A 288,358-nucleotide genomic window follows, 5' to 3' on the forward strand; every position below is an offset into this window, starting at 1 on the left:
GGGAAATTTACAAATGCTTAAAATAAACTGTAGTCTGTAGTTGTACATTATACATTTATATATAAAGACGTATGTAGTTAGTTTTTATTACCTATATTATAAATATATACCTACTTTAAAAATTTCGGGGGGGTTTGAACCCCTAACCCCCCCCCCCTGTATACGGGCCTGGTTGACACGTATAATAAATAAATTCGGTGGTGCGCGGTGACACAATCCGTCAAACTTAGACTGTCTCCAAGTTTACGACGGTATAGACGTGCACAGGGACGGATTGGGCCATAGGGAAATCGGGAAATTCCCGATGGGCCGCAACTACTAAATAGTAAATAGTAGGTAGACGTAAATATAATAAAATAATTAATAAATATTAGTTATTAGTTATTACCATTGATTATAGATTATTTATTCAATGATATTACGTAAAAACAGTCTATAATATAATAACGTAAAACATTGTAAATTGTAATAATACAAGCATACAACGTCTACAACAGTAACCGAATAATAATATCAATAAGTAAGATAATATTAATTATCAATAAGTAATACCAATAACAGCTGTAATCAAAAAATCAACTTCCGTGGACAATAAAATCTATAAATAATTGGTTATTCTGGTTGTCGTCGATCAGATGGGCCGGTGGGCTGCGGGTAATGACGACGAATATTGACGATACGAGTCGATGCGGGTCGTTAATATGAATATCTAATAAGAATATTATTTTTATTTGAAATTTATACTATTTATATTTAAATATCAATCGTCATTAAAAACCTCGATATCAGCACTCGGCAGTGAGCACAATTATTTAGTTAATTTTACAATTCAATATTAATAGTACACTATAATTATTATTATAATATACATTATATACATTTTATTATAAAATAAAATGGAAATGGAAATGGATGAAACAGACGGTTGTAAAAAACGAAAAGGAGGAGCAGAAAAAATTCGAGACAAAAAGAAAAAAATACTACTTTTAGAAGCAAAGGATTCTAAAAGCATTAAATCATTTTTCAAGTCTCAGAATAGCGAAGTGAGTTTTAGCTGAACTTTGTCATTATAATAATAATATATTAATAATTAAAAATATTAAACTGTTACTGTACAAAGTACAATAATCTACAATTTATTTTATTGATAGAGAATGAGAGAAACAACATATTTTGCCAAATACTTAATGCAATAGGGTACCTATTTTATTTTTTTAATATAAAAATTTACATTAAATTATTTTAGTTGTGATATTCAACTGATACTTTTAAAAATTATAGATAATATTTATCTATAAGTATAAATTATGATTTATCAATTTATAATAACAAGGCTGGGCAAATTAATGTTTTTTTTTTTAAACTCAGTTTTTAACTTAACTTAAACTTTTTAACTCATTAATACCCATCCTAGTATAGTAATTATGGATTTATTTTTAGTGTATTATTAATGAGGATGAAACTACTACAGATGTTGAAGTTGGAACATCTACTTTAGATGAAGTAAGTCTTGTAATTTATTGTTGTTCTTATAAAGGTACTATCAAATTATTATATTTAACTAAAAGTAAATAATATTATTATAACTTATAAGCATAGTCACATAATTGATATGTCTTATACTATTACAAATACTAAAACTGAATGTATAATATTTCTTAAAATTGTAATTAAATAGGTGTCTGATAGTTGTATTAATAATGTTAGTTTGGAGAATGAAACTTTTAGTATTGGAAATAAAGATAATGCAAATATTGGCTTGAATGTAATTAAATCTATTGATCATCAAAAAAGTGTTAACAATGAAGTTATACTTAGTAAGTTTTTTTTAATTTTGGAAAAAATTTTAGTTAGCATACAAAGGCACATAGACAAAAATAATATTAATTAAAATTCTGTGGCTCGGGTCTAAAACGGTTAATTTCACTTTTTGCAATTTTCGACAATAAAGAAATTTATAATATTTTTAGTTAAAAATATTTGTAGAAATATTATATTACATATTACAATTTACTAATTTGAGCATTTGGCTCATTATAAGATACCTATAACCTATGTGTCTTTGTGTCTATTGTAGTTTGTAAATTATCAAACTGATCAATGTGTAATTTTTCTAATTTTGGCCCTCTAGATATATTCAAGAAACCTGAAATTACACAGCTTAATCAATTTTTTAAATATCATCCTCAAAAACCAAAATTAAATGAAGAAACTCCATTTAATTTTCAAAAAGCTTTCTTTAGAAGTAATGGCTCTGAACGAAAATGGTTAACCTACAATAAAAATCCAAAACAATTATTCTGCTATTTGTGTCTTGCATTTTCTTCAGAAAGTAATAATTTTACTAAAGGCTTGGATGTATGGAGTCATACTTATATTCGAATTGATGAACATGATAAAAGCACAGTACATAAAAATTGTGTATCAGCTTTTTTTCTCCATTCAAATGAACATGATATTGGTTCACTACTTTTCTGTGAAACTAAAAAAGAAATTAAAAAAAACCGCGAAATTGTTACAAGAGTGATTTAAGCTGTTAAACTTATAGGAAAACGTGGATTGAGTTATAAGGGGAAATCAATTTGAAGCAGCATACACATTAGATAATCCATTTGTTGACCACGGAAATTTTTTAGAAATCATATTGTTTTTAGCAAAATATGATTTTCAAATGAAAGATCACTTGGAAACCGTAATAAAAAAGAGCCGTAAAGCCCACGAAAGTGGTAGTAAAGGAAGAGGAGGACTGGTTACATTTATTTCTAAAACCACAGTTGATTATGTTATTACTGCAATAAGTTGTTTGATAAAAAAATCAATTTGTGATGAAGTTAAAAATGCTAAAATGTATGCAGTTATGCTGGATACTACTCAAGATATTACATCATCGGATCAATGTGCAGTAGTCTTAAGATATGTCGATGACAATGGTATTCACGAAAGCCTAATTGCAGTTGTTAACTGTTCAGATTCAACAGGTAAAGGCATGCATGATTTATTACAAAATGTTTTACTTTTAAATGATTTGAATGTAAAAAACTGTATTGCCAATACTACCGACGGTGCGGCTAATATGCAAGGGGAGTACAATGGATTCTCAGCATGGCTTAATGAATCATCCCCAAATCAAGTTCATGTTTGGTGTTATAGCCATGTATTAAATCTAGTTTTGTCTGATGCTTCCAAATCACCATTGGCTGCTGCATCTCTTTTTAATTTGTGTAATAATTTAGCGGTGTTTTTCAAAGATTCACATAAGCGTATGAGAGTTTGGACAGAACGATGCCATAGTCTACATCAACGCTTACAAAGTATTGGTGAAACAAGGTGGTGGAGTAAAGAAGTCGCACTTGTTAAAATATTTGGATCAACTGAAGGTCCATGTAAGAGCAATGCACTGTATGTTGATGTTTTAATGGCTTTATATGATATTCTAAACGATGAAAAATCTACACCAGATATAAGGGTCAAAGCTGAAACTATGAAAAATACATTATTGAATTTTTCTACTATTTTGAATGCATATATATATATTAGAATTTTTAGTATTACAGGTCCTTTATCGAGATACCTGCAATCAAAATCAATGGATTTAATTACAGCTCAGAACCTAGTTGATGGAGCACTTGAACATTTAAAAAAAGTTCAAAGAAATATGGAATGGATAAAATTATCTGCAGATTCATTTGTTATTTGGGCTAATACTGAGTTAGATTTACAATTTGATGGTGATAGTCCTATAACTGTAAATGAAATATTACCTAATATAAGAACCAGAAAGAAAAAAATGTTACCAGGTGAGATTAGTAATGATATGGTACATGAGGATCCTTTAAAGAAGTTTGAAATAGAAGTTCATAACAGAATATTAGATACAGTTGTTGAGAGTATTAACAAAAGATTTATAAAACACAGAAAATTGTATAATGATTTATCATGTTTGTCACCAAGTTATTTTTCGTATATAATTCAAAATGGTTTGCCTGATCAAGCATTGACTACTTTGTGTGATAAGTTAAAGAGTTTGAATTCAAATATAACTTACAATGATCTAAAGGATGAGTTAATACATTTCGCAAAAAATTGGGACAAGTTAAAGAAAAGTCTTGCTGAATCATTTGCTAGTTCATACTCTTTGGAGCTAACACAAAATGAAGAAGATGACATTGAACCTAAAATGAATCCTGAATCACAAAATATGACTTGCAAGAGTTGCAAAAACTGTGTTGTTTGTTGCTATAACATTTTACAAAAATATAATTTATATTGTGATGCATATGCTAATTTATTTTTGGCATACAAATATGTACTTACTCTACCATCAACCCAAGTATCATGTGAAAGATCTTTTTCTTTCTTAAAAAATATTAAATCAAGACTTCGTAGTCAGCTTTCGGATCCAAAACTAGAAGCATTCATGTTAATGGCTATCGAAAAACAGAAATTAACACTATTGGATTCAGATCAAATAATAGAAGAATTACAAAAAGAGAGTTCTCTTTTAAAAAAAAATCTATCATTGTAAATTAAACCTTTTTATTTATTCAAATAAAAAATAATTACTAACATTTTATTATGTAACATTTATATGTAGGTAATACTATTGTTATTCCATTATTATTATTTTTATTATTACATTTTATTGTTAAAGGTTGATTTTATAATAACACTGATTACAGTAGACTACCCTTTAAAATACTAAAAAAAATTACTATCTTCATTATGGTACACTTCCCATTTCCCAATTGCCCTAATCTCCCAACAAATAGTGGGCGGGCCGGTAAAAAAGTATTTTCCCGGGCTGGTCCGAAATTCCAATCCGTCCCTGGACGTGCACCAATTATAATCGTAAATAATAAATAATTAATAATAATGATCACGAGGTCTAAACACAGCCACACGAAGCAACGCGAACCGGCGGTGCGTGATCCGCAAAGTTCGAGCGTAGGTAAAAGACAACAAAAAACCGTCCTCGGCACGGGAGCCGTGGAAGCCGGCCGGCGGGCGGACACCGTGGAGGGGGAACGACTCGTCGCGAACATTCCGCGCCGATCACGTGACTTGTTAAGCCTTTGGAGTTTGGACTTTGGTAGATTCGGCGGGAAGTTCAGCCGTGTTCGAACAATATTTTAATACAGGCTTCGGCAGTTCTTATTTGTACACATGGAAAATATTAACTTCATAGCGTATATACGATTGTTGTAATATTCAATGTGTATAATATTATATTAAACATTTACTAAAATAATAATAAAACCTTTTAAACAAAATTGTACTGCGAACTTCAGCACTAACTCTTATGGTGGCTTATAAAAATAACCAGTATCAAAATATATGCAGATATTATTATGTAAACACACTAGGTATACAAAAATAAATTAACATGATAATATGGAGTTATGACTTTTTCTAGTTTGTTAAAATCATTACATCGGAGATACAATTTCTAATTATCGATTTCATGGAAGATAAAATGTTACAATTTCAGTTACAACTTTATCATACGATGCAGTTTTTTTTTCTGAATTTTAATCACAAATAATCCCAAAATTGCATTTTTAGAGTTAAGATAATTTCGAATTAGACTGATGATATTAAAAAATTGTTATTTTTATTACCTACCAAAATATGCCATAATGGAATTTAATCAGGGATTGCATTTGAAACCAAAATATTTGTCATGTGTTATTTTGTATCAAAACACTACACAATCTTTGTGTTTATCGTTTTTTACAACTAAATAGTGTAGGATTTTTTGTTCAAGGTCACTTTGTACTTTGTAGATCAAGCATTAAAAGTGCGAAAAACGGACATTTTGTACGGTCAGGTAAAAAGGTACATTGCAGAACGCGGATAAATTTTACGATCGAGTGAAAATGTTCATTTTAATTTTTAGAACGCAGACACTTTGTACTATTATATACATTAAGTATATATTATAAATATAAGTTATATACCTAATATAAGTAGTATAATATATAATATACATTTTTAAAATTTAAAAATAATAACTAAATCCGTCCCAAGCACACGTGTGTTCCATATTTCTTAGCTCCCGATAGCAATAACAGTACATACATACACACAACAATCAGCAGCGAAATAGGTATGTAATCTTATCTTATTCGTAATTACAACGCATAATTACACCGGTCACCGGTACATTGTGGCCAATTAAGTCGATAAAATGTCTACGGATATTTTATCCAACATGAATAAGCAAAAATTATCTCAACTGTCATTACCACCAAAAACAAACAACGCAAAAACCTTTGCCGAAACAACAGCTAACACAACGTTTCCTAAAAAACATTAAGACACTATCTCCAATAACCTTTCTTAAAGCCCGTTTTCAAGATAAGCTCGCTCACATCAGTAGTTTTAGGAGACAGGTATATTCACCCTGACGACACAGCAAATGTACCCGGATCGCTAATAATCAAATATGATAACACAGACTTCAGAATTTTTTTAACAGACGATACATTGACATGCTACGTATGCCACCAATCTGGTCATACTTCTTCTTTCTGTAAAAAAAAATAAAAACAATAATCACGACATCACTAGTAATATCCAAATCCCCACTAGCGACGAGGACAGGGTATTATCCAATTCCTTAAGATCTACTCAAACGATATCTACATCCAACGAGAATAAAAACGTCACCCAGGAAAAAATCCTCATCTCCAACAACACTCAAAAGTTAACCTGTAACGGAGCCACCGGTGGTGAAACTCCGTCACGCTAAAGAAATTATACACTCGGTTGATTTCGAGTAATCAGTGTCTTTATTATTTTACATATATAAATAATGTTATATAAGGTTTGGAGATGATGGTTCACGTCCGCGTGGCCGCATGGAATGGTTCACGGGGTTGTGACCACCTTGACAATAAGGGAATGAGTCGGATACAATCAGGGAAGATCCGGGTAGATACGTCCGGCCCGCTCAAATAAGTGGCGTTGGCTCGTATACCCGGACGGGCAGCGTGGCCTATGCAGGCGCGCTCGGGGGGATTTATCCGTGAGTTCTACGAGTGTTGAACACGGGTCCGGGTTTATGGAATCCCGCGACTCGGATCACTTGGCGTGGCTGAATCCTCCGTGTGTCCGGCGAATCTTCGTAGTCCTCGGTCTCCGTACGGAATGTGAGCGGCAGCGTGGGTCGATTATGCGCGTTCGTATTATTCGTTTCGGTCGTTGTATCTAGTCCTCGGTCCTCGTACAGAATGTGAGCGGCACCGTGGATCGATTATGCGCGTCCGTATTATCCGTATCTAGTCCTCGGTTGGTCGGGTGGCTTCTTGGATCTCGCTGGTCTCGTCGTCGTCTCCTTCCTCAGGTTAGTCGCTCCGGCGTGGCAGTGGGTGTCCTCCGTTTTTCCAGTGACAGCAGCTATGAATGTCTGGAAGATTGGAGAATTACTAGTGCCGATCATTGCTATTGCTATTATTGCTATTGCTATGGGTGACGGCCTGTGGCCTAATGGGAAGTACCAGACTTATGTCTTTGTCTTCCTGTATGATGTAATTCTCGGAGTTTTGGCTTGTTTATTTAGGTGTTATTTTTTGAAGTAGAAAGGTCTTGATTTACATATAGGGTCTTCTGGGTCTGGTACTCCTAATTTTTGAATGTGTGGGTAGAGGGATCTTGTGTTTTTATTAAACATTATCGTAGTGGCTTTCCTGGCATCTTCCTCTATTGACGGGATTTTAGTTATTGCGAGTAAGGATTTGTTTGACTGGTATGGTGGAATGGCTGTTATTGATCTTAGTCCTACGTTTTGCACGGCTTCGATCTTCTTCCAGTTTGACCTACTAATTTTAGGCCCCCATGCAGGTGCGGCGTAGAGGAGGATGGGCCTTATATATATTTTAAATAGAGATAGTCTTGCATTAATTGGGATATGGCTTTTGCTATTTAGCAGCGGATAGAGTGCCGCTCTTGATCGTTTGGCCTTGTTAATTATGTCCTCAACATGATTGTGGAGACTTAGGGACTTGTTTAATGTTACTCCTAAATATTTTGCATCTCTTGACCAGTTGATTTCCGTGTTGTGGATCGTAATTTTCTTTAATTTAGTTGTTGCTTTCGTTCCAAAGAGAATTGCAACTGTTTTGGAAACATTTAGTCGTAATCTCCACTGAGTGAGCCATCTCGTTGTTATGTTTATTTGCCGTTGTAGTCTTAGTATAGCGTAGGTAGCGTTTTTGTTGCTAGTGTGAAACATAGTGTCATCCGCAAACAGAGATGTTGATACCTGTGGTTCGGAAGGTAGGTCGTTGATGAACACGGTATACAATAGTGGGGATAAGCATGAACCCTGCGGAACGCCTGCTTCGATTTGCCTTGTTGTTGACTGGTGGTGGGATATCTTGATAAAGAATTGTCTATTGGTCAGGAATGATTTGATGAGTTTTACCAAGTTAATGGGTGTTCTCGTACCGAGGAGTTTGTGTATAAGACCGTTGTGCCATACCCTGTCGAATGCTTTTTCCATATCTAAGAATAGTGCTGCAGTACGCTGTTTTCGGCCTTGGCTGACAGATAGGTCGTCAATTAGTTTTGTTAGTTGTAGTGTGGTGGAGTGTCCTGTTCTGAAGGCATGTTGTTCTGGACGAGGTTCAATATATTTTTTCAGTCGGAACAAGATTAATTTTTCGAGAATTTTTGACATTGTATTGAGTAACGATATTGGACGATAGTTTTCTGGAGCCGAGTGGAGTTTTCCTGGTTTAGGAATCATAATTACAGCTGCGGTTTTCCAGTATTTCGGAAAGTATGAGTATCTTAGACATGCAGTGTATATTCTGGCAAGAGTTATAATTGATGAGCTGGGCAAGTTTTTAAGGGTGGTATTGGTTATTTGATCCATGCCTGGAGCTTTGGCTTTTGGTAATTTCTTGATGATATCTAGGACTTCATTTGGAGTGATATAGTCGTTGTTTGGTGTTTGGTCGTCGTTGATTATTTGGATGGAGTGTTCCACTTCTTTGTTTGGAGGACCTGGATTATTTGAAAATTGAGTACTCATCGTGTCCGCAAAAAGTTCAGCTTTCAGTTTTTCGTCAAAGATACGTATTCCACTTGTTGTTTTCAGTGGAGCGCATGCCGGTTTTTTCCGTAGTAACCTGCGGTTTAGCTTATAAATTGATTTGTCTTCGAAATTTAAAGTCTGAGTAAAGGTATCCCATTCTTCTTGCCTGTGGGTCTGTAATAGTTTTTTAACATAGTTGATTTGTGCGTTGTACATTTTCTTGTATGTTGGGTCATGGGTTTGTTGCCACCGTTTCCTTAGGATGCGTTTAGTTTCTATTTCTAATAATATTTCCGGTGAGATGGGTGTCCTGTTTGGTTGATTTAATAAGGAGGAATTGTTTGAAAGAGCTTTTTGTATGGATTTTGTTAGTTTCTCGATATTGTCTTCAATCTCCTTTGGATTAGTGATGGCTTGGTGTTTGAGTGGGTGCATTGTCATTTCAGCCTTAAACTTCTTCCAGTTTATTCTACGATTTGCTAGAGGAGGTGTGTTTGTTTTAGGTGATTTGTTGATAGTAATTAGGATTGGGTTGTGATCTGAAGAGAGATCGTTGAAATTTGATATTGTCATATCTTGTTGCAGGTTTGTTAGTGTAATATCCAGTACATCAGGGTTGTGGTGTGGTATAAATGGAAAATGGGTTGGTGAATCTGGAGCGCAAATGGTGTATTGACCGTTCCTTTCCATATGGTCCAGTAGAATTTTCCCCGTCTGGTTTGTTCGTCTGCTGTGCCATGATGGGTGTTTTGCGTTTAAGTCGCCTGCTATAATAAAGGATTCGGTACCATTGGTTAGGGCATCGATGTCTTTGATTTCAATCTTATCTCCTGGACTTTTATATACTGCCGATACACGTACGGTTTTTGCGCCTATTGCCATGGCGATAGTGGTGGAGTCTAGTTTTGTTTTAATGATGATTTCTTCATGAATTATGTTATTTTTTACTAGTATTGCTGTGCCACCAGATGAGGGGCACTCAGGTTTGGGTGGACGGTCTGTTCGATATGTGTAGTAGTTTGGTAATTTGAGAGGGGCTGTTTTGTTTAGGCGGGTTTCCCCGAGTAGTATGATGTCAATTTTGTTTTTCCGAGTGAATTCTGCAAGTTCGTAAGTTTTGTTTGTTATACCATTGCAGTTCCATTGTAGTATTCTCAGTTCATCCATCTTGGTTTAGGGAAACTGAGTCTATTATTGACATTATTGTAGATAGGATGGTTTCCTTGGCAAAGTTGTCTACACAGTCTTGGATGGTAGAAAGGAGTTGTTTAATGATCTTTAGTATTTGGGTAGCGGATATCGTAGGTTCTTTTGCTGTAGTTGGGTTTAGTGTGTTTCTAATGTTATCTGGATTGTGACTTCCTGTTGTATTTTTGGTGACAGCTGAGTATGTTTTGTGAGACGCAGGTTGTTGGCTGGTGTTCAGGTCGTAGGTTTTTGATAGGATTTCAGTGGGTTTATTCTTCTTAAACGAGTTTTGTATTTGAGTGGATTTTTGTTTGACGATCTCTGTATATGAAGGACAGCCTCGGTAGTTGGCCGTGTGGTCTCCATTGCAGTTGCAGCAGGTGGCTTTTGTATCTTTATCTTTAGTGCATGCGCTACTAGCGTGATTGTTGCCACATTTAACACAGCGAGGTGTGTGGCCGCATTGTAGAGAAGAGTGTCCGAATCGCTGGCACGAAAAGCACTGTGCTGGGCCGGATGATCTGTACGGTTCTACTATGACTTTAACGTAAAATAGGTTGCTAATAGTGAAAATGTCTTTAACATTTGGTGAGCGTTTTAAGGATACCATATGTATTGGGATTCTTTTGTCGCCTTTTTGGAAAGCACGTATAAAATTAGGTTCAAATCCGATATCAAAAAGTTCTTTAGAGAGCTCGTCTTCGGTTACGTCGATAGGGATGCCTTTAATTGCTATTTTAAGAGACTTTTCTTGGGGAAGAGCGAAGGTGTGGTAGTCAATCTTGTTTTCGGTCAGGAATTTTTGAACTAGGCGGAATGAGGTTTCTTCGGGACAGTTTAGTTGGATTTGCCAAGGAATTGATGTGGTTTTTGCAGATACTTTGTCAAGGCCTTGTATTGAATACAAGTTTTTCGCAATTTTCCGCCATGGGTTTTCCTCGCATGTTTGAATAAGGATCGGTGGTATGCGGAGAGTTTTAATATCATTAGCAGAGTTGTTCGTAGGTTTGTTTTCACAAAGTTCGGGCGTTGGAGAGCGTGTAGTTGATGATTCGCTTGAGCTACTATGCCAGCTATCCACGGAGTTTACTGATTCAGATGAAGGTGTTGGCGATTTAGGTTGCGTTCGTTGAGGACCTCTTTTCGTCGATGGTGGGTTTGACGATCTCTTTTTCCTCTTGGTCATTGCGCGAGGGGGACCGATTTCGTGTTAGAATGATGTTTTGGGTTTGCCTTCGCTCCGGGGCGAGACCCGGCCACGTGACCTCTCAGGTACACTTGCCTCGTGGTCAGAGGGGGGGGACTAGTAAAAGTAGTACTTACGTAATATAGTGTCTGGGTTTGAAGTTGGTACAGCCGAAGCAGTGCCGTGTTCAACGCTGAGCGTCACTTGAGTTGGTGACTTGAGTGTTATCGATGATGTGATGATATTGATGATGTTGATGTTGATAGTGCCGATCGGTCGAATGCACCCGTATATATACGCATCGACCGACCCTAGCGTTGTTGTGATTGGTGGGCGTATCAGTGTTTGGCAAGTAAAACGACATCGACCTATAGATCGCCAGGTATCCTAGATGTCGTTTACACTCGGCAATGTTATGTATAGTACTCGTATAAGATCTGATTGTTTGTGTGAACTATGTGCAAGACATAAGTTGTCTTGGCTTGTCATACGAGTACTATCTGGTGGCCGTGAGAACGGCCTTTTTAATCGTTGTGTGTATTTTTTACCGTATCAAACTCTTGTCCATGAAAAACCAAATGCTATCCAGACCACCAGTACTTACTCAACGGAACCACTCTAGCCTATTAGTACAACTTGTATCCCTAATGAACCAATCAAAAGACCGCCTCCATCACCAACCAGCTCTTCATCACTATCAGTTTCACCTCACCATATTGATCAACAGAGTAATGAAAACCCCAAACAACACAAAAACATAAGAGAAAAACTATTAGAATCAAACAAAACTAAAAGTAAAACTCTTGACTTATCCAAAAAACTCAAAAAAAGCAACTCTCTCGAAAATATACACACAAAACTCATCGAAGGACTCAAACCCGCCAAATCCCTTTTTTCCAATAATATTGAAACACCTATATCTTACGCTCAATACACATACATAATGGAGAACTTCAGTAATAAATCCATCAATATCAACCCTCTGTGCGAGGAAACCAATGTCGACATCCTCACACTTTTAAAAATTACGGAACAAGTTAGAACAATGATAAATGATAAAGCTAAAAAAACCAAGCTCACCAGACTACAAAACCTTTTATTCCAATCTCTCCCAATACATTAGCTATGACAAACCTCCTATTCCAGGCTCACCAGTAAGGATACCTAAAAAAAAAAACTATCAACCATGACCTGTATTATACAATGGAATGTAAACAGATTCTATAAAAGATCTGTTGATATAAACCGAGTTCTTCACGAACTTAACCCTAACATAATCTGTCTTCAAGAAACCAATTTTAAAAATTATCATCACCGGAACCTTAAAAACTTCACAGAATACATTAAAAACCGTACAACAGCTAATAGAGCAAGTGGAAGAGTGGTCACATTTGTAAAAAATAACATCGAAAGTAAAGAAATTAGCATACGAACCCACCTAGAAGCAATAGTCACATTAGTGGAACTTGATAAACGAATTCACATTTGCAATATTTACATCCCAGACAGTACTCCGTTCACGATATCGGATATTGAAAATATAATACACCAACTCCCAAAATCTTACATATTTTAGGGGACTTTAATAGTCGAAATACATCCCGGGGATGCAATCGCACCGACCCTCGTGGTAAGACAATAGAACAAGTAATTGAGAACGACCAATCCCTAATTTTATTGAATAACGGAGACTCTACCAGACATAATAGTTCTAATGGATCACTTTCTGCTATTGATCTAACTTTATCCTCCTCTTCTTTGGCTCCTTCAATGGAATGGCACGTTCTTAATACATACTCTGGAAGTGATCACTGGCCCTTAGAAATTCGGATCCAAAGTAAAAACGATGAAATCTTACAAAACCAAACTGGGAACTTTTTGCGGAACTAATTGAAGAAGAACTGACATTTAACCCGATAGACTTAAGTCCTCCTATCACTCAAGATCAAATTGACTCTAAGGTTAACGATTTATCCAACATAATAACCAGAGCTGCGAACATAGCTATTGGACAAAAACAATTTAACAACAAAAACAAAGCAGCTCCCTGGTGGAATGAGGATTGCAGAAATGCAATCAATAAATACAAAAAAAGCTCTCAATCGTTTCAAAAAATCAAGAAAACCCTAATGACCACATACTTCTAAAAAAAGCAAGAGCGTAAGCCAGATACATAACCAAAAGAAATAAAACTCTCTCATGGAAAGACTTCACCTCCTCTATCAATCACGACATTGACCACTATGGAAAAATATTCGGTCCTTAAACGCTATTTACTGACAAAAAAATTCACCAAAAATTTTTTTAATATTTTTAGTTTCATCTTAAACCTAGATTTAACTATAGGAATTCTCAATTTTACGATTTAAACAAAAAAAAAATTTGGGATATTCCCCCTTAATGTATATTTTAGGTTTTATAGGTTGACGAATTGATTACAATATGTAAGGCTCTAAAGCTTAAATATTGTATACATAATAAACAAAGTATATATCACAATATTATGATATGGACAAAGGATATGATATGAATGGTATAATAATGTTGTGATCAGTGGCGTCTTTTCAGTTTTCAATAGAGGGGGGTAAAGGTTTTGACCGGCCCAAATGAGTAAAAAAAAAACCGCAAAAATATTAGTAGGTTATTAGGATATCTTCTTTTTTTATTTTTGAAAATATATCAACTGCATTATCTATAAATCAATTTTACCTGATTCATTACTCTTATAGGTATATGATATATTTACAAATTAATATTATCTTAAATTATAATATATTTTTTTTTTATTGCTTGCTTACCGGCTCAAGTTTTGTCTGCTTATTAAATATACTAGAAATTATTTTCGATACTTTTCGAGCAGTTTGCGGTAATTTTATATTTTTAGCCTCATCAACCATTTATTTTTCTTAGATCATATTTTGCCCAAATGAAAAGATTAATGTAAACATGCGTCACGAAAAAAATTAATTTTAATTTAGGTAGAATAAGGTACTCAACTAAATTAACACAATACGCAGAATAGTTGAATCATACACGACTGTCGCAAGTTAACTGAAGTCCGTGATCAATGATAAATAATAAGAGTGCCAATCGGTTGTTGTTTTTAGAATTTGTATTAATTTTAGATTTTAGAAATTAAACTATTAGACTAAAAAAGTTTTTTTTCAAGACCAACAAACAAAAACGATTAGGTAAAACAAAACAGATTGACAGATAAAAACCACACCTGGTAAAGGGAAATAGCAAAACAACGGTGTGATGTTCATCTGTAAAAATGAATCACGCGGACCAATCAGCAACGGACTAGATTGTCGAAAAGGGTATAAATACCGGACACTTTCGACGATCTAGTCCGACTAACTAGGATTCACAGCAACTAATGTTAGAATATTTGGAAAAAACTACCAAAAACTACCAATTCACATGGTAGTGTTAAAAAACTCACCAGAAAACAAAGGTATTTTCAACTTGCGTTCAATGTTTTACATGGCGGTAAAAATAGAACGCTACAAGTAAAATACTCCAGCAAAGTGTTATAACTGTCAAAAATTTGGCCACTCTAGTGCTCACTGCGAAACTGCGCCCAGATGCGTTAAATGCGCTGGGAACCACCAAACTCAAGACTGCATTAAACCTAATGATGAAAAGCCAAAATGCACAAATTGTGAAGGAGAGCACACTGCAAACTACAGGAAATGCCCAGCCTTCACAAGAGACAGAAAAAAGGCGTCCAATCAATCGTAATATAATAGGTCAATACACACATCCAAAACACCCATCATCAGTTCAAACGACATCGTTAGATGTAAACACACCCAACCTCATTCAATCAAACATGACCTATGCTGATCGTACAAAATCAAAAGACGACACAATCATTAAGCCTATTTCCGACCAACTAAAAAACCTAGTTGCAGTCTTCTCCTCAGGCAACACCGATGTTCAAACGATCATATCCACTATAGTAGCACTACTTCAACTATTATTAAATCTCCTCAACCAATTATGAATTACACCAGAATCATGTTTTGGAACTGTCAAGGTGTAATTCGGAAACGCCTTGAACTCCTCAATTTAGTCCAGGAAAAGAAAATTGACATAATCCTACTAAATGAAACCCATCTGTCAACAAACAAATAATTCAAACTCCCAAATTTCATCACATACACAACCAACAAAACCTTGGTCAGTGGGCGTCCACCAGCTGGTGGTACTGCTATTTTGGTAAACCGAAAATTCAGCCACATACAAGTAAAAATAGATACAAATTCGATTACCAACACAACCATACAAATGAGACATCTGATATTCGTATATCAGTCTATAAAAGCCCTTCCACTCCACTCCAAACAAAAGACATTGAAAACCTCCTTGACTGACATCGGAATGTAATAATAGCAGGGAACCTTAACGCAAAGCATAGATCGTGGAACAGCCTGAAAAACAACCTGGCAGGAAAAACATTAAGTAAATATATCAGTACCAGAACCGACACAACAGTAGCCGCCCCAACCTCGCCAACAAGATATCCAACAGACGCCAGACATAGCACAGATGTACTGGATATTACTTTTATGAAAACGGGAAGTATTGGTTTCATACTGGAAAACCTCACGCATTAACTATCATCCGATCATTCCCCAATATTTCTGGACATACCACTTAACTCATCTCACACTTATCCACCCAAACCGCTGATCGTTACAAACTGGGAAACATTTGAGGAAGAAATGAAAAATTTATCCCAAAAATCAGGTCAAAACTCCGGAATGATAACGTGATAGACCAGCTGACTTCCACCATCTCCCAAAAACTTAAAACAAGCTCATCCATATTCACAGCACAGGACAGAAAAAATGATTTACCTACCTTCATCCAAAAACAAATCAAGAAAAAACGAACATTAAGAATGGTGTGGCAAAGGACCAGGGATCCAATTATAACAAGAGCCCTCAACAATCAAACGTCGTTAGTTAGAGATCTGCTACAAGCACACAAAGACAATGAATGGACAACGTTTCTGGGTTCCATAGACAGTGATGCACAAGGATGGTCAAAGCTTCACAAGCTTAACAGAAGACTCCTTCGAAAACCACCTCCAATTCATCCACTAGAAGACGAAGAAGGTTATCTTCAATTTGACACTGAAACCAAGGCCAACCTATTTGCTCAATCAATGGAAAATCAGTTCACATCTCCCGATACCCATTGCTGGGTCGACGATGTAGTCCATGAATCCATAATCCAGCAAGACGATTCTATCTACAAAAGTACTTGAAGCAATCCGCAGACTTCCAAATAAAAGTTATCCGGGTCTCGATAACATATCAAACCGTACACTAAGACATGGTGGTAAAAAACTAGCCTTCTATCTTTGTCAAATATACAACGCCTGCGCCAGACTTGAATACTTTCCAAAGTCATGGAAAAAACCGGCAATTATAATGTTGCCAAAACCAGGCAAAGACTCCAAAATTCCTACTAACCACAGACCGATTTCCCTACTAAAAACAATGGGCAAAACACTAGAAAAACTGCTTCTATCAAGACTAAAAATATTCATAATGCCGAAGATCCGTCCAGAACAATTCGGGTTCAGATCGGAACACAGTGCATTCGTTCAACTAATCAATCTTATTGATACAGTTACCACCAACCTTAATATAAGACACAAAACAGCAGCAACCTTTCTGGACATCCAAAAAGCCTTCGATAAAGTCTGGCACGGAGGACTTATTTACAAGCTACTAGCAATGAATGTGCCCCGTCAATTAGTCAACATCCTCAGATCGTTCCTCCACGACGACGCCGACCCGTGGATACAGCAACAGTTCAATCATCAATCGCTGCCTATCAACCAATTCTGCGGTATCGTCGAATATTCAGCGGTTTCCGGCGTTACTTCAATAAAACGGCCCTTTTTAGGGCCAACACATTATCAACCCAGGCGCTTAATTAAGCTGTCCGACCCGAGCCAGGTTCATCGTCGGGGTGCCGCTTATTTAAGTCTGTACCGACGACGGCCGGCTCCCATGCCCGATATTTGTCTTACATAATATACATAAAATCATATCTCACTGTATGGATAGAGTAACAAATATTAAATTAAGGTCATATAACATTATGCCTACCTATCTAATCTACTAAAATATATCTAATTACAAAATAATTTTATCAAGAAAAGTAACAAAAATGTTTGAATTACTATTGTATTCGAATATATTTATTTTTATTTTTATTAATATTTAGGTACGTATAAAACTAAAAACGAAAAAATTCTAAAATTTTACAACTTAATGGATTAATTGAAATCAACCGAAATAAGCCAAGTTAATTCAAGTGTCTATTTTATTAAACTAGTTAAATTAATAAATTGATTTGAAAATTAACTTAACTTAATTTTATTTAACAAGTAAATGCCCATCTTCGATTATTTTTACAAAGCTAAAAATGTCTTAAATAGTTGGTAATACAATTAAAAAATAAAACGCTACATGTCTAAAAATTATTATTAGATATTTTGGTTTTATCACTTAGGTCTAAAGTTTTACAGTTCAAGTATTAATAAAATATATTCCGATATTCCGAAGAGACTCGCTCCAATCTCACGATGTTAGGTTCCTAATTTTTAAATTTGGACCCGCAGAATTTTAGTTCCATTGAAGTAGATGTTAACAATTTTAATAATATACGGTATTACGCATGGTTAAATCATACATTTATTGTTAGGTGAAATAATCTTATCTAAATAAATAAATATATTTGTAACTGAATACCGATATGTAAATATAATTACTTTCCGTCTTTAGCGTAGGTATAATGTATTAAAATGTACCTATTACTAATTTAACTTTTACACTCATTTAATTTGATACCTGCAGTATAATATCAACATTAAATACACAATATATTTATAGTACCTATACCAGTTGATAGTTTTAAAAATATTATAAATACTCATTGTTATTTGAAACATCGTATCATTACAGTGGAACTCAAGAACATTGGTTTAACGTACTTTGATGTAGAAGGAGGAGAGAATTTAATTTATATCTTTGAAAATAAAACTATTTATTTAATTAGTATAACATCTTCTTGGTTCATATCCACATGAACTATTTAAATTTTTGTTTTTTTTACGTAAAGTTTTGATTAAAAAAAAATCAAATATCAATTGTTAACGCAAAACAAATTTGTGAATTATTAAATGTGCTAATCATTAAAAATAAAACATTAGAAAAAAAAATAATACAGTTTCAAGTGGAAAATTGTTTAAAATAGCTCTCCTGAACATTTTTATATTTTGAGATATCCTCTTTTGTTCCTATTTCGGTTTCAACTTAGCAATACCAGTATTAAGAAATTTCGGTTTCGGTTTCGTTTTTGTATATCGGTTTCCAATTTTCTTTTGTAAATAATGAAATGGTTATCAACATTATAATCATGATCTCAATTTTGTTATGAGTATTAATTATGCGTATTAATGGAATTTACGTATTTAAAAACACGTCAATTAAAAAAAAAAAATAACAATTTCCAATTTTTTCAGATTTCGGTTTTGAATTTAAAACCGGTTTCCAATTTTTTACGATTTCGTTTTTGAATTTAATACCAGTATCCAATTTTTTTCGGTTTCGGTTTTAAATTATAATACCGGTTGGTATAATTAATCGCTGTGGTATTGACGGCACGGACTAATAATGGACTCGAAACGAGCAGCTTATCAGAGGTCTCGAAAGTATGTACAAGAGGCAAATTCGAGGGGGTCGCAATCATAATTGAGAGTTTACAGCGCCATCTGTATAAAACACGGACTGAGATACAATATGTGACGCTACATACAACTACTGGTAGCGCTGAAAACATTAAATTATGAGTGTTGATGATAACGGAGGAACCATTTGCGGTCCGTCTTCCCGCCCACCTTTTCGTTTACAGTCCATTATATCTTAGTCCGTGCGTAACAGTAACACGAGTTTTAGGTTAGTTTAGGCCGATCTGGTAAAATTAAAAATAAACAAAGCTCAATAGATAGCATTGTACGATGTATGCCACCGCCGCGGCAGACTGTAATAGACCGTCCGTCTATAATATATTACTATTTACTAAGTATATTTAACAAGCCAGTGCGGAAACGAGTTAAAAAGCTAAAGTTAAGTTCAAAGTTAAGTTAAAAGTTAGGTTAATTTTAACTTAACTTTTTACAATTTAATATTCATAAACTTACTTTATCACTAACCTAACCGATTTTTATTGGTATAAACATTATAAAATATAACGAGTTGTTTTTAATCAAATCCAAGTTAAGTTAATTTATAAAAAATTGAATAATTAATATAACAAAATTATTATTGATGATACATATTGCATAAACATTTACTTTTTATTATTTTATTATTATATTATTTAAACCATATTACTGGATATTTATTTATTAAAAAAAAAAATCATAAATAATGGAGCCACTTTCCTCAAATAAATCAAGAAACCTCAAGCCTGGGACCAAAAAATGTGACTTCCACCATAATCTAAAAAGAGACAAAGTCATTAAAACCCGGGCAAGAATAGGTCACACACACCACACCCACTCCTTCCTCATCACCAAAGGACCTACTCAAGTATGCAAAAATGCAAGGAGAACCTCTCCAATCGATCAATCGACTACATTGTCACTAGGCACCCAAAATATGCCAAATCACGGACAATTTTCTAAAACCCAAGATCCCTCCAACTTCCTCTCAGTGAAGAAAACATAAAAGCAATTTACAAATTTTACATTACATACATTTAAACCTTAAATTGTAAATATCTGTAAATACTTTATGTCTGTTCACATTGTTACAATTGTAGAATAATAACCTCAAGATGTTGAAGTCTTTATCTTAAAAAAATAAAAAAATTAATATTATTTTAATTATTCGTTTAATTGATAATGTGATTTTGCCATAGTATCGCCAAGCTCGTATGAGTACACAATTATATTATAAAAATATAAAATGTGCATGTGTTAAAGATAATATTACAATGATATATAAATGAATGTCAATTTAACAAAAAAAGTGGGTAAGTGTCACTCTGCTGTACAGTGGTTACAAGTAAGTAATTGTAATGGATGGTGTTAAATTTGAATTCAATGATATAATATCCATCATTGTATATGAAAAAAGATTATAATCGAAGACAGCCTATATGATATTAGGTTCCAAGTATATTTTATGATATTATTGTAAATAATGTAATTTATTTACTTATTTACATGAAGCCAATAATTTCGAATCTAAATCATCCAGGGAACCACTCAGACATACACAAGAAATTTCATCGAAATCGGTCCAGCCTTTTAAGAAGGTAAAAAGGGCATACAAAAAAAAAAGGTGTGTGTTACCAGTACGCGCGCGGGAAGTTAAACTTCTTTAGAACGGTACACGTGAGTGAGTGAAAAAGAAAGAAAGGCATGGATAGAATTGGGTAATGAGGATAATAAAGAAAGAAAAAAAACAGTGTAAATTATATTTTATATATTTTTTTTATTCTAATGATTGATTATCATTTTGCTCAATCGGTATAGTAGTTATGATTGGCATATGATAACTAAAATAGGAAACGTACATTTGCGACTGAACATAATCGATACATCGCGTAAAAATTGCATCGATTGTTGTACCTGATTTGGGGATATTGTAGGATCATTATTGAATTGCAAACTGAATTTGTCTCGCAATAAAGTTACGAGAGGTGCTGAATCAGAAGATGCAAAATTAACATTGAAATCCCCACTCATGACCATTGCACATGTATCTTCGTTACCACCATAAAGAGCTGCACCTTCATGGCTATACACTAAAAATGCTTTATGAATAAATTTGATGATATCAGCCATTTTCTGATTTGGGGAGATGTAGATTACAACCATTATTATAATATTTTTATTTGATAACAAGCATTCAACTTTCGGCAGAACTTTTTGACATTGGAGCTCTTAAAAGATACCAGGTAGCTTCTTGACTTGGCATTTCAACACTATTAAGCATTTTTATACCAAGGTTTTGTGTAATTTCGACAATGTCAAATTCTGGATGTTCTTCTATTGTTTTTATAATTTCTCTTTGGAGGTTACTGATACCTCGGTTGCTTTTATTGACATATTCAGTTACATAATTAGCGCAAGAGTATATGTCCGTAATAAATTGTATATCCATGTTTGATTTCATAATATTTAAAATAAACGGATTAAATGGGTTATGCCAGATGGTTGGCGCCTCAAAAAAACTCTAGGCCTTTTACAAAATACAGCTACGACAATCCGCGGCTGCGCACAACGAATGTCCGTGTTCGCGTTCAAACAGCCGCCCGTTCGCTTTTTTTTTCCTCACTACCCTGCGTAAAGAAGTTTAACTTCAAAACATTATTTTTTATATATTATTTAAATATTATTGTTATTATTTTTGACCAGAAAATTAATTTTTCCAAAACAAATTATACATTAAAACCTTCTCCGTGACTCAATCGATACATTAGTGAAAACCATAAGGGTTACATTATTGAAGTTTTAGTAGGGATCTCTGATTTTTTCTAGTTATAAATATAATTTATGTTACTCAGGGATAATGAAGCATTCTAATAGTGAAATAATTTATGAAATAAGTCAAGAAGTTTTTGAGTTTATTCGTTGCAAACAAATATACAAATTGTTTCTCTTTTATAATGTGTATTACTGTATTAGTATAGATAGGTAAACTGCATGGATAAACAGTTTTTTATAAAGGGGCAAATGGGTATAATAATTCATAACGTACCTTGACGTATTTTTACGTACCTATCATTTATATTTATATTTATGTTGAGTGGGTTCTATTAAAAACTGAGTGAGGGCTATCGATTCACTGAATATTTTTGTAGGTAGTTCCATTGGATGGAAAATTGACAACAATGTGTAAGGCTTTAATTACTGTACACCTAACAAAATAATGTATCATATTTTAATATAGGCTTCGGCCGTTCTTATTCGTACACATGGAAAATATTAACTTCATAGCGTATAAGATTGTTGTAATATTCAATGTGTATAATATAATAAACATTTACTAAAATAATATAATATAATTTGACCTTTTATAACAAAATTGTACTGGGAAATTCAGCAACAACTCTTATGGTGGTTTTTATCAATAACCGCAATCGAATTATATGCAGATTTTACTATGTAAACACAATAGGTAAACAAAAATAATTTAACATGTGGTCCAAACTACATAAGAAAAATATAACCAGCACTTACGGCTAAGTTGCAATGAAAAATGTGTTAAATGTTCGGAGAGTGAATCACATTGCGGTGCCCTAATAATGTTATGGTTAACAATATCATGTCAAAAGAAGTTTATGAATTCCCCGTCACCATAATATACATTAAAAATTGTTATTTTTATAACCAAAATAATATGCTATGATGGATTTTAATCAGGGATTGCATTTGAAACCAAAAAATGTGTTATGTGTTATTTTGAATCAAAACGCTACACAACCTTTGTGTTCATCGTTTTTTATAATTAAATAGTTTTGGATTTTTACATGTATGAACCTTGGTGTAGGTAGTATTTGTCGTCACCGTCTACTAAGGCAGAACATGTAAAATGTTACACGCTGCAGAACCCGTAGTACTTTGTTATTTTAGATTCTGAGTGGAACGATGAATGTATTAATTTTACAATGATGTGTTTTTTTTTTATTTTTGTGTCTGTCATCACCTTTTAGGACAGTAAAAATGCTTAGATTTTCTTCAACAGTATCTTTTTTGATAGGAAAATTAATCTTGTTGGTACTTTGTACAAAAGTAGTTTTCAAAAGCGCCGTGAAAGACAAAAGAAAAATTAAGGAAAAACGGGAATTTTACGCAAAATCCATCTTTTACTAAATCGATTTTTGTTTTTGGTGTAACTTTAAAACAATTGAACGTACATGAAATTTTTACTGAATATTTATATTAGCATTTTCTATACACGATAAAATTTTGAAAATAATTTGACTCTTTTTGAGCTGTTTACGGATATTGTCAGTTTTCAATTTGTATAGTTTTTTTTTCTATGAATATCAATAAAATATTATTTGTTGGGTAAAAAAAACGTGAAAATTTAATGCAAAGCTCCTGATATATTTTTACAAAAGCAGTTGAAAATATTAAAAATTCATTGGCACAATTTTTTTTATAAGCATTTAAAGTTCAAATTTTGACAAAAATATAAAATTTAATAATTATTTTGTAGATAAAAATTTATAAAATATTCAACTTTTATAGCTAAGAGTTGAAAATTTAAAACAAGGTTCCACGTAAATAGGTAAATATATAAATTACCTTATTCACAATTATATCATCAAATATACTTGGTAATATCATAGGCTGACTAACCGTTTTCGCTCAGAATCGTTTTTCTTTTACAATGATATTATATCATTGAATTCAAATTTAACACCATCTATTACAGTAACCCACTTGTAACCTACTGTACAGCAAAGTGACATCCACTTGCCTATCTTTTTTTTATTATTAATACGTGCACATGTGATAAACATATTCATAAACATATTTAAGGGCAAGGCTCTTTTTGACATAATTTATATTAAAATTTAAAAGTAAATTATAAACGTAAATGAGTACATGCATAATCAAATATATACAACAATTAAATAAAGAAAAAAATTTTAAAAGCTTTAAAAAATGTTTAAAATATTAAAAAAATTAGGCATTCGCAATCAACCTTCTCATTGGTTCGTTAGCTAAATAATTTGTGGTGGCATGATGGACTTAAAAAGGAATGATAGATCTAGTGAAACGCTAGGGTACTTAAAGCATATTAGCGAAACAAGATCAGTGGATTCAACTTTGCCATTTAACAGTCGTTCAATAAATCTAATACCAGCAGTTCGTGGCCTTTGCTCAGTCTACTAGGAAAGGCCAAGTAGATTAGTTTTTTATTTTATTTGTATCTACGACATGACAAAGAAAAATGCATAAATGTTGGTAAATATTAATGATAACAATTATATAAGTAACAATGTAATTATGAACAATAGTGCCTATGCAATTAAAATAGCGAAAGGCAAGCAAATTAAAACATATGTATATGTGTACTATTATCAAATTAAAAACTAAACATTGTGTGACCCGAGATTAAGTTTAGGATCGCTCCGCTCAGAATCTAAAATTTAGTTTTATTATATTATACAATTGTCTTCTTTTGATTCGATTTCATATACTTAATATGACAATATAACACTGCTTAACTGTAATTTTTAAATAATTTATCGAATTTTTTTTTCTAATATAATGCATTTACATATATTATTGTGTATATTATAATTCATAATAGACAAACGTACAAGAATCATTCGATGAAATAAATATACCTAAATATAAATGTGTATAAAACAAAAAGTACATTAGAGAAACATCTGGGCCATAAGCTAATATGCAGTTACAATTATTATAGCTTACTATGACTATATTTTGAATTATTTTATAAAACAATATATTATTATTAACACAAAAAGAACGGTTTTTTTAACGTCCACTGGCTTGTGTGTTACAATTTAATGCAAGTTATATAATATAACCGTGGTTACTATGACAATAATATTATACCGTGTACCTACCATTTAATGTTTACCTAGTACGTTTGCGCGAAAATTAAGATATACTCGCTGTTACCTATATTATATAATATTACGATAAGCGACAACGAGGAAGCAGGACGTCCGGTCAAATGCGCTTAGGTGCTGCGAATATTATATTGTTTGATACGATTTTAGCGATAGCACTTCTACTCGGCAGCGATAAAGTATAGCAGCTTGTTATAATATTTGGTTTTCTGCTCCACGTGATATTATTATAATTTTGTTTGTTATAAAATACGATTTGAGCTCGAAAACAATAAGCTAAACAAACGAAAGAATTCGTATTCAGTTCGTATAAAACTACCGCTTGCTTATATTATTATATAATATCATAATATACCTATTACCTATAATAGTACCTATGTCGTATCCGGTCTTTCGTATACGGTCTAAACGCAATAAACACCCATAAAGTTCGGGTGGCCCGTTTGCACAAGTTCGTATATTTTAATTTATGCTGCAGCAATCGAAATATACGAATAATATTGTGACGCATTAATCTACCGTAGGTTTATATAATATGACGGTTTAGAGTTTTAGACAGTCGTTACCGTTTTGCCGTTTTGGATTCCCGCGAGGCTACGGGCAGTGTATACGAAACAACATGATAACAATATAATATAACGATACCCATTGAATATAATCTAAAATAACAATAATAATAATAATGGTATTCCAAATTAGTATCTTAGATATTATTTCGTGGCATAGTACACGTGTACATATTATATTATATAAAATAGGTACCTATATATTAACAACATAGTATAATATAATATTATATTATACGTAAGTATACAACACGTTAAATTCAACATTTAACACACACACACACATATACACGCATGCACACACACTCACATGCGTGTTAAATAATAATAATAATAATAATAATTATAATAATGACAGTAATAATCGTAACGTTTATGACGTAATGATGTATTATAATATTATATTGTAATAAATTAGTGTTTATGAAGTCTTATAGTCCCGCGTGTGCGCCGTTTCCGGTTTCTGTCGCCAGCTTCCGTCGCCGTGGTTGACGGCCACCTGCTGGACGAGCTGCTCGGATGGCGTCTTGAGATCGTACGCCCAACCAATGGCGGCGAACAGGTCCAGCCACAGCGTGGTCGTGTTCAACAGGTATCCGCCGAGCTCGGCTGCCCTGTAGTCACACGGGAACACGTGATGATAGTTGTGCCAGCCCTCGCCCATAGCCACGATTGACACCACCACGTTCTGTGCCGGTTGAATGCGACTGTGAAACGGATACAAACGGAGTTGGTAAGAGGTTTCGAGTGGGCGTGTATTTTAATAATATTCAATCGCTTGTCATCTTTTTATTTTTGTATATGGGTTGATGATTTTTAGCGTAGGGGTGTAGGGACTTGAGGTAAGTGAGCCGCGATCACTGTAAGTACCTATTTAAATTTGTATAATATACGTCAGATGGTCGTCAAAAAATCGGAATCGTAAAAACGACAATATTAGAAACGAGACGATTTATTTTAAACGTAATCCGATTGTATTGTAAATTGTTGATTTTTGAAATTTAAATAAATACGTTTTCGTATATAATTTGAAGTAACGTTTTAGTAAACGGAAAAGTCAACTGAGAAAATATGTTTTTAAACATTTCCACAAGAAGGTCTAGACACCAGATTTAATTTAGCTCTCGTCTACCCATCCGCTCCACCTAAATACACCTCCAAGAAGCAGACCCATATTGTACAGGTATCAATGTCGGAAGCACGACGGTTAATAATGGTTTCGTTTTAATTACTTGTCATACGGCTTGCTTCCCCAGATGTGAGCCACGCTGTTGACGGACCACGTGAAGTTCAAGTTCAACACGTACCGGACAACAGCCAGTGAGCTGATGGCTTCCACCCAGTTTTCATTCAACGCGTACACCGATATCAAAACGGGTATGATGAAACAGAACAACATCTTGAACAGTAAAAAGTGCCTGAAACGATAAAAATATGTATAAATTATTGTGACCTCGTGTTGCTGTGATTGTAATTGTAACACTGTTTAAGTGTCGTGGCTGAAATATCTCCAAAAGTCAAAACTATCGGTAGCAAAATACATATTATATTATATTATTACACTATCGCCTCACGAAAATAATCGTCTTTTTTAAAAAATTAGCTAAACGTAATTTAATGTGTGAACCACTGATCGGCAATAAAATGTAATAATTGAATATAAATGATATTACATCACATACCGTGTGGGGAATCACGGGTTGCACATACAATGATCGTTCCTGTACTAACGATGTAAAGTACTTATATTTTCTAAAACCGGTGGCACATATTACCGAAATAATCAGAGTTCGGACTTATCTAGATGAATATCTAGATAATTATTTGTTCATCTTTTATCTTATCTAGATGAATAGTTACAAGATATCTAAACGTTCATCTTAGATCATTTTTTTACTAATCTAAATAAATTCATCTAGATACATTTTGTATTGATAAAAATCGCGAAATTGTACAAACACGTTTTAAATATTTATACAGATTCTCAAACCAAGTTTATGGTTTATAAATAATGTAATTATTTTTATTTATATCATTATTATTATTATGTTCCTAGTGTCCAACTAAAATATACCTAAATTTAAAACCTATTTAAAAAAAATTGTATCTTTTTTTTATCTAGATGACTTTTATCTAAGTATTCATCTTTATCTTTATCTAGATAAATATGAGTTAAGTTATCTTTTATATCTATCTAGATACATTTGAGTTGCATTATCTTCATATTTATCTAGATAAAAAAATACTTATCTAATCCGAACACTGGAAATAATGACGTGGATAACCCACACAAAACCAAAAAATTATTATTTTATATATTTTACCGTGTTTGTTTTTACACAAAAGTATCAAAATTAAACTTGTATAATATTTTTACTGGAAGACAAGACCTCTAATATTGGGCTTTCTAAACTCAGTAAACTCAAGCAATATTTGGGTCGGTTCCAGAACAACCAGAACTCTGATGACCCAGTCCTCCTAAAGGCTCTTATAGACGTATACGACATAAAAATTCGATTAAATTATAGGTATAGGTATTTTAGATAATATAATAAATGCGAGTTTTACGACTCATAAAAAAGATAACAAGACTAAGTAAATAAATAGCAAGAGAAATAGTTAGAAAACAATTTATCTGGAAACCTGAGTCCTAAACGACGAATAAAAAATATCATTCAGACTTCGATAACGAGAATTGTTTAGAAACACCATTATTAATTTAATATGATACAGTATTAATTGATAAGACTTTTTTAAAAAAAAAAAGGTTAGATAATTTTGGGCATTTAGGTAAGTATATTGAAGACAATATTATACAGTTTTATCCAGAGACATAATAAATTACAATTAATTTACGCGGATATTTTTACGCAGAACCGTAAGCAACGTGGTCTACAAACATTTGGGATAAACTTTGTGCATTTTTTCTGTGGGCTGTGGACTAATGTCGCACGTATATAATATTATTATAATTGACATACGCACTTGGAAAACCAATGAAATTGTTAAAATTATTGTGTGTGTCTTGTATGACAACTGTCAGATGAAGACAGTCCTAAAGGGGTATCCACGACTATTGATTTTATAATAATAGGTAAGTATACTATAATATTATAAATATTATACTAATAGTATGTTATATAAAATCAATTTAACGAATAATACCCCGCAGGACGTAGCTAAAAATTTCATCTGCGGCAGAGGGGGAAGTGTATTTTTAAATCTTTACTCCCAATTTAAAATTTTGTTAAACATAAATATTATATTTGTTAGCTATAGATGGGGGTAATTTCCCCCCCCCTTAACCATGATTTCGGGTGTGTACCCGTCGTATCTGCTGTATGCGTAAAACGTTTCGGGAAACCACTGTTTCAGCTTTATAGTCTCTTGAATGTATATTATCATTTATCGTGTACTCACTTTGTGTGAAACTGCACCAGTGGATCGTTGTGGATGTCGGACATGTCAATGGTCTTGCCTTTTCTGTAGACCTCGGGGTGTTTACGTTGCATCAGCCAACCGACGTGCGAGAAAAAGAAGCCCCTGTTTGCGTTGTGTGGGTCGGCGTCCGTCTCGCTGAACTTGTGATGCACTCGGTGGTCGCGAACCCAATCCGGTATGTCGTTCTATACGGACGAACGAAATTGTATACAATTTAAGAATGTTTATAGGTAACCATATATGTACCTATTACAGTTAATAATACATTTTGATTGTAATATAAAATTATAATTAGGGTTCTAAATTTAAAATATTTCACTTGAAATATTTCAAAATTGAAAATTTCACTGTTCTTGAAATATTTCAATGAAATTATTAAAAATATTTTTTCTTCTTTTAAACGTGTTCGGTTATAGATGATTAAAAAACAATAAATTGATTACACACTTAGAATTAAAAAAAACCATATTATTTTTGTTGGTTTATTATTTCATATTTGTATATTCTATATTATATAGTGCTAAAAAATATTCCTGGCATTATATTGAGAATAAAAACATTTTTTACATGAGTTTTAAAATATTGTTGTATATTAGCGATCCAAAAGATAATGGTTTGTTATAAAGTTGAAGTCAATTCCAACAATGAATGAAATAATAGTGTATTCTCAGTAATTATTAAGTGTACAAAAGTCGTATAATATATGCATTTATGTGGCTGAGTGATGTGAAGGTGCTCTGGGCTCATTATTTAATACTCAGATCATATAGTTTGTAATGACTATTATAGATTTGTTAAACAACTTATAAATTATATATAAATATGTTACATATTTTTTTTGTTTCATACAATAAACCAACTTTTAAAAATATTCACTTAAAAGTGGACGACTATAAACTTTTAGGTATAATAAACATTTTATTTTTATTTTTCACCAAAATGAAATATTTCAAAATAAATTTCATGAAATTTTAAAACCCTAATTATAATGAGTAAATTGACACGTAATTTTCCACCGATGGGATCGTGTTAGCTAGATATAATCGGTAGTTATATTATTTATGACCTACAAAATATTACAAGAATTCCCATCATCTAGACTCAAATCAAAAAAACCCTCATGCTTCACTTCTGAAAATTTAACAAGTTCAAACTTCCGTGCCTTCGTGATATGGAAAAAGAAATGGGCAGAGTCTGAAATCAGGAGCTAGTAGTTAACCCTTGTAAGACGTTAGAGGGAGTGCATCTACCAAGACGTACGTTGCTAACAGGGAATCGTATCAGAAAATGACAAGGTAGATGTGGAGGACACCTTCTACATAAATGGAAGAATAGAAATGATCCTTCATGCGATTGTGGGGAGTCCGAACCAACAATAGTCACATAGTGACGGAGTGTCCGAAAAGACTTTTTTTATCAAGGGTTACTGGTATTCATAATATGTTACTCCGGAAGCTATAGAATGGATCAAATTACTAGACATAGACTAATATGATCTATAAGTTATAACATTTAATGTAAAACATTTTTAATTTTTATTTTGATTGTGTCACTTATTGTGATTATTGTTATTTTTATTGTGATATTATTTAATAATAATTATTATGTATATGATATGTATATTATCGTATTATGATATATGTTTAATTAGTTTGCCATACGAAATAAATAATTATTAATCCTAAAGTATGATTGACAACACACCATACTATGAAATGAATAATAATCGCTATACGTAGGAACATCAAACATAAAGTAGGTAAATAAGAAATTATTGACGTTGGAGAAAACCATAGTAATTATTATAAAGCGGAAATCAGAAAAATATATTATCATATTTTTGATTTTAATTTAATCCATTCGGTATTGAAAAACTTAATTCTGTGAGTAGATTTAGATTGAATATATTATTTAATAACCCTACTCGAATATTGGAATTGATTCCCATTTGCTAAATACACATTTCAATGTTCAATAAAACATTTGATGATTGATTATAGTATTATAAAAACCATAGCAGGGAAACAAATGTGTTAAGACGCAAAAACGATCATTAAACATTTGGAAATTCCAACGTTAACTAATGTATAACATTAATGTTAGTATAACATTAATGTTAGTATAACATACCTGTCCCGATACTGTGTAACACAATATGAGTATTAGTTGTAATGGTAATTTCGCTTTGAACGATCTATGTGTGAAATATCGATGTGCGCCGCCGGTAACTCCAAATCCACCAATACCGCCGACTATAAAAGCTGTGCCATAAACAAGAATTAATCAATGGAAGTTGAAAAATATCATCACTTAGAAAAATCAATTTGCCGCTGGTTTGGAGTAAACCAAACTTTAATATTGTGTAAATATCATAGGAATACCTATTTACTAAATAACTAACGTAGAGCCAACCAATAATTGTCTGTCGAAACCCCGAAGCAAGAAACACTTGGGACAAATCTAGTTGGGAAACCAAATTTCCACCATACCTTACGTATATTTTGACTGTACTTCTAATATTGTACTTTGTATTTTATTTTGATAAAATTATTATTGAATACAAAAAATTTTTAAATATTTTTTTTTAAGTTTATTTAAACCAGTACTTATTATTTAAATATTTTTAAGTTTTTATTTTTCTTCAAATTGCATAAAAATTGCCTATATCAAACCCCTTAAAAAAAAGATTAGTTAAATAAATTGTACTTGATATAGAAAAAAATTCTTTCTTTTTAATTGAAATTGAAATAAAACTTTATAAGGCCGTACATTTACATTCACACCAATTCGATTTTAATATCATTAATATTATTTTCCTAAAATGTATTTTATAGTTCTATCCCATCTATGGCAACGGTCAGATTAGGTAGGCCTCGCTCTCTGCAGTCACGAGTGCAATACGAAAACAAACAAAACATCTCAGTTATTGTCACGAATAAAAACTTTCTATTGTACCTACTCACATTATAAAAACCAAGTACCTATACTCGTATCTCGCATACTATATTGACAGTCATGTTCATAAAAAAAATAAACCTGAATGCATACGCCAGTTAGCTAAGTTATTAAATGTAACGTGTTAAACGTAGATATAAACGTGATCGTCAGATAAAAACAAGCAATTCAGCGAGAATTAAAGTACCATGAAAACATTTATATTTTTTAATTACTTTAAATCTTAGTTGTTTTTCAATATTTCAAATTAAAATTGTTTTATGATTAATACGACATTTTAAAATGTGTGCATCATAATATCTCATTCAAGTGTTATAGTTATTGGTATAAATAGGTATATAATTTACGATTTAAAACTTAAAGATTTCATTATAAAGGTATTGTACTGATAAAATATCTTTAACTTTTAGTTTATCTATCAAAGCTTAACACTTCAAAATGTATTATAACAATAGCATAGAATATATTATATTATATCAATACTTCATTCTAGCTATAGACAGTTGTTCAATTACGTTAATGCGATTGAGCAAATATTTTACAAAACCACTATTTAACATGAAATTACCCTCTGTGAGATGTCTTATTTATAATGTCTAAAATATAACGAATTGCATACGCACAATTAATCATTCTGTTTTCTCACAGGAATTCGAACGATTAAATTATTTTAGATGTAGTTCTGACAATAGTTGAAACAATCGACCTAAACGAAACGAATGGAAACAAAATAATAATAATAACCTATAGCACATAATATAAGTAGATACCTACCTACCTATATTACAATACACTATGGGTAAAGTTACGTTTAAAACTATTTATTTGCTAAATGTGGTTCGACTTGTTCCTTGTTAGCATAATTGCATCGTTAGATTAGATTGGGTTAAGTTGCATCGCTAATGCACGAACATTATCATTTTATTATTTCTATTTTAACATGTCCTTAAAATACTATATACGTTTTTGCGGCTCACGTGACGTGATAATTACTATTCTGCGAACGGTATGCCCGAAACATTATTGAGCGTTAAGCAGTATCTAGATAAGTTATCTGGATAAAACTAAATATGTTCAGTGGCGTATATATTATACATTTTGTATTAGGGGAGGAGGGGGGGATTGAGAACGTTACACATTTTTGACAACACTTAAAATTAAAAAAGACCTTACCACTGACTCAAAAAAACCCCAGGAAAGAATACGATTGAGAACGAATTTACGTGCAACGTTGCCATATAATTTATTTGGCTATTGAAAGATTCACTAGATTCAGTAATAGGTATACCTAAAATAAATATTCTTCAAAAAAAGTCATAAATTAATAATTATAATCTTATACAGATATATGGGCACATAATAATATTATGTAATATTTAATATGAATAAAACAAGTAAAATAAAATGTAGAACTTATAAAAAATATGTAATATACGGAATAATTTTTTAAACATGCTCACATCCATTTATTCTGATTTTTAGGATTTTTGAGTATACCTGAACGTCCTGAAGACAATATTTATTACAAATTCCTGATAATTCTATACTACTCGAGGACTGCCCTGTGGCGATACAAACTTCAATTTTTCAAACAAAAACCCCCCTTATTTAGTGGGTGATTCTCATTAAAATGTTGATGTATCTAAATCAAAATTCTAATAAGTAGTTTCTGAGTTATTAAAATGTTCATACTAAGGATAATAATCCTTAAATATGGTTTTACAAAAATTTAAACTATATTTAATATTAGATGTAGTATTCTGAATATTCATTATACTTAAATCATTTTTACAAATTATTTATATTGATAGATCAATAGTAATTAGAAATGACAAACATTTTCAAATCATCTAATCCCCCAAATCTACTTAACCTATTATATTTTAAATATTGTTTCTTCTTGAGTTTCAATTAGAGTTTGAATAACAACAGATTATCGTGCTCAAATTATCATTCGATTAAATTTGGCAACGTTGGAAAAAAAATTAAATAACGATCGTTTTCAATCGTGTTACCAAAAATAACGTTCTCAATACCGGAAAAAAAATTAAACCTAGTTATACCTGCACATTAAAAGAATAAATACAAAATATAGGTAATATATAATTATGTACAATAGCGTGTCTATAAATATTTAAATTTGAGTTTAAATAAGCTAAGTACGAAATTAGTGTTATATAACATTAGGATATAATTTTAGGTATACTATATTCATAATATATTAGGTTATTAGATGGAAAATATAAAGATCCTATTTTTGTAATAATTATTATATTACAATATATTATATTGATCTGCTTAACTTTTTTTTGGCCTATCTACCTATAGTTGTTATCATACCCTTCAAAAAGTTTGAATGACACCCCTGAGTTAATCAATTTTAGTACACAATTTATCTAATTTTTTTTTTCGATGTCTCCTTGTAATGCGCTAACACTAAGAACACTATTTTATAAAATTAAAAAAAAAAGCCTATTAGGGGATCTGACCCCCACTTCCTCCTTGTAAACGCTCCCAAATATGTTGGTACCTTTAACTCGACTTCTAGATTAATAAATTGATTTTCCAAAACTCTCGTTTTGATTAATTTATTATTCTTGGCGCATCATCAAATAAAAATATATTATACTGTTCTTGAAAATAAATGCGAGTGGGAATTTGTGTGCAAATAATAAAATTATACTGATATGAAATATTAACCCATTGATCATGATTATTCATTGATAATACGAATAATTGGTATTGGTTTGCTTGTGATTATAAAGGAATGGCCTGAAGGAAACACACACACACATACACAACCGCACGTGCGCATGCGCAATCACATTATTCGTTTTTCACTTTTTAGTTTTTTCAAACGCGTCTAACGTACCAATATTACAGTACCTACCTAGAAAACTATAGCACTATAATAGTATAAGCATCAAAAAACCCGTAAGTATTTATTTCTTTTTTTTCTTTTTGCAGTGTCAATATTTCCAACAGAACCATTAGAGCCTAGAAAAAAGCTCGTTTTTATCAAAACGTTAATCCTGATTATGCAGTTCCGGAAAGCACATCGACAAAAGCATTTTTAAATGGTTTATTTAAATATATAATAGTAATAAAATAAAATGTAATAAAATGTATTGATTTCTCTATGCATTTAAAATAAAAAACACAAATTTGAGAATATCTAAATAAAAACGTATTTATTTTGTTCTGGATAAAATTCGAATGATCTTTTTCTATTTCTAAATAATTTTTTAAAAACTATTATTAAATTAAAATGCATTTTTTTCTAGGGTCAACTCAAATGGTCTGACATTTGTGCATTGTTCTTTTAAACCTACACTGCCTATTGATTTGCAATGCAAATACACGATTGTTGTGACGAATCGTGATCTAATGGGTCATTCATAATAAATAATTTAAATTTATTTCATTAACCTCATGGAAAATTCCTCTTTAAATTAAGTATCGTTAGATCAATTGAAACCGCATATACTTCTATATTATTTATGATAGTATATGACGTACTTATAATATGTATAAAAATGTATACACCTAATTATTATTGCTAATACTATAATATTTTTTATATACCTAGGTAGTTTTTAAATAAACAAATGTTTATGATTTTGACATAGAATGAATGCAACTGTAAGCAAAATATTTCCATCAGTAAACCGAACAATGCCTCAGGAATTTATAATACTATATAACACAGGTACAAACATTAAGACTGGGTCTTTATTATTATATTGCATAACAAAATTATTACTTTGAACACTAGACTTCCTACATTCATATATTATTATTTTAGACATAACTGCACGGCGTAAACCAAAAATATGATGTATCCGTTTCATAATAATAATAATACTTTTTCTATGAACGTTTTTTTCTTTGCTCCAACAGTTTAGATTAGCCCCATCTATTAATATTGAAATTCAAGTCTAGTTGGTATACTGTGATTAATATAAAGGTCGTTTCCCTACCAGGAGTAATCCTACTCAATAAGCTTGAAGAAAAACCACACAGCTAGAAGTGTATATTATGTAGAAGAAATCAAAAACTCCCCGGGAAAATACAGTGGTTTTAACCGGACTCTGGTCGAAATTGGCTTTCGAAGGCATTTTTCGCTGTCAAATTCAATAACACAACCCGCCACTTCATAATGTGCGATTATACCTTAAAGGTGCAGTGCGAAGCGAAACGACTATACTGCTGACATTATCCCCCCCCCCCCTCGTTGTCTCTGTCACCCGTCCTACATTTTTCAAGTGAAACTTCTTCACAGAGGGTACGAAAAATAAAGAAAAGATTTTCGGCCGTCACGACACTATGATGGTTTCTATAGTAATAAATAATAATACATTATACATTATTATTAGTGTTAATTGAAAATTGTATTTTAAATTTTTAACATAAATAATTATACTAGTATTTATAATTAATGATAATAATATGTTTTGGGACTAGATATTATTTTTATTTTCAATTCGATTTTGCGTCTGTGTATAACCATAGAAACGAATAAAATTAAAAAAATTACCTAATTCCCACTAGGTATAAATGCCTATTATCTTGTTATTGCCTATATTATTTTACGTCTTATCAATACAACGTATTTTGTCATATTTATGATTCTTAAATTTTCTTTGACGTGGAAAGTACTCATACGATGGACGAATTTTTTATATTTTATTCTAATACTAATTCGATGCTGACCGTGACGGGCGATAATCTTTCTTTTTTTTCGTAGGTACCTCTGTAAAGAAGTTTTACATCATCCGCACGACATGCACATTTTTATTCAATCGTATTAATTCGTACTCACACCATACGTAAGTCTGCCATTTCGTGGAGAAGAAGTAGTTGCAAAAACAATATACGGATAAGACGTGCAACAAAGTGATGAACACGACGTTCGTCCATATGATTTCCTGCTTGCTAACTGGGAATGTCGACTCTTCTCCGTCGTAGTTGGTCGTCTCCTGTTCCTTTTGGTCGTCTTTCAACAGGTACGTTTCCTGTTGTAACATGTCGGACTCCGTTATGGTCGTCGTCTTCGCGCCCATCTGGACCATGGTGTAGGAGGGGTGCCCTGCAACGCAAAATCGAAACAATAAATAATATTTAATTCGACCGTTGTCGGTATTATTATACATAATAATGAGTATAATAATATTAATAATATAATATTATATATGTTGGTGCGTGGTACACCGTACATGTTTTTTTTACTCGTTTTTAGCTGTTTCGTCGCGCTGCGCGCGCATGTCTCTATACATAATAGAGAAATTACGCTAAAAAAAAAGTGCCGCCACTACAAAAGAGAAATACAAAATGGACACATAGTACGCAATAAATAATAATATAACAATATTCGTTCATTATGAAACACTATTCTATTCGCGCGCCGTCATAGACTGCGATATAATTATAATATTATAACGGTCGTTCGACAATACGATGCAGTACAACAATAATAACTTACATAATAAAATAATATATATACATATTATAATGGAACGTATAATATATTATTATTATTATTATATTGACGTAACCGTATAATATGCTATACACGACAAAATTCGAGCAATATTTTTTTATTTCGATTTTTTTTTTTTTATGATCGTTTAGTTTGTTCGGCGAAACGACGGCGGCGGTGGAAATCGAATTCTTAACGCTTGTGAAACGGATTCGTCTGAACGGACCGACACGAGACGCGAAAGCGTCGGCGGCGGTGGTTTCGCGAAAAACTGAATGAAAAAGGGAACGTTGAGCGTAACGCTCGCGTCTATATAATATAATAATACAAATTCGAATGAAACGCTCGCGCCAAACGGTACGCTCGTTAATGTTATAATAGTACGCATAACAATAATAATAATAATAATAATATAATGCACGCGATATCCAAGCGATCGTTGTGCAAATTTCATTGACTTTTTTCGTTTTCGGAGTTTTTGTTTGTAAACACACCCGACGACCGATCTGTCGCCGACCGCGGTGATTTCTCGGGACTATAGAACGAGTGTGGATGTAATGGTTTCGAAAAAAAAAATTTAATCGTCGCCAACAGTATATAATATATAAGTAATATAATAATGTGTGCGTGTATCATATGGAATTTTGACTTTTTCGTACGTCACGATAATAATAATATTATAATCGCTTTGTCGCAGCGTTTGTTTAAAGTTTTTTTTGTTTTAAATAATAACAATAATACCTATATACATTGTGAGTACCGCGATTGGAGGAACTCGGCGAACGCGTCTTGTCCAACGCTGGCGAAGACTTCTGACGTTTCAATACATTTGAATATTACGTTTATTTCACAACGATTGTGCGATATAGCCGAACAAATAAATTATGATAATAGTGCAATTTTTTTTTAATTTTAATTTTCACCGCCTCAGCAAAATAGTTGCCAATAAGATCCTATTTGAACGGGCTCGACAATGAAAACGGTAAAGAACTAATGAATAAATGATTCAATAATTAGATCGGTGTCGACTATATTATTATCGACTGAATATCACACTGCAGCGTGACACAAATATTGCACTGAATTATTAAACAATTTTTAATTGTTTATCTCGTGGAGATATTAACACTGCTGCAGTTCTATATTATATTCAGAAATCTAAAATTCCTTTTTAATCTAAAATATTCGTTATCATTTAAAAAATATTAATTATAAAGTCATGATTTTTTTTTTTTATGAGTACGCCTGTTGCAATATTAAAACACGAATTAGATCACTGAAGACAATTAAAAAGAATTACAAGAAATTATGAGCATTTAATAAACCATTTACCAATAATTGTGTCTGTCATAATATGATTAATTCATTAAGCAGAGCAAACGCGTACTAAATTACAATAATATTACAAGTTACTCGTCCGTGCTAAGGTATTTTAACATACGAGACAATTCCTATTTTTATTAATCAGTTTAAGTGGACGAGATATTTTTAAACGGTTTTTAAATCAATATTTAATATTCAAATGGTGAAATAGAAATATATAACATCATACAGTATACACACTGATAACTAATAATTCACAGTTTATTATATAATAGGTAATAAATATCACATGTAAAAAGTTGAGTTTACAACAATTAGTAACCAGTGGCCCCATTCAGCTCTGTGGAAAACTGGAGGAGTGTGACAAATATATTTTATTTTATTTGTAGAAAATTCACCATATACCAAATAAGGGGGGACGTTGGTGATGAAATATAATCGTTCTACAACAGAAAAATATCAAACTCGATAGGTATTAATTTTTTTATATGTACAAAAGCAAGGTACGCTCATCACTTAAATCTGAATTAGGGCTAGGACTTATTATGTAATATATAATGCTCAATTTTCATTTCATTTTGAGAAAATAAGTTAAAATGTGTAATGAAAATATCATATAAAATTAAATCACAGATAATTTCCAAAACTGTATCCATTAAGTCAAAATAAAGCATCTTTAAATTTTAATACAGATTGAGCGAATGAACCTTAGTATTTACTTTTTATGTAGGTGAGCTGTTAAATCATTTTTGTTCGTATTACACTCAAATAAATCTATTGCATTTTAAATAGATTTAAATGGTTTTCGTCAAAGACAAAACCACTGAAGTATGAAATTGAAATAATCAGCGTAGTATGATGTCAGATATTCACATTACTTTCGTTTAAATTATATCTTCAAGAAAAAATGCACTTTTAGATTTCATGTATAGTTAAGGCATGCAATAATATGCAATAGGTATACTTTAAGTATGCAAAATAAATTGATAATTTGTATGAATATTGCCAACTCGTGAACATGACTAACCAAATTTGTAAAAGAAAAGGCAAAAAATCAAACCACATATTAGTATTTGTATTAGCCCTAGATCTATCCTCATACTTTTTAAAAACATTTTCACGACCATCTTAGTAGTTATAACTAAAAATTTAAAATAATTTTAAAAAAAGTGATATACCAAAAGATTTTATATAACACCTAATAGTACCTGTAGAATTATGCATGCTATACAATCAGACAAAATATGTTTAATATTCTGTAAATTGTAACGTATAAATATAGATGAAAATTTCCAATGTCAGAAAAAATGTATATTAAATCGATAATAGATGCAGGGAAAATAAATGCCAATAACATTTCATTGATGCATGAGGCTTTACGTTGTGTATGAATAAAATTGTTTTTTAGAATACAACAAATGGACTAATTTACGAGCGAAAACTTGAAAATCTTCTCCGATAGGATATAACGTCTAATAAGTCATAAGAGACATCGTCACAAAATTCAATGTCGCTGAAACACTTTCAAAATGTGTCTACGACCCAGGTCTCGGTTGTTAGTTGAATTTGACAAAAATTTTAAGTAGATGTAATAGTAAAATATAAATTATTGTAATAATATTATATGTTAATATTTTGAATCGTTTATATTATAATAGGTATAATAAGTATGCCATCCAATGGTATATTTACTCACCCAAAATCAATAAGAAAAAAAATGCTGAATCGATGATGATATCAAATATAATATTTTGACGAGTGAAGACTGCCACCAGTCTCTTCGTTGGTGACTCCTGCAGCAACTACGCGATTTTTCATTCCATTTTCGGCGAGTTAGCTATAGTGTCGGTTAACGCGGCCCCACTACAATGCGTCATGTTCGATGAAGAAGAAATGGTATTTAACAAGCAAACACCTAGGACCTAATTCCAAATGTAAACAGACAATTCAAAACACTTATATATAGTCGTACGAATGTGTATTATGTGCATGTATTACTACTACATATATATATATTATTATTATTTCGAAAGTTAAATAATATGTGTATAGGCGCAGTATATATATATATATAGGCGCAATTCGTGTATATGGCTTTTGATGTTTGTAATCGACGATTGGAGTAAGATTAGTCGAACCACAAATAAATAATAATATTTTATGAGCCATTGATTGATAATAATATAAATTTAATATTATATTATTATTATATGTATACCTGGCTCGTGCCTATACCTAGTCACAAAACGCAACAAAAACGAGTATAACATAATTATTATTATTAAACAATCTAGATTTATGACAATGGTGTTTATTACAGTTGTAACTAATATGGAATATAATATTATAATGTTACATTTTGACCATTAACGTATTTTTATCAATACAAATTACATTTAAATTGATAATAATTACTCGAGTAACGAACACGTTATGAACGACCATATTATGTTAAACGACATATTATACTAATTCACGATAATTTATTCGTATCACCCAAATATTGTATTGTTACGATTTGTTTTGTCAACACATCACGCTATCACATTATACTTTTAACGGTTATACGTAATATAAAAACTACCTATATACATAAGAAAATTATAACTGTCAACTGTCTAGGCTAGCTTATAATTAAACATTTCAAATGGCAGTGACTGAATAAATCCAAGGAGGAAAAAAATTGTAAATTTTCTTATACATAATATTACCATACAGTATATAGTGTATACCTAGTTAAAAAAATTATAACAGATATTTGGTTTTCCAGTGTAATGCAGAAGTGTATCCAGTTACTTTTAAAAAGTCACAAGTTTTCATAACTTTTCCCGTCACCACAGCCACTGGAAAACGTTAAGTTTCCACGTTACGACGTTTTAACGGTGTATGAATGTTAAATATTTATATGGACTTAACAATAACTTCAGATTAAATTGTCGATAAGATGAGAAAAACAACGATAAAGAGATTGGCTTTACATTTTTTACTTTACCAATATAAACTGTTTAATTTTTGAGATGTAAACTTTTCTTGTTTAAAAATTATATTTATTATTTCTATCAATAGGTAATAAAGATTTTAAATGCTTATAATAATTTATGTACCAGTTAACACAGGTAACCAGGTAACAGTTTTAAATATATTTAAAAAAAATTCCTCTTGCGCGCATTGGCCATACTTATACTAGTAATGTCACAATACACAAAACTACTAAAGGATGCGATGGTTCACATTCTCGATAAAGCTTATAGGATCCAAACCGAATTAAGTTATTCACATAGCAACTTACAGTAGTTCAACTAAACGAGTTATGATTCAACAACTCAACTATAGACGACGCTGACGTAGGCCTGAAATGCAGTAAATAATGACAATTTAACGATTTATGGGTTTACCTGTATTTGACGTTAATAGTTTCTTACGTGCTAAAATTATAGTAAAAAAGAAAACAATATGAATAAAGTAAGGTAAGAAAAATTTAACTAGAACCCTTCGAATAAAATTACAAAAACATAATTAATGCACCAAGAAACGATTTAATTAAATTAGAAAAACAAAAAAAATCACCAATACAAAATTTCACGAGAATAAAATATGCAAAAATTGAATACGAATCACATTAAACCCGCGAGGCCCAATTGGGTATTATAAGCACCAAAGCAGTACAATTTTGTATTATTAATTATCATACATTAGCATAATACAATAAATCACTGCATAAAAACTTAGATTCATAGTGAAGCAATAGTAGTTCATAGGTACTATGAAAAGATTTATATAACTATCTAGAACGTTTAAATTACTCGTCGTAGTAAAAATTAATTAATGATTACGGACTTTGAACTATTTTTAAAGAACCTATTAAAGTTGATTATTATTATCGTATGGTCTGTGTTATGAGTAACAACAATGAATTACAATTAAAAATAACCGATTTCGTAAAAAAAAATTGTAAATCCGTAGATATAGTAAATGTAACAATTTTTTCGCAAACCTACCCGTAAGATAAAGTGGAGGGGATGGTTCTTGGGGGAGGAGGCTTATCCTCCCAAAAAACTAAAATAATTATATATTTTTTTCTATTTTATTACTAATAGGCTCGTTTTGTGTAGAAATATTTTAACTCGCTAAAATTCAATCAAATTTCCTACTATGATTGGCAGTGTATCCCTACTATTATAATATTTAATCATAATTTATTATTGTTATTAATTTATAATATATAAGTCATCACCACTAACTTCTCAGTCCGACCTAGTAATGTAGAATTGTGTGGTAGGCATATATAATAACTTAAACAGTTTTTAAATGTAAGTGTGTAGGGAGATTCTTCCAACAGTAAATACTCTTTATCTCAAAAAGTATAAAAGTGTTTAAAAGTATACTTTAAATTGTAGTGACCACAGATATATAAAACAAAACTAGAAAGCCGACTCGTGTGTCGTGATACAGTCTCATAAGACCTATGAAGTCTGGGAGCCATATGTCAAAAGGGCAAAATTCAATTGATAAATCCATGCCATGAATTATATAACACCCAAATAATGATTAATGATAGTTAAAAATCACAAAATAATCTTAATATAATAGGTCAATGGTGGTAACCATAAAACACTATTATATTCCATGACATGGTTATAAATGTCATGGATTAATCAATCGTATTTTGCCCTCTTGACATATAGCTGCCCGATTTCAATATACTCATCAAGTCGGCTATCTAGTTGTCTTATATATATATATTTGGCAGTGACAACCTATTTGAAAAAAAGAAATTATATTTTTTATTATCATCTATATATTTTAAGATAATATTACTTGACAACAAATTATATTATTCATCTGATACTCAGAAGTCAGAAGCAAAATATTTTTCTAAGAATTCTTATTTAGGTATTTGAATTGAATTTAAGAAGAGTAGGTACCTATAGTTAATTGCCTGATTCTAAGTATTCAAAATGTCGATGAGTGATGTATAAAGTAGCACAGGGGTACCGCGAAAAATGTTGGTCCACTACTCCGCTCACCAAAACTCATAACTAATCATAACTACTCGTTCGTGTATGAGTGTTTACTTTTTTAAAAAAAATCACCCAGTAGATAGTAATAATATAATATACGTAACGGCAACAATTTTCAAGTCTCTATATTGTTTTTAATTTCAATAAAAAGTAAAATGCACGTTGTATCTTTAAAAATGAAACTTCAGTGTGTACTATTATTATTAAAATGTTAATCAAGTACTCAATAAGACAAATAAATCGTTAATGCAGGTACTCATACAACAATACTTCAGACATTTTAATGGCACACTGATATTTTATTGAGTACTTACTAACACGAAGTGCGGACGTGCAGTTGTAGCCTATTGTTAACGGTATTCGTCAAACTGGTTTTTCGTATGCTTTTGAATCGACAATAATATTATATTATATTAATATAATAATTATATCGTGAATTATATTATTGTTGCAGTGGGTTGGTCTGAATTATATTCCCCTCCATCGGAGAGCTTAACTTCAAACAGTACAACGAGAAACGACCTTGTCGTTTTCTAGAGCGATTGCCCACGTACTCACAATATCATATTATTAAATATAGGTAACAAAACCTCTAGGTTTTTTTCTAATTTTTATAAATATTGCATTACGAATCTGAGACAATATTATTTTAGCGAGAGTATTTCGAGTAGAGTTAAAAATATGTTCGCACTTAAAGTATTATAATATGCTTATCTATGTGAGGTTTTCTTTTGGATTCGTTCTGACCCGTCACCACATATGGAACCGTTGACCTATGGGATTGGTGTTGCCTGGCCGACTGCACTGCTTGTAAATCGATGTAAAAGTCACAACTTCGCAATAACTAAACTTCGACAGCAAAAAAGCTCTCATCCATCTGCCTCCAACCAATCACAACCGTCCCGAGACTTACGGGAAGTCATAAATTAATTTTGAATAGCACCCCAATTATAGTACCATTATCATCATCAATACCTTATGGTCAGATGGTCTTACATTTTTCTCTGCATTTTTTAAATCATTTGCATACTTAATTTATTTTTTTTTCATTCATGTGTTTTATATGTTATCATTTTAAAGGTAATGAGTTTATTTATTTTTAGATTCTGAGTGAAACGATGAATGTATTGATTTTACAATGATGTGTGTTTTTTTTTTTATTTTTTTTTATTTTTTTTTTTATTTTTTTTTTTATTTTTGTGTCTGTGTACACGATAAGTAGTCGAAATAATGCTTCGATTTTCGACTTCAGTATCTTGTTCGATGGGAAAGTGAATATCGTTGGTGCATTGGGGAGGTCAAAATTTTAATTTCCCAGTAGTTTTCAAAAGCGATGTGAAAAACAAAAGAAAAATTAAGGAAAAACGGGAATTTTTACGCAAAATCGATTTTGGTTATTGGTGTAACTCTAAAACAAATGACCGTAGATGCATGAAATTTTCACTGGTTGTTTATATTTGCATTTTCTATACACAATACAATTTTGAAAATAATTTGACTTTTTTTGAACTGTTTACGGACATTGTCAGTTTTCAGTTTTTTTAAATTTTTTTTCTATAAATATCAATAAAATTTTATTTGTTGGGTAAAAAAGCTTGAAAATTTAATAGAAGGCTCCTAGGTTATTGTTTCAAAGGCAGATGAAAAAAATTAAAAATCCTTAGTCACAGTTTTTTTTTATACACGTTTAAAGTTCAAATCTTGAAAAAATACGGAAAAATCACGAAAATTTGCAAATTATTTTGAATTAGAAATTCATAAAAAATTTTCTTTTTAAATCTAAGATTTTAAAATCTAATACAAGATTCCTCATAAGTTTGTCTAACTTTATCAAAAAAAAAAATTTCTACAAGAAAGTCAAATTAAATTTTTATGAGCGTTTTAAATTCATATTTTTACAACATTAGATATTCACTCGATTTCTCATGTACCGATTTCCTTATTTTCTTGTAATTCAAAAACGAATAACTGTAGATACATGAAAATTTCACTGAATGTTTATATTAGCATTTCCTATACACCATACAATTTTGAAAATATTTTGACACTTTTTGAGCTGTTTACGGGCATTTTCAGTTTTCAATTTTTTTAGTTTTTTTTTCTATAAATATCAATAAAGTTTTATCTGTTGGGCCAAAAAGTGTAAAAATTTAATACAAGACTCCTGATATATTTTTACAATAGCAGTTGAAAAATATTGAAAATACATAGGCACAGTTTTTTTTTATAAGCATTTAAAGATCAAATTTGGACAGAATTTATCAAATTTATAATTTAATAATTATTTTGTAGTTAAAAATTTATAAAATGTTCAACTTTTATAGCTAAGGATTGAAAATTGAAAACAAGGCTCCACGTAAATAGGTTATTTATAAATTACTTTATTCACAATAATATCATCAAATATACTTGGTAATATCATAGGCTGACTGACCGTTTTCGCTCAGAATCGTTTTTCTTATACAATGATATTATATCATTGAATTCAAATTTAACACCATCCATTACAGTGACCCACTTGTAACCTACTGTACAGCAGAGCGACATCCACTTATCCACCTTTTTTAATCATGCTTATCCCAATTCGTTGCTTAAATTACTTATATATAATGCATATATACAAATTCTGATTATTGCAATTTTAAGTACCTTTTAGATTTGTACGATATTTAAAAAATGTCTGTGACAATACGAACTTATTTTCAAACTGGTACAACCTCCTTGTTTTCTGAAAATGGTCAGTCATTTGATTATTTTGAAAATATTAGTGCAATGAAATCGGAATTTGAACTATTCGATTCTGATTGATTATGGGTTTTTACTTTTTTGTTAGAATAATCGATATTAGCCCTTTGCCCTTTTGAATATTTTAATATGATATTATAAATATGTAGAAGCTTATAGAACATTTTTATGTTTACTAATATTATAGGGTTGTGGATATCTGAGTTAAGTTAAGTTTTTTTTCTATCTAAACTTTAAACTTATCTAGTTAATTTTTTTTGTTTGTTAACTTTTAACCTAGCTAAAGGCAATTTAATTGAATTAACTTAATTTGCCACAGTTAATTATTTTCATTAACTTGCCCACTTTTGTGTCTTACATCTAGATATGTATAATGTATATACTCTGTATAGGGTGATTTTATTTTAAATGTACATGTTGCAGTATGAACTACATATATTAAGTATGACCTACCATTAATTTGGTTTCCCTTTGCCTTTTTCCCTTTCCCATTTTATGACCAAATTAAAAATAATAATTTAATACTTTAATTTTTTTTATGTAGTTATTAATTAATTTTTATTTGCATTTTTTTCTCTGGCTTATTTTTCCCGTGGAATTTTTTCCTATATTCCAGATGTACCATAGCCATTGAAACCAGAGTAACTTCACGCCACACTTAGCCACATACTCTAGACGACTATTGTACAAATTATATTGTTATTATAAAACACTATTTCAATTTACTATTCAAATTGACTACGACTTAATTCAAATCATCATCTTTTGGATCCCTGACGGATGTAACAATAGGTTTTACATAAAACATAATTGACAAAAATTATTTTTTGTCTAACACCAGTACACTAAATATAACTGAATTTTATTGTGTTTTATGGATAGCTATAAGTAAATATGTTTTGATTTCAATAAAATCCTAATTATTTAAGAGTGAAAATGGGGCAAGCATGATTAAAAAATCGTTTTGTACCTATATAGTTCTTAGTGACTGTTAAATCTAACTTGTATAAGACAATTTTTCAAGACGAAAATTTTTTTTAAAAACTTTAATATTGCATTAAATTATATCAGATCTAATTTTTATAAGTGTATAATATAATACTATAATAATTAATAGTTGTTATACATAACAATATATTGTAACAATTACACCTGGTTATAAATTTAATTCAATTTATTTATTAAATAATATTATTGAAGGATGTGTTTAATAATTTAATTAATTATAATTTGTAATTGCTATTTGCTATAATAATGAGGTGAACGAATTGTGTAAGTGTACCTATATTTCTTTTTTTGTTTGCTTTCGTCGATGATTGTGCACTCGAGAAAAAATTCTGAATATTACTACCTGTGACGAATAAACACAGCCTTGTATTAAGACATCAAGTCCTAAACAAATAAAATAGCTGGCAATTCTTGAAAATAATCGATTTCGCCATAGTGTGAATTTCTAAATGTTTATTAACAAAAATTAAATTTACGAGCAACAATTTAGAAGACTTCAACTAGGTATATTACTTGTATAATTAGAAGCTGAGAATAATAATACATTACCGCAAAACTTCAATTAAATACTTAGGTCGTACGGACATACAAATTATACAAGCTTAAAACACTTAGAAGAAAAAAAGACCAACAACGATTTTACAAAATGAATATGTATCAATTATAATACAAAATTTCAAAATCATTTCTCATTTAAAATATTCTTTATGTATTATGTTTAGCAAAAATATGTGTTATTAAAATCGATTTTGTTAGAAACACCATATGTTTACTATTTGTCAATACTTTTTCTTAGCGCATAAGAATTTGTACTTTATCATGTTATCGAGGTCCCTTAATATTATATCAACATATTAATTATCTTTATAACCACTATAATTTTATAATATATAAACTCAATTATATAGTCATAAAATTATAGTATCAGTTATAATATCAGATATTAAATATTATTATCAGTGGGATAAATTGCATTTATTATTTTTAGTTATATGATACGTTTTTATGATACTATTTCCTAGTTATGATAAAAATATGTGACATATGTAATAACAAAGTAATATTGTGTAGAAAAAAAATCAAAATATATGTGTAATAACCGTGTTAATAGTTCCATAAAACTACCTAAGTCGAGTCCCAAAAATAATTAGAAAATATATTACTGTAGAGTGTAAGAACTGTTAAGTTTTAAAATCATAAAAATATCATATATTTTAGCCTAGAGAACATTATATTGTCAAAGTACTCACAAATGAACAATATACTATAAGCACCTATAGTTGGAGATAAGTTGATTTGTAGGTCATCGGCCATCAACGTGCACATGGAAAATACTATTTTCAGTATACAATTTTAAATTGTAAAAGGTACCTGTGAAGATATAGTGCGAGGTCATCTGCAACTTACAATACATATCCTATTTGATTATCTATTTCCTTTCTCTCTATAAAAATGTCTAACTAATCCGCTTATGCTCTCCGAGTCAATTAAGGGACCCGGTGCCGATTTCCAAATATTCCGCAATTCAATAAAATTTGAAAATTATATTTTATATTTTAGTTGCCACCTTTATTAGGTATAATACTTTTCAACTGATATACTACTAGATACCTGTAGGGAGGTTGGTTTATGTATTATATTAACGAAAATGACTTCACAGGAAAAACTATCAGGCCTCGTAGAATTATCGGATGTTGATAAGTGTTTTTTTTATCCGAAAGAAGAAGACTTTCTAAGGTCCACCATTGTACTCCAATTTTCATTTAATTTAAAATAATGATATAAAAGTATTTGTAAAAAAGGTTAAAGTCGTCTATTTTTATATAGACTTTCTATAAATTAAAATATTGAAAACGGAGTTCATACGAGCTGTAGAATATTTCACTCTATTAATTAAATAAAAAACAAATAGAATTTGGTTGATTCTACAGAGCAATATCAATATTCCCGTAGAGTGTAGGTATTTGTGAGGACCAAATTACATTATCAACGGGTGCCTTAATATTCCCGTATCATAGGTCTCACTAAAAAATTATATTATAAAAATTCACATTGTTTAATGTACCTATACATTTTTTTTTCAGATAATTAAAACAATAACCTCTTGATACTTTTTTGTTATAATTGTATATTGTGGTATCATATTATGATATCTCCATGGCATAACTCCTATGTTTTCCATAGTGCTACGGTTGCGGCAGCAATTTTAAATAATTATAATTTGCCATGATCCAGCAGCCTGCTGACAATCGTATTTAAAATTTAAATTATAAGATTTAGAATTTTTAGTCCTTGCCATTCCCCCCTCCCCCCTCATAATCATTACAAAATCAATTGACCACCGCTCGTCTTCCTGTGACCGCTTTAAGTCAGCTCCATTTACCATCAAATCTGAAAAATTAAATTTTCGTTTAAATGTAAATTAAATTATTTACCCGATATTTTAAACATAAATATGAATATTTTAAGAAAATTATTTAATATCAGAATTTTTAAACAAAAATAAAGTTAAACAAAAAACGAAAAACAAAATTTAAGCAACGTAAAAAAAGAGCTAGATAAAATATTAAAAAAAAAATTATAGGACTTCTCATGTTTTACCAGCTTCGGTATTCAAGGAAGTAATATTAAGGAAACGTAGCGCTTTAACACTCAATAGCTAGAAATTAACACTCGTACATTGTACACACTTATTAATTCAAACACTGTTTTATTCTCCTGTTGCGTTTTGTCAGATCGATTAACGTGTCTATATAATATATATATATTGTGTGGGTGTTATTCATCATGATTACTTATTGTTAACAAAATTACTGTGAACATAATGTTAAAGATTACAATTCAACCTTAGGTGTGAAAAATAAACAAATATTAATGTACAGTGTGTAGCCAATTTTTTATGGGCTGGGTTTTTAAATTATAGTGGAAGTAAAGTTTAAATAGAATGAAAAACGCACGACTCGTTAATTCAGATGACCAATTATTTTCTTCAAATTTTTATTATACACTTCAATAAAATTAGTAACGACGAATGACGATGCACGGAATATGCTATGTTTTTTGTTCAATATATTATATCTATTTTTCTCTTTTCATCGGATAATCGTATTGGTAGAAAATAACAGGGAAATAATAAATGGAACTTAAAATTAAATGAAAAAGTAACGAAGACGCTTGTCCGTGCCTGTGGACAATAGTAAATTATTATATGTAAGTACCTAGGTAATAAAAATAACCTTGCAAAAACGAATTTGAAAAATAGTTGCCAATTGTCAATTTGACGATTATATTTTTTCATCACGTAGTTAATCGTCTAAGTTGTGAATGTCAGGCATTAATAAAAAAAAATTAATAATAGGTATAATGGCCAGAAGTCAATCTTGATAGTTTTGCACATTTCGTTAAATTATTGCTTACTGTAATTGGCTGATTTTCAAAATTATTATAGAATATCATACGTAAAATAGGTATATTATAATAGGTGTATTGCCTATAGTGCCCTAATGAATATGACGTGACTATGAGTAATGCGAATTATCATTGACGGTATAATCTGTATTTGTTTGTGAATTATCCACGTTAAAGTAATACATTAATTTTATTTTAACAATATAAATGGACATGATGGACCTTTGAAAAAAAAATGTATAATGCATATTTTTTCATATTAACAATTCAGAACATAATGGTAACATAACAATGGTATAATATGTGTAATAATTACTAAGTTTCGGATTTAAATGCCCTAAAAATATCGAAAATGCCCTTTCAAAAAATACGTGCATCAATGTTATCGTACAATAAGAAAACATTTAGATAGTTGATTGCCTATCTATATGACTATATATAACTGGTAATCGGCTAACAAATTGGCATGTGTGACTTTAAGATAAATTTGTGAATCGTTTTATTTAAAAACTATATTATTACCTATTGTAATGTTGTTTTAGAACAATATGTGTACTTATATATCGAATTTTTATTAGTTTTGTTCGGAATACTACTAGAAATAGGTTAAAAATACTCTTAATGTCAAAAACCTCGAAAAATGCAAGTAAACCCCAAAAAATTTCGTCGTTAGCATAGTATTATAAGTACTTGAAACACATTTGTATCTTAGAAACCATCGGGTCAAAAATTCCAGAAAAAAAATGAAAATTAATCGAAATCCGAGCCGCAAAATAATTACCATAAATTAAATAGTTTAACAGAAAAGGAGTAGTCTATATACTAATAATAGGTAATCCTAACACGTCTATCTAGCTCTTTTATATTCTGAGTGGAGAGATGAATTTATTGATTTTACAGTGATGTGTGGTTTTATTTTATATATTTTTTGTGTGTCTCTGGTCACCTTTTACATAAGTTGTAGAAATGTTTAGATTTTCAATCTCAATATCTTTTTTGCATTCAGCCAATTATCAATCATAAGCCTCTGTGTGCGACAAGACCATTATCATGGAGTGAATCAGGAATATTTAGTATGATTCCATAAAATATACGTTTGACACAACGTATAGTCTCCCCGCTGTGTAAGGAATAATAGGATACCATACTGCAGAGGCATATTCAAGAATAGGACGCACTCGTGAACGATTTAGCTTCCTGTGAGAGTAGTTTCTTGCTTGAAATGCTTTTCCAAACTCGTAACGAATCCACAATAATTATAAATAACATACAATATTTATATTATATTAAATATTTATCGCCAGTTAACTCGTAGTATTTACACCACTTGTGTGTTGTAACCGACAAGGTGACAAGTATCCTGTCCGGGTTTCCGCAAGGCGCAAACATTGAACATTGTGGTCGGATTGGTGCGAACAAATAATTAATTGAGGTTACTGTAATATAATATAGTACACAATAGTTCTCATGCCGTTTTGACTAAATTATTTATTGTTAAATTGCATAACAATATGGTCATGAATTATTCTACTCATTTTGGGCGAACGAAAAAAAAGTGTTAACCCCGAATTAGTAGGCGCATAATATTATTATTATAATCCATGGTAAACTTGACAATGAAATTCGTGAACTCTTTAATAAAAAAATGTCTTAAGTATTCATAATGGCGTGTACAAGCACCTACCTAATGATAGGACAGTTGATCGTGTGTAATAGGACGTTTGTTGTTGAGCATTAAATTATTACTAACTTCCGAAGGAAGATTATAACTTTCAGTGACGGTTTGATGAATCGGGGACTCGAATTGTGTGTAGTACGACACACTTTGTGTTGTACGAGAAATGCTAAATGTGGAATACGAAATTAAAAAAATATGTAATGGCCTGTAATAACTAGTAACTTTTTTTAAAGTTCTTTCTTCGTTAATTGAAAAATTATTTGATGTTAGATTGGAAAAAATCTGATGGATACGAATTTTAAATATTAATTATTATTATTACGAGTCGTTTTTGCTTATAGATACAATATTTAAAATATTATAAAATAAAAAATAAAAATATTTCCAACGATCGATATGTTAAATAATACAAATAGTTATCAAACAATAGTTAATGAATGTACCTATTATTTTAAAATAACCATTAACAATAGTTATGTCATTTAAAATCATGATATAAAACAAAATAATATTATTGTTAATGTTTGAAAATTATTTATTATACATTAGTTTTTTTAATGATAAGTATTCCTAAACCTAGTGTATATTTGTAATTAAATATTAACTATGCATTAGCTTTTAAAAACCATTTGATCAATACATTTCATGTGATTGTGAGTAATATTATAGTCTGGGGATCATTTTTCCAAGGTCGGAGATTTTTATTTCGCAATTCACTATCTGTATATTATAGTTCAGCGCATTTACTGTACAATTATGTATAATAATTATTAATAATCGTACCTGCAATATACTGACATAAATCGTTTTATTGTGATGTAGTCTGTACTATGGTACTCTGTAGATAAAGAAAAATAGATATTGACTACTCTATGTTTATGTGTCTGAATTAAATACACTTGGGGGGGGGGGGCAAAGCCCCCCACAATTCCTCCAAGTTTAATATAAAGTGTATAGTACAAAAAAATTATATTTTAACCTCTGGTTTGAATCCTTCTGCAGTATAGATCTTGTGGTACCGATAATGGAACTGATGACTGAGCTTGGTAACACTTGAATACCGTTCAGCTAATGTGTTATACCTAATAAGTGCTGTAATATTAAATTTGTTAAACAGACATCGTTTGTTAGCGGCCGTGTATGTGCAATAAATTTGTTTTATCTGTTGTTTCCTTCTTATTTTTACGACGGTTCAATATCAAGCAGGTACTATGTAGTCTGGTGCAGTTTAACGACGATACTAGTTTTGATGGAAATTAGATTCTGATTCGCGTCCGTCACTGCAGAATCCTTTTTACCTCGATCATTGACTTTGTGCGCGAAGATGATAAAAAAAAATTGATGAACACTATAATAGAGCGTGTTGACGTGCCGGAGAGCACGCGTCCATGTTTCATGTGAATTTTATTATTCTGCCCACTGTTCTACGTGAGAGAAACCGGTTACAAAAACGGCAAATACAGCCGACGGATAAAATTGCGATGTATCAAACGTCACCGATTATCAATAAAAAAAAAAAAAAAAAAAAAACGATAAATCAATAATTAATAATAATAAATTATGTTATACGTACCTACATAATATTATATATTATAGCCTATAGGCCTAATGTCACCGCGTAAAAGTTCGAGTAGTCCGACCCAGTCCAGTTTAAACTATAAAATGTTTATTAATAAAATATTATAAGAAATTATCATATTAAATATGTATAGATTAATATACATTTTCAATTAAAAATCGACATGGAATACCTAAAACAATTGTTCCTATCTCCAATAAACTAATATCGTCGTATTTGGATCAATTTTAATTACCACATTATACAATATATACCTATATAATTTTTTTTAAAAATATGTTAATACGTGCATTTTATAATACAGTTATTGGACTTACGAACAGAAGTGCGCGTATGTACAAATTTTTCATATGTATATAAGCTATTACTGAAGTCTGAAAGTCGAAAGACGAGCTTTTGCTTTATATATGTCAACGAGATTATAGTATAGATACCATTACGTTCAATAAATATTTTAAAAATATTAGCTTTATTTTATTAAAATATTTTATATTATCTGGGTGTATTCCACGATAAATATCGACTATAATATTATAATCTTAGGCCACTTGAAAATTGCTTGGTTTTTCGATCCTCTCCCTATGGACATAGAGTTTTCCACCAAGCACCACCAGGCTCACCCTCATTTTTTCTTTCAATAATGCAATTTGCAAATTTGACTTTTGGCATTTTTAAGTATACTTAAGCTCCTTAAGGACCACACATAGTTCCAAACACTTAGATTTGTTATAGCATTTAAGTGGTCTCGTGTGGCAATAACAAACTTAATATTTTTATTAACATAGTCACGATGTCGCGATCATGAATGGCATTGCTCATTCATCATAATAGACGATGTTACATGGTGATGAGTAAAGACCGGATTTATATGTTTTTACATATCGTTACTGGATCTATGCAGTCTTATGAGAATAAAAAATGTGGATGATTTGTTTAATTCTGAATGCGTAGAAAAAAGTTTTTTTTGCATATTTGAGAATATTTTATGGGTTAGAGAATATTTAACTCATTTAGCATATTTTGGAATATTTCGTAAATTGTGAGAAAAAATTTGTATTTATTTTTAATTTTAATATTACGGTACCCAGACAAATTTTTGAACATTTACAATTTTTTATTTTATCATTTCCAACTCTTACTAAAGTGCATTAGAATACGCAACTTTAAATACCTAATAATTAACTCACTATTAATATAAAATTGAAAAAAAAAAACTTTTAATATATTAAAGTAAATATAATGAATGATGTTTATTGATTATTTTTGCATATTTTTGCTTTTTTTGTATATTTTGCATATTTTAGCATATTTTTTAAATTTTTAAGAGAATATAATGAGAATATTTTAAGGTTTTTTCGAGAATATTAGCATCATATTTAAGGTATTTTAAGAGAATATAAATCCGGTCTTTAGTGATGAGTAATAATGGAATGCAGTAGATAATGACAATACCGCGTAATACAATTTAACTTAATTCACAGCTGTCAAATTGGGTTCAATATTAGTTTTGTCAATTATATAATATATTTTCTATTTTATTTTACTTGGTATGCTTTTTTTTTAAATAAAACTACTACTTTTTGAAACAAAATGTTTAATATTTAAATTTTAAATATACGATATTGTAATAGTACGCTATAGTGTTTATAGTATATATTTTGTAAAGTATTATACATAGTACCACTTAATGCTGAATGCACCCATACTATAGCTGGCTTACTGGTATAATATTAGACTGGAAAGGATATTATGTGCAACACGTGGGCTCTATACATAGGCAGGTACACCAAACGTGTAATAGGTACCTACGTGTTGCGACACAGGTATATTATATGTCAGTACGTCATATCAATTATATAATATTAATATAAGTTGAAGTGTTTAATTATTTAAGAACCTGTTTACTAGGTGAGCACGTGCAAAATGTCCGGGGTTCAATGTATTTTTAAAGCGATTTTTGTAACCGCCATCCGGTGATATAACTATTTCTCATTGGAGGGGTTTGAAGGTGAAAAAGCTCCATCAACTAAGAACTTAAAAACTTGGGTACAAGAAATACATATTAAAAAAAAAACCTTCAGAAAATCGCGAAAATAGTGTCTATAACCATTTAAATAGATACTCAGATGTAGACCATGTCTATTCGGTGACCGGTGAGAACTGATACGTTAGCTGATAAAAACGAAACACATCATTACGAATATTATACAGGTGGTTATCACACTGGCCGGTGCGCTACGTTCCGTCGTCCGTCAATCGGATTCCAACTCCAACGTGCTGCGTTAAGAACGGTTACCGAATATACCCCCGAATGCTTCATTGAAACATATGGTTTTAAATGACGGTGGGCATACATTATCCACTTTTCTCGCACTGGTATCCAGACATAGATGATATAAAGATGAAAAAAAAATTAAATGAAAATCGTCGATGATCTGGCTGGAAAACCACAATATCCGGTAAGACGCATTTCAACGCTCCGTTCCAAACGCATTTCAAACGAATATTGTGGGCCTGCAACTCGGCCATTGGATCCTATTCGAGCCAGATACGTTTTTGTTGGGCCTTGCTTCATTGTGTGATTTTATGAACCTGCAGCTGCAGTAAAAACACAACTGCATTCACGACCCGCATCAATACTGCGCCGGTGGGTTTTGAAAAAAAATTTATCCGTAGGAATTCGAAATATAGCCATGTATAATAAGCGCTGCTTATGAATTGCGTCCCGTATAAAAAGGTATAAAAAAGTATAATACTAATTGCGTCCTGGCTTTTTCTTGAGCATGTCTGAATTGTGTTCCCATTACCTGTGATATCTTAAAAAGCGAAATTATTGGTTATTATAGATTATAGATTTAATAAAATCGATTAGGTTAGAATTTTGATAAATTTCTAGTGCGTTACGTTCTGTAGACAAACACAATTATTGTCGCAGTGCAGTGAAAACGGTTAATTTATTCACACGTGTTTATTTTTACTAAAAACCAAGTTTTTAACTTTGAATAACTATGGCGAGAAATATTAAAATTCCTTCCAAATTGCGTCCCGGAGTTTTTGGGGGTCATACTAATTGCGTCCCGATTTTCAAAATCACATTAAAAAAAATGTAGGTACACGTCATGTTAGCTCTTTTGGTAAAACCCCGTCGTGGGTTAAAGAGAAGATGCGGTGTCGTGACTCCTTTTACTTTTGTACATGTAATTATGCTAATTTTGCAAATTACTAATAGGTGTGCAAATTACGCCTTGTTAGAATCAAATGACAGACTAATTATTATAATTATTGTGCAATGTGCATTGTATGTAAATATGGTTTATGATTAATTTAAAATAGCAATTTTATAAATAAATTTCCATGTATGAACGACTAGGTATATTTTATGGATGCTAAATACAAAGTGTTTTCTATAAGAGCTGCTCTAAATAATATATCAACTAGTGATTCGCGTACTGCAATTTTAAACATTGATGATTCCAATAATTGTGTATAAGTTGGTATCACGTATCTATACTAGTAGCGGATCCAGAGGGGGCAAAGGGGGCATTTGATTGGGAGAATCACCGTATTTTCCCTTTGTTTTACACTGTATTTAGCCAATTTTTGTACTTCCCCCCCCCCCCCCCAATAAAAAATATTAAGCCCTGGATCCACCACTGATCTATACACTGTACTACATTGGTATACTCATAAATATACGCTAAATTATTAACTGTATATTATGTGATATGGGGGCTCTGTCCCTCATTCCTCAGTCCCCACCACCTTCTATAATAATAATATGTAGCTACAACCAGCGGTAGCTTGGACTTTTTTAATTTTACACCTCCCACCCTAAGCATATTTTCACTACTCTTCAAATAGTGAATTCATGGGTTGTTATAGTATGGTTAGATAATAATGGTTAAATAACCTCTACAATTCTATTCAAACTACCTTTTCTAATTTACAACCACAGGACACTCACCCGGCCACCCATTAATATTATTTTGAATCACGTGATTCAAATTCAAATATATGTACCTCCTTTGAGCCTCTCACTATGATTTGACTATAACTGGCGTTGACCGCCAAATGTTCGAAATCTTACACACTATAATTAAATATAATATAATATCAAATAATAACACATTATAATTTAGAGAGGCTTATGGAGTGCCAGGCTAATATCGTTTTTGTATTTTTAGATTTTTTAAATGCGATTTTAAAAATACTATATTATGACTTTGGTGGTTTTCCGAAAGTTCTAAGTACCTGCCTGCTATAGTAATAATCACCAAATGCGGTGAAACACGCGCGGAAAATCGCGTTTTTCGTTTTCAATTAATGGATTTGAACGGTTTGAAAATTAATGGTCTTCATTGGCGCATAATAATGTATTATGAATCAAACAATAACAGTTTGACTATAATCTTTGCATTTTTTGAGAATAATTTATGGGGACTGCGGGAGCAGGGGTCTCGCTGTACAGTGGGGAGGCGCAAATCGAACTGTTTGTAAACGGCTGGCCTATTCGGTTGTTCAAAACCGGCGATATAATATAATGTATGCATTATAATATCGGACTTCTGTCCGCTTACCGACACCACAGTAAGTTATTATTATTATACTGTGCCCGCAGAGCGAGCACAATGGCTTTCGGACCCCTGCACGCGCAACCATATACGCGGTATACTGCACACACTATACCTGCCTCACCGTATACCAATAATATGATGTATGAAAATAATATACCTATGTACATTATTATTATTATTATACCTATTATCAAGCGTATTTCGAGTGCGTTAAAATCGTGTGACGCGCTGTTTGTTATTCGTGTAATATACCGATCGCAAATGAGCAAACACAGTGTTTCTTCATAGTCATCGCCATCATAGCCCGCATATATATATATATATAGGTTTTTCTATCAATATTGACAGATCTCGTCGGCAAACGAAACGGCATTTCGATTCGTCCGGGGCCAAGGCCGAATCGCAAACGTTCGAAGTTCGCAAACATAAAAAATCGAATGCTATAATTTACCTACATTCTCGTACTATGACATTCTATTATATCTATGGGTACGTATATAGTGATACTGTATATAAGCGATTTACATAATTTTAGAAACGAATAACGATGCACTGTGATTATGCATTTTTAGTTTTTACCGATCTTATGATGCAGCAAAATATAATATTATGATAATGATATTATAACGACAAACGACTGAACTTCTGTCAGAAAATTATGTAAAATATTTCAATGGTATATGTATGATCCAATTTTGGGTTGATGTATAGGGGTAGCACAATAGCATCCGCGGAATATTGCGACAAAAATCCAATAGTTTACGGTGGTTTTGAACGTAAATATTTTCATTTCATTCCTCGACCCCTGCCACCACTAGAAACCTCTAAATATTCCACTGATCGTACTCATATACAGGTATAATTTAGGAAGAGGCTTGGCCGTGCACAGTCCCCTCAAAATATTTTATAGTTGATTATAGTTCTTAATTTATATATTAATAAATTAATATGACATATAGGTAGTAGACAAATCTATTACTATAACATTTCTTTTTATTATTAGTTCATATAGTCGTAATATTTAAGTAATCTATTTTATATTATTTTCTTTCACGGCCTTTTAAATAAATAAATATTTATATCTACATTATGATTATTGAATTAGTGGAGGAGAGGGGACGAAGTTGCTCATTGTATATTCCATGATCATGTTATGAAAAACTTAAAAACAGCACCCCAATTTTGTCGAAATTACGCCCCATATGTCACACTAAACATCGTTGGGGGATAAGTATATCTATAGTATTATGTGTACCAATCGTGGTATAAATCGAGTAAACCAAAAATAATGTAAGTAAACCCAAACAGTATACCACAATAACCACATACGGTTATACAATATACAGATTATATACACTTGATAGGCTATGTACCTAGGTATAATATATATTCGGCTTTACAGAGGTACCTACTACAGTCGACCGACGTTTACGATTATGATTTAATACCTCGACCAATATAGTAATAGATACCTACATAGTTTCCGGTTGAAATTCAGAACTAGACTTTAGTTTGTTCTTTGTCTATTCTTATATGTATTAATTTATGTTTACTTTTATTGCCTCTCATTCTTTGTAAAATCAATTCCTTGTATTGCTTTAGATTTTCTGTTTTTATTTATTATTTTTATAAAAAATTGTATCTTTCATATATTTTTAGTTGATTAGGTGTTTCTTGTAATACACTAATTTTCGTTTTGAAATTTATATTATTCATAAGTCAACTCTCTACTCTGTCACAAGCCTTGGCTTAAAGGAGTAGATATATTTCTTTATTTATTATATAAATATTTAAAAAAAAAATAAAAAAAATAGTCTTAGCAATCGCCTATAGCTGTTGAATAATAATTATTGTTATCGTGCTCAAGAGAATATCAGCGCACTATTTGTTTTCTCTCTCTCTGACCCACGTGCAATATTCCAAATTTAACGTTCACAATAACGATAATATTATAAACACAAACATCTCAAAAATCAGAGTGAAATTACCACTTATAAAATTTAAAATTTAAATTATTATCTAGGGCGTCAACTCAAAATTTGCTAGGCTGCGCGTGGGTCAGTCAAAGAAAACAAATAGTGTCATCCTCTTAACATGTCTATACTGTTCCATAAAACAAACAGCGATCCTACAAAAATCTAAACGATCAATCTAATATAATATTTTTATAATCGAGAGAGATATGACCACGGTCGGCGTAATTGTCAATGTCGATACATGGCTTTTTTTTCTCTTACGGTTTATGGAGATGGTTTAGTTTAACCACGACCATTAATTTATGTCACCGAAGTGGTAAGAGATATTATAAGGTAAGCACGCAAAACGTTAAATTGTTATTACCACAACGTCGGTGATCGATGGCGGGCGGAACCGGGCGACTTTTTTCCCTGGTAAAATAATATAATAATATGCTCGACATATTTTAGTTATTACAACACTTCGGCTCCGCTTGAGATGAACGGCATCCTCTTAAATATTAAATTGAAAAAGTTTTTTTTTAATACCTGCTTGAATGCAACGAATAATAATTCCACTTCAGAAAATTAAAATATTATACGCAGTTACATTTTAGACCAAATTACAAAATATTATACAATAATATTATAAACTATATTATATTAATGAAAAAATCACCAAAGCATAATTTTTCAAACCCCGGGTAAGGATTTCCAGCTTAACCTACAATCGCTATTCGTCTACAACTAATAATAGTTAAAGACAGTTTGACAAACGCTTTCTAATAGAACAAACAACCATATTGTCGGTGCGTGAGTTATAAGTATGCAGGAGATACACGGTGATTACTGGGCAAGGAGGGGATCCGTCTGCAGTATTATGTAATGATGAGAAACGAATTTTTATTATAGTTAATAATTGTTTAAATCGGCAAAACATCATACCTATTATAATACTATAGTATTAATATAATAATTCTCCGACCACAGAACTATTATAACGCCATAGTGCATAGACCATCACAATACTCCGCATTGACCTTCCATCATAATATATAGGATTTGTGATTTTCATTAATTTGCCTATAACTTAACGTATAAACAATAATTGCTACAATGTACAAAAATGGTTATGACATATTTTAGATTTAAGGAACGTTTTTTGACCAGTTAAATCACGAATAAAAGATATTTTGTCTTTTAAACACGTGCTGTACGTGTTATAGTTACAGCGATCAAATAATGATAATAATATTATACATAGATTTATATTATGCTTATCAATTTTTTTTTTAATATGCAACGTAGTTAGGTAATATATAAGTACGTATTTTAGTGATTCGTTGAATACATTGAGTTGTTCACTAATATTGACACTATAAAGGTATTGAAAAATGTATTGTCGTAAGTAATTGAACAAATTCAAAACGGGTATTTACTTAAACTAATGTTTTAAATGAGAATGTAAAAATAAGGTTTGTCATCGCTCATCAGTAAAATCTATTAGTAGGTATGTTACTTAATGTAAATATTATATATCGGTACATTTAAAATAAAATGATTCAAAATGATTTAAAATAAAATAAAATATGTAAGTACCTACCTATAACTGTATCGCCCTTAAAAATGTATATTTGTATAGTTTTCATTTTAGATTCTGAACGGAGCGAGGAAGCTAGTGGTTTTACAATAGTGTTTATTTTTTTTTATCCTGTAAAATTTCTACCAATTGAGTGCTTCGATTTCAACAAATATATTATATAGTACCTTATCTTTTAGCAAATAGGATCAAAATGGTACTTTAAAGAGGTAATTTTTCGATTTTCTCAATAATTATTTAATGCCACGGGAAAAACCACCGGCAAACCACGAAAAACCGCTAAAAATTAGATTTTAATTTCTAACGCTTTGTTTAGAATCTCCATAGAAATTAATAAAAAAAATTATAATCTTATATATAAAAATCCCGTGTCACGTTTTTGTCCGGAAACTACTGGACCGATCTTGATGACATTTTTACAATGTGTGTAATTTGGCCGAACTTAAAAAATAGGCTAATTTTAAATGGGAAAGGATCAACCCCGGGAGGTGCTAAAACGGGAATTTTGAGATTTCAGATGGAAATTTTTATTTATAAATGGTTGCCATGGGTTTTTAATAACAATAATAATAATAAGAAAAAAACTATTTGCTTTACTTTTTAAATATAAATTATGATATAATATCAAATTATAAAAACGTGAAATGAAAATCTCTGTACAGGCTGAACTCTGGAACTACTTATCAGATCTTCTTGATTTTTTTTTAACGAAAGAGTATTTCACGGAGAAGGTTCATCGGGCATGTTTGTTCGTTTGTATTATTATTATTTTTTGTCAATATACAATATTATATAATATAATACACAAAAAGATCTGATAAGTAGTTCCAGAGTTTAGTCTGTATAGTTATAGTCTCTGTATTTATATAGTTAGATATATGTATAAATTAATGTTTGTGGGTAGATTAGACCTCTGGGAAGATGATAGGTTAATTTCCAAAGGATTAAATTTGTTTTTTTTTCTTCATCGGTGCGGTTAGGTTAGGATAGGATTTTGTATTAATTGATTATATTAATCCATCGTAGGTGGAATTAAGTAAAAACGACTAACTTAGTATAACTTTGATACTTTAGAGTTAAATCATACACTTACGTACAAACAGCACGGTGGGATCCACGATCTACCACGGGTAGATTACCTACCTAATAGTGTACTGCTGCGAATCAGAATTTTTATTCCGGGCAACGGAAAAGATAAGATAAATTTTGAACACCATACACCGAATATTAAATAACGAATTAAACAAAGTTTGAGTCATGTAGAGTTGATATATTTAACGGGCAACGAAGTGCACGGGATCAGCTAGTATTATAAAATTAGTTCAACTTACAGGCTATAATAAATAATAACAATATAAAATATCCAGACTGACAAACCGTCTCCGCTCAGAACCGTTTTTCTTATACAATATCATTAAATTCAAGTTTAATACAACCCATTATACATTGACCCACTTGTAACATACTGTACAGCAGAGCGACATCCACTTACCCCCTTTTTTATTTATTATTTTTTTAATAATTGCTGAAAAATCTTAATAACGATAATATCACAATAAGCCGGTATACATTATACCATATTTATATTATGTACCTATTATGTATTACATTTACATATAACTACTAACTGTAACAATAATATTAACGAACGGGGGACGGAGTGGCCGAGCGGACTAAGGCGTCGGCTGTGACGCAGCCGACCCGAGTCGCGGGTGGCATTTTTCTTCGAACAAGTCACGGTGTCTGGAGACCAAGTGCCGCCATCCCCCACCCGGGCATGATAGATACCTACGGGTGCCCAATCAAAAATTCTGCCAAACACAACACACACGTGTGAAAACCCTACCGTTACAAACCCTACTACCTACAATCATAAAACCTCACAATCAGCTAATGGCCATAGTCGCCGAGCTTTAAAGACCAATAGAAAACAAAAACTAACGAACACCAATTTAAATAATCCGTCGGCAATTATTAATGCCGACGGTCGTATTACAGTCTACAGATTATCTCGCGTAATATTCCACTTACCAAGTTTCGTCGAACATTTCTAGAACACTGATTTCATTTATTTTTTGTATTTTATTTTTCACTTATATTATAATAACGTTGACGCCACTCATCGTTGTGTTTTTTAGAAAAATATTATTATTTATATTAAACTGTAGTCATACGCACTATAATAGGAAAGCGTTTAGCTGAGTATTATACGAATAATATACAATGATGTATTATCATTATGCAATGTATATTGTGTTCCTCTATAATATTAACCCAATCACCAACCTACGCGTCTGTTTCGTAGACAACACTTTAATAACCTTTTGATTCTTTAAATATTGGTCTTGACTACCTATATTGTATTTATTTCAAAATTTTAAATTTAATAATCGTTCACTACTTTTTTTATACAAATAAATTTGTTTTTATTGTTGCAATATTGTTTTACACTTTGTTATCGAATAGAATAAAAACGTTTTTCACTTGAAAATGCTTATCTATACCAGGTAATAGTCTAGAACTCGAGACAATCATATATAGCGAATGCATAATGCATAGTTTGTTTTTCTTTATTATTATTATTAATAATATATTTGATTTTTAGATTCTGAGCGAGGAATGTAATGGTTTTACAATGATGTTTATTTCTTTTTCTTTTTTATTCTGTAAACACTTTTTCTCCCTCTAAACTTGCTCAAAAGTATCAAGTATAGCATCTATTCTGAAAGGTTTCTTGAGCTGGTACTTTAAGGTCATTTTTCGATTTTCGAAACGTTACTCGAAATAAAAGCGGTTAAAAGAGAAAAACGTACGATTTCACGATTTTATAATATTAAATAATTACGGACGACGTTTTCTACTAGAAATATTGCTTCAAATGAAAAATGACAAGAGATATTTTTTGTTGTATTTTGGATTTTGTTCCATACGGTAAAGTTTGGAAAATTTTAGCCATTTTTGAGCTATTTATATTATACATTTTAATTTTGAGAGTTTTTTTGTTGTAATTCGGTTAAAAATATTCGTAAAAACTTGAAATTTGGGTTGTTTACTTATATTAGCTTTACCTAGACATAGTAAAATTTCCAAAACATTTGAGCAACTTATGAGCTTTTTCTTTTATTTTATATTTTTTTTAATTTTTATAATATTTCCTAATTATAAATTATAATTATATAAATAACCTATTTATATAAATCGTCCTTAAGCTGTTCTTAAAACTCTTTGTTTATCACTATAGAAACGAATAAAATTAAATAAAAAAGATTCCCTCGTCCGCTCAGAATCGTTTTTTATCGAATGCAATCATTGCATTCAAATCGAATACAGTAAAATTACACTTTCCTGTCTGAAGTCCGATGGACAAACATCCACCACCGAAATGCGCTGACCTACTTTTTTAGCATATTTTGATTTTTTTCCAAAGGTTTCAAATAAAATAACCAATAACGAATTACGATAAATTGTATTTTTAAACCCACAGAAATAATTTACTAATGTAGGTAATAATTAATGAATAACGATTATACATTTATTCACCAAATGTTTCATGTATTTCTATTATCTCATGACGACATTCCATCTATCGTCGAATTCCATATAACGAGCGGTCTCCTTCCGGTTGTATACATAATACATATACATTCCACTTTACTAAATTAGTTGGTAATTTTGAAACATATAGGTACATTTATTATAATTATAAAAATCATATAAGAAAATCAAAATGATAATGATTTGTTAGGTATTAAAATATAAATGTATTTTTTTTAATTTTAATTTTTTAAAAATTAATATATTTCGTCACGTTCTTATCCACATTTGAAGGTTATTTCTGAACTTATTTAATTATATAAGTCATAAGTAGATATTAAATTATATAGATAAGATATTTTAATATAATTGTAATGTAATTCTTCAAAATGTCTAATTATTTAAATTGTGTTGTTTACCCGACGGGGTTTTACAGACGTCCAGAGATATTTTCAATTAATGATTCGATGTGACACGCCCAACATTCGAATAATTATAACGTCTGGGTATTTTTTAGCTGTTATTCCTCGAATTTAAAAACTAAAAAATTAAACAAATATAAAACATAAGGTAAATAAATAATTATTATAATTATTTGCAAATTTCGTTCTTACAAAAGTGTTAAATTGAATACAAAGCGGTATCTAAAAAATTAATAGTTTATCCGGTAGTCGGTATAGGTACACCTAGAATACAATTATCGATTAGTTTGAATGTCCACGTTAAAGTTTATATAATTATCTACAAATGACTACAATATATTTTTGTAAGTTTATAACTTATCGATTTCTGAGCTCAATCCATCTTACCGAGACTTTAAAAGTTATTATAACAAACCCATTTTTAATTTTTGATAATATTTTTTTATTATAAAAGTCATTAGGCTACCAAATCTGTCAATTTTTCTAAGTACATTAATTTTATGTACGAGTTTATTTCACAAGATAACGTAAACATAATATATTGGAATAATAATTACAAAAATATTACAAATGTTTTTAATTATTTTTACTACCTCGTGTCGTAATACTTAGCGTTTAAACATTCAATTTAAGAAAAGAGTCTGTATAGTTTTTTATCTCATAACTGATGTATCTATATTTTGAATTTTAAATTTTAAAAAATGTATGAATATTCAACAGTATTATATAGTATTCTGTGATTAGATAAAATTATGATTATTATGTACATCGTCTAACTTTGAATTTTTCAGACTATGATGACAACCGATAAGTACTTACTCATATTCATACTCGTTACTTGTAATTTATTTTTATTAAAACCTATTTGTAAACCATAATTTATAATTGTTTGAATTTAATTCAGTAACTATTACTTAAGCCTAGCCAATGAAGACTTTCTATAGGCATTTACTCAATCAATCATCGACTGACATTATTATTAAAAAATAATTCACTATTTCAATTTAATTCAATAACATATTATTACTCATAGAAAAGAAATTACCTACAATGAAAAAAAAATACATTTATTCTGGTCGATTACAAAAAAAAATGACAACAATCATTTTTACGAGTCAATATCAATTGGTACATTTGGTATCAATTTGGCCACTACTAAATTGGATGAAAAAAAGGTGGGAATGTTTGAGAGAAGGATATTGAGGAAAATATTAGGTTTAAAAAGAAACAATGAATGAGAATATGAAATATGAAACAACTAACAACTAGCATTGTATGGAGATCGGCAGGAATAATTGGACAAATAACAGCGTGGACCCAGACAAAGATGGGAAGACAGACTAAAAAAAGATCTGAGGATATTATAGGAGGAAGGAACGCAGAGGAAATTGCAAAAGAGGGGGAAGAATGGAGGCAATATGTTGTTGCGGAAATGGGCCTGAAAGACCTATACAAAGCCGAATAATGAAAGAAGGAAAGAATGTCAATTGGTAAATTTTAAAAGGAAAATAATCATGAGAATAAAATATTAGACTATAGATTCGTCTGCAGGAGTGCGCAACAGTCACGATTTTAAAGGGGTTCCGCATAGGCAATCTTTACAAAACTTTGAAGATAACGAAAATGTTGAGGAATTATAAAACGTTTTAGTAAACGTTTTGTAAAAACTTTTAAGAAATCTTGATCGAAAACGTGTTTTTGTTGACAAATATATATTTCATCGGTTATAAGTTAGCGACCCTCAGAGATGTATGGACGTATGATAGATCAATATTTATAGTTTTTTTTTTAACCGTAAGTATAGAATAATCGTACAGTATTTTTCAAACATATTTTGCCTACAAACCTACTCAGATGCACGTATTGTGACTCGAATAAAAATGTACAGTTTAATTTTAAAAAACAAAAACTTATGTAAAATTATGGCCGTTTAAATGAATTATTGAGAAAAAAAAATGAATATGCTTCTAGAGACACATGGATTTAGTTCACTTGATTATGATAAGAACAAAACAACATAATACTTCACGGCCATTATTATACGAGTCACGATACGTTCGTTTAGGTACAACTCGACATAACTTGAATCACTGCGGAAGATCGATGAAGACATCATCGATGTAATTCATCACTATAATAGATAATAATATTATTATATGATTATTAAACTATTATACTAATACTAATGAGAAACTATTGTAATGATTGATCAGCTCAGTGAACCAAACTTGTGAAGAGATAAGTACCAACATTGATGTTTTTTATTTTGAGTTATTTTTTTTTTATATTATTATGGTTTTGTTCTGTTTTATGTGTTTCTGTAATTGTGAGATGATAAACGCATGATGATATTATTATTAAAACAAGCGCGTATACGTTTTTGTATTTACAAAAAGATACGTTAAAAAAAAATTCATTTAAAACACAACATAATAATATAACTTAAGATATTATTTTATTCTCCTAACATCATGAATAGAGTACCTACACTAAATATTGTATTAGTTAACCTTGTAATAAAATGCCTATATAGACGGCATGAACAACAAAATAATTTACCATAACATTACATTTTTGTTTATATATTATTATATTATAGACCAAACTGGACGGTTCGTAGTGACATATCATATTGTTTTATTAATAGTATACCCTACTTACGTTAATGAGTACAAAAACAACATTTTTATACATCAACAATTATTTTATACCTATTTTTGTTTTCAATCAAGGTCCTGAACACATTTCGTTAAATACGAGAATTTAACGGAGACCGTGCAAAACCAAACCGTATTGATAACTGAAATACATTACAGTACTGTTCTACTGTACTACAATATAAATTTTAATAAATTTTATTATTAATGTATTACAGAACGAGATTTAATTTTAAAAGTAGTGGTATTTAACACACTAAGCGACTATACTAATGAACAAAATAAACTATTAAATAATGATGCACCAAGTATAGAAAACAAAATAGATTAGTGAACTATAACACTAATATTCAAACTAATGACTAATAATAGTATTGTTAATAAGAATACAACTCGAACAAAAAAAAAAATGTGTGACAAACGAACAAATTTGTATGTTAATGTCTTGAGTTTTTATTAGGGAAACGAGCAAAAGTCAATGGAAAACCATAACCATTTGCTATTATTATCGAAGTTGAATAACAATGAAATTGTAAATGATGTCTGGTAGATTACGCTATTAGTAGATAATAAAAATGATAAAATTATGCGACGAGAAACGGTAGTTTAAAATTTCAATATATATTTTATTAACACACACAGGAAGTAACCGTCGACAAAAAGAAGAACATTTCCAATAAAAACCATTTCCGAAAATTAATATTAAGTCAGTTTTATGTTTAAGTACACACTAAATAATAATAATAATAGTAATATATTTAGCAACAAAAATACATACGTATTACATGCTTGTAACGGTGTAGCTGAGTTCAAAATAAATGAGTTCTTAAGAAAATATAATTTATTAACATATTAATAAAAGACTACAATATCAGAAACACAACATAAAGACATTAAGTATAAAATAATTACAAATTAAAAAAAGTAAAAATATTTCGTCGGCCTAATTCGCAATTGTCTTTACTCCAAAAATGTGATTTTTGGATTATTTGTGAAAAAAACTGCATCGTATGATAAACTTGTGACTGAAATTGTAACATTTTATCCTCCATGAAAACATGCATTGTAACACCCCCCCCTCCCCCCACTCGGGAATATTTGATTTTCAGTCGGCAAAATGAAAATTATAAAATTAAAAAATTTTGAATTTCAAATTCTAGTCGGCAATTTTGATGAATACACCCCTCTATAATTCTTTTTTGAGATCGTCCCTGTTCATAAGTTTGAATAAGAGTATGAAATAAATAAAGTTAGAAGAATGTTATCTCTATTAAAAATAATTTGAATTAAGAAATGTATAGTTTTAGACAGAACATCAGTGTGGGTGCAGTACCACCGAAATAGCATAAGAAAAAAAAATGTGTGTATATCATTATCAAATATAAATTTCCTACTTATATAAAAAAAAAAAAAAAACCACGACATTTAAAATGTACTCGGTCGGGTGGTGCTGCTGAGTGCCTGCCCAAAAATGTCAAATTCTGCTACTTATACTATAAATATCCTATTTGCTCATTGTACATAACTTTGTATGGATTGTAAATTACGCAAATGAATAAAAAAAAAAAAAAAAAAAATATAAATTTATTTATATATTTAAAAAAAAATAATAATTTTTAACTGTACTTATTCTCCCGACGGGAGTCACACAATATTATATCATCCCAATTTATTCATAATTCTTACTAACCTCATATCGACGTCCGATCATTGCCTGAAGACTGAAACGAATATTATCTATACTTGGACTAATCTCCTAATATTTACTTTGAGTAATATTGGAAATGATTCAATGCAATATTTTTCCACATCGTTTTCCCGGTAAAAGTAACTATAAAATAGTATTAACGAGTGAACATTTATTTTAATATTTTGAAATTATACAAAACACACTTTTCGAGTTTTGTGTTAAAAATTATTTCTCCTCGCTTAAGGCGTAAAGTATACGGAACTTAACAAACATCAATGCAAGGCGGTAAACAGCTATAATTTAAAAACAATACAATTTCGCGAACCAATTATTAATATTATCTAATTATTATTCTTACCATAGGTATATAAGACAATTTTCTTCTACATAACAAAATGTAATTAATATATTCTGTTCAATGGGTTCAGTTCGTGGAAAGTTTGTTGTTTGCTCCCATTTTACGCGGTTAAAAAACGCACCAAATATCATTACCTACCTCGGTAGTGGTTACTCGTTCCGCTATGATCTTGTATTCTCGTGCGCAAATTTCAAAGCTGCAATTTTTAGTTCAATTAAAATGTGTTGTATGAAAAATGATTTTTTTGAGTCTTACTCAAACTGTTTGACTTACGTATAAAATGCATAAAAAAACACGGGAAAAACGAACAAAATGGCGTTTCTTGGTTCATCCTATAAAGGCCTTGGGAAGGACAATTTCAAGTTACATTTATGACTAAGATTTCACGTAAACGAGTTCTTAAGTTGGTACTAGTGTACTACCGTATATGTCAATTTCATCATTTGATGAGCTGATAAGTAAAATTATTATTACTATAACATGAATATTGTTCAGTTTTAAAAATTATATTCAAAATAATTGTAGGTATTCATATAAAAATGATTATTTTAATTTTTTGTTATCGCAAGTAAAGCATAGATTTCAAAAAGAAAATACAATTCTTCAATACCTGAAGAAAGGTTGTCAGTTACATTATGGTAAAACATACATTGCATAAAATATATGTTACATAAAATCAAAACCATAAATACATTAATATTTAATGAAGTCACAAAACTAATTTAATTATATTTTTTATTATGAAATAAAAAATAATTGTAGATAGCAATTTTAGCCCTCAAAAATATTTATACTACAAACAGCACAAATAATGATTAATATTAGTAACTAACACATTAATATTTATTATTAAATCATAAATATAATATTAACAAAGCCGTGTCAAATAGTTATAAAAATTATAAAAAATATGATTCCACGTTTGACAGTCTTAGTCCATAAGTGTATATAAAAAAAAATATTTTCCAGTTAAAACTTTCAAAATAATTGTGAAATTAAAAAAAAAAATACGCTAGTCTTTCAGATTATAAATATATATGTATACAGTATTATATAGTTATATTATAAATAGTCTAAAATAAATTAAGCAAAACATTATTAAAAGAAAATGTACCTGTATAATATTTCCTAAGGGGGACGGAGTGGCCGAGTGGACTAAGGCGTCGGTTGCGACTCGCACTATCGCCGGTTCGAACTCGGCCACGGGTGGCATTTTTCTTCGGGCAGTCACGGTGTCCGAAGAGAGAGGCCGCCATCCCCCACCTGGGTATTGCAGATACCTACGGGTAACCACTTAAAACTCTGCCAATACAAACACACACGTGTTTAAAACCAACAGTACCTCCCCCACAGTTCCAAAGGCTAATGACCTCAGTTGTCAAAGCCTCAAACCAAAAAAAAAAATCGAAAACTTTTAATACATTTAGTTAGGTACCAACTCAATGTAATTAACTATCTGAATAAGATGGTTTCAGTGACTCGTGAGTATAATTAGGAAGACTAGGATGTATTACTGGTTGAGATGATATAGATAGTACATTGATATAGTCCAGATAATGTCTGCGAATATCCTCCGAGTGGAAAATTGCTCTGATTATATACCAGTCGATAAACTGCCGTATTATCTAGAGTAAAGAATTTTTTACTCTTTGTATAGCATTAATCAATTCAATATAGAGCATTGTCTTTTTATCTTCACTGGTGGAATCGATAGTTTTCAATAGTCATAAATGGCCTATAAATTTATAAATCCACCTTGGGCTTATATTAGTTTTTTCTGTCAACCACGGCTTTAGATAGAGCTTTTTTTTATTTATTTATTTATTTATTTCAACTTATAATATAATACATACATTTTATATAATATTTACATATTTCTATATTAAGTTGATACCTACTCCCTGTAAGCAAAGCTTGTGGCGGAAGTAAAGATTCTTTTCTATACTTATTTATATTATTACACAGTTAATAAGTATAGCTTTAGTTTAATTTTTAAACATAATAAAAAATAATAACTTATTGATAATATTTATAACAAAACAAATCAAAAAAAAAGGTGGGTAAGTAGATGTCGCTCTGCTGTACAGTAGGTGACAAGTGGGTCACTGTAATGGATGGTGTTAAATTTGAATCCAATGATATAATATCATTGTATAAGAATAAAGATTCTGAGCGAAAACGGTCAGTCAGCCTATGATATTACCAAGTATATTTGATGATATTATTGTGAATAAAGTAATGTTGTGAGCATAAATGTAATAACGTGGTTATGAGCATCACACGACGCTGTACTGTCTGCAAACACTATGTCTTTTGAGTAAGGCAAGCTATGTGCACGTTGCATCAATGGAGTACATATTACTATTGAAAAATGATCCGAGTTTCTAAAAAAGAATAAAATAGGTAACTTATTAGGTACTATTAATTATTTAAATAGCCATTTTTATTGGTGTTATGATAACTAATAATATTTACCTCCAAATCACCATCTCCTATACTAGGTCCTAAATCAGTGTCCTCCATAAATTATGTAAGTATTGAACAGTCCTGTATTTTGGGTTTAATGACGCATTGGCGATAATACTTTCATCTCCTTCCAATTCTAATTTTCCTTCATGAAATAATATTGCATCAGTTATACCTAAAAAAAAAATGATAATATTTTAATTTAAGTATTTGTAAAGTATTTTAAATACTGTCTTGGACATATTTGTATTTGAAAATCAAATACTTTTCAAAATTCAAACAAATTGTTCATAAGTCATTAGTTCATCACACACTTTTTTTGAAAATGATTATACTTTTTTTATAATAATTTTTCACTCATAAACTCACTATAGTTTTAAATTAGTAATTTCAAAATTAATTTGGAAAACCAACTAGTATTTAGTAAGATGATAAAAGTAATTGAAAAATTGTTATACACTTTCTAAATTGGTGTATTTGTATCTTTATAGCTTATTTAATAAATATCTTATACAAGACTGTTTATTTGTATAACTTAAATATTTGTTTTATTGTTATAACTCATAATATTATGTTGTTTCTAAATACAACACTATGATTATTGAAATTTTTTCATTCCTCTCAAAGAATGATACAAATTATTATAGTATTTTAATTTTTAAACTATAAAATTTAAAAAAAATGGTTATTCTATATAATGCCTAGGTTAGGTATAATTCCCATGTAATTTATTAAATTAAACAATATATTATATACGTACTTCTTTCAAATAGGCCAGAAATTATATATAATGCCAAGGTCTTACATAACTACAAAACCTATTATAAACTTTGCTGCCAACATATTATAGGTTCACTTTTTATAACTCATTTATTTATACTCCCCAAGTCCGTCATTGAAATTGTTTTTTAGTTTCTTCAGACACTTTTAAACTACTCAAAGCTTCAGCAGTTGTTAATACTCAGTATATTAATTACTGCTACAAGTCCATTCTAAATAAGTAGGTAATAAATATATTTGTAAGCAATAAAAAAAACTTTGTAATATTTACTAAAACTTAATTATATACTGCATGAGCTGTTGAGAAATTGAGTTATCTATTTTAAACATTATTCATGTAGGTATTAAAAAAAAAAAAGCAATGTAGGTAATTTATATGCGGTCTTGAATGAAATAAATATTGAAAATTAAAAGAATAAGATATAAAATATACATGATGGCATTTATTGACAGTAAATTAATTTAAATAGGTAAAAAATCAAAAATATAATTCATCATTTGTACCCTAATGTAAAAATTTAAAATAAAAAATGGGCAACCTTTGCAAAATTGATTATAACCGGTTACAAAAATTCAATTACAATAACCTTACTTTAAGAAATTTATCCTTCTTGAGAGTATCAACAGTAGTTTTCTTCACGATAATTTTTATTTTTGCAGGGCAGTTTATATTTTTAGATTTACCCCTTTTATTCTGTGCTACTTCGACTTTTCTAAAACTACCATGATGATAAGTATAATCTTTTCTGAAAAATATACATAGTTTTATCAAAATATAATACAATATAAGTACATAACTAATACAAAATATAGGTATTATAATAATTATCATAATTTATACTTAAATACAAAACTAAATATATTATAGGTATTGTTTAAAGAATAAATTATAAAATTAGTTACTTATTAGGTATATACAATTAATAAGATAATTTAATCAAAGATACATTACAATATTAATTACAATTACCTACTTGAAATCTTACCTACTAATAAAGCGTTCACTGTTTTGATTAGTGTTCCTTACTTGCCAAGAAGTATTTGATAATTCAGAAAACTAACCAACCCATTAGTCACAAAGATCAAAATTAGTTATATTTGAACGTACAATGTAATTACCTCCACTACAACTTATAATTACATAGTTAAACGACAAAGGTAATTGATCTGGAGTTAAATTTACTGTGATTGTATTCATTTTAATATCTACTTATTCACATAGATACCTACTTATTAATGCTTAATAGTGAGTGAAAGAAAATAAATAAAAACAATTTAATTACAAAAATGCTTTCACATTACTACACTAGAATGTTGAAAATGATGACAAGAATACCAATCCGATTAATTAATGCAAATGAAATGTAATATTCTAAGAGAATAAAACCTAATAAGAACTATGTCTAAGACCTTATGTATGCATAAAGGACAAACTATAGTAATAGTTGTTAATGATCTATTTATAGTAAAAAATATCCAATAATGATTTAGCACTGTCAACTTGGTATGGCATTGGTATTGGTATGGTATTGGTATATTGGTATGATTAGGATTACAATTGACAAAGTATATATAATATATATAAATTTATTCCATATTTTAGTTATTCAAATCCCAGATAAAGTAAAAATGTTAAATTATGTTTTAACAATGAAATTATGTACCTTACTAACTGCCAACGAGGCACTTATTTCACTGTAAAAAATTAATATTAAGTTATAAGTTATAACCAAATGCTAAATCACATTAGTTTATTAATAGGTAGTTGTTGCAATGTTGCATATTATATTAATACTTTAATTATTATGTCAATTATATTTAATAATTTTAATTTAACATATGGTTATGTGGTACACATTGTGTTATTACTATAATATCAAAAATAAAATATAAGTAATAAAAACAAACACAGTTTCATCAACTGCTCTTCTATCCTAAATTTATGTCAATGGGACGACCAATAAATAATTTCATTATTAACCTAAATGGTTTATTTTAAATGAAACATTGACATTAATTTTTCACAAAGTTTATTCCTTTATACCATTTTTTAAACTTTTTTCTGTTGTTAAGCTCAATATCAAACTGCATGGTTAAAAGTCAAGTTTATTTCATATTTGTATATTCTATATTTTATAGTGCCGAAAAATATTCCTGGCATTATTTTGAGAATAAAAACATTTTTTTTACATGAGTTTTAAAATATTGTTGTATATCAGAAAAGATAATGGTTTGAAAAAGAGTTGAAGTCAATTCCAACAATGAATGAAATAATAGTGTATTTTCAGTAATTATTAAGTGTATAATATGTGTGTATATGTGGCTGAGTGATGTGAAGGTGCTCTGGGCTCATAATTTAATACTTAGATCATATAGTTTGTCATAACTATTATAGATTTGTTAAATAACTTGTAAATTATATGTAAATATGTTACATATTTTCTTTGTTTCATACAATAAACAAACTTTTAAAAATATTCACTTAGAAGTTGACCATTATAAACTTTTAGGTATAATAAACATTTTATTTTTATATTTCATGAAATTTTAAAACCCTAATTACAACTATTATAGGTACATATATATACATATATACATTATTGGTATTCCAATGCTCTTAATTTGATTATTAATTAAAATGAATTTTTGTTTGCATATTTTTACATATTTTAAGTGCATATCTGAATGGTAATCAGTGCATAAATGCATATTGTATGTTTCGTACACGTTTTTAGTGTATAATATGATTCCGGGTCCTAATGATAATATTATTATAGCAAACAAAAAAAAAACGAAAAATTGACAACGTTTGTCGCCTGCATGTGCGTCTGGTAGCGACCGTAGCGTAATATATATATATATATGTAGGTATTATATACTATTTTAATATAATTTGCAAACAGAACGTTGACCCCGATTCCATATTAAAGTCGCATTGAGAAGGCACCTTTATCATATAATATATATGTTCATATGTAATAATATATACCTATACAGAGTGTTTCGCCCGTCGACGACCTTTATTTCTTCGCATTTTAATCGTTTTTTCATAACGTATTTATGTTACCTACATCCTTTGAAGTTCAAAAATCAAACAGTGTACACGACCGCCGCGATTATCAGCTATATTATAATATACGTTGTGCAAAATCAAATTATATCAATTTTTTCGTTCCTCGGCAACTTGAAATGGTCTGAATCTCGAGAAAAATTATCGAAAATGTTTGCATTCATTGTTATATAATATTTATTTACCAAGACCGTGACTACATCTGCGTGGAAAAAAATTCAAAATTTCTAGTAGTGTAGTTAGTACAATATTATAGGTTGTTTAAAACAAAATATGGTTTTTTGAGTATCTGGAGAAAATTAAGGTACTGTAACGCATCAGTCGTCGAATTATACAGTATAATATGTCAATTAGTAGGAATGATGTCAGTTATTAAAATGTTTTCAAAAACCGGTAAAAACGTTATTTGAAATTTTTTTATAAATCATAGTATAAGAGCGGTCTTTGAAGGCATTAGTCAGATATCGCATTAAAATATTCGCACTGGATCGAATGAACTATTGGGTAACGGACTTTCCAATTAATTGACAATATCAATAGGTATACAGTATAGAATATTATTGATTTCCACCATGGGTTTATAGTCCATCGTCCGTGACGGTTTAAAAGTATGGGCTGATGGGCGGGTAACATAATGTAATACTGAGGATTATAGCATAATACCTATTATTATTATATTGTAGTTGTAGTGCCACAGGAAAAAAAATCAAAAGTTAAATTGATGATATTATATGCCTGTACAGGGTGATTCACCAAGCGCTTTTTCCCCTTTTTCAATAAAAAATTTGATTTATGTAATATTTAAATATACTTAGACCACATTTTTATATTCTTGGGATTTCTTGTACTCTTGTAAAGAGATACAAACTTCTGTTTTTCTAAATGAGCTCCCGTATTTCTACTGTAAGCTATTTAGCGAATAATTTTGCTAAAAAATTTGGTGCATCAGAATAAATATTCGAACGAATAGTTTTTGAGTCATTTAATTTTGTATACTAAAAATAATTATAAATTATAATGGGTTTAGTCGATATGAGTGATTATGGTGATTTTAACATTTTAGTGCAGGTTAGTATAAGTACAGGTAATTAGTAATTACTAATTAATATTAATCTATCAAAATTTATAATTGGTAAAAATGGTCCTAGATAAAATACTAGATCCAATATTACATGTGTTTTTTTTTTATTCAACTATTTTTAAGGATTGTTATCCTTATTAGTAAAAATATTTTAACAACTGAACAACTACTTGTTAGAATTTTCAATTAGGTACATCAAAATGTTCAATAAAATGATCCACTGAATAATTTACAGTAAAAAGAGAGGTTCCTGTTTGAAAAAAAGAAGTTAGCCGAAGTTAGCCGAGTTAGTTAAGTTCGCCGAAGGATGACATTCCTTTTAGTACAAAAAAATCTTAATATAATTTTATTATGAAAATAATATTATGGTCTCAAGTATATTTAAAATTTGCGTGAAACAGAATTTGAACAAATTCTTCATGATAAAGGTGAAAATGGGGGTTGACCATGCTTGGCGAATCACCCTGTATAATATATACAACGGAACACCCAGTGTGCAGACCTCAGCAGTGGCGCCGAACGCGAATCTCGAACGGGCTAAACATACAAAATGCAAATGACGTGTTCTTATACATTATATTAAATATTATATTTTGTTTATTATGTGCACACACGCCGAATGTACATTTCGCAAACAACACAACCATCATATTATGATAATATTATGCGGTGAACATTTTTTTTCTTTTGTACTAGTCGGACCTACAAATGATTTTTAATTCGTCGTCGGCGGATGCGCACCACATAATATTATTTTATTAAATTTATACGCGTACTTCTATAATCTATACGAACAGCCGCGGACGAATAACAATTCGAATAGTAAAAATTTAATTTTAATATATAAGAAACCAGTGTCACGGTGTTAGTGTTCGAACTCCTCCGTAACGGCTCAACCGATTCGGATGAAATTTTTTTTTGTATATTTGGTAGGCATAAGAATAGGTCGTATAAAGTATTTTTACCCTCCTACCCCCACCCGGGCAGGTGCTCAGATGGGAATTTGAGATTTACGGTGGAATTTTTTGTTTATAAATGGTTGCTATATTGGTTATAGGAGAAATAATTAATAGAAATTATTATTTATTTATTATCGGTTGCCATTGGTTATTCGGGCAGATCATGAACGAATCGTATTTTTGAAAATTGCCAATCAAGGTAGATGAGTTTCACTTTGTCCGCGATCCGACGTAGTCGGATTGCCTACCAGGATGACTGCAGTCACTTACTGAGTTGCACTTACTGCAGCGAGTTACACCTAAAAGAAGTTAAACAATCATAATTTTTTTTAAATTTGCTATTTTTGACGGGGAACAAAGTGCATGGGATCAGCTAGTATTAATATAATATATATTCTGTTTGCTTGTTTTTTTGGTATACTATTATCTTCAAGGCCCTCTAGCTGAATACAATTTTTAAGGAGGGTTAATTTTTTTCTTTGATTTAGATAGCGGACTATAGGTACCTTCTAAGTTATTAGAATAATAAAGAGAAAATAAATTAAGTTTGTAGTAGTAATATTTGTGTTCATTATAAATACTTTTTTCTGTCAGTATAGTATAATATTACACTTTTACTACGGTAACGAATAAATCATTTCGGGCGAATTAGAACCTAATAAATAAAAAACAATACGCTCTACATTTTATTGTATTGATTTAAAACCGATCGTTTCGCGTTTGATCAAGGTTGGGCATTAACGAGTTAAAAAGTTAATTTTATTTTAAATTTTTAACTTAACTAGTTACTTTTGGCTTTTCGTTAACTTACTAAATTTCTTTCTTAATTAACGTGAAATTAACGAGTTAATTTTTCATTTTAAGAAGTAAGTTAAGTTAATTTATTTTGTTTTTAATTTTATAGTATTTCACTATTTCAGTCTATTTCGTTTTCATGTCAAAAAATATGTATCGTAAATTGTTTAAAGTAAATGTATATCATTCGAATGTAACTTATTACTTATATGGAAATACTGTATGAAGTATTAACACTATCCTATAATTTAGTTTTGGGTTGGAAAAAAATTAAGTACCTACGCTAGCGTTGTATAAACAATTAATTAACTTTTTTTTAACTTATTTAAAAGTTAACAAAAAGTGTGTATTAACTTTTAACTTAACTGAGTTAACCTAGAGTTAAATTAACTTTTAACTTTTTGTTATTGGTGCATATTAACTTAACTGAGTTAAAAAAATCATTAACTTGCCCAGCCTTGCGTTTGATCATTCGTTCGTATGCATTTAAAAAATAATAATAATTAATAAATATTAGGTATTATAGTCGAAATCAAATATAATATAGTAAAAAACATTCTATTACATGCACACGTGACACATATTATAGATAAATGGTAATGTATGATATATCACATATAGTGCGATAAAACAACAAAATAATTATTATATTAAAATATTATTACAAAAACATATTTTCTGTGTATAAAAAAAACATCGTCTGGTATTATCATATACCTATAGTGTGTTATAGGTACCTAGTACAATAATTATTATAGTCTGCGTTTTCCGTGTAAACGTTATCGTTGACGCATACAAATATATTATATTATACCTATACGGTAGGTAGGTTATATGGTATATATGGTGATTTAATATAATGTAACCTATTAATGTATATAATTGTATTAGCTTGTTATTTTACTGATTATAACTTAACAGACTGGATAATACAACCGGACATAATATTATTACTATAATATAATATTATACCTATATATTAGGTGTGTCATTGTGTGTTTATTTTCATCCATTATTATTTGTCCGTTACAGTGTATATAAGCTAGTATATTATTGTTCAGTATACCGAAGTAATTATATAATATATTATATATGTAATACCTATGTATATTTTACAGGCACTTGTATGCGAGCAGTATTGAATAAAAAAAATTCAAAATCAAATAAACGATATTAAAATGAAATCCACCGAAAGTTAAAACGTTCAGAAATCCAAAAAACGTGTCGAGTTTTTGAAAAAAAAACGATGGCCTAAGTATCTGGTGAAAAAATTCGTTTCAGTTTTTGCCGATCGTGTGTAACGAGTAATAACTATAACTATATATTTTTTTGTATGCGCAATACCATTGAATTCACGTTAAATAATTCCAATTATTCCTATTATTATAGAGCACGGTTGTTGTTGAAATTAGGTGATTTTTTTTTTTTTACCTCTCATAAATTATTATTATTATTGCCGAGTAAACTATAAATAGTTTAGGTTATACTATCTGTACCTGTATAGACTGCAGTATTTTGTTGCACGCATACCTAATAACCTATATGCGTTGCGCAAGGTCACAAAGACGAGTTTGTGAGTAAAATATTTGAAAAAAAATTAAAATAATAATAATAATATATTGTACTATTAATTATTATCAATACGACAAAATATGTGCAATGTATATTATAATCCATATTGGTTCCGTTCTGATTACCCAGTCAATCGGTGTAAATTCGATAGTTGTTACGACATCTGCAGCAATCGATTATATTCGGTTTTGAACGCAATACTACTATAGATACCTACCTAAAACCGTTGGTCTGGAATGTGAGCGTGTTAAAACAGTTATTCGTTATTCTACATAATATGTCTGTACACTAAATCCAGCGTAAATTATTGCATACGTTTGTCATTAATTGATAAAGGACGTTCACCTATATATGCGTGGTGCATCCAAGCAGGGTGGTTTCTGGACCCCCCATTGAACTATATAGGTATTTGAATATTCAGATAAGGACATCAAGTCATTTCATAATACATTATGTCTATTTGAAATAATTATAATATTGCATAAGAAAAATCAAATCAAATTTGACTATAGGGACGAAAAAGAGTTGCCTGGATGCGGCAATTGCGTTAATCCGACTATCGTCTACCACTGCACAAAACAAACTACATAATAAGAATATATTAAGTTTTTTGATTAACTATAGAACAATAATAATATATTGTTCCTTTTAAATAGTTCACACTCAAATGACATGATATTTTTGTTTTCCCGAATAGAACAAAAGATTAAATAAAAAGATAACCAAATCGTGGAACGGTGATCTGATGATGACATAATAGAATACACATATTTTGTGATGTGACGTCCCTGGGAAGCACCCGTTCCGCACCATCAGTGATTAGTATAAATAAAATTGTTAAAATACTACTATACCTATAGCTGGTAGGTACCTATATAACCGTTGGTCTGGAATGTGAGCGTATGTTAAAACCGTTAATTGTTATTTTACATAATATGTCTGTACACTAAATCCACCGTAAATTATTGCACGTTTGTCATTTGATAAAGGACGTTCACCTATATATATGTCACATTGTCGTCCAGTGCGCGGTGCATCCAAGCAGCGTGGTTTCTGGACCTCACATTAAACCATAGGTATTTGGATATTCAGATAAAAACAAAAATTGTATTTTGTATTAATATGAATCGTAACAACAATGAACATCAGCCGTAGATGAACAAAACAAAAAATATAATATTATACCCACCACTCTCTCGAAATTGTTGGTTGCGCGCTACTGAGGCTACTGTTGTCATAGGCGTTGTTCGTTGCATAACAATGTGATTGAAGACCTGTGGGCAACAACAACTGTCAACAAAACATTTCGAATTAATACAATTTTTCAAAAAGCATTTAAAAATGTTTTAAAAATTAACAAATTAATATATTTGGACCTAAGCCATCTAACTTCAATTTGTATAATAAGTAGCCAGAGAAAATATTGTTAAAATAAAATTTGTATGATCAGAAAACCAAAAAATTAATAAGCTTGGAGATGCATGTTGTAACTTATTGCACTAAAATAAAAACCAGACATATTTTCCATTTATAATATGTTATCTCTGTATCAATCGGATTCGTCCGGTGGTTGCACCAAACTCAGTTTTTTCTTTCTTAATTTTCACCAAAATATGGAGATGTCATGTTGTTGCTCCAAGATCTTAAGTTATTACATCCAGATCTGATCTGACATGAGAACGAGTACCTACTGGCTACAATTTATAATTTTATACATACCTATTGTGTACTTCTTTCCTATGTCACCTATAGGGAGGGTCGTAGATACGGGAGAAATCCACCCCCCCTCCCTACAACATGGAATGTATAGAAATGTATTTATAAATATTTAAAACTTTTAAAGTACTTTTTTTTTACTATGATGAACCCTCTCTATTAAATTTCCGCCAACGGGCACTGTACCTAGGAGTAGGTATATATAGATCAAATCAATAAATATCTAGGGTAACAAGCAATAGACGCACGGTCGGATTTGAGGGAGGGTATTAAGAGTAAATGCCCCGGGGTCCAAATTGTTGAAGGTTTAGGTAAAAATTACCTAAAATTTTTTTTTTACAGATAGATTTCAAAAGCTATTTAAAATATTATATAGTACATGGGGTTAGGTGACATCGAGAGCGCTCCCAACATTTGGATCAAATGTTATTTAACGTTATTTTATCGTAAAATTCGGCTTTCAATTTTTCCCTGTTAACAAATATTAGGTAGTTCTTGAATTTTATGTTATTATAGCATAGTATGTGAATTAGGTATATGTATGTATAAAATGACCTAGCTATAGTCAATATAGTATAATATACAGCAAGTTCATAAAGCCATAAATCAATGAAATCACTTTTTATTGATTTGGTTCACATTCAATTATTGTTTCGGTCAAGTACCTACAGTAAAAATTAATAACGCTACTAGTTCACTCATTATAGCTCATGGACATCATTCATCGCTAGACGCATTACACTGATATAAACCGATATTATTATACTTGTTTTAGGGTCATCAAAATAATATAACCATTAAGACATTAACCATCGACCCTATACAGATGGTATTTAAGTACCTATATATTAATTTTATTGATATTTACTAGAGATCGAAGGTTAGGTCAATGTACCAATGTGTAGCACACTATATTATATTATGTGGCATAGTAGTATAGTACTCATACTTATAAATAGATAGGTATATGCATATATGCTCGTGTTGCACACAATATCTGTTTGGGATTCAAATTTGTATTTGTACTTTTGTGTAGCACTCTGTATGTTAGTTACGCTATAGTTACAACCACAATGTAGAGAACTAGAGAAGATATCGTCTCTACATCGTGGTTACAACTCTAAAAGATACCAACGATTAATAAATAATTAATATTGTGTAGCAATATTAAAATGTGCGGAAATCAATTTTGATATTGGCATGTGGGTGGATATAAATATAATTTCATATAGGTAGGTACATAAACTACCTACCTACTTATGGTTAAAATAACCTATGCAAAATTCAAATGACCGCAATAATGTGAATGTTTATTAAAATTGATTTTTATTCATATGAGTATGATGTGTATGGTAATGCACAAGGTACATAATATTTTATACCTAGTACCTATACTTATAGCTATTAGGTAGGTAAACGACTTTTTGAAACCTATCTAAATGTATACGGATACTGGTATTAATTATTTCAAAGGAAAGAAGGTGTAGGTAACCTAACCTAAATCATTGACTTACATCTTTAAAACTTGACCAAATAATACTAAAATAGGTACTTACTTATAGGTAGGTATAATATATTATTTTGACATTAATTGAACAGTAGTTTACAGTTATAAAGGCACTATGGGTATACAAACAAAAGTAGGTAATAATAATCATTTTAAAAACAATTTAGAAGAAATATTGGACGGTGCGTGAGTGAAAAATTGTAAAAAAAATAGGTAGGTAGGTAGTAGGTACCAAATTCAAAAATGACTATAGGTACCAATTTTTTAGGAAACGAAAGAGGTTCTATCAGATCTCATTTCCGTGTGGTCGCTTAAAAGATTTTTCATTCGTCACATCAACCTAATTTAACATAAGAAATTATAGAACAATATAATTATATTGTTTTATAATATTTGATAATAAATAATAATACAATATTACGAATAACATTGATTTCTATAAGTAACAATAATAATCGAATAGGTCATTTCCAAAATTGACTAATCTTTTTTCACACACCGTCCAATTATTTTAATAACTTACCTAATGTATATTATAGATACCTACAGATTATACACCATTACAGATTATATAATATGGTCACATATTAATATGGTATGCACCTAATGTGGATTGTTACAGATGTTACGGAATAGGTAAATATATGTAATATGGATAAATGTAAAACACGAACCTATATTATATTATAATAACACTATTAGCACAGCTGTTGTTTTACATGCCTATTTTGATTGTTAAAAAATTGTTAGTTTAAAAAATAATAGATAAAAAAATTGTATTATTTTAATTTTTTAGAGATTATAGGCATGTGCAATTAGTTTAAAGTACGAAGTCTTGTGTTAAAAAACATATATATACCTTAATACCTATATAACAGTTGTGTACTTGTGTGCCAAGAAGAATAATGCGAACCGCATTGCGACTGCATAATATATATTGAAGCAATGAAGCGGTGTAAGGTGTACCTACCTAACAGTTAATAATATGGTTAACTATATGGTTAGGTACCTACGCAAGTTATGGCAATCGATACGATTATATTATTATTATATAGCATGATCACAAGTGAGAGAATCATATACCTATCGAAGTATCGGCCAGAAGCTCAAAACTGAGCGCAAAAACATAATATAATAATGCGTATTTGGTTTCGTCGAGATTGTTCGTGACTTTGTTGAACTTTCATCGTTGTACTTGTTTGTTTTGCTCCATATTCGTGTATTCAAAACTATTATACAGGTACGTCTTGGTATATTTTAAATCGCCGTTTGTTCCGATCGAGGCCACCACGTCGTCCGTCACGCGACGTCATCATTATTAATTGGTTACGGAAATACGAAGAGTTCAACGGCGTCCAAAGCGAAAACCTTCCACTTGCAGAGGTCATGTCGCCGCCACGCCTCTCGTCTTTTGTCTACTAGATACGAATTATTCCTGATAGATATAATATTATAATATAGTAACAATTAACCACCTACCCGTTTACCTATACTATCGCGCTGGTTTAAAACTGTGAGCATGACATAACTTTGAACTTATATCATAGTGATGATATGGCGAAAGAGTCTGCTAGAGGTACCAATATTTGGGCTGCTTGTACAAAAATGAGAAGTGGCGTAATAGATAAGAGTTAGGTTTGGTTGATTGGTTGGGTCAAAGGGCATAGCTATCATTCGCCCTACCGAAAAACAATCGAGTTTTTAGAGTAAAACGACTGAAACGTATGTTTAAGTACTGATGTAAAATTTATGTAACGGTATCCTCTAATGTTGGTAGTTAATTTAGTTTCGTTGAAAAAAAGTAAATTATTACTAATTTATTATAATATATTCAACATAAATGCTAGTCATATTGAGCCAATTGTGATGTGATCTTCGATCCATCGAAGTGGGTTTATACTTTAGGGTGGTTGGTAATTGGGCCACATTTTATCCATCGTATAAAATATTTCATTTGTTTACATTTTACTACCCGGAGATTGGGCCACAAATGTATAACACAAAAATATACGAATATTATAATATAACATTTATTAACTATTTTTTTTCTAATTCATAAAAATACGATATACAGATTTGTATATAATTTTTCTTTTATTTAATTAAAATTTCGTTTCCTGGGTTTAAATGTTCCTGCACTTCTAATTTTAATATAAACTTCTGATTGAACTCCCAATAAAACATTAACAAATTATGAATATTAGGATGTAACATAAGTATAGAAGTTGTTTTTGAAATGCGAATGAAAAGACTCGACGGCGTTTGCAGCGATGTTTTATATTCTTTGTAAATTACGCTTTTGGATATTTTTATCCATTTCATCATATTTGATGGTAGCCCCTTCTAAAATAGGACCTTGCAAAGGCGCAACTAGGGTAAAAGTTCTGGGGGGCTAACAAAACAATTTATTTAAAATAACCCATCATAGATGGCTTATATCTAAATCGATAAGCCCCCCCTAGTTGCGCCAATGCTTCTAATTTCATATTATTTAATATTGGATAATTTATTACCTACCTTTTGTTAGGTACGCGGTCGCTTCGAGTAAAGTTTCGTTTGCACTGCAGTGTTAGGTATTGTAACTATGTAGGTATTTTATTAAAATTTAATAGTGGCTCAATCACCGAGTCTAGCAAGCTGTTATAAATGTAAATCTGTATGGCCCAATTACCGTACACCTTTTTAAAAAAGGTTAATTGTGGCCCAATTTCCGCTCACCCGCATATAAGTATAAAGATACTTACCTCATTTCCTAGTTGGCCATAATCCGAAGTCTGCACGAAGTTTGGTGAAATATAAAAGGTGTATCTTATGTCATTGTACGCGGGTTTTTTTTAACAATTATGGAACGATAGTATGAAATTTCGTTAAGACGAAAAAAGACGTAGGCACCTATTTCTTTTTTTTAACAGGCAATTTTTTTTATATAAATTTCAACATGTTTAAACATGCAGGTGTATCAATAATAGCAAAATCAACTTTATTTTTTCAAATGGTAACCACTATATTTTTAATGGATTCTGGTAAAGCTTATTTTTCTGAACATTTTGATAGTCAAATCATCAATTTTGGTTTGCTAGTTTATTAACTAGGGTCCTCTAAAGATTAGTAAAATATGCATTAATATACTTTTAAATAGTTTTAATTGAAATAATTGGTATAGGTTTAATTTACAAGAGCTAAATAATTTTTTCTTATAACCACCTTTTGATACACTTAAATAGTTGAATCGGTAATCTAATATTCTAATGACACACTCAAAAAAAAAAAAAAATAACATAAACAAAATTGTTGGCAAACATAGTTCATTATTTTTATTTTAACATACGATCATAAAAATCAGTATTATTATTATAATTGTAATTAATTACTTTACATTTTTATCATCACAGTTACTTTTCTTAGAATATCATAAATTTGGATTCTTTATTAAGTGGCTAAGATAATAATGGTAAATTGGTTCAAACCTATGGTTTAAATTTCATGTTTTACCACTACAAAAAGAGTAGGTACCACAAAACATTGCACTTTTTTTATTACACAATTTTTTTAACCCCCATACATATATAGGTACCTAAGACGTATTATAGTGTCAACAATCGAATACCATTTACCTATTGACCATTTGAAACTAACCATTTGAAAAAATAAAGTTGATTTTGCTATTGGTACACCTGCGTGTTTAAAAATTTTGAAATTGTTATAAAAAAACTGCCTGTTAAAAATAAAGAAACACGTCTTTTTTCGTTTTAACGACATTCCATATTATCGTTCCATAATCGTTAAAAAAAACCCGCGTACAATGACATAAAATACACCCTGTATATATAACATGAGGTAGGTAGATATCCAAAGGCGTAATCTGGGGGGGAATGCCCCTCAGATTTTTAACTGAGTGGGCAATAGTGTAATTTGACCTTATACATTTATAGTTTTACCACGGTTTCCCTCCCCCCAAGAATTTACCCCAGATTACGCCTATATATTCTATAGGTACCTAATTTATTATTATGTATAAATCACCAGGTACTCATGGACTTAGGTGATTTGAAAACAATAAACGAAAATATAATATTGGTAGGTAGGTAATATCTACACCTAAATAGTATATAAAATGTCAATAGTAGCCAATAGGTACCATTACTAGGTAGGTAGGTATACATTATATTTGCATGCAAAGGTACCCGATAGAAAAAATGATTTTAATATAAACACGTAGGCCACACCCATATTATACCTGGGTTTCTCTGCAGTGATAAAATATGACTTAACAGTTTACAGTTGTTATACCTAACCTGCCAACTTAAATACTTAATACTCATTAGTATATTATGCTACTCATACCTATGCATTATAATACTTACATGTATAAAATATAAATTCGCTCATTCATTGGTACCTACGTCATATAAAACACACCAATGTACATATATATTATTTACATATTATATTGTTTACAGTGTTTGGAAAGAACGTCGTTCACGAACGCACGTTCACGCGGTCATATATAGTGAACGATACGTGAACGTCGCTCGTTTTTTGCAAATAGAACGTGAACGTGAACCACGTTTATATTTTTAATGAATTTGATCGATTTTTAAGACGTTCAATTTATTTACCATTTAATAAATACTATATGTATAAAATATATTAATTAATTATATTATAATAATAATATTTTCCTTTTTCCCATTAAAATTCCTATAATATTTGTCCGATTGCAAAATATATAAATTAAATACGTGCAATTCCAGTGTCCCCGGCTAGACATACAACAACAATAATGTTATGATTTCCACGAATTTGTAATAAACCTAATCGGTTTATTTTAATAAGTAGGTACCCTAGTATTCGCTTAATTTTATCACTAGGAAATCCTTATGAAAATGTAACTCAAATATGAAATAACGTGTCAGATATTAAAAATTAATTCAGATAGGTACTTTATAAATTGTATAATATGCTCTAAAGTCTAAATTGTATTTTTATTTTTTGGTTGAGTCGTATATGTAGTTTAAGGGTTTTTAATTTTTATATTGACTGCAGGCTAACGATTCATAAAAAAAAATTAAATGAACGACCCAATAAACGCGTTCGTTTGAAAAAAAACACGAACGTGAACGAGTTAATTTTTTTAGTGAACGTTCCGAACACTGATTTTTTTACCATAATTGTGATTAACACTTAACGCAGACTTAATCTCGGTGGGTGTCTAGTGCTTACAATATTTGTGGGCCCTCTTAACAAGACATGTACTTACATATTAATCAATGGTATATAATTACTAGTGCCAAGTTATATGTTTCCTTGGATCTAACATCTAAGATGATTGCAATATCTATTTATTATTTGTGATTTTGCAGTAAACATTATTTAGCTGTTAAAATATCATAATAAGTTATTCCATGCAAATTTAAAATATTTTACGTTCTATAATTTTTTTTATCTCGAAACATGATTTTTTTTTAACACATATTTTAGAAGAATTATATTTTATTCTACTAAAATCAGTTAAAATACGGACTCAAATTTTAGGAGCCCAATGACAAAGTTTTGGGAGTGCCCAAGCACCTCGTGTTTTTAACGTACAAATAATGTCTATTTAAATTGTTTTTCAGTAGACGTAAATCTTCCTGAAACAATAGACTTCAAATTGTGAGAGAACATTTTTTTTCTAGTTTCGGGCAGTTGTTGGGTTTTGAAATATATAGTATAATTTTAAAATTATAAATTTAATTTAATTTTTGTTCTGGCGCGTCACTTAATGAAATCTGTGAGTGGACAGGGATGTAGCTTCCAATAGACTTCCGCACAGCAAATCCTCATTGCCATTTGTTTTATATTTTTTAAATCAAACGCGTTAGCAAAATATAAGACTCGCATCCATCAGAACTATATGATAATAATAATTTATATACCTACTTAATATAATATTAGCAATATATAGGTATGCACCTAATGCAGTAATACATAAAGCTACTATGTTACATTGGAGGAAATCGGTGGGAGGGGCAAAGCCGCATCCTTTTTTAGCTTGGTAGGATCGAAGCCCCCCCCCCCCCGCCGCTCACATTGATGTTAATATTGTTAGCCCCCATGACATTTTAATGGATCTCCGCCTATATGAGCCTATGTACGACTGTACTCATAGCCACGCGTAGATTAGGTCGCTATAATTTTTTTTATGGAATTTTAATATTTATGCTAGGTACCAGTATATCTCTCCACGACTCCACTAGTGTCTAATTAGTCGAATGCTTATAATTACGTATGTAAATGACACAAACATATTTGTATGTTGTATGAAAGCGGAAAACGTCCTAACTTCTCATGCTCAACTCAATGGTGTATAGTAAGGAATAATAAAACAGTTACTACAGTAACACCTACCTAATACACGTCATAATCGTTGACTCCTAAAACCGCACACTTATGATTTTGACTCCAATAAGGTCTTTACAATAGTATTTTATAATGTATGTGTACAATATTATTTAAACAAGTGCTCCTAAAAATAAATATAGTTTAATTCAAAATCAAAAATATTACTATTATGTATTTACTAACTTGTTTTTGTTTTTCAATTGGACGGATAATATTTTACACTCCATTATGGGACTTACGCTTTAACCACTATTTGGAAAAACAAGACCGGTTAATAACGAGTGGCTAAATAGGTGACTAAAGAATTAAGACTTAAAACGTGTTAGCATGATTATTATATAGTATCTTATTAGTTATTTAGCACACAAAATAGTGGGCGATTTTAACCCACTATACCAATCTTAGAGTATGAATTTAGTAATGAAATTTCCTCGTCTCCGGATTGCATAGTTTATCTAAGTCCGTTTTTCACCTTGAAGCCGCGATGTTTCTAAAATATCGTATCATCTTCGTACCAAAATGTTTCGATTTTATTCCGATGCACGAAAACAATTAAGTATATATTACTTATTACTAAACACCAAATAACCGAAAAATCTCGATAGAGTGAGAGAGACACTTGGACCAGACACGTATAATATGGTCTTTGCTTCGAAATTGTTTTTGTAATTTTCATATCAAAATATGTTTTTTTTTTTCATTTCACCCGGTCACTTTGAACAGGTAAGATACGACCTTTCAACAACTTAATACACGATCCGATTATGTTCTTCAAAACAATAACAAACAAAACATAAAACTTTTTTAATGTTGACACTAATATTAGGTAGGTATATTAAAATACGCTTTAATGTTTTGAACAATGTAGGTAGGTACTACAGTTGCAAATCTCCAAGATGTGGTCTTTGTATTCTATGATGCAGACTTGTGGTTTTTTAGAGTTCTAGAGCTTAATTCGGTGTTACATACTCAAACTCTGATGACAGAGCATAAGATGAATCAAATATACAATCTCAAAAGAAATTTCAACTATATATTGACTATATAATAAAACAATACAATCAATGAAGCTCAAACTACATTTTTATTTAATAGTAAAGTATCAATCGAATCACTTACTCCACTTTACCTTAAGATACTAAAAAATATTAAATATCAAGCCAATATTAATAAATATAAAGTATTAAAACTTTAATAATATGACTTTATGTACAAATTCAATATGAAAAGAGTTGAGGCATTTGCATTTTTTGGCAATTTTCACGACTTATAAGTTATAAAAATATTAAAAACTAAATGGTGATGATTTATGGTCCACATTTCCAACTATTCATAAAATAATAAGAATTTTTATTTGTGATTTCACTTATAATTTATAAACGGTATAACAACATTAGTCAGTCTATCCGTATCTATTTAAATTTATTATTCTATTACAGTTTAAAATGTATCGCAGAATATTAGGCTACAAGAATATTTCCATAAATAATAATTTTATACACTTTTTTTTTACATTTTTTTTTTTTTTTTATATATATATATTTTCAGATCATAATAATATATCCCATCCGGTTTAAGATAAATTGAATCCACCAGCCCCTTGTTTGTAATATAATTATATTATATGAAATAGTCGTTAGACCAGTAGTATCAATTGGAAACTATTATTAAAATACATATGCATCAGCACTTGTTCATAATGTTTTAATTATTTATTTAAAACAACGCGTTTATTTTAAATTTTTTAATATTATTATTAATGTAAGTAAAATTTTGTTTATTTCAGTTCTTTGTTTTACTTCTACTGTCATTAATAATATTCATTACCTTAATGATAAAACAATAGAAAATCACAAACAAAATTTCCTACACCTACTCTTATAAAGGGACTAACGGCTAACATTATGTGTACAAGTATGTGTATGTGTTCATGTGATAGCTATTCTGGTAATCGGTGCCTATATATAGCACATTATAGATATTAGTAAAATTTATTTTGTAATATAATAGTCGTCTAGCTTTGTCTATTTTGCTAGTATACCCATTTATCAACCTATGCAAATGGATCGAAACCAGTCAATATTGATACATCTAGATTAAGGAATCATCGTGTTATGATGGTTCCATGTATATTTTAAAGAAAGTGAAATATCTCACAAATTTCCATCTATCTATAGACATTTCAATATCACATCCACACCTTCTACCCATACATATACACACACTTGCATTCGTTGTAATATTAGTTGATGCCGTATTCATAAGCTCATTGGGAATATTGATCCGTCATTGGACAGCTGCAACCGATTTACTAAATGTTTATAATAAATAATTTTATTCAATACTTATCTAAGTTTTGGACAATGTAACACGATTGGGTACTAATGTTTGAGCATTATTAGCACAATATGCTATTTTGTTTCAATGACCACCATATACATATTTATTGAAATATTTTAAAATGTGGTTATAATATAGATCCTTAAGATCCATTTTTTTTTTATGTGCAGGACACAACAGAAATGTAGCCAAAATTGACTGTACTATGTACATTAGTATGTGTAATGTGTTATACTGTGTATATATATATGTGTGTGTGTGTGTGTATAAATATGTGTAAAGTTATACTAATATGTTGTTACCCAATCGTATTGTTAATATTCACAAAAAAAAAATCTATAAAATTACACCAAAATTTAAAGTAAAACCAAAAACTATCAAAATACTGAATGCCATTGCAGTTATTATCATTTCATAGGTGTACAACATAAATGTATTCTAGTCTTCATAATTTTAGATATTAAATAACATTCTATGAAGGCATTTAAAAGTTTATGAAGTCTTATAATTATTTAGAAAAATGCATTAGTGTTGATAATAATCTATTTGCATTCCTCAACTGGTACTTCGCTCCAACTTCCATCTCCGTGCTTGGTAGCCACTTGTCTGACGAGATCTGCTGATGGTGTCTTGCAGTCGTATGCCCATCCAATTTTGGCAAACAAATCCAAAACCATGGTAGTTGGGTTGGTAAAGTTTCCACCATATTCTTCTGCCCGGTAGTCCCATGGGAATGCGTGGTGATAGTTATGCCAGCCTTCACCAGTAGTCAATATAGCCAAAGCCATGTTCTGGACAGGTCTTATGCGCCTACAAAATACATATAAAAACATATAATATTCCGTTAGAAATGGTACAACACAATCATGAGCTAAATAAGTTAATTACGTGTCATATGGTTTTGTTCCCCAGAAGTGAGCCAAGCTATTGATTGAAAATGTCATGTTGGTGAAAATCACGAACCGCAATACTCCACTAATTCCGATTGCTTCCATCCAGCTTTCATTCCAACAGAATATAGGTACAAGTACAGGCAATACGAAACAAAAAGTAATTTTGAAAAACCAATAATATCTATGAAAAAAAAAGAGAGAATAAAATAATTAATCTTTTCAAGTCGTATAAGTTATTAAAATGTTAAATATACTTTGTGTGAAATTGAACTAAGGGGTTGTTATCTATATCAGTCATATCAATGGTTTTGCTACGACGGAATACTTCTGGGTGTCCACGTTGCATCAACCAACCAATATGAGAGAAGAACAATCCTCGTTTAGCATTATGGGGATCACCATCAGTGTCACTAAATTTATGGTGCAATCTATGGTCATGAACCCAATCTGTTACTCTGTACTGTAAAACAAATAAAATAATATAATTATATTTAACATAATATATAATATATTATATTATATATTATTTAAATACCTGTCCAGCAACTGAATAGCAAGCCAGAAGAATGATTTGCAAAGGATATTTGGCTTTGTACGCTCTGTGAGAGTAACATCTGTGCACACCTGCAGTTACGCCAAATTGACCAATGAATCCAACAAGGAGACCTAATAATAAACAAATAATATTAAATATAAAAATTGGAATTCAACATAATGAAAAAGTACAGTGACGTAAGAAAATGGTTAGTTAGCATAAGAAAATAAACTACAACAGAACCTATACAACCTGATTCTATATATATTTTTTTTTTATTTTTTTTTATTTTTAATTATTTTTTTTAGATTGAGCTTTATAGTAAATGTTAAGCCATAAACTAAATTATAATAAAATTAAAAAAAAAAAAAATCAAATATAATAATATTGCACTTACTCCATAAGATAGTAGCCACTTTGACATTCTTCCAGTAAAGTATCGTACAGATAACAGCTAACACGTGCCAAGTGGTTAAATATATAGCTGTGGCCCACAGTATTTCACGTTTTTGTGGAAGTTGTGGCTTCAGAGGTTCTTGCACGTCATCCTTGTTGTTATTTTCGATCAGAGGCTCAGCCGTTTCTTCGGTCTTCGTTCTCATTTGTACTCCCATCTTAATAATGTATGAGATTCAATATAGGACCTGAAAAATGAAAAAATACAAAAATATTATTATGATTGTAATAACTTTTCATCTGATGTTAAAGTTACATAATAATATAAATAATTAATTAGGTACTATTTTTATCACTCGCAGACGACTAAATACGTAAAGATTAAATAATTTGCATATACATATTTTTCTTATTTACTACATTCTAGACTCTAGCCGTACGTATCTATTTATTTCAACAAAATAGTGAAATACGTAGTGGTAAATAGATATTAAATATTAATTAGAGTTTTAATAATTAATAATTTGTGATATATTTTTTGTCAAGGTGCTAATTATTTTGTAAATATAATATAGTGCAATTATTTGTTTACACTCGTAATATATATAGACCGAACAATATCAGTTAAAAGAAAATGTGTTTTAACATATGTAGATAGGTACTATAAAAAAAAATGTGATTTAATCCTCGTCATCAACAGTTGTTATTTCATGATATAAAGCGCGAACGTCACACGGATAAAGCAGTATAATACTAAATCATCGACACCAATGTTCTAGATTCCATGATCGTTGCACTGTTTTAGTAATGGTTCAATAGAGTTCATTTTATTATAAACAATATTTATGAATATATTATTATGTTACAGTCGTGTACTCGTGTATAGTCAAATGATGCGTTCAATCAAATGCATAGTCATTAATAGTTTAAAAAAAAAATGTTGTGTTTGACTAGAAATAAAAGATCAATCATACAACAAAATTACGTCTGTTAAGGCAGCTGATGTATTAAATTAAAAATACTTAATGTCACATATTTCGAATCATAAGTATGATTCTTTGTTTTTATTAGTAACAAATAAGTAATAACCATAATATATATATATACACCTAGGTATACGTATTTATATAATATAGAGATAAAAAATAATTACTTAAAGGGATTCCATACCGTGATGTTCTGTTTTTGTTTAACACACGCGTGACATAGGATTTTTGACGGATTCTTTGCCAAACATATCAATTGATCTAATGAAGTGATGAGAATTCTGAAAACAGGTTTGAATTCGTCGTCAAGTCTACTTGAAATCAATTTTCCCAAAATTTTGATTTTTGGATTTTAGCTTCTCCAAAAATTGAAATGCAAAAATGTTTAAATACTCTTTTTTAATATGACGTTTTCTGGAATTTGGGGGATATTATCAAAATTGTGGGAAAGTCGATTTCAAGTAGCCTTGACGACGAATTCAAATCTGTTTTCAGAATTTTATTCTTATCGCTTCAATAGATCAATTGGAATGTTTGGCAAAAAAACACGTCTAAAATACTATGTCACGCGTGTGTTAGACAAAAACAGAAAATCACGGTATCGAATCCCCTTTATTCAAGTTTTAGTTTGATTCAATTTTTTATAAAAACGATTTCTGATGAATCAGATGTTATAAATTTACGACAAGAAATATTATCATAAAAAAATTGGCGTGAATTTATAAACTTTAAAAATGCACACAAGACACAATATTTAGACGAATAAATGGCGGATAAAATAACATCGTGTTTTTGATACCGAGTTCATACTTACTGAATGCATTAAATTATCTAATCGGACGGACGTTAGCGTCTGCTTAGATAATAGATATACTGTCGTACTGTCGTTCAGTAAGAGAAATGAGAATATTATTATTATGTGCTGCCTATTGAAATCCAAAACTTGTCCATCCCCACCAGCACACCGGCATAATATTATGTTCCTCACTAGTCACTTCCAGTGGAACGCACTTTTATACGCCTACACGTTTGTTAATAATGCATTAATTAAAAATTTTGTTTTTTTACTATTAAAAGAATTTAATTTAATTTATGGCCAAGGTGCACGACATTTTTTATCATATGAAAAATTAGCTGGATCTCATTTTTTTCGAAAAACGCAAAATGTTTTCATACATTACTAAAAGTTAAAACCTCTATAGTTGTGAACGAAAAAAAAAACAGAAAAATAAACCAGTAAGACGAGTTTATCCGCCGACGAATCAACACGTGTATATTCTCAAACCGTCTCCTATCACGTGTTTTCGATATAACTTTCCGATAACGCGCAAAATCATCGGAACAACAGTAAAATGCTTCGTTTTTATGTTTTATCAGTCGACCCACAACCACAATAATATAATAATATTATACCTAAAAGTTTTTATTACATTAGTGTTACAGTACGGGGAGATAAACCATCCGGTAAAATTGAATCATCAAATACAATAAAAACAAAAACTAAATACAACATAAATCCAACATCGAACTAGAACAATCATAAATCATAATACTATGAATATTATTCACAAGCTACTGCCTCAACAGATCCTCGAGATCTGCAAAAAAATATCCATAACTTGGAAGAAATCCAAAATGTTTTAAATATTTTAAGAAATCCGAAAAGAAACAAGCAGCATTGAATTAAATTTTAACTACTGCTAGCATTTTCCAAGATGTAATTATTACATATTATTGTGTAATGTGTATTCCTACAAATGATGCAAATTATGTATTATAATTTAGAATATTAGATTTGATTTTACTATGTTCAACTAGGTACCGTTAGGCAGTTCAGCATTTACAAACTAATTGCGTATTTTCCTATATAAATATTACATTGTATATTCTATACTTATTTGTTTGTACTTTGTACTGTACTTTTAAAGCGTTCTATATTTTCAAAGTTACGCGTCAACCAAGTTCCATGTACCTGCGTACGCACTATTGCAACACAAATAATCGTTATCTATACAAATATTAATAACTAATAATCAGTTACCCCGTAACATAAACATTGAATTTTATTGCAACACGGATATGACAATTATTCTCAATGTCATTATTGTTATGATAGTTATCAATTTTTAATTTATACATTTTGTTATTAAGGGGATTCGATACCGTGATTTTCTGTTTTTGTCTAAAACACGCGCGACATAGTATTTTAGACGTGTTTTTTGCCAAACATTCCAATTGATCTATTGAAGCGATAAGAATTCTGAAAACAGATTTGAATTCGTCGTAAAATCTACTTGAAATCGACTTTCCCACATTATTGATATTATACCCCAAATTCCAGAAAACGTTATATTAAAAAAGAGTATTTAAACATTTTTGTATTTCAATTTTTGGAGAAGCTAAAATCAAAAAATACAAATTGTGGGAAAGTCGATTTCAAGTAGACTTGACGACGAATTCAAATCTGTTTTCAGAATTTTCATCACTTCATTAGATCAATTGATATGTTTGGCAAAGAATCCGTCAAAAATCCTATGTCATGCGTGTGTTAGACAAAAACAGAAAATCACTGTATGGAATCCCCTTAATACTTAATGAACATGCACATTTTATGAGTTATTGGCTTTTTTAACGTACGTATAGAACAGATTTTTTTTTATTAAAATTACAACTTTGTACGGTGTTTTTATTTTTAAGAAATAGGAATTGTATCTTTATTATATAAGTATAATTAATAATCTATATTCTTGCCCGTCAACTAATTAATATATCGGTTATAAGGAATTTGATTTAAATAGGCATTTATTAATATCGGAATTCACCTTTCACTTGTAAATATTCAACAATTAAGTTATAGTTTGCTAGCTAAAATTAATCACATAAATCAATTTGAGAAGTTAGCAATTCTTTTTCATGATTAAAGGACTAGTTTTACGAGAATTCTTAACCAAAAATATTGCAAAAAACAATTTTGAAAAATTCAAATTAGAACAGTTTCAAAAACATGACATGAATCTATAGCTATACAACAATTCACAAATACAAACATAATTGTTGTGGAATTTATTATACCAAATCTAGATCAGTCAAAAGCTAATAATTATATTATATAATATACAAAATACTCTACAAGTCTACAATGATTAGCAAATACCTTATATAAATTTAATGCGGTCATATCAAATCCTAAAAAAAATAACTGGGATGTTAACGAAATCTGTTAAACACAATTATAGAAGAGTAGAGGTAAATAGTAGTTAAACATGGTACCTAGATATGCTGTTAACATAAAAAACTCGAGGAACAAGTTAAAGATTTCGAAGTAATACATTGTAGATCGATAGTCATGACCAAAAACGAACACAACAAAACCATAAGAAGTTGATACATTCCTTTCAACTCGACAACGAGCTACCTCCAATATATTTGCAATTTCCAAACAATATATAATAAAAATATACTCCATTATAAACAAAGAAGCAAAAACAAAAAAAAATACGATATTGTCAGTGAATTTCAGCAAACGAAAAAACTCCTCAGCCAATCACATATTATAATATATTGCATAGAATGAACATAAAAAAAGAACATTTTTGAAACTCTATATAGACCTTGATATAGACGCACAAGACAAAATACGACGACAGGTAGGTGCACATTGTAATAATATTATACAATACGTACAACAATAGACATTATGGCCAACGACCTACAACGGATGGCAGAAGCTTTTTATAGAAAAATACGAGGAAAAATCTAATAGTAAAAAAATAAAACCAGTTTACACGTATATTACACCACACGTGCACATACTGTAAAAAATTACAAATAACGGGTATATAACGGGTGGCGATGACCAGGTATCGAACCTATATAACCTCTACGCACACGGCGTGAATACGTGTACAATTTTTTAATCATTGGCATAGAACAACCGTCGAAACGAGTTTCATAGCTATATTCGTGGTAGTCTTAAAACTCTTTTTTTTACGCGTTTCCTTTCTACATCCAGACGGGCTAGAATGCTAGACAGATGACTAGAATGGTAAACATATACATATCAGACATGCCACATTCAACGACTATACAATATAGTATCATTACATAGGACCTATATTATAGGCAATGCAGCAAACGAACAATACACAGAGTGATCCATTTAAACGTGGTCGGCACAATATTTCATTTTCAATCAATCCCGAAAAGTGTACATTTATAATATTATGCGCATTTCGGGGCGATCTCTAAAATATGCTCCTTAGTCCTTTTACAATACATGTAAGAAATTAAAATAATTATATTATTTAGTTTTTATGAAACAATTTTGTCGGCTAATAGTCGATTACATGAATTTATAATATAGAAACCCATTTATATAGTGTATTAAAAAATATATCTAATTTAAAATTTTTGTCGATTAGTTTTATTTGCTCGAGAGTTAAAAATATTATATAATAAACCACTTTCTCGTATACAATCTACATTTTGAAGTAGGCTCAAAAAATTAATTTCTGTTTTAGAAAATATCTTGTACAGTCGGCTTATATGATTAGCTTAACTTAACCTAACTTGACGCAATTATAATCTCTAAATGAATATTTAAATTTATTTGATTGATATAACTCTATAATTTTAAATATATGACAGTAAAATGTAAAAACCTGTACCATAAAAAAATAATTATGCATTAGAGTAGTACAATTTACATTTAAATAAAGCAAAATTTTTCACGGCTGTGTTATTTTGATACATGAACAATATTTATCATGTACCTACCATAACTTAAAATGGTAATACCTAAGCCTAATTACAACATTTTGTATAATAAAATTAATAAATAATAAAATTTTTTTTTTATTATTTTTTATACTTTTGAATGAGGGCGAGGAGATTTTAAGTATATTATAGGTGTATTTATTTTCTAATAATGGTGTTTAATTTACCATAAAAATGTATATTATTACGATGGACATATTATGTATAATTTCTCACTCCATGAAATAATTAGTTTCATAATGGCAACCCACAGAAAATGTCTCGCAATACATTCATGATTCCGCACACACAGAAAATACATGGAAGATATTATGAAATATTAAACACGCATATCAGGTTGACAGACTTAACGTCCAGTTTAAAGCTAAAAAGAAGCCAAAACATAAATTACACTTTGGATATAAATGCATATTGAACCAAAATTACTTAGACAATTATTGGACCTAACATCCTAAAACAAAAAAAATATGGGTTTATGATCTAGTATCGAATTCATATGAAACAAATACATACTGTTTTCATGGTTTATTAAAATTATAATGAACACACAATTCTTTAAAATTAATTTTCAATATAAAAATTTTAGATGTTTTTTTATATTATGAACATTAATAAACGTATACAATATAAGAATCAACCAGAAACTGTAAAATATATTAGAGCTTGGAAATTTGCGGGGGAATTTTAAACAAAACATAATATTGTATACTAAATTATAATGCTATGTGGAATTGGATGTGAAACTTGTACTGTATTGTTCACTTGCAATTCTTGGACAAAACGTACCAATGTATTGTTAATTATTTTAGGAAACGTTGATCGTTACTGTCCTATATTGTATACGATAAAAATGTACGGACGCACATAACTATTGGACATTGGCTATTCACTATTTGACTGTAGTCCAGGGATAAGTCTAAAAATACCTATCACGATGACAACGACATGTAACATTCCTATGTCCTTGACAGGTAAATGAAGGAAGACAGCAGGGACTCATTTAACGGTATTCAATAAACAAAACAATAAATATGATAATAATTTATAACACTCGTTAGTCGTTGAATATTAATTTGTCTCGTCATCGATATGAAACTTTGACGTTATGTTATTACGCTGCTTAATAATTTATTCAATGCATTAGGTCTAGTCACGTGTTAGGTTAAAAGTTACATCATAAAAAAATTCATGTGAATAATTCATCAGTTATTCGAATTTGACAAAAATCACGGTTATGCAAATTTAATAATATATCAAAACATCGTATTTAAACTTTACAACGATTAAATACTCATACAACTAAGCAATTGTTAGTATAGGAAGTTGAAGTTGACTAGTGATGAGTAATGAATAATAATTATGTTTGTTGTTTAGTAATTACAAGTTGGACTGCCATAATACCGTTTAAGATAGTTGCAACAACAATTCGAAAAATAAATACAACTAGTTAAGACTTTAAAATTCATAGTCAAATTATAGACTCATAAAACGTTAATGCTTTCAATACATTTTCAAATACCTATATAATTTTTATTCAACTAAAATAGTACAAATTTAAGTTAACAAAAAAAAATATTGGAGAACATTGTTTGTATCAGTATAGTGTTAATTACGAGCATATAATAGATTGCGTTGGAGGACTTAACATTTAATTAATTGAAATTGAAGTCCTCTCGGTCAGGTTACAATACTATAAAGCATCAAATAAGCATACCTATAGTTCTAAATATTTTTTATCTGTCTGACACACGGCATGTAGTATATTAAAAAACCCCTCACCGTATTTCATTCATTGTGATATACCTGACAATTATAAAGAAAACCCGAGAGAAAACCATTATCTGTGTTTTGTTAGAAGCTTTTTAAAAAAAATATAATTTCAAATTCAAAGTTATTCATAACTAGGTATATCAATTTCAAAAAAGTTGGGCAATTGGGTGTCACTCTGCTGTAGGTAAAGTAAGTAACATGTGGGTCCCTGTAATGGATTTGAATTCAATGACAGTATAATATCATTGTATAAGAAAAACGATTCTAAGCGAAGATGGACAGTCAGCCTATGATATTACTAAGTATATTCGATGATATTATTGTGAATAAAGTAATAGTTTATATTATATAACCTATTTACGTGGAACCTACATGGCCAACAAATAACATTTTATAGACAACTATAGAAAAAAAAACTAAACAAATTGAAAACTGAAAATTTCCGTAAACAGTTCAAAACAAATCAAAATATTTTTAAAATGTTATCGTGTATAGCAAATGCTAATATAAACAACCAGTGAACATTTCATGTATAAATGGTCATTTGTTTTAGAGTTACACCAAAAACCAAAATCGATTATGTCGAAAATCCGTTTTGTTATTATTCCCAGCGCTTTTGAAAACTATTGGGATTTTTAACCTTTTGAATGCACGAAATAGATTCACATTCTCATCGAACAAGATACTGTTGAAGAAAATCGAAGCAGTTTTACTGCCCCCAAACGGCGATGACAGATACAAAAATAAATAATAAAAAAAACAATAAAAGAACACACATCATTGTAAAATCAATACATTCATCGTTCCGTTCAGAAACTAAAATAAATACTAATATAACTAAAATGCTGAAAAACGTTTCTGTTATTATTGTTTTACTTAAATACAATATTAATGGGGTAATTTAAATGAGTTAAAAACGGTAAGGTTTTACTGGTAAGACTTAGAAAACATTTTTGCTGATGAACCCTTTTAATAGATTATAATTTATAATATATTATTTAAGAGCCCAAGGCACACACACGCACACGAAAAATATGACCATGAAATTATGCCAAATTAAAAAAACTTAACAACGATACAATCAAAGAATTATTTCGATACAAAACTATTAAGCTTAAAAAATATAATATAGTCATATAGAATATTATATCATGTGTATAAAACAAAAACAAGGAATACTTTAACAAATTAATACTGCACTTGCGGAAATTATTTCCTACATGGTATACTATTATAATTTGAAGTATTTTATTGTTCTAACATGCATATTGCATATTCTTAATACAAAGGTACTCTGGTAGATACAAATTATAAACAAACTACATAACTACTAACTTCACTTAAGTTAAGTGTCGTTGAGCCTATACTACAAAAGTTCATAAGACTAATATTATATTAAAATATTTTTATGATGAATTTGGAACCATTAAATAATATACTTCGAAACCAGACTTAGACCTTGGATGTTAATAAAACTCATATTCATAAACGCTCTAAGTGAACACATACAAATGTCACAAACTTAACGGAGTTATAATTTTTTTACTTGCCTAAATAATTTACTAACTAAATATTAATACATTATTCGTATAAATATCACACTCATACTTAACTATAATAGTTATTTTATAGACATTTTGATAAAGTTCAAAAACATACAAAAAACAAACCTTTTATAGTTCAATATAGTGCTACCATTGTATAAATTATATTAATTATGGCATGTTTTAAATTAAGAGCATATGTTTGCATAATATTATTAATCGATAAGCATATACCACGCAAATAATAGTTGAATCTATAATTCTGAAAACATTGTTTGTCATAACACATAAATATAATTATGTAAATTAGTACAAACATAATTTCCAAAACATAATACTCAAAAATATGAGATCATATATTTATTGATTACAATTATACATTACCTATATATATATATTAAGAATATTAAAAGAAAACAACACAAATACTAACATTACGAACAACGTAAAATGTTTGGATTATATTATTGACCTATTAATTTGTATTTAAATAATAACGATTTTGAATCCTTAAATCGCACTTGACGATTGTGTGCAGTGGTGACCTGACGAGTAACCAATTATGCGCAACTGCATGTCCGCGTGTGATCTCAAAAGACAGTGGGTGTACTATATAAATTATTAGCGTCCCGGGGAAGGAAGCTTATATAAATCGTAATACCTCATTAATTTCTCTGAACTAAAAAGTGAATAACTGATTTACTTAAAACACGAAAGGTGTAATCAAAATTCCTTGGAAATCCCCCCCCCCCCCCCCGTCTGGGTAATTAATACTTTATAACATTTGATTTCAAATAAATGTTAGGTATGTGGATAGAATTTGTCGAGGCACAGGAAATATTTTTTTTACAAAAATTTAGATTTTTGTTCTTATTTATTTTATTGGTACCTACGGTTGTTAATCAAATACTTTACATATTATTATGTGAGTACTATTTTTTACGTTTATAACACTAGTCCTTCTACAACAGACTATTAATATAAAAGAAGCTTATACTGACTTGAAGGAAAATACCAAGAATGAATGAATATTATGTTGTACGTAAATTATCAACAAAAAACGGGTGGAAATATGGATTTTAATTTTTAATCGTCATGCGCAAAAAAACTAAAAAGTATGAATATTAAACCGATTTCAGCAAAACATTAAAGGTAATTAATTATTTTTATTTTATTGAATGATTTTATATCTTCTGAAATTAAGTTAAGTAGTTAAGTATGCTTATGTATTTCTGGGTGGTGATCGACAACCAATAATAATCCATAGCAACTACTAATAAATAATAAATATAGTCACAATTTGTACCTATTATATGTATTAATCTATTAAGACGATTCAAAATTACCAAACAATCTAACCTACTTACGAAATAGGTTAAATTTAAGCTCGTTAGGAATTTAAAAAGATCAGATTAAGTGCTAATCTACGCCATTGAATATATTGATCATTTATCATTTTTTAGGTTTCAACGCCTTTATGTCACCGTAAATTCTAAACGTCAACGACAATTAATTTTCATTAAACTGTCTCACGTCAAGTAAATTATTTAAATTTAATAAATATGAATTGGCTTACCCCAGTATGGTTAAACTGTATTGTATTAAATAGGTACAAAGAAAATTACATTTTACATGTTAAAGCGATTACTTAAGGTATTGATTAGTATTGCTCACAAGACTGATAATGACCTTTATAATCAATAAATAAAATACAAATTTTATCGAATATATTATTATATAACTACATTTTATTATACAGGCATCTTGCGTGATTTGCTATTTAATTTTAAATAGTGTGGTAAAGGAATCTGCATTGTTCGATCATACTAAACAGGCTAATCTAAGTAATATAATATACTATAAAAAGTATGTAGATATTTTTACGAAAATGTAAAACGTATCATTTATTTGCGTGGTAGAAACTATAGATAAGGTATAGCAGGGGGAATTGTATCATATATTCAAGAACAATTCAGGTGGAACGTCCGCACCCACTTACATTATTATATTGTCAGTCCTTGATTATTGACCCAAGACCAACACAATATGCCGTGTATTATAGTTACTAAAAATATTCCTACAATATTTTATGTCACCATAATATTATACTAATCCATTTAAATTGTATTATATAAAAAATTAATCGTTTATATTAATATTAAAGACCAATTTGAACGTTTAAGAAAAACTTTAATATTATACTGTATAACATATTTTGAGGTTTATTAACGGTTTTATACTTTTTCATAGTAGTAATGCCGCAAGTAAAATCGTAGCAATCCTTATAAAATTAATGCTATTGGGATTGCAAAATTATTTGTTCTAAATACTAATCTTAAAGAAGTTTTACGGATTTAATCTAACTATTCAATTTTTCCGTTATTAATAATGTTTATCTATTTGAAGCTTTTATAAAATACGTTTTTTGAAATCGTATTATTTAAAATAGATTTTTTTTTTATATTTGAATTTTGAATACGTACATGTAGGTACCTACGCATGGCTACATACTTAATAATATATAAGTAGGGTTATGAGTATGAAATATTTCACATGCAATTTTCACTTTGAAATATTTCAAACTTGATACTTCGCCCTTCTTGAAATATTTAAAAATGTATTTTTTAAATTTTTTTAAGCTGTGTTTTTTGATATGTTTCATTAAATCATCACTAGATGGTCGTACTGATTTCATACCTGATAAGTGATTGATATTTAATTGCAGATCATGACATAAAGAAGATATTATATAGATAGATAATTAGTACGTACATATGTAATTTGTATAACGTGCTGTGTAATAAATATTTCTATAATATTTTTCACTAAGACTCAACTAAGTAGTCAAGAGGTGTTAACTGTACTTTGTACTATAAATTTAAATTTAAATTTGTTTTTTTTGTCTTTCATTAATCTGAAATATTTCAAAAAAATAAATTTCATGAAAATTCAGAACCCTATATAAAAGTTAAAACGTTTAAGATACATGTAATTATTTAAAAGATTGCGGAACTAAATTTTTTTTTAAATAAATATTATGCCGTGAACAAATCGGGAATGATTGGATGAATCAATTTAAGAGTCACCACGTAAATAAATGATACGATATTATGTTATACGTTTGCGTAAAAAATTTCAACATATACATTTAATATTATACATTAATTATTAGATTAGCCTGTTTAATATGATTGAACAATGGAGATTCTTTTAACACACTGTTTTAAATATTAAGTACCTAGCAAATCATCGCGATTTAGAACTATAAATGAATCTAATGATAGTTAGCATAAATTATTTCATGACGAAGTAGGTTAGGTTAGGTTAGGTACCTCCATTGGAAGTTCTCTTCACTATTTTACTTTCACGAGATTATTTTATCAATTAAGCTTATTGTTCAGATCTTTAATAGATGGACTAACAAAGAATTTTGTTTAAAAAAAGATTCATACGTGCAGTTATTATAATATGTGCGTAAGTACATTTTAATAATAAGTACAATTTTTAATTTTTAAATAGATTAAAAGTTATTATAAGAAATAAAAATATAGATAAGTAAATAATTAACAGTTTATAAAATTAATAATATGTAACAAATATCAATTTTTATGATGTTTATACTTTATTGTATATAAAACAATAAAACAATGAACCGCTCAAAAGCCATTATGATTAACGATCTAAACTTTGCACACATATAAACTATCATATATTACCACATATACATACTATTAGACTATTTACATAGTTCGGTACTGTCGTACTGATTATTTTTTAGCAGGCATCATAAATCACTGCACTGCATAAAAGTAAACATGCTTAAATAAGAACATCACTATGAAGTGCTAAACACTTTGTAAATACATATTTTAGCTACCTACAATAACAAATAATAAATACACATAGGTACCTAAAAAGTTATTGAAATAATATACTAAATGCATTTAGAAGCAACGTAAAAATAATTCAAAAACATACAATACCTACAGAATGAAGAATTTGAAATATAGAATTCTTAATAGGATTAACTGTAATTATAGGTGATTTAAAAATAAATTGTTGGCACATACATTCAAAAATTACAAAACCGTCCAAACAATATGTAGACACGTAAATATAATATATTATTACTTGATTAATTAAGTTTCTAATTTAATATCATTATTGCTACATATTACTACATATTATTATATCAGTTATTCATTATTTTGTAATTTATTGTAACTATAGAAAATTAATTACAAAAACCGCATACAACTGATAAAGAACCATTTATTTTATTTCTAGTAACAAATTGATCTCTAATTCACATAACATGCATCATAAGACGATGTTGTATTACAATATTATATAAAAGTAAAACACATAATAATAAATAGATTGCAAAAACTCAAATTAATTAATTCATCTAAAAAAATGTAGATATTTTTAGATACTGAGCAGAACAAGGAAGCTATTGAATTAACGGGGTCATAATTAATTGTACCCGCGATCACCAACATTTATCAAGATAAGTTATTCGGATAAAAGAAAATCTTCAAAACATTTACTGGATTTCAGCCGAGGATGATTCTATAAGGTATAAAATATAATCATTACGTTTTCGAAAATGCAATCATAGTAAAGTCCTGTAGGTTAAAATGTTATCATATATTTTACTTTAAATTCTTTAGCATAATTTTTTAAAAAACTTTGGGAAATTCAAAAAGTAAAAATGAACTTTAAAAATAATATATTTTAGACCACTTCTTAATTTTTCTAGGATGTGCCTATTCACAGAATAAGCTCATAGTACAGCTAATAACTTCTATATTTCACTCGAAGTCAAAATGTCAATAATTTTTTTTTATTAAAATATTGTGTGTATAGAGCCATATATTACCAATTCAAAAAAGTTTATGTTAAGTAAAAACCATTATTTATTCCACTAGCTATAAATTTTTAAGACATACCTAACTTAAAAAGGTTCAATCGATTTTACTTCTATCCGTGAACGGAATACTTACCTACTAAATAAAATATGGACTCAATACAATAGAATTCATTCAATTATTAATTCGAAGTTGTCCGGTCACCCATTATCACAAAATTTAACATAATATCATAAGGACTAAAAAATATAATAGGTATAAAATTATAAATTAAAATAAAATATACAATAACTCATTAATGCCATGCAACCCTTATGAATCAAAAGGTTGCATGCATAACAAGGTTTAATTTTAAATTTCCATGTACAAAAAGTAATAATGCACTATTGCAGTTTATACCTCACAATATGAATATGAAATTAACAAATTAATTTACATTCTTCTTATATTATAATACATCATCAAGAAAAGAGTGTATTATATCTCACCGAGTGTGATCTATCCAGGAGGTGGATCAATTCAACATAGAATTTTGAAATTATATTATCTTTTATTATTATCTTTTTAATTTCAGCAAACAAAACATTTATATTTAATTGGAAAAATTAAGATCATGAGCCACTTAAATACTTCCATTTCCACTTAATTATTTCAATAAGTAATAGGTTACTTTTAACTTAACTGCTTTAAAAAAAGATAATTGTAATTATTATGGTAGAGCTGTGACATTTCTCATAATTTTAATGAGAATGAAAATTTATCTTTTGTAATTTTGTATTGATATATAACAAAGTTGATGTATTTTTTTATATACCTTACTATTTTATTATTGTATTAATATACTATATTATATGATACTACTTTATACCTACAGGCTACATTAGATGTATATTATATAAGATTTCTACAGTACCAAATTTAAAATCTACTAGGTAATATCTATTTTTAAACAATTAAAATTTTATATTTTTCGACGTAGGTATTTATCATATTTTTAATAAACGTAGGTAGAATATTATATTAATATTTCTCTAATCAGACATTTAAAAACCCAAATATGACACAACAAATAATTTCAACTTTTACCCTGAAACTGTTACTGAATACTAGATAATATAATATGGTATCTACTACCTAGTGCCTATTTCCTTCGATAGTAGGTATTTAATTTCAATAATCTATGTTAAAATATTCTTCTTTGATTTAATAGGTACCCATAAATTATAATTAGTATCAACATTATACACCTAGAAGTATTGAGAACATAATATTATGATTTCCCGGTTAGAAACATTGAATGATATTTTGTTTATCGGTTTAACGACCGTATAAAATGAAAACAAACGTTTTGAATATTATAATTCGTCGTTTAAACGTGTGTGTAACGGAAGAAGAATATATTCATTCATCGAGTCGTACTGAAATGTCGCACACAGTTTTATCGTATCATAATTATTTATAATTAGACGGTCATTGTGAACCAAAACGATAATAATATGGTAATCAAATTGCAGTTCGACAGTAATACATATTGTTATAATCAAATCATTTCCGATTGGTCGCCAATGACACCAGCCGAGAACCCCGGCGACTCGTTTTTTGTACCTGTATAGCTCGTAACACAAGTTTAAATTCGAAGGCAAATTTATTATAATATTCAACAGAGTTGTAGGTAGTTGTCGCAATTCCGGTGGGGCACCCGACCACCTGATATCGCCATCCGGCCGTGTACCAGAATAACACCGTTTCGCGGTGCAAAGGCCGCGTGCGTTGCGTATCGAGTTACGTTTCGCTTTATGCCAATTAACACGTTTCCGTGTCCGACACACAGCAGCGTTTGACCGACCTAAAATACCTAACCTAAAGGTCACACACACACGTGCGTGTAACGTCAGCGATCGGTCTATAAGGTGTGTGCGCATGCGTGAGCGATTACAATGCACATTGGCTCGCTGTAAGCGAGTGAGAATAATTCTATAAGAATATTACATTATTATTATTATTACGATGGAAATATTCTAAAAAGATAATATTTAATACTATCATCGCTGCGTCGGTCCGGCTGCGATTGTGGACGGCCGCTCGCCGATAATTTTCGATTATATAATAATAATTTATAAATTATTTACACCGATAATATCTAATGATGTTATAACCTATCGGCGCATCGTGATCATCGCGTGTTGAATCATTTCATTATTATTAACGTGCACATCGGACGGGACGCGAATCTCCGGCGGCGGCGTTCGTGGGGAGGGGGAAAAATGCGTTACGGCTACCGAAACCCGTTCCGATCGATTTAAAAAAAAACCTAATACAAGCAGTACGGAGCAATGTAATATACGTACAACAATGGTACACGTCGAGTCGACGACGGGTATGGAATTATTGTACCGGCGCGCAGAGGTCACCGGCTCGGGAGACGCGGTACAACGACGTCGGCGGCTGCGGCGGCGGCTAAGCGATAGGGCGACGGGCGGTAGTGGTGGTGGTGGTGGCGGCGGCGGCCACAGGAAACAAAGATTCAGAAGAGTGCGGGGAGGGGGGGAATAAAATAACCGTACAGACGAGCGGGTTGTTCCGCGTGGTGTCGTCGTTACACTTGTATTGTATTTTGCGCGAAATAAAATCGCGTCGTACCGTGAACCGGCCGCGACGAAATGGACCGTGGGCGTGTAAAAAAACTCGCTGCCGGACGAAAAGCGTTGAAAGACGTTGCGCGCGATCGGACTAATCGACGACCCTCCAACTCCACCGCCATCATTACCGTGGCATTGCGGTGGGTCTCGTTCGACGGCGACAAACCCGCCGGCGGGTGGTTAACCACCGCCGTCCACACCCGTCGGCCACGATAATCATAATTATTTGTCATCGTTAATCGTTGGATTGCGATACGACCACTATATTGGCGGCGTTGGTCGCGTATCGTCCGGCAACGTTTCCCCACGCGGTTCTCGGACGGGCGCGCTTGAGGTGGCGCGGGGGAGGGAAGGGCCGGTACGCGCCGCTATCGATTTACGAAATGACATTTTCGCGTGCACGAGGGGCAAGCGGTTTTCTCCGGCGGCGGCGGCGACGGGACCCGAGCGGTGGCCGGCGCCGCCGAACCCGACTTCCGGCCGAAATGTGCTTTTGACGCGGCGGAAAGTATATATTATAATAAAATAAAACCCGCCCGTCGCGATATTTTTCATCGCAATTTGTCGAGAGATAGTGTACCCGGCGTTAATATTATTACCATCACGATACACGAACAGATCTCACTCGGGTATATTATTGTAGTAATAGTAGGTACTCACTTGAAATGGAATTCTTCGACGTCGCGAGAGGAAAATATAACCTTATTTTTTTATAAATAAACTAACTTATCCGAGTACGATATGACGTTTTTCATATGCGATTGTACAGTTACCTATCATAAAAATATAATGTGATATTCACACGGATTGTGTACTGTGTACGCTTACGTGCGGCACGTACACGGAGGTGGCGCGCGATCGGCTGACTGGGCCCGGTGCCTGCCGGTTTTCGCTATTTAAAGCGGCGGCGGCTCCGCCGGCGCGCGCATACAGAGTGATGCTAGTAGTTATGCGACTAGTCGCCGTCGTTGTACCGGTCACGGATTTTCCGACGAAATTATTGTACTGCGGTTGTATAATAAAATATTATGTTGTACACGGTCGTAGGTATACCTAGTGATCTATTTTAAAATTTAAATATTGCGATACAATTTTTTTACATGTCCATGTCGCATTTTATGGATATCGAGTATTCGTGTTTGTTTAGCATTATTAAAATCACGTACGAGATCCGTTTCCCGTGACGACGAAATAGATTTCGGCAACCCACGAAATCGACACGCGTAACGATAATATTATTATTATTGGACATTGTATTGTAAGTCTGATCGGCAATAATATAGCGACCACTGACTCGTCTAGAGTATAATTATGAGCTAGCCGTCGTTAATCGTCAAGTCTGCGCCGATTTCCGGCAAATTTAAATCGTTCTTTAACTATATTTCGTTTCTAAATATTCGTTCGACTCGCAGACAGGTGCTACACGGTGTGGACCTAAGTATCAATATGAACCACCCAATTAAAGCATTAATTATGTATCGCGACTTCGTGTACCTCATGTTAACACCGCTTAACGGCTGGCAAATTGCGTAACACGACGAAATACCTACACGGCATTTAAATAGAAAACAATTTAACGATTTCGTAGTAATATTATGACAATTGATATATCTACGCGGCACAGCAGTCGTTTTAAAATCCATTTGAGTTGAGTGTAATTTATTAGCCGGCGTCGTAATTTACTGATTAAACGGTTTATGTTATTATACCACCGATGTGACCAGTGACAGGAGCAACCGTAAAGCGACGACCAGAGAATCCACCGAGAAAATCTTGTACAATATAATAATATTATAAAATATTATTACATAATATATTATAAAACGAAACGATTTTTCCTGTGCGCCTTGTGGGTGTGTTCGCCTCGTTTGAAAAACCCAACCGGCGAATGCCGCGTGCGCGACGCACTCGACAGAACCACCCTGTATACGCCAATATATTATCCGTTAACGCCGTTTGTACTTCGCACGCACAGCCGCCCCTTTTCGCCATACGATACGCCGGCTGTGCGACCGGCGAGTAACGGCGGCGGCGGCGCAATAATGTTCCAGACGACTGCGAACAGTGTAACCTCCTTGGAATAGTTGCGGTGCCTACACTGTGCGCCGGGTGTCCACGGTGTCTTCTCCACATCACTCCATCGTGGCCGGCAGCGGTGGCCGGGTCGATCGTCAACCGCGATGACCGATGAGTGCGATGACGTCACAACTTTTGAAGTTTCGCGGCGGGCGACAAACAGCTGCTGCTGCCGCCGCTTGCAGGCCTGCTTGACCATAGAATACCAGCTGACGAAATATCGAATTATCGACTTAACAATCGATAGTCTTTGGTCGTCTCGGCTGTATTTAATAATTTTAGACTTAAGTAGTTTCTTCAGCAACAATATACATTATAATATACTAAGTGGTAGTTGTTTGGGGGGGGGGAGGTTAAAGAAAAAAATCCAGTGGATAATTCAAAGGGATTTAAATATAGCTTGATCAATGACTACCTACAATAATCAGTGTTCGGTATTATTAGAATCGTTTAGTACGAATATAATAATATAGGCACAGGCACACAGCCGAACAATGTTCAATGTTGATCTATCTACGGTTGAAGTTTTGTAATACATGTACCAATACTGGTCCTATAGGTAAACATAAAAAAAATTGTTCGAAGTTTAGGGAAATTTCAAGTGGTAGTTATACATTTTAATAATTTAAACAGATATTATACATTTATTGTCATTTATTTACTGGAACAAAACTAAATGTTAACTAATTTTTAATTAAATTGGAATTTATAATAGAATGTAATATTTACACTTTATTGACATCTATATAGGTATAAAATAAATGAATGAGAATAGTAATATTCAATTATGCAATAGTCATTATTCATTAAGTAGGTACCTATTAATAAATTGCTAGTTAACATTTAAAAATAATAAAATAATGATAGTGACTTCTGTTATTTATTCGATAAGACTGATATTCATTATTATTTATTACTATCAAAAATCCATATTCGATATGTGTAGTAGGCAAATAGGTGATGTATTCGGACTATACATCAGACGCTCATAAAAAATTATTGTGGATTTACGCTCAACTTTTTTTTTTATGTCCATTAACAAGAACTTTATGATGAAACTTGTATTAAAATGTCATGTATTTTGACCTAGGGACAATTTTTTTATCGGCATGAGTTAAAAAAAGTAATAAAAATCAAAATGTTCTTATGCCTTTAAATAGCAAAACAAGAGTCGATGTTTTTTTAAAATTGAACGGTGATTAGAAAATGGTAATCTAAACATCAGATGAATATTTTAAATTATTTACGGTTGTTAGTCTTTTATTCAAACCAAAAAACTAAATCGATTTTGACCAATATTGTCTTACTTTTTTTCCATAAATATCGATCAAAAAATGTTTACTGTATCAAAAAGGTGAAAATATAATACAAAGTTCCTCATAAGTTGTTACAATAACAGTTCAACAATATTGAAGATACATAACAACGAATTTTTTTCATAAGTATTTGGAGTTCAAATTTTAATAACATTTTATCAAAATCACGAAAATGTGCAAAATATTTTGTACAGTAAAATGTATAGATTTATAAAAATTAACACAAGCAAAGTCCCCCACAAGGCTGCTTGAAATTTTTTAGGGGTAGGTACATAGTGTCTCATATTTTTTTACATAGTCTGCCCGAGCATTTTTAAACTATTTCGGCGCCACTTGTCCCTTTGTGGCTTGGCCAGTAGCCACTAACAAAAAACCCAAACTTCTATTTACAATGTACATATTACATATAAATGTATAATATATTACCTATTACTTTTGTAAAGTTGTAAGTTTATGAATATGTAACCTGTGAAAAAAAAACACGCTATATCATTGGTTATAAAATACTTACCTACATTAAATACTATTCTTGTATATTTTATAAGCATTTAATACTTTAAAACACCTGTACCTAATACCTATATAATATAAAATATATTATAGGTATATTATTTATTTCTCAGATCTTAAAACATGAACACATATTCGAATTCGATGTCACAGGCCACAGCTAAGTAGTAATGAGTATATAAAATCGATAGTTCGAATATTTATGAGGCTGAACAAAAAGGCAAGAAAATAATATTATTAAGTAGGTACCTATATTCTGTATAAATATACCTGTGCGTTGTTCGTATGTTACTAATTTATTAATTAAAAAAAAAGGCTAAAGGCTATTATTAGTTATAAGTTTATTGATTATTACTATATTATATTTATAAGAGTGGGTTATGAATAAATTATGATGTATGTTAGGGATTAGGAGAAGTGCAAATTCCTAGTTATTACAAACTATGGGCTATATAATTATAAAATGTATATATTAGGTATATTTATTAATTTATTGCACCCCATAAAAGAATTATCTTTTTTAACCGGAACTCAGGGGACGGTAAAGTCCCAATGTAATCGATATAGATAATATTATATAAATATATAATAATATACGTCACAGTTTTATAAGCTATAGCCTATACAATATACTATTAAATAATCCTTTTGACATTTATATAAAAAAAATTATCAAATTGTACCAAAGTCCAAAACTATTAGATAACAGCTAAAAACCATTAACCGAAAGTCAAAACAAAACTAAAAATAAGATTAAAGAATAATATTAAAATAATTCATTGTGTTAGATAATAAGTTGGCAGGTAAATTAATTTGAATTAGGTACTTACTAAAAAAAATTAAAAGTTAGTAGTAACTAATAAGTACTTATAACCTATGTAATAAATTATTCATACATTTAAATTTTAAATAAATAATTTTGATTTGCGAGTGATAAAGCAGCATGTTAGCTTATAGCTCTATTAGTTATAATTTATATCACAGATTATACAAAATGTAAGTAATAAGTTGATGCAGGTATCTGTGACCGAATCAATAATATTTTACCAAGCAGATAATAGTGAAGTGATATGTAAATATAGGCATTTTGCAAATAAAAACAACTACACTGATAACATATTTTAGACTTGTGTTAATTATTTTAACATGTGTTATCTTGTTAACTTCCTTTAAAGTTTAAGCAATGCTATTGATGCTTGTGATTTAGGTGAGGAGTACTTAAGAAGAAACATACATACTATAGGTGAAATTTAGACTTATGTAAAATAGAAACATTGCAAATATATGAGATAAAATTAACGTTTTACAAAAATCTATGAACTTTTAAAAATAAGTTTAATAATATTATCAGTGCTCGAATTGGGAATTATTAAGTAGAAAAGTTCAATCCGAAAATTTAAGCACTTGCGATAAAATCAGTGGTTTGCGTTTTAAAAATTTTAAATTCTGTCAATAAATGGGAGGGGTCCAGACCAGAAAACCCCCCTTTGTGTACGCCCCTGCCATTTAAGGAGTATAGTGACCGTGTCATAGGCGCAGATTCAGTGGGTCGGAGGGGACAGTGTGGGTTGTGTTTAACTATAGGTAGGTATTTATTTTTGAATGTGCAATATTCACCCCCTCCGTAGTCCGTTACATAAATCTGAATCTGCACCTGGACCGTGATATATAAACGTATTTTTTTCAAATAAGAATCCTAAACCAACCTTATATTTAATGTAAAAAAACAATAATTGTTCATCTGAACATCTTCAAAAAAGTCATATAACCATATAGGTACTCAACAATTTAGAAGAAAAAAGAATAAGGATGATTGTTATTTGAAAAAAATAAGTTGCTATAGTCACAGAACATCACGATTCACGGTCCACGATGAAGGTATAATTACCATTATCTACAAACAATTAATTGTTTTAAATAACTTAAGACTTTGTGTTTAATAGTTGGATATAGATATAGGTATCTACTAATTGGATACGTACATCAGATATAAAATAAAATACCTAGGTACAATATTATTTTTTTTCAAAATTTTTTTAGCGTGTTCTACATATTTTCAGATTAAATAGTCTTGTTTAATGAACATTCTTTAAATGTAGATGCCAGATGGTAATTGGTATCTTTAAGTACGCCGTACATATTTTATTACGAATTAACATTTTCATTACCAGCTCACCCGTTCAAACATTTCAAACATTTACTAAACTATTACGAAATATTTTAATTTGATTTAAATTAACATGTATTAGGTATGTACCTATAAGTAGTATAAGTATATATTATTTTAAAAATTGTAGTAGGTACCTAGTACATCTTTTTTTAAATTTTAATTATTTAATCTTCTGTAATCACTAATCCGTGAACGACTTACTGACAAAAACAAGAACAAATATATGTATATATTATAGTATAATTAATAATTAGTTTGTTAATTTTGTACAATTTTTGAAATATATCAATTTAGAAATTACCACACAAATCGTAACAGCAATCGTAACATCCACATCGCATGGTTAATATTGTCTCTCTAAAAAGATATTAAATACCAAATATTTATTATTTCTTGTCCAAACGTGCAAATTTCAAATGTAAATTTGCTTACTAATACCAAATTACCAACAAATATAGAATAATCATAATTCATAATATAGATTAATAGATTATAATAATCTTTTAACCTTTTATTAAAACACTATATTATTATAGGTATGTGTAGTATTTAAAACATAAACTAAACGTTTAAAAAATGTATTACCTATTTTTTTTTTTTGGACAAAAATTTATATTTACAATCTCAATAGTGTGTTTACATGTTATACAATGAGTAAATTGCATGGAAGTTAATTTACGTGAAGGTGAAGTCGCCCATTGACGGCACCCCGTTATTACCTACTTGGATATTTATTTACTTACTAATTATTGTCTTATAATTTATAAAATTGTTATTATATTTATCATGTTTTAAATAGGTACAAAACATCCGTAGGTATATTAAGTTAAATTATTAAATAATTCATTAACTATCACATATCTCTTTATAAAGTTTTGCGTAAAAATCCCCGTTTTTATAAAGTTTGTTTTTGTTTTTCCCAGCATTTTTTAAAAGTACCGTGTTATTTCAATTTTGAGCTCTCAAAAGTACCGTGTTATTTCAATTTTGAGCTCTCAAAAGTACCAACTTGATCTTATTTACTACCAGAAACCACCCTCAAAGTTGAAAATTGAAGCACTATTTGTTGTGTAAAAGCACATAATTCTTAAATCAATACGTTAAAATGTAAAATAATGCCGCCGGGAAGAATCTCATCCCTCTACCACCACCACCAACCCCACTAAATACGTCTGTGTCAACACCTTACCTGTTGTTCTCCTTAGTATTAAACGAAATTACAAAACATATTAGGTTAGGCAGAGGGAATGGACTAAGTAGGATAAATAGGAGTAAAACAGAGGTAATTGTATATGATTTTGGAGGAAGTAATCAAGCAATTGATGAAGTAAGGCATTAGAATAGGGGAATGCATCAGTATTAATTCCCCCCCCCCCCCCAACAATGTATATTAGGATATTCCTGACTCTTGTTAAGTTTTATTTAATTTAATTTCTACAAAAAACATTTTACTCTTTGTTTTACATCTATAAATTAATATTGTATGTAAATGTGTAATATGTATTAACATTATATATAAATAAATTATGGGTTTTTAACTAAGTGAATCGGTAAAAAAAAATAAATAATATCACTTAATAAAACAGAATAAACATTGTGTCTCTATTCTTTATGTTATAAATTAAGGTTAGTATTTACTATTTAACATACAATTTAATGATACCGTCTATATTTTAAATGCAATTTATTGGTCAATTGGGGATTTAAAAGGTAAAAGTAAAGTTAAAAGCTACTGTAGATTAGCGGATCACAGATCTGAGAAACAGTTACAAACCATTAACATAAATATATAATAATGCTTACTAGGCATATTGGTCATCCCTGTACATATATACACATTACACACATACATAATATTATGTTTATACTACATAAGAGACACAACAAGTTCAATAGTTATGGTAAAACAGAAACCCACACACAAAAAATCCCAGCTGATTATAATATGCAATATTATGCATAAGTCTTTCATAATACTGCATTTAATATTTAATTGAGATTGTGTACTAATAAAGTATATCAAATGAAACTTATTATTTGAACTTTGTTCTCTGAGGCCCCCTATCTACAGTGAAAATTATTATTCTAAGGGCCACGTAAACTCTAAAATTATTATTTACATCTAACAGGTTACTCAATCCTGTTGAACTACTATAGTGGATTACTTTCAATAAATTATAAAAAATTAAACAAAATACAATATTTCTTAAGTTTTACAAGAAGACATTAATAAAATATAAAATCAATAACAAAATAGTTTGTAGATTTAGATATTATGAATATTTATTAATTATTACTATAGGTAGGTACCATGTAATTTTTAACTTAACTTATAGTTTTGTTTAATCTCGTTTAAAACCAGGTTTTCTGATTTCTGGTGGTACATATGTTAAATCATCTTTAAGGCTCTTGTCTTTAACCACTGTCTTTTTCATTCGTTTCAGTTTTTCTTCTTTAACTAGGTCATGTTTATGTTCATTGTCAAAGAAGAACAACAACTGTTCTTTTTCTTTGAGATCTTGTTTGGCCTGTTGGACCTTCTGTAAACGTTTCAACTTATTTAAATGTTCAAGGTACCTAGATAGCTCTTCTCGCCTGAAGGATTCCCATTCTTTGTAAATCTGAAATATAAATTAAATATTATAGATAATATTTAAAGTTTGATTTATTTATACATACCGTTTTTTGGGTCTGTATTTCTTTTTCTTCGTTTTTAGATACTGCCTCATTTACAAAATTTTTTGATTCTTCAGTCAAACTTTTGTTTTCGATTTGCAATTTTGCAAGTGCATCTTTTAGTTGCTCAGCATTTTCAGGTGCTCGTTTATCTATTGCAGTAACTGCCAATTCTATTGTTTCTAAATAAACAGAACCGTCAAGTTTTTTTAGATGACTACTTAAATCATCCCACTGATTATAATAAGCTAATCCAAGGGTCTTAAAGCTATTTCCCAATATAGTACTATCAATTTTTCTGCTGATTGCCAGCATGGTTTTTCCGACCAAGTGATCACCGTCCGCCAAATCAAAGTGACCATCAAAATACGGATTTCTCAAAAAGTCGACACGTACTCGTCTATCTTCTTCATCGTCATCATCATCATTTGTTTCTTCTGTTACTATTTTTGCTTCTTCCCATTCAGTAGGATTGGTGATATATTTCAAACAGGAATATAATCCCATAGCTTTGGTAATATCATTGTTTAGTTCTTCTTGTAACATTTGGTTGGAAGCGATCACTGCGGCATTTCGAACATCATTCTCTTTTATGAAATGGTCCATTAGTAAGTTACACAGATAGTAGTCGGGAAAAATACCATAATTTAGGCGATCCTTTAATATCCTGATGAGGTCATTGGTGCTATTTGACGCAACGAGCAATCGCACAACTGCATGATGTGTAGACGGCAGCAACGTGCCAGTCTGCGCAGACAAACGAAACTTATGCGCGAGCTCCTCTAACTCCTCCACGTATGTATTGTCCGTCAGCGAGTTTGCAAACACATCCAGATCAACAGCACTAATCTGCTTAGATCCTTGTTCCAGTGCAGTGAACAACTTGTGGTACAGCACTTCAGGTTGGACTTTCTTCAGCAACGAACAGTCCAGCCGTTCTTGCCAAACGTCTTCGCATCTGTACGCCTCCGTCAGAAACGACCTAGTCCCACGCAGTCGGCGGCCAGCTAATGTGGTCAGTGATTTCTTCAAAGCAAACATTGTCAGTGACTCTAGCTAACGCGTTTGATGATTTAATTGCAACTAACACGAACGCATAGTTTTTATTTATTTAGAGAAAAAAAAACGTAACAAATTAATTTTAAACAACAATAGTTATTAAGGTTATACAACTTATACTTATAAGTTAAATTGTTAATTGTTATTATTATTTTTGATATCTTCGATCTTCAGAAGTTCAGAAGACGTGAAAAAGTTCCGAAAACTATAAAACTTAGTTATTTTTTTTTATCAATTATTCAATTCCATAATCCACAACATGCGGTCTATGTTATCATATTATAATATTCTTGATAATAGTTATCTTTTACAGAGAATAGATAATAAATAATAAGTATATGTAAGTATGTATAAGTATGGCTGGATGTTTTCCAAAGCTTACTATGCGGTGCTCGTATTGTCACAAATTTAAAACATTTACTTTTGAATGTGAACAAGAAAGTTTATTTCGAAATTGTTAGGGCATTTTAGAGTTTTTGGAAACAAGATTCTTACATACCAACATGGTTTATATATAAATTTAACACATAATAAAGGATGTAGGTACTCGTTTTATAATTTATATCATCAGACAACAGTTAAAATTTCAAAACCTAGCCACCTAGGTAACGAGTCTAGGTGACGTACGGTTAAAGTTGATGCGATCTAGCTATCTGTACAACTTTTTTTTTTAAATTTATACTAATAGTACAAAAACTTATTTAAAAAAACAAAATACACTTTTGAATAAATTTAATGTAATTTTTATAGTGAATTTTTCGAGTCATTTGATTAAAATCCCAGAGTTAGTAATTAGAATTCTTAAGATTCTTATATCCAAGAAAATTCGAAAATCGTATTATTATTCTCTATTAACTATGCCTATACGATATATCCTTGGTCCACGTCTCTGATTCCACGAGGCACTAATATATTGTGTCACTGTGAATGTAATGAATTTACATATTATTATTAATAGATTGTATCCTGAACCATAATAAAAGAATACAACTACTATAATTCAAGGGTGGTGCTGAAACCAAACTCATACATGTGAAGTTGTTTATAAAATGTATTTGTTCAATGTACATATTGAAAAGTAAAAATATTATCTTTAAAACAATACAATATCTCAATATCCTACATCAATTAAATTATATAATGCAATGAATGGTAAATAATATTATGTAATATATTTATATGAAAACATGATTTTAATTTTTTTTATAAAATAATGTGTGTAAAAATCTAGGGCTACCTTATTTATAACACATCTTGTATTATTTATATTTTGACATTAAATTTAATTAAGTAGGTATTTAGGTAGGTACATTAAGTGTTATGATTAAAAGACAAACTAAATAATAATAATTAAACTATAATATAAACAATATGATATAATATTATTCTTTTATTTTTTTTTTTTTTTTTTTTTTTTATTTTTAGATACAATAAGATGTTCCTAGCCTTGGCTATCTACATCTATTGATATTACAATGGATGGTACATTTTTAACAATTTTAACATGATTATTAATTTATATAAATTTAAATAGTATGATGAATTTGCTATCTAGTATAATATGTACATTAGTGATAGTTACGTCAAGACGTAAATGATTATAATTAAGTAACAGTGAACTGTTAATAATGTTAACAATAAAAAGGTATAAATAGATATAATATAAAACATAACAAGTTCTAACTTAATATTAGACGCTACGAGTAGAATAGCTGCTGTATATTGTGTGGAGTTATTAAACCAGAAGGTCATGCGGACGTCCACGTTTTAATCTACGTTGAGGCGGATGTATGTGAAGTTGATAGTGAAGTGAGCCAGAGGAGTTGAGCAGTGAGGTATGGAAGTTTTTTGATGCGGTTTTAATATGGTCTGTGATTTCCTGGATCAGAAGGTCTTTGTGTAAGTTTGCGTTCCTTATAAACCAAGGTGCGTTGGCAATAATACGTAACACTTTATTTTGAAAAATTTGAATTTTATTGATGTGAGTGGACGCGCATTTCCCCCAAACCGGACACGCATAAGTGAGTAGTGGACGTAGAATTTGTTTATATATTAGAAGAGAGCATTTTTTCTGTATTGGCGATTTTTTATTGAGAATAGGATATAACATAGAGAGGCGCTGATATGCCTGTTGAAGTTTGGATGAGATATGTGGCTGCCAAGTTAGCCGTTTATCCAAAATCAAGCCGAGGTATTTTACTGACGAGCTCCAAGGTATATTTACATTGTTAAATGTTAGTTGTTCAGGGGAGCGGTAAGGACGAAGACTGAAGATAACACCTGTGCTTTTTGACGCATTTATTAGAATACGCCATTTTTTACACCAGTAAGATATTTCATGAAGATGTGCTTGTAGATTTGTGATTACTGCTTCAATGTTACGAGATTCTGTGAATATTGTAGTATCGTCTGCGAATAGTGCAATATTCGTGCGAGGTGACTGGGGAATATCATAAACATAGATATTAAATAGTATGGGACCAAGCTTAGAGCCCTGAGGTACACCAGCAGATATAGGCATAAGGTCTGAGGTGTTATCATTTATTTTAACAGCAAACTGCCTGTTAAGTAGAAATGAATTAATAATATTGAACAAGTAAGTTGGAGTATTAATGGATTTTAGTTTAAACAGTAGGCCCTCGTGCCAGACTTTATCAAAAGCTTTTGAAATATCTATAAATACCGCTCCAGTATGACAATGTTTTTCGAATGCAGTATTAATATGTTCAGTTATTCTAAGTAGTTGTTGAACCGTAGAATGATTTGATCTAAACCCGAATTGGAATTTAGGTATAATATCTATGGCATTTAAATAGAAAAGAAGTCTAGTGTGAATGACTTTTTCAAACAATTTTGAAATTGAAGATAAGAGGCTGATTGGCCTGTAGCTGTCGGGATTTGATTTGTCCTTCCCTGGTTTGCTTATTAGTATTATGTTTGCAACTTTCCATTTGGGTGGAAAGTAACCAAGACGCAATAAAGAGTTAAATAAAGTGGTAATAAACACTAGTCCTTTCGGTGGTAATTTTTTTAACATAAGATTTGTAATTTTGTCATGGCCCGGTGATTTTTTGTTCGGGAGAGTTTTAATAATTTGTTTGATTTCATTTGGCGTTACGTAATTAATAGAGTTTTGGACTTCATAATTTGGTAATTCTAAGGTGTGTTTTACTCTTAGGTCATTGCTTGGATTACAGATATGGTTGGGATAAAAGGTATTTTGCAGCATGTTTGAAAAAACAACGCATTTTTCTTGATCGGATATGACAAGTTTATCATCAGTGCGGAGAGGGGGAATGGTGTTGATATCTTGGTTTAATAGTCGTTTTGTTGCTTTCCACAAATTTGATTCACCCGGTCGCATGTTTGACAGGTAACTATTGTATGAGGATACACGGTAATTTTGTAAAGCTACTTGAACTTCTTTGGTGAGTCGGTTTAGTATTTTTTTATCTGTAGGGTTCCTATGGTTTTGCCAGATACGTCTGGCTAAATTTTTGCGACGAATAAGTGAAGATATGGAGTGTGGTAAAATGCCAGGATTGTGTATATTTTGCGGTACTGAATTAGAACAGGATTGAGCGGCTTCTGTTATGACGTCCGTCAGATGATCAGCTGTTTGTTCTGCTATTTGAGTGGTAAGTATGCTTGTAGGTATTTTCAGATTAGATTGTACATGGTTAGAGAATTTATTCCAGTCTGGTTTGCCTTTGAATAATGAGTTGTTTGTACGGCGGAAAAGAGATGGTGAGTTAATCGTTATTTTAATAGGTATGTGATCCGAGTCGAGTTCGACAAGAGGTTCATGTACGCATACAAATGGGACAGATTTAATTATTAAAATATCTAGTATATCGGGCAGACGGTTTATATCTGTTGGGAAGTACGTAGGAGTATTTGGAGCTGATATTGAAAAAGGTGTGTTTGTTATGAATGCTTGTAATTTAGAGCCATTTGGATTTGTAACACGGCATCCCCAGTTAATGTGTTTTGAGTTTAAATCACCGGCAATTATAACCGAGTTATCTAGGTTCATGATTTGTTCGTAATCTGCGATAAGCATTTGGCGACTAGGAGGTTGATACGCACTGACGAACGTTATATACTTATTGTTTATGTTAATGGAAACTGCTACGGCTTCTAGGTACGTAAGGGCAAGTGTAGGCAATTGTTGTTGTTTGATTTTGTTCCGTACAAGAATAGCCACTCCGCCCATGGCACGAGATTGTGTAATACGATCAGCGCGATAAATTTTGTAGCCAGGGAATTTAATTTTATCTGAATGCGACAAATGCGTTTCAGTAATGCATGCGATATGAATGTTGTGATGATTAAGAAAAGCTAGTAAGGTATTTCTTTGATTTTTAAGACCGTTAGCGTTCCAGTTTAATAATAGGGTATTATGGGGCTCCATTGGTGTTTAAGTTTAAGCTGTTAATGATGACTGGCAGGTTTTGTATTATTTTCTGCATTAATTGGGCAACAAATGTGTTAATTAGTGGTAAAAGAGTTTTCATAAAATCACCATCGTTAACTGTGGATTTGGCTGATTTGCCTCTATAATTATTATTATTGCTATTACTTTTGCACGCAGAGGCGTATGTATAATGCATATTAGAGTTATCTTGGTTTGAATGTATATTTTCAGTATTTACGTTGGGTGTTGTGTTTATGTGATTTTTGCTATTGGACGGATTTTTACTAGTTTTATTTTTATTTTTGGTTCTTGATATTTCTTTGTAAAAAGTGCACCCTCTATAATTAGCTGGGTGATCACTATTACAGTTAACACATTTAGGAGGGGCGTCTGTTGATTTCTGACATTGACTGTAGTGATGGTCACCCGCGCATTTGACACACCTTGATGGTAGGTGACAGAACTTTTTGGTGTGGGAAAATCTTTGACAATTTGTACATTGTGGGATATCCTTGGAGGGCTTACGTGGTTCAACTATAATTATACAATGAAGAAGTCTGTTTAAGGAAAATATTTCAGTAGATGATTTAGATAATAAAACTGCCACGATTGGAATTGGCGATTTGAACTGGTTTTGAAGGCGTGTGACTGAAGCAACTTCAAAGTTAAGATCTTGAAGTTCATTGTAAATACAAGCTTCCGATATGTTGACAGGTAGATTTCTAATGACTACAGAAAGTTGTTTATTTTCAGGAAGTTGGTATGTGTGGTATTCAATTTCGGTCTCATCGAGATGTTTAGTTACAGATCTATAGTCATCAATCGAGTTTAAATTAATTTTTAGGGCAGATTTTGTATTAACAATGGAGAAATTGTCAAAAGTTATATTATCTAAAGAAGTATGAAAGTTTTCGTAGTCGGAAATATTATAAACATATATAGGTGGAATTTTTGGTCTGACCTGTGGTTGCTGAGTACTGTCGTTTTCTGTGTTAATATTCGTTTCGCCGGTGTCTTGTAGAGTTAATAGTGGAGAGAATCTATTTTTACTAGTGGGAGGAGGTGTAAGAGCGGAACTGCTAGTTCTTTTCTTTGAAGTGTCAGGAAGGTTGAGGTCTTGAGGTGAAGTATTTTTATTATTGGAATGCATTGAAATTTATTAAAACACGCGCGATTACGGAGTAACGGAGTACTGCGGACGACTTTACACTACGGCTACTGATAGCCAACTGATTCTTTTATAAGATAACATAAACCCAAAAACAAAAATCCATTTTAATTTTATAATAATCTTAAATAAATCTAACAAATTAAAAAATTTGTTCAAATTGCGTAATTAAATATATAAATACATTTTCAAGAAATTGTTTGAGATCAAATGTAAAATAGGTAAATATCATTAGATATGTCTTTAACATTTCATAAGTTACTAAAATATGAACTGATATTTACTATTCAGTTTACCTATTATTATAGTCAAACGACTTTAAATTACATTAATAAACCGAAACATTTTGTTTTTTTATATATTTTTTTTACCTAAAATATACATTTTATCAGATTCAACAATTCTATCTAATTTATTATAAAATGCTATCACATCAGGATTTGCCCAAACGTGTTTCTTGTCAAAATCTAAAATTCTTAAAGATGATAAGCTTTTAGCTCTAGACAAAGCAACATAAGCTTGTCCTGCTTCAAACACTCTCCCTAAAGATATTTCAACACAATCCAATGTTAAACCCTAAAAAAAAAAAATAATTAGAATTACTAATATTTATGCTATGAGTAATTATATTATTATTATATAACAACCTGTGATTTATGAATAGAAAATGCCCAAGCTAATTTCAAAGGTACTTGTTGCCTTGAAATAAATTGTCCAGTAGGCGTTTTGACTATCCACTTTTCAGGTTTAATAGTAACTGTATTACCACATTTAAATTGGACACAAGGAGAACCTAAAATGGTATAAATTATTATAATTATTAAGTTAATAACATTTGAATGGAAGATGAGCATGTATCTTGTTTTAAATAGTATTTTTACATTTTTTTTTTTTACTTTTGTATCACATACACATTAACATTTACATTGTCAAACCAAAATAATACTTTTAAGTCAAGAAAATCATAAATATTTGAGTATATTACTCAAGTACTTAATGTATTGCTCTAAACATAGAGAAATATACAAAATAAAAACACCTAATACTATACTCTTTTCCAAATAAGAACGCGGACGAAAATAGTCAAAACGCGCGCATATCCCAACAGTTTCAGCCTCATTTATTCATTTTGTGGAAGGGGCGTATTGCTAACCTTTGATAACGCTGCGCGACGCGGTGTGTTCTTATTTGGAAAAAAAGTATAAGCTTGTAATAAAATACCCTAGATGGCTAGATTATAACATTAAATAATGTCTTTAAATAATACAAGTAGGTGTATTACTAAATCAACTAAGATACTACAGAAATATAGCAATAATAAACAGACTATCATCAACTAACCATTTTTATCAAAATCTTTGACCACTCCTCTAGCACCATTTACTAGCCCTGATGATATACTTATGTTTTTTAATAACATTACTTGAGCACCAGACTTAAGAACAAATGATTTTGCAACAGGAGTATGATCATCTAACGCTTTTGTTGGACCACTATCAAAAGCTTCAAATTTATATACTTTGCCAGGTAAATCAAATATTTTTTTTTGATTTATCATTTGAGCATCAGCTGTTCGACAACAAAGACGTGTAGGTACAATTCCATTTTGTTCTAATAAATTTGATGATGTGGCTTTCAATTTTATTGCTGTATCTGGATCTATGCTGAAAATATCCAGATATTAAATTTATCTACCTACTTATTTATTTTAAATTTCTAGACATTATTTTACTTACTTTCCTAGGCGTAGTTTATTTAACATTTTTACAAACTCATTATCTGACTGTCTATGAACAAACTTCAAATTGAAACAACGAAAACGACACTCTGCCCAAGTTTTAGTTTGGAAACAGAATCTAGATTTTCCTTGTTTTACGGGAGGTAATTGCAAAAAATCACCACACAATACTAATTTTATACCACCAAATGGTTCATCTCGTTTGCGTACAGCTTTTGCTATTTTGTCAAGTTTCTAAAAAAAATTAAAACCATTTTCTATAATTAATTGAAATAATTTAAAATGAAATAAAATATAATATAATAGTCACTTCAAAGTATTCGCCATCTACCATTGATATTTCATCAATAATAAGTATTTTACATTTACGCCAAACTTGTGCAGCTGATGATTTAGAGGCCATTTCAATACCTCGTTCAATAGTACATTCACCAATACCGATACCAGCAAAGGAGTGTAACGTAACTCCTCCAATAAGACAAGCCGATGCACCAGTACTAGCAGTCACCATGGTTACATCAGGTGGTAAGGTGTTCACAATGTAACGTAATAAAAAAGATTTACCTGTTCCTGCACTACCTGAAAATGTATAAGACATTTGAATTATAGTTTCTTTATTTCCACACAGAATCATAGGTATAAAAATAATGTATTCTACTAATAGGTAAACTAAAACATTTGATAAACTTTAAATAGTTACAAATAAACTTAAATTACTTATTTTTAAATTAAGAAAATAAGTTAAGTTTTATAAATCTTTCATTTCTGTATTTTTTACTACAATGTTTATAGAACATATTACATATTTTTATTGTTTTTGAATTACTAAATTTTACAAACATTTTATTTTTAATACAATACATCAAAATATAACTAAAAACAATGGTATTTTTGTATGGTTATGTATGTACTAAGATGTGGTATGAACTAACTTCCTTGTATAGGTATTATTTGTTTTCAGTAACTAGTTTAACGTTAAGAATAATACTTAAATTTTAATGTATACAATTATAATATACTACTTACCAGTAAAAAATATGTTATTATTGGTATTAACAGCGTCAACTACCTCTCGTTGTTCATCAGTTAGTTTATCTTTTAAATTAACTAAATAACTTTTTTTGACACTTTGGTTCATCAATTCATCATTCAATTTTTTTTTTTTCATATTTGGACCTTCTAATTTGAGATCAACACGTCCAATATCCTTAACATTTATGGGGCTGATTTCTTCAGTAGAACTACTTTTAACAGCTAAAAGTCGATCCCTGATTTTAACCTAAAATTATACATGGCAGTAAATAAAATACATAGAACTCTCATTATGGTACAGTTACACTGTATATTATATGACATACCTGAGGCGATTCCTTACGTCCTGTCACCTTGACAAAAAGGGTCTTTAGAAATTCCCCCAATTGTGCGACAGGAGCATTTGAAATCATCATCATGACCTTATCAGTTTTAAAATGGATTGTTGCTTTGCCGTCAATGGCAAAACGTTTGTGTACTGCTATATCTTTCAATGCTAAACGGTGAACTACACCTTTGTCGGCTGATACATCAATGAAAATGTCTCGAAAATCGTTGCGAGTCAATACCAGTTTGGTCGTCAATGACTTGAAACGTCTCAATACAACGCCTTGAGCGTTTGACCATTCCACAGAACAGGAACATTGCAACGTCATTACTGAACTTAATGTTATTTCTTGTATAAAGGTAATTACTAATCAGACTAAAATATATAAAACAAAATGTTTTAAATTTTAATGAATTACTTACAATTTGAAATGTAAAAAAACCAAAACCCAACGATACAATGGCACAAAATATGCCGCACAATGGTTAATCAAAAAAAATAAACTTAAAAGTTAAAACCGTTATTATAGATAGCGCTGCAATGCTGCACCTAAAAGTAATGATAATAGATAACTGAAAATGTTGAGATAAAAAACAAGTGACGATCAGTGATTAGTGATGTACCACCTTGCAATAATATACGAAATCCAGAATTCGTAAATTTTTTTGGTGTACCTACGAGGCTACGAATCTATGATTATATGATAGTTTCCTAAATCGTGGGTGTAACCAAGGGGAGAACTACCTTTTTTCCACAAAACATTCGTTCGGTTGTTCCAGAGTAAATTAAGGGGAACGCAGCACACGTATTTTTCATACGTTTTGATTAAATAGAGGCGGTGGTTGTGTCCGATTTTAATTATTTATACATTTATGAATTCTTTGACAAAATATCAAGGCTTTTTAGGAAGCCTAATTTCAATTTTAAAGGACCTTAAAATTGGGGATTTTTTCAACAATTCCATGAAATAATTGCATTACATTTGGTTTTATTTTGGAAACATCTGACACAGAATAGATTAACTTTAAGATCTGTGCATCTGATTTTAAATCAAAAAAGTATTATTTAATTTATTATACAACCATAACGTTTTCCAAAATCGTACCAACATATTAGTATATTTTACATAATATACTTGAAATACACTAATTACATTTACATATAATCAGTCTTGTTAAGAATACTTTTCAAATGTATTCAGAATACGTATTTAAATACTTTGTGTGATTTGTATTTAAAATACGTATTCAAATACTTTCTTTTAAAAGTATTTAAATATAAATACAAATACCTTTTAAATGTATTCAAAATACTTACGAAAATACTTTATTTTAAAATCAATAAATTAATAATTAATTATCAATAATTCAATTAGTTCAATGACTAGTCGACTAAAACCACTACTACCCACACCATGAAGTACTATTATTCAATAGTTTCTTTAATCAACCAAACCAAGCCCTCTCATGTATCGCTCCATATATTGTGCTTATTGTAAAAAAATTGAATACAGATTGTAAAAATTAAAATAAATATGAAAAAAAAAAAAGTTCAATAACATTAATACCAATATCTTATATACAAATTCTAAGCTACTACCACATTAGCAGTACCACCCATTAAATAAGAAGAAAGACTATTTAAAGATTCAAGATAAATGCTAATCCAATCAGTGGTGGTCAGTGTCTTGTATGCCATGGTATAATATGGGAGTGAGAAGCCAACAGGGGTCTCAGTGTTCAGTCATTCTGTTATCTACTTGTATTTTGGCGAAACCTTATTTATAAATGATCAAAGGTTAGAACCATTTTAAAATAATATTTTAGAATCAACATTTAAAATAGTACATTTCGAATTATTAGTAATTGGAATTTGGAGTAGACCGCACGAGAATGAAAAAAAGTATTTAGTATTCTAGAATAAAAATACAAATAAAAAGTATTTAAAAAGTATTTGAATACTTAACAAGACTGCTTATAATTGATATGGGGACATGTGGTACATACTTGATGACTTTATTTATGGTTTAAAATATGGTTTTGATGTAAAATAAATTGATCTATGGTTGTAACGTTTAATAATTATTTTTTCAAATATTGTATGAAATTATTATTTTTAATTTTAGTATTATGAATTTAATGGACGAAATGTTTAACTTTTAAATTATATTTAACCCAATGCCCTTGTTCTTAAAAATATTTGTTCTAGACTCTAGACAGTCTAGACCTTAGTAGGTACCTAACCAGTAACCACTTTTTCCTCAAAACATTCGCTCCAATGGTAATTTATTCTAAACCAATTTGGAAAAAATGTTTTGGATTACAGAATAAACTATAAAGATAATATTGTTCATAATATATAATTATCTAAATTTAGGAAAGAACCATAAATTTCAATAAATATAATATAATATCTATTATTTATTTATTAATCAATGAAAACCATAATGTAAAAGGAAAACACAATAAAATTCAAAAACCGTATGTACAGCATCATCTAGCGGTCAAAGATGACAGTCGCATGGGCGAGTTTTCGCGCAAGCGTTTTGAATAGTTGAGTTCAGCAGTGGGCAGGTGGCGCTGCCGTTTTTACCTAAGCCTGTCCGTGAACAATAATATTACCATGATAAGGTTTATAGATTTTTGAATATTACAAACGGGCCTGTATTGGCTGTCAGTGATGATCAAAGGGGGCATTACACCAAAATCAGTTAGGTAGGTACCTATGTTTTAAATATACCTTGTTTTATTATACTGATCATTGATATGTAAAGATTGCATGGATTGACGGGTTGTGGGGGAAAAGCCGCTATGGCTTATATAGTTAGGTAATTATAGTAATATACCCCCTCCCCCATGACTTTAGATACCTTTTACAATAATATAAAATAATGTGTATAAATAACAAGTTAGTCTTTTATACATAAAACGTAGGTACACAGACAAATAATATTCAAGCTCATGTTTTAAAATAAGAACATGTTGTAATATTCAATTAATAAGATCTTGAAATAGTTATAACAGCTATAGGTATATGGCGGGGGGGGGGGGGGCAAAACGATAACTTTGGCCCAGCACTATAAAGTTTCAAGCATAACTACCCCTCTTTACCACTATCCGGCCACCAGATTACACGTAAATGGCTATACTCTATATAGTCTATACTACCGTGTAAGGTTAAAGGTGAAGCATATTATTTTAACGTAAGAAACTCATTAAACTTACTTATTTCAAAAAGTATTAACGTTTTTGACTAATTTCCACAAGCTTTTGTTATTGTTATTATATGTTTGTTTAAGCAACAAAATTAAAAGTTGAAGTCTAATGTGCCCTAGAGAAAGTTTTATATTTTATTATTTGTATTGCTATTATTATTATTATTATTATTATTATCATCAAACATCTATGAAATTTGACTATTATTGACTATGATATATATTATTTTTTTACTCGTACCATATTTTGAATTATTATAATTATTTAAATAAATATTTTTTGTATTATATTATTTACATAATTTAAAATTGAAAATGACAACATCTCATAATTTTTTTATGCTCAATCGTGTAGGTTTTCTTTTGTATTTATATATCCTTTGATACGGCGACAAATTTGTTCAATCGTGTCGTAAAAAAGGTTTTTCGTGCTCTATCGTATTGTAGCCGATAACTCAGTACCCGCTACAATCACCCTCACACTTATCATTATCGACTACTAACACAAATGCCATGGGCGGTGGCTACGGAAATACGGAATTGCATATTGCCTAAATATTGCTCTAATTAAAGACACACGAGCAGGCCCCTTAATACAATTAAAATAATAATTTTTAGCTTATTTTTAAGGTCATTTTTTTATATTTTTAGGTAATATATTAGATACTATATACAAGTCCATCTGAAAATCTATTGGATAAATTTTTAACTTGACCTGGTTAATACTTGCCGATTAAGTACAAATACAGACACTCGGCAGTGAATTTACACCGTGATCCAAAATTTCAAAAAAACAATTTGGCGCTGCAGTGATTGACTGAATCTTGCGGTTAGTAAACACAAAATGGTAGGTATACCACAATGACACAATGTTCCCACTTAATAATCCATAATATACTAGAGAGTAAAATCCAATCTTATTCAAGGCATATTATACCTATTAAAACAGTTACCATTTACCATTTAGTCCATAAATACAAATTACAAACATTTGAATCGCTTAATCAATTATCACACATTTCAAAATGATTTTTTCTTGAGATCATGATTTACTGCAGTACATGTGAAGTCGCAAAGAATAATTATTGTTTGGTGAAGTCACCTATAGTGTTTATCATGGAGATCTGAAATTGCAATGTAAAATCACGTCAAATCTTTATTTTACACATCCTGTATGTTGTAAGTTTTATGTATATAATAAATATATAAAAGGTATGAAAAAATTACATGATAGTGCGGTGGTCGCCGGTCAGGTTCGAGCAAATTATTTGTAGCGACCGCAAAAACTTGTTAAGTTTCTCTGATTTAATTTTTTGTTCGCACTACCATTATACATTGTGCATAATAACAATATGTGTCGAATGTGAATAAGTGTCACATAATATTTTTGCATGGTTTACTTTTAGTTTAATTCTTTTTTTTGTTTTTCTCAATAATAAGATCCTAAAAAAACAATCGAGTTTATTAGACCGTGGTATTGGTATACAATAATATTACACTATACCTACCATATATAGTAGGTATATAGAGGTACCTATATTTTCATACATTTTAAAGATATTTTACCTACAGACAACAATTTTATCATACATAAATCAAAAAAAAAAAAAACCAAAAATAAAAATAATTTAAGAATGAATAGGAATAAACGTATTTCTTGTATAGTAATTTAAAAGTAAAATTTACTCAAAGTTATGAAAACCAGTGTTATGTATATTTATTATATTACCTATATAAAATTATTATAATAATTTACTATCAAACCCTAATTTTGCCGAATAGTATTGCAGACTGCAGCTGTATATGTCGAGTCCACTTGATACCTATTAACCTTTTGATTGGATAGGTCACTATAAAATGTAATAGATTTATAGATATGTTAATATTGTTAAATTTGAATTCAATGATAAATCTTTCCATACCTACGAAAATGATTCTGACTCTGGTATACTGTTATACTTTTCTATAGCCAATCATATTACTAAGAATATATTTTATGATATATCTATATAGCCATATAAGTAGCTATTTATATATAGTACATGCCTACTTTTTTTACTTTTAGCAATACAGCATGTTTGTGAAAACATTGCGTTTATTATAATAGTATAATATATTATTTTATTATTGTTATTAACTTTTGAGTTAATACCAATATACCTACTGTAGAACGGTGTGAATAGGTTTGTGGTATAAAATATACATAATATAGCCAATAATAGCAAAACATTAATCTAAATCTTTTGAAAATATCATTGCGTACTTAGGTATATAAAATATAATAATATACGTAAATGATTAAAAAAAAGTGTATAAAATCACACAACAAATGTTTTAAATTACAATAATATAAGTATGTATCTATATACCTATAAAAGCGTTTTAGTAGGTTATCTAATTTCGTCCTAATTTAATAAGTCTTGAGGATCCTTTCATTCAATATTCAAACTTTTTGACTAAGTAAAGCATTTTTTTTCTATAATTATTGAAAAAAAATTTTAAATGGAACAATAGCCCAATAAGAGTCAAAATATTTTTAAAATTCTATCGAGTATATAGAATATACTATAATATACCTATAAACATTTTGTGAAAATTTAAAGCATCTATAGTTGTTTGTTTTTGAATTACAACAAAATATAAAAAAAACCCGATTTCATCGAAACTTGGTTTTGCGTAAAAATGTTTTTTCCCTATTTTTTTTTGTTTTAAATTTTGAGCGGAGCGATACCTATTGATTTTACAATGATTTGTGTTTTTTTATGTCTTTATACACGATGAATCGAAATAATGATTTGATTTTCAACTTCAGTATCTTTTCTGGTGGGAAAGGGAATCTAGTGCATTGGAGAGGTTAAAATTCACAGTTAATATCAAAAGCGTCGGCAAAAAAAAAATATATGGAAAAACGCGAATTTTTACGTAAAATAAATTTTTGACAAAATCCATTTTGTTTTTTGGTGTGACTGAATATATATTTCCATACTTCAAATTTTTACCGAATGTTTATATTAGCATTATCTATACACAATATTTTTTTGAGCTAATTTTAAGCGTTATAAAATTTTTATTTTTTATTTAAATTACTGTCAATAAAAACTTGAAAATGTGATAAACAGCTCCTCATGTGTTTTATAATATCTGTTAAAAAATATTTAAGATATATAAGCATAAATTGTATAAGTATTTAAAGTTCTAATTTTGAGAATACTCATCAAAATCTCGAAAAATTGTTAGTTGTTTTGTAATTAAAAATGTATAAAAATTTCAATTTTTAAAGTTAAGGATTTAAAATGGTAAACAATGTTTCTCATAATTAATTCATCTTGTAATCAAAAAAATCTAAAAATTATAAAAACATACAGTCTGTTTTTCTAGATACATATTTTAAGTTCAAATTTGCCGAACGAAATTATACATACAAACAGAGAATAACGATTTTAGTTATTTTTGAGTAATTTAAAATAGATACAAAAAATAACATAATATAATATCATCATTATAAAATCAATACATTTATAGCTCCGTACAAAATATAAATTTTAGTATGGGTCTTTATTGCTTATAAATAATTTTAAAAAAAAAATCACACTAAAACTTAAATATTTATAATATAGGCTTATAAAATTACAATAGTATAATAACATATGCGGCAATCACAATTTTATCAAGTTTAGTTGTATAGGCAAGTTAATGATAATTTTTAACTGAGTTAAGTTAAGTTGAAAACATTTTAATAAGTTTAAAGTTAATAGTTACATGGACATTTACTGCAGCTAACTCATTTACTTTAGTTGAGTTATTATTATATATTTTTTTAAAATATATTAATAGCCACTATTATGGTTTAAAATAATAAAAAGTAAATGATTATGCAATATGTATATCATCAATAATAATTGTATTACAATTTATATTTATTATTTATTATTTAATTATTTATAAATTAATGTAAGTTGGATTTGATTAAAAGTAACTCATTATTTATTAAGTTTATATCAATATAAATCAGTTAAGTTAAAAGTTAAGTTAAAATTAACTTAACTTTAACATTTTAACTTGTTTATGCCCAGGCTATAGGTATATAATAATATATTACCTAATTATTTTATAATTAGTAGAACAACAAAGTAAATATGATTAAAACATAGTTCAAGGTACCAATTTGCAAACCAGCATTACTCAATAGTGAATAGTGCATGATAATAATTACCCGATGAATAAATAATTTGCATAAAGATATTATGATCATTTTTTTATTTTTTTTTATCTTAGAGCGTAACTATTATTGAAGTATAGGTAGGTGGTACCTACTCTATACAAATATATAGGTACAATAATATTATAATTTTAAATTTATAGTAAAAATGTTTATTAAATGCAATATCCAATCGTACAAGTAGGTACACAGTGTGCAGAGTAAGTATAGGTACACTTGGTTTTATAAAAGATGCAATTATTTTACCTTTATACAAAAGAATTATTAAATCTAAGTTTATGTTCATTGTGCAAATTTTTTGTATTTTATTAGAATTAACGCCAGTCGGCTTTTACAAAATTTACATGGAGTGTACAAGATACAGATACAAGATATATAAACAATTTTTTTTTTTACATATGAATAAGTTAAATAAAGGTCTGGAATAAGATAGATAACATAATGATAATAAGAAATAAATAACATGGTAATAGAAATAAGCTAACAAAAATGTGAGATATATAGGTATAAGTTCAATTCTGATATTAGAATATAATTAAAAATTTGAATAGGTATAACGTATAAATGTATAACAGAATGTACCTACCTACTTTGAACTTGCTCATATTTAATTTTAATTTTTAACCATAAATTATATTTCATAGCAGTATAGCACTATAATTATTGCATTAAGCAGAATTTGGTTGCAAGTGTAACATTACTAACACGAGATCGATCCGTGATTTGTTGGGATTTCGAAATTACTAATTGAAGGGCTCCGTGCAACAACGAGACAAGTCCACTTTTTGAAATTGTTCAGGAGACATGTTTTATTTCACCAAAACTTTAAAAATTTATATTTTTATTTGTAACTACAACATAAGTATCTTGAATTACATGTAAATGGTTGAGTAAAGTGAATTTGCATTTTAAATAAATTTTAGATCTTATAAAATATCTTGCAAGTATGGAACATATGGACTTACCTGGTTTTTTGCTCATTAATTGTAAAAAAGTTTTCAAAAATTGTATTTGTTTTGTGTTTTACCAAAAATTAATTAATTTATTTCTTAAAAACTAAAGCAAAATCCTTTAATGACAGTTTTATAAATAATTATAATACTAATCAATAAAATAAATTAATGAAATTTGATAAAATTTGTATTGCAATATAAAACATATGGACTTACCTGGTTTTTGCTCGTAAGTATGTTATGTAATAAGGTATGCTATAAGGTTTTTTCAAAATTAAATAATAATTTTTTATTCCAATTTTAAACATCAACAGGTACCTATAATCTATAAATATATTCATCAAGTATTATGTGAAATATTGTATTATATGTTTTATTAGAGTTATATTTTATTAAATACCTATAATTTAAACTTTTTAAGATACGTTGTGAAGGGTGTTAAATAACAACAAAGACTTTTTTTTATAATATTTATATTTTAACCAAAAAAAAATAGAGAATAGAAATCACCTTGTAATATTAATTTTATACAGCAAAATAAATAACATAACTTTTAGTTTTCCGAAGTACAAAAAAAAATGATAATAACATTTCAATAAATTTAACAATAACCAATAAAATGAAATGCATATTATAACATTTAAAATAGTATATTACTTTTCCTAGTAATAATATAAATGTTATTATTTAACAATAAAGACTTATTTTTTATAGTATTTATATAACCATTTTAACAAAAAAAAATAGAAAATAGAGATCACCTTGTAACATAAATCTTAAAAAGCAAAATAAATAACATGATAACTTTTTGTTTTCTTATGTACAAAAAAAAAAAATGAATATAACATTTTAATAAATTGAACAATAAATAATAAAATTCTGGTATAATATTATTTGATCCTGAGGGTGATGTTGAAAGTGGTTCAAAATTATTTTCTGGATCAGAATCAAAAGCCAGTATGCCACTGAGATCGTTATTTTCAAAAATGTTATAATCTGGATCTTGAGTGTCATCATCGAAATCAAAATCAAATGATGGGTCAGAGTTAGATTCATCATATTCAAGTAGTTTTGCTATATTATCACAGTTCATTTTGAAAAATAATAAAAACTAAATAACACTATGCCCGTTATGGAGCAGTTATGGAGCAGTTTCAAAACAATACATTAAAATGTATAATCAGCCTAATAATTTACAACTAGCAATAGAAACTAAATGCAAGAATTAACATGGTAACATATTTTCAACAATATGTATTATAATAATGATAATGTGTAAAACAATAAATATGACTATCATAATAGTACTATCAATACTACTGTTTACTATTCATAGCCAAAAGTTCTGTGTAAAAACCAGACAAGTCCGGACTTATCTGGTTCTTGCTCATAATATCTATAACCAGACAAGTCCATTTACTCAATAACTCCGTAAATAATCACTGGACATGTCTCGTTGTTGCATACAATTGTAAAGAAAAAAAATCTGTATATGATAACATCAAAAAGTGACTTTTGAAAAAAAGTGGACTTGTCTCGTTGTTGCACGGAGCCCTTCATATTACCTCTGCACCAGTTTTCATAAATGTTAGTCTGGACCCAATTTTTACTTAATTATAGATCTTACCAAGTGAACATCTAAAGTCTAAATTAAATATCGATGACTTTAAAAAATATTGTCCTTATAATATTATACTTCTGATGTCTTATATAAAATAAAGTACCTATAATAGGTATGAACAATTAAAAATAAAGTTTGAATGTAGTACAAATTTGCTGCAGTTTATAATGCTCACGAACTACGAAGTCCGTGCCAACGATTTGAATTTTTAACTCATTCAGTACATATCACAATAATATACTTCCAACATCCAAGGTTTGCCCAAATATGAGCATAATGTGAGTATATTATGACTAACAAACTGTAATTTTTAATGTCTTAAAAATGATTGTTTTTCTTAATACTCATATTCCTATTAGGTACTTGGTAGGTACCTATATATTATTATTTTTATATACGACCATCATCATGTAGGTCACGTGATTAAAAGTAATGAGTATAGGGAACTAGGAAGTTGTAATTCTCAGATACCCATGTACAGACCACAGACGCGTATTATAGTAAGTATAAGGTTGGATAGACAGGTGACAGCTTACATATTATTATTATACATTTATACCATTTATGATTATTATTATTGTTATAGGCTCGTTCTAGTTGTCTAGAATAAGGTTATTGTGTCTTGTGTGTACCGTATAGTAATATAATATAACATATAGGTATATCTTGTGGTTATAAGGTTAAGGTCTAAACTGTCTATAAACGAGTACCGACAATGGTACAATAAAAATCTTAAATCATTGTAGGTCTAGGTTTTCTTTTGTTTTCTTATTATTTTATTTCCGCCATACTCGACAGCCGAAAGACGACGGAAAAATCCCCTCAAGTATTCATTAAAAAAAATAATGAAAATAAAAATGCTTACTATAATATTATTCACAGGACAAGACGTGAATATCATAAATTATAGTATACTATAGTAATATTATAATATAACTTATAGTATTTATAGTGTTGTAATACAAATACAATAATTATACAAAGACAATAAATTACAGAGTTCCTACAGTCTATGATGAGACTACCGGACGAGGAGACCTTGTCCGAGCACTCCGAGCTCGCCTACCACCACTGACCTACATCGAGCATCGGTTGCGCGGACGTCAGTTTTCCGTCGCTGCACGTGGCATCACTGTGCAACTGTTGCTGCCGCCCAGCGGCCGTTTTATTTTTGCGTGTTGGTAATCGCCTCGCACACACATGCGTCGCGTGTTACTAATTCTCGTAGCGTTACGTTCCCCGGTTACCGTGTGGCGTGTTCGGCAGTCGGCGCTACTCCAGTCGTCAGTCGTCACTCGTCAGTCTGCTGCGTTATAACGTCACCGCTTCTCGCGTCGTCCGTGAACAGTTCTTTATTATTATTTTGACATTTTTCGACTTATCAAATTCCGGCGTGTTATCAATTTTTCGCTCGTTCTCTCGCCGTTGATACGCGACAACAATATTCCGAACCGAAGGTGCAGGTGCAACTGACAAGTACGGTCCACGACAATATCGGCGATATTATATTTCAGTCATACATTACGCATTTACGCCCTAATATCGATTTCCAGTTGGCTGGGAAACCGACATAAAATTTAAGCTAAATTTCCGAATCAGGTCAGTACTTGGTACGCTCAGCCATCATTGCTGACGATTATTATTATTATTATTATTACCTATCTATTGCGATTGTCTGTATCCGAGATCGTTTAGGGTGTATCTCGATCGATAGAATACAAAATAAAAAAATCTATATATAGAGGTGGGTGTGTAGGATTAACAATTTATTATTGTGTAGTTATTCTGTAATTATTTTGTAATTTATGTCAATTTGTTTGAAAATTGTCAGTTATCACAACATGGTATTATAAGTAGGCTGGCAAGTGCGCCTCCGCTAGTGCAAAGATTACCTTTTCGCTTACTCTTAACAATGTTTGTCCGGCGAATTGTTTGTTGTTTATTTATTTTGTTGTTTTATTTACGTAAAATCAATTAGTTTTTTTGTATTTTCAAACATACTGTATACTGTTCTATGATATATTTGTGATTTGTATATTTGGGTATACGTAGGTACCTACTCTAAAATTGGCCAATATGAGTACCTATAATTTTAAAAAGTATTACAATTATGGCCTCCATCGAAGATACAATTGTTTGCACTTAGGTACTTTACAAAGTTACAATAATTTAAAGTTGTGTAGTAGTAGATTTTTTTTATTAGTTTTAGATTCTGAGCGGAGTGAGGAAGCTAGTGGTTTTACAATAAAGTTTATTTTTTGTATCCTGTAAACAAAATTTCTACCATAAGGAGTGCTTCGATTTCAACATAATATACATATCTTATCTTTTAGTAAATTGAATCAAGATGGTACTTAAGAGAGGTCATTTTTCAATTTTCTCAATAATTTTATAATACCACGGGAAAAACCACCAAAATACCCTATTGCTAAGCTATTTTTTTCTAACGCTTTGTTTATCACTATAGAAACGAATACAATTTTTAAAAAACCGGTAAAAAAACAAAATTTAGTTAGTTAAATAACAATATTTTGAATTAATTTATTAGGTATCTCGTTTATCATTATCTAATACTCCAAACAATTCGTTAAGTAAACATTATACCTATACTACATCGCATACTAACTAGCCCATTCATAATATTATGTATAATATAGATAATAGTAGTCAATAGATAACCCGGTTAATGCATTGTACCTGTTGTAGAAACCGACCTATATAATATAATATTAAGTGTGTGTATTTTGGAATGAAATCGATGCATCATAATAATATGTAAGTATTAAAGTAACTATCATTTTTTCTTCAAAATTTGGTGTTATGCAATTCGTCATACTCAATTAATTTTAAACGTAGAGCTTGTGCGGATGTTACGAGTAAGTTGATTACGTAATATTTTTGTTACTTATCTTTATATATTTCGTTGTCGTACACACTGAACTAAAACTGCCATCGCATTTTATAATCTATATATATATATTATATTAGTTGTACAATAGGTAATATGTTTTCACATAATTTTTTTTCGGTTTTTTGTGACAATAGGTAGGCACATTTTTTGTGTAGCCCAATCAACATAAATTGTATTATAAATAGGTCAGTTTTTTATTTTTCATGTACCTAAAAAAAATAACATAGAAAATGCGTAAAAAAAATATGGAATGTGTAACGCGTCTGTATTCAACAAAATCTTCACAATTTTTTTGTCATATTGAACTCTACACGTAAAATGGTTTTTATGAATGTCATGATTTATAGTTTACTTTATCTATATGCGCTTTCAAAACATGTTAAATGATAAATAATCCATCCGATACTGGCTTGTGCTGACGTGAGTGAAATGAGACGATTTCCCAACACCAGAGTCCAGACTTAACACAAATAGTTTGAACTAGGAGACGGTGTTATGGATTTTGGTGTTTACGGCTTCTGTGTTCCACGGCCTGAGATCCGTATTGCGCCTGCGGTAAAATAATTGCGACTATAATATATATATATATATATATATATGGTATTTAAATTATATACGTATTCCATACATTATGCACACTACACATATTACAGCCATATAAACAGCGTGTAAGTAATAAAAAAAAAATGCAATAAAAAGAGACGTAAAAACGGACGTTCTTGAAGACTTAACGAGTTTTATGTTGTTTATAAAAAGGAAGGTATACCTTCTCCTCGCGATCCCACCACAATTAAACACTATACACAAAATTATACGTCTATTATATACGTGGGTACCTGTAGTTCTGCGGTCTGCCTGTATAATATATAATTTTTTATATTCTTATATTATTTCTTATTGTATGCGTTCGTCTCCGTACTTATAAATTGGTATATAGATAGGTATAGGTATGTAGTTATTTGCGATACCGTCTATAATGCGCGGCAGCCGGCAGGTACTTAAAATCATGAATTGATTATATTGATTTTATTGTAAAGATATATTAACAATGTGTTGTTTATTACAATTTATCGTTTTAAAACACTTAAGTATTTGTACTTAACATTTTTTTTTTAAAAATAAACATTTTGGTCTAATTTATCTTTATATTAGGAACTTACCTAATTTTGTTAGGAATTTATCTGATATTTTATTAAATTAAAATATAAGTATTTTGAAGGGTTGCTACGTGAAACTGATTTTACCGCTTAATAATGGTCACAATTCGAGTCCTGCGTATTTTCAGATTAAAGAGGGTTAGAGTTTAGACATCTGCGCGTATAGTTTAAGAAATATTGCTTTAGGTTATTGCCAGATAAAAATCAAACCCAAACGACCCTAGTGATGGTTCACCTTTTGAATACGTGTTTGTTAAGGACCCATGGGCTATGAAGCGTGAAAAAAATAAAAATAATGTTGGGTAGGTGGGGTGCACACTGCACATGCATGGCTCTGTGCATGGCACATTGTATATACTATACAGGGTGTCCCGTGAGGATATACCAATTAGCCGTAGAGGGAAATTCACCGCCCGGACAAACCGGTTTTTTGCCGTTTTACTTATTAACTAAAAAAAATATTAAAAATCATGAGATTAATAAAAATAAAATGTAGAAAAGTCAAAATTTTCACAAAAATCTATAAAATGGCTATCTTCAATTGTTTCAAAAATAAAAAAATAACTTTAAACTTTTTTACCAAACAATGTAATTAATTAAAAAAAATTAAATATGTGTAGTCCTTGTCTCTGTGAGTCTAATAAAAACAGATTTATGATATATTTATTATCTCAGGAGATATCGCAATGGGTAAGTCCTCGTGGGACACCCTGTATATTATTATATTATATACACATATAATGTATATAATTCATCCATATATTTGACCAGATCTTATCCCTCTCATTCTTGGTTTTCTTCACTATTTTTCTCCCCCATAGTATTCCACTTGCACCATAAATACAAACAAACAATAGGTAATATTTTTACAACTTGTTTCATGACGTTTATTGTTAACCGCTTACCTATACACCGTTGTCTGATATTTTCTTAATTAGAGACCGGAGTGTCTGCGTTATCCTTTGGGCATAGAGAAGAAGTATGTAACGGGAGGGACGTTTTTGACACTCGATCATTAATGCATCCCTATAGGCTATAATGTTATTATTTAAAAACAAAATTATTTTCGTTGTGTTGTGTTCGATTAAAAAAACAACATAATAATAATTCTGTCTGTGGAGTCAAGTTATGTTACTCATTATTACCTGTTGAGTTTACCCACCCACTTGTTTGAAATAACAATATATTTTTTTATGTTAGGTTATTTTATTATTTTACTATCATTTGTTGTTTATAATTTTTACTATAAAACAATACCTACGTACCTAATTTTGATTTTATTGTAAAACATGTTCTGAGGCAACATCTGTTACAAATTTTCATGTTTTTGAACTGTCCCTATAGAAACTAGACACATAATATATAGTTACTTAGATAGGTCAGTTTGTATCTTGAGTTTTTAAATTTCACGGCAATTTTCAAGAAGATTACAAAAATGATGAAAAACGTTTAGGGACATATTATTAAAGTGTATTGTTTTTATACTGTTATATTCATCATCATAATTATTTTCATGTATAAAAAAAAACGAGAAAAAAAGTAACACATGCATCTGTTTTTTTTCAATAGTAGATGGGTTAGGTACCTATTATACTGAATAGTTAGTTTTTGTTAAAATATGACAGAATTTCCGCTTTTATAAATTCAACTTTTAAAGGTTAAAAAAAACTCTTTGTTTCGAGATCAAATATTTTGGACTGTAGATTTAATATTAATAAATTTCACGTAAATATATTATATAAATCTGGTTTTATTATACCTTTGTTGACTTATCTTATTTAACTAAATCAATAATTAAGTATAGTAGTTAGTTTTTAATATTGATTTGCAAAACTACAACTAAGAAAAAAATATTCTATTTAGTATTTTAATGTTAAGTACAACTGATAAGAGGTTATGCAGTTATTGTAATCTGTATTGTATCGTTTCTGTTAGAAAATTAAAATAGGATTATTAGGTCACGATTCTCACTGCTGAGTGGCGGCAACCAGTTCGTTTGATCAACAAAACAACATTAACATTGAACTGGTAAATAACCACTAGGTACGAGATCGAATAATAAAATAAAAGCCATTGTCCCCGGAGGCTAGATTAAATCATAACAGGTTTTTTTTGGTACCTCGAGTTTAAAAGAAATAAGCCTTTTAATTTGTATGGTACCTACATGTTTGTAGCGGTGCTTGTTCTTAAAAATACCTTTTTTTTTTGAATTTATTCTTCTTTTTTCAAAGCCGACAGGATTAATAATAGGCGTCTGTGGGGGACCCCTGTGGTTGTCGGATAAATCAAACACAGTTTGTAAACGACGAAAACGCAAGAAATAATGTGAATAAGAGAGCGATATTTGGTCCAATTACTCCTATCTTATCAATCAACTATTGAGTTGAGAGAAACATGTTTTTAAATCTTTTACCTGTGTTAATTAATAAAAGTTTGACTTTTTAATTTTGTTCACAGAATCTAATAAATAAGTGTAAATGCATAATTTACAATGATTTATAAGTTTATAAATTGAGATTTATATATTTTAATTGCCAAATTTAATCTAAAGTAACCCCCAGACGAAGCTCTAATAAAATAATATAAAAATATATGTGGTACAATTGATTTGCTCTACGACTTTATAAAGTAGACAGTAGAATACAAGTTCAGACTGTAAATACGAGTAGGCTTACGAGTAGGTTGACTTCGGTAAAATTTACTTTATATCAACAGTTTTTTTTATCTTAAATGTATACCTATAGTTATTTATAGTATAATATCACAAAATATTCTGAAATTGACCGAAACTTACAAGTTACAATGAAAAATATGTTCAGAAAGTTGTATAGGTAATGCATATAATATAATTTATATTTATATTAAATGTTATTTACTTATATAATTATAGCATCTATAATATTCTCAAACATCTAAAAAAGTGAAAATAGTGCTCATCTAAATGTAACATACAAAAATATAATATACTAGTAAAACAATACTATAATGAAGATAAAATTATTTTTCAGATTCACATGTTTTAAATATTGACTAACCCTGATTATACTGAGACCCGAAGTTTATTATTTCGTAATATTTGTGTAGAAATAATATTTTAGGTAGGTAGGTATACTAGATAGATATGAATCGATGTCATAATACGATAAGGATAAAGTATAAACTAGTTTCCAGTCCTTAGATAATACGAGCGAGTGTGAAACCACTATATAATATTATTTTCCCAGGTATTAATAATATTATACCTTTAGTTAGTTAACCACATGTCTACAGAAAAATAAGTTAGTTGTAACATTTTATAAGTTTGGCTGTTTATAAAATTTAATTTTTGAATGTTGATGCAGACAATTTTGGATCTGGACTGATATTGTCAATGAGTTCCTGACAGACACTCCGGTATTTTATTTTTATTATTCATGTAATACATAATTATATTATATTGTTATAAATTATAATATATTTCTATTTTTTTGTGTCTTATGTGTGTACTTACCTACTACTGTATTAGCCGTGGTAAAATATCGATAGTCTCATTCTACATTAATACTACTCGTGTATTAAAAAATTGATTTTTATTGAGTTATTTAAAATATAAAATGTAAGTTTAATTCCTAACAATGCAATATGGATTAGGATAAAAAGAAAGTAATCACGCTATTTGGCTTACCTTCGTGTGGCTAACCTATGCCAGAATTCCAGTTCATATTGAATAAAAGAAGAATTGGTGCACTCTTTTTTTTCGGCAGCCATGCGGAGAACTAAATTTGTACCAAGCCACTTCTGCATTACAATTTATTTATATTGCTGGTCAGATGTATAGAAATTCGATTGTCGTGTATGATATTGCGTGTATATAACATGCACGGTACATGTTGTGGTTTAGTCTCGGTAACAAGAGAGTACCTATATCAAGAATATTCCTCGTGCAATTTAATCTTTTTCTTGTTGATGTATAATTCTTATATAAATGTAAATCAAATTGCACAAGTTAAATTTCAGATTGACAAGAATCAAATGATAATTAAAGTTTTAGAGATAGACGATAGTTACATTAATTAATGAAACTTTCTTCCTATCAATGTCATTTATGTTTAGTATACTTTCTTTCAAACCTTGGTCTACAAAATCCTGTTTGTTAAATGGAGCGTATCATTTGACAAATAGACAAATATAGACGTGCCTACCTATATATGTTGTTCAAATTATCGAATGAAATTTCTTTCGACGTTATATTGACAAATTGATCGTCTGAAACTGGAAGCTACATCATACCTATTTTGTTTTTAATTCATGCATAGGTACGTTAGTGTGTATAAGTATAATAATATGGTATTAGGTATTTTAAAAATGATTTTACTAAAAATATCTAGGTAATAACTTAAATATAAAATGAATTCCTTTATCCAGAAAAATACAATTTTTTATTTAATTTTATAAGGACAATTATTTATGAGTTATGACGAACTTAGGTACTGATATATAATAGCTTATAACTTATAAGGTATTACAGTGATTTTTTTATACAATATTATGTGACTTTGATGTGAGTTTATGGCCTCGTGGGTGAATTAATTGTGTATTATGAAACATCTTCGATACTGGGTTATAACGATATTTATCATCATATTTTTTTTTTAAACTATAGTAACTAAATATTGTAATTTGAGTATTGTCCTGTTAGAGTGTAAGATGACCATTATTATTGTGTGGCTAAACTGGTTTCCTTGTAGACCCGAACGACAACCGGATGGATATGTGCATATTCTGCCTGATGTGTTCGTCGGTCCGGAAACACAAATGAACTTGTTCAGTGTGGGAAAAAGTCTGTAGGTAATGGGATATGAGTGTGACTTGTATACAGGTGTACAGCAGTGGCGCATTGGAACTTACTTCCGCACAGGATGTTAAAGTAGATAAATAATATATGTGTTATTATGGTTTATTACTAGTTATTGTATTGACATAATAGTGCACACATACAAATAATTATTATTTTATTTATTATGTAGTACCTATTATTAGTTAGTTACCTATTTATAATGAATAAATAGCTATATAAATTAAATAAATTTAAAATTATTAGTTAGGTAAGTGGGCTACAATAGTATCTTAATAATATTATAAAAATAATTTCGATATATACCTAAATAAGTAGTAATAGTATGAAATAAGTTTAGTTTCTCATATTATACTATAAGCATTAAATAAAATCTTCCCTATATTTAAGTTAACAGGTTTAAAACTATTATTAAAATACTGTTTTGGAGATTTATAAAAATTGTTTATACCTTATAACAATTTTCATTCCTAATATTTAATAATATGTTTTGAAATTGACTAAAATTTTAATACACGTTTCGACGTATCATGTTATTCCCTCTATAAATAATTTGTACCTCAAGTTGTTTGGTGTAGTAAAGCCCTAACCACATTATCATTAATAGTTCATTGTTCAATTTTTGTGTATTATAATATAATCATACCCATGCCTTATATACATTCGAGTATACATTATTATGCATCCAATGTTCTGTTATTAGTATTCTAGAAACAAAATGAATAACGTGCGTAGGATTTTGAAAATAATTTTTACAATATTCATAACAAAAATGCACATAGGTGTAACGAAGATAACAATTGAAAAATATCAAGTGTAGGATTTTGAAAATAATTATTTTATTTTTTTGTCTATAGTAATGTCCACACTTAAAAAAATGAATACGTTAGGTTAGGGTAGGTTAGGTATTAGTCATGTATAGATAGGTTTATGGTTCAATTGTTGATACAGATATATATGATTCTAAATTTAAAATTTAAGATTTCCTATTAGAATAAATTCATCTTTTTTATGTAAATGTTTTAATTATAGATAAAGTATATTTGTGAATTATAGTATCATACATCTTTACACACATTTATATAAGTATCCAACTTTTAATGATTTTTGAAAATATTTCGTAAAATAACAATAGTTTTGAAATTTAGAACATTTATCTGACAATATTTTTATTTAATATTCAAATTGGACATCTAGGCCGCATTTGCGTTACATTTTCTTGAAATATTAGTGATAAAAAAAGTTGTGATAAAATAATCATGAACTAGGTACTAGAGTATAGAAATACTATGGAACTATAAATTTACTAATTGTATTATTCCATTTCTATTAGTATATTGTTTTTTTTTGTTCCACTCATAATTTATGTGTTTAAGTAAATTAGAAATAGATTTTTAAACGTTTAATATATTTTAAGTCTAATTTCAATATTCAAACAATCATATTATAGGTATAATGTTTGATTATACTGTTAATTTGTGTTATATTGTATGCCGTTGTATACATATATATATATTATATTATATGGAATGACAGTTATTATGTTATACATTGTATGATATTATTTCTAATATTTGTAGAGTTGAGATTTCTATAACAAAAACTAGACGTGCTTATATGCTATACACAGTAGTAAATATTATATCCTATATATGCGCTATGCAAAACAAAGTAATTGGCCATCATCTGGAAAGTCGCATTATTTTAAACCGTTAACCAGTCGTCTATTATAATTTATAATATATGCATTTAGAACCGGTCGTTTATGTGATCTTGGTACATGCATGTTTTCTCTATAGTCACACTAGCAATTTCTTGCATGCGACTTGTATCTATAGTATACTAATTAACCAACACAATCGTATATGTAAAGATAATAAAGCAAAATATTTTTTCTTAAATTATAGGTAGGTATACGATATCAAAATATTTACCAAAACAGTTTATTTTGTACTTAGGTATAGACACTAATTTGAAAATGTTAATTGATGAAAATTGTATAACTAGCAAATAATTATGAGCGTATATTATGTTTATTAATTTAACCGAGTTTTAAAAGTAATTTTACAGTTATTCAAATATATATATAATATATAATTGTATTCAAATTATAACTAACATTCTAATTTTGCATGTTATACCTATTACAAAAAGTTTTGTGTTTATGTAGGTACAAGCTTTATATTATGTGTTAAATATTATACTTCGTTATGGGCGTAGTAAATTTACTATATAATATACAGTTAGAATAATTGTTTGTTTCAATAGTTTTGTCTTATTTCCTACCGGTTACCATCGTATTATGTTAATATTCAATATTATTTAGTACATAGTTGACGGAAACCTAGATATATCAAAAATCAGAATAAAAAATATAACCAAGATAAATTTCTTTACTTTATTTCCATTTATATTTGTCCATATTTAGAAGACCCAAGGACTTACCCTGATATCCGTTAAATCCGTATAAGGTAACTTGTAGAATTACAGCCTTGTATAATAAATTTGCGTTTGAATTCAATTTTCGGAGACGTTCAAGTACAATCAGATCTATCATCTATCAAGTTTATTTTAAAAGAAATAGACTATAACACTATATTATTATACAATATACATTATTTAACTTATATGCTACATAAATTAAAAAGTTGTCAGGAAATAGGATCGTGTAAAGCACTTTTACTAAGTAAATTTATACATCAATGTTGTTTCTTAAGTATGAATTCCATATGTGGTTTTGAATATAAAAAGTTCCTATAGATTATCCATATACGTAATTTATGAATGTAAAATGAAACTTGACCAAACTAATGTTGTACTGCCTTATCAAATTGAAATTCGTATTGTTCTGTTTTATATTACTAAAACGGAAAACGAATCAACAGCTTATTCAACTCGTCAGATATTTAAATACCCTAGAAAAAAATTTAAATTAAAAAAAAAAAACAAAAGGTACTCATAACATGTATTGGATATTTTTCTGTGCAACATAATGTAGTATTATGGAATGTCAATAAAAACATTCCTCATTAATTATTGACAACTATACTTAAATAATAAAAGGAACAACCAATCAAAATAATATGATTTACAAGTCCTTATAATCATTATTTCTTGAATTACAACAAAACTACTAAAATAGATTTTACTAGTTTTCTGTAAGTTTCACCTTTCTTTGGTAGTTGTTTACAGGTTGTTTTCCGCAATTTTTTTTTCATAACTATTCTAAAAAAACTATACACACGTTTATGGTATCATCTATTTCTAACTTCTAAAAAATATAATGCACAAATACTAGTTTCGTGTTTACATACGTGCGCCGTATGTGGATTAAAAAAATGTATTTTTATATTATTGATGAGATATTTTTATGTATCTTCAACAAATTATATCTTAACTTATTTTTTATATAAATTGAAAAGTTTTTTTTTATAGTTAATATACTTAATACCTACCTAACTATTAAAATATAGGTTATAATATCTATAGTAATTACTCTTTGCGATAAACCCTTGTTAAATGTTATCGACCTCTACATTTTTATCTGCTGTCTATTAACGTGAAAAAAATTCTACAATATCAGTGTATTAAGATACATACATACTTTTTTAAACTAAAAAAATAAAATAATAATCCGTTATGTAACAAGCGGGTATAGTTTCATTGTGTCGTCAAACGGGTTCAACGAAAAAAATATAATAAGTCCAGCAAGATTCACAACAATATAATCTAGTCGTTATACACTTCACATGTGTGTATTGACCGCAAGAGAACAAACGCTTTATATCTATTATATTCACAATCAGGTACCGTTGGAAAAAAAACGGAAAATTGTTAATGAGCTAACCATATATACAGTACATATCGCCTTTTTTTAAGGCTGGACATTGTGTATACCTAATATATGATGTACCTAGTATAAACTAAGTTATAATTAAAGTATAATGTATTTAAAAAAATAAATACTTTTTAAGTTGTAATTTAATAGGTGTATGGCACATATTATTATAGGTTGATCAAAATCAATAATTTTTTAACATTACAATAGGTTAGGTTGTATAATTTTATGCAACTACATATGCTTATTTAGCTTAGGTAGTTAGGTATTATACATTTTTGATTAATAATATTGGAAACATGTTGCTTAAACTAAATATACCATATAAATATATAATTAAACAATTAAAACAAATATACAAGAAAAAAATTACGTTTAAGGCTGTTAGAACACCATTTTGTGATTTTGAACCAATACGTGGAAGGTTAGTTTATGTATACTTCCCAATGTCCGATTACTGTTTTAAATTTATTAGTGTTGTAAATATTTAAATTACGTTTAAAATATTGAGTCATTTTAGGTCTATTGAGTAATATTTACTGTAAATGTATTTTTTTTTTTAATTTTAAAATCGATAAAATCAATAAAATCAACTATTAGGGCCAGTTGTAACGTCTATGGTTAAACTTCGATTACGCTTAACTTCGATTACGCTATCTGATAACAGACACTTAACCAAATTTGACTAAATTCGGCCAATTAAACTCCGGTTAACTTTAATCGGAGATGGTACAACTGGCCCTAAGAGCAAGACTATTCATAATATATAGATTACATTTACTTATTAGCAACACCCAGTAGCGTAGCTGGGTTTAATCAAGGTTGGGGGGGGGGGCTATTTAAATACTATATTATTTTATTACCAAATTGAACATAGGCTATAACCGTGTATTAAAAAATTCCAAGGGGGGAACATTCATCCCACCCCCCCAGCTACGCCACTGGCTACATCCATAAAATATTTTAAATATTTAATCATTTCTTTATCTCATTATTGCATAAGAAATATTCGATATGGATTTTATATCATTATATCATTATTAGATAGTTATTAGACCAACTTATAAATTAATTGTATGTTAATTATTCGTGTATTTTATTTTAGCTTTTGAAACAAGTAAAATGGGAGAAAGACGTGGCACTAAAGCATTAGAACTATGGTGTAAGCGAGTGACTCAAGGATACGATGGAGTGTCTATTGAAAATATGTCTACTTCATGGAAAGACGGACTTGCATTTTGTGCTCTTATTCATCATTTTAGACCTGATTTGATGTAAGTATTTGGATATTTTAGTATTAAACATTATTATTTTATTTTCCATCATTTTTTTTACACTCTTATATAAAAAAATACAGTTTAACAAAAAATTGTATACGGAGAACTTATTATAAAATTCAGAACTTTTGATATTACGTTACGTAAATTATAATAGACAAGTCACTATTATATAATAGTGACTTGTCTATTATAATTTGCTGAAAAACGTTGCAGTTACATATACAGCTATAAATACATTTGATCTTTTTAGTTACCTATATAATCAGTGGCGGATTTTCAAAATTTTTCTAGGGGGGGGGTCCTAAAAAATAATATGTATTTCAAATGTATTATTTTTATTTTTATAATATTAATTAATTAATTATATATGTATACATCAGTGTCTGGAGCCCCCCCCCCTCCCGTAAATCCGCCACTGTTTATAGTAATGCTTTGTTGGATTAAGTTCCTTCTAAAATCGAAATTTTCTTAAAATATATTGGATGTTTTCGTCGGTGTTTACAGCATAAACATAATAAAGAATAAAGTAACATTTTCACTCAATAACAGATATTATTTTCATTTTTTGGTCCTGTTTATATCTATTTACTCATATTACATAGTAAAATGTATTTTAATAATTAAAACCAATGGTGTTGCAGTTACATTATATACCTATATATTAATTTAAAACTAATCCATCGACTAGCTATATACTTTATTTTGTTACATTTGTAATAACAGACTTGTTACAAATGTAACAACAGACTTGTTAATGCATTTAAAATTGGAAAGTGTGATAGAAAGATCATCGTATTTTAATTCTGTATTTTTTATTATGTTTAGAGATTAATAACCTTTCCCTAGTCTAGTATAGCTGCCAATATTTTTACTATATTTATGTGTTAAGATGAAGTCAAGGTCGCTTAAGTTCAGTGTCACGTATAATGTGTATACAATATATAGGTTTCAAATCTTTAATTCGCTTCGGTTATTGTAGCATATTTTCCATGCCCATGAAATGAGTATTTTTCTCATCTCCTATTAAATAATAACTAAAAAAGATAATAATAATAAAACACGCATGTAACGTAACAAAAACATCGGGGAGGTTTATGTTTGAAATAAATAGAAGAGAAAATTGCCCGAGGAAAAATAATTTTTCAATAGGTACCAGGGTACCTATATAGAAAATGAAGCGCACATGTCACAAAAAATCATGACCGTGGAAAAATACCATTCTGTTTAATACTTGCAATTTTCGTGTTCATAAAAAGAAAAAAAATAGGATTCTATAATAATATGTCTACTAATAATATATATATTTTTCAGTGATTATAATAGTTTGGACAAAAATGATATTTACGGTAACAATGAGTTGGCTTTTCGAGTGGCTGAAAATCACCTGGGCATTCCTGCACTTTTAGATCCCGAAGACATGGTTTGCGTCGAAATACCAGACAGATTATCGATATTAACTTACCTATCACAGTTCTACCAAACATTCTCATCACAAGGTAATTATTAGACTGACATTTTTTACTGTTTTTTTCTACGATGTTTTAGTAAAATTAAAAGCATGGAGTATATATTAATTAATAATAATATAAAATATTAGCAACAACAATACTAGGTACTACGTTTGTATTAAGATTTTTATTTTGATATCATTTTTTGGTATATATGTTCATTCATGTTTTTTGTAATATTTTATATCATGTTATTGTTAGGCTTTTAGTTTAATTTAAATTAAACTAGTCACAAAAAGAGTTTCACAGTAACTATTTAATTCCTTTGAAAAATTAAAAATTAGCTTGTTGACACAACACTGTGTTTTAATAATTTTAATAATTTGTTTGAGTTTTATATATTGTATTCACGACTACCTCGAAACACAAGTACTGCCTACATAATGATTTGTAATTTTGTAAAAAGTATTTACATAATCTCTTCCGAAATTGCCAATAGTTTTTCTACTACTGGACATGTGCAATGAATATATAGGGGGAAAAAAATAAAATCACGTCGTGACTATGTGATTTTTTTTCCTGATAATTTTCTTAAGTAGACTCTTCTACACAGGATGGTAATTTGAAGGCGGTGCATGCGTGCACGTATGTTTAGCTTGCCGGAAATGGTGGCAGGAAACCTGTTTCTATCGGGTGCGTGTGATCGACTTGGTCGAATGGAAAGGCCTAAAAGACCACCAATGAGGTATAAAAACCTATTAGTAGTAGTTATTATAAACTGGTAAAATATACCCCTTTAAACATCGACCAAAATTATAAATATGTGTATAATAATAATCTTATATTTAAGTATTTAACTAAGTACTTAATCCATTTTCTACGATATAATAAAAAGTAAAAATAAAATGTAAATTCTTTAAATATATTTATTATTTATTTCTTGCAATGAAATGTTATGTTGAATATTTTAAACTAAATTTCATCTTTCAACGTGGAGTGCATAATTGTTTTCAAATTTTATATTTGTACGGTCCATTCACCCAAAATTGATTACAAACTAGTAGTTTCTTTGGTGCATTTTTAATCATGACCAAATAGTATTTAATTAAGTATATATAGTAATTAAGCATGTATAGATATATATAATCTCAATGTGTTCTAATTTACATAAGAATATTTTCAATTGTATTCAAATAATTTTCAAATTTTCCTTAAAGTATATTTACGTTTATTTATTGTTGACAGTTGAAATTATATAGCTGAATGATTACTGTTAAATAGTATACATTAATCCGAAATATTAATTATTGTACCTAGACTTTGATCATATCTACGAATATGTTGTAATTGATCGTGATCTTCACTGGGTCAGTAGCCGTAACCTTTGAAAAATCATGAGACGCAGTTTGATAGGTGGAGTTAAAAACGTTTCTACAATTAGGCCAGTACGTATATACAGTGCTGATTAACTTAGCAGCGCCGTTTGGCAACTCGACATATAACAAGAGAAAGACATCGAGTGTGATAGAGACATGAAAACCGGTTCTCGCAACACTGTTTATAATTTATTAAGGTCACATGTGCGCGTTGATCCCAATGAGAAACTTTCACTGATAGCGATTTTAGATTTGTCCTTTCCACACATTTCCACAATTGCAATAACTTTGGCATAATATATTAATATCCCAAAATTAATATGCTAGACAAAATACAACCAACATATCAAGAAGATTACACAAGATAAACATCCGTTGTTTTGTATACACTATTCTGCAAAACTAACATTGCCTGATACAGCCCTAACGTAGATCAACTGACCAATGTCCTTTCGTAGGAAAACAGGTTTTGTTAAAACGTCTATCCGCGACTTCAAAATTTGAATTTTGGCTTCATTCCAATTCATTATTGGTACTAGCAGATTACAAAAAATAGACGAAAAACATTCTCTCACTTTTTCGTTCCGTAAGTCGTTTTGATAATTTGACCCTCGTACGAGGTTACGCACTTTTTCAGTGTTTGACCTCTTGACCACCAGTCTATAGATTTAATTCGTACTCATGTTCGTTACACGGAGTTAAAAACAGTCAAACAGTTTATAATACACATCGCCGATATTACTACCACTGTTTTCTCTAATTCTATTACCTACCTACTACCGATTCACAATTACTAACTGTGTGAATGACCTAAAAAAAAAATGTCTGCAAATTTATGCTGTACAATAAAATTATCATCACCACGCATTTCGTAACGAGAACAGTATTTATTGTTATCTCATTCATTATATAAATCAAAATGAAGATCACGTTTAATAGTATTAACGTACTTATTATTGTTACCTTTCAGCTTTCACTCTATTTTTAGTTTTATTTTAATAATTTTATTTTTGTTACCAATATAATATGAATACAAAGAAATATTATAATATTATGTAAAAGGTATCCATTTTTAAGATAGTTGTATTAACTTGTAATCGTTAATTAGAAACATTTATAACAAAATATAAAAATCGGTGAAAATTATAGGTATAGGTAAACAATATAATATAACATTTTTAAATATTTTTTTAAAATTATTTTATTACTTCATAGTGTTTGTGGTTAAATCCATGTATTATAATAATATATAATATGTATTCTATAGTATACATTTATAAGTTTATAAAAAACATTCGGTGTCGTGAATAGTTAAAATAATATTAAAATCCAAACTAATATTTAAGTTTTTGACTATTGAATGCTGATGTTGATTATTTAATTTATTTTTGGTCCATACTGTTGTAATTTGATACATATAAAAGTAAGTAAATGAGTTAAAAACTATTTTATTCTTGTCTTTACACTTGTGTTATCCTTGTTAGTTTGTTGGTTGTTAGTATCTGGTTAAACTGTCAAGAAAATTAGAATTAAATTGATTTATAGCCAATGTTTATTAGTCAAATATAGCATTGCTAATCTTTCATTGGCAAATCCAGGATGTAACCAATTATAATATGTTGTGCTCACAGAATAATAAAATATACTTCTCTGACTTAGTGTGACTTCCACGCGTCTTAATTCATTATTATGCCCGCCCCGCACACTACTCGCTATTGCCTGCTATAGTACCTACTGCCTACTGCAGTTAGTTTCGTTGACATCGTCTTTCAGTTTTGATTATGATTTCGTTTGTGTCTCTTCTCATTATTAATGCATTTCATTTTATTCATAGCTACGACGCCTGTGAAAACATCACCTGAATCGCCGACCACAGTTGAACGGCCAAGAACTAATACAGGATCCGGTCAAAATGCTCCAACAAAGGTGAACACATTTATTTCATTTCGTAATGTTATTAATAGGATTATATTTTTATCTGTGCTCAATATTTAATAAATCATTAATCATTAGCTTTTGCCGTTATTAGAGTAAAATTTTTATTTTTTTGATTCTGCGGAATGTGTTTCCGAATGCGGTATAATTTAATACGGTTGAAAATACCACCCTGTGTTTTGTGCGTTTTCAATTTTGTTACATTCTATAGTATAGAACTTTTATAATTTATTATTTTTTATTACTTTAAAACGTTATGATTTATATATTTTTCTATGTTTTGAATAATATTACACAGTTAGGTATACCTACCTACAACTTAATCAATAATATGTTACTTTAAGTGAAACAATTAAAATACCTTGCATATAATCTTATGAACGAATATTTCTAAAGTACTTCCATACTTAATATTGGTTTGTGTGATTAGTCTGAAAAAAATGCCTGCAATAATTAAACAAAAAAATCTGAATTTCATTTTTAAAATCTTTGTTTGCGGAATAAATTGTGAACTAAATAAGAACTCCTATATATTGATTTAAACATAATTTTAAGAAAGTTAAAGTTATTCGCTCATTGGGTTTGTTGCTACTTTTTTACGGACCACTTGAGTATAGGTGGGTTAAATATAGTATAGCATAATATGTTTTATAATATTTAAAAGATGGCACATTAAGGTATTAAACCTAATCCGTCTTAGATTTTGCTTAGATATTAATAATACGACGCAATTTTAAAAACACAAAATATTTATTCAAGTGTGAAATCGTTATACTTATCTAATAATAAATTACATCTAAGTATTAGTAGAGATTATTTTAACAAAAAGTTCTTAATATAATATTATATGTTTATTTAAATTTTATTTAACTTTCAAAATATGAAAAGTTAGATTATGTGTTTCAAGAGTTATTAGCCACTTAATCTAAAATGAATACATTTCTTTAAGTATTTTTGTTATTTTTTGGCGTAATAAATTATACATATTATGATTATTTGTTAAATGCTTTTCAAGCATTTCGTTTTAAATGTAAATTAATTTAAATTTGTTACTTCACTTAATTTATCTGACGTCATAATGGTTATTATATATATATATATATATATATATATATCATATTTTAATCTTTGATTTATTCTTAATATTCGTGAGAACGATAAGCTTTTAATTTATTATTTTTATGATTTGTTATTATTTATTTTTTACAATTTGAATGCATACTTAGCATTAAAAATAATTTACTACGTCAAAATGTACTATATTTTAATTTTATTATTTATACATAACCCAAACAGATCGTTATATTTTTATGTTTATTTATTTGTATTGTCCAGGAGGACAGCTTGGATCTTATGGGGTCTTATAAGCCTGAGATCTACTGCTAGAAGGTAAAATATATACATATATATATATTATATTATATGTATAATATATATAATTTTTAAATTAAATTATGCTTTGGGTTGTGTGGTGAAAGTTTTCGTAGATTTTAAACTGCATGTGTAGATCTGCTTTAGTAAATTTTGATGACAGCTTTAATAGTAAAATTAATATTTATTTAAAAATTAAATGAGTATTTATTAGGTCTGATCTCAGCTCGGAATTATTTTTATAATGTGATTTTTTTATAATGCTCAAATGTATAATTAATAATAATTAGATTCTTCTGGCTTGTGCCGATGAGAACGGATAGCGAGACTATAATGCCTCCTATTCCCCAGAGCGATCCTGATCCACCATTGTCTGTATTCTGTTCACAGTGGCTTGAAAAAAAAATATTTTTATATTATAATTTGTAACTACTGAGAACTTATTTGATAAGTTAGGTAATCGTTAGAAACGTTTAAAATGTATAATCTTTGTATTTATCACAATTAATACACTATTTGATAGAAAAAATTGCTCAGACAGTTCTTATAACTCATTTATTTGTTTCGAAGTATTGATTTTATGAGAATATAATGTAATATATAATCTATTCCACTTGTTACTAAATACATTTATTTATTATTTTTGTTTTCATTTAAAAGTATACCCTATTTATATTATTATGTAACAATAAATAATATCTGATTCGCATGAAGTACGTGAAGTTTAAGTCGCTAAAGTTTGGCGGTTATCCAGTTTTTAAAAGTCCAACTGTGATCGAATGAATTTTGATGGTCTCTTGTCAGGTGCGTTAATTATTATAAACACTCAATCACCGATGTAAATTATTATTCTACTCACTAATAACTAATAATTATTAATAATTATAAATTTAAAAAAACAATCGAAACTTGCAATAAGTATTCTATACTAATACTGAAGTACCTATAATACTATAATAGGTATATAATTTGAATATAATAATTATATCCAAATTTTATTCTAAAACTTTTAATTTTATCGCGTTTGGTATATTGGTCAATATAATTTATAAACATTCTACATATATATATTATATGTGTTTGTATAAATATTGTAATTTTTTTCATGTCAAAATGTTCTCATATTCATAAATTATTGATTTATTTAAAAGTTAAAATTCCATTTATTCAAAAAAAATAATAATTATAACAGTATCAGTTGAACATTAGAAATAACAATAAAATATAAAATTAATAAAAATTTACTTTCAAAATACATTACAATACGACATAACAAATAAAAAATAATTTAACAGTACCTATCAAACAGTTTACAAAATATAGTTTTTGCATGATTAGGGTTGCTGCCAAATAAATCTAAACAGACATTAAAAGGTTTACGAGTGAAAGTGACAAGCAAACTTTTTTAATAGTGTTTTTAATAATAAACAAATTATTGTTTCTCGCGTTTCAAAATTAATTTTAATATTTAGTTCATGTAAAATTCGAGGACAGTTTATTTTGTTTTTTTATTAATGTATATTAAAATATTAGACTAAGATACTTTCTACGATTTTTAAAGTGGAGATTTCGATGTAACAATGCTTGTCAATTCTACATTTAAAGGATGAGACACGTAAAATATGTTCTGAATGTTTCTATAATGAATCATTATATAGTTTAAAGTGAATTTAATGAATAAATATTGAACTTAGTACTCGATGTGCATATATTAATCTAAAACTTCTGCCACGTTTGATGATTTGTATTATGGAATTGTAATTTCATTCTTACGTTTCCATAATATATTCAAATGCAATGTTCATCGTTTAGCATATGCCAATTTGAAATAGTAGATAAACTTCGTGTATAGAGAAAGACAATACAATAGCAAACAAGGTGTGGTGATTTCACACACCCAGTTGTTCTGATTGTAAAATGACTCATACATGTAAAAGTCAACGTGTTTTTATAACAAGTCATACCATTCATTAACAAATATTGACCAAAAGTCAACTAGTTGGATGTTTGTAAATTAAAAATATAATTTTACTATACATTTTATTCATTGGCTGCCTTTGTCTGAAAATCAAATTGAATGTCTACCGATGTTTAGACGATACACACAGACAACAGTATTTTAGACATTTTTATTTATAGATAGATACTTAATTATAATACTGTTTTAAATGTCATTAGTCATTACATTAATTTTACTGCGGTTTATCGTTTATTGTGGTTGAATTTTGACCTTGCCGATCCTACCTAATATTCTCACCTATATTGGTTACATTCATTACCACAGTGAGTTGTTGTTTGAAGTAAATTATTTTCAATGGCTTAATTAACTAAAGATTAATTAGAGAAAATTATAGATAAACCTATAGGCTACAATGAAATGTTCAGAATTAGTGTCATTAGTTCAGTGTTTCATGTCACAGTGATTATTCGTTTACGTTTGCTAGTTATTTTTAATATAATATTTGTTGACATGGCAATATGTTCCAATTTCTCTGTCCATGGTTGTACTTGATATAAAATACTCACATTTTATGCTACTAATTTTAATTTTGTTGTACTTAAAAATACAAAGTGTTTGATCACACTGAGAAGTCAATCTTTAATAGGACGTTAAGTAAGTTTTCCTTATGATTTCTAGAATATCTTATTCTAGTAATACAATGCACCCACCTAGTACTTTCGCATTTTAAACTTTCAATGCTATTTTTATGAACACGAAATACCTATTACTAAGGCATCCATTTTTAAGTATACATATATTATACCTATCAACTCATAAAATAACTTTTGGATTTATTAAATATGATAATAATTTGTTTTTCATTACTTTCAAAAGTTAAACTTTGGTCAAATTTCTTATTAAAAAATAATTGTTATTTTTGATTATGATTTGAAAAGATTCATATTATAATCGTTATCTAACTTACGGAGGTTCCGGAGTTCAGGACGTCAAAGCATTTTGAAATTACTAGAATGTTTCATAATGAGCAAAGTTCCTAGCACATATATTTAACTTTTGCTTATGCAATGCATGTCTTATGCGTATTTATATCACTAAAAAAGTACACGATTAGTAGGTATTAATTCATACTTATAGTTAGAAAATACCTAATTTTTCTGTATAGTTAAAAAAATGAAATTAAGTATTTTGCTAACCAAATATTTACCTGCAGCACCAGCCGCAGCAGCAGTCCGTTATTGTTATCCTGGTTGGCGCGCTATATCTGTTTCGCGTTTGTTTCAGTTGGGCGCAGGCGTTGGCGGTTGTAGAGTGTGCAACCAGTCCGTGTTCCTAGCCCAACGTCTGCTCATATCTGGCCACCTATTCCACCGGACGTGTTTTAAGTGCGCCCGGTGCGCCGCCCTGCTGAGCGTGGCCAACTACTACGAGACGCAGGACGGCAAGTACTGCTGCGAAACGTGCCCGGACGAGGAGCGGACGGTGTCGCCGACCGTGTCGCTGACGACGACGACGACGCAACCGCAGCCACCGTCGTTGTCGTCGTCATCGCTGGTCGGTGACCGCCGGGCGCTGTTCGAAACGCTGGCCGCCGCCGATTGTACAGACGACGTGAAAGCGTCGAAAAAGGCGCAGCGGCCGGTCACACTCCGAATGGCCGACCCGTTGACGGCCGCCACCGTCACCGAGAAGGCCGCCATCACGTGCAGCGACGACAACGACAGCGGCGTAGTGGTGGACAGCGACAAGAAGGAATCGAGCGACGCGAAAACCTCGGCCAGCGTCACTGGCAGTCGCGAAACCCTGTCCGACGTGGTGGCGGTGGTCGCCGACGAGGAAGGCGGATCGGTGCAGCCGGACGAGGATCGAGCGACGGACTCGTCTGCCACGGCTGCCGCCGTCGTATCCGACCAACTGCCCGATGTCGTTCCTCCCGTCATGTCGTCACCTCCTCCTCCTCCTCCTCCTCCTCCGTCGTTGCCGGACTATTCGAATCCACCCGACGACGATATCGCGGACGAAACACCGCAACTCGTCGTTCAGATACCGCCGCTATCGGATGATCTGAAACAAGTCCTCGAACTTCCTCCGGTTAGCGATACCCCAGTCGAAGAGCTGCAGCTGGACTCTCCGGAGGATTACGAAATAAAAACCCTATCCAACAAGCTGCTTAAAATGGATTATTACGAGAGTAATAAAGAGGTACCGGTTCCTAGTCCTAGAAAAAGAATTAAATCTCCAATAAAAATCAATTACCCTGAAAGTTTGAATCCTTTCGACGACGAAGAAGACGATGGTAACAAAAACAAGAAAGATAGCACTAATCCGTTCGGGTCCGATTTAGAGGACGACGACGAACTCGCAGGCAAGAAGAATGTTAGTTTGAATCCGTTTTCGAGTGATGAAGATGAAAACGAACCTTTTTCTCAGCCTCCATTGCCCAAACCTAGGTAAGAATTCATATGTTAATTTAAACTATTTTCGAGTAGATTGATCTCTGCATTAAATTTCAATTTGAATGACTAGATATTTTTTCAAGCAATTTCCGTAGCTTTTCATTCGTTTTAAATTATATTTATAATAAATCATATTAAAGTTGTTTTTTATCTGTTTTCACCGTATTACCGTAGGTATTAGTTATAATAACTTTTATTAAATAATAATTTTAAACTTTTTAAGACTAATACATTATACAGTAGGTATAATATACATGATTTTGCTATGTTACATTAACTTTATTATTTAGTATGATTAATTTTTATTGTGATAAAATGTTAATTTTTTTATAACAATACCACATCTTTGAGATTTTGAGTGGAGCGATGAATGTATTGATAATCTTACAATTATGTGTTTATTTAAAAAAAAATGTATGACTATACACAACAAGTAGCGAAAAAAATTCTTTGATTTTCAACTTCAGCATTTTTTGTGAAGGGAAAATGAATTTAATTTGTTTTGAGATCAAAATTGAAAATTCTCAGTAGTTTTTAAAATAATTAGGTAAAACAAAAAAATAAAATAAAGTAAAACGTGAATTTTTACACAAAACTAGTTTTTAATAAAATAGGTTTTGTTATTTTGATTTAATTCAAAAACGAATAACCATAGATAATTACAATAATCACCAATTTTTTTTTTTTTTCAATACATAATAAAATTTCAAAATATTTTGACTCTGAGCTATATACATTATACAGGCATTTTCAATTTTCTTTTTTTTTTCCATAAATGTCAATAAAATGTCTATATAAAGATCTATCTTTCTCATTCCCCTATTTGACCGCCACTTGTCACAACACATTAAAATTCTTGTTTATATTAATAAAAATATGCTTTTATTTTAGAACGGTGTTGTCTCCTATATCGAAACCTCGGCACCAAACCCATCGTAAGCAGAGTAGTGCATCCAGTATATCTTCCTATTCAAACACTCCTCGAAAAAAAAAACCAGCCCCACTACCCCCAGTATCGAGACTATCTCTTGGAAACATTGAATACTCAAATAGTATGCAAATGTCGTCTCCTAATAGTTTAGAAGACTCCAGTTGTAGTGGCAGTGAACCGTCCTCAACCAGTAATCAGGAACGATACAGATTACACAAGAGTACACATGGGAAATGGAAACGAAAGAAAGGACCAGCCCCTCAGTGTCCAATACCACAGAGGAGACGAATTAAACCTATGCCTATGGAAGATATAAAACAAGAATTGTTAGATATTGAAATAAAACAGCAAGAGCTTGAGAGACAAGGAGTTAAATTGGAAAAAGATATACGATTAAAGTGTAATGAAGGTATGTGTATAGAGTTATATTATGTATGTATAATGTATATTGTACCTATATTGTGTATAATATGTTTATTATTTTCATATAATTTATTTTAGATTTGAACAACGTTGATGTAGAAGAAATGGTGTTACAACTGTTTGAATTAGTTAATGAAAAAAATGAATTGTTCCGAAAACACGCCGAACTTATGTACCTGTATGTATTTTATAAAAACAATTACAAGGTAACTTAATTAATTACAAAAACCTTATTTTTAGGCGAAAACAACATAATTTTGAGGAAGAACACGCTGAATTAGAATATCAAATTCGTGTATTAATGTCTAAGCCTGACCACACTAAAACAGATACAGAAAAAGCGCGAGAAGAAGAACTTATCCGAAGGTTTGTGTTAAGAATGAATTTAATATGTAAAAATACAAAAACTGTTTTTAAAATATATTATTTGTTTCAATAGATTGGTTGAAGTTGTAGAAAGGCGCAATGAAATTGTTGAAAATCTAGAAAAAGATAGATTGCGTGAAGCCGAAGAAGATCGTAGTGTGTTCAATCAAATTGGAACTTTTGCTCAAGGTTCAAAAAATATCCATCGTATAGTTTACTAGTATAAAAATATGTTTGACATCATTAGTGGTTTGCGGAATGACGTTTTGTTCGTTTTTTTAAGGTGATTGCATGTGTAATGTGTATGACATCAATTTGCTTTTATAATCCTGTGATGACTGTTTTAATTCAAAATTCTATTTTCAAATATCACTATATTGAAGTTAACAGTCTCTGTCCCTCCAGTAAAATGGTATTCATTAAATAAATTAATAAATGATACAATAGAACATTAAATATGGAAACAAATTAACTTACAATCATAGATTATGATATTTTCAATTAACTGATAATTTATTTTACTCTAATATAAGACTTATTGTAATGAAAATATGAAGGGATCCAATGTTTTTAAGTATTTTCTGCTGGAGGAACAGAATTAGTTAATGTTTGCATAATTTCATGCTCACTTAACATCACATGTGTATGCTTATATATGGCATTTTCTCATTGCTAGTGTAATATTTTTAAATTTTTTTGCTGCCTAGTATTATATTAATTTAACTTAAAATCCATAATTCTAATATCTTAACTATAACATCTCTTTATTATTAGCTTTTAAAAATTATTGTTCTGTATTTTATAATTACTGTGTTTGTTTCCGAAATCACTGTTGCTAGTTAGCTATTTTGTGTTGTATTAGAATTGCAAACTAAAAAAAAGTGTCATTTTCAATGTTAACATAATTTAAGTAAAATTACTAAATATATAATATAATATGTCTTATTATTTGTAAGACTTATTCAATGATGCTTAATTGGAGTGGAGAATTTCCAATATATACTATTTAATTGAATGAGGGGTGATTTACAAATCTAAATTTGTCATGCAGTCTAATGACTAATATTACGTACTATATAACATTATAACACAAGGAGTAAACTAATAACCTGATAGTCAATAGCATCACACTATAATATCAAAAATTAAGCAGTTATAATATATTGTTTATTTTTATGTATCTATTTATGATGCAAAAAAAAAACAAAGCATTTTAGAAATCATAAAAAAATGTTTAAATTCATAATTTTCTTTATATTTCAACAGAAATACATTTATGACTTATTACTTTATAATTGCAAAGATATAATTGATACTTTCATTAAAAATCTACTAATTCTATAGTTAATGTTATATTGTGACTACTATAATTCAAAAATATTTTTTTTCTTTCTAGTCTCATTTTATAATAAAATTTAATACACAATGATAAAGATTCATATAAACATAATTTATATTAAATGATATTTTTTTCTATTGTTGTTTTAAAAAGCTTATAATCTTTTGACACATTGACTGGTATGATTTATTTATAATTTCCATTTAAATTTTGATTTATGTAAAATTGTAAACTATCACAAAATGCACATCTTCACTAACTATAGTTATTTAATCGTAGAAATAGAAATCAAATTAAATACATTTTATTATGCTTCCTTATTAAATATTTTTGATAAATTGCTTAATAATGTGAATGGCTTTAGTGATTGTATCTTTTTTTCTTTTGTAATTTATAGAAAATAGTAGATTAAGACATTTATTATAAAAATAATGATTATAAAATTTGTAGAATAATATCTTAACTGAAAAAATGTATGTAGATGAAACGTTGCCATGTATCAAACCAGTAAATACCACAGTTATGGATGGCAAAAAGAACTTTTCCAAAAGACTGTTGAAGAATATCAAAAAGGTAAAATCAAAAAAAGATAAACAGGATGTTGCGTCGCCGTCTCAGTCGCCGTCAAATTCCTCGCATAGCAAAGGCACTCTAAAAAAGTTTATGACACTAGGCCACTCGTCTAAAAAATTATTGAGGCCTAAGTCCAGTTAGAACCATCAGTGTGTTTGTGAACTGATGTAATCATAATAATAACTTTTAAGATTGTACATTTTACTGGACACTCAACATTTGTATCAATTAAATGTTATGTAAACTCGCAACAATTTGTTAATTTTATATTATTAAATATTTTTGTTGCAATTTAAAGAGCCATGTAGTTTTTATCAATTATATTATTTGTGGCATTGCTTAAATAATTAAACATATCACATACACAAATCATATGGATTGCTAGATTTACATGTGTATAATATTTATGTAATTATCAGTTTTGTACTTAAGTATTACTTAACATTGAACAAGTTAAATTATTATACCAATTATATTTAATAACCCATTTACATGACATGTAAACCTAGAATATGAACCTATTTATATTTATTGTTTAATCATGTTTAATTATGTTTATATTTATGTTTGTAATTAAACAAAAGTGGAAAAAATAATACTCCACTATAAAAATCTACACATTTGTTCATAAAATATATTTTATTTTCCATTAAGAGGACTTAATTGTACTTACAACAATACAACATGACAAAGATGCATTTAACAGAACCAATTCTGTGTTGTTAGCTTTCAATTTACCTATAATCAAGCGTAAAGGTAAGAATTCTCTAGATTTTAGGGCATCGTATAGACTTCTGTTCATATTTAAATGTATATCTTATATAGTTATATAACTTAACAAGCAGGGCTCTCGACCTATAGCATTTCGATATGATACGCCTAATGTGTATGACATGTGGTCTTCATAAGATGGCATAAGAAGTTCAATAGATAAAGAGATATAAATCCGTCGATAGAGGTACTTATATAACTAGTGTTAAAAAGCTTTTAAAAAGCTCCAAATCGTATTGATATTTTCAAATATGAAGCCCCACATGTATAATATTATGTTGGCCTCCAGAACCAAATCATTACCGATGGGGTGCATGGATTAAGGCGCAACAAATTATATTTTTTTTCTCACACCAACTTTTTATGGTCTATTAAAGTGCACATTTTACAGGTATTTACATAATATTATAACTTGTATTGGATGTATTTAATGAACGGGTTTATAAAGGTGTTCTTTCTATGTATAGAAGGTATACTTTAGAGTACCAATTAAAAAAAAATAACGTAAAATGTATTTGTAGTTTATATTGTTTGAGCACGACTGATGAATTGTCTACACTGCCCGTAATATTTATAACTTTAAATTAGGAGACTGTGAATATATTGTGAAGGAATGGTAGTTTCGTGAGTGGTACCATACAGTGGTTTATACATCTACAGTTTATTCATAATTGTATCATGTGGAATACGGCGGCATACGACGTATGAAGGAACGTCTATCACGAAATTACCGTTCGTATGATAATATTATATTTCTTATGACCTGACTGGCGCGTTGTATAGGCAATTTCGGTACATCACAATGTAGGTGACATTCGAAAACGGTATTCCGCGCTGTTATAAGTAAATTAATTAATTTTATACGGATGAACCTATTTCAACCAAAGTAAAACCTTCTTATAACTTCTATATAATTTGACTTGAACATGATGATGAGAGCCTAAAATTCAATGTCCTATATAGATGGTGTTGGGGCTCCGCGGAACCAACAACAAGTGTCCGCTTTACAGGAGGGGAATTGCCCCGGCGGTTAGCGGCACTGCAGATATAGTGTGCCACAACAAAATTAATAAATAAAAATAGTTTTAAAAAAAATTTAGATTTGATTATTTATTTCGATACGACGACACGACAATAACGTATATGTATGACATAATTCAACACTACACACGTGCAGGACAGGGGGCAGGCGCTATTATAAATTTTATTTTATTATATTGGTCGTGAGCACGAGAAAATTGCGATTTGCAGTAAGACGGTGGGTTTTTTAAAGATACTGTAAAAAAATAATTATATTGGCTTGATTAGAATACAATACTATACTGATGATATTATTACTTATTCGGTACGCATTCAGTCGTTCAGGTAACCCAACAAACATTATCGTATTATTGTTATTCGATTTATTTTTGAACAAAAAATAATTTTAATCTCATTAATTTACGACTATTTCACAATATTCTACAGTTACGATGTTCAAAAAGCTATGGTTTTGCTAAGCGTCTGATTTAAACTGGACTGAGAAGTGTCCAAGCACCATCAAGGGCATCGTAGGTCAACCGTGACACATTTTCGTGTGTGGGCGAAAGCGTGCGCGCCATCCAATACACCGTGAACGTAAGTCATATTATATCACTTTGGTCGACGTATATTTTTCAGTAATAAGCGAAAATGCCGTAGGTCACCGCAAGGGTGTCCGCAGGAATTTGTCACTCAAGGGGAGGGCAAAAATTTTCCTTTTTACATTTTTTGTCTCACTATCCTATTATAGTTATAAAAAAGGTGCGAATTTGTATGTATTAAAAATTAAAAGATATGTAGGTACATATATATGTTTTTGATTTTATCAAAATATGTAGTTAAAAATTCGAGAGGTTGACACTGTAGGTTAGTAGACATTGTAATTGGTCCCACCACTACATCTCATAATCTATAAAAACAACGTTCTTATAGTTTTGACTCTAAATCGAGTGCAATAAAAATCACTTTGTAAAAAAAAAAAAAATGTTTTTGTTTTTAAATTTAAAAAAGTTTATTCCAAATCTACGCGATACTCGTTTTATAACATACCTACATTGAATTTATTGATGATTTTAAATTTAAGGTAATTTTTTGCATTTAGAGATTTTTAGAGCATTTTTAAGTTTTTTCTAAATTTAAATTTAAAATTTTATTTTAAAATTTGCACATGTTTTTATATGACTTTTATAATAAATATATGATCTTAGGTCTTTTTTCCATGATATCGAGGACCGGAGGAGGAACCAAGTTTGCCAATACTTCTCCTCCGGAATACTTCTCCTCCGGATGATCTTAAGTCTAAACCTATAGGTACAGAGAAAAAAAAATAGTTAATCTTCAAATGAAATAAGTATAGTCTAAATGATAAGTTTTGTCTGTAAAACTTTTCTACAATCATTTAAAAGCTTAAAATGTATATTAGAATTTATATCTTTAATATTAAAAATAAAAATAATTCAGTGCACTATTTAGAATTGTTAGGGCATTTTTAGTTTTTTTTAACGTTAAAATCATCAATAATAATATATTATAATTAGGGAACGGATTTAAATGCTCTAAAAAACAAGAAAAATGCCTTAAAAAAATCCGATTTAATGCCTTAAAAAAATGCCCTTAAAAACTTAAAAAAAATTATAAAATATATATATCTGTACCTGAGAGGCTAAAGGGTCCAAGTCCACTTTTATCAAAATTGAGGTTATGGTTTTTTCTTAAGTGAAATTTTGACGCGCGTCATTTTAGCTATCTTCATTTTAGTCCAATAACGAATATTTACCGAGATATTGGGAAATAACAAAAAGAACTAAGTCCAAATATTTATTTTGATTTATGAATTATGATCCAAGTCCATGATTAGGACTTGGATCATTTTGCAAAATTCTTGTAAGGACTTGGACCCAATTGATAACATTCTATTTTTGGACTTGGCTCTTCTTTCTAGGATTTGCTGTGACTTAGATCTAATTGATAACGTTATTATTATCATCATCATTTATTTTATTTTATTGTTTTATGAAGAGAACCAAAGTTGTTAGTTGTTACTTGTTAGTAAATTAGCATATTAATTTGAATGTTATAAAATATAATGACGTGATACACAAGGTGTAGAATATAATATTTTAAAAATTATATAAAATATATACTAAATAATATGAACAGAGGGAGAAAACTTGTAAGCCTTGCAAATGGCAATTCAACACTTGCAAATTCTAACAAAGGTTAGTCCAAATAATATTATAATTATTAATTATTATAATTACATAGTATTATGGATTTAAAATTATATTAAAATATGTAATATAATAGGTATCATAGATATTATGATATAAGTTATATTATATTTTAGTTTATATTGTATTCTAATATTGTATGTAGTTAGGTACCTAGTTAATAATAACCTAACCTGGATTATAATATCAAACCAAGATGGTTATGCATTTTTATTTATTATGTTTTGATTAATAAAGATTTGTTTTTAAAATATGTTTTGTTCTTATTTTGAATTTGATCAACACTGTTTAATTAAACAGAAATTTTGTTTATTGGTCTAATAAGACCTTTTATAGGGATAAAATATTTTTATATTTAACTGGAATACAATATAACTTTACTAATACCTTAATAAAATTTATAAAAATTGTAAATTATTCAATATTGTATTATAATATTTTTATCTATATTAAAATTTAGTATTTACTACACTCAATGATATAATATTTTCAAAATAATCAAAATTAACATGGAGATTAATAGAGTCCAAGTCCACTGTGTGATTGAGCAAAATGATCTAAGTCCAAAACATTTCATTTAAATCGTAAAATAAACAATTATAGGTAAGTTATAATTAAAAGAAAAAATATTCATCTTATTGAGAATATTACAGCTTATTATTTAAAACAAACCTTGTTGGTATAATCATTAAATTGAATTTACACCAGCCATTTAAGTAAAATAAAAATAGTTGAAAAACGGTTTTTTGGCTCTCCTGAAAATGTACAATAATGGACTTAGACCCTTTAGCCTCTCAGGTACAGATATATAAATTATGAAAAATCAGATAAAAAATATTTAAATACAATAAAACTAAAAATCAAATCTAATTAAAATCAATTATCTTCTTGTCCATCTTCTTCTTCATTCTTCTTCCCTAAAAAATTAAAAAATTAATAGGTATACAATTTAGATAGGTATATTCGTTATACTTTTACCTTTTGTTTCATAGCACTGTATAATTAGGTGCTGCTTAATATTCTCGAACAGAAATCTTCGACGGTTATCGGCCAGTGTTGTTTTGTATCTCGAGAAACTTCGTTCCACGTCAACTGACGTTATAGGTGCAAACTTCAAATGAGCCATGTCATCAGCAGTTAGTTCTTCAGGTATTGTATTATTTCGAGATGTTGCTTTTCCTTCCAAAATATTTGAAATATATTCATTGTTTTGAATCCCGAATTTTTTTCAATTACAACTTCTAGTTTTTTTTTAATGGATTTTCCGATACTACTGTTGTCTGTTCCGATTTCATTTTGTACTTGAGCAATAATATTAATTGCGTCAGCCAACGATAATCCAGATGTTTCCAATGTAGTAATGTATTTTGCTAAATTTCCATAATTTGCTTTGATAAATGTCAAGTTTAGTTCCAAATTATTATCATTTAACAGTTTTTGTGCATTCTCAATTGCTACAGCATCTTCTTTATCAAACCCCATCACAACAGATTTAATAAATTTATAATTTTCACAGTAGTATATGGCTGCCGATAACCATGTACCCCACCTAGTTAGTATTGGTTGAGGGGGCATTGGTATCCCTGGCGCCATTTCTTTGAATTTTAATACTCGAGATGGGCATTTCAAAAAATCTTTTTTACGTTCGAAATAAAAGCATCAATTTCGGGAAATTGTTTACGTATTTCTTCAGCTACTCTGTGTAGGGAATGTGCCAAACATGTAACGTGTTCAATTTTTGAGTAAAACGCTTTAATATTTTTTCCTGCCTTCACCATATAAGGTGCTGCATCACTGAGAAATAGTAGTACATTATCGTGTTTAATACCCTCTGGCCACAACAAGCTCATAGATTTATCAAATAATTTAGCTATTGTACTATTATTTGCTTTTTCTAAAACTTCGCAATTAAATAAAAAAGTTTTACCGGGACATCCAATTTCTAAAGTGCCGATTATGACATTGGCGACATATCGGCCATCTACGTCTGTAGTCTCATCTATACTCACCCACAATTTTTTATTCTCCAAGTAAGTTCTAATAGAATTAATTGTATGATTGTAAGTATTGCCTACATAGTTCTTTCGAATTGTGGATTCGTCTGGAATATGTTGGCCAGTATACTTTGAAAGGAAATTTCGGAAATTTTCATTTTTCAGTTTAAAAAGAGGAATGTTAGCAGATACCATTGCAGTACAAAGATCTGTAGTAAATGCATTATTTTTTGGAATGGTATTAAATAATGTCTGAACAACTGCACTTTTTCTATTTTTTTGAATTTCTAGTGCACGTAAATGTTTATCTCTACTCACATGTTGTGTCACAGTAAATTTTTTTTCGGCTGCCACTCTGACCTCACAAATCTTACAAAATAGAACGCTTCCATCGGTAGAAAAAATTTCTTCCCCATATTGTTGAACGTAGGACCGCAAACGAGAAACATCTGAAGGTTTGGCTTTAGGCATTTTCAAAAACTTCGTGGAATAAACAAAACTAAATTAAATACATCTGCGAAAATCACTCGAAAACCTTTTACGACGAGGCTATACGCGATACTAAACGATAAAGTAACGACTCAACTCAAGGTGCAAATACAAAATTACAATTTAGATAAATAGCTTATCTTATTTTTACCTTAATGCGGGTAATAATCTGTTGTAACTTGTGTGATGTATGTATTTTGTGTCTACACGTGTCAACAATAATTTCGTAATTTCGTAACATAATAAATATTTAGGTATTTTTATTATTTTAGAATGAATGCTGAAAAAATGACTTAAAAACCATAAAAATGCACTAAAAATGTCAAAAAATGCAAAATAAAAGTTACATTTTTTAATTCCTTGATGTATGAAATGAACTTTGTGCTTGGAAAGCAATGTTTTCGGACATTCAGAAAAAAATGCAATTTGCATTTAAATCCGTTCCCCAATTATAATCAACCCAGAAAAAGCCAAGGGAGGTGCAACTGCCCCTAGTTGCCCCTCCCTGCGGACGCCATTGGGTCACCGGAGAACAATTTTGAGAAAAATGCGTTTTTGTGTTTTGTATTTTCATAAAATCATAACATCTTGACTCTTGTACATTCTAATTATTTAAATATGATATATGTTTTCCTATGTACTTTTACCCAACGGATGCAATGAAACAATAATAAATATTTTAACAAGATATTTTACTTTTCACGTTGTACCTTGACGCGGTCCTGCGTAAAAGGCTTTTTGAATTCAAACAGCTATTACGCGGGACTGCGTCAACCTTAGTATTGGTATAAACTTTTAATACTTTATTCAAAAGCAAGAATGCTTTTTGTGGACTGATTGTGAAATGTTTTCAAAAATCCTTCCGCCGCATAATCCAAAAACCATTAAAATATGTATAACAATGAACAGCAACAAGTATTTGCAGCAGACATTTTGGAAAAAACTTACATTTCCAAATTTTTTTTTATTCAAAAATTTATTTTATCGATGATGTAAACTTTATGGCGTGATTGCGAAATTTAATCGGAGATCATTCCACCGCAAAATTAAAAAACGGGTTAATTTGTTTAGCAATGGCCAGCTACAGTTATCAGCAGCATTTCAGTCCAAAAAAAAAAATTTAGAATATTTTCCTACTCAAAGTCAAGATCGCCAGGTACATTTATGGTCAAGCTCCTTTTAAAATGACGCAAGTCGAGATTTCCCTTTTAAACTGTAAGTAACATTAACGGAATTATTCAAAAATTCTTCCGCGGCATAATCAAAAAACCAGTAAAATATGTATAACAATGAACAGCAACAAGTATGTGCAGCAGACATTTTAAGAAAAACTTACATTTCCGAACTTTTTTTTATTCAAAAGTGTATCTTATCGAAGATGTAAACTTTATGGCGTGATTGCGAAATTTAATCGGATATCATTCCATTGCAAAATTCAAAAACGGGTTAATTTTTTTACCAATGGCCAGCAAAAGTTAATTACTGCACTTAAGTCCGTAAAAATAAATTTTTGAATATTTCCTACTTGAAGTCAAGATCGCTAGGTACATTTATGGTCAAGCTCCTTTTGGAATGACGCAAGTCGGTCTTTCCCTTTTGAACTGTAAGTAACGTTAACGTAATTTTTCATAAATCTATGCTATAGTTAAGACCAGGGATTAAAATCGTTCCTAATAAAGTCTGTAATCGGCTATCGTTTAATTTACGACCGTCTCTCCAGCACCACCCATTCAAAAATTTTACAATTTTTTTTTACAGGAAATTAGCATGTAATTAGCATGAATTTGCATGACTATCGCCAAAATTTGCATGACAAAATATACAACTCTATGACAAAAAATGATGTGCGATGCTGGAGAGACGTCTCACCAGCACCACCCAACGTGAAAAATTAAAAATACAGTGAAACTTCCATATAACGAAGTCGAATAAGCAGCAAAAAAAATTCGTTATATAGAGGAATTCGTTAAATAGAATTACGCATTTTTTTCAACTTTTTTTTTATTATTTTTTTATTATGTATATTGTATGTATGTAAAACAACATCAAACATCATATTACAGTTTAATTTAATTTTTAACCTTAAATATAATTTAAAAGAAATAATCAGTAAGTTTTGTTTGCTTATTATTTTTGAAAATTGTCCTTCTTTCGTAAAAAGTTTTTATATTATCAAGTTTCGGTGTCTTATCTTTATCAGGTACATTGTTCATGTACAATTTTAGAACTATGATATAAACTATCAATTTGATAGTGACAACATTTACAAAAACTGATTTTTATCGAATAATTATTTCGTTATATAGAAACATCAGATTCGTTATTTGGAGATAAATTTACGTGTAATTAACAATGAAGGTCATAGTTCTTAAAAATACTTCGTTAAACAGAAAATGTCGTTAAATGGAAGTTCGTTATATGGAAGTTTCACTGTAATAACAAACTCGATATACCAAAATGTAGCACGTGATTAGCACGAATTTGCACGATATACCCGGAAATTCGCACGTGTCTGGTTCGCGAACAAACCACGTTCGACTATTTCGCGCGTCTCGCCAGCAGCCCCGTACATCACGTGTTTAATATTGGCATAAACAGTTTTTTGATTTTCGCAAAATTTCCATTTTGGGCGGTGCTGGCGAGACGCGCGAAATAGTCGAACGTGGCTTGTTCGCGAACCAGACACGTGCGAATTTCCGGGTATATCGTGCAAATTCGTGCTAATCACGTGCTACATTTTGGTATATCGAGTTTGTTATTATTTTTAATTTTTCACGTTGGGTGGTGCTGGTGAGACGTCTCTCCAGCATCACACATCATTTTTTGTCATAGAGTTATATATTTTGTCATGCAAATTTTGGCGATAGTCATGCAAATTCATGCTAATTACATGCTAATTTCCTGTAAATAAAAATTGTAAAATTTTTGAATGGGTGGTGCTGGAGAGACGGTCGTGTTTAATTTTGATATTATTGTAACCGGTAACCGTTTCTTTAAAGATACTTCAAACACTATGATAACCGTTAATCGTTTAAAAACCGTTGATAAGGTTTTTTGGAGATCGGTTACCGGTTTTGGTTATAAAACTGTGATTGAAAATACGAGGTAACCGCTTTGATGTTAATATTTAGATATTTTCTTGATTACCGATAACCAATAATCGCTTCCAGCATTCCAAAACTAAAAGCGGTTATCGGTTTTTGGTTCTAAAATTCACGGTTTTTACCGGTCTTTGTTACAAACCGGTTACCGGTTTTAAGCCCTGGTTAAGACTTATAATTACAAAATTCTACAAGTACTGTAATTTCTATATTTCTTTAGATAGTAATATTATATTATCCCACTCAATGGATTATAAACATTTAGCTAATATTATTATTATGATTTATGACGTACAAGTCGTACAACGACAAACGTTTTTAGAAACACATGGCGGCACACGTGAAAAATGTCATTATCCGAACAAAGACGCATCGATGTTTTTAAAGGGCGTCAACTTCGACAAGTATAAAAAAGATACGATTGTGGTGTAGAACGCATCGTGTACAGCCAATTGTGCGGCGCTTTTGATGCACATCAATACATCATCAACCGAAAATATGGCGTGAATGTGTCTGAATTATAGTTCTGAATAGTCTACTGACTATACTGTTCACGCCGTAACCTCCTCCCAATATGTGCTGGACGGAGTTAAACACGTGAGGGGCAATTTATTTTTATAAGGCTATATATAAATAACAATTTATAGCAATCGCCATCCACAGTTATCAGCAGCATTTCAGTCCGTAATAAATAAAATTTCGAATATTTTCCTACTCAAAGTCAAGATCGCCAGTTACATTTATGGTCAAGCTCCTTTTGGAATGACGCAAGTCGTCTTTCCCTTAAACTGTAAGTAACGTTAACGTAATTTTTCATAAATCTATGCAATAGTTTAGACTTACAATTACGAAATTATACAAGCACTGTAATTCTTATGGCCTGATAGTGAAAGTTTTTCAAAAATCATTCCACTGCATAATCCAAAAACCAGTAAAATATGCATAACAATGAACAGCAACAAGTATTTGCAGAAGACAATTTGGGAAAACTTACAGTTTCGAATTTTTTTTCCCAAAAATTTCGTAAACGAATAAAATATAATATATGGCAATGACCAGCAACAGTTGTCTGCAGCATTTCAATCCAAAATAAATGAATTTTCGAATATATTACTACTCAAAGTCAAGATCGCTAGGTACATTTATGGTCAAGCTCCTTTTGAAATGACGCAAGTCGAGATTTCCCTTTTAAAATGTAAGTAACATTAACGTAATTTTTCATAAATCTATGCTATAGTTTAGACCTAAAATTACAAAATTATACAAGCACTGTAATTATTATGGCCTGATTGTGAAATGTTTTTAAAAATCCTTCCACCCCATAATTCAAAAACCAGTAAAATATGTATAATAATGGACAGCAACAAGTATGTGCAGCAAACATTTTAAGAAAAACTTACATTTCCGAACTTTTTTTTATTCAAAAATGTATTTTATCAAGGACTAAAACTTTATGGCATGATTCTGAAATTTAATCAGATATCCTACCACCCCTAAATTCAAAAACAATTAAAACTGTTGTCAGAAAACAGGTATTGCAGTACAGTACTTTATAAATTATTTTTTACTGAATAATGAATTTTACCAGTGCCGTAAACATATAACATAAGTTTTAAAATATTCGCTGATATGATTTCACCAAAAATATCAAAAACAAGTACAATATATTTTATAGCAATGGCTAGCAACAGTTATTTGCAGCACTTAATAATAATAATAATAATAATATTATTATTTTATTAACGGAATAAAATTCTGATTAACAATAGTATCCTAATGACAGTATATGCGTGAGCTATAATAATAATTTATACAAATAATAGAGAAAAAATATAATATATAATATATGTATATATATGTATATATATATATATATATATAATATATACATATATATACTAATTAGAAATTAAAAATTTGATAATTTATTAAACAATAATTTTGACTTAATTTAACTTAAAATAATCTGTAAATAGTAATTTAAAGACTTTAAAGCCATATTTAACAGGTCCAAGTTTTCGAAAAAGTTTCCACATTACATTAATATAATAGCAGGGTAGTATGACATGTAATTAGTTTTAATAATTGATAAATAAAAAGGATGTTTAGTGTTAAGTTCGGAAGAAAAACATTTTCTAAAAATATGTTGAAGCTGCTTCTGGAATGACACAAAAGGCTTCTTTCCCTTTTAAAAAGTAAGTAATATGAATCTTATTTTCCATATTTGTAATTTGTATGCTATATTGAATAGTTAAAACTTATATATTTGAAATTTTACAAGCACCGTAATCATTAAGGCCTGGTTGTGAAATGTTCTCGGAAATCCTTCCGCCACATAATCTAAAAACCAGTAAAATATGTATAACAATGGACAGCAAAAGGTATCGGATGCATTTATGTTTAAAAAAATTTATAATTTTCAAATTTTCTTTTTTGTCAACGTCTGGATTGCCAGTTTCATTTATGGTCAAGCTACTTTTGGAATGACGCAAGTTAGTCTTTCCCTTTTAAATGTAAGGAACATTATCGTTATTTTCATATATCTATGCTAAAGTTAATAATTACATTTTCGAAATTTAACTAGCGCCGTAAACATTATGGACTGATTGTGGAATGTTCTCTGAAATCCTTTCATCACATAATCCAAAAATATGTATTGCAATGAACAACTACAAGTATCTGCAGTAGGTACTCAAGTTGTTAAAAACTTAAATTTCCGAATTTTTTTTATTAAAAAATGGATTTTATCAATGACGTATATTTTATGGCTTGATACGGATTAATCGGAAATCTTTTCACCTCAATATTCAAAAACAAGTAAAATATGTGGCCAGTAACAGCTATCTGCAGTACTTAATTTTGAAAAAACTGTCATTATTTTTTATTCAATTATGCATTTTACCAGCCCCGTAAACATAATAGTTATTACACTTGTTTTAATATTTTCCCACAAATTATTTCACCAAACATTTCAAAAACTAGTAAAATATTTATTGCAATGGTTAGCAACAGTTATCCGCAGCCCCTAAGTTTGTAAAAATAACATTTTCCAATATTTTTCTAGATTTAAAAAAAAATTCTATTTTGTTGAGTAAAAAAGCTTGACGTTTTTATATAATGATCCTAATATTATTATATTGTTATAATGACAGTTAAAAATTATTAAAAATATATATTAGGCACAATTTTTTTTTACAAGCATTTAAAGAAGATTTTGAGGAGATTTATCAAATTTAATATTTAATAACTATTTTGTTGTTAATAATTTATAAAATGTTCAACTTTTGTAGCTTAGGATTGAAACTTTAAAAAAAGGTTCCACGTGAATAGTTTATATATAAATTACTTTAATCACAATAACATTATCAAATATACTTATTAATATCATGGGCTGACTGACCAGTGACCGTGTTCGCTCAAAATCGTTTTTCTTATACAATGATATTATATCGTTGAATCTATATTTAACACCATCCATTACAGTCGCTCATTTAGAACCTACTGTACAGCAGAGCGATACCCACTTGCCTACATTTTTAGACATGATGGGTTACAATTCATTTAATCGTCTCAAAGCTAGCTCTCATCGGTGACGGCTTGAACTTATTTTTCCTTTTGACTCGCTTTTAATATTTTTGCGCCACTCACTTTAAACATATTTTGTTCACCGTTCTCCAAATAGTGAATTATATTATGTTGTTAGTGCTTGAATAACCTTTACAAATATGGTTCAAACTACCATTTTCATCCATTGGACACCCACCCGCATTATTAATATTTATGTATCACTTGTTTCAATTAATATACCTACTTCCTATGAGGCGACACTGGCTTTTACGAGGGATTTTAGTACTTGTCTATCGACATATAGACGAGCTATGTGAAATAAATTTGATAAATTTAAAACCATTTCAATCTGATACCTACTATTTATTAATAATTATTATTAATCAATGAAAAGCTGGTCGGCGGTTCCTATAATTATTGTTTCGGCATTTACACAACGCTAGCGTACTTAATTTTTTTCCGACCCAAAAATAAATTATAGACTGTGTTTGTACTTTATACAGTATTTCCATATAAGTTAAATTTGAACGGTATACATTTTTAACTTTAAACATTTCACGGTAAACATTTTTTGACATGAAAACGAAATAGTCTGAAATAGTGAAATATAATAAAATTAAAAACAAAATAAATTAAATTAACTTACTTCTTAAAGTGAAAAATTAATTCGTTGATTTCACGTTAATTAAAAAATAAATTTAACAAGTTAACAGCTGAGTTAATGAAAAGCCAAAAGTACCTGAAGTTAAACAGTTAAAATAAAATAAACTTTTCAACTTAACTTTAACTTTTTAACTCTTTAATGCCCTGTCTTGCTAAAGAACAAATAATTTCTACGAATTGACGAATACTATATATTTATATAATATATTACATACAATATTGAGAATACGACAAGTTGAGTACCTATTCCTATTGCTTGATGGCGAGTGCATGTGATTTGAGGATGGGCTCGTTGGGGTGGACATGTTATTTTATATTCTTATAGCGGATCGAGAGAGAGCTGTCGGTTTTACAATAATGATTATTCGCGTTTGTTTTTTTTTATAAACATTTCACTCCGGGGAAGTAAAATAGTAGGTAGGTAAAAATGTTTTATGCAACACCACGCGTACGTAGGGAAACAAAACACACGCCGCGTTTATGGTTTTTTGGAATTTCTAAGTACGGTTAAAAAAATAAATCGCGAAAACTGATGGGAAAAGACGAATATAAATGCAAGCAATTGCTGAATCACCCATATTTAACTGATATGTCACACGTTTTTTTATTGTACCTCGTGTACTGCAGCTTGGAGTAGTTTCTCGAAAATTACAATAATTGTTGCATTCAAATTTGAAACAATAATAATATTATATTATATGTACCACTTATTTTGCATCGAGGTAAACTGAGTGTAGTTCGTTTGAGAAACTATGTATATGTTTTTTTTTAACTTTTCGTTTTTCTGCAACTTCTATACAAACACATTTTTTTTATCATTATTGTTTCATCATATTATCATAATCAGTTTATTTCTTCTTTAGCGTAGGCCGTGTTTTTGTTTAATATTATGCTATCGAAGATAATTTTAATGCGTTTACGCGGTGAGTAGGTACAAGTATATAATACTAAAATACTAGGAAGATATAATAAGATATTATTCAAATGTATTTTCTCATAAACTTTATCTTATGTTTTTATATTATATTTTATTGAAGTTTGAACTATTAAACTTGTTTTGACTTTTGTTTTGTCTCAAAATTCAAAGACCTGTATTTGTATTATAACTGATGATACTGTATAGTCAATATATGCACACACATGTGTACATATTACACGGCACGTGGCTTCTATTTACACCATTCCTAACTTTTACTTACAGGGCGAACTTTTTGCGTACACCATAAGTTAATATTTACAAAAAGTCTACTGTATATGTATAGATAACTCTTTACTATATAGCAGATTTGCTACCTACCTAAATCTAACCGTGCAATTTCGACGAAAAAACTGCCGAAGCCCAATTTTTTTTTTATTTTAGTTATAATTAACAACAAAATAAATTTCCCATAAATTATGATTCTCACTAATTCAAAAATTTTGGCGTTCTAAGCTCACCCGAGCCCATCCTAAATTGCGCCCGTGTCTGATTAATAATAAATATTGATTCGTTGTATACTGTTATTGTGTTTTGAGGGTTCATAATATTATAGTATAATATAATACAGACTAACACAGTATAAAAAAAAAACAGCTTTCTAAAACGGTCGATAGAAATAATGTTTGTTCATTAATCACTAACGAGGTTTTGATATTTTTCCGTGAAAAATAAAAGTTCAACACTCCTTGTAATTTTGTATGTCATACAAAAGTACGATTTCACACTCGTCGAATAGCCATTAGTCTATTGTCACTAGTTTATTATTGGTATAGATACTTAGCCATTAATATTTATGTGACGATTTCGTTGTCGGATACCTATTAAGAGGACGTCGCACTCGCATATGTTGTCTCCGTCTTACACGTGTACGACATGGACAATTTTACGCTCAGCAGATCACGTTTAGTCCCGTTAATTTTAAAATTAGAGTGTATTGACCTCTTATAAAATGAAACCGATTGAAATAATTTCGATTTCGGTTTCAATTTTGTATACCAGTTTTTAATTTTTTCGATTTCGGTTTCAATTTTTCAATACAGGTATTAGGAAATTTTGGTTTCGGTTTTGAATACCGGTTTCTAAATTTTTCGGTTTCAACTTAGCACTATCGGTATTGAGAAATTTCGGTTTTGTATACCGGTTTCCAATTTTCTTTTGCGAATAATGAAATAGGTATCAACATTTTAATCATGATCTCAATTTTATTATGAGTATTAATTATGCGTATTAATGAAATTTTCGTATTTAAAAAAAGTCAATTAAAAAAAAAAAATAACGATTTCCAATTTTTTTAGATTTTGGTTTTGAATTTAATACCGGTTTCGAATTTTTTACGGTTTCGATTTTGACTGTAATACCGGTATCCATTTTTTGTCGGTTTCGTTTTTGATTACGGTTTCGGTTTCGGGTTTAAAATGGTTTATACCGGTTTCTGAAATCGGTTTTGAAAACGGTTCAAAGCCCTGATATAAAGGTAAGATCTCATCGGCTTTTTGTTATATTTTAATTTTAAAGTGAATTATGAGTATTTTAAAATTGTTTGTACATCTTTTAATAACGGATGCCCTAAATAATATTCTTACCTTTAAATTGTATAAGAGGTCAATTCACTCTAATTTTAAAATTAACAGGGCTAAACATGATCTGCTGAGCGTAAAATTTGATGTGTCGTACGCGTGTATGACGGATACAACATATGCGGGTGCGACGTCTTCTTAAATATTATCTATTATTTGCTTACCGATCGAAAAGTAACGGAAGGATTAAAGAAGGCGTTGAAACTCCGGGCAAAGCCATACAACGCAGATACGGCTTACGTCAGCATATCGACATCGGACGTGGGTCGAAAGTGTGATTGGATATAACTGATTCATCCAAAGTCCAGTCGCGCATATTGGTTAGTCTTCAGGGAGATCAGAGGATATTGAAAACCTAACCTAACCTAAATCTATTAAGATGAGTGATTCTTATATTGACGGTTTCATTAATCGGGACAGAAGGTCGGTTCTGTATTTAATTTACAAGGGTGTAAAATCTAATGGAGCGTATAAAATCGATTTTGAATGATTTCCGGTTCATCGAGTTTATTAAGATTGTTTTGAATTTTGTTGATTTTTTTTTGGAAAAAAAATTAAAATAAGTACATGCTAATATTATTATAACATATTTTTTCAATGTCTAAAATATATAACACTGAAACACATAATGTTGATGTAAGATTAATGTATTAGTGTTTGTGAATTGATTATACCTACTCCTCGCGGGTCAAATAATACGAAAAAATACGAAAACTTTAAATACAAAATTAAATTGTTCTTGTTTTTGTGACATAATTGCCTACGATGGTGTTGATATTATATGAAAATACAATATATACTTATACAGTTATACTTGCTATATGTATATTAAGGTTATACGATTTTTAAGTGTTATCGTTGGAGCTTCCTGGTTATAACGATAGCGTATCATCAAAATATTTATTGCAAGACGCGCTCACAGTTATGCAATAAGTCAGTTTAAAAATTACATAGTTTTATGGAAAATAATAATTATTAGAAATAATTAAAGCCGATAGGACGATAATATCTATACTACAGAGGTTAGGTCCGTACGCCATTGATGGAACAAGGGTCAAATGTACTAATTTTAAATTTATAGTTGCAATTTATAAGTTATAACTATTGGGCTCAGATGTTTATACACTAAATACTGTAGAATATGCACGTCATATTTATACAAAGAATAATTAAAAAATATCCATAAAATATATACAACATGCATTATGCATATCACATTAATTATGCGAAAAATAATGCTTGGAAAATGGCGTAAACAATGTACAGTTGTTTTGAGATAATATTGTTAATTAAACAATTTAAATGACATTAATAGCAAGTGATAAACGTAGTAGTTATCTTTTAAAATATTCATAAAATGATAAATTTATGAGTCCGATTGTTTGATTATACAATATCTAAATTATTATTTTTTTAATATTTATAAAATGTGCAAATGTTATGCAATTATCTAGAAAGCTAATAATAATAATAAGGATTTAACCTATACAATTAGGTGTTCTATTTATACCTATTATTATTTGGGGATCAAGAAATCGGGAGTATTTATTGATACGATGGACGAAAATATCATCTGTAAGTCACGAACGATAAAATTGTTGGAGAGAGATGATGGTAGGTAGTAATTTCCTATACATAATATGAATTTGTTGTAGTCGATCAACAGTTTTTGTTTTTTGGTTTGCATACAAGATTAACGTTTTAACAAAAACAAAAGGTCTTCAAGTATCGAGTGAAGGACCGAAATAATTTTAAAAAGTTTAAGAACTTTGTGCTGCTCCCAAATCTTATCTTAGTGTAACGTACAGTTTTGTTGGTTTTATATCATCCAAACAATAGTGGGTATTGACTATTGACTTTACTCTCATCAGAAAACACACAAGTGATAAGAAGATGACGCAATTAACGACCGTGTATAGTTTCCACTGTAAAAATAAATTGCTTTTTAATACTTTTATTTTCCAGAAGAAATATGCAGATCCAACATAATCAGTCATAGTATTCACTATCAAAACAAAACCATATGATATTATAATAGTTTGAGCTACTGTTAAAACCAATGAAAATCAAACGCAATTGGATTGAAAAAAATATTAAAATATTATTCAAATACATTTTGTTTCTAACTAATAATATTGAAGTTCGACATAGCGATGTACCTATATTGCCTATACGTGACGCCGTCACAACAGTCAAGAATGACAGTTACCAGTGTGTTAATATTTTATTGGTATTCTGGTATTCTTACTCCGATAAACCTTACTGAAATAAACTAATAATTAGTTTCTCCAGGACACAATAGACCAGAGTATAGTAAATATTGGTAAGTAAGACTAAACAATTTCCAGCAGAATAATATATTATCTAGGCGATTAGTGATTATCTACCTAACAAATTTGAAAAATTCTCAATGTTGATGTCTGTGAATTTTTTTATTATACTTAGTCTATAATATACCTATTATGTAAAAAATACAAGTTTAAATATCATAAGAATATAATACCTTCCAGATTAAAAACAGCATTATGGGATTAATGTTTTTAAAATGTTAATAATGACATACGCATAACAATTCATAAGGTGATATAACATCAAATTCATGTGCAGTGTTGGGTATGTTACCAAATGACGTATGATCGACAAGACTCAAAGTGGAGTCGTGGAGTCGTTAAGGCGTGAAGCCGATTATAGTAACTCAAGCTCCTGTATACTGATACAAAAATTGAAAAATCTCGATAAGTACTAGAATTCAGGAGACTAAAATACAGTTAAGACCCATTCATGCTGCGTTCTGATTGGTTGTCTTAGTGAGTAGCGAGACAAACCGCAAAGTGGTTTCAATCTTATTTATAACAATATGATATAGATTAAACATTTTTGGCCGATTCGGACGTAACGCCGATAATGATTAATTTCCAGTTTTTGTGTATGGTCTCTAAAGTACTTTATATATTATAACTATTTTATCTTAATAAGGCTATAGCCTAGGCTTAGAGTTCTAAAATATACAAACAGATAGGTTTGCGACTTTGCAACATTTAATTTAATTTAACTGTTATGTTAAACCAATGACTATTATATTAGTACTCATAATTTATTATTGTTCAGTATGAGTAGTATTATAATATATAGTTGTAATAATGTCACTATTATATTGTTCATGAGATCAGATTAACATTTAATTCAAAATTTAATGAATAAATCACCCATTGTAATATAACAATACGTTTGATTGTTGATGTGTTGATATAATTTGTATTCTGTCAGTATAATATATTGTTTAATATCTCGTTGAACTATAATCGAAAATAAATAATATATTTAAAATAGATAACGATTACAATAATAAATAGATACAAAGATACAATTTGTAATTCGATTAAATCAATCCGTGTATGCAATCAGACAGAATGTATTAAGGGAAGTGTTTAATGATCACTTCCCATCGAGTTGAGTTCGCTTTGATTTGTGACGGGGTTATCGACGTCGTCGTCGTTGCTGTCGTTTAACCGTTGTCTGTAAGCTTTGTACTTGTAATTATAACTCAAATAAGCCAATAAAAACGTGTCTGCCAGCATGAGTCCGGAGAAAAATAGATATTCATGTACCTAAAATACGGATATAGTTTATAATTGTACACAGTAAGGTGAAAAAATACTTTTTAAAAGTACTCGAGTACGGATACAGATACGTATTTCGAAAATTGTTTAAAACTAGGGCTCTCGGTTTGGTACGTGTATTGATATACACGTGTACACGTAGTCCGAACATGTACAATAAAATGTAGTAATACCCGTGTATTTATTTACACGTGTTTTTAAAGTTCGTGTGCACGTGTATCTTAATACACGTGTATTAAAGGTCCAGATACCCGTGTATTAAAATTACCCGTGTATTTAAAGTCCAGAAACTTTTTATTTTTTTATTAATAATATTGCCATGTTATTCTGACGTGTGCTATACAATTTTCGTGTACTGAATTATTTTGTCTCTTATATTGTTTGTTATCGGCCGATAATTGACATTTACTAACAGATAGACGAAGCCAGTACGGCAAGCTGGTCAAAGTCTAGAGTTAATATTTTTAACTTTAATTTATGGAACGACGTCCTTGAAGCAACTTTAACGAGTATGATAGATATTTAATAGTGAAGATAACAACATTATCGCAAATTCGTAAATACGTTTTATTAATAAAACTTAAATTACGAGTTGGGTTCTTTAATTTGGAGTGATGTTATTTCATTTGTGTGTTGTTCACGTCTTGTGCATTGTCATATGTTTCCATACTCAAATAACAATAGATAACTATTTTATTAATTCATAAGATGAGTAATAAGTGTAAAAGTTGGGTGTGGCTGTATGCTAAACGGCATGGCGATAAAGCTTACTGTGATTTGTGTACCGAAAATGAAAACAATGAATTTTGTTGTATTGGTGGAACAACAGGATCTTTGGGCAGACATTTAAAAACTATACATAGTATAAAACCACCTACAACTGTAACACGAAGGTAAGTACATTTAATATATATTATGTTCATAAACCGTAAATTATCTTTTTTTTTACAAAGAATATTTTTTATATATGACGTATCATAATTAAACAAGTAATAAAATAATAAAATAACAATATTAAATTATATTAAGTCTGCACATAGTTATTGAGTGTTTCCACTTATCCTGATCACACTGTATTTATTTAGAAATATAATCTGATTTTTAAAGTAAAATTATGTTTTGCTGTTTTATTTAACAGAAATATTATACCTATTATGTTATATATATATTAAATATTAATATGTATAATATAGAATATAGATAGGTAAAGACTTAAAATTAGTAAATAATAGTTAGGAATGCATCGAATTTTCATCATAGTTCACAATATATTTAAAATAAAAAATTCAAAATTTTAAAACACTAATCATAGGAACTTATCTATATATTTTGTCATTAATAAAGGGTTGTTTCTGGTCATGAATTTGTTAATTCCGGTATCTTAACCAGTTCAACTACGACTGCAAGTTCTTCAGAATCGCAAAGTTTGGAAATTGACGCGCCAATACCTAGGAAACGACGACGAACTTTTATAAATCGGGAGGACAAAATTTGCAATTCTGAAAAAACCGAACAGATACATCAAGCATTGGCAAAAATGATAGCCGTGAATCAAATGCCCATATCTTTTTGTTCAAGTGAAGGTTTTAAACAATTTATGGCTGTTGTTGAACCTAATTATAAAATTTGTAAAGAAGGAGCAATAAAATCCAGAATGAAAGTGTTAAGATCGTCAGTAACAGAAATAATACAGAAAAAATTAAGAGATTCTAAAAGTATAGCATGTACATCTGACTGTTGGTCATCATTATCTCAACACAGCTATATTACAGTTACTACTCATATAATTGATGATCAATGGTGCCCGAAGTCATATACACTTACAACACATGCAATGGAGGAATCTCATACTGCTGTAAATCTTGCTCATCAATTAGAAGATACGTTTGATAAATGGGAAATTGGTGGAAAAATTATGACAGTTGTCACAGATAATGCGAGAAATGCAATAAATGCTGTACAGTTACTGACAAATATCTCTGAAACATACGATGTAACGTGCGCTGCTCATAGCATTCAACTCGCGGTCAACAATGGATTAGGACAAGATGGAATCACTACACTAATTCAGTTAAGTAGTAAAATGGTTGGTCATTTTAAGCATTCCAATGTAGCTAAGCATGCTTTAACAAAAATGCAAGAGCAGCTTGGATTAACACAACAAAGTCTGATCCAAAGTTGTAAAACAAGATGGAATTCAGTATATATGATGTTGGATCGTCTTTATGCTAACAGGTGTGCTGTGACAAACGTCTTAGCAGATCGTAATACAACAAATGTTTCAATAGCAAAAAAGTTGGAAATTACGGAAAGTGACTGGACAAAAATGGAAACTTTGATTATCTTGTTAAAACCATTACAAATTGTCACAACTGTGTTTTGTGCCGAAACACATTCTCCTGTATCAATGGTTAGACCACTTCTTTCAAAAGTGATTGAAAAACACTTTCAACTAAACAAAGATGATAATGAAGTCGTTATAAATTTCAAACAGACAGTAGTGTCGCAATTGAAAGAACGTTTTAAGCTTAACAATTTAGAAAACATAGTATCTACAAGACAAGTCTCATCATTTTTTGACCCGAGGTATAAAGAATTGGAACATGAAGAAATAGATGTAAGGGAAAATATTCGTTCCAAAGTAAAAAATTTACTGGTTGAAATGAATACTCCGGATAACAGAGAGGAAACTAACGTTTGTGTTCAAAAAAATAAGGGTGCACTTGAATTTTTATACGGCGAAGAAGTTCGTGACATCAATGATGCTTCGACACAATACCATTATTACTTAGCAGAACCACAACTGAGGTACGATTTTGATCCATTTGAATGGTGGAAGTCACATGAAAAAAAATATCCTTTAATAGCCGAGTTAGCAAAGAAATATTTGTCAATACCAGCAACATCTGTAAGTTCGGAACGATGTTTTTCAACTGCCGGGAATGTCGTTACGTCCAAAAGGAACTGTTTAGCACCAGAAAATGTTAATATGTTAGTATTTTTGTATCAAAATCGTCAATTATTATTATAGAACATTTAATGTACATTTTTTCTTTCATAATTATACAGTGACTGTGTTTAATTATTATTTCATATTTTTGTTTCTTTATCCTAAATTATTTATTCATAGGTTATCATAAGAAAAAATTCTCTACAGTTAATTTTTAATAATTGTATTTATATTTTATAGTTTAAGAAATTATTTTTGTTATTATATTGTAATTTTTTATTTCTAAAAAATATTCATTGAAAAAGCAAATACGAAAACATTTATAATTTATATTATTATTTATTATGTATGAATCTAATTTGTAATTTATTAAAAGAATTAGTTTGGGTTTTGTCGTATTTATAAGTTATCTTTATAGTGTTTTACTGTCAAATATATTATAATACAATCGTTAAATAAAACTCAAATTAGTAATTATTTTTATAAATGACAATGGGGAGGCCGGAGGGGCAAAGGCACGTGTCCCTTTTACCCATCCTTGTATCTAGTATCTACCACTGATCATAACGTAAGGACTTTGAATACACGTCACACGGGTATATGGACTCTAAATACACGTATACACGTGTATTTGAATTACACGGTCTTTAACACCGTTTCCATAAAAACACGTACGTTCGTGTTCTTAAATACACGTGAAATAGTGACCCCTATTTAAAACCCGTATTTGCGTACTCAGTAAAAAGTATTTGAGTACAAATACAAATATTTAAAGAAAAATTTATGTATCGATACTGTCAAATTTCTCATAACATTTTTTGTTCGCTTTTTTAAATCAACTGAACCGATTTTTACGTCTTACGTTAATATTGTATAGACATTTTACACCGTATAATTTGGTTTATCTATAAAACTAACCTGTTTTCTTTGTTGAAGTATAATATTTTACATTTTTGGTTGAGTATCATTCACAGTAAGAAATATAAGAAATATATCATCATACAGACTCAATTGTTTTTACGGAATGAAAATTAAAAAAAGAAACTATACAAAATAAAAAGAATAAGTTTGCGACCATTTGTACATTTGTATATTATGATTTTAAATACAATTAGTCCAAGAAAGTATTTAGAATTCTTTGTCCATATTGAACTTTTTTTAAAAAATTTTAAATATTTCCACTCAAATACTTTTACTCGAGTAGGTGCTTCATAAGATCACATTTAGTGCATTAATATTTAAGACGGAAAAATCGTCATCGTCGACAAGGCAGAATATAATAATCTCACTTGTTTATGAAAGGACAAAGCCGAAACAACGACGACCACTAGATTTCCGATCGACTGAGTCATCGAGTAACAGGCCGATATGAAGGATTTTATCCTGGGCGGCGCCTGCGTGAATAAGAATAAATCATTTATTATTATTATTATTATTAGTGATATTTTTTTTTGTCGTGCGAGTCAAACCGACGATATTTTTTTGTTTCAACCGTGCGCCTTAACGGCAATTTTAGATCGAGCACGTGCATTATTATTAACGTCATAAAAACGGAGATCATCTTCGTATATGGATATCTTGGCCGACGTAATATATATAAACCTTTTGTTATGATGTTATTATTATATTCCACGTGCGTCGGTCCAATTATGAACGGATGGATGGCAAGGAATTATTGCTTGCACGTGTCGACTTACTTCGGTAAACGAAAATTCAATCGACGTGGCGATAAAAATCACGTCCGCGACAATCATACACACGTACTGCGGTGTCTGCCATAAAATGTGCAAGTAGTTGCCTTCGTCCGTAGCGTACAATTTCGATTCCTATAAAATATGCCTCGACCGTGATGAAACAATTACGATAGTGATTTGCCCCCAATAATTATTATAGTTTTATCGTAGTTTTTATGTATTTCTAATATATTATGGTTTTACCAGGCCGTGGCTGCCGCCGTCTTTGCGTCGTATGACGAGTGTGTATATCGTTGCTGGCATGAGATTTATATTCGACGAGATCCGTCCTTCGCCGTGTACCAAAGTATAGCTGAAAAAATTGTAATTAAATAAATTATGTTTTTGGACGTTTCAAAAGGTTTACAATCCAAAATCCCAACTCTGTCTTGCAAAGATACTTTTGAAAAGCATTCAAATACAGATACAAATACAGTATTTTGAAGAGAATTTGAGTACAAATACGAATACACTATTTATAAATACTTTCAAATCTTTTATAAAATCTTTTTTTCAACTTATAAAAGAGCAACTGAACCAATTTTAATATTTTGCGTTAATTTTATAGAACATTTTACACCGTTTAATTTAGTGGAACTTAAAAACTCACAACTGTTTTCTTTGTCTAAGTATTTGATTTTCGGTTGAGTATAATAAATTCACTGTAAAATAAAATATGCAAATACACTATACATTCAATTTTCATTTTTATTTTACGTGATCAAAATAAAAACAAAAACATATAAGCTAAAAATAATTATTAAAGTTTTTGAAAATTAGTATTTGATTTTGAATTCAGATATTTTGATAAAGTATTTACAAGTATTTGAATACTTTTGCTAAAGTACTTAACAACCTTGCGAGGTCTGCTAATACTTGCAGCACTAGTGCACTACGCGTCTATGCCCACGTGAATAATGGTTAACGCTTACTTTCCGATAGCCACCTGTATGAAATTTTCGTTTGCAAACGAAGATATGTTGTAAGACTTGTGATTTTTCCCGGCGGTCACGAGCGCAAGAGATCCGTTCTTATCGATATCATCGCCAATTATGATTCTAAATAAAAAAGGAATAGAATAATGTATCGGCCGTCAAATAGACAAACTATATATCACTAGGTATAGTGTGAATATACTCCCTACCTTAAACTCGGATGGCCATTTTTAGGCTTTAAGAAATCGTCGTAATGATCGATACGTCGTAATTTCACTTCTTTATTTGCACTGCTGGACGTTAGAAAATATGAGATTGACTAGAAAACCGAAAATAAATACACTTTTTTTGTGCAAGGCTGTACACCGTCATCATAATATTGATTGTAGCAATACATTTTAGAAGTCAGACAATATAACATCTCGATCTGTGAAATTAGTTGTTTAATGTACTGAAAAACGTACAAAAGTAATTTCGATTCTTAGCTGTTGTTTAATTAACTTTGACTTTAAGCGTAATTTAACCAACCAAATTCCATCTGCATAAAAAATATCCCAAAAATCTTGATGAGGAACAATCCGAAATTTTAAACAAAAAACTATATTGGCTGCATTTTAATTAAATTAAATTAAGTTTTTAGTTTCGGGTTTGGAGTGGAAATTTAATCAAGTCCCGTACTTAAATAGGGTATAATAATATTATTTTTTTATTGCTATACAAACTATTTAAAAAAAACATATTATTCATTGTATTCCGAGTTTAAAAATGATTTTCATAAATACTATAAAAATTAAAATAACTCTGTTCATAATATCATTTAAATAATATGATATTGTGATTGGTTGCAGATACACAAAATGCATTGATTTGAACTGTCGATCAATATAATTAAACTAAAATATCAGACAGGCTCAAATATTTTAATGCAGAACAGTGTAAATAGTTGCACACTTGTACCGTTAACTGCACAGATATAAACATCGAACGAGCGTATAATATTATTATAGAGATATTTTAAAAAAACTTTGGACGATCGCTCAGCAAAAAGTTGACATAAAATGGTCTTGAATATAAATTGGTGTTTAGTTTAGTCAAGCAAATTATGTACATACAGCTAATATAAATTATAAAAACAATATAGAAGCGAACAGACAATATCGATATAATATTAAATTATAATCAAACCTCTCCTTTGGATACGGTCACGTTAGCGTCCAGTTTGTCGTAGTTAACGTACGCATCGCACGATTCGTTCAATTTCAGCTTTATGTTGATGACGCCTTCGTCGGAATTTGGAGTGTACTTGAATTTGGCCGAGCCTAGCGGATCGATATCGTTGTTGCCCGCCAACTGCATTGACGAACTTAACACACGAGCGTTACAATCGAAGCCGTTATACACAACGAACTGTCCTTCGGCAGTCGGTATCACAGTGCTGTCGCCCTTGAATGATAATCGGTACAAAGTTAAAACATTATCTATTATAATTTATCTGGATATCCGTTACTGTTGAGTCGGTATTTCAAATTCTCAATTGGGCGGAAAAAAATATTTGAGGTATCGAAGATTTTGAAGTGAGTATTTATAATATTATTATTATTATTATTAAAAAGAATAATTCATGGGCGACTGCGGGCCTTGTTACGCTATGTCAAATGCTCGCGTTATTGACGCTCGTTGACAACCGTTATCGACGTAACTGTTTTGCCATATTTTTTTAATATTATATCAGGATTTTGACTGCCATGATCATAGACAACGATGGATACATGGATGGTACGTACCAATAAGTACCAATAGTATTCAAGTGTGATCGAAGACCATACTAGTTACCAAAGTGGTTACGTATAATTAAAGTGCCGAGCGTGGTATCACAACTTACCGTCATTAGTGAAACTACGATACAAACATTAATATAATATTATAGTTTTTATTTGAATAATAAATTAAAAACGTTGACAAAATAATACGTAATTACAATGGTTAAAACCCTGTGAGTGTCAGTACACATGACTGAAGTGAATACTTAAATTAATTTTTAACTGATTGGATTTTTTTACGTTTCAAATTTACGTTTGTTTCTGAATATCGTTTAGTGCAGTGACGAATACGTAAATGAAATTAGAGGGGCGGACAGTGTCTGGTGCTCTGTATTACAAACATTCTGTGGCTCCGGCAAAGAGGTTGGCTCCGGTAGTTCGCAGTTATAGTGTTACGCGTAATCAGGCGTACTGTAGAAATGACTAATTATTATCGTATTTTTAAGGTCAAATACGACTAAGTATGGTATACGGTAACAACGTCATAATATATATTATTAAAATATGATAAGTTTGTATTTTATCGATCAATAAATTATTTAAATTTCCAACGCTGCCATTCCCGTATTCACTTCCGGCGTATTATACATATATGGAACCGCAGCGGCGGTGTTACGATTGTAATTTGCAGGTGATCAGTGGTAGGTACTCACAAATATTTTATACTGGAGAACAGCGGTGAGTAGAAAGGCAAGCGTAGCCATGGAAGTGCTGAACATGAGCTTTTGCAGCGGTCGTCGGATGCCGAACTTCGCCAGGAAGGGGTACAGGACGCGGTCGAACGACAGGATCAACAGGAGCGCGAGGAGTGGGTGAATGGTTTGCATCTGGTCGGGTTTGATCTCCCAACCGATGCCGTCCAACTTGCCGTCCATCAACGTCGCTTGTAACGTCCACCGCGAGCCCTGCGTGTCGAATACCGAAAACACAACCACGGTATCAATCGTACCGGACGCACATCATATTCGCGTACGGAAATCGGCGGCTCACCTGTTGTTCGTAGAGCGCCCAAAACACCGGATAAGCGATGAACGTGTATAGAACTTCCAGCGCCGCCTTCGTGTCGGACACCTCTGTTTTCGAGTACTTGTTGCCGGGGATATTCAACCAATGACCCTCGTTGGAAGACGACGAAAGGATATTTTTGCGAACACCGTACTTACCAATAGCATAAACAATATTTTTTAATACAGAGTCTAGACGAGCGTGTTGAGGTACGGAAATGTCAACGGCGGCGCGCGTACAATATATAGGTTATATATACTTACAAATATGCACCCAAAAGTCTTGAAGATCACATGATTCTCCGGTTTCCTTTTCACGTATAGATTTCTTCCGACAATAAAAACAACTGAAATGTTTAGAAATTGGATGGTGTAAAAAAAATAAAAACGGTTGTTAATTATAATATTACATACTATTGATATTTCAAAATAAAAAAAATATCTAAAAATGTAGTACTTATATCAACAGAACGAAAGGGTGGTGTGTATAAGATCAATAAGTATCATAATAAATTACCTATGGCCGTTATCATGAGCAGTGATAGCAAGCCAAACGCCAGCGGAAAACACGTGTCCCTGCCAAAGCACTGTACGTTTTTCCGTAGCTCGGGTGCCAAAAACGTTGATATCAACGATCCAATGTAAATGGCTATTATGAATCTACTGAAAAATCGGGAAAGTTGATCTTGTTGCTCCGGCAATTGGAATTGATCACCGCCAAACGTGTAAACGCACGGTTTTATGCCACCTGTTCCCAACGCAATACATATGAGACCGAAGATGGCAATGAATCTATAAATCAATCAGTCGCCGTATTATTGTCATTGAATTTAAAATGGGTTTTCGTAAAGAAAATTAAGCATCAGTAACCTTTGTGTATTCACGCTCGTCAATCGTCATCACAATACAGGGTGATTTTTTTAACGTGAACCAGTTTTAATATCTCGGGAAATATAAGGAGTTCTAAAATAATTTTTTTTTTAAACTTTCTAGGTTTTACTATTTTACACTGTGCTACAATTTTGATAATTTTAGCTTCCTCCCTTATTTGATAAAACAATATCAACTTTCGATTTTCAAATGGCAATACCTATTTTCGATAGCGAAAATCTATAAACATACTGAAAAAAATAATTTTAACGTTTACAGAATTTAATTTGAGTAATCCGTTTGCGACTTATTAATGCTTAAATATTCGTTGAATTTACTGCTACTGGGAAATTTAACAAACCCAACAGTAAAAACCAGAAGTCAAAGCGAAATTTTATTTCAATTCAACAATACCCATAACGGTCATAATCGATAATAACGAGATATATCATAGATAAACAACACTATTAGAAAAAAAAAAGTGTCCCCTATCATCACTCCCACCAGAACACCGAGTGTCAGTGAACGACTAGCTGCTGCGCGGCTGTATCAGCTATAAAGTATAAAAATAATTTTACAATTTACTATCATGGTTACATAATATAGCACTGGTTACAGATTCCTGCTGTATGGTCTTATCACCATCGCGTACCTTAAATAGATAAACGGTACTAAAGCCGGTAAACTGTTTCTGAAAACATGTGGTTATTGGTTAATCGTTAATGTTAGTTACCCATCATCAAATATCGAATAATAATTATTAATTAATAATTAATTTTTATTCTTTGAACGTTTAACCACAGAGTACGTTTTAAGTAAATACTAAATTATGCGTATTATTTAAAATATAAATTTAAAGTTTAAACCAATTTATTCCAATGCATATTATATTTTTTGATAGTGTTTTAATGTTGTATTTTGGTTAACAAACTTGAATTTAATTAAAAATATACTTCTATCAAATCAGCAATATTTTTATGTATAATATGGGAATTAGATTTCATACTTTGCCGACAACTTTATTAACTTAATATACAGTCATACAGATACTCAATATGTATATGACATAGTATGTACTTGGATTCTGGATTTAGAGCTAAGATTAAAGTAGTTAAAGGTCTATTCATACATTTCGTTTTTTTTTTAGTTATACATTTTTCAATGCAACTCCCATTTAAGGTTTTATTTTCATTAAAAATAAATAATTACAAATCAATCTGTGTATACTAAAAAAAAATAGAATAGGTAAGTTATTTTGATTACACAAATAAAGTGATACGACAACTAACCTACTTCAGACTGATATTATAATGTTTTGTGCATCGAAGAAGTGAGTCCTGTATTGTTAATCTGTTTGCGGGGCTATAGCCTAACCTAACCTGCCAGGCCGATTACCGACTTTATTAGGAACGGTTTTAAGCCTTGATTTTGACAGAATTTATTGAAAAATGTAATTAATAATTATTAATGTATTATTAATTTTTCCTTTTTTAAATAATTGTACCCATTGCTCCAATGCTTTTGAACAAAAAAAAAAAAACGATAGACCGATAGGAGAGATTAACATCTGTGGCATGGAGCGCATGCCATTATCACATGGAAGTCGCACAATATTGACACAACATTGGTAAAATACATCACATTTGTGTAAGCAATTTAAACCACATTTTTATGAAATTTTTTTGCTCTAATAAGTAGAAACCTTATAATATGCAAAATAAAGTTTTGTATTATTATAAATTTTATAGTATGAGTTTTTAAATTAATTATAACAACATCAAAGTCCCAATCATGACATCAAACATAACTATCAAGTATTTTAAATATGTCAATTGCATCAGTAAAAAATCATCGTAATATATTCTGATGAATAAGGTTAGGTTTTAGTCCGAGATTAAACATTTTTTAGAAGCATTTTCCGTCAGGATTTAGAGCAATTTTAAAACTTTTAATTTAATATTAATAAATGTATAGATTTGAAATGTGTATAATTTTGATAAGTAAGGATCAACATTCACTGATATAAAGACAAATAATTGTTGAACCATTTAATAAATATTAGTATATTAAAATTACAGAGGAATCAAGATATTATGCAGAGTAAAATAAATGTAAAAGCAAATTCATTATTTCTGAAAGACCATTTTAAAACTTAATTTAGTATTAATAAATGTGTACAATTTTGATACGTAAGGATCAATATTCACTAATAAAATGATACATTATTGTTGTAATTTAGTAAATATTATTATATTAAAATAATTGAGCTATTATGTATGGTAAACTAAATTTAAAAGCAAATTCATTATTCGTTAATATCCAATATAGGTAGGTATCTAAAGAAATGTAGAGTTTATGAAAGTCAGCAGTTTTAAATGCCTAATAAAAACATACTTCATACCTAATTTAAACTTAGTGAACATTGTTCGTACAAGAGGTTCAATCGAATAATTAATTATACGTGTATTTACTATTTCGCTATATTTATTACATTATTAAATGAGACTAATGTTTAAACAAATTACTTAAAAAATAGGTGTTTTAAAGTATTCATATGCTTAAATTGGTTAAAAATAGTTGGTTTTGTGCAAATAACCTTGTAAAAAAACTACAGTCTACAAGTCTTTAAAAAGTTATATCAAATAGGTACCAACTAATTTTTTAAAACACTCACAATTCTTTTATTTGCAACAAGTTATATACTCTCAATACAATATGATTATGACTGCCATCTTAGACTTGCAGAATTTTGGTCTATCCCAGAGGTTTAAATGAGTTCAATAATTGAGTTTCAACAGATGGAAAATCAAAATAAACGAAACTAAATCTGTTCAAGTAACTTTTTCACTACGTAATCTCGATTCTCCACCTGTTACGTTAAACAATATAACAATTCCTAAGGCAAACGAAGTTAAATACCTTGGGCTAACTCTCGACAAACGCTTAACCTGGAGCCCACACATAAAATTTAAACGTAAAACTGTTAACTCTAGACTTCATATCCTCAGACCACTCTTAAAATCCAAACTTTCCCTTTCCAATAAACTTACTATATACAAATCAATAATTCGACCAGCTTGGACATATGGTATCCAGTTAGAGGGCTCTGCAAAGCCCTCTAACACCAACACGCTTCAAGCTTTTCAATCTATCTGCCTACGATTAATAACATCTTCTCCTTGGTATTTCACAAACAATAATCTAACAAAGACCTAAAAATTCCTACACTCAATCAATTAGCAAAAGCCCATTACTCAAAATTTCACTCCAACTTAAACTCTCACAGTAATCCATTAATAAAGCAACTTTCTTCCACCTCACTTCCTGGCAATGTAATTAGAAGACTCAAAAGACAGTGGCCTAGAGACCTACTAAAAAAAAAAAAAAAACCACGACATCTAAAATGTTCTCGGTCGGGTGCTGCTGCTGAGTGCCTGCCCACAAATGTTAAATTCTGTTACTTTATATTATTAAATATCCTATTTGCTCATTGTACATAATGTTGTATAGACTGTAAATTACTCAAATAAATAAAAAAAAAACGTACTGACGTGATAGATGGCGCTGGCGGTGCTTTGATAGTCTATGGGCGATGTAACAATATTACTGGTGAAATGTTCACACGCGTTCTCAGAAATTGCGTGCATGCTTAGGACGCGTCATTCAGTCAGCTCAGTCACTTAATCGCGCCCTCTATCACAGCTCACGACGCGTTATCTTAGTACTATAGTCTATAGGCAAGGCCGGTCTATGATTATCGTTATAAATTAAGCTGATTGCGCTGTTATAGTTTCAGTGTGCCTCAAAATATGATATAAATTAATTTTTTTTATTAACTAATCAATAAGATTAGTGCTTTTTCTACTTTTTATCTTTATTTCTAAATTTGCCGACTTCCTATACAAATAATACTTTGCCGACTAATTTAAATAAAAACACAAAGTTGGGGGGGGGGGGGTATCACACAACCCCCCCCCCCCACACCCACCATTAACGTCGGCCCTGTATGGTAAATACATTAAAGAATCTAGAGTCTAGATACTTGTAAATAAATGAAAATTACACATTGAATTGTGATAAAAATGCTTATTTCAAATTTGAAATCTTAGATAGGTACAAAATGTACAATGACTTGCAATTGAAGAATATGAATCGTCTCCAGTACAATTAATAAGTAGGTAATAAATAATAATAATATATTAATATAAGTATGTATAATAATTAATAAGTAGATCTTAGTAGCCATTAAAAATCTCACAAGGTATAATCTACATTTCAAGAATTTAAGAAAAATGTCAATTCTTTAGATTTAAAATTTACATTTCATAAGATTAATAGTTGAAGTTTAAAGAATTATTGTTCTCAAAAGTTAAAACCTCCAATAAATATTAGGATTAAATCAATCTCTTATCTAGTGGTATAGAAATGTATATTGTATAATGTAAAGGTAATCAATAAATGTATTAACATTACCACTCAGAATATAAAACTAGATTAAGCATACTATATTCACATACCAACTACCGATATAATTAAATATGATTGTATTTAGTGCCATATTTTAATATTTAGCACCTTTTTCAGCTAGAACGTAAAAGATTTATAGTAGGTACTGTAATAATTACAGGTCATGAATAAAGAAATTTTTCATTCAGAGAAAAAACAAAAATACAATAATAGGTACACACTATTAAATCTTCGATATGTATCATGCGTTAGTAAATTGTTATACTATCATAATTAAATACGACATTGAAGGCATTAACAAATTGATAAAAATGATTAAAGTGTACATAACATTCTCAAATTTTAAATAATGATGGTAGGTAATGAATAAAAATATAATTTTTCTATGAGATATAAAGTACCTTTTAAGTAGGTAAAACCTAGTAGGTAACCTTTTAAGGTGTAAATATTTAAATATACCAAATTAACGAAATTACATCTTCTGATGTCAGTTTAAAACAAATGCAAACATTTCCAAACGATATAAGAACTAGTTAACAAAAATTCAAACGCACTAACCTAACTACCATGACTTATAAAAACAACTTAATTGTATAATGAATAAATTAGATATTATGTATTTTAAATTTTAATATAATTTAACTTTTAAGCACGGTCTTATATTATAAGCTTTTTAAGTTTTAATTTTAACTGTAAAATTATGAAGTATGAAGTGACAAGCGTTATCAATTATCAGGTTATCAACAAATAACCACATGTTATGAAACATTAATTTTCGTAAACCTCGTGGCTAAATATATAGGTATGTTCGCATTGAGACGCATTTTCGTTATGGGCTGCGCACGTACAATTATTGCATGTTTTAGCATGGAAAGGAATCTCAGCTGGCAGTGATTTTTGGAATTATTTAGCTAAGAAGTTAATAATTTGTATGGTTTTGTTAGCAAATAAATCGAAGTGATAAAATGCACTGCCAGTGGCGGCCATGACACCTGCGTATCACAAAGTTGCCATCATACCTATATATTTAGCCATGGTAAACATCACGGATGTGTTTGGCTGGGAGTGGTGATAAGATATTAAGGTCCAATTCGACCTTTGTACTTATTAGTTATTATCGATTATGATCGTTACGACTTATGGGTATTGTTAAATTGAGATATAATTTCGTTTTGACTTTTGGTTTTTACTGTTGGGTTTGTTAAATTGCCCAGTAGTAGTAAATTTAACGAATATTTAGGCATTAATAAGTCGCAAACGGATTACTCAAATTAAATTCTGTAAACGTTAAAATTATTTTTTTCAGTATGTTTATAGATTTTCATTATCGAAAATAGGTATTATCATGTGAAAATCGAAAGTTGACAGTGTTTTATCAAATAAGGGAGGAAGTTGAAATTATCAAAATTTTAACACGGTGTAAAATAGTAAAACCTAGAAAGTTTAAAAAATAAATTATTTTAAAATTCCTAATACTTCCCGAGATATTAACTGGTTTACAATAAAAAAATCACCCTGTCTGTACCTAATATTTAATAATGACTGCATATTATCATTAATAAAATCGTATCAAAAATTCTGTTTTAAACCACACACTATTGAGTACATGACACGTGTACAATAACAAAATATATCTATAGGTATAATTACAAACACTGCTGTAGTATCGAAGTAGACCACTCGCTACCGCACAATTTTCTATTTTTTTATTTACCTTACACCGATTTTTATTATATTATCTACTTAATTTTAATGTTTATATGTTTTGCCCTATGAACAGTTTTAAATTAGGTATAGGTAGTATTTTGTAGTTTAGTTTTTATGAAAAAAATATTAGTATTTTAAACAATACAAAATATTTAAAACCTTTATATCCATCTAAATTTTAAAGAGGTTAGAATACGTCATGAAGAAGAGAGTTTGATATTTGTCTGTTATCGCTCCACCACCGAACTGAGTCCAGTAAAAAAAGACCAAGGAATAAAGAAGAAAAATTTAAAAACTTGTGTCGGTACCTATATATTTAATATAGTTTTTAAAAATATTAAAATATGAAATATTCATTATCCAAATATTACAAAAACGTTTTTAACTGCGTTATCACATGCAATACGATATCATTAGTTAAGTATTTCATACCAGTGTAGCTAATGATAAATAATTACAATTTCATGTCATTATTTTTTTTTATCATAATACATAAATAAATTTTTAAATTGTCATTCTATTTTTCCTTGGTCTTTTTTGCCAAATATGCATATAACTGTACAAAATGTAGTGCCCTACCTTAAGTCAGAAGTCTGTAATTTAACATTTTGATATTATCATGAATTTCCGATTAATATTTATCTGTATATTTACAATGTCTTACACTCTTACGTGTATGTTAATTTATGACAGGCTAGTATATAATATGATCTTTTTATGGAAAAATGGACAAAATGGTAATTAATAATTACTTCTTCTTAGAATATTTAAAATGATATTTTATCTACACATACATAAAAATGAAATGGAAAATGGCATTTTTAACGGGCGACGAAGTGCACGGGACCAGCTAGTTATATTATAATTGTGTTAATATGTGGACGGCTTATTGCTATGTGCACCTTAGGTAACCTATCCCACATTATACGTTATTAGCTTATTTTAAAATGTTGTTAAAAATGTATTTTAATGATTTATTTTCCGCAATATTGAATACTGGCATTCAATTTTTACGACTAAAACATATCGTTAAAACAAATAAAATGTGTGACGTTATTGTTCGACGTTTCTTTAGAATACTGTTTTATTTTTGTTACGTGTAATTGTAAAATATTAATCGTTAACTGGTATGCAACTATTATTTATTAATATTGTAAACAATTTATTATTATTATTTACTTTTATTTGAAAGTTTTGTAACGGTAAAAAAAAATTATCATACGGTCAAACGTTCAGTGGGGGGGATACCTTTTATACAATGCTGCAGTATCGGAGCGATTACCAACAAAAACCGAGAGTTCTCATACTATGTTTGATATTATCCTTCCTTCCTTTTAGTTTCTTTGACCACCGTGTATGTACGATAATAAATCAAATTAATATCAAACAGGCGCGTACACAATCAATTTCGGTGGGAGGAGGGTTAGGTTATACATTTTCCCACTTTTACTCTATGGCAACATACTATTTAATAATTTTCCTGAAAATGGTGAGGGGGTATAATAAATATTAATCATAACCATGGATTAAAATTGTAGAAGAAATTTAACTAAACTAATGAATATTTTAGGTGGAATAATATAAAGTCTATTTACCTTTGACTATCGAGAGTGAAACCGTTGGCCATCGAAGCTCCAGTGAGGATGACGTTTCCCAGGGCATAAACTATTGACAGTCGTATTATAGTTCTTCAGAAACGACAAAAAACAATTTTAAAAGTCATAGACACACAAAGGTGAAGGCGTTAAATTAATACAGGTGTGATTACTATATTGATCAGGCTCACTTAAATTTTCCCCAGTAAGAGTCGGCCAATATGGCACCGAACAATGGCATGAAATACGATAAAAATATAAAGCCATGATAGATCATGGTCGACTCATCGTCGGTATAATTTAATATCGTTGACAGATATAACACTAGGATAGCTGAAAACAAAAATACGAAAATATTATAATATCGACCGTTTTATATTTTTGTCGACTGTAATAACGTAGGCACCTACGTCAATAAGGTAATATTGTATTATATTATAAATGAAAAGTGAAGAAACTGACATTAATATTGTGTTATTCAATTCAAAACTGAGCAATGATCTTTTGACAGTTTAACATTATACATTGCAGGTAACCGATATTTATATTTCATACTTTTTCTAACGTATAGATAGTTCAAATGATATGTAAAAAAATGTAAAAATGTCCAATCTCAAAGTATATTATTTCTGTTGAGTTTATTCTCTGGAAATGTTGTAGATAGGTACCTATTGACATTTTACTTGGGATAGTTTCTCCGATAAAATGAATTTAAAATAGTATCGGTACAAGAGCCAATTGATTAAATCCGGCTATATTTATTTCGTTTTCTGTCCCTGTGTCTATCTATACAAACTATACAATTTATTTTCTTACTTCTGAGTCCATAGTAGTTAAACCTTTCACACAGTTCATCACATACGATAAACCAAACGGATTTTGGAGATTTCTATAACATGAAATAAAATAAATATTAGTACATAATAATTAATAATCACAGTCATTACAATATCAAATTTAACAAAATATAAACATTATATATTATAATATAAACGTCATGCATATCTAGTAAAATATATTACATAATATCTGACACTGTGACACGTAGCGAAATTATTTTAATTTAAGTATTGCCATCCTTTCAAAATAATAATGAAAAATACAAAAATACAGAATTCCATCAGTAAAATAAAGTATAGCAACTCTGTCGGTATAGAAAAACTCGATGTAACATTTTAGCAAGTACTAAAATTTAATTTATTTCACATAATACGTGTTATAAATATTATTTATTTATTCTAAACTTATAGAACGGAAGTTAATATTAAAACGTTCATGAAGTTTTATTTATCTGTAACCTCTATAAAAATAAACTATATAATATAGGCAATGCTGCAGAGTGCTGGAACATCCGTTTCTCAACACTGCTATTGTACAGATATCTCTTTGATATTCTCACATCCTCTTTTATAAAGGATTTTTTAATTTCTTCAAATGATTTCCCCGATTCCACTACTGCAGGATGCCAGGATGTACCTATACGAAAATAATCAAACGCGACACCCAATATGGTTGATGTTTCCAAAAAGGGATCCATTCCACCCACCATTCGTAATAATAAGGTAAGTATATATGCCGATTTAAAAAAAAAATGTAAACAAAAAGTACAATATATGTAATTGTTTTTTTTTTATAGAACTGGTTTTATGGGATAGATGGCACCCCGGACTACTGTACAGACGTTTAGGTACTATGTATTATTATTTATTAATTACTATCAAAATATACCATAGGTACGGAGTACTCATTAATATTATAAACCCAAACGATTTCAATCATCAGTATAGTGTTTCTTTTTTGTTATCTTAGGGTGAAATAAAAAAACGATAATATATTCTCTGCTGTATGGATTGTAACACAATGGAATCATAAATATCAATATGTTTTTGCGGGTCCGTGTAGAGTTATTATAGCACATAATATTCACGATTTAATAAATTTCCGGACACTTGACGTAGCTCGCTAAATTTTTTACATATGGATGTATATGATTACCAAAAACACGTATCAACAAAGATTGCTATAATAATATGGTAACGTAATTATATTATGTATCGGTAGCAAGGGGCAACCTGAGTGTAAAAAAAAAATCGGTTTTGTAGTTTTGAGTCTATAAAATATATTACAACAACACGCACATTGCCTTTTATAATATAGTACGTAATATGTAACGATGGATATTAATATACTAATACACGTCGTAGTGTTTATTATTTTACTTTTGTTTAATACTCAATCAATGAATATTGGTCCCTAAATAGGTACTAGATCGAGTTTCTAAATATTATTCTAAATGATAACTAAATGAAACCAAACGAACAATCCAATATTATACTATGTAATGAATTATAACCGGATATAATATTATTATTATCAAGTTGCAGATGACATTTTTGACCAATATAACATAATGTAGAAGATTAAAAAAAATTAAATATTAGTCTGGTCGTTAGTGCTTTTTCATTTTGTCTATACCTACATCACAGCGATTGGAGTCTGTGCTCACACTTATGAATTATTAAACATTATGTTAAGGCACAAAAACATATTTCGATAATATTATGTAAAAATGAAAAATAAAACAGTAACTGTGCACTATTCATACTCGTGTGTACCTATTTGTATGATTTCTATGAATAATATCGGTCAATGCGTACTCATCAAAAGCAACATCCTCGTTTAAAACATATTATAAAAGTTCGAAACGTTAATTAGGTACGTTCGAAAAAAGTAAAAAGAAGATTCTTATACTACCGCGCGATGACCTAGAAAATATTAATATTTTAAATAAGGTACAATTTTTAACACGATCAACTAAATTGATGTCGTATACCGGATTTGAATATTTATTTCATGTCGAGCATAATAATTATTGTTCTGAACGCCGTGCAATCAATTCGTAATTAATTCTGTACGTTCTCACACCTAGGTAATCAAGAACGGTTGTACTTGTACCTATATAATATATACGTTTAAAAAAATTCAAATCGCTATATTGCACATAACGCACCTACCGACAGACTTACCGACTTTACGCTTTTATCGAAATATGAAAAGCAAATCGCAAAATCCTTTCGTCATTTGAGGGTAAAAATTGTAATTCACGCGGACATGAATAACGCGTGTTTACCATCACAGTACGTTTGCAGGTGGTTGGGGCGCGTATTAAAAAAAAAAAATAAGCGTTAAGCACGCACGTGGTTGACACGCCTCCAATAATCTCTAGTCTCTACCCATATACCTTCATATATGGACTTAAAAATTACACAAACGATAAAAAAAAAAAATACAATACGAAACGTGTAATATATTATTATACTTGCCAAGTTCTTTACGGGTGGTTCCATTTCGTCGCAGCTTACACTCCTACAGTAGGTAATTACTAATTATTATTATTATTGAAATATGATTAGGTACCTACGAGTTAAAATAAAGCGTATTGTATTACAACGGTAGGTGTTAAAATAGACGGCGGCGGTGGCGTCGTTGCAGACGTTAAACTCGGGTGACTATAATATTATATCGAACGGATGACGTATAATAATATAACGGCAGTCGCGATAATTATTATTAAGATCGTTTTCCACACAACGACCCGTCTCGAGTGTTTTTTGAATTTATTTATTTTTATCACATATTCGATGGGAATCGCGCGTCGTGTATTACTCGTATTACTTACCAACCTATTTATTATTATTATTGCCCGGCGACGATTCTAAAGCACACTCGCCCGCACACCCACTCAACCCACAAACACACACGTGCTAACCGGCAGAATAATGCTCGAATACTGAACAACATAATATCATTGCCGAATCCCATCAGAGCAAAGCATTAAACCGGCACGATAATAATAATATTAATAGTAATAATTTCTTAAACACGAAATCTGCGTTTCACCGTAATAGCACGTTTTAGTTCCACCGCCGACGCCGCCGCCGCCACCGCCTCCCACCTGTTGTACCGGACCGACGGCATTCCTATACTTACATAATAATAATAATAATAATATTTTTAGCTTAATATTATTATGAATAATAATTGTCGTTAGGAAACGCAGTGCGTGCGTAAGCACTGTTGTAGACACCGATCCTATTTTGGATGTATTATAGCTTATGTACAAATCTATTTAGGCTTAATATATTAAATAATTATAAAGCCGTGCCCGTGTGCGACGCACTTTTATTTCTGTTCTTTTCTAATGCCATCGACAACCTGCAAATTGTAAATCATCGATAGTAGTGGCTGTTCAATATTATTGTTCAAATAAAGTCGGCAAATCCATAAGAATGAAATGAGTATCAGTATACTTACGAAATTTTTGTTTTTATTATAACCTAACAATGGTAAATTATATTGCAGTTTGTAATATAAAACGTATTTGTGATTTTTTGGTAAAAATCAAAAAAAATAACTATATAGGCATCTAATTTAAATGGGCCCCAGTATACATACGGAAGAGGAGCGCCATCACTATTTACCAACCAAACGACCGTTAAATCTACCACTGATCAATAGTGTTATTCATTGTTATTTGTTAATATTTTAGTAATCTGGTAATCTGGTTGATCGTCAGATGGGCGGTCCCCTTTTCGGCCAAAACTTACCTTTTCCTTTTCGGCCAGCACCTACAGTTTTCTTGGCCAATTGAAAAATTTACAATTATAACAACTGAACTTAACAATTTTTATATTTAATTAAATACGATTGTATCCAAAAAAGTGATTTTTTTGAAATTATTACCTACAACTGTAAAAAACTGAAAAAAATAAAAAATAAAAAATAAAACAATTGTCAATTAACTGTTATAACATATTATTATTACAATTGATTATATTATATATTTATATTAGTATTTATAATCAATGTTATTATTTACATTAATTGAATACAAATTAATATAACACATATAGATAATAAGAATATGTATATAAAAATAATTATGATAGTAAAATATTACCAACTATGAACGAAATTAAACTTACATTGAAGAGTAAAGGTAATAAAAATAGAAACATTTTTTAAACAAAAATGAATTGTTAGTTTATTTGACTAAGTTAATAATATGTTGAACCATTAATTGCATTTGCAAGTAGCTAGACCGTGGTTGATAGGATATTCAGGTGTTTGTTGAATAAAGTAGTATGCAGTCGAATGTTAAAGTGCTTATTAAAATGTTTCTTCAAATAAAATATCACCAAGTCCAATTGACCAAATTGTTACACAGTCTAACATGAAAGGTGCTTGCTGGTAGATTGAGTGTACAAGTCTCATTACAGGCCGTTTCGGGGTCCTTCTTATAGTTCTATCCCCGCTACCCCTGTCTATCGACTTGGTATCTTGTTGTTCCCGAATGTGGCTATCAACTCCGGATGTGGCCTATCTCCCTTGACCGCACTCACGAATTTCCCTAATCTATTCTGAGTATTTTCGATATTACATAATATATTAATTTTTTAGTTTATTATTTGTAATATGACGTTATATATATATATATGTCTTATACATCCGTCAATACTATGGTAACATTGCGTTCGCCTAATCCATGTGATTTATAGGAATCGCGTCGGTTTGTTGTTGCGGATTAATAACCTTCAGTTTTTGTCACTTGCCGATGATGATTCGATAAATGAATAATAATTTAACTATTTATATTTTATTATTATTACGTATTTAATTATTATCTATTATTCATTTATAATTAATATGACATATTATATTAGATATAATATATTTTGGGTTGACTTTAATGTTACGTAGTAACTTTGGTTACTACAATATCAATTAGGTAATATTAATATTATAATCGTTGTATTTCGTAGTAAGTTCGTATTACACATTTTCGTAAAGTTGTAAACAATGACGTACAAGACGTCTCGACATTAACTTTTGAATTTAAGTTCACTACGCGTTCAAAACTTAAGGTATTAAGTTACCCCGCCGAGAATACAGTTACAGTGAAGATTTAAACCCGAAATCGATTCTATAATAATTACTACTCGAATAACTAAAATTTAAATCTATACTAAGGCCCACGAGAGTTTATACGTAAAAAGTAAAAACGCTTTCGTCGCTGCGCATCGGTTCCCCTTCCATACGCCGAATCATACAGATCGGAAGTCGGTCGTTGACATTCGTGTACACGTAGCGACAGCAGTAAACACGTTTACGAAATTCGACCAATTCGTTTTTATAACTAGTCTTTTGTGTCGTTTACGTTATAAGTTTATAATGTATTTTTATACGAGTTTTTTTGCGAGTTTTTTTTATTCAATATGGAGAATCATAATATAACATGCCCAAAACAGCAATTGATTAGCTGTGTTTTTATGAGCCGCTGGATTCACGTTGCCGAGTGGTGGGTATGGTGGGAGAAAATTCAGCTGGAAGACGTCGCGTACGTCAGAATCGATGGGTGGTTTACGTATGGGACTCTCGTGGGCTGGAGTATAGAAAGTTCGACGATTGAAATAGTGATTAGTTTTCTTGTATAATATTACAATAGCAGCGTTACATATAACGAATGTTACGTTCAAAGAATATAGTCTCAAAATAAAAACAGCCAAAACCCTAGTTTGCTACAAGAAAAATAAACCATGTATAACTATAACATAAGAAAACAAAGAAATTATCCAAGTAGACTGTTTCAAATACTTAGGCAGCGTTATAACATACGACGGGAAATCAACCAAGGAAATCAAAAGCAGGATAGGGCGAGCAAAGAATATATTCTTTAAAAAGAGAAAAATACTAACATCAAAAAATATGAACACAGGAACGAAGAAAGGGCTCATAAAAACATACCTACGTATGGATTTATACGGAAGTGAGACCTGAACAATTAATTAGAAAGAGAAAAATATGTTAGAAGCTCTGGGGATGTGGTGTTGGAGAAAGATGCAGAGAATAAGCTGGACTGATAGAACATCAAATAAAGACATCTTGAGGACAATATATGAAAAACGAACATTGATAGATATTATAAAGAAAAAGGAAATGGCAGATGATGGGGCTCACGTTGAGACATGGAGATGAATTGCACAGTTTAATAATTGAAGGAATGATAGAAGGAACAAGATCAAGAGGAAGACTTAGGACCAGATACATTAGCCAAGTAATGCAGGATGCAGGAGTCACTTCCTACAGGGAGTTCTAGAATATGGCGAATGATAGAGAAAAATGGAAAAGGCATTTATAGTGAAAAATTTGTTAAAAACCAATCTTCGGATTGATAAACAAACAAAAATAATATTATTAATCAAATCAATTATAAATATATCGTTTACAGGGATGGCTCCAGTTACTTAGTTGCAGGAGGGGCATGTCTTGATTTTCAGAAAACTTTTGAAGGTATAATATATTTTTTTATGTAATTTGTTTTTAAATATAAATAGTTTTTAGAAATACGGCATTGAGGGGCCCCAGAGACCCTTTTTCTAAAGCCGCACCTGATTGTATAATTTATAGTATAAGATAATATTATTTTTATTTTATTGGAAGAAGATCTAAGCACAGAACATATATTATATAATGGATGGATCTGTCGTTTTCACATTGCATTGATTTATCGACTACTATATATCTTGTTTTAAATGTTTGATCCTTAACTATAAATACTGATAATGTTATACATTCGTAACTAAAAAATAATTTGTAAATTGTTGAGATTTTGTCAAATTTTTAACTTTAAATGCTTATAAATGTCATAGATCTAACTTCAGACGCTTATAAAAAACAGTTGTTAATTTAGGCTTAACTTATTTTTTAATATTCACTGATATAATTACATAACTGATATAGACTTTATAAATTTGATTGTTAATCTTATATTAATTGTGTTTAGAAAAATATGTTAGATAATATTTAGTTTTTATCTCTATAATTGTACCTATCTATATGACTAAATCATACCTGTTATTCACGTTGTGAATTTGATTAATTGTCTGAAAAAAAAATTACACATTGGGCACTGGCCCATGAATAAATGTGTTATTGAAATATAATTTATAAATGATTTATTTAATTAGAATAATTCAGTTTAATCATCTATAAATGTATTGGATAAGTATACTATATAATATGATAGTAATATATAATTTATTAATAATAACACAATAATTTACGTAATATTTTTGTAACTTGTGACTTAAGTACTCACGCGAAACACGTTTATTCTGTTTTAACAACTGAAGGCTATTATTATAATATTTTGAACAGAGACTATAGTCGAAATATAATTATTTTAGACAAACGATATAGTTAATAAGGTATTATACATATAACCTACTTATTTAAATGGGAAAAATAATACCTAGGTATGTCTATATTTGCATTGGTAGGTTGGTAGGTATAATGGACATAAGCGTATAGCAAATTGCCATAAGCCAATGACGACCGGCGGGTTGTGACTTTTCGGTCAACAGAGATTTTAAATATCGGGCGATTCCACAAAAAATGTTGCACCTTATTTTTTATTTTATTTACACTCCGGTCAGAGAAAGATATTTTTTTATGATCGCTCTTTTAGTAGGTGCGCATTTATTCATAATTGTTTCCCTTAAACACATTTACAAATAATTGTCCGATACATTGTAGGTTTAAAGTTACTTAGTAGTTAGCAAAGGCAATTATTTTATTTTTCACTTATCTTTATACTATGCGCACAAAGTATAGCTACCAAATAGAAATATTAAAAAACGAAAAATATAAGTTTAAAACGTATGCAATTTTTACCTATTTCATATTTACGCTCATGATCTTAGTATATAATCATTTTTTTAAAACTTTATATATATTTATAATTTGATTTGCTTTTAGATATAAATGGAATGTTCAATACAGTAATAATTAACTGACGCATTCATTGTTACTAACCATCAATTTGAATTTACATTATATATATCACTATTTACTACCTATCGATCTAGAAAGGCTAGACTATTTTTTGCCTGAAAATAAGAAGATCCCATTTTTTTTTTTACTACTAGCCTAATTTTCACGCAACTCACCGATTCAATCACCGGTTTAACCCGGCCTTTGTCGTGGGACTAGCTGGTTTCCGTCAAAAGTATACCTTTCTCTTTTCCACCAAAACTATGCGATTCATTTTTCCACGATATCTAATAGCTTTTAAAATCATAATCGTAGTTCATGTAAGGTATGTACTACTCATTATCGATGTATTATATTTATTTACACTGTAATTTCCTACATAATTGTATAGTTACACGGCCAACAGAAAAATAATTAACACATACCATTATAATATAAACAGAAAATTATTTGATTTTCACAAATTTCGTTAGAGTTTGATGTTGTAAAGGTAGATACGCTTGTAGAAACAAAGTGGACTACTTACCTTTATATTTTTATTGTTTATTAATATTTAACTGTTGTAATATCATGTTGCAACTATTATGAAAAATCGAGAACAGAGAAATCCACTATTCAATTTTAATCTTTTTTTCTCATTAACAAAAATTGTATCATATATAAGTCGGAAATTCGTCTATTTGATTTAATAATATATTATTATATATATTTATTCGTTTAATTAATAATTTATCCACCCCTCTAAGTGTCCTTATTACAATCGTTAAACTAAGGTTAAACCACTAAATTCGGCCGGCAAAATCAGTGGGTTAAGTGTAACCGAGGTTTAAACTATGATTGTAAAACGGGTCCTTATAGCTATAATCATTCAATATTATTCAAATATTATGGTACAGTTTAAGTGAAATACATAAAAACAATAATGCAACAAACATGTTATTATTTTTTATTTAAACATTAATTGTAGTAATTTGTAATAAATGTGATATTATTTTTAAAAATAACGATAGGTATTCTAATAATATAATATCTTGATTAGGTAATTGATTTGAAATGATTATATCATTATTGTCGTTGAGTGTTGCAGAGCACTGCAAGTAGGTTCCTCCGCGTACAGTGTTAAAAAATCATCAGTGAGTTAGTATAACACAAGTAGGAAATAATCCATTACGATCTACGCATTGAATGCCATGATCCACATTATCCATGATTTGATAAGCTTAGTTTGTGTAATAAAATAAATGAAATCTATGATGTTACGAGTACATACATTTTCATTGAAATTTTTGTCAAGTTGTATAATATATTAATATATATATAATAGGTACCTGCCAAATATTTTATTAAACATTTAACACTTAAACTAACTAATTAAAAAGGATTGGGGAGAAAGAATTGGCAGACATTGATCATTATACTTTTAGTTTTTAGTACTAGATACCTATTATGTAAAATACTGGTATTAATATTATAAATTGACTGTCAGGAATTGCATTTTGAATATTGATAAGCTTATTGTATTATAGATTAATCATACATTTTAAAATAAAAGCTACAATCTTGAAAAAAAACTAAAATTTACACTAGTTCAGTCTAGTTGGTTTATGTATATATAAATTGTGATAAATTCAATAGATTGATTGACAAACTAAATATTGTTATTTTTGATTAATAGTTACTATATTATACAGAGTGCATTGTCGATTTATTACGAACTTGCTACATTATGATGTTGGAAAACATCAAACTCATCGGTTTCAAAATAGGCTATGGAATTAAACCTTAAATTACTTACCTAAAAAATATGTTATTCAGTCATAAAAATAAGTAATCATCATCTAAGAATGAAAAGGTTTTAACCTAGGCAATCTTTGTAATTATTGTTCAGGGGAGCGTTTTTACGTTAGAAGTTGATAAACTTTTTTCATAGGAATTAATAAATTACGAAAAATTGATGTAGTATCAAAAATGTTTCATAGAACAGAATTTTTCCAGCAATTTGCTTTTACCGCAATTATTGCTGACGGAGTAAACCATAAAAACCTGAAATATTATTCTTAGAATTAAAATGTTTCACGCGTAGAATTTTTTCATTCCGAAAATAAAAATTATTTATTTAATTAAAATCCTTAAAAGATGTATTACTGTCTATTGATTTAGTTAAGACTTTTTGATTCTGATTTTAATCATTTTTCCTATGCAGTGGTGTCCCAAACGTTTTCAATGGTGTTATTCCTATTTACTATAATAATACATTTAAATGAATTTTGGTGGTAAGACACTAATACCAAAGACACATTTTGAGTGGAGCCATGAATGTATAGATATTTGATTTCACAATTATTATGTGTTATATTTTTAACATGGACATGTTTTTGGGCAAGGATCAACTTTCTAGTTTTCTTTTATTAACAATTTTTGTAACACTTTGTTTTTTTTTATAAAAAAATAACACAAATCAACAATAATAAAAAAAGGCGGGTAAGTGGGTGTCGCTCTGATATACAGTAGGTTACAAATGGGTCACTGTAATGGTTGGTGTTAAATTTGAATTCCATGATCATTGTATAAGAAAAACGATTCTGAGCTAAAACTGTTAGTCAGCCTATGACATTACTAAGTATATTTGATGATATAATTGTGAATAAACTAATTTATATATTTACCTATTTACGTGGAACCTTGTTTTAAATTTAGCTATAAAAGTTGAACATGTTATACATTTTTAACTACAAAATAATTATTAAATATGAAATTTAAAAATTTTGTCAAAAATCGAACTTTAAATGCTTATAAAACGAAATTGTGCATATTTATTTTTAATATTTTCAACTGCTATTGTAACAATGTATCAAGAACCTTGTATTAAATTTTAACACTTTTCGGCCAAACTAATACAATTTAATTGATATTTGTAGAAAAAAAAACTAAAAAAATTGAAATTGTATTGTACGAACACCATTTAATAATAATAATAATTATTATAATAAGGATTTACACCATACAATTAGGGGTTCTACTTATAACTATTATTATTTGGAGATCGAGAAATCGGGAGTATATATTAATACGATGGATGGAAATATCATCTGTAAGTCACGAACGATAAAACTGTTTGAGGGAGATGATGGTAATATTGACAAGTAGTAATTTCCCCTATATAATTTGAATTTGCTGTAGTCGATCAACAGTTTCTGTTTTTTTGATTTGCATACAAGGTTAACTTTTTTACGAAAGCAAAAGGTCTTCAAGTATCGAGTGAAGGACCGAAATAATTTTAAAAAGCTTGAGAACTTTGTGCTACTCCCAAATCTCATCTTAGTGTAACGTATAGTTTTGTTGATTTTATATCATCCAAACAATAGTGGGTATCGAATTTATTCTCATCAGAAAACTCACAAGTGATACGAAGATGATGACTCGATTAACGACCGTATATTGTTTCCACTGTAAAAATAATTGCTTTTTAATAGTTTTATTTTCCCGAAAAAATATTCAAACACAATATGATCAGTCATAATATTTACCAAAATAAAACTATATGATATTTTAATAGTTTGAGCCACTGTTAAAACCACTGAAAGTCATACGCAATTGGATTGAAAAAAATATAAAAATATAATTAAAATGAATTTTGTTACTAAATAATATTGACATAGCGATGTACCTATATTGCATATACAATACGCCGTCACAGCAGTCAACAGATTGTTAATAATTATTGTGTATACAGTTGTCTTCTATCAATATCAGTTATATGCTATCAAAAATAACAGTGACCAGTGTGTTAATATTTTATCGGTAGTCTTATTCCAATAAACCTCACTGAAATAAACTCATAATTAGTTTCTCTAGGACAAAATAGACCAGAGTATAGTTAAATATTGGTATGACTATACAATTAGAGAGGATTATAATATTATGTAGGTGATTAAAGTGAATACCTATACCTACTAAATTTGAAATTCCCTTATGTTGATATCTTTGAATGTTTTATTGTACTATAATATACATATTATGTAATAAATACAAGTTTAAATATCATACGAATATATGTATACCGTCCAGATTAAAAAAAAAACATTATGGGATTAATGTTTTTAAAATATCATAAGCATAACCCATAAGGTTTTCTAATTTATGACGTGTTCATATAATTTGTACTCTGTAAAATAATATATTTATAATAGATAACGATTACAATAATAAATAGATACAAAGATGCAATTTGTAATTCGATTAAATCAATCTGTGTATGCAATCAGACAGAATGTATCAAAGGAAGCATTTAATGATCACTTCCCTTCGAGTTGAAGTCCACTTTGATTTGTGATGGGGTTATCGTCGTCGTCGTGTCGTCGTTGTTGTCGGTTAACCATTGTCTGAAAGTTTTGTACGTAAGCCAGTGAGAAATGATTTATCTATTTCCCTACAATAAACATCCCTGCTCGATAGAAAACTCTAGTCTCCTATGGTAAAATGGTTTAAGATCTATCGAGACATCCCTAATGTTATTAGACCAATTTCCAGTAAACACCTTGATCACATCACGTAAAGTTACATCTTTTTTTATTTCATTACAAACATCTAAATCCCCAATAGACGTAATATTTGTAATTACCATATTAATGAAAAAATTATCACACGCTATATTGTTACTCCCAATCACACTAATAGACAATTTTGATAAGGCATCAGCATTACCATTCTCCACACCTCTAACAAATTCTATTTTGTAAGTATACCCCGATAATAAAATAGCATATCTCTGTAATCTATGTGCTGACATGAGAGGAATTCCCTTTCTTTTCCCAAAAATATACTAACTAAAGGCTTGTGGTGATCCTCAAAATATACTTCCTACCATACACAAACTGGTGGAAATATTTAACAGATAAAACTAAAGGTCCGTGAAGTTGGCCGCACAATGTCAAAATTAATTTGTAAGTCATTTGTAAGTATTTGTAAGCACAATTTGGTAATTTGTAAGTACAGCCGTTTTCAATTATGCTCAAAAGTTTAAATCACGGCTAACTTCCGCGAAACTTGGCCGTTTTGGCATTTCAAAGTTTTTGACTACTCCAAATCGTCATGCGCTATTTGTAAGTATTTGTAAGCATGGATTTAAAATTTGTAAGTCATCCCTTCCTTAATTATCCCAAAAAGAAGTTGGCCGTGTTTTGTCGAGCTTTTTGAACTTTGACTGTTCCAAATCGTCCTACGCAATTTGTAAGTATTTGTAAGCATGGATTTAAAATTTGTAAGTCATTCCTCCCTAATTTATTCCCAAATAGAAGTTGGTCGAAAAATTAATAAAAAAAGCCAAGTTAAATAAAAAAACTATCTTTATAGGATAAAATTTTTTAATAGAATTAAAAATCAGTTAAATAAAAATTGATATTAAATAAAATGTAATTTCAATAAAAAAAAGGTTAGTAATAAAAAACCAAAGTAGAAAAAAACTTATATCTAAGAAACCTAAATGGTATAAAAAATCAGTTGAATAAAAAATTGATATTTAATAAAAAATCAAATATTAATAAAATGAGCCAAGTTAAATTTAAAAAAATATATCTTAATAGGATAAACAATTTTAATAAAATAAAAAATCAGCTACCTAAATAAAAATTGATATGGAACAAAATGTAATTTCAATTAAAAAAAGGTTCGTTAAATTAAAAACACCAAAGTCGAAAAAATGTATATCTAAAAAACCTAAATAGAATTAAAAAACCAGTTGAATAAAAAATTGACAATGAATTGAAATTACATTTTATTTAATATAAATTTTTATTTAGGTATAGCTGATTTTTTGTTTTATTAATATTTTTTATCCTATTAAGATATTTTTTTAATTTAAATTTGATTTTTTTTATTAATTTTCCATAAAAATCTAAAAAACATATAAAGGGTAAAAAATATAAGATCAATATGTAAAAATAATAATATAATATTAATATAAGATTTTTTATCCTATTAAGATATTTTTTTTTAATTTACCTTGGCTCATTTTATTAATATTTGATTTTTATTAAATATCAATTTTTATTCAACTGATTTTTTATCCCATTTAGGTTTCTTTGATTTAAGTTTTTTTTCTACCTTGGTTTTTTATTTTAACTAACCTTTTTGTTATTGAAATTATATTTTATTTAATATCAATTTTTATTTAGCTGATTTTTTATTCTATTAAATTTTTTTATCCTATAAAGATATTCTTTTAATTTAACTAGGCTTTTTTATTTATTTTTCGACCAATTTTTATATTTGGGAATAAATTAGGGAGGAATGACTTATAAATTTTAAATTCATGCTTATAAATACTTACAAATGGCGCAGGACGATTTGGAACAGTCAAAGTTCAAAAAGCTCGACAAAGCACGGCAAACTTCTTTTTTGGATAGAAAGGATGACTTACAAATTCTAATTTCGTGCTTACAAATACTTACAAATGACTTACAAATTATTGACAAAATTTGGAGCCAAAATTTTGACATTGTGTGGTCAACTTTACGGACCTGTTTTGTGCATAGTTTTTTCAGACTCATTCAATGTTCTAAACGTAAAAGCAATAGACTTCTCAGACCCATCTGGAATTGTATGTGATAACACAGCTCCCACACCAAAAGAACTAGCATCACTATTCACTAGCTACTATTAGTTTCAAAATTAGATAATAATGCACCAGAACTATATTGGAGAAGATAGATTCCTTCATTTTAGAAAATGCTTTACTCTGATTTGCATACCACACAAATGTTGTATTGTTCTTTAACAATAAATATAATGGACCAGCAATCGTAGACATATTGTCTATGAATTTACCATTATAATTAACAAAGCCCAAAAATGCCTCCAAATCCTGTGTACTCTTAGGTATTGCCACATTATTAATTCCTTTAGTTCTTTCATCCGGTATATCAAGACAATCTTTATCTACCTTGTGACCCAAAAAGTAACATAATCACTAAAAAAATTACATTTTGCTTTCTTAGCCGTTATTCCTGCCACATAAAGTTTATCTAAGACACTATACAATCTTTAACTTAATTAATATTCATCACTCCCAGATACCACAATATCATAAAAAAAACAAACAGTCTTGATATACCACTTAATAACCTATCAATTTCTCTCTGTAATAAACCTGGAGCTGAAGCTATACCATATAATAATCGATTAAATATGAACAAACATTTATGAGTAGATAAGTTGTTAATTTTTTTCTTTCCTCACTCATTAATTTTACAGGGCCTTGAAAAACATTAACTAAATCAGCTCTCTTGGAATAGGATACCTGTCTTATTTCCAAAATTTTGTTATGAGTAACCCTATCCTCTCCACATAATCTTCTTGGCCCATCACTTTTAATTACAAGTACTATCGGTGCACCCCAATCTGAAGTATCTACAGGTATTAATAACTTTGTATTGACTAATCTCTCAATCTCATCACTTATTTTATCCTTCAAAGCAAATGGTAAAACTCTAGGTTTATGAAAAATAGGTTTAAAATCTTTTTTAAGAGTTGAATCAAATTGTTTGTGTTTATAACACCCCAACTTATCATTAAAAACAAATGGACAAGTTTGTACTACATCCTGGTATGATGTTAATTTCGTAGGCCATAGTTTACAATACTTTAAGACATAGATAAATTGTATTGGACTCTTATAAATGTATTGATGACATGGTAAACAGAATATATACATTGCGTTCGCACAATTCACAGAACTGCAATAATCTAGGTACAAAATTCATATTTTAATTATAGGTTATCATTTATATTATTATGTATTCATGGAACAAACACTATTTTAATTTAGAACAGTATAAATAGTTGCACACTTGTACCGTAAACTGCATAGATATAAACATCGAACTAGCATATAATATTATTAGTAGGGTTCGGGCTTTCTTGCACTTAAAATTATCGAAATATGCAGTCAAAATCATCAAAATATGCAGCTTTATATTATTTTATAATCATCGTACAATTCATACCCAGCTAATAATTGATTATTTGGGAAAGTTTGAATTTATATTTGTTTCGTGATAATAAGATAATTATGTAGGAGTATAGGATCCATTAGGTTTTACCACAACTATACTAATTGTCGATATTGTCGATAAAAAGGTTGATTATTAAGCGATAAAGAGACTATCGTCGTAAACAGACATACGTGTAAGACACGACAGACTACGACCATCCAATTATGATTTTTCCCGTCAATTTTACGTTTATAAAAATATAAAATGTGAAATATGCCGAAATATGCTAAAAATTGCTCAAATATGCGTTTTTCTTAAAATATGACGAAATATGCAAAAATATGCAAATTCAAACTTAGTATTTAATTTCGTAATTTCATAAAACAAATTTATAACTCACTTAGAATAGACTACGACCACTACAAAAAAAAAACATGCAAATGCAAGAAGTCCCGAACCCTATAATTATTGGACATATTTTTTTTGATGTTTGAACGATCGCCCAGGAAAGTGAATATAAAAAGGTCTAGATATTTTTAGTTTTATCAAAGCAATTTATGTATATAGAAGCAAACAGACAACATTAATATAATATATTGTAATCTAACCTCTCCTCTAGATACAGACGCGTACACCGGAGCTTACTAGGGCGGTGGCGGGACGATGTACGCGTTGCAAATACTGGCGGCACAGAAAAACGAGAACGATATTCGCCGTTGACCGGTGTGACTTGCCGTCGGGGCCAAAGTCTTAAACAGTCTTGATAAAAAATACAAAACCACCCAAATTGAATGGTCACTCGACTTTTTGAATGGTAAAAAAATTAAACAGTAAATATTTTTTTGTACATTTTCGGTTAATTTATCTTACCGGTTTTATTTTACACGGTAAATTCACGAGACTCATATTACCATATAAAACATTGGTAATAATATTATAAAACGACTGAAAAGGTTCTAACGTATGCAAGCTTTGTAATAATTGTTCAGGAGAGCGTTTTTAAGCTAGAAGTTGAATAACTTTTTTCACAGTAATTACTAAATTACGAAAATTTGTGCAGTATCAAAAGTTTTATAGAACATAATTTTACTGGCAATTTGCTTTTACCGCAATCGCTGATGGAGTAAATCATAAGAAAATGAAATAATATTTTTAGAATTAAAATGTTTCACGCGTAGAATTTTGAAATTAAAAATTATTTATTTAATTAAAATCCTTAAAATATGTGTTATTGTCTATTGATTTAGTTAGGACTTTTTGGTTCTGATTTTAATTATTTTTCTATGCAGTGTTGTCCCAAACATTTTCAATGTTGTTATTTCTAACACGCTAATCACGCACAGAGCTGTCCTGATATCCAACATTTGATTTTCGATGTAGTATTATTACCATACTCTTTACCATACTATTTCTTGTTTACCTATTTTATCTATATACATCTATACACATGGTCTTGAATTTATTCCTACCATACTGATACCGAGAAATATAGTTCGTTCAAAAATATTCCAGTCGAGCAGCTAGGGAAGATTTTTATATTTTAAACTTCAAATTATGTGTTCCATGCCAGAAGAAGTATTGCACCCAAGAAGAGGATTAGTATCCAAATCAATTTTAAAGTCAACTTTAACTTTCAATTGACGGCCACAAGTTGAGAAGAATAAATAAATACCTAATAATAATACTAATGTTGTCTGGGTTGTTTCTATTCCTAAAAATACCTACATGATTTTTGAAATTACAGTTTTTAAGATTTACGTGCTTATATCTGGTATAAAACGTGTCTATCCGGTTTATAACGATAATTACCAATGTGTTTGGTCAATAACGTTAATAACTGGCTAATAACGTTAATTTCTGTTTAACGTCATTTAACGTAACATATTATAATATATCTCAGTTTATTTTTAATTCTCTCCCGTCACATCCCATCACCATGAACACCATTTAATAATAATTATTATAATAAGGATTTACATTACACAAGTAAGGGTTCTACTTATATCTATTATTATTTGAAGATCAAGAAATTGGGAGTATTTATTGATACGACGGATGAAAATATCATCTGTAAGTCGTGAATGATAAAACTGTTGGAGAGAGATGATGGAAGGTAGTTATTTCCTCTACATAATATAAACTTGTTGTAGGTTTTTGGTTTTTGGTTTGCATATAAGGTTAACGTTTTAACAAAAAAAACAAGGTAACCTTATCAGGTGTAAAACAATAATTACCTATATATTTGGTCATCAACGTGTATATCCGGCTTATAACGATAATTACCTATGTATTTGGTTATTAACGTTAATTTCCGTCTAACGTCATTTACCTTAAATATAATATATATATATCAGTTTATTATTGTTTTTCTCCTATATAGATCTACTCACATCCAACACCGTGAACACCAATTTGTTTATATATTATAGTTGTTGGGCCAACTGCTAGTAAAAAGTCGGCAACGCAACACTGTCAGTATAATATATGATTTACCATCTTATTAAACTATAGTCGAAAATAAATAATATATTTAAAAAAGATAACGAATACAATAATAAACAGATACAAAGTTATCGATAATGCAATTTGTAATTAGATTAAATCAACCATTATATGCAATGTATTTGAGCATTTCATGATCACTTCCCATCGAGTTGAACTTCGCTTTGATTTGTCACGACGTTATCGTCGTCGTTGTTGTCGTCCAACCGTTGTCTGAAAGCTTTGTACTTGTAATTATAACTCAAATAAGCCAATAAAAACGTATCTGCCAGCATGAGCCCGGAGAAAAATAGATATTCATGCACCTAAAATACGATATAGTTTATAATTGTATACAGCAAAGTAAAATGATACTTTTTAAAAGTATTAGAGTACAGAATCAAATACGTATTTCGAAAATTGTTTAAAACACGTATTTGCATACACGGTAAAAAAAAGTATTTGAGTACAAATATAAATATTTTCAAAAAGTGTTTATAGAAACTGTCAATTTTCTTTTTTAAATTTTTTGTTCACCTTTAAATCAACTTAACCGATTTTCATGTTATACGTTAATATTGTATAGACGTTTTACTTAACTTACTTTACATTATACTCTTATTAAACATCTTGGCGATGAAAAAAATAGAAAGTAGCACGATCTCATTGAAAATACTGATATGACTAAAACTAGTGAGAAAGCTTGGTGCCTAATAAAAAAAGCTCAGTGGAGATCCAACTATACACAGAACTTGTGTAAGTGTCACTGCTAATCAGATATCCTCTCAGAGTTACCCAATATAAATTGTAAGCCCGGAAGGAAAATCAAGAGGGATAAAATAATAAGAGACAAAAACAATGAATGTCATATCTTCCACCATGACTTTCAAATGAACGAAATCATCACCAGTCTGCGAGAAATGAAGAATGGGAAAGCGGCTGGGTACGACAAAATTGTAATGGAACAAATTAAACACTTCGGATTAGAAGCAAGACAATATGGCTTCTTCAACTATTAAATACATGTCTCCAAAGAAAATGAGTAGTCCGAGAAAAAATTTAAAATTATTTGTCTATAATATTATAATATTGTACTTTTTCAAAAGTATTTAAATATTTCCACTCAAATACTTTTATACTCAAGTCGGTCTTTCACAAAACCGCATTAAGTGCATTCATATTTTAGACGAAGAAATCGTCAACGTCGACAGGGCTGAATATAATATCTCACTTGTTTGCGAAAGGACAAAGCCGAAATAACGACGACCACAAGATTTCCGACCGAATGAGTCATCGAGTAACAGGCTGACATGAATGATTTTATTCTGGGCGGCGCCTGCGTGAATAGGAATAAATCATTATTATTATTATTAACACCATAAAAACGAAGATCGTCTTCGTATATATGGATGTCGTCGTAGAGCGCATACCTATAGTTATGATATTATATTTATGTTGCACGTGCGTGGCGCGTCTGTCCAATTAGCGGAAAGACTGCGTTAAATTATTGAGTGCACATGTCTACTTACTTGGGTAAACGTTAATTCAATCGACGTGGCGATAAAAATCACGTCTGCGACAATCATACACAGGTACTGCGGTGTCTGCCATAAAATGTGCAAGTAGTTGCCTTCGTCCGTAGCGTACAATTTCGATTCCTATAAATTCATTGACGATGATCAATCGATTACGATATTGATTTGTCCCCAATAATTATTACAGTTTTACTGTAGTTTGTATTTCTAATATAATATATTATAGTTTTACCAGGCCTTGACTATCACCGTCGTTGCGTCGTATAACGAGTGTATATATAGTCGCTGGAATGAGATTTATATTCGACGAGATCCGTCCTTCACCGTGTACTAAATTATAGCTAAAAAAATTTAAAAGTAAATAAAATAAGGTTTTTGGACGTTTGAAACAGCCTACAGTTTAAAATCCAAACCGTCGCTCAGTCTTATTACAAAAATACTTTTAAAAAGTATTCAAATATAGATACAGATACATTATTTAGAAGAATATTTGAATTTTGAGTTCAAATACAAATACTTTATTGATGGATAATTTCAAAATTTTTATATATATTTTTTCTAACCTTTTAAAATTGCAACTGAACAACTTTCATATTTTGCGTTAATTGTATAGAGCACTTTACACCGTATAATTTAGTGGAACTTTACAATTCACAACTGTTTTCTTTGTCAAAGTATTGGATTTTTGGTTGACTATAATAAATACACAATAGAAAAATACTATCAATTTTTATTTTCATTTTACGTGATCAAAATTAAATTAGAAAATATATAAACTAAAAATTATTATTAAAGTTTTTGAAAATTAGTATTTGATTTTGAATTCAGATAATATGAGAAAATATTTTAAAGTACCTATTTGAATACTTACTACATAAATATTTTTGCACAAGTACTTAACAATTCCCGCAGCGTATATGCAGTACTACGCGTCTACACCCCCGTGAATAATGGTTAACGCTTACTTTCCGAAAGCCACCTGTATGAAATTTTCGTTTGTAAACGAAGATATGTTGTAAGACAACTGATTTTTCTGGGCGTTCACGAGCATAAGAGATCCGTCCATTTCGATATCATCGTCAACTATGATTCTAAAAAAAAAAGAATAGAATATTGAATAGGGTTTGAAGACATAAACTTTATCACTGGGTATGAATATATTACCCACCTTAAACTCGGATGGCCGTTTTTAGACTTTGTGAAATCGTCGTAATGATCGATACGTCGTAAATGTACTTCTTTATTTATACTGCTGGACGTTAGAAAATATGATATTGACTAGAAAACCGAAAATAAATCAATTTTAGTCTGCAAGCCTATATACGGTATTCATATTGATTATACCAATAAATTGTAGAAAGCAGACAACATATAGTATTCCGGTCTGTGAAACTAGTTGTTTAATGTACTGAAAATCTTAGAAAACTAATTTCGACTCTTAGCTATTGTTCAAGTAACTTCGAATCTAAGCGCAATTTAATGCGTAATTTAACCAACCAAACCCAACTGCATTAAAAAAACATCCCAAAAATCTAGACGGAGTACATTTTAAATTTCACAAATTTAAAAATGTTTTCGATTGGCTGCATTTTAATTTAATTTTAGTTTTAATTCTAACCTCTCCTCTCGATACGGTCACGTTAGTATCCAGAGTGTCGTAGTTTACGTACGCATCACACGATTCGTTCAATTTCAGCTTTATGTTGATGACGCCTTCGTCGGAATTTGGAGTGTACTTGAATTTGGCCGAGCCCAGCGGATCGATATCGTTGTTACCCACCAACTGCAATGACGAACTTAATACACGAGCGTTACAATCGAAGCCGTTATATACAACGAACTGTCCTTCGGTAGTCGGTATCACAGTGCTGTCGCCCTTGAATGATAAGCGGTACAAAGTTACAACATTATTATTATAATTTATCTGGATATCCGTTAATGTCGAGTCTCGGTATTTCAAATTCTCAATGGGCGGTAAAAAATATTTGAGCTAACGAGGTTTTCTAGTACCTACAGTCGAGGTTTGACTGAATTTATAATATTACTGTTATTATTGAAGTGAATACTTCATAGGCGATAGCGGATCTTCTTACTCTATGTCAAATCCTCGCGTTATGACACCCGTTGACAACCATTGCCGACGTAAATGTTTTGCTATATTTTTTATATTATATTAGTATATTGGCTACCATGCTCATAGACAATAATAGATACATGGATAGTACATACCATGTATTTAAATGTGATCAATGAGTGTGACGTTAGTTACCAAAGTGGCAAAGTGGTTATAAATAATTAAAGGGTGGACGTGTGGTATCATGACAATCCTTAATTATTAGTAAAACTACAATACGAACATTAATATATTATTTTTAATAATAAATTAAAAACATTGACAAAATAATAGGTAATTACAATGGTCAAAAAACCTATGTGTGTCAGTACACATGACCGTAGTGAATACTTAAATTAATATTTAACTTTGATTGGATTTATATAAGTGGGTCTCCGGTAGTTCGCATTTACTGCAGCTATGTGTAATCAGGTGAACGGTCAAATACGACAAGTATTGTATACAATAACAACGTTGCGGTTGGCACTTTAAAATATATATTAATTATATAATATGTTCTGACACATATAGGTAAAAAACTGTGTTATTTATGGGGAATGAGCAACAGTTATATATGGAACCGTAGCGGCAGTGTTACGATTGTAATTTGCAGGTGATCAGTGGTAGGTACTCACAAATATTTTATACTGGAGAACAGCGGTGAGCAGAAAGGCCAGCGCAGCCATGGAAGTGCCGAACATGAGCTTTTGTAGCGGTTGTCGGATGCCGAACTTCGCCAGGATTGGGTACAGGACACGATCGAGCGAAAAGATCAACAAGAGTGCGAGCAGTGGGTGAATGGTCTGCATCTGGTCGGGTTTGATATCCCAACTGATGCCGTCAAACTTGCCGTCCATCAACGTCGCTTGCAACGTCCACCGCGAGCCCTGCGTGTCGAATACCGAAAACACAACCACGGTATCAAATGTATCGGATGCACATCATATTCGCGTACGGAAATCTACGGCTCACCTGTTGTTCGTAGAGCGCCCAAAATACCGGATAAGCGATGTACGGGTATAGAACTTCCAGCGCCGTCTTCGTGTCGGAAACCTCGGTTTTCGAGTACTTGTTGCCGGCGATATCCAGCCAATGAGCCTCGCTGGAAGACGATGAAACGATTTTTTCGCGAACACCGTACTTATCAATAGCATAAACAATTAATACAGTGTCGAGACGTGCGTGTTAAGGTACTGAAATGTCAACGGCGGGGAGCATGTAATTTTGAGGTTATTTATACTTACCAATATGCACCCAAAAGTCTTGAAGATCACATGATTCTCCGGTTTCTTTTTCACGTACAGATTTCTTCCGAGAATAAAAACAACTGAAATGTTTATAAATTGGATGGCGTAAAAAATTAAAAAATATTTAAAAAAGAACATTCATGTTTTGAATTACCTAATTTTGTCAATTATCTTTTTATCTATAATCTATTCTCTAATATATTTTATATACATAAAAGTCAAATTAAAATCCATGTGACGGGTTGGCTCCGAAACGGCTTGCTCGGTTTGCCTGATTCTTTTTTTGTTGTATTCGTAATTGTCATGACAAGATTCTTATGAAACAACATTTTAGGAAAATCCACAGAAAAAATAGGAAAGTTGAATATCAAAAATACAACAGTGGGGCCATCTGTTCAGGAAGAAAATAAACTAAATAATGATATATTTTTGTTTATTGTAATGTTGCTATTGGTTATGATTGTTATAGTATCAGCTGTTAATTTTGAAGAATTTTTGTTTTATTGGTCACAATTTATTGTTTTATAAAGCCTGTCAAGAGGAAATTAAACCTTGGTAGCTCCACAAATGGTGCCAAGGGGATGCGCTTATCTAGGAACAACATATTTTAAGATAAAATTAATAACATGTCTGCCTTAATTATAATAAATTGATCGATTATAGAAATATAGGAACTATAATAAATATGAATTTAAAGTAAAACTTCAGCTAGTAACGCATTGAAATGGTCTACAGAACCACCAAGTCTCTGCTGATCAGGAGGAAAAGTTCTATTGGCAGAGATTGCTGATCAACCGGAACCATTAAACAGTCTTTTGAATCATTTTCATCGAGATTCCAAACATTTTCTTGGTATGATTCGTGTTTACGATTCTGCCTTTCAAATGACGTCATTTGGTTACAATTAAATCCGCATCATGCCAACATTTAAGGTTCAGGGTCAAGTCTATCATTTCACTGGATCTCTTTTACCAAACAATCCTGACGAACCGAAGTTTTTGCAAATATATGTCATGGGTGAGTCAGTGAGCAAAGTACAACGGTGAATGTCGATATCCCCAAATACCTACAGAAAATTATTACGTGACTTGCAATATTTGTTGCATTGTCATAATCCTTACGTGCGCAGCGTCAAGACTGCTTTAAAAGCAATGCCATCGAATATAGAGGATTTTCCCTTTGATATTTAGTCATGGAGGGGACGGTTATTTAATTAATGTACCACAAGTTCATCCAGTAAAACAAGGTTTCCTCAAAAAATAATTGCGTCAGCAATGGATTTTACTGATATAGGCTTCAAGTCAGAGAAAATTCCAATTATAGGTATTTTACTTCGTTGCGAGAAATGATTCAATCAGTATATGGCCAATATGTACGCTAAAATTGAATCTGAGCGGATTTTTAAATTCGAACCACGGTTTCGGTGGATCAAATTTTTCCAATTTTTACATTGTTTTTTTTTCTTATTTTTCTTCTTTATCTGTAGGTAGGTACATACGAATGTTAGTTTTTTTTTAATCATTGGATTTTAGTACGGTGAGATTATGTTGGGATTTTGTATTAATTGATTATATTAATCTGCTGTATGTTGAATTAAGTAAAAACCGCAAACTTGGTATAACTTTGATATTTTATAGATAAATTATACACTTACGTACAAACGGCTTTGACATAAGCGCCAAAATTAATATTTTATGTATTAGTAGTTATTTAAAACTGTTAATCTTATAAAAAATTGTCAATAAAATATAATAGATAGTATTAAATTATAATTTTAATAAATCGGTTGATTTTTTCGACCTTATGAAAAAAATGTCAATAATAAATTGTTAAAATATAATATATAGTTCTAAATTTAATATCTATTAAGCCTGGAACACAGATATTTAGGATTCTGGTGCTTTCGTACGATACGATTTTGGCGCTTTCGTATAATACAACTTTTTTTTCGTATTTCATTTGGGTTTGCACCATGGAGTCTGCGATCTACCGCAGGTAGATTGACTACCTGATAATATACTGCTACGAATCTCAGTGGACAACGCCGGTCGAGATGGCTATGCATTAAAATATAATATCATTGACACTTAAAAATATATTGTTTCCACGGCATATTACACCCAAAAGGAGTTGATCAAACATATTTTTTTTTCCTTGTAACGGAAAAGTTAAGATATGTTTTAACACCATACACCGAATATTAAATAACGGATTGGACAAAGTTTGAGTCATATAAAGTTGGTATATTTAACGGGCAACGAAATGCACAGGATCAGCTAGTAATATATAACGTAGATATTTCAAAATTGAAAAGTATCTATAAATGTAGTACCTATATCAACACAACGAAAGGGTGACGCGTGTATAAGATTGATAATTATTATATTAAATTACCTATGGCCGTTGTCATGAGCAGTGATAGTAAGCCAAACGCCAGCGGAAAACACGTGTCCCTACCAAAGCACTGTGCGTTTTTCCGTAGTTCGGGTGTTAAAAACGTAGATATCAAAGATCCAATGTAAACGCCCGTTAGGAATCTTCTGAAAAATTGGGAAAGTTGATCTTGTTGCTCCGGTAATTGGAATTGTTCACCGCCAAACGTGTAACAGCACGGTTTTATGCCACCTGTTCCCAACGCAATACATATCAGACCGACGATGGTTATAAATCTATATATATAAATCAAGAAGTCACTGTATTATTGTCATTGAATTTTAAATGGGTTTTCAAAAATTTTTATACATTTTACGGTGCAGTGTCAGAGCGATAACAAACAAAACCCAGAACTTTTAAAATCCTTCCTCCGCTGGTTTTTAGTTTCTTTGACCACCGTGTATGCACGATAATAATTCAAAATAATATCAAATAGGCATGTAGACAAAAAATATTTTGGTGGAAAGGAGATTAGTTTATACATTTTTCACTTTTACTCAAACAAAAATATAAATCATAATTCATAACCATAGATTAAAACTGTGGAAGAAATTAAACTAACTTGATGAATATTTTAAGTGGAATAATATATTATTATAGTTTGTTTACCTTTGACTATCGAGAGTGAAACTGTTGGCCATCGAAGCTCCAGTGAGGATGGCGTTTCCTATTGCATAAACTATTGACAGTCGTATTATAGTTCTGCAGAAACGATAAAAATTAAAAATTATAAAGCCATAGACACACAAGGGTGAAGGCGTTAAATTAATATAGGTGTGATTACTATATTGATCAGGCTCACTTAAATTTTCCCCAGTAAGAGTCGGCCAATATGGCACCGAACAATGGCATGAAATACGATAAAAATATAAATCCATGATAGATCATGGTCGACTCATCGTCGGTATAATTTAATATCGTTGACAGATATAACACTAGGATAGCTGAAAACAAAAATACGAAAATATTATAATATCGACCGTTTTATATTTTTATCGACTGTAGTAATGTAGCCACCTACGTCAATAAAGTAATATTGCATTATATTATATATGAAAAGTGAAGAAATTGACATTAATATTGTGTTATTCAATTCAAAACTGAACAATGCTCTTTTGACAGTTTAACATTATACATTGCAGGTAACCGGTATTTATATTTCATACTTTTTTTAACGTATAGTTCAAATAATATTTAAAAAAATGAAAAATGTCCAATCACAAAGTATATTATTTTTTATTTGAGTTTATTCTCTCGAAATGTTGTACATTTTAACATTTTACTTATATTTTCTCCGATAAAATAAGTTTAAAATAGTATATTGGTACAAAAGCCAATTGATTAAATCCGATGATAATTAAATCGTAATCTGTCCCTGCGTCTTTAACTATACAAACTATACATTTTATTTTCTTACTTCTAAGTCCAGCGTAGTTAAACCTTTCACACATTTCATTACATACGATAAACCAAACAGATTTTGGAAATTTCTATAACATGAAAAAAAAAATAATTATTAATACATAATAAGTAATAATACATCATTATATTTCCAAATATCAAATTTAACAAAATATAAACATAGTATATTATTTTATAAACGTCATGCATATCTAGTAAAATAAAATATAACATAATATCAGACACAAAATTCCATCAGTAAAATAAATTATTGCAGCTCTATCGATATAGAAAAACTCGATTTACATTTTTAGCTAGTACAAAAATGTAATTTAATTTACATAATTCGTGTTATGAATATTACAATTTAATCTAAACTCATCGAACGGAAATTAATATTTAAATGTTCGTGAAGTTGTATTATCTTATTATTTATTAGTTATTATTTTATAATCTCTATAAAAATAAACTATTTATAGGCAGAGTCCTGGAACATCCGTTTCTCGACACTGCTGTGCATGATATTCTTACGTCCCCTTTTCTTAAGGAAATTTTAATTTTTTCAAATGATTTCCATTTGTATGTATAGATGTACATATACGATAATAATATACACATCATACAGTCACATAGATGCTGTATATATTATAATATAAAATGCAATTAATTAGTTATTGATTCTGTACGTTCCCAGACCTAGGTTATCAAAACCGGTTGTACCTATGTATACGTTTAGAAAGATCCAAATCGCAGTATTGCAAATTCGCGCACCGCACACGCACCTACCGAAAAACTTACTATACACGCATTTATCAAAATATGAAAGGCAAATCCTTTCGACTTTTGAGGGTAAAAAAAATGTAATTTGGGCGGTCATGAATAACGAGCGTGTTACGTTACGTTTTCAGGGGGTTAGTGCGTGAATTAAAAAAAAATAAGCGTTATAAGCACACACGTGGTTGATACGTCTCTAATAATCTCTGCCTATATACCTTCATATTATATGGACTTAAAAAATAACACAAACAATAAAAAAAAAAAACACAACACGAAACGTGTAATTGTTATTATTATACTTGCCAAGTTCTTTACGGGTGGTTCCATTTTGTCGCAGCTTACACTCTTATAGTAGGTAAATAATAATTAGTATTATTATTAAAATATTATTAGGTACCTACGAGTTAAAATAAAGCGTATTGTATTACAACGGTAGGCTTTATAATAGACAGCGGCGGCGAAATTGACGTTAAACTCGGGTGACTATACCGGACGGACAACCTATAATATAAAAACATTCGTGATGATTATTATTACGACCGTTTTCAGCATCAGGGCCCGGCTCGGGTGTTTTTTTAAATTTATTTATTTCGATGGAAATCGGGCGTGTATACTAGTGTTACCTACCTATTTATTATTAATATTTCCCGATGACGATTCGAAAGCACACCCACCCAAGCACCCACACACCCACTCGCCCACACACGTGTTAACCGGTAGAATAATGCTCGAATACTGAACAATATAATATTATAGTCAAATCCCACCTGAGTGAACGACTAATACAGCTACTAAAATTCATAGTTAATGATTTGTTTAGTTAGAAAAATTCCGTTTAATTATCTATTTATGTATTTGATAAGTATACTGTATAATATGATAATTCATAATTACACAATCATTTACGTAATATTTTTGAACGTTGTGACTTTTGTACTCATGCGAAACACATTGGTTCTGTTTTAACAACTGATTGCTATTATAATATTATTTTGAACAGAGATTATAATCAAAATATAAATATTTTAGACAAACGATATAGTTCATAGTTATTACCTACCTAACTAAATGGGAAAAATAATACCTAGGTATGTCCATATTTACATAGGTAGTTATAATGGACATAAGCGTATAGCAAATTTCCATAAACCTATGACGACCGGCGGGCTGTGACTTATCGGTCAACAGAGATTTTAAATTTCAGCCCATTCCACAAAAAGTGTTGTACTTACCTTGTTTATTATTTTATTTACACTCCGATCAAAGAATAAGGATGGATTAATTTTTTTCTATGATCGCTATTTTAGTAGGTGTGCATTTATTCACAATTGTTTCCCTTGAAACATATTTACAAATAATTGTCCAATACATCGTAGGTTTGAAATTACTTAGTAAATAGCAAAGGCAATTATTTTATTTTTCACTTATCTTTATGACTTTATATTATGCACATAACAAATTACCATTTTTTTTTAACTTGATATTTATTTACAACTGATTTGCTTGTAGATATAATTATATAAATGGAATGTTCAATAGTTATAATAGTTATAAATGTTATAATAGTTATAATTAACTGACGCATTCGTTGTTTCTAACCATCAATTTGAATTTACATTATATTATCACTATTCGCTATACCTACCTAACTAGAAAGACTAGACTATTTTTTTGACCGAAAATAATAAGATCCTATTTTTTTTTTTTGGTTACCGGCTTAATTTATGCGCGACTCATCTATTTAATCCAGCCTGTATTGTGGGGTTAGCCGGTTTCCGGCAAAAGTTTACCTTTCCCTTTTCCACCAAAACTATGCGATTCATTTTTCCGCGACATCTAACAACTTTTAAAATCATAACCGTAGTTCATCGTAGACAAATGTAATTGTAAATGTAAATCTAATTTTTAGACAAATTTGAATGGTAAAAACGTTCATTGAAGCAAAATAATTTATTTGTACAATTTTTTAAATTATCAATATTTTCTTGGAGTAAATTAATTTCAAACGTAATAATTGTTTAACAGTGTCAACGTTTTTTATTTGTTAGATCTTTCTGTAACACTCTGTATAACACTATGAACCGTCGGCACTATCGTATCATTTACTTTTAACTCTGTATTATAAATTGTTGGGTAAAATTAAGAGTAGAAGGCTAAGTGTTATTTATAGACGTCGATTATATTTTAATCTTCACACCCGCACATCATCGATCTATGTAGTGGGCTATCAAAGTCCCATCATCACGAGCGGCCACAGCGACCATTCCTTGAGTATACTAAAGTGCCTAAAATAAAATATTATGATATTATAAACTTTAAATGTAATAACATTGTATATCGCAGTGTAATAAACAGTCATGTATATTATAGGTATATTAAAGGTATATCTACTACCTATAATAAAGATTTTTTAAGACTTATTTATGCCTTTCGATACGACAACTGAATGTAGTCGACCACCTATGTCGTAGATAGTGTGAAAACACCCATTCAAAACTTACCGTGTTCAAAGGACACAATATTATAATATTATAGGTAGACGACTCAATGAAAATAACGCGTTCTATATAGAATTTTTTTATCTATACTTTCACGGACAAAAAATAAATGATCAAAATGTAGTTTCAAAATTTCTTTAACAAATTTAAAGTCAGATATATTATTATTTACCAAGTTATCTTTCGTTCGAGACGTTCGAGTTATCTACGTTTAAAAGAATTGAATATACACAAATTTACGACAAAATGTAAATACACTTTATAGAACATTAAACAACTAAAAATTAAAAATTTCTTACGTCTTTTGAAGTTGTATAAATTGTTAGGCATTGCGCTTATGTCGTTGGAATTGGCGTTGAGTACGTGCGTGTTTCGCGCAGCATTTTACTGTGCAATTTGCATCATTATATTATGTATTATAATTTTGAATTTATATATCTTCCTAGTTCGAAGATTAATTTATCTTGAGGGGGTAAGCCCCCAAGCTCCCTCTCTCCTGTTGCAGAGCTGCAGATACCGCTTGCCGTTTGCGATTAATATCTGAGCCAGAAACCAAAAGACCGTTCGACTCGATGGGCTACAAATCTACAATAATAAGACTATTAACTTGACTGTATATATACCTAGGTACCTGGGTGAATCGCAGGTTTATACCTGGAAACTATAAGCGATACGATCGTACAAAGTGTGCACACAGTTTCACGATAAGTACAGCACAGCACAGCTATTATTATATAATATCTACTACAGTGCTGTACGGATCACGTTTATATATTATACTATTATATTATCATAAACGAGTGGGAGGAAAGTAAGTTTCCAGGTACACCAAACTCAATGACAAGTTCGCTATAATATAGTATGGCGACCGTTAAACAACAAACGATTAGATTATCTATATTAATATAAGGCAATGTTTGCGAGTGTGTGTTGTATAGACAGTCCATGCCCTATACATAGATTTGGTACATAATTAATTATCTACCCGAGGTCCGAAGATATTATAATATGCAATTCTAAGCTCATTTTAAAATTTTGCGTTTTAAAAATTAGCTCACGCGGTGATTTTTCGGCTCGCGAATATTGTTTTGTTTTTACACAAGGTTACCGAATTGGTCGCAGAAAATAAAATGGTTACTTTTATAAATGACAGAACATCATTTTAGACCTGTTATTTGATGAAATATTTTGATCAAAACCAACCTCAAAATAGTATATGAATGTGACAAAAATACGTAAGTAAAGCTTACTGTTTACATTTAACGGAGTTTAAGACGACGGGGTATATCCACATGGCATAATTGTTAAATTGCCACTGGCCCATGCGGGATCAGCTATAATATTAATAAATATATCAACTATATTATATAAAATCAAAGGCATACAATGGATGGCATTTATGTAAATCCATCGGTTTTCGAGCGATTTTCATCAAACGTTCACCGACATAAATTCACCCAAAAAATAGCAGTTACTATTATGATTTGATTTAATTTTAGAAATGTAATATTTATATTTGATCGAAATAACACAAATAACCGTTTTAAAAATCGGCGTGTAGTTTACATATAACGGAGTTTAAGATAAGGTAAATCCACGGGAATTTAATTTGTTACGGGCAAAACCGTGAAGGATCAGCTATAGTGTTATAAATTATAATATACCTACAAAATGTCGTAAAATTATTACGGTTACATCGATTGTACACCACGGGCGTTGAGTAATTAAATCAGGGCACTATGAGTGACATTTTTTGTTCATTAAAAATTGAAATCTAAGTACATATTATTCAAAATATTATTATATTTTCAATTGCGTGGATTTTCTCACGTTATACTTCGATTGTATAATTTAATAATAATACCTTTTTTCAAAGCTCTGATTCTGATTTGTACAAAAATGTACCAATATTGGCTAAACGTTACAGCAGAGTCCAACTTAGTTGTTTTTCAGTTATATCCAATACTTTGGCTGTTGTCAAAAACCATCCACGAGATAAAATGTATAGAAGAGAATCAAAAGATGTAATATTTATTGAATATTATAGGTACATTTTACAAATAAGTTGTAAATTGTAGATATAGTTATGTATTTCATATTATGTTATTGAATGATAATTTATTATACTCAGAAATAAAATATGTAAAACTAATAAATTAAGTGATTTGTATGATGATAAATTGTGTACTGTGTAAAAGTTTTTAATACATTTTTCTTAATTCTAGTAATAAATTAACAAATTGGTAAATCTGTAGAAAAAGTCGGATCTATGCCATAAAGTTTTGCATCACACTTCACTTTGTAACAATGTAAAAGTAATTGTTAGAATGACGTTAATAAATTTTTTTTTAAATAGTTGAAAGCTACTATACACTACTTTTCATAATATAACCAACATTTGTGTCATAATTTATTCATAGTAATTATATTTTTGAAAAAAATATTTAGGTCCCAAATATTAAAGTTTGCACACCTACTAATATTTCTATCTAACTTTGGCAATGAGTGAGTTGAACTGTTACACCATAGGCGAGGTTGAAAACTCGTATCGGTCTAGTTCGTTATTTGCAATATAATAATATGATTGTAATCAAAAGTGATTCTAGACGAAGTTCTAGTAACTAACTACATTAAAGAGATAACATACTGATATGGAATATAAAAATACATATTTAAAATGTGAAGAGCACTTAAAAATAAAATATTTCATGGTTATACGAATGTAATGAATCAAAACTTTCGTAGGTACCTAGTTACTTTATTAATCTACATTTTTGAAATATATATGTATATAACTGCAGCAAGCGTCTCTATGTTCAAAATCCAACCGATCTTTTGCCTATCATTTATAACTAAAACTGTTTATTTTTTTTAGAATACAATTTTATTTACCTATAGTTATCATTTTCAAATAGATTAGCAAAGAAAAAAGTATGATATATTATGCATAATATTGTAGTTACAATAAAAAAAAAATTATATACAAGGTGATTTTTGAAGCATACTCAATCTATTTTTCAGCTTAAATTATACATTTGTTCAAATTCTGATTTTTGGAATTTTTTAAATACTTATGGTGACCATATTTTTGAGTACTTGATTTTTGTACCATTTAAGGACGATCCTGTGACAGTATAAATTTCTGTTTAACAAATATAGGAACCACCTTTTAACTTTTAATTATTAAGCATATATTTTTTTTGAAAATTTTAATGTAGATATCTAAATAAAAATTCAACCGAGTAGTTTTTGAGTTATATAACTTTGTGTATTAAGGATAGGTAATATGTTTATGGAAATGGGTTAAATAGATTTGGGGGCTTAGTTGATTTGACAATTTTAGTAATTACTATTAATCTATCAATATAATACAAATATAATACAATTATCAAGATAATTTGTAAAAATTATCTTAGTATAATATATAATATATAATATCTAATATTATATATTATATACATTATATATATTATATACATTATATATATTATATATATTAATATGTAATCATATTTTTTGTTTCTATAATAATAATTAATAATATATTAATCAATGATCGGTTTCAAAGAGCGCAATTAATATAACAGTTCGCCTTAAAAGTTAAAACAATGCGGTCCTACATATGAATATAATTTATTCTTCAAGTTTGGGCTTATTGTCAGATTAATTGAATACAATTGTATTGTATGGTACTCAGTCGAAAACAGTAATTTCTTCCTTTTTGTTTTCGGAATGTGCCATTGCGTTAGTCTCGTCGGTAGTCTTACTCCGATAAACCATACTGAAATAGGCCAATAACAGTGTGTCAGCAAGCATGAGACCGGAGTATAGAAGATATTCGTGTGCCTAAAACATAAACGAAAAAAACGATTATAAATATTATTACCTACGTACACATTAAACAAATTATTCACACAGATACCTGATTTTTAATTGCTATTGTCGATATGATTACGACCAACAGATTTCCCAAAGCCGTCGTCAATAAACTTATAGCAGATACGAATGACTTTATGTTTATCGGTGCCTATAATATATCGAATAAACAATAACAATGTTATACAGTATATAGGCACAAAATTTCACATTTTTGAGTTCGTATTTTTAGACATGATAGGTTACAAATAATTTAATCGACTCAAAGCAGCAGTAAACGGCTTAAACTTTTTTTTTGTTTGACTCGCTTTTAATATATTTGCACTGCTCACTTTAAACATTATGAAACATTGGATCTTAGTACTAGTCTATCGATATATAGACGAGCTATGTGAATTAAATTTGATAAATTTAAAACCATTTCAATCTGGTACCTAAATAATATAATAATATTAAAGACGTATCCAATTATATAAACGGATCCGGAAGATGTCATAAAATTATTATGTCGAATATAGTCTTATAATATAGATAACATTACATTATATTAGATAAGACACATTTTACCTACCTCCGTAAACGCAAATTCTAACGTCGTGACCACGAATATGACGTCAGCTATAATCATACACACATATTGTGGTAGCTGCCACAGAATGTGGATATAGTTTCCTTCGTTCTCGGTGAATAATCGTACATCCTATATAAATGCCTTTTCACATAAAATTTGCTTGTAGTTCACAAGATATTAATTACAATATTCAGGTACAGCATAATATACAATTTTACCATTTTATCGCCATTTCGTTGTAAAGTGAGTGTATAAAACGTGGCTGGTATTATGTCCACAGGTGAAATGTTCAATTTTTTTCCGTTGCTCACTAAATTATATCTGTTATAGATTACGTCATGTAATTGAAATTCGATTATTTTTAATGCATTATACTGTAGTAGTGGTATAAACGTGTTGGATACTTACTTCCCTACCTTAACGGCATTAAAGTTCATCCCTCGAAACCGAGAGAGAGGGTACGAGATGAACGAGTTTTGATCCGCACTGGTCAATGTAATATTATCGTTAAAATCAAATGTGTAGTCGATCAAAATTCTAAAGTAATTTGTTTTCGTATTTTAATTTAAATATATTATTGTGCAGTGGAACAGACAATATTTATAGATACACACCTTAAGTTAGGGTTTCCAAATTTTTCTTTAACCAAGCTGTCACCAATGCCAACGTGGTTTAATGTTATTGTGTTTGGATTTAAATTGACCAAATGATAAGAATTTTCCTAAAACAAGTAAAAAAAAAAAAATATTTTAGAATTTTTTTTTTTAATTTTAGTTATAGTATATAGAAAAAAGATAAAACCCATTATTATAATAATAATATAAAACTAATAATGATAAAGAAATTAATAATATAATGGCTATAATTATAATTTAATACCAGATTTGCTCAATTGTGCTCTTACGTATTTTAGTATCATATATATTTAATATTATTGATTACAATTTATCATACAATTTTTAATAATATATTATTACGCATTGATCAAATATCAATGAACTAAAAAAAAACAAATATATATACTTACTCGTAAACTACTATATGATAAATAGTAAATAGGTAGAAGAATAGATTATAGATAGACCCATGCAATTATTGAGTCTAATAGTTGTTTAAATGCCAACTCTTCTGACTGTGATAGTAAATATCTATTAGGTTGAATTTATTTTATTCAATCTAATAATTTTATTTAAATATTTAATAAAACGTTATAGTTGAGGGTGAATAATGCATTTATATTGATATTTACGTACTATCTTTATTTTTTTTGATTTAAGTATTTATATTAGTTAATTATTGATTTATGACAATTTTAATATTCCTCTCTACATGTCAATACACATAATTCTATTACAAATCAAAATTTTTTTTATGAACCTACACATAAGTAAACATTTTTAACTAGAACATCATTTCAAAATGGGATAAGTATAAATTAAAAAAACTTTTTTTAAACACAGTAGCTGGTCGCGGTATTAAATGGGGAAGAACGAACACATATTATTAGGTATACGCTTTTGGGAGGTTCCTCTTTCTAGAATCATGGTAGATTAATGTTTTACTATCTGTAACTTAATATGATTTTTTGTATTTAAATTCCGTTAAGCCCGTTACTCATTAATGAAAATGTATAATATTATATAAAATAAAAACATTTACCTCTCCTTCGATTATCATCACGGTGGTATCGAACTCGTATTTCTCTGGTACGAATGGGCACTCAGGTTCAAATTCTAATGTGATGAGCACGTCGTCCCGTGACAAGACTGTATGGGTAACGTTGATCATTTCCAGCGAACCTATGTGATCCTGCACGTGTAACGTCCTCGAGCGAACGAACACTTTGCAATCGAATCCGTTGTAAATGTTTAGGCGCCCTTGACCAGACGGTATCTCAGCGGTGTCTCCCTAAAAAAACCAGTAAGACGTATGGATTGTAAAAAATAAATAAATTCCCTGGCTTAAGTCTTACAAAAATGTTAAACTGCAATATGGCTGCGATCACAAATGCTATGACGGCCAAGACACCGCTCAACGTGAGTTTTTGTAAAGGTTTCCGGATGCCGACCTTGGCGAGCAACGGATATAAGGCGACGTCGAAGAGAACGAGAAACGTCAGTCCGAACAATGGCACTAGTGTCTGCATTTGATCGGGTTTGATTGTCCAGTCTAAGAAGTCCACACGGCCATTCATAAGCATGGCCTGTAATGTCCACCGGGAACCCTGGCGACAGAACGGAAGTGACGTCACGTAACAATACAGATCCATGTCAATATTATAATTATTTATAGACCATATGGTAACAATATATTATACCATACCAGTGGTTCATATAGAGACCAAATTACCGGTTACGCCACGAACACGCCAATCACGTACTGGGCTGTCCTCGTATCCCACATTTGATTTTTTAACGTAGTATTATCACTGTACTTCTTGTGAACCTATTTTATCTATAATATACTTCTACACACATGGTCCTGAATTTATTCCTACCATACCAAGAAATATAGTTCGATCAAAAAGTTTCTAGGAGGGCGGGGAAGATTTTTATATTTTAAACGTGTATAATTTATCAGTCCTCGAGACATGACCCCGAGAGCGCGTCGTAAATCTGGGCCAAAGCTTTAACGTACATTTAGGCTTACAACTATTATCTGATTACGGAGCCTTAGTTCATTAATTTTTACGTTATTTCAAAATGAATACACATTTATTATTATACCGTACCTGTTGTTCATATAGCGACCAAAACACCGGATAAGCGACAAACACGCTGATCACGTCCAGGGCTGTCCTCGTATCTGAAATTTCCGTTTCGGTGTACACTCCCTTTGCGTTTTCCAGCCAGTGTGATTGGCAAGGAATCCGTGAAGTCATCTTCGTGCGCAACGCGTACTTGAAAATTAAACATAGCAATTTGAAGGAAACATTGAGAACATAATAATATGACGTATAGGTATCGATGACTATCGATTCTTCCAAAAACGATTTCCACTCGTTTTTTGAAGAACGTTTAACATTTTACTTACGAAAATGCAACCGAATGTCCTGCCAATGACGTTGTGCTCCGGTTTCTTCTTCACATACATGTTTTTCCCAGATACGAATATTACTGCAGCATGTAAAACATACAATCGTGTTTGAGGGTTATAAAGGATACATAAATCTTTGGATGGAATATGACTTATGACGGGGGCTGTGTGTCAATATTATCGTGGGTGAGGAAGGTTAGTTGTAGGATTAGTCGGTAAAGAGACATATTATTATTATTTTATTTTCATCGGGTGCACGTCGTATTGAAGCCAATGTGGTGAAATTAATAAGTACTTATAAATTGTTGACATGGGTGGAGTCTTGCGCCCTATCGTTACGATATTAATATTATTATAACGATAAAATTATGATGATTACCTATGGCGGTCAACATTAGCACGGCCGGCACACCGAAAGCCAACGGAAAACACGTGTCTCTGCCGAGACAATGTACGCTTTGTCTTAACTCGGGTGTCAGAAACGTTGAGAACAATGCTCCAACATTGATTGCGAACGTGAACTTGGTAGTGTAGTGTAGCAGCTGTTTTTCTTGCTCAGGCAACCGGAATTGATCACCACCGAACGTGAAAACGCACGGTTTTATGCCCCCCGTACCAACGGATATCAAAAATAACCCAAGTAAAGCAATGATTCTGAAAATGAAAAGAAGCCAGTAAGTATGTTCAAACGCACGGAGGTGGCTGTATAATCTTTTTGGAGTAGAATACGTTTTGAGAGAAGGATATTAGAAGTATATAACATTATAGAGGCAGTATAATTATAGGCACTATATAAGTGCGTATAGTAACATCATTTTCCTGGTCTCGCGCTCCATTTTTCAATAATTATTATTTATGCAATATTTTGCTTCATCGGGTGGATCCTGATTCATTTGTTACATTTGACTAGAATCTATCTTTCAACAGGTATATTATTTTAATATTTCAAAAACATCTTCATCGATTCTTTGATTCGAAAGATTTACTAACACCATTATCTTAAAAACATTCTACTTTTCCACTGGTCGTTCTACTCTAGAATATAAATCTATAGTTTGATGTACCTCTTCAGTCTTCATATAGGTACCTAAAATACCTAAATCGAATGTATCCAAAATCATTTCATTCACTATTAATAATATGTATATCATACAAATATGGTATTCCACGACAACCTCATTCACTATAATTTATAAATATAAGCTGTTGTTATACACACTAATCACGAGTATGCCTGCTCTCAGGAGAATTACTGATTTAAAATTAATTATTGTACAGATTTCTCAATAAATACGTCATAGACTGTTTAAGATATTACTAAATCGTTTACATTTTTACTTCCCGCAAACCTAATACGTTTTGTCTTTTTGTATAGGTAAAAATACTCAAACGTATTTATATATTATGCTCTGAATGGTCCTGTAAATAAAACTATGAAATTAGCTAATGATACTCAAATTGATGTGTTTAATTTTAACTTTATTGAGTCTTTTTGTAGCAATATATTTAAATTTTACGCCAGAATTATTTTTTATTAGATTCATTAATTTTTATTCTGTTATTTATTATTTTATCATTTATATTTTCATGCACTATGTTATTTTACTTATATTTCAAACTGTTATCAGGCATTAGGTCGTTTGAGTAAATATAAATTAATAAGTAGCTGGCTTAAAACGGCGTTGTTTACGAAATCGACTAGAAATTTAAATACGAATCAAACGGCGCTTCGAGTCATGCTGATTTTATCGCAGATGAGCAATGGCGGATCTGCTACGTACGTACAGCTGATCAATGTGCAATCATTTAAGTATATTATAGTAATATAGTATATTATGATATATTATATTGTTTTGGGTACTAAGATATTTTTGGGTGGTTATAGGTTAAGTTTGGTAATGCATCAGTCTTGGGACATTTATTGTTTATTTTGTTTCTTATTTTTGTTTACTGAGTGAAACAAGTATTATACGCAAAACAAGAATATGTTTCGATAGTTAATAATCATCTATTGTAAAATAATATTTTATTAACTTTTGAACGTCGAGGCTAAACATATCTGCCATCGAAGAACCGGTGAGCACAATGTTCCCCAGTGCATACACCGCTGACAAATACATGATCGTTCTAAAAGAAAAAAAAATAATTGTCATACAAAGTCAGTGATAAGACTGTAAATTACGATGTTTTACGGTCATTCAATTTAAAACCATACTCCGTATGAAGCGTACTTGAATTTTCCCCAATAAGAGTCAGCGAGGATCGCACCAGGCAACGGCATGAAGTACGCCAGAAATACGAAACTGTGATAAATTATCGTCGAATCTTCACCGTTAAACTTCAATATTGTTGTCAGGTACAAAACCAAGACAGCTGTGAGTACATCGTTACTGTATTAGAATATTGGCCACAAACAGTGAACTTATTATAAACACAGTTAAGCCATCACCAACAATAATATTACTAATATATTATATTAAAATTGTCTCACTTCTCATTCCGTAATAGGTAAATCGTTCGCATAATTCATTGAGTACGATAAACCATATGGACTTTGGGTATTTCTGAAAAGGAAAAAAAAATGTTTTTTTTTTTTTTTTAATTAAAAATGAGTCAAGTATGCGGAGAATTAACTATATGCCGCACGTGTCCACTCTTTATTTTAGTTCTAAGTATACCATAAATATATCATATATAAGATCGTATTATTATTTAGTATTTTATTTATACTTGGCTATGATGTTTCACTTTATTAAGAAAAGTAATGTTATTTTATTATGAAGTAGTACATTATGTGAATCCTCTAGTCAATTTCCCGAGCACTTAAATATTTAAAATTGCAGTATATAATGTTTTGATTAAATTACATTTTTACAGCGTCTGTGAGGAAATGTACATAGGAAATTTATGCATTTTTGTTCAGAGAATTAATCCAAAAGACGTATGTAGGTACCTAATACAATTTTGATTAATTACCACACAAACAATTTACTAATTAAATTAGTTGAAATGTAGGTAGATAGATATACTACGTGTTTTTTTACAAATTATAATGAAGGATATTCGTGTATTATATGATTATAATTTATGAGTAGTTTGCAATTATTTGTTTACTAATTGATAGTTTGGTTACAGCAACCCGATGTCTGATATTAGCTGTATCACACTTTATAACGAGTTAAAAATTTAAATTGTATCCGTGAAATTCAACTAAATTAGAAAATGGTTTCGTGCATGCAAATAAATGTATATAGGTTATAAAATTATGTGATCTCATTTCAAGATTTAACGAGAATTGAACATTACCTTACTTCGCAAGATAAAATTGGAATGTTTAAAATGTTTTAATGTTCAGTTACATATAACAAAACTAATTAGCGACTTTGTTACTAAATTAGGTTCTTCTTGTACTCGTTTAAGACATTTGTATACACACGTACAAGTAGGTATATTTGGGATTTCACAAGAATGAGCATTGTTCATGTACATATGTAGAATATATTGTGTAAAATAAAATGTTATCATTTGTTTGAAAAGCAAAATTCCTATTACGGGAAAACTGTAAGGGATTAAAATGTAATATATTATTATGGTGCGCAGTTGATAATATGAAGTAACGTTTGCGCGTTCACGCCCAAATTTAGTGAAAGATACGTGAACTTTATCTTTTTTTCAAATAGAACGTGAACGTGAACGACCGACGTTTATATTTTTTTAATGAATTTAAACGATTTTTCAGACGTTCAAATGTAATTGCCATTTAATAAATATACCTATACATATTGATTAATAATATTATATAATAACGTTTTTCTATTATAATATTCCTATTGTACCTATTATTTATTTTATTACGAATTATAAAAATAAAATATGTGTAATTCTGGTGGGCACGGTTTGACATAGAACAACAATATTATTATGATTTCCACAATTTCGTATTAAGATTTAAACGATACATAAGAATAAAATAAAAAAAAATTAAATGAACGCGAACTTGAAATTGTTAATTTTTTTGCGTTAAACGTGAAAGTGAACGAATTAAATTTTTAATGAACGTTCCGAACACTGAGTTATGATGTAACATTATCTCATAAGAAGAAGACCACAAGTGGAATTATCGTTAAGACAAATTAGGTAATCAGTTTATGGAACATGGTTTCGCGTGTCGTTACAATGTGGAAAAAATCACTCCACATTATAAATTGAATTCAAAAATACAATTTAGGAAAGAATTAGTATACAATTTGCAGGTAATAAATGTACAAAAAACCGAGACAAATTAAAACAGGTCTATAATATGGCCAAAAACAGTATGCGCACAGTGAATCATATTAATTATCCTTGTACTAGATAGGTGGTAGGTATACCTAATTATTTTTTGATTTATAGTTACGAGAATATGGTAACTTACTGCTGATAAGTTAATGCGGGAGAAATAATTTTAAATTTATCTGGGTACTCATTGTGTATAGTATCTATGCTACATATTAAAAAAAACAGTACGCGAGTTAGGTACCATCTACCAAAAACAGTGTATTTTACGTACTAATTATTAACAATTTATTAAACTAAAAGTCACTTAATCTCTCTTGCTGCTCATTATCAAATATTTTTAAATTTTCTAAATTTGTATACGTCATGTTGTTTTAAGGTCATTGAAAAAAAGCAAGTTATCGTCGTGGATATTTACCATATGGTTTACTGTAGTTATCATATTATAATGGGTATTAATATATTGTATGACCGCCACCAACCGCCGTTAATATTGTTTACCGTAATGACTAAAGTCACAGTATACTAATTTACCGTAAAAAAAATTAAACTAAATGAAATTATAATATAAAGTATTTATACCGATATGACAGGAACGTCATATTTTCCGATAGGCAGCAATAAATTTACCGGTAGATAACATACCTAGGTACAATACACCAACGAAGTGGCGATAGGTAGCATATATACTACGCACGAGTACCTTTATTATTTGTTCAAATGTCTTGTATTTGAGTATGAATTTTTGTGTTGGAACTGCGAACAACGTAATATTTGGGAAGTATGACTACTATCATATTTTCACACTGTAGTATAGTTGTATAGTTAACACATTTTCAGAGGATATAACTAATGTTTTATACAATTTCAACGATGAGTACCTATAGTATGTTTAGTATCAAAATATTGGTTACAACTAAATGAAAAATTAAGGTAAATAAATGCTAGGGATGACGGTTGGACGAGATAAACATAATTCGCAGAAAAACCTCCTTATAACGGAATCGCTCGGTAGTTCGGTACCAACAGTCTTTATCCGTTATAAAGGAGTTTCCGTTATAGGGAGACTGAAATATACGATACATTATAGTTCCTTAAGAGGGTCCGTTATGAGGAGGTTTTGTTGTATGTATTAAATTAACAGGTAGTAAATTAATTGGCAAGAAAAACTAGTTTTTTTTAACGATAATATAACAACGATGAAATATATAACGATTGCGGCTTTTAGGAATATATTATTCGAGAATTTAAATTTCAACTCACCAATTTTTCGTTTTGACCGGATACCAAATCCATGTTGGGCTGAAAAGAACAAATTATTTAGCCACCCGTAATAGGCAGGCACCTATTTAAATATTTATAATCGCTGAACCGGAAAGTTGAAGTGTTGAAGATCGAATGAGTGTGTGAAATCAACAATACGCGGTCTGCCACTTGGCCTCGAAAAATATATAATGTCATTTTTAACAATCACACATTCACACGAACACATTTTCAGCGTGTATACAGCGATTGTTTTACAAATGTTTCGAGTGGAGAAATCTTATTAGTTATGGCTTTTGACATATTATTATTATCAAGCTAAAAATATTCATCACGCTCGCACAAATTGTGCGTATTTATTTATTGTTGACTCGATTGCGTAGAACATATACGATTTCGAAAGCTTATCACTCGAATCGAGTGCTTATAATTTTTACTATTTTTTGTATATAGCATACATCAATTATGCTTGTGATATAATATAGTTATAGCAATTAAGCCGTGGTATTTGAAATAATCACAGCCTTAACAACAGCTTGTAACAATATCTAACGATTAAAAAAGCTTTAAATCATTTTTTTTTGGTACTTACATGAAAATGGTTACCATTTAATGGTCGTAATGGTCGTCTAGTAGATACAAGATATTTAATTTTATATTAACCTATTTATATTGTTCGTGTTAAACGTATAAGTTATAAATATATGACATTATAGCGTTTTAATGTGATGGTAAAAACCACAGATAATTCAAAAACTATTTTGAAGATAGTCTCATTTTTAATTTACATCTTATTATACCTATAGGTTTATAATTTTAACTATTTCAAAAAACCATTAATTTTGTTTTAAATGTGTTGCCGTGTTTATGGATCTAAATTAGGGTAACGTCGTAAAAAAAAGTTGAAAAGCACTGACATGAGCAACCATTTTAAATTAATGGGAATATCATTCTAAATTTGATAATAATAATAAAAAAAAAAACCATTACAATAGGATACCTATAATTGAAAATGTATTAAAAGTATCTACATAATATTATAATATTATATGCACCCAAAAAAGTGTCACAAAAAAATCTGTACCTACTCTCAGCGAGTCCAACGAGCCTTCAAGTTTCACTTAGAGCTAGTTTAATCTATATTATAACATAGTTTTACCTTTAACCAATACAATAATCACAAGTAACCATTGTGGTAACATATATTCTCTTTGGTCACAGTATACTGTGTGTCTAAGGTATAGAGATGTCCTATTCATGTAAATATTATCTATAAAACCATACAATATGTATAATTGTTCAAAAAAAAACCACGGTAACAGGAAACCCTATTTACTTCAATAGCCACATGTCAACTATAGTTGACATCGGTTATTTTTAAGATATCCTGTGTCAGCAATAGTTGACATGCGGTCGTGAACGTGTTAATCAAAATAACAGTTGTTATTTGTTACCATAGGGTTTTGTGTTATTATTTATTATTAATAATTACTAAATCATTATATTATTATATTATATTAAATCGTGGATTTGATGAATTTATCAATCGTCACTTTTAACATGAACTCTGAAAAAAATTTTATTTTTTTTATCTTTTTTTTATTACAGTAGGGAAAGATATTTACTATCATATATAATATAATATGATGGACAAAATCGATTTTAATAACTATATTAATATATTGAAAGGTGAGTTATTTAGTTTTTTGATATTACATCATTGAATATAATCGTTTGAATTTTTTTTTTTTTTTATTATAGATTATTATCAATTAAAATTAGGATCAAACGAAACAGAACCGATCAAAAATCATGAAAGAGAAAAGTGTACACTGAGAAAACCGAGGAGGAAATTATACAAAAAATTGATAAAATTGGCAACAACGAAATTTTTTTTAATAATGTCAATTCTATTAAATCTTTTTTTACTCTACACTCTTTACTCTACACAATCAGCAGTCAATAACCTGTTTATAACAAATACTCAAAATTATGGTATAGTATTTAAATTTAATTTTTAACCTTTTATAGATAAATGGTAATAAAAATTTGATTTATTTTTTGCTCCGTTATAATCTTTTATTTTTTTGATGAATTTTAAAATTAGATTTTTTGTAATATATTTTTGGGGATTGGGACAAAGATGCCCCATTGGTCATTTAGGAAGTATACTTAAAGGACCTTACAACACAAAAATCATATTTTTTTTATTGTGTATTATAATTATTACGAATTTTCATAAACAAAAAATGTAAATAAAAGTTGTCAACGGTGATTCGTTCTATAGTTCCAGCGTTTTAAAGATTGTGCGTGACGTCATAAGATCCAACTCTACGGCGCACCGCTGCGGCGGCCGCATGTCCATGAATTTGACCCACCCACTTTCTATGATAAGACCCAAACCAATACCAAAAGTTAGCAAATAGTTAGCAAATAATAGCGAATTTACTATAGAAGTTAGCAAATCATTATTGAGGCAGTTATAAGCATTATTTATTTGGGTGGGCCAAGTTCAGGTAACCCACCCACTTTGTCCGATCGTCTCCAAACAAACGCCGGTAGTTAGCAAACAGTTAGCAAATAATAGCAAATCAATTTTTGAAGTTAGCAAATCAAAATTCTATTTTTGGCCGATTTTAGAAAAAAAAATTCCAGCCCACCCACTTTGTCCGATCGTCTCCAAACAAACGCCGGTAGTTAGCAAACAGTTAGCAAATAATAGCAAATCAATTTTTGAAGTTAGCAAATCAAAATTCTATTTTTGGCCGATTTTAGAAAAAAAAATTCCAGCCCACCCACTTTGTCCGATCGTCTCCAAACAAATGCCGGTAGTTAGCAAACAGTTAGCAAATAATAGCAAATCAATTTTTGAAGTTAGCAAATCAAAATTCTATTTTTGGCCGATTTTAGAAAAAAAATTCCAGCCCACCCACTTTGTCCGATCGTCTCCAAACAAACTCCGGTAGTTAGCAAACAGTTAGCAAATAATAGCAAATCAATTTTTGAAGTTAGCAAATCAAAATTTTATTTTTGGCCGATTTTAGAAAAAAAATTCCAGCCCACCCACTTTGTCCGATCGTCTCCAAACAAACGCCGGTAGTTAGCAAACAGTTAGCAAATAATAGCAAATCAATTTTTGAAGTTAGCAAATCAAAATTCTATTTTTGGCCGAGTTTAGAAAAAAAATTCCAGCCCACCCACTTTGTCCGATCGTCTCCAAACAAACGCCGGTAGTTAGCAAACAGTTAGCAAATAATAGCAAATCATTTTTTGAAGTTAGCAAATCAAAATTCTATTTTTGGCCGATTTTAGAAAAAAAAATTCCAGCCCACCCACTTTGTCCGATCGTCTCCAAACAAATGCCGGTAGTTAGCAAACAGTTAGCAAATAATAGCAAATCAATTTTTGAAGTTAGCAAATCAAAATTCTATTTTTGTCCGATTTTAGAAAAAAAATTCCAGCCCACCCACTTTGTCCGATCGTCTGCAAACAAACGCCGGTAGTTAGCAAACAGTTAGCAAATAATAGCAAATCAATTTTTGAAATTAGCAAATCAAAATTTTATTTTTGGCCGATTTTAGAAAAAAAATTTCAGCCCACCCACTTTGTCCGATCGTCTCCAAACAAACGCCGGTAGTTAGCAAACAGTTAGCAAATAATAGCAAATCAATTTTTGAAGTTAGCAAATCAAAATTCTATTTTTGGCCGATTTTAGAAAAAAAATTCCAGCCCACCCACTTTGTCCGATCGTCTCCAAACAAACGCCGGTAGTTAGCAAACAGTTAGCAAATAATAGCAAATCAATTTTTGAAGTTAGCAAATCAAAATTCTATTTTTGGCCGAGTTTAGAAAAAAAATTCCAGCCCACCCACTTTGTCCGATCGTCTCCAAACAAACGCCGGTAGTTAGCAAACAGTTAGCAAATAATAGTAAATCATTTTTTGAAGTTAGCAAATCAAAATTCTATTTTTGGCCGATTTTAGAAAAAAAAATTCCAGCCCACCCACTTTGTCCGATCGTCTCCAAACAAACGCCGGTAGTTAGAAAACAGTTAGCAAATAATAGCAAATCATTTTTTGAAGTTAGCAAATCAAAATTCTATTTTTGGCCGATTTTAGAAAAAAAAATTCCAGCCCACCCACTTTGTCCGATCGTCTCCAAACAAATGCCGGTAGTTAGCAAACAGTTAGCAAATAATAGCAAATCAATTTTTGAAGTTAGCAAATCAAAATTCTATTTTTGGCCGATTTTAGAAAAAAAATTCCAGCCCACCCACTTTATCCGATCGTCTCCAAACAAACGCCGGTAGTTAGCAAACAGTTAGCAAATAATAGCAAATCATTTTTTGAAGTTAGCAAATCAAAATTCTATTTTTGGCCGATTTTAGAAAAAAAAATTCCAGCCCACCCACTTTGTCCGATCGTCTCCAAACAAATGCCGGTAGTTAGCAAACAGTTAGCAAATAATAGCAAATCAATTTTTGAAGTTAGCAAATCAAAATTCTATTTTTGTCCGATTTTAGAAAAAAAATTCCAGCCCACCCACTTTGTCCGATCGTCTGCAAACAAACGCCGGTAGTTAGCAAACAGTTAGCAAATAATAGCAAATCAATTTTTGAAATTAGCAAATCAAAATTTTATTTTTGGCCGATTTTAGAAAAAAAATTTCAGCCCACCCACTTTGTCCGATCGTCTCCAAACAAACGCCGGTAGTTAGCAAACAGTTAGCAAATAATAGCAAATCAATTTTTGAAGTTAGCAAATCAAAATTCTATTTTTGGCCGATTTTAGAAAAAAAATTCCAGCCCACCCACTTTGTCCGATCGTCTCCAAACAAACGCCGGTAGTTAGCAAACAGTTAGCAAATAATAGCAAATCAATTTTTGAAGTTAGCAAATCAAAATTCTATTTTTGGCCGAGTTTAGAAAAAAAATTCCAGCCCACCCACTTTGTCCGATCGTCTCCAAACAAACGCCGGTAGTTAGCAAACAGTTAGCAAATAATAGCAAATCATTTTTTGAAGTTAGCAAATCAAAATTCTATTTTTGGCCGATTTTAGAAAAAAAAATTCCAGCCCACCCACTTTGTCCGATCGTCTCCAAACAAATGCCGGTAGTTAGCAAACAGTTAGCAAATAATAGCGAATCAATTTTTGAAGTTAGCAAATCAAAATTCTATTTTTGTCCGATTTTAGAAAAAAAATTCCAGCCCACCCACTTTGTCCGATCGTCTGCAAACAAACGCCGGTAGTTAGCAAACAGTTAGCAAATAATAGCAAATCAATTTTTGAAATTAGCAAATCAAAATTTTATTTTTGGCCGATTTTAGAAAAAAAATTTCAGCCCACCCACTTTGTCCGATCGTCTCCAAACAAACGCCGGTAGTTAGCAAACAGTTAGCAAATAATAGCAAATCAATTTTTGAAGTTAGCAAATCAAAATTCTATTTTTGGCCGATTTTAGAAAAAAAATTCCAGCCCACCCACTTTGTCCGATCGTCTCCAAACAAACGCCGGTAGTTAGCAAACAGTTAGCAAATAATAGCAAATCAATTTTTGAAGTTAGCAAATCAAAATTCTATTTTTGGCCGAGTTTAGAAAAAAAATTCCAGCCCACCCACTTTGTCCGATCGTCTCCAAACAAACGCCGGTAGTTAGCAAACAGTTAGCAAATAATAGCAAATTATTAATTATTATTTTTGCATTACTCTTTTATATTATTTTTAGATTATGAATTACGATAATATCCATAATAAAACTCATATACTCATATACGATATTAGTTATTACTTATTAGGTGTAATTTTTAGTGTTTTATAAAATAGATACGTGTATGAGTATGAGTATGAGTATGAGTAAACGTGTTGTGTAATTTTACCACCTCAATCCAAACTAGTGGTGAAGTGCTGAAGTCCCCAACAAATATTATTTGTATTCCATAATCCTGTATAATATTAATATCTTAGTCCGTTAATAGATTTACATTTGTCATGTTCATCTTATTAGCAGTAACCACGATATGTGATGATACCAGAAGACATTAACCGTATGAAAAAAACACAGACTGTCAAATCTGTATAAATTATAATTAAAAAAACCAAGTCAGAAAATGAATTACTTAGCCAGGTTTCAGTTAACACAATAAACATATAGTTAAAGGACACAACATTACATCTAACATTCGAAAGTTTCGTGCATAGCCCTCTGCAGTTCTGGTAATAGCCAGAAACTGTTAAATCTAGTGGGCGATTTGAGTGCTGGACTTTGGACCGGGTCGGCGCTGAGGAGGTTCTCCGGTTTTTGACCCCGAGATCACTTTAGGAACACCATTTACATACTTGACACATAGCCCAGATTCACCATTAGAAGTCTGAAGATCAAGTTCCGTGTGGCAAGATTTTAGCTGCTGCCGTTGAAGTAGGGTCTTATCTTTGATAATACGAAAACCTAGAGGAAATGATACTACTTGTCGCTTAGCATCATTAAAGGAGGAAATCAGGTTGGTAGCATCATCTTTAGATTCAAAAATAACCTTAAGACGGCGTACATTATCAGGATTGGCTTTACCAAGTCGAATATATTTACAGCCCCTTAACGGCACATTGATATTATCACCAAGCAGCTCCTGTAAAGAAACTTTATCCTCTTCGGCCCTCTGAGAAACAGGAGAAGACTTAGACTCAGGGACACCATAGACCATAGTGTTGAAAAAACACCGTTCACGCTCATAAGTCTCTTGCAAAACTTGAGTGACAGTAGTTGTCGCAATAGCTTGTCCTTGAGCAAGTCAATTTTATTACGTAACGCTGAATTTTCAGCTTTTAGATCTGCAACTAGACACGAAAGCTGTTTGAGGTCGTTTTTATATTATGACTTATTTGAGTTATGAGTTATAATTTTAACAATATTTTTTTGTTATAGTATTTAATCGTGTTACTATAATCTACATTGGCGGAAGATCTGTCATCTACACCAACGTCACCAACTGATAATATAATACCGCCGGAGACTGCTAGTTGTTGCTGTAAATTCTGCATGGGAAACGCCCGTCGAACCACAATTTCACATATAGTTTTCGTAATACGTGGAATCCTAACCTACGGGTGCCCAAATCAAAAATTCTGCCAAAACAAACACACACGTGTTCCTCCCCCTACCAACAAAAACAAAAATAGCTAATGGCCTTAGTTGCCGGCCTCAAGCTCAATAAAAAAAAAAATCTTAGTTTTTTGATTAATAGATTTTTTTTAATATTAATATGAGTTTTGTAATGAAAAATTTCAGATTATATATCGAACAAAATTAATCGATACGATTATAGTAGTATAAAAAGGTATGTGAAAGGTATGTAAGCAATAAAATAACAAACTGTAAATTGCATTTTTATTACATTTTAACTAATTAGTTACAAATAAAAAATAAATTTAACAAACTGTAAACTATAATTACGCTATTAAACGCTATTCTAAAATGGCGACTACCTCCAACAATTATCGACTGCACGGGTTAGGGATAAGGGCGTACAGCCAAACAACAAAGAAATAGTATTAGTAGTAATTTATTATATTAGTAAGGTTTTTAAGTAAGAAGTGAAAATGTCATGTATCTACAGTCATTTGTTTTACTATAAAACACCTGTTGTCATTTGGGCATCGACCGTTTAAAAGGTCGAACATTATTTGCACATCAATATTATTTAACAATAGAACTGAAAAAAGGTGTATACCAAAAATTGTAAAAGTTGCTTTCTAAATTTCTTAGTGGTGTCTGTCATTTAAAACGGGCTCCTGAACATCAAAAACTAGACAATAAATTATTGTTTTTATCACTCATCCGTGACATCCAATGTTTACAATAATAATAATTAAATAAAAGGCTATTGGCTAAACGCAACGAGACGTTTACAAATTATGTTGATTATAATAATAATAATAATAATAATATTATTATTAAAGCTGGAACACGTAGCCGAATATATACGCACTTGTCATCCCGATGAATACGCCTCGTGGCGATGCGAGTATATATTGGCTCTCACAATAATAATGATGTATAATATAATAATAATGTATGATAATACAATATCATAATAATGTAGGTAAAGTGAGTTAGGTACGGAGCGCTATAGGTTTTCAACAACATTTTATGGGAAAACGGCAATCACAGTATTCGACAAAAATAATTTTGTTGCAATTTAAAAATGAATAACCACGTATTTCCTACGTATTTACTACCTTTACTTCAAATGTTGACAACAAATTCTATTAAATTGTATACATTATATTATATATCATACTAAAATTTTTTTTTCATACATTTTAGATTCTAAGCAAAACGTTAACCGATGAATATATTGACTTTACAGTGATTTTACAATGATTATATGTGTGTTTTAGATTCTGAGCGGAGCGATGAGTGTATTGATTTTACAATGATTTGTGTTTAATAATTTTTTAATTTTTTTATAATTTTTGGGTTTGTCACCACCGTTTGGGGCAGTAAAACTGCTTCAACTTTCTTCAACAGTATCTTGTTTGATGGGAAAGTGAATCTTGTTGGTGTATTCCGGAGGTCAAAATTTAAAATTTCCAATAGTTTTCAAAAGCGCCGGGATAAACAATTTACAATTTAAGCAAATTAAGGAAAAACGAGAAATTTTATGTAAATGACAGTAGATATATGAAATGTTCACTGAACATTTATATTAGCATTTATTGCTATATATACCTACTATAAAATATTCAAAATGTCTAAAATACTGTTCGGACGTTTTATTTTCCGGATATTATACGCGTGATGAGGTCAGTTCTACATAGCGGACAAACTCTTAGTTAGTTTTAGGTCTGATACAAAATATATATTCAAGTAGGGCCCATTCTGGATAATGATTATTTTTTTACATTTGGTGGACAGGGTCGGCGGGTTACCGGGAACTTATTCATCCCTACCCTCTTCACCGTACCTATCATATACATACAGGTCTGAGTTAGGCAAAAGGCTATGAATAAATATATCCTACCTATCCACTCCTATCAATACCTATTACATACATGATACATACCGATCTAAGTTAGATATAAGGCTAAGAATAAATATATATATATTGAAACTACTTACAATAACTTATAATAGCTATGTAAGCACTATAATAGCTTATATACATTTATAATACATATATAACGTATTAAAGAAAACATTATTAAGTATATTATATTACCTTCTATCTATACATGAATATTATATAGCATATATATGTATGCAGAGCTGTGATGAAAATGGAATTTTTCATAGGAGATAGTCTACTATATACCACCATCTAATAATATCAATAACCTAATAAATCCACTCACAGGTATATAATTCGTAACAGATTTAGTTAACACTAAATTATGAACAAATAATAAATACATTTTATACTCCAATCCACAACCCCTTAAGAAATTCAGAGACAACAACCTCTCATTTACCGGCACCTATATAGAATATCGATATAGTATACAAAATTAGATTATTGTATGAAGATACTTTAATACTATACAGTATACACATACTAAAGTGTCATACATACTTACAAACTCAAAACAAGCGTCTGGAAGTAAAATTAACGCTATTTACTCTACGCCATCATGTTATCTGAAAGCTGTTAATGATCAGAAAGTTACGTCCCCGACCAAGCAAGACGACTATTTCCCATACAAAAGCGACAAACATTCGTATTGGACTGAGTTTTTACGTCCGTTTTTATTCGAATGGCATTATAATCTGAAAATGGTATAATATTTTTAGATATGTGTGATGTTGTACCTTATATTATATTATGAGTAAGTATGTTTATGTATGTATGTTTTTATAATATAGTCGATACAAATGTACATCACAATATAATATATATATTTTTTTAAAGTGCAAATAAAAGGGGAGGCAATGTATTTAAAGGAGAAGGCGTAAAACATATGTCGGTCACGTGAACTCCCGAAACCCGAACATTTTTTTTTTTGTAACTAACAAAATAATTAATTAAAAATTAAAAAAGACCTTGATACTAGATGATTGTTTTATTTTATTTCACAGTATTCAATAATAGACAATAGTAATTGTGTAGTCTAACATTCTTAATCAAAAATAAATATAATGAAAATATGTTTAGTTAAAAATTAAAATATTTTAATAAGCGAGAACTTTCTTATGTAGAAAAAGGACTGAGTGAGTACTAAATAATAAGTAATAAACTAATAAGAAATAACTAATAAGTATTAATATTTAAGTTTTTTTATTATGTTTAATTTAAATATAAAATCAGATTGCTATATCGAATTTGCATTGAAAATCTCATGTTAATTGATATTATACAACATGTGTTTTTTTTCTAACACCCGAATCAACCAAAATTAACTCGAATAAATTTGCATTTAACGGTAACTAGAAAAGTGTATTAACCCGGAACACCCGAATTTTCTTTCAAAACCCGAAACTCGAAAAAATGATTCCGGTGCAAAGCCCTTGGTATAATATAATATTATTATATTGTAATGTACGTTACGTTTGCACCGCTCAGACATCCGGGATCCTTCGACAGTGGCGGCAGTGGCGCTGAAAATCGCGGCCTATATACGATCGCCACTCGGCCGGTTCGGGTCGGCTTACCTCAGCCGCGTTCACCCATCTCCTCCTGGCTCGTTGTCGGACGAGTTTCGGAAAGGCCCTGCAGATAGTTAATGGCCGTTCTGCGTCTTCTGGTCATCAATGACTCCGCTGGGCGAGGGTTCAAAATCGTGTTATCGGGCAGATAACAAAGGTCGTCCAAAAAACGTCTGCTGGATATTCACGGATGTCGGCCGCATCGTATATACCTAGTGCGAATCGATAAAAAATAAAAACGCGTCTCGTCTCGCTACCGTGTGATAAACGAACGTATAACATTATAATATTCTATTACCTAGTTTGTTTAATTTATAAACGTTATAAATAAACACCAAATATCCATGGTAACATTGCCGTCGCGTCGTTGTCTTCGTTGGCAATTAATACCACGGATAAATAAACATAAAATGGTCGATACTATAATCCGTTATGTTAACTGTAGGTGTATTAAGTATCCAAAAACAGCAAAGCCAAATCCGGTGGAAACACACTTTGTCGGCGCGTATAGCCACTACGTGAATACGGTGGTTGTAGGTATACTCGCCCATAATATTATGAAGAAGGGGTAAGGGTTCACCACGTAGATCAAATTTGTATAAGACAGATAGTCAAATAATAATACATAACATTATAAATGATAAGATTGTGGACTGTATTAAAATTATTAAATTATATCAAACAAGATAGCTCACCGGGTCGACCAATCTAACAAAGAATATATAATATAAATTACCAATAGTAAAATAATATATAACTATTCCGGTACTAAACATTACATAAAACATTATTTTATACATTATAATATTATATTATGTGCCTGACCTGGTCCCAAGGTACTGCAGTCCAACATCAAGTGGTTGAAGTACCGATGGATTGTCGGTGTAGGTGCTCCACCGTTGAGACCACCACTGCGACGCACACAAATCGTGACCGTACCAAACGAAGAAAAATGACGACCGATCGTCAATAAATAACGGCACGGAGAACGAATTCGTTGGACCAAGCACAAAGTAGAGAGTGTGTGTTCAAAGAGTTCGCACCGACCGACCGAAACAAACACACCGAAAAGCAAACGGCGAAAAAACTGTGTGTCGCAAATGGCGGCGGAACAACAAAAACAATCACTTTGTCACTTGTCAACTACAGCTGCACACGTGATTGGCCGGCCGGCGAAACCATAGATCATAGAATCTTCTATTATCTATGGGCGAAGCATTATCACGATAGCACGGCGGGTGGCAATTTATTATCATCGTCGATACCGCGGTGACCACTTGGATCCTGGTTATCGACCGTGACGCGAAAACACCACCAGTTTTCAACACACTTTTGAACACACTTTTGGATATTTTCAGTTTTAGAGGCGTTATCGTTGCACAGCATTTGTGACAATTTTACGCTACATGGCTTTAGTGTTTTAGTGGCGTAACACAATGGCTACATAAACGCGGTGGCCACATTAACACGACGGCCATACATGATAAAAGTGGTCAGGCCGTGGCCAGCAGGGTCGGACGTTGGACTGGCCAATACAACAGACTAGCAATAGCTATCGCGGCCCCCTTATCTGTATGACTAAATGGGGCCCTGCTTAACGGAAAAATCATAATTATAAAATTTAATATGAACTGTATTTGTAATGTGCTTTTATGTACAAAACAAGTTAAATTATGAAATAAAAATAATCAAACATAAATACAGTATTACAGTGTAGTAGTTTAGACGGACAAAACATGTTCGTGACGCCTCAACGTTTGTGTTATCGTCTTATCGGCGCTAATATGAACATGTCAATTGGGATTTTGATGGTATTTATTTTTAGAACTGTAAACCTGAGTTCTCATTGGCTTGAGGAATACTTCAATCAGTACACAATTATACGTATATACACTGAAAAATGAAAATAACATTATTCATTTGTCATCAACCCAATTTGTGAAATACGTGTTCTTGTTTACCTTATTATACTTTGTTTCTATTGTTTGTTTTTTACACTATTAAATGGAGAAACGTAAATTTCAACCTTGGGCTTCGAAACGTTCAGCAAAAATAAGGAATGATTTGATTGCTTGTGGTTTGTACTTTTTCACCAAGTCAACAAAAACTAAATTTTGTATTCCGTAAGTATATTATAAGATATTAAGATAACTAATAATTTATTATTTACTAACCAAATTAATACTGATGTACAAGCTGTTGGTCCTTATATTGATGAAGAAGATAAATCAGATAATATTAAATAAAAAATAAACAATCTATGTTTTTATTCATTTTAATTTGTTCATAATTTCTAGTTCCAAATAATGCATTATCTCCTGAAGCCATAGAATAAATTACATTATTTGTACCGCCTAATATTAATGCGAGTGCTAGTGATAAGTTGTATTTCCAAGATATCATCCAATTCAACCTTCTGGAGATCTACATAATTTACCATTTAAAACATGCCGTTTATATTATCGAATAATGTCAAATCAAACTATGGTTCAAAGAAAATGGCTTTCCTATTCACTTCATCTCAATAAAATTTATTGCGTTACCTGTTTGTGCTACACTGATAGAACTAGTCCGTTTACTCAGGGTATAACACCATCGACAAAACATGTATATAATCAAGTTGAATTACATGAACAAAGCAGTACTCATGAAATGGCACTCATTTCGTTTTTATTTCAAAGTAGAAATCAATGTACTAAGTCTTTATTAACAAAAAAACATAGATGTATTACAAAGACGGCTTGTGTTACGAAGAATAATAGATATTAATTAAACTTATTGGAACTCAGGGTCTGGCATTCAGAGGAAAACATGAAGCAGCATTTTCACTTGACAATAATAATACTAATCATGGAAATTGTCTTGCAAAAGTTTTACTACTTGCAAAATATGATGCTGTACTTGGTCGCCATGTTAATACATAAATAGAAGCAAGTAAAAAAAGAAAAGAAACTCATCATAATACTAAAGATTAGGTTAGGTTAGGTAGGTACCAAAAATGTTGATTTATTATAATCGTTCCTAAAAATTACTATAAAATAAATTGTCAATTAATTTAACTAAGAAAAACAATAAATAAAGATAAATATGTTGTCTTGAGTAACAATTGTAAATTATAAAGTTTATTAATTTATGATAATTTTTGGTGAAAAAAATGTATCATCTTTTTTAAGTGAATTATTATTTATCATTATTGTTGAGGCCCTTTATAAGTAAATTGCCGGTGAGGCCCTTAGTACCCAGTCCGACCCTGGTGGCCAGTGCCGATCATAGGACCTGCAGGTGCCACTGTTTGTTACTTTGGTGACTGCAGGTCACTATGCACCGTATACGTTAACTAAAAATTATAAGGACGAAAAATTCTGGCCAGAGTGGCAGGCGCAAGGCGGCTTTATCAAAGATTTTTGCGCATTCAAGAACTATAGTTTTGCCTTAGGCGGTACCTAAAGAAATTTCCCGACCATTCCTTTTCTCTGGCGGCATATAAGAGAGCAACAGGCCGTCCGTTTTTCCGTTACAAATAGCTCGGTGTAATCCAGGGCTGTAGATGAATAGTGTTTCTGGAGTTAAATTTAAACTTTAAAGGTACTATTAATACTGTATAATATTATTAATTGTAAATAAATAATACACAACAATATGTACTTTTTAAATATATAAATACATCATTGGGAGTGGGAAGGGCTTTGAAAAAATACAGTCTTGGGTGTATAGGGTTTTTTTTGGTTCTTTAAGGCTGCCACTGCGGATGAAGTCTATTCACGCCTATGGTCTAGATTAGGGCGGTCCAACTAAAGGCACTCAAAGTCTTGATTTTGGCTCCCTACCCCTAGAATACTTATATTAATTAAAGTCTAAATTCGAACTTAAAATGCTTAAAAAAAATGGCAATAATGTATTTTTAATATTTTTCAACTGTTATTGTAAAAATAATTAGGATCCTTGTATTACATTTTCGAGCTATTTGACATACCGAATAAAATTTTATTATGGTTATTAAATAACATTTTTGTTACAATTATTACAATTTTTTCTATATTATTCAAGATTAAATTTTAAATATAAATTAATTATGTAAGGGTATATAATATAATCATGTGTACACAATTCAAATATACCTACGTAAATTATACATTATTATAACATATAAATAGAACTACGAAGAATAAGTTTTCTTATAAGAATATTTTTTTATCATTTATCTTATATAGATAAATAGTGAATATTAATTTACACAGTTATCTAAGATAAAAATCAGCGTTATCTAGATGAATTTCTCTAAAAAATTTAATTTATTAAATGGATTTTATTTATTATAATTTATAGGACAATTAAGTAATTTATTAAGTAGGTAGTATTTACTAATAACTATCGACATTTTCGATAACATACTATTAAGTTATTCTATATTGCTACGAACTTACGGAGAGTGCCATAATCCAATATAAAAAAATTTATCCGATAACTTATCTAGATAAAAAAAAAAATTCATTTTTATCCAGATAAATAAATAATTTAATATATTTATCTTTATCTTTATCTAAATAACATTATTATAATTTATCTTTATCTTTATCTAGATAAAATTATATTTATCTCGACTCAACGCTGTAATGTCAGTTTAGTCGAATAAAACAATATTCAGTTGACAACAGTAGTTTCTTCCATTTTGTTCTCGTTTGGTGTCATTGCGTCAGTTATATTGGTATTTTTACTCCGATAAACCACACTGAAGTAACCTAATAATAACGTGTCGGCAAACATAAGACCAGAGTATAGTAAAAATTCGTGTGCCTAAATCACAAAACAAAAGCGATATATAATATGAAATTAACAATAAACATTAAATTATTGTAACAAAATAATTAATAGATACCTGACTTTTAAACGACATTGTTGAAATGGTAATGACCAATAAACTTCCAAGTGCAATTGCCAAAAATTGAAAAGAGGCTATAAACGACTTCATACTTATTGGGGCCTATATTGAATAAGCAATAATAATATAATATTATATAAATGATATACAGTTTATGCATTTTGTACTGATTAATATGTTAAACTTTTAAAATATTGTAGTATTTAATATTTATCAGCATCTGAATGTGTCAAGATGTGACAGTAACAATTTACATATATTTTGCTTATATATTTAGCAACATAAAATGAGATACGTTTATGTTAACACATGGCAATTAGTAATACAATTTATCAAAAATCTATACATACAATGTGCTATACAAATACTATTTAAATTTTAAATATATTAATCTTATTATATTATATATATTAATAACAATACTAATAATGTTTAGTTAAATATAAAAAAAATTTTAAATCTCTAAAAATATAATTAAAATCAATAAATTAAAAAAATTAAAAATACCTCGGTAAATATGAATTTTATTTCGGTGGTTACGAACACGATGTCCGCTATACTCATAATAAAATATTGCGGAATCTGCCACAAAACGTGAATATAGTTTCCTTCGTCTTTGGCAAATAATCTTACATCCTATACAAATTTTTATCTTGTTAGTTACATTGTACCTACTAATTGAATTTGTAATTCACTAGATATAATTTAAGACTCTCATGTCAAGTACCCTATAATGTTACCATTTTATCGCCATTTCGTTGTAATGTAAGTGTATAAAACGTGCCTGGAATTATGTCCATAGTTGGTGTGGGCAACATTTTTCCGTTGTAGAACACATTATATCTATTTTAGATTTGATGACATGAGTTAAAGTTATATTATTTGTAAACATTAATCATTGCAGTAATGATGTAAATTTAAAAAAAATATTAGATACTCACTTTCCTACTTTTATGGCATTATAGCTCATCCCTCGAAACTGAGTGAGAGAGTACGAAGTAAATGAGGTGTGATCCACACTGGTGAATGTAATATCGTCGTCAAAATCAAATGTATTGTCGACTAAAATTCTAAAAAATAATATTTTGTTTACGTTTTTTAATATAGAAACTACATTGTATAACTAAATATAGTATTTAGATACTAACCTTAACTTTGGGTTCCCAAACTTTTCTTTAACTAAACTGTCATGAGCACCAATACGGTGTAATTCAATTGTGTTTAAAGTTAGACGGATCAAGTGATAAGAAATCTCCTAATAGGATTCAAAACACCATAACATGATTTTGATTTCGTAAAATCTTGTCTATTGCTTACAAGTTACAGATAGAAAAAAAGTTAATAATAACGTAGTGTAAAATGTACTTAGCTGACACAACGTCAATGACGGCTAATAAAAAGAGACAACATAAATAGTGAATTATGTGGTTTTTGATTAATGAAATTAAGTAGTTAAATTTTATAAACCAGTTTATAATAAGTTGTAGGAGTTTTACTATCAAAATATTATAATACTGATTCATATTTATAACTTGTTAAGTATAACTGTATTTACTAAAGAATCGATATATTTACTTTTCCTTCGATTATTGTTAAAGTGGTATTGTACTCATAGTTGTTGTCTGACACAAAACTACACTTTGTTTCGAAACCTATTGTGATCCCAACGACAGCTGAGACATTCTGAGACACGATCGTATGACTGACATTGAACATATCGAGTGGACCGATTTGATGTTGTACGTGTAACGACTTTGATTGTACGAACACATTGCAATCGAATCCGTTATAGATGTATATCCGCCCTTGTCCAGATGGTATCTCAGTTGTGTTTCCCTGTAAAAAAACAATCAGGAGAATGTAAATTAAAATTTAGTTATACGTCCGAACAGAGGTCTTACAACTATTTTAAATTGCAGTAGGGCCGCGAACACAAATGTTAAGACTGCCAGAATACCGCAAAATGTGAGCTTTTGTAATGGTTTCCGAATGCCTATCGCCGCAAGCATCAGATACAAAAAGTCATTAAAAAAGACGAGCACGATTATTCCAACTAACGGTACTAGCATCTGGATTTGATCGGGTTTAATTGTCCAGTTTAAGAAGTCCACGTGACCATTCATCAGCGTGGCTTGTAACGTCCACGTTGAACCCTGTAGAAAACGTAAGAAAATTAAACTGATCTTACACATTCTTAGTCCTAACATATTATATGGTTTTTTTAGGTTTGTATTGTCCAAATTGTGTTTGTCTACACCTCGATTACTATTTACATGAACTGTATACAATTCTATTTGGGGGGTACATACATTTCTGGTTGGCTAAGCCTCTATATACCCATTACTGAAATCCACTTATCCTTTCTAAATTCGTCTCATCAATATAATAGGTACTGTACCGATTGTGTGTATAGTGACCAATACACTGGGAATGCTGTGAATACGCAGAGAAGGTCTAGGACAGACCTTGTATCTGATATCTCTGATTCTGTGTACTTTCCCTTTGCGTTATCCAACCAGTGGGTTTGGCACGGGATGGCTGAAGTACCCTTTGTTCTCAGTGCGTACTTAAGATATAAAACATATAGGTTACATAAAAATGATATTGATACTTCCAAAAACGTGATTGAACGTTACTTACAAAAATACAGCCAAACGTCCTCGTTATCACTTTCTGTTCTGGCTTTTTTTTAACGTACTTGTTTCTTCCAGCTACGAATATTGCTGTGGAATGTAAACAATAAATTTAAGTTGTTTAATGTACTATGTTGGTCATAGAATTTATTTAATGAAATTGTGTTATTGGTATTAAATTGTGAATGGCTTGTGATCATACTATTTACAGGGTGGATGATAACAACTAGTAATATCAATATAGTATATTATACCAATGAAAATAAATATCATTAAGGTTGGCACACCAAAAGCCAACGGAAAACACGTGTCTTTGCCAAAACAATGTATGCTTTGTCTGAATTCAGGCATCAAAAACTTTGAGATCAACGATCCAACGAATATCGCCAATGTGTAATTGGTAGTAAAGTGTTGTAGCTGCTTTTCTTGATGGGGCAATTGAAATTGTTCCCCACTAAACGCATAAACGCACGGTTGTATGCCACTCATACCGACGGATATAACAAATAAGCCGAGGAGAGCGAAGAATCTAAAAAATAATAATGATGATACAAATGTGAGATGGTGATTGGAGATCTAGATCTTGACGTACTAGATCGTTTATTTAGGTGTATGAACCAGAATAAGATAAGGAGATATAGAGGAATATCGATAATACATAATATAAAATATTTTATTAAAGACTGTCAAAGTTTAGTTTCATGCAAGTGGTGAGGTGGTTGCAAATAAGTACCTAATACTTTATAATGAACGATTTAAGACAAACGGACGTGGCTGTTTGGACGTGGCTGTTTGGATGTGGCTGTTTAGATGTGGCTGATTGGGCGTGCGGACAATTGGACGTAAAAAAAAATAGTAAATAATAATAAATCAATCAGTAAAAATATCAGTAGAAAAAAAATTGAACACAATATAAAAAAAAAATTATTTATTATAATACACCCCCAATCGATAAGTACCTATACAATTATTTAGAAAAATTTAAAAATGAATAATGTTATTTATTTGAATTAAATTAAAAATGTTGGATGATTCTGCTTAAAAATTATATTTTATTGACGGTTTATAATATATAAACTATAAAATCAATGATAATGTTCAATATTTAATGTCTTAACTATAATGGTATATTGTTATCAGTCGTACTTTACTGTTTATAATTGGATATTACGTACTTCCGAATTTTATCATTTTTACATAGAATCAGACAAATTTGTAGAATAATAAATATAATTAATATGAATAACTGATATTGTATTTTAACATTTAGTTTTAACTACATGTATATTTATTGTAATTTTTTTTACGTCTTATTGTCCACACATCAAAATAACTACGTCCAAACGCCTACGTTATTTGTCTATATTAGTATTATAATAATATAATGGGCTGAGTATTATTGATGAAGTCAATGCGAAGTTAACTGATGTACCTTCATGGTAATCGGTTGCATGGATTTTACGCGTTGTCAAAGTTTGATTGAAATCACCCATGGAATCGTGGTGTAAGTGTTGTTGGAAACTTTTTAAGGAAAAAATATATGATGGAACCTATCAATACAAACAAATTGTATGTAATAAACGATTGCGTTTTGGAAATAAATCATATAATTTTCTGCAAAATAATTATTGATATACTTTTGAACGTCCAGGCTGAACATATCTGCAATTGATGCGCCGGTGAGCACTACGCATCCCAATACGTAGAAAAATGACATACATAATATTGTTCTAAAAAATGAATGTCACAAAAAAACAAATAATTTTAAAAATTCAGATAAGATACGTTATTTTCCGTAATTAGTGGAGATTAAATTTGAAACCAAATGTGCACAGCATACTTGAATTTTCCCCAATAAGAGTCTGCCAAGATCGCACACGGCAATGACACGAAGTACGATAAAAATATGAAGCTGTGATATATTATTTTCGACTCGTCTCCGCTGAACTTCAATATTCTTGTCAAGTACAAAATTAAAACAGCTGAACAGATTATTTATAAATTATTAAATTGGCAAAATTGGCAAAATTGGCAAAATTGTGTTATAATTAACCACTGTAACCCACTCTATTGACTCACTTCTCAGTCCAAAATAGGCAAATCGTTCACAAAATTCAGTGGCCACAATATACCACGTAGACTTGGGGTATTTCTAAGAAAACAATATTTTTTTTTTAAATATATATTTAATATCCTACAGACAATTAGTCCAAAATCATCGTCAAATATTATGATGGTATACATAACTATTATTACCTATGCGTTGAGGCTGATTGAAACAGATCTTTATCACCTTTTATGTCAAAAACCGTCGAAATCGAGCAAAATCAAATTTGTTTTTGATTTATACGGGACATGTTAGGTACATTGATAAGTAATATTTGCACATTACACTTAAACACTTTTATTTGGATATCCTCGGTATAAATATATCGATTACCATTTAACTGCCCAGTGTCAAAATTTTTTTTTTAACATCGGTGGAATATAAACATTATAAATCAAACTCCAAAATTGTCTACCTGAAACCGGTTTAAATTGCATGCACCTAACCTAATATTTTTTAAGACATTGCCTAATATAATTTACACAACATAATATTTTATTCAAATTAGATAACGACAAGTAGTAATTTAATTTAAACTAAAAGAAGAAACTTTTTATAATGGATTTATAATTTAAATTGTTGAAAAATGTTTGCGGATTTTTAAATTAAATTATGTATTTTTATTTAACAACTCACCAATTTTTCCTTTTGATCAGATATCAATTCCATGTTGTGCTGGAAAAAAAACATACAAATTTGTTGGTCAAAAAACGTAATAAATAAATAATATATTGTTATACGTAAAAATGTATATTTTTGGCACTCAATGGGTGTGCTGGTAAAATAATTTTAACGTTCTTGAACTTGTAGTTTTTCCAATCACGTATTAAATCTGACAAATTTGCGGTATTTTATCGAAGCATTTGTTTTACAATTTTTAAATTGGGAAATTGAAGATATCAAACGATACCGGACCAAGTCAAATTGTACAACTCACACAAAATTTTATCGTCCGAGAACATTGAGCGTATGAATCTTAACATTTAGTATAAAGTACATTTTTTAATACCTTATTTTTTTTAATTCCAAATTAAAGTTATTAATCTGGTACCTACTCGAAATAATCTATTTTATCACCCAGTTATGTATTAAGAATACAAACAATTTACAATTTTAAAATACTCATAGCTCGCTTTAAAGTTAAAATATAATGAAAAGCCCATAAGGTTGTCTAGATAATAATCTTACCTTTAGATTTTATAAGAGGTCAATTCACTCTAATTTTTAAGCTAAAGGAGCTACACGTGTTCTGCTGAACATAGAATTTGCTATATTACGCACTTGTAAGACGGAGACAACACATGCGGGTATTACGTCCTCTTAATAAAAAATCTTTTATTATTTCAATTTGATTGTTTAATGTTTATTATATTTTATTGTTATAGGAAAGATTATTGACTGCGGCCCATAAATTATTATTACTAAACCCGTTGACGCCTACAGGCGTATATTAAGGCGTCTCGTAACTTTTAATCACCCATGATATCTAGTTAATAGTTATACAACAGTCTATAACACAATATGTATAATAATTGTATGACTATATAATATTAGATATACAAAAAATATTCTTCGAGCACTGCCGTGTTACCAGTATAGTCGAATAAAACATTATTCAGTCGACAACAGTATTTTCTTCCATTTTGTACTTGTTTGTTGAAAACAAGAAACATACGATTTTATTAGTAAATAGTAATTATTGCTTATTTATACTTTTTCTCATCGTATAATATGATGTATCAAATATACTTTAAAAAATAGTTCAACCTTTTTAACCTCCATAACTAAGAAATAGAAAAAAGTTACAATTAAAGTATTGTAAAATAAAGGTAGGTACTTAGAAATTTAGATGACACAAAATCAATGACGGAGTGTAACCAAATATCCTAATTTAAAAAGAAAATAATATAGTGAATTATCTGGTTTTTGATTGGCGAGATTACCCACTTCGAATTGGTTAAATTTTATGAACCAGTTTATAAGAAAATAGATCAGAAAAGTTTTAAGAGTAATTGAGTATAAACCTTGTTAAAAATATACCAAATGCTAGCGCACTTAATTTTTTTCTAACCCAAAACTAAATCAAAGACTATAGTGTTTATACTTTATACAGTATTTCCATATAAGTTAGATTCGAATGATATTACATTTTTAACTGTAAAAAATTTACGGTAAACATTTTTTGACATGAAAACGAAATAGACTGAAATAATAAAATATAGTAAAATTAAAAACAAAATAAATTAACTTAACTTACTTCTTAAAATGAAAAATTTACTAGTTAATTTCACGTTAATTAAAAAATAAATTTAGTTAGTTAACAATTAAGTCAATGAAAAGCCAAAAGTGGCTAGTTAAGTTAAAAAGTTTAAATTAAATTAACTTTAATTTTTTAACTCCTTAATGCCCAGCCTTGAGCCGATGGACAGCGCTGAGAGATAGAAATCAGAGGTACTATATTATATAGAGTGAGCAAGAAAAGAAACAAAGCGGTAATTTACAGTGTGGCCCAATAAAAAATTGTGTTACAATAAAATCTGCCAATTGTTATATTTATTGTTAACATAATAAATTAATAACTGATTTGTGGTTACCAAACTTGTGGGTCTATAGTACCAACCATAATATTACCTATTTATATTATATAAATATTTATAGCTGATAAAGAAAATGGAAAAAAAAGTGAAGTGTTTCCTCCATGGTTACTACTTCATATTCTTTCTCTCTTCGTTCTTTCGTCTTTCTTTCTCGTTATATGATTCCCTAGAATTGACGGCAGGGCAGAGTGAAATGCGCTGTCCATTAGTTTATAGGTCTATGATCGTTCCACTCAGAATCTAAAACATAAACCTTGGTGAAATATGTAAGTGAATTAAAATTTGTTAACCGTGATCACAAATTGTTATACGTATTAATTCATCCATGGCAAATGCAAATGCAAATTTATGGTAGATACACATATACTACAGTATAATAATATGTCTGAGTGAATATAGTTTCCTTCGTAATTTGTAAATCAGATAATATATTTTAATAGATATTAAATATAATTCGCAGTTCAAGTACCTACTCCATCAAGTTGACAATTTTATCGCCATTTCGTTGTAATGTAAGTGAATAATAGGACATGGATGGAATAGTTATATGTCTATTGTTGTCGTGTTAGTATTTAAATACAACTATACGAATACTTAACAAGACTGTCTAGGTATTTTAGATTTTATTGTCTGTGTTTTTTGGGTACTCTCCTCTCTACATTTATTGGCATTAAAAATTCCTCATTTATTTCCTACTGTAGAAAAGGTGAATTACGCGTAATTATAGAACATTGAAATAAGTTTTGAATACGTATATTGTTTTGTTCACCCCGCCTATGACGTATGGCGCTTGATCGTCGTATCAAAAAGTACCTATACAGACAAGACGTGTATAAAGGTTTATTATATGATGTTGGTACATGAATATATGACTTTGTAGTATTCATTGCACTGTGATAAAGAATATTATTGGATTTAAGCTTTGTAGAGCGTAAATTGTATTTTACGGATGTAATCAAAAATTTCCGTCATTGAAGATTGATTAGTTTATCACCATACACATTTCACGTGGTCGTAATTTTACACTGTCTTAACACGACGAGATATTTGGGTTTTCCACCTTCTGTGTTTTCGGATTGCCGTTAGTCGTTTATTAATTTATTTAAAATTCAAGATAAAAAAGTTTTAGAAATAACACTCAATATGTTGTCTTATTAGGTGTTATTGAAAAGTGAAAAGGCGTAAAGCTGCGTATAACATCAAAAGTCCGGTGTCGTGTTAAAATTGGCGATAGTTGCGATTTGCGAATAGAAATCCTAAAGATTTATGATAAAAATGAATCGTTATTCGTTATTATTTATTAATGTTATTATTTTACGCCTTGTTCGAGAAAAAAGAGTAAATATCATAATATTGTATAATATCGGAGAGACGGGATTTTGCAGACTACAGTAAAAATTATACAAATATAGAATGCATTATATCGTTCAACTATTTATCAATAAACCTTAAGGCTTAAATAATGAGTTATTAATTCAGTGTTCGGACTTATCTAGATGAATACCTAGATAATTATTTGTTCATCTTTTATCTTATCTAGATAAATAGTTACAAGGTATCTAAACATTCATCTTAGATAATTTTTTTACTCATCTAAATAAATTCATCTAGATACATTTTTTATTGATAAAAATCGCGAAATTGTACAAACGCATTTAAATATTTATACAGATTCTCAAACCAAGTTTATGGTTTATAAATAATGTAATTATTTTAATTTATATCATCATTATTATTATTATGTTCCTATAGTGCCCAACTAAAATATACCTAAATTTAAAACCCATTTTAAAAAAAATTGTATCTTTTTTTATCTAGATAAAAAAGTATTTATCTTTATCTTTATCTAGATAAATATGAGTTAAGTTATCTTTTATCTCTATCTAGATACATTAGAGTTGCATTATCTTTATGTTTATCTAGATAAAAAACTACTTATCTAATCCGAACACTGGTTATTATCTGATGACTGGGAACATTTTTAAAAATATCAAGTACCTAGGGTTTATTTGTTTTTGAGTTACACCAATAAAACAAAACTAGTTTTAAGTAAAAATTCTCTTTATCCTTCCTAATTTTTTTCCCGATGCTTTTAATAAATAGTGAACATTTTCAATTTTGACTTCACAAAAGCACCTACAATTTTCTATCAGAAACTACGCTCAAAGTAAAAAATCAAATAATTACTTAGCCTATACTAAGTATAGATAAATCTTATACGATAAGTTTTATCGTCGTGTATAGGTACACATTGCAGGTAATCATTGATAAATGACAATGTATGTATTACGAGAAAAATTTTTAAATATTAACTAACCGTGTCATAATATATTTTGTTTACGGAAATACAATATAAGTAAATTATATATTATTATAACATATAGTTAGATATACAAAAAATAATATAATTCTTCTAGTCTGGCCTTGTTGCCAGTTTAGTACAATTTTTCTGTATTCAGTCGGAAACACTAGTTTCATCAATTTTGTTCTCGTTTTGTGTCATGTCTTCGGATGTATTGGAGTTTTTATTTTTATAAACCACACTGAAGTAACCCAATAAAAACGTATCAGCAAGCATAAGACCAGCGTATAGTAAAAATTCGTGTGCCTAAATCATAAACAAATGCGATATAATATTATATAAACTAAAAATATTCAATTATTAAAACAAAATAAATAATAGGTAAATACCTGATTTTTAAACGACATTGTTGAAATGGTAATGACCAACAAATTTCCAAGTGCACCTGTCAATAAATTAATGGTGGCTAGGATCGACTTCGCGCTAATTGGGGCCTATATTAAATAAGTGATAACAATATCATAGATCAATATAAAATATTTCATACATTTAAACTGTATTATTTAATATTTTTCACAGCATCGGAGTGTGATAGTATCATTATATATATTTTTATATTTTTAGCAAAATAAAAAGGATATATTTCTGTTAAGGCATGATAATTTATAAATAAATCTATTCATATAAATATGCTATAAAAATATTATTTTAATAGATGAATCTTAACATATTATATATTGCTAAAGATGATATAGTACAGGGATGGCAAATCCACGGCACTCAAAAAAGTTTTAAATGCTCGCAAAAATCAAAAAAATGACATATATTATTTTAATTTTAATAATAAAATACATCACAATGTATAACATTAACATCTACAGATCAAATGTAATAATCGTTATTGACCTAAAAATAGACGTATGCTCATAATATGTACCTAAGTTTTTATGTACCTCTTTTCATAGTTCAATGGCACGCTTAGTATCAGAATAATTTGCCACCTCTGATATAGAAGTTTACTTGAAAAAATAGAACTCAATTTAAAAAACGTACTTCAGTAAAGGCGAATTTTATTATGGTGGCCATGAATATGACGTCGGCTATACTCATGCACAAATATTGTGGAAGCTGCCATAGTATGTGAATATAGTTTCCTTCGTCTTTGGTAAATAATCTTACATCCTAAAAACATTTGATTCTTGTTAGTTAAATTGAATAATTTATACAAAATTTGATTGTAGATCGTAGATATTATTTACAACCCGCAGAATAAGTTCCCTATAAATTTACCATTTTATCTCCATTTCGTTGTAATGTAATTGTATAAAACGTCGCTGGTATTATGTCCATAGTTGGAGTGGGTAACATAATTCCGTTGTAGAATACATTATATCTATTTTAGGTATTCGTGTTAATATTAAATTATTTGTAAATATTTATAATTGTAATGATATGAAAGTATTTTGTACTCACTTTCCTATATTGATGGCATTAAAGTTCATCCCACGAAACGATAATAGAGAGTATGAAGTAAACGAGTTGTGATCTACATTGGTCAATGTAATATTATCGTTAAAATCAAAAGTGTGATCGATCAAAATTCTAAAAGAAATATTTTGTATATAATTATTTATTGGAATTTTAAAACTATTGTAAGCTTCAAACAGTATATCGGTACTAACCTTAAAGTTGGGTTCCCAAACTTTTCTCTGACTATACTGTCATGAATACCAACACGATTTAATGCAATTATGTTTGGATTTAATCGGGTCAAATGATAAGAAATCTCCTATAAGGATTAGAAAACGATACGATCATTAAAATTGTTTTATTTCGAAATCTCACAAAAATGTATGATGAAATGGAAAACAAGAAAATACGATTTTATTAGCAAATACTAAATAGTAATTGTAGATTGTTTATACTTTTTCTCAAGGTATAAGATGATGTATCAAATATACTTTAAAAAATAGTTTCAACCTTTTTCACCTCCGTAACTTAGAAATAGAAATGTTACAAATTAAGTAGGGTGTAATATACTTAGAAATGTAGATGACACAACATCAATACCGGTTAAATTCCAAATCCTAACTTAAAAGGAAAACAATACAGTGGATTATCTGGTTTTTGATTTTGATGAGATTACCCATTTCAAATCGGTTAAATTTTATGAACCAATTTATATAGTAATAGTTGAAGGAGTTTTACCCTCAAATATTATAAAATTGATTTATATGTATTTCTTATTAAATAATATTGTATATTTTATAGATTAGAAGTATTTACTTTTCCTTCGATTATTGTTAGAGTAGTATTGAACTCATAGTTTTCTGGCACAAAACTGCACTTTGTTTCGAAACCTATTGTGATTCCAACGACCGCGACGTCTCCTGAGATATTTTGAGACACGACCGTATGACTGACGTTGAACATACCGAGTGGACCGATTTGATGTTGTACGTGTAACGACTTTGATTGCACGAACACGTTGCAATCGAATCCGTTATAGATGTATATTCGCCCTTGGCCAGATGGTATCTCAGTTGTATTTCCCTTTAAAAAACCAATCGGGAGAATGTAAATCAAAATTCAGTTATACGTCTGAACAGATGTCTTACAACTATTTTAAATTGCAGTAGGGCCGCAAACACAAATGCTATGACCGCCAGGACACCGCAAAAAGTTAGCTTTTGTAATGGCTTCCGGATGCCTATCACCACAAACATCGGATGCAAAACGTTGTCAAAGAGTACGAGCACGATTATTCCAAATAATGGTACTAGCATCTGGATTTGATCTGGTTTTATTGTCCAGTTTAAGAAGTCCACGTGACCATTCATCAGCGTGGCTTGTAATGTCCACCTTGAACCCTATAGCAAAACGGATGTCACGTTAAAGTTTTCAATTGATTTATCATCTTATATCTCCTTACATAGGTGGACACTAGATAGGTTTTATTTTTTATTTTATTTTTTGGGGAGGGGGGTCCTTTTGTTATAGTAGAGTGGCCCACACTCGGCCGATTACTGTTTACATGATCCATAGATCTAGCTATATACAATTCCATTTGGTGGGGGGAGGGGGCAGCGGTATTGCCATTTCTGGTCGTCCCAGGCTCCGGAAACTCTAATCGATGTCCACCTATTCCTCTTACATTCTTGTAATTTTCTATAAAATATATGTTGTACCGGTTGTTCGTACAGTGACCAAAAAATAGGACATGCTGTAAATACGCAGATCACATCTAGGATAGATCTTGTATCTGATATCTCTGATTCTGTGAACTTTCCCTTTGCGTTATCCAACCAGTGGGTTTCGCACGGAGCAGCCGAAGTAATCTTCGTTCTCAGTGCGTACTTAAAATCCCAAATATAAAAATATACAACAAGAGAATAATGGTAAGACTTCCGAAAATGTTTTTGGTAGTTTAAAGTATCACATAAATAAATGAAACTTACAAAAATACAACTGAATGTCCTCGTTAAGATGTTATTTTCTGGTTTTTTCTTCACGTACATGTTTTTTCCAGAAACGAGTATCACTGTAGCATGTAAAACGGTATACTGCAGTTATATTGTAGGTACATATTATAATGTAGGAAATTGATGTATTTTATATGCAAATTGTATGATTGAAAATAATTTGTAATTACTATTATAAATATCAACTTGGTTTCAACAATGTATATACCTAAAGCAGTCAACATCATAATAGTCAGAACACCGAAAGCCAGCGGAAAGCACGAGTCTTTCCCAAAACAATGTATGCTGTGTCTCAACTCGGGCATCAAACACGTTGAGATCAACGATCCAGTGTATATGGCCAACGTGAACATGGTAGCGAAGAGTTGTAAATGTTTTTCTTGTTGAGGCAATTGAAATTGATCTCCGCCGAACGCAAAAATGCACGGCTTTACACCTCCCGTACCAACGGATAAAAAAAATAACCCGAGTAAAGCAAAGATTCTAAAAAAAATAAACATAAAAACGTGAAGGAAATAGGTTGTAAAAGATAGATTGCATAGTAAATAAAATGTAACAAAATGGTTGGCAAAGTTTATAAATAGTTTCTTATAAATACATTTAGATTTTATCATACTGTAATTAAAATTTACTATATGTAAGATTGTAATTAAGTTTATGGTAATATTTAATTCTGGTTTGACTCGTTTTAACTAAATTCAGCTTCTTTATGTGATACGTATTATTAAATTTTGAATTATGAATGAGCATTTTTTAGATGTTTACAAATATTCAACTGCAGTTGCTTAAAAGAAAAAGAATTACTTAAGAATAAATGTATAATTGACAATTTTATTAATGACAAGTGCCGAAGGATAATTACTTATGGTGGGGTGGTTGTAAATAAGTACAAAACACTTTACTATAAAAGTATAATAGATTGGCCGAGTATAAATAATTGTTGATAAAGTCAACGCGAAGTGAATTGATGTACCTTATTCATGGTATTCGGTTGCATGGACTGGACCCGTAGTCAAAGTTTAATTGAAATCATCGATGGAGATGTGGTGTAAATTTTATTGGAAACTTTTTAACTTTTTAACCTAACCTATCATGACAAATGCGTTTTACGTAAAAAAAAATATATATTAGGTTTCCGAAATTAATCATATAAAATACTGCAAAATAATCTTTGATTTACTTTTGAACGTCGAGGCTGAACATATCTGCAATTGATCCACCGGTCAGCAGTAAGCATCCCAATACGTAGAAAAATGACAAACATATTATTGTTCTAAAAAATAAATGTCACAAAAACCATAATCTTAAAACATCAGATAGGTACGTTATTTATGGATATTAAATTTGAAACCAAATGTTTACAGCGTACTTGAATTTTCCCCAATAAGAGTCTCCCAAGATCGCACATGGCAATGAAATGAAACACGCAAGAAATATGAAACTGTGATATATAATCGTTGACTCGTCACCATTGAACTGCAATATTCTTGTCAGGTACAAAATCAAAACAGCTAAACAGATTATTAATCTATTATGAAATTGGCAGAATTGTATACCTTTAATTACTTTTAAACCTCTTTATTGACTCACTTTTTAATCCAAAGTAGGTAAATCGTTCACAAAATTCATTTACAACGACAAACCATGTGGACTTAGGGTATTTCTATAAAACAAATACCTTTTTTTGAAAACGTAGATTCAATATTCTGTGGAGGCAGTGCTAAGGCTCGTGCTAAGGCTCTCTTAGTACATTTTTTATATAAAATTATATTCGTAATTATACTTCTTATAGTAACTAAATATGAGTCACGATAATCTATATTTCATTCGAAATAATTTTTTATGATTCAGAATTGTGCTTGAAAATATTAATATTTGAAGAAAATATCTTCTTAATCCGGTAATTATTCCAATGCGATAAGAATAATCTAAAAATTCAACGAAGCCTGAGCGTCTATACTCTATACCGTACTCGCGTGTATACTGTATGGTGCGGCGGTCCGTGGTGCACACTAATGTGTGTTTTTATTTGGGTTATAATATGTTATTATGATTATATTGATATGAGCCGCGGCGGGACTATAATTATTATTATTATAGTGCGATAATTCTCGTCGTACATTTTCGGCGGAGACCTGCGATTTTGTATTTACAGCGCGACGGGTTTGATATGTACGTCTAATAGCTAAAGAAATTCAGACCGACAGCAATAATTGAAAGTATATATTATTTTGTTATCCATATCAGTGATATTGGTGATATAATTTACATCATATTATTTTGATTATTGTTATTTGTAGATAAATATATAATTGTATGAGTAATATAACTTATAAGTATTATTGTTGGTAAGTGCCTCATTGGCATCCAAGTTAAATTGTACAGGTGTGGTCAATCATGTGGGGCTACTGTCACTAGTGTCACTTCAAAAAAAATAATTTATTGCACTCCTATATTAAACTACCACGAGCCGCCACTGTGTGGAGGAGTAGTCATGAATTGCCGTAAAATATAATGTCACACATAATTATTATTATACATATTGTTGAGGCTATATGAAACAGACCTTTATCACCTGTTGCGTCAAAAACCATCTAAATTGAGCGAACCAAATTAATTTTTCACTTATAAGAGAAAGTGATACACATTACGTGTGCACATTGTTCAGGTGTTCATCTCCTTTATACCAACTCATATTTAATGTTGACATAAGGCTAATTACGTTTCTAAATTTAGGAAAATATAGATATTGGGATGTTTCATTATTAATTTAAGTAGTGTTTAATTGCTTATTCAAAAGCCTCTTCCATCTCAACTGGTCATTAATAGTTATCCCTTGCGGCCTGCACCACCTCTTTGCCAACCGCTACTCATAATACGATATCGATCTCGGCACAATCAGCCACGTAATTAACAATGTTGATTAGTAAATTAGTTTATTCAACATAATACATTTTATTTACGTGCAACTCACCCACGCGCATGCGTCTAGCCACGACCGAGCACACTTCGCCGCTGACCTACACAGCCATCGAATACATTTAAATATTTAATAACTTATTGATATATATTAGTGTATAACCTCGGGCGGTTGACTATTTATGAAAATACAAAAATTATTTTATTTTTTTTTATTAGATTTTAAGGCTTTGACGACTGAGGTCGATAGCCTGTAAGGTTGGTAGGGTTACCGCAGTAGGGTTGGGACGGTCGGTTAGGAACACGTGTATGTGTGACAAGGTTTTTGCGCACAACGAACCCAGATGGTCACCCATCAGAGAACTAGTGACAGCGGCCGTTGCTTACTCTTAATCACGTCACGTGATTGATTTCAGCCATTGCGCCGCGCCGAGTCACGAAAAATTATTAATTTGGTAATCTAGTTTATATAATTTACCATTTTACAACTCCGCACTCTTGATTGTCGATGACTAAATATAACATTCATAAATATTCAAAATATTATAGTATTTTAAACTTTAAAGACCTGCAATTATTCTGAATTTGTACTTAATTCCTAAACAGATGTACATTTTATAAAATATTCGCAATTGTTTTATAAATAATTCTTAAAAAAATTTAATTGTATACAATATTATATATGCATATTTCTTTCAATAAACATATTAATATTATACTTTAATTTTAACAGGGAGTTTTTCTATGCAAACAAATGTACATACTTTATACATTTATAACGTGCTCAACTCGTTCTAGTTGAAATGATGAAGGTGTTATGAAATAATTTACAATGATGATGGTAATTTATGAGTTTATCGTCACTCAGGAATAATAATAATTATATTATGTTGTAATATTCTAAGTCCAATTAATGAATTTAATTTAAATTGTGTAGTTAACGAGTTGTGACTTTAAGCTTTAGTGACTGTTCTGATGGTGGCTGGTTGCTCGTCTGATGAACGCTTGTCCATCAGCGTACCTCTTAAGGTCAGTCCCTGTCCCTCCTATACTTTTAAACAACCGTACATGGTCGTCTTGCGGTTAGGACGATTGTGGATTTGTGGTGTTATTTTATATAACAGCACAATTTCTGCACGGGCGTAACAAAGTTATTTATATACGTATACTCTGTTCGCCGAGAGAAATTAATGTCCCTCGCGTCACCCACCCATAACTCCCGGCGGTAGGACGCGACGACCAGGCATCTTGGATGGGGAAATAGACTATAGAGCCTCGGCGAGCGAACGGGCATGCGCAGAACCGGCGTGTTCTCTCGGCGAACAGAGTAAGTCATAATATTATATTATCTATTGACGCTCGCCGCTCATGGTCACGCGCTAACTATTATTGTCTACGCGCTGTATACGTGGTACCATCGATATTATTACTATTTATTATTAATGTTACGCTCGCGTATTACAATTATTTTTATATTTACGCGGTGCGTATAATATACGAATACGTACATATTATTATGCTATTACTTGTACAGGTATTTAGATGGGTATAGTCACAGCTCGCTAAACATTATGTAAACATTTGCATGGTTTAATTAAAAATGAAATATATATATATATATATATATGTATAATATGGGTTTTATCTGAAATAGAAAATACATGATTATACAAGCCTACCAAGTTTATCCAGGTATGAAGTAAATTTACAATATTATATATTATACTACCTATAGTTTAAACATTCTTGCATACTATCCTTATTATAATGTGTTTTCCATTTACAATAATATGAACAATAAAATATATCAAAAAAATATTACACATTTTAAAAATATATATTATAGTGAACATGATTAATATGTTGTACCTTAATAATTATAATAATATACAAAGTGTTTAAAGATTATTTAGGTTACTTGGCATACAAGCACAGTGCAAGGTTAGGTTTATTCAAATTATTTATTTGTTAATTAATAATTAATAAAGGTTTATTCAAAAATCGAAAAAGGTCGATTTTATTCGTGTAACCTTTTTCGATTTTTGAGGTACAGATATACAAATGCAGTTGGTTTCATATAAATAATGTAAAATCAGGGGTTTAAATTATGGCCCATTCTAAGAAAACCAAAATTTTAAATTAAATGGATGACCTACCCAAGTCGTGTCGGTAATAATAGGACGTCGCTATAGCCATCTGGCAGGTCAGTTCAAGACGTAATACTTTCAATGCAAGTGTCCGCTATCGAACTGTATGTTTTAAATAATATTCAATACAGCTACATAATAATACGAGTCGTGAATAATAATAATAAAAAAAATATATTGTTTAATTTTTTTTAAGAACAGTTCATTAAATTCATTATAAGTCTCCTCCCCCGCCCCTCAAAAACATTCATATGCGCATTCAATTCGTCGTCATAAACGTCATTCCACCAGTCCATCTCATCTGGCTGGTTATCCACCGAATGTTGCTCTATATTTAGACTGTCACCGATAATTAGGATTTTGTGTTCGGGGGCTGGTATGTGTTGTGCTCGGTCATAGAGTACATCTGATGGCGAAGTCACACGATATGTATCATGGATCGGCTGCCGATATTTATCCCGGTTCCGCAGTGGAGGTATCGTACTTGACGAAATTAGCGACGACGATCTCCATTTATTGTCCCACTCCCCCATATCCGGAAATAAATTAACTCTTACCCGAAGTGAACTCCTTGGTGCATTACTCAGGGGTGTTGGTGGTAACATTTCCGGCGAAATGGCGTCAATCGGGTCTGTAGCACAATGAAATGGTGAATACACCTTATGTCAATTAGCAGGAGCGAGCTGTAAGCTATTTGTTGTATAGCCTCTATCTTCGGATAGAGTCTAAATAATAATTTTCCTTTAATTCATTTTATATTTAGGTATTCTATTCAAATTCTTAACTAACCGTGGTGCTATAAGCGGGTTCGCTGTCTTAGGTCATTCTAAATTGTTGGGCGTCTGGACTTTCCTCCACAGGAATATTATCGAGAATACGGAAGAATTCTTTATCACCATACTCGGGCGTAATAGGTGTAGATTTATCGCTCATCTAAAGACGGTTTATGTTTTGTTTATAAATAAAGTAAAGCAATACATACACTTGAAGTGGAGATGAAAATTTTTCTTCAACGGATGATCATAATATATAGAGAATATATATGAGTCCAAGGTATTATCGAAAATGGATCCGATGACGGTCAATGTATGTATCAAGATATTGTGGTTGTGCACATGCGCGTTTGTGAGTTGCGTGCAAATAAAATATAATATGTTGATTACGTAGCTGATAATACGGAAGCAGCGGCGTCTTATGAGCAGGGGGTTGGGGATGAGAGCGGTAAGAAATCGAGCAGGGGAAGTAAGTTTGTGAGCAGTCGCACAGGAGCAGTGAGCAGTTGAGTAGGAATAGTTTTTTGAATCGGCTATTATATACTACTTTTCTTAAATCTAATGTCAGTGCCGCGACGATTGGGTATGAAAGGTCCCAGTACCCCCCTAGAGCTGGGACCCTGCCTCCAAAAAACAAAAGCTAAAATTAAAAATTGCGTGTTTCAAATGTTAAAATTCATAAAAATATTTCTTTTTATATCTAAGATTTGAAAATTTAATATAAGATTCCCGCATACGTTTATCCTTCAAAAAAAAAGTATATCTACCGAAAAGTCAAATTAATTTTTCATGATCGTTTGAAGTTAGATTTTTTTGACATTAGATTTTCAACCATGAATACATTATTTATCATGGTTCGATTTTCTTATTTTGTTGTAATTCAAATACGAATAACAATCAACAACCGTATATACTTCACAATTTCACCAAATATTTATATTAGATTTTTCTATAGGTTTCAAAATATTTTATATCTTATTAAGCTATTCATAGACATTTGAAATTTGGAAATTATTTAGTACTTTTCTATAAATACCAATAAAAAATGTTTCACATTAATTTCCATAAATAAAAGGTTCGTAATAAGATATTTTAATAGTAGTTTAAACTTTAAAAGTATGAATTATACATAAGCTTGATTTAAACGAAGAATAAAGATGTTAGTAATTAGTATTATTTCGTTGTAATTCGAAACATTATTCGTGGGAACTTATAAAATTATAAATTGTACAATATTATGCAATGAAATTTTTAAAATATTAAAATTAATTAAAAATTTTAAGCTACTTATTATTTAGTAATTTTTAACCTATTCACACTGTTCTTTCGACTCAACAATTATTAACAATAATATAATATGATAAAAATATAAACTTTTATAATAATTAAATATTAATTAATACAATAAACGCAATGTTTTCGGAAAAAATTAAACCAACCTTCCATAATAATAATATTAAAATGAGTTATTTTAATAGCAATAACACGGTATAACTTCCAATTTTGCTAGAAAATGGTTGTATGACCTATTTTTCAGTTTTTTAAATTTTTTTTTAGTAGAGTAGCTAACGTTGATTTTGATTTGTTGGGATGGTTAGTGAAAAATAATACCCAACTAATAAAGAAACTTTAACTTCCTTATTATATTTTAAAAATAACATTAATAAGATGAATTTGTGGCTTCAAGGTAAACCCTACACACGGGCCTTAGAGCCAGTTGTACTATCTCCGATTAAAGTTAACCGAAGTTTAATTGGCCGAATTTGCCCGGTTATAAAATCTTTTATCAGCTGATTAAGTGTAATCGAAGTGTAATCGTAGACGGTACAACTGGCCCTAAGAGTTATAGTTGCGGCACTGCGGTTAATGATCGATTGAAAATTCCACCGATTATACCTTTTTTGTATGTAAATTTCATCGGTACGATTTATATTTAACGGTAAAAACAGTAAATATTATTATTATTTAACAATTTTATTTTTAAATTTGTAGTTAAAACTAAATATCATTATAATGAGTAATGAGACACAATTTCCAACTCAACTTAAGGATAACAACATAATTATTATGGGTACAACGTGTTCAATTTATTATACCATCATTCTTATTGCCCATAACCTTGATGTTATTTTTTTTTATTATCATCGTGATTGGTGGAGATTATGATAGTAATACATTTGTAATGTTGACGTTTTGTCCGATAATGCTTATAAAGCGTATTACTATTATTATTATTATTATTATTATTATTATTATTATTATTACCTACTATTTCTTCAAACTATATGGATACCATCTAATCATAATTCATAGTTGTTAAATTAATATTTTGTATGATTGCACCTACATACAAATTTGGATTTGTTTCTTTATATTATAATGTCAATTTAGTTTAAATAGTATTAATCCGACTCTAAAATTGACAATGTATAATGAATAATGTACATTTAAACGATTTCGTGTAAATTGATTGAATCATAAAGAGAAAACTGTTAATTATCTATTCATATAATTGAAAAATGTTTGTGGTTTTTAAAACTAAATGTAAGTATTCATATTTTACAACTCACCGAATTTTCTTTTTGATCAGAATTCATGTTGTGCTGATAAAACCAAAAAAATTGCGGACCACAATACTTAATAAATAAATAAATTATTATACTGCAGAACCGAAAAATTATGATTTTTAGCACTCGATGGGTGTGTAATAATTTTACGTTCCTGAACAATTTCAGAGTGTAATCAAAGCACTTGCGTTCCAATTTTTGAAAATTGACGATGTCGTACGACAAAGTACGAAGTCAAAATGGACATCTCACACAAACATTCATCGAATCAAGTACATTGATTGTATAAACATTGATTATAAATACTATAGATAGCTCACTGCAATACACTGCGCCGTAATTACTCCCAATAGAGAGCGCTAAGGAATTCGGCCTATAATAAAATAAAATAATTATTACTAATCGTCGTATTCGACGCCGCAGACCGGTCGGTTAGGCCATTGTCGTGCGTCGTCGTCAAACGTCGTCGCAGTAGTTCAGCGATTGCATTTATAGACGTCGTAGACTCATTCAAATGTTTTTTTTTGATTTTACGACTAAAGCAATTTGTACACTGGAAATAGTAAATACATCATTACACTGCAAAATAAATAAATTTTTTTACTGTTATTGACTTATATTACCACTGTGGCACTGTACTTACGCCTGTCAGTTGTCACCAGTGACCACTTTTAAACCAGTGACTAAGCGTATTTTACAATTTATTGTTTTATTAAAATTTAACTTCTAATAAAATTCAAGCAAAAATATTATATTTTTTTCATAATAAAAATACAAGAAGAATTGTAAATTAAGAAAACAATGAAGTTTATCTTCAACTTTATTTACCTATTATTTTAAATCTGTTTATGTAATAATATAATAAATTACTTATTTTGTACACTGCATACATAACAAAATATAAATAACAAAATTGTAATTTACCTATTTATTTATTTATTTTCAAAAATTCGTAATTTGGCTGCATTTTGATAACCTCGCTTTCCAATGTTTGCGTTAATCCACTTACATTCCTTATAAATCATTGTCCTAAACAGCAGCTGTAAAATAAATGCATAGT

At 30.1% G+C, this 288,358-nt stretch overlaps 11 protein-coding genes and 2 pseudogenes across 26 annotated transcripts; 2 read left to right on the plus strand and 11 right to left on the minus strand.

Annotated features, from left to right (window-relative positions):
* Positions 1–24,740: 24,740 nt before the first annotated feature.
* LOC132951776 (acyl-CoA Delta-9 desaturase-like) lies at positions 24,741–40,687 on the minus strand. Of its 2 annotated transcripts, none has more exons than XM_061023726.1 (6): positions 40,528–40,687; positions 36,852–37,118; positions 31,205–31,335; positions 29,054–29,259; positions 26,866–27,051; positions 24,741–26,340 (listed from the first exon to the last, which is right to left on the minus strand). In XM_061023726.1, the coding sequence occupies exons 2-6, from the start codon at positions 37,099–37,101 to the stop codon at positions 26,055–26,057; spliced, it is 1,059 nt and encodes a 352-aa protein (XP_060879709.1). In that variant the 5' UTR covers positions 37,102–37,118; positions 40,528–40,687; the 3' UTR covers positions 24,741–26,054. The 2 variants fall into 2 exon arrangements, with proteins under 2 accessions (XP_060879709.1, XP_060879708.1); XM_061023725.1 differs by lacking the exon at positions 40,528–40,687 and adding an exon at positions 38,250–38,555.
* Positions 40,688–92,927: 52,240 nt separating this feature from the next.
* LOC132951958 (acyl-CoA Delta(11) desaturase-like) lies at positions 92,928–113,024 on the minus strand. Its single transcript, XM_061024035.1, has 6 exons — positions 112,801–113,024; positions 95,556–95,802; positions 95,159–95,289; positions 94,878–95,083; positions 94,619–94,804; positions 92,928–94,540 (listed from the first exon to the last, which is right to left on the minus strand). The coding sequence occupies exons 2-6, from the start codon at positions 95,770–95,772 to the stop codon at positions 94,273–94,275; spliced, it is 1,008 nt and encodes a 335-aa protein (XP_060880018.1). The 5' UTR covers positions 95,773–95,802; positions 112,801–113,024; the 3' UTR covers positions 92,928–94,272.
* Positions 113,025–119,176: 6,152 nt separating this feature from the next.
* On the minus strand, positions 119,177–122,184 carry LOC132952603 (small ribosomal subunit protein mS27). Its single transcript, XM_061024939.1, has 2 exons — positions 120,892–122,184; positions 119,177–120,833 (listed from the first exon to the last, which is right to left on the minus strand). The coding sequence occupies exons 1-2, from the start codon at positions 121,927–121,929 to the stop codon at positions 120,555–120,557; spliced, it is 1,317 nt and encodes a 438-aa protein (XP_060880922.1). The 5' UTR covers positions 121,930–122,184; the 3' UTR covers positions 119,177–120,554.
* A 5,699-nt stretch (positions 122,185–127,883) lies between these two features.
* LOC132952745 (ATP-dependent DNA helicase PIF1) lies at positions 127,884–131,125 on the minus strand. The gene is made up of 8 exons (XM_061025160.1): positions 131,053–131,125; positions 130,629–130,978; positions 130,297–130,549; positions 129,581–129,849; positions 129,269–129,504; positions 128,874–129,196; positions 128,180–128,325; positions 127,884–128,108 (listed from the first exon to the last, which is right to left on the minus strand). Exons 2-8 carry the CDS (start codon positions 130,956–130,958, stop codon positions 127,887–127,889), a joined length of 1,779 nt encoding a protein of 592 aa, XP_060881143.1. The 5' UTR covers positions 130,959–130,978; positions 131,053–131,125; the 3' UTR covers positions 127,884–127,886.
* Positions 131,126–141,835: 10,710 nt separating this feature from the next.
* LOC132951690 (MICAL-like protein 2) lies at positions 141,836–169,451 on the plus strand. Of its 3 annotated transcripts, none has more exons than XR_009665378.1 (10): positions 141,836–142,236; positions 154,483–154,651; positions 155,969–156,153; positions 159,316–159,407; positions 164,032–165,197; positions 166,095–166,543; positions 166,636–166,735; positions 166,798–166,923; positions 166,997–167,206; positions 168,744–168,881. XR_009665378.1 is itself a non-coding variant. In XM_061023564.1 (10 exons), the coding sequence occupies exons 2-10, from the start codon at positions 154,500–154,502 to the stop codon at positions 168,974–168,976; spliced, it is 2,619 nt and encodes an 872-aa protein (XP_060879547.1). In that variant the 5' UTR covers positions 141,838–142,236; positions 154,483–154,499; the 3' UTR covers positions 168,977–169,451. The 3 variants fall into 3 exon arrangements, 2 of the variants coding, with proteins under 2 accessions (XP_060879547.1, XP_060879548.1); XM_061023564.1 differs by having other exon boundaries at positions 141,838–142,236; positions 166,997–167,112; positions 168,744–169,451; XM_061023565.1 differs by lacking the exon at positions 141,836–142,236 and adding an exon at positions 147,984–148,098 and having other exon boundaries at positions 166,997–167,112; positions 168,744–169,451.
* A 19,077-nt stretch (positions 169,452–188,528) lies between these two features.
* Positions 188,529–209,725, minus strand: LOC132952821 (peptide transporter family 1-like). Of its 4 annotated transcripts, none has more exons than XM_061025269.1 (16): positions 209,377–209,725; positions 209,252–209,294; positions 206,745–206,817; positions 206,120–206,261; positions 205,929–206,021; positions 197,807–198,081; positions 197,554–197,636; positions 197,276–197,443; positions 196,939–197,190; positions 195,651–195,908; positions 194,675–194,784; positions 194,463–194,588; positions 193,735–193,843; positions 193,495–193,623; positions 193,087–193,191; positions 188,529–188,835 (listed from the first exon to the last, which is right to left on the minus strand). In XM_061025269.1, the coding sequence occupies exons 2-16, from the start codon at positions 209,273–209,275 to the stop codon at positions 188,656–188,658; spliced, it is 2,127 nt and encodes a 708-aa protein (XP_060881252.1). In that variant the 5' UTR covers positions 209,276–209,294; positions 209,377–209,725; the 3' UTR covers positions 188,529–188,655. The 4 variants fall into 4 exon arrangements, with proteins under 4 accessions (XP_060881252.1, XP_060881253.1, XP_060881254.1 ...); XM_061025270.1 differs by having other exon boundaries at positions 209,350–209,725; XM_061025271.1 differs by having other exon boundaries at positions 209,612–209,719.
* LOC132952827 (E3 SUMO-protein ligase ZBED1-like) lies at positions 188,916–193,080 on the plus strand. Its single transcript, XM_061025286.1, has 2 exons — positions 188,916–189,740; positions 190,192–193,080. The coding sequence occupies exons 1-2, from the start codon at positions 189,556–189,558 to the stop codon at positions 191,876–191,878; spliced, it is 1,872 nt and encodes a 623-aa protein (XP_060881269.1). The 5' UTR covers positions 188,916–189,555; the 3' UTR covers positions 191,879–193,080.
* A 15,532-nt stretch (positions 209,726–225,257) lies between the features above and the next one.
* Positions 225,258–235,499, minus strand: LOC132952824 (peptide transporter family 2-like). 2 transcript variants are annotated; one of them, XM_061025283.1, is made up of 16 exons: positions 235,366–235,499; positions 235,140–235,239; positions 233,978–234,050; positions 233,363–233,504; positions 233,170–233,262; positions 232,522–232,796; positions 230,125–230,207; positions 229,853–230,020; positions 229,516–229,767; positions 228,386–228,643; positions 227,936–228,045; positions 227,733–227,858; positions 227,000–227,108; positions 226,762–226,890; positions 226,464–226,568; positions 225,258–225,558 (listed from the first exon to the last, which is right to left on the minus strand). In XM_061025283.1, exons 3-16 carry the CDS (start codon positions 234,009–234,011, stop codon positions 225,391–225,393), a joined length of 2,052 nt encoding a protein of 683 aa, XP_060881266.1. In that variant the 5' UTR covers positions 234,012–234,050; positions 235,140–235,239; positions 235,366–235,499; the 3' UTR covers positions 225,258–225,390. The 2 variants fall into 2 exon arrangements, with proteins under 2 accessions (XP_060881266.1, XP_060881265.1); XM_061025282.1 differs by having other exon boundaries at positions 235,042–235,239.
* A 3,888-nt stretch (positions 235,500–239,387) lies between these two features.
* Positions 239,388–250,602, minus strand: LOC132952826 (peptide transporter family 1-like). Of its 2 annotated transcripts, XM_061025285.1 has the most exons (15): positions 250,258–250,598; positions 247,211–247,283; positions 246,951–247,092; positions 246,754–246,846; positions 245,099–245,373; positions 244,717–244,799; positions 244,415–244,582; positions 243,656–243,907; positions 243,343–243,591; positions 242,298–242,404; positions 242,092–242,220; positions 241,902–242,004; positions 241,684–241,812; positions 241,159–241,263; positions 239,388–241,082 (listed from the first exon to the last, which is right to left on the minus strand). In XM_061025285.1, exons 1-15 carry the CDS (start codon positions 250,288–250,290, stop codon positions 240,930–240,932), a joined length of 2,094 nt encoding a protein of 697 aa, XP_060881268.1. In that variant the 5' UTR covers positions 250,291–250,598; the 3' UTR covers positions 239,388–240,929. The 2 variants fall into 2 exon arrangements, 1 of the variants encoding a protein (XP_060881268.1); XR_009665512.1 differs by lacking the exon at positions 239,388–241,082 and having other exon boundaries at positions 241,244–241,263; positions 241,684–241,824; positions 250,258–250,602.
* Positions 250,603–256,492: 5,890 nt separating this feature from the next.
* Positions 256,493–257,291, minus strand: LOC132953069 (uncharacterized; annotated as a pseudogene).
* Positions 257,292–265,153: 7,862 nt separating this feature from the next.
* On the minus strand, positions 265,154–272,937 carry LOC132952822 (peptide transporter family 1-like). 8 transcript variants are annotated; one of them, XM_061025276.1, is made up of 16 exons: positions 272,769–272,937; positions 271,148–271,186; positions 270,484–270,556; positions 270,245–270,386; positions 270,042–270,134; positions 268,659–268,933; positions 268,412–268,494; positions 268,170–268,337; positions 267,673–267,924; positions 267,347–267,607; positions 266,920–267,026; positions 266,713–266,841; positions 266,512–266,614; positions 266,279–266,407; positions 265,769–265,873; positions 265,154–265,686 (listed from the first exon to the last, which is right to left on the minus strand). In XM_061025276.1, exons 2-16 carry the CDS (start codon positions 271,178–271,180, stop codon positions 265,534–265,536), a joined length of 2,106 nt encoding a protein of 701 aa, XP_060881259.1. In that variant the 5' UTR covers positions 271,181–271,186; positions 272,769–272,937; the 3' UTR covers positions 265,154–265,533. The 8 variants fall into 8 exon arrangements, with proteins under 8 accessions (XP_060881259.1, XP_060881262.1, XP_060881258.1 ...); XM_061025279.1 differs by lacking the exon at positions 272,769–272,937 and adding an exon at positions 270,661–270,926 and having other exon boundaries at positions 271,148–271,478; XM_061025275.1 differs by lacking the exon at positions 272,769–272,937 and adding an exon at positions 271,252–271,472.
* A 2,492-nt stretch (positions 272,938–275,429) lies between these two features.
* Positions 275,430–287,550, minus strand: LOC132952825 (solute carrier family 15 member 2-like). The gene is made up of 15 exons (XM_061025284.1): positions 287,302–287,550; positions 280,483–280,555; positions 280,262–280,403; positions 280,073–280,165; positions 279,101–279,375; positions 278,869–278,951; positions 278,599–278,766; positions 278,029–278,280; positions 277,697–277,963; positions 277,093–277,199; positions 276,884–277,012; positions 276,701–276,803; positions 276,464–276,592; positions 275,800–275,904; positions 275,430–275,716 (listed from the first exon to the last, which is right to left on the minus strand). Exons 1-15 carry the CDS (start codon positions 287,326–287,328, stop codon positions 275,564–275,566), a joined length of 2,106 nt encoding a protein of 701 aa, XP_060881267.1. The 5' UTR covers positions 287,329–287,550; the 3' UTR covers positions 275,430–275,563.
* Positions 283,928–285,255, minus strand: LOC132951643 (uncharacterized; annotated as a pseudogene).
* Positions 287,551–288,358: the final 808 nt, after the last annotated feature.

Source organism: Metopolophium dirhodum, chromosome 9, assembly GCF_019925205.1.
Source record: "Metopolophium dirhodum isolate CAU chromosome 9, ASM1992520v1, whole genome shotgun sequence".
In the NCBI taxonomy this organism is placed as follows: Eukaryota; Metazoa; Arthropoda; class Insecta; order Hemiptera; family Aphididae; genus Metopolophium; species Metopolophium dirhodum.

Bases quoted from the DNA above. Each gene is read 5' to 3' on its own strand.
- LOC132952603 (XM_061024939.1), bottom strand. From the start codon at position 121,929: ATGTTTGCTTTGAAGAAATCACTGACCACATTAGCTGGCCGCCGACTG. The intron at 120,834-120,891 runs GTATGTATAAAT...TTTATATTTCAG, and splicing joins AAATACAGACCCAAAAAACG to ATTTACAAAGAATGGGAATC.
- LOC132952827 (XM_061025286.1), top strand. From the start codon at position 189,556: ATGAGTAATAAGTGTAAAAGTTGGGTGTGGCTGTATGCTAAACGGCAT. The intron at 189,741-190,191 runs GTAAGTACATTT...TCATTAATAAAG, and splicing joins CCTACAACTGTAACACGAAG to GGTTGTTTCTGGTCATGAAT.
- LOC132952821 (XM_061025269.1), bottom strand. From the start codon at position 209,275: ATGGAACCACCCGTAAAGAACTTG. The intron at 206,818-209,251 runs GCAAGTATAATA...TTCATGTTATAG, and splicing joins AACCACCCGTAAAGAACTTG to AAATCTCCAAAATCCGTTTG. The intron at 197,637-197,806 runs GTAATTTATTAT...TAAACATTTCAG, and splicing joins GCTCATGATAACGGCCATAG to TTGTTTTTATTGTCGGAAGA.
- LOC132951690 (XM_061023564.1), top strand. From the start codon at position 154,500: ATGGGAGAAAGACGTGGCACTAAAGCATTAGAACTATGGTGTAAGCGA. The intron at 165,198-166,094 runs GTAAGAATTCAT...CTTTTATTTTAG, and splicing joins CCTCCATTGCCCAAACCTAG to AACGGTGTTGTCTCCTATAT. The intron at 166,924-166,996 runs GTTTGTGTTAAG...TTGTTTCAATAG, and splicing joins GAAGAAGAACTTATCCGAAG to ATTGGTTGAAGTTGTAGAAA.
- LOC132952824 (XM_061025282.1), bottom strand. From the start codon at position 235,065: ATGGAACCACCCGTAAAGAACTTG. The intron at 227,859-227,935 runs GTGGGTAATATA...TTTTTTTTTTAG, and splicing joins AACGGCCATCCGAGTTTAAG to AATCATAGTTGACGATGATA. The intron at 225,559-226,463 runs GTGAGATATTAT...ATCGTATTTTAG, and splicing joins CTTTGTCCTTTCGCAAACAA to GTGCATGAATATCTATTTTT.
- LOC132952825 (XM_061025284.1), bottom strand. From the start codon at position 287,328: ATGAATTCTGATCAAAAAGAAAATTCG. The intron at 278,767-278,868 runs GTAAGTTTCATT...TGGGATTTTAAG, and splicing joins GGACATTCAGTTGTATTTTT to TACGCACTGAGAACGAAGAT. The intron at 277,964-278,028 runs GTAAGACATCTG...GGTTTTTTAAAG, and splicing joins TACTGCAATTTAAAATAGTT to GGAAATACAACTGAGATACC.
- LOC132951958 (XM_061024035.1), bottom strand. From the start codon at position 95,772: ATGGGAGTACAAATGAGAACGAAGACCGAAGAAACGGCTGAGCCTCTG. The intron at 95,084-95,158 runs GTATTTAAATAA...TTTGTTTTACAG, and splicing joins GCTATTCAGTTGCTGGACAG to TACAGAGTAACAGATTGGGT. The intron at 94,541-94,618 runs GTAATTAACTTA...TGTATTTTGTAG, and splicing joins GGAACAAAACCATATGACAC to GCGCATAAGACCTGTCCAGA.
- LOC132952822 (XM_061025273.1), bottom strand. From the start codon at position 271,201: ATGTTTTTTTTCCAGCACAACATGGAATTGATATCTGATCAAAAGGAA. The intron at 270,557-271,147 runs GTGAGTTGTTAA...TTGTTTTCTTAG, and splicing joins CTGATCAAAAGGAAAAATTG to AAATACCCCAAGTCTACGTG. The intron at 268,495-268,658 runs GTATAATATACT...TACATTCCACAG, and splicing joins AATGATATTTATTTTCATTG to CAATATTCGTAGCTGGAAGA.
- LOC132952826 (XM_061025285.1), bottom strand. From the start codon at position 250,290: ATGGATTTGGTATCCGGTCAAAACGAAAAATTG. The intron at 247,093-247,210 runs GTGAGACAATTT...ATGTACTCACAG, and splicing joins TACCTATTACGGAATGAGAA to CTGTCTTGGTTTTGTACCTG. The intron at 242,005-242,091 runs GTAAGTATCCAA...AATCTATAACAG, and splicing joins AATGCCGTTAAGGTAGGGAA to ATATAATTTAGTGAGCAACG.
- LOC132952745 (XM_061025160.1), bottom strand. From the start codon at position 130,958: ATGACGTTGCAATGTTCCTGTTCTGTGGAATGGTCAAACGCTCAAGGC. The intron at 129,505-129,580 runs GTGACTATTATA...AATTTTTTTTAG, and splicing joins TAGATGGCGAATACTTTGAA to AAACTTGACAAAATAGCAAA. The intron at 128,109-128,179 runs GTTGTTATATAA...TTTTTTTTTTAG, and splicing joins TTTCTATTCATAAATCACAG to GGTTTAACATTGGATTGTGT.
- LOC132951776 (XM_061023725.1), bottom strand. The intron at 29,260-31,204 runs GTATGTTATACT...TCGTCCGTATAG, and splicing joins GTTACACAGTATCGGGACAG to AACGACATACCGGATTGGGT. The intron at 27,052-29,053 runs GTGAGTACACGA...TTATCGTTTCAG, and splicing joins CTGGTGCAGTTTCACACAAA to GCACTTTTTACTGTTCAAGA.